Here is a 288,358-nt window from a genome sequence, read left to right on the forward strand (position 1 = left end):
CGTCACCCAGGGAATCACACATTGCAACGAGAAGACAGCGAATGGGTTAACTGTACCTCTCGGTTGCCCGTCGTCGAGAGCCTGTAGTCCAGGCCCGCCGACCTTTGTTGTCGCCCGTCGATTAGAGCTCACAGTCGGGGTCCGTGTCCAGGCCTGCGGATCGCCTTTCCCACACCAGCGCTGCGTAGGCTGGCTGTCCCGGGCTATCAATGCCCGAGTCTCGCTGCGGAACCACCCCGGGATCGTCGTAGCCCAGGTCATATGGCCAGGGCTCGCCGTTTCCACCGGTCTTGCTCCAGACCTCGCTGGTGGACCGCTCCGGGGTTCGTTATGGGCCAGGCTAGGCAGCCCCGGCTCCGTCGTTCTTTGTCCAGCTTCCAGCCTCGCTCAGCTCGCAATGTCCTGCGCCAGCTCGTGACTTCTCCGCCGACCGCCTGTCACGTGCTCTCTGCCTCGTCTTTCACCCTCGGCTCCCACAGTGTTTACGAATTATTTTCGGGCAACAAAAAAAAAGTGCTTCAGAATGATTTATTTTGAGGTCAATCATAAACAGACTTGAACAATTCAGAATTCAGAACAGAACTTCATGAGGGCACACACATTCATAACAAGAAGAAACGTTGCGAGAGTTCCACATTTACCAGCACTTTAATCCAGAACTTTCCAGTGATGCTAAACGGTTTGATTGAATTAATCATTGGTTGTCACAATGCTGAGCAGTTTCAGTAATGTGGATATGTGACCATAGCTATCATTAATAAGTACTGCAAGCGACTTTAGTGTTGCGAACTCAACATCTAGTGATTTGACAGTTTCGGGAATATTTCGCGGGCACAAACTTTCACCACCGTGAGTGACATTGCATGTATTCATGTCCATAGGGAAACTTATTCACGTTACCAATTTCTTGTGAACTTGATCAAATCGCGATATTTGCGAAAATTAGGTCCACGCGAAGATTAGGTCGTTAACGCTATTAGAACACAGCCTAGACTGCACAGAATTCAAAGACGCAGATTCAATGTCAATATTCAGTACACTATTTGGAGTAGTCTAACACTCCTCGTAGGCTAAAAAAAGGACCTCATACAGACCCAGGAAATATTCAACATTCCCATCCATATTCAACACAATGAGTGTACTGCAGAAAATAAAGCAATGCTAGTACAGGGCCTGTGGGAAGTTACAGCAAGAAGAGGCAGCTAAGGTCGAACCTCCTAACAGTGTTAGGTAATAAAAATATACAAAAAATCTGTTACCAAAGTTGATGATGATTGGGGTTTAATGGCGCAAGAGCGACTTTGGCTATACTGCGCCAGACAAAATTACTTAAGACGGCTTTACTAGGAAAGAGATATTAAAGTTTTCATGGTAAAAGTTACAGCTGATGTATATATCCGGTCTTTTTAAGATAGTCAAAAACACGGTTAAGTGGCACTAAAGGATGATCACCAAGCAAAAACATGGGATGAAATGGAAGGTGACCTCTAAAAAGTTCAGGAAAACTTTGTCGGCGATGTTGGTGATGAAATCTACAATGCCATAAAATGTGCAAAACTGTAAGTACTTCTCCACAATGAGCAGAGAGCTTTTCGTCTTCGCCACAAAGAAGAAGTAGATGAGTCAGACGTGAATGGCCAATCCTCAGGCGGCATAATAGAACTTCCAGTCGACGTTCCTTAAGGAATGAGCTCTCCCACAGAGCCAAGATGGGCTTAATGACATGAAGTTTATTGTTACACTCCGCGTCCCACTCCAACTGCCATGCCTTCAAAAGTGATTTCTTCCAAAGGGGCCTAACGTCCTGATAGGGTAACCCAAGAGCTGTTGCCGAGTCCTTTGCACCTGCAGCCAGTTTATCTGCTTGCTCATTCCCTGGAATTCCAACATGACTGGGCAGCCAGCAGAATATTATGGTGTGTCCGAGTTCGAGAGGCCGGTTTATTTTGGACCGTATATGTAGTACAAGAAGGTTCTTTGTGGGAACTCTAGAACAGACAGCCTGTATCACGCTTTGTGAATCGACAAAAAGGATAGCCTTTAATATTTTGTTACTTATGATATGTTCAATGGTTAGAGAGACACCATAAAGCTCTGCAGAGAAAATGCTTGCCATACAATCCATTCGCAAAGCTTTCTCAAAGGAACCAGAATATACGGCACAACCAACAAAAGATGAAGATTTCGACCCATCAGTATAGAATTCAGTATAATCTCAATATGTCTCCTGCAACGACTGAAACTCCTGCTGCAGGGCTTGAGGGGAAATAGCCCGTTTATCATACTTTGTGAGCGACCAGTTGCAGAAAATCGGCAATTCGTCCCACGGAGAAACTTTTTCTTTGTGCTTTAGTATGACAGCATCATTCAGTGGAAACTGGAGGGAGGCACAAAGGCTTTGAATGCGGAAGTTAATAGGACGCACGATACGCGGCTTGTTTTCAAAGAGTTCAGAAAATCGACAGGTACGGATGGTAGTGTAGGGTGGATGTTGCGGGTCAGAATAGACCCTGCAAGCATAAGAAAGGCTAAGGTACTGTCTACGCTTCTCGAGAGACATCTGACAGGTTTCTGCATACAAACTCAACACAGTGATGTGCGAAAAGCACCTGTAGCCAGTCGGAGCCCCAGGTGATGAACAGGATCCAGCATCTTTAGTGTAGATGGACGTGCAGATCCATACACAATTGCACCATAGTCGAGGCGAGACCGAACTAAGGAATTGTAGAGTCGCAGGAGGCAGCGCCTGTCGGACCCCCACGAGTTGTGGGACAACACCTTGAGAATGTTGGATGATTTTAAACATATGCGCTTCAATTCCTTCTAATGAGGTACAAAAGTGAGCTTCTTGTCGAGAATTGTGCCCAGAAATTTGTGTTGTTGGCGAACAGGTATGTCAATGTGGTTTAAATGCAAAGAAGGATCAAGGGACAATCCCCGGCGGAGCGAAAAGGGAACGCAGACAGTTTTTTGGGGAGAAAAAGTGAAACCGTTTTCATCTGCCCATTTGCTCATCCTATTGAGTGTAAGTTGTAGTTGTCGTTCACAGCTGGAGAGGTTGCAAGGAGAAACGGAGATCTGCACATCATCTAAATACAATGAGTAAAACACAGACGGTTGTATCACACTTGCAAGACTGTTAATTTTTACGGCAAACAGAGTAACACTTAAAACTTTTTCCTGAAGGACTCCATTTTCCTGGGGAAACACATCGGACAGTGTGGAACCCAAGCTGACCTGAAAAATCCGGTCGCTTAAAAAATTCTGTATACACTGGAGCATGCGGCCTCGTACCCCATAGTTGTGCAGATCCCGAAGAATTCCATACCTCTATGTGGTATCATAGGCCTTTTGCAGATCGAAGAATACCGAGACACAATGCTGCCGATGTACAAATGCCTCACGGGTAAAAGTCTCCAAACGAACCAAATGGTCTGTGGCTTATCGTCCCTCCCGAAATCCCCACTGATTAATGTCCAAAATATTTTCTTCCTCGAGAAAATACACCAGACGCCGGTTGATGAGCCATTCATAAGTCTTCCCAAGACAACTAGTGAGCGCAATGGGACGGTAACTCGTTGGAAGGGAGGGGTCTTTACCAGGCTTCAGAGGAGGAATGATGTGGGCGCTTTTCCAGCATCGAGGAAAAGCAGCTACTTTCCATAGATGATATAAAAAACATAAGCAAATGACTTAATGATGCTGGGGACAAGTGCCTCAGCATTTCGTAATGAATCCTGTCTGGACCTGGTGCAGACTGCTTTTTTACACCCAGCGCCACTTCCAGTTCGCACATACTGAACGGTCTATTGTAGGCTGCCCGGTCATATCCTGACATCGAGATTGATTGCTTTTCAGCAGTAAACTGAAACTTTTTAAACTTTACACTAAAGTTGGAAGAACTAGACATATGTTGGAAGTGCATACCAAGAACATTTGGCTGATCTTTGAGAGATACGGCAGGCAAGGGAAAAAGAGGGATTCGGAAAGGTTGATAGTCGCCTCGGACTTTTCGCAGGCGGTCCCACACTTCCTTCGCTGGAACAAGGCTATTTATAGAATAAGCATATTTGGTCCATCAGAACCTTTTAGCCTGTTTTCGTGTCCGATTTGCCTTAGCCCTACTTTTCTTGAATGCAATTAGGTTTTGATCGGTAGGGTACCGACGAAAAACTCCCCAGGCTTTATTCTGGTCCTTGCGAGTGGTTGTGCACTCCTTAGTTCACCACGGTTCGCACCTCTTAGGAAGATGTCCAGATGTTTGAGGAATAGGATTCGAAGCCGCACTAATTATACATTTAGTGACATAAACTGTCGCATTGTCGGGGCTCATAGTACGAAGCAAAGATGGATCAATCACAGCCTCTAATTCAAAAATAGACCAGTCGGCATTTTCCAACTTCCACCTAGGAAGGCGAGTCGGAATCGATGGAACCGGTTTAATGCTTTCTAAAACAATTGGAAAATGATCGCTGACAAAAGGGTTGTTTAAAACTTGCCATGAAAAACATGGGAGTAATGATGGTGACGATAAGGACAAATCAATAGCTGTAAAAGTGTTATGGGCGGCAATAAAATATGTAGCTTTTTTTGGTTCAAAAGACATAACCCGGATGATAATATTAGTCGCTCAATGACTCCACCACGAGAGTCCTGTCGAGGACTACCCCACAAGGGGTGGTGGGAATTAAAATCGCCAAGAATTAAAAAGGGCTCGGGCAGCTGGCCGACGAGTCCCTGAAGTTCTTGCAAATGCAGCGGAGTGTTGGGTGACAAATAGAGCGATACAAGGGTAATGAGGCGGTCAAGAAGAATTCGAACTGCAACTGCCTCAAGTGGAGTCTGTAGAGGGACTGGAGCACAGGCAACTCCACTCCGCACTACCACTGCTACACCACCCGAAGAATTTGATGAAATGCGGTCCTTTCGGAAAACCTGATGACGATGTAGCACTTTTGTGTGGGTGTCACTCTGATAAGTCTCCTGTAGGCACAAGGCCACAGGACGGAGCTCATAAAAAAAAAAAAAATGTATGTCATCAATGTTACGAAAAAGGCCGCGACAATTCCACTGCATAATGCTAAAATTGTTAATCATTGTAACGTTTATAATAAAAAAATAAAATTAAAAATAACTGTCAAGAGTAAGCAAATTTTTTACGACTTAAAATCTATCTTTACACGCGGAGCATTTTTCTTTTTGGAGGTGTCATTTGGCCTGCCTGTGGTGCCACCGGAGGCCGGAAGTAGAGATTCGGAGCTCGAGTGGGGTCTGTCCTCGTCGGACCTTGACCCACTCTCGTCCATTGGCTCAGCTGGAGCCAAAGGGGCTCCTCCTTGGAGGCCTGTAACCTCGACGGCTCCCCCGGTTTCCGAGATTCACCAGGGGCAGAGGGACCAAGTCCCCGACCTCGTGGTGGCTGGAACGGAGAAGCAGGGGGTGCAGAACCCTGTGCAGGGAACGCAGACCCCTGTGCTCGGGTGGATCCCGACGGACCGAGATCCACCCTGTCATCTCGAGGTGGAGCAGTGTGCACTGCTCCAGAGGTGCCTTTCTTCTGCGACGGGGTGGCCTCCGTCTGCTCGGAAAATAAATCCGAGCCTTTCGCACGGTTGGGGAGGGCACCTGCCCGGGCAGCTGAGATAGCACGCCCTGGGAGTTGCACCTGTAGTTTGGGACCAGAGGACTTAAGTGGTTGAGCGAGGTCCTCATAAGACACTTGCGTTCCCACAGACGCCATAGGTGGTGCAGGTCCCTGGCGCACCACCTCGGCAAAAGAGCCCCTCTGAAAACCCAAGAGGCGACGCTTTGCTTCGGGATAAGAGATGTTTTCCTTCACCTTCAGGGTCAGAATTTCCTTTTCCCTTTTGAAGTGTTCACATGACCTAGAATATGCAGGGTGCTTGCCTTTACAATTGACACATTTCATGTCTTCATGACAGCTGTCAGCGTTGTGCTCGGAGCTACCACACCTGGCACATGTCTCACGGCCACGGCATGACCGCGAGCCGTGCCCAAAGCGCTGACAACGGAAACAACGGACAAGATTAGGTATGTAAGGCAGGACCCTACAATTCAAGTACCCCGCTTTCACGGAAGAAGGCAGGCTGTTAAGCTCAAAGGTAAGGACCAAGTGTCGCGTAGGAAGTTCTTTGTCATCCCTACGGATGGTGATGGGCTTTACAGCAACAACACCCTGGCTGCGCATGCCTTCAAGAATCTCTTCCTCCTGACTCTTCATCGGGTAATCCTCAGATATAACACCACGAATGGTGTTGAGCGTACGGTGTGCAGAGACGCTTACTTTCATGTCAAGGATATGGTTGAGGCAGAGCAACGCTGCTGCCTGATTTTTCTCAAATACTTCTACCAAAAGGTCTCCAGAAAAAGTCTTTTTTGCATTAAACGTTTCCTCTACCAAGTCTTTTAGGACCTTAGCCACAAGGAAAGGGGAGAGTTTCGACATTGGTTTCGTCTCAACTTCGGAATGTACAATGAAAAACTTAGTGACGTAGTCAGTGTGGTTCTTGTCCAAAGGTGGTAGATATGCATCGGTGCGGACCCTTTTGGGGGCCCGATCAAAAGGTTTAAGCTTGGAACTCATATAAAGGGGGAGGGTTTTCTGAAACTGTGGTGCACCGCCCACCATCGAGCCCAACAATGGAATAGGCAACGCTTTATAACAAGAAGGGCTGGGCTGAAGACGTTACTCTATGAGTGCTGCCCAGTCTCTATAACCAAGTGTGGTTTTGGACAAGGTGTCTGTCGCCACCCAAGGTTCGCCCTTGCCGCCAAAGGAGTTGAAAAGGAAAGAAGAGAAATGAGAAGAGTGAAAACGAGGAGAAGACAAGGGTGAAAGAAGGGAGGGGATAGTAGAAGATGGGGCGACTAGACTGAATCATCCTCTCCAGGCCTTACCAGGACTCCCGTCTATGAGAATCGGGGGCCGAAGTGGTGTATTGCCTCGCCCGGGGGGCCCCGAAGGGTCCAAACCTACCCCGGGCTCGGCTCAACCACCAGGATGCCCTTTTCCCCAGACACGGGACAGCCACGCACAGCCAGACGTGGGCGGGCGAACCCGCATGGCTCGGGGTCCGTGGAGACGCCACTCTCCAAACACCTGCTTTCACAGGTGCCCCCTGCGGGGTGTTACCAAAGTAATCACACAACATTTGGTCAATATACAAGGCACATTGATTAAAACATTAACATATCGGACATGTTCGGCATATACTCCACGCACGCACCCATCAAAGATCACTTTGCTACAAAACGTCCTCATCCCGTATATATAAAAAAACAAAAAAAAAGCTATGTCCTGCATTATAAAGTTGCAAAACACCAGAAATATAATCGGCATGCAAACTGCACAACCCAATTAAAAATCGTTCTTTCATTGGCGCCTGAAACACCATACCATACTAAGCTTTGAACTTGTCTAGTTGAGCACCAGCAACAGGAGAATGAAACCGAACTTTTTCCAAGTTTTGATTAATAAAGCGCACATGCCAGCACAACCGCACCCTGCAAAACATCTTCAAAAACCTCCGCTGATACTCCTCGGAGCATAAATGCAAAAAAAAAAAAAACAATACGCGACAGATGGTGATACAAAACATCACAGACATTGCGCAGGAGTGCTACGCTTTCTATAAGACACATAAAGTGAGATTCCAGGCTCTGAATGTAAATGAAAGTAGCCTCCGAAGGCACAGTTAAGTTGCCGAACACCTTTCCTGGAATATGAAAGGCTTTAAGCATTGTAAAATTCTGGTGGGGCCAGTTCAAGTTGTCAGACCCTTCCCTCAGTGACCCAGAACAGAGACAACCCTGTGAGCTTTTTTCCAGGAACAGCTTGATTAGAAATCCTGCAACATAATAGGTGGCAGAGTCGTCTACTATGTTAGAGTTTTTACTTGATGCAAGTTCCGAAATATCGTCCAATGGAGGGAAGTCGTCCACGGGGGCACATTCCACGGCATCAGCGATTGAGGTTGTCTCTAGTGAAAACGGGGACATCTCCTGAAGGAGATAGTGTTGTCATCTTCAACATTTCCCTTTTCCGAGAGTTTTAGGAGCTTCCTAATCCCAATGTGCTTCTGTCCACAAGTAAACTGATACACATTAGGATTGATATTGCATCCGTATTGCTGCCTCATCTGCCCGAAAATATTTTCGAGGGCATCTTGCTGCAGTCGCCGTGTCAAAAGAAAGCTGTAGTTATATTTCTCAGAAATATCCTCCCAGAGCATGAGGACGGCCCTGATAGTATCCTGCCACCCAGTGACTGTTTATGGCTGCCGTCTACCCTCAAACTTCCAGGCTGCCACCCATGGAAGTTGGTTGCAAAGGAAATCAACGATTTCAGTGTCGCCCTTTCAAATCGCAAAATGTAACTTTTGTTCAGATTTTTTTGGTCTCAAGCTGTTAAGACAGTCAAAAAGTTTGTTCATACGGTCACAAAAGTATGCCGTGGACATGGCCGCCTCAGGGAGCTGTCTGGCATACACAAGAGCTAAAAGTGCAACGCATACTGATGAACTGAGGACATGAGTCGCACGTTTCACCTTCATGTTACTTAAAGGTTTCTGGTACATATGCCGGTCTGTCAGTTTAGGGGCTACTCGTAGTCGCATCTCATGCGTGGAGTGGTAAAGTTGCACAATGTAGTTTCAGTCTACAGTTTCACTCCCGATGTGAAGCTTGTGGGCTTGCAGGTTGTTACGGGTGGTCTTCATCTGGTGCGGGACATCAAAAATAATATAGACACTTTCATTTCTTACTTTGAAGGATGGCTGCTCAACACACACTCCAAGTTGATGCGCCAAACTTACGTTGGAGGCACCCTGGTCACAGACCGCTGCTTTGACAGTAATGCCAATGTCCGTCAGCTGCTCAATCAATGACATAAGCAGGTTACGAGTTACAGAGAATGGTGTTGACGTATCCCCATTAGTACATGCTACAGGTTGCACCCACCTCCTACAAGCTCCAGAGAGGAGGAAAACCTGGGCTCTGTCAGCAATACTGGAAGTTCGCTCAACACAATCATCTTCCAATCCGAGGACAATATCCTGCGCCACATCGTATGACAAGTTCTTTTTCAATATCATCTCGTCAAATACTAAGGTACAAATGCGGTCGCGTTCATTCCATCACATTGTTTTTGACGCAATCGATGACATGATGCCTGGAATGATACCTGGCGTCATTTTGACGTTGGCGAGCCACCTTCGTAGTGAACGCCGAGATGGTAGCGTGAACGCTGAAGAAATAAATCGGTATGCCCCCGGTCCATGAAAATTTAGATGGAGCGCAAATTTCTTCAGTCACAGCGGAAATCGCGTCCCCTTGCCCTTCGACCTATTCTTTACATGGGATGATATGAGGTGAAATACCTATTGAGAAACATAATGCCGAATTATTTCCAGAGTTTGAAAAGCTCTCTGAGGCGTCTTCAGCTGCTGTTTCTGCACTCTGGCTATCGTCTTTCTGTAGCTGGAAATTCTCACCTGGAGTCGCTTGATAACGTCCTCGAGCATTTTCGTGAGCTTGCGGCAAACAGGTGCGGGATGGTTTGGACCAGCTATAAAAATGGCGACAAGTCAGTGAGATTGAAAACTGTTGCAATAAGTGCGATACGATTTAACCAGTACAAGCACCACTAACCAGTAGCATACCAGGTAAGGTGTGGAGTGAAGCCTGAATTTTCTTCTGCTGCTTTACCATTTAGGCACTGTCAAAGCCAGTGAAACTTATGACCACCAATTACGTTATTCTTTTACTAGTCATGTAAAATGTTCTGTACTAAATGTCTTCACGTAAAATCCTTGATAACCTTGCAAGTTCGAAAGGCTAAAATAGCATGAAAAACGCAAAACAGCCATGAAGAATTCTCTTGAAACCTCCGCTTGATATGTGTGTTCCAGTTTGCCACACCTCCCGAGTCATTAGAAATAAAAATGGTTAGATTGGTATGCCACACACACGAAGCAAAGACTATAGCTTTTAAAGAGACCAAGAATTCAATAAACTGATCCTTCTGGGACAGATTGTATTATCTAATGGCAATAGAGGTTCACTCAAATATGTTTCAAAAAGTGGCGAAAGCAAAACGGGACACTTACAGTGTTGACCTAGACCACAGTGGCCAGCGAAAAGACCAGAAGAGCTGGTTGCCTGACTTGGGTCTGTAAGAGTGCGCATATTAGGCACAGGCTGGTGCTTTAAAATAACTCTATATTACCGAGTGCTGCAGAGTGCATTACTTCGGAGCTCCATGGGAGTGGTGAATTCTCCACTCTGTCAGGCTCTGCCTGGTCTGGAAAGGTTTCATTATTAGACGCAGAAGCGCACCATGACGAGATAACCTCTTACCAAGCACAGCACGGCTCGCTGCGACGGAGCTGCACTGGAGTGAAGGGCCAGACGAGCTGGTTGCCTGAGTGGGACCTGGAAGAGTGCACATATTAGGCACAGGCTGGTGCTTTCAAATAACTCTATATTACCGAGTGCTGCAGAGTGAATTACTGCGGAGCTGCATGGGAGTGGTCAATTCTGTAGTCTGTCGGGCTCTGCCTGGTCTGGAAAGGTTTCATTATTAGACACAGAAGTGCACCATGACGAGATAACCTCTTACCAAGCACAGCACGGCTCGCTGCGACGGAGCTGCACTGGAGTGAAGGGCCAGACGAGCTGGTTGCCTGAGTGGGATCTGGAAGAGTGCGCATATTAGGCACAGGCTGGTGCTTTAAAATAACTCTATATTACCGAGTGCTGCAGAGTGCATTACTGCGGAGCTGCATGGGAGTGGTGAATTCTGCAGTCTGTCGGGCTCTGCCTGGTCTGGAAAGGGTTTGTGGTGACAGAGCATCAAAGAAAAGGATGTCCACCGAATGCGGGTGCGCGGGGCTAAATGGCAACAAGCGCGTGACGGTGATATAAAAATAGTCTAGGTCCGAGCTTCGTCGTGTTCGATTTTTTTCCTTGCTTCGCCACCACACTGGTGACCCGGACGTGATGGCCACGAACACGCAAGGAACGAATCGTACGGGTGAGCCTCCCCATACCGTCAACCACTACGCTGTACGCCTCCCGCCGTTCTGGCCACAGCACCCGGAAATCTGGTTTCTACAGGTAGAAGCCCGATTCGGCGTTTCTAACGTCACGTCACAAACGACCCGTTTCGGCCACCTGGTAGCTGCCCTTCCCAACGAAGTAGCATTGGAAGTCTATGACAGTCTCTCAAATCCGCCCACCGCTGCACCGTACGACGCGCTGAAAGCGGCAATCCTAGAACGAACGACGGTTTCGGAACGTAAGCGCCTGCAGCAGCTGTTGGCAGCAGAAGAGCTTGGAGATCGGCGACCTTCACAGTTACTTCGTCACATGCAGGCCCTTCTTGGCGAGCGCGCAGCGACGTTTGATACAACATTACTAAAATAACTTTTTCTACAACGACTTACTTCCACTGTCCAGAGGCTGCTTACCACGGCAGCCGATTTAACCCTGCCCGCTCTGGCACTGCACGCCGACAAAATCATGGAGGTCGCGCCACCACAAGCATCTGTGCACAACTCGAACATGCATCAGCTCTCTGAACCACAACAGCAGAGATTCGCCTCCTCTGAAGAAATGACGGACCTTCGTGAGGAAGTCAAGAACCTGTCCACACTCGTCGCAAGCTCCATTACTCGTCATTCAGGGCCATCCCGTAACTCGTCCCGATCTGATCGATCTCGTAGCCGATCATCACAATCGCGACATTTTTTCCCTTCGAGGAGCCAGTCTCCCGACGTTTAACCTTGCTGGTACCATCGCAAATTTGGTTCCAGAGCAGAACGCTGCACGCAGCCTTTCGGATGGTCGCGAAACGAAACCAGGGAACACTAGCGGCGACGAGTGCTCCTTCAAAACCTTCTGACAGTCGCCTGTTTTTCCTCAAAGACGGACTTTCAAATGTTCAGTTTCTCATCGATACAGGGGCCGAGGTCAGCATTGCTCCTTCGCAAACCGCTGACAAAGGCTCCCTTCCCATCTGTTACCTACGAGCTGTAAACGGTAGCAGCATCCCTGTATATAGGAGAAGATTCCTTGCCGAACTAGGCAATCGGCGAACATTTCGTTGGGTATTTCTCGTTGCACCAGTCAGCCATGCCATCCTGGGTGCGGACTTCTTATCCCATTTCACACTTTTGGTTGACATGGCACACAAGAAACTCATTGATTCTACCACCGGACTCTCCGTAATGGGCAAGCCTACAACCATCTCCTCTTTTGCCTTCACGATCAAATGCTGCGTACCCGAGCCGTACACAAATCTTATCAAAGAATTCATGATAATGACTGCCTCTAATGACTGGACCAAACCTGCCACGCATGACGTTGTACACCGTATTGCCACCCGCGGTCAACCTACTCATGCAGTTCCCGGCGATTATCCCCTGAAAAACTTCGCATCGCCCGGCAAGAATTCGAACATATGTTGGAAATGGAAATCGTTAGGTTATCCTCGAGCTGTTGGTCCTCGCCCCTCCACATGGTTCCCAAGAAAACTGGCGACTGGAAGCCTTGTGAGGATTACCGTGCTTTAAATTTGGCCGCGCTCCCTGACCGCTACCCATTGCCCAACATTCAAGACTTTACTGTCAACCTAAGAGGATCTACTATTTTTTTCGAAAATAGACCTCACGAAAGCATACCACCAAATTCCTGTAGCCACAGAAGACATCTCCAAGACCGCCATAACGACATCATTTGGCCTGTTTGAGTTCACTCGCATGCCATTTCGGTTAAGAAATGCCGCACAAACTTTTCGGAGATTTATCGACGTTGTAACACGGGGACTGACGTTTGTTTTCGCGTACGTCGACGATATTCTTGTCACAAGCACATCACCAGAGGAGCATTTCTATCATCTCCGGCTTCTGTTCGAACGCCTTCGAGACTACAACCTCATCATAAACGTGGGCAAGTGTGAGTTTGGAGTTCCTTCGTTAGATTTTTTAGGACACATGGTGGACAAACAAGGCATTAGACCACTGACGGCGAAAGTAAAGGCTATCTCCGAGTTTCCTCGCCCTGAATCCCTCCGCCAACTGCGTCGTTTTCTGGGGTTCGTAAACTTCTACCGCCGTTTTATACCACATTGCGCGACCATCCTCCGACCTCTCGAAGCAATGCTCACGCAATCCAAGTCTCCAGCAGCTGCACTCTTGGAATCAAGAGGCCGACAACGCTTTCTCCGCTGCCAAGAATAGTTTAGCCCAAGCGACACTGTTGGAGCATTCCCAGCACGATGCTCTTACGAGCATCATGGTAGACGCTTCCGGAGTTGCCGTCGGCGCTGTAGTACAGCAGTACCTTGGTGGAGCATGGAAACCGCTTGGTTTTTTCTCAAAGAAATTAACCAACACGGAGCAACGGTACAGCACTTTTGGGCGAAAGCTCTTAGCTGCCTACCTGGCTGTGAAACATTTCCGATATTTTTTTAGGGAGCCAATTCATCATCCTCACGGACAGGGTTGGGCAGTATCGCGATACAAATGTATCGCGATAGTATTTCAGAAATACATTTCGTATCTGTATTTCTGTATCGCGATACATTTGTTTCACCAGTATCTGTATTTCTGTATCGAAATACATTTGGAACGTTTCTTTGTATCGCGATACAATCAGGATGAAATGTATTTCGTTACATTTCTTGAGAAATACTCCCCCCCCCCCCCCCCCCCGGAAAAAAAAAAAAACTAGTCCGAACGCACTTTTTTTTTTTTCTTTTTTTACTTCTGTGGGCAACAGAGTCAAGGAGATGCTGGGGCATTGTTACTATGCTGATCAAGGTTCCTTTTCATTCTGCAAACTTTTTTTCTATTCGTCCTCTTCTCTCTTATGAGAAGTGTTGCGTAGTCGGGGACTCGAACCAAGTGGCGCGCCAGGAGTGGAGTCAGAGCATCTTCTGCCGCAGGTCCTTAGGTAGGGATTGCTTGAGTCAAGATTTGCTGGCATCCAATGCCCACTGCTAACCGTCTCTCTCACCTTACCGTACAGAATACACCCAGCCGGCAAAGCTGAGTCACATTCCGTTGCAGCACGAGCCTGGTGGTGGTTGACTTGAAATACTAGAAAGACTCACGCTGTTAAGTTCAACACATATTCGAATGCATCTTTGGCTGCGCCCGTAACATTGCACGCCTCAACGGTACGTCATCAGCCGACGTGAACGTCACCCGCTGCTTTGGTGATCTGAACCCCAGAAGGAGGTCAGAAGTGGCCTCGCTGTGCCATCCCAGACTACACACTCCCGCGGCTCGTCTCGAGAACGCTGTTTCTCGGACAGCCGTGCACCTGTGCCGGCAATATCAGCTCGCAATCCACGAGGTCTTTGTTTGGATAATGCTAGGCAAAACAATCGGTGCGTCGGTGGCGGAGGGTCGGTAGTAAGGACCTTCAGAACAGGGATGCTACCGTATCGTTTTTTCAACCGTAACAGAAGATAAGACATGTATTCCAAAATGCAATATTCTCAAAAATTCCAACGATACTGCATGCACGATCTTCAACTAGGTAACCTACAACGAAAGTACGTACTGTCCTTTCATACAGCAGCGTGGTAAAGTTTCGTGTTCAAGGCCACACCTACAGATAAAGAATACTAGTTCATTCCACCGTGTCATCATGTGATAAATGTTGACAAGATTCCCTCGTCAGGCAGAGAGGATGTCGTGGAAGGGACCGCGGTCAGCCCTTGAAGGAACGCTTTTTTTTTTGGCCCATTTACGACTCCCTGTCGTCCGAAACCACTACGTTCAAGGCAAAGTGCCAAGCCTACAGGAAAGTAGTTTCGGGATCAAAAATATCCACTTCAAACTTCAAGCTTCATTTCAGTTGGTGTCTCAAAAAAATTTGGAAAATGTATGGCACTATCAGTATTTCTGCCCTCCCTAAATTGTATTCCTGTATTTGTATTTCCAAATACTTTTTGCCGCTTTTTAAAATGCATTTCCGATACGTATCGCGATACATTTTTACAGATATATCTTAGTATCAGTATTTTAGCTACTATTTTAATGTATCCCAGTATTTGTATTTCCAAATACATTTTTCAGTATTTCTGCCCAACCCTGCTCACGGACCACAAGCCGTTGACTCATGCTTTCCAAGCTGCCAGAAACAGCTACTCTCCAAGAGAGGTCAGGCACTTTGCTTTTTTGGCAGAATATTCCACGGACATAAAACATGTCAAAGGCACGCAAAATATCCCTGCAGAGACGCTTAGTCGCATTGCTTCAGTCAACGCCTCTGATTTGTCGTGGGAAACGTTCGCTAGACTGAAGCAACAGGACGAAGAGCTCAGGGAGCTACGCCACTCCTCAACCTCCCTACAGCTCACGGACGTTCCACATTTTTTGTCAGACATCATCATTGTATGTGACACTTCCACAAGCAGGCAACGCCCCTTCGTCCCCGCCGAATTACGCCGACGACGCTCTCTTCAGCCACCCTACACCGGACCACACCTTGTCCTGGCGAGAAATGAAAAAAATTTGACCATCAAGATTAACGGACGAGAAGAAGTGGTTGCCACGGACCGCCTCAAACTGGCCTACCTCGACGCAATCCCAACATTGTGTTTAGAGGCCGAAACACAGTGCTCATCGAGGCAGGCAGCTTCCGGCTACTCATCGACTCTTCCTCCACGACTTCTACACAAAACGGTTCGTTGGAGTGACTCCGTCTCTGGGGAGCGGAGTCCTGTGGTGACACAGCATCAAAGAAAAGGATGTCCACCGAATGCGGGTGCGCCGGGGCTAGAAGGCAACAAGCGCGTGACGGTGATATAAAAAATAGTCTTGGCCCGAGCTTCGTCGTGTTCGGTTCCTTTCCTTGCTTCGCCACCACAGTTTCATTATTAGACACAAAAGTGCACCATGACGAGATATTTTCTTACCTAGCACAGCACGGCTCGCTGCGACGGAGCTGCACTGGAGTGAAGGGCCAGGCGAGCTGGTTGCCTGAGTGGGACCTGGAAGAGTACGCATATTAGTCACAGGCTGGTGCTTTAAAATATCTCTATATTACCGAGTGCTGCAGAGTGCATTACTGCGGAGCTGCGTGGGAGTGGTGAATTCTGCAGTCTGTCGGGCTCTGCCTGGTCTGGAAAGGTTTCATTATTAGACACAGAAGTGCACCATGACGAGATAACCTCTTATCAAGCACAGCACGGCTCGCTGCGACGGAGCTGCACTGGAGTGAAGGGCCAGACGAGCTGGTTGCCCGAGTGGAACCTGTTAGAATGGGCTTATTAACCTACATAGAGAAGTTGCTTATAGCTTTGTGTATATGAGGGAAACACATTAATACAATCACCTATTGCAGATGCCCAGTTTATGGGAGGACGAACAGTAGGCACAGCTGATCGCACTAGGGTTGTTTGCCCTGTGTCCATAAAATCTTTTCCAGTGAAGTGATCACTGCAAACGGCGATTGGCGGCATAGAGTTGCGAAAGAGTCTTTCCAAGAAGATCGTACGTCTTGGCATAGTCGAGCCAAGCTTTCGACCTGGAAATACATATTGTTTTTCAATGCGTTAAATGTACACTTAGGAACAAAATGCCAGATGCCAATCTGCAACCCTCTCTTACGACATTTTGGCTCCGCTTGCAAGCGAGGGGGACATATTTTTATTTGGCAGGTTTGCTTTGGATGTCTCAACGCACACAGACAAATTTGGGTTCCTGCTCCAGAGTAGTGCAAAAGTAGCTCAACTAAGAAATCATGGTTTTTGCGCGAGAGGACGAACACAAGGGTGTGCAACAAGGACAAGCGCGCTTCTGCTTGTTGTCCTCTCTTGTGTTTATCCTTTCGCACAAAAAACATAATTTCTAACGTTCACCAACTCGCCCAACAACAGGTCATTTTATAGCTAATTAACTGCAGGTGCACATTCACATTTCTTTAGGAAAAGACAGTATCAGTAGAGAGCAATATTCACCCCACCATGAAGCAGCGTTTTTTTAACTCAAATTTTGAGCCACATTAAAAAAACACAAAACTTGAGCCCACCATGAGGCAGCACCTTTATAACCCCAATTTAGAACCACATTAAGAACGATACATTCATGCTATGTATGAGACAAATCAAGGGCTGCTTCTTTTCCTTAACAATTTTGTCTTATAAGATTAATTTGTCCGTTTTTATCTTCAAAGACAAAGTGGTAATTCAGTACTAAAATTAGTATAACTAGTAATTAATTATATCGTGAAGAAAAATAAATCAATGTGATTTTTTTTTATATGCTCAAGTATGCAAATGGTTCCAAGGAACTATTGACAAGAAGGAGCTCACGCCAACCTCCCTTGCGTCACGTGGGATTCGCAAAAACTTTGTGCAGGGTTTCTTGTGCGTTTTACCGTTGTTTTTGCACCATGCGACACAGAAGTAGCTACCGTAGTAGCAACCGGAGGGCATCTGAGAAAGAAAAAAATGTAAGATATAAACAAAAATATTCGTAGCTCTTAGTACGATAGCGCAGCCCATGTAACAGTGATAACACACACGGGAAAAGCCGGCTACTGTCTGAGGTTTATTTCGCAGCGTCTGTTGGAGCTCTGAGCATGCAAATAACGGGTAAAACAAACGGACACGATACAGTTCGCTTTTTTCTCTTGCTCTTGTTTGCGCACGCTCTGTTTTGCTCGCGACTAAGCAATAACAAAGAAATGAGAAAACGTCTTACCTTCTGAAGAAACCTGTTAGGCGCAGACAATATCCACGTTGTGCTCAGATTCTGCTCGCTGTGCTCACATGTGCTGAACACAAAAATGCGTTTACAGGTGTCAGGCACCATGCGGTCACGCCGTCCACGCACCCGTCCGTCCGTCCGTCCCGTCCAGCCACTCCAGCCACTTTCTCAGAGCAACTGCAGGAACCGGAACTGGCCCGTACATCACGTGATCTTCTTAACGTAGCAAACAAAAACTATTTCGCCTTTGTGATACTTGCAACAATTTTAAATATAATAAAATTAAAACTTCAGTATTTATTTATAACAAACCTCACGAAATATTTTCATGCTTTGGCACACTGGCACCACTTAACGGCTTGAGTGGCCACTGTTTCCCTTGTGTAGATTACTCTATGAGTCTGTTTCTACGTTTGCTGAAGCTGACAGGTTGTAATCTTAGCAAGAATCGCGCACGGTGATACAGGTTGTCGTGATTTATTTATTTTACTCTCTAATGTCAGAAGCATGATTAATAAACGTGATGCTTTGTCACCTATTCTTGATGACTGACTGCTCGGCTGACGTTGTTGTTCTGACAGAAACTTTTTGAGTCTGAAAGAAATTACGCTATTCACCGATCTGACCTCGATGTCAAAACAGGTGGCGGTGTGCTTATTGCTGTAGCGACTGATGTAATTTCTAGTATTGTTATGCTCAGCACCCCTTTGGAGTTTCTTTGCGTTTGTGTTCAATTAAGCCAGCAAAAAAAAAATGTTTTGGCATGCTACCGCACACCGAGCGAAACATTGACTTTTTGTAATCAGATACATGACATTCAAAATTACTTAGTCTTAAGGTACCCATCAACTCCTTTATTTTTAATGAGCGACTTTAATTTCCCTCAAATCAATTGGTCTAATTCCTGCCCAACTGTCACTACAACGTCAGCAGAGTCTTTGTGTTCTATAAACGCTTGTTTGGACAACAAGTTTGAGCAGCTTGTTACTCAGCCTACTGGGACTGGTCCCCCTTCGGCTAATATACTTGACATAGTCCTTACGACAACGCCATATCTCATTTACTTTCTGTAATATTTTCCTGGCTTAAGTGACCACTGTTTTATTCATTTCGGTATAAGCGGGCACGTTGCTCGACAAGTCTCTGGTGCGAAGAAAATTAGAGATTACAAAAGGGGAGATTATATTCCAACTAACAAAGAGCTTGAATTATTTCTTGGAAGCTATTTGCCTGGACTTCTTTGATGGCTTTGTCGAACACAATTGGGGTCTATTCAAAAAGAAAGTCGCGTCTTTGATTCGTGGATATATACCACTTCGTGTAATCTCAGGCAAACCGCGTTCCCCCTGGTTTGCTAGAGTACTTAAAAGATTACAAAAGAAGAAAAAAGGTTGTTCCGTCAAGCAAAAATCGCAAACAATGCCGCCCGATGGTCCACCTACCGGGACACGCTATCTGCTTACCGTATTTTTTTTCAAAGAGGCCAAGCGCGTCTTCCTTAACAATACGCCCCCATCAATCTTATATTGTAACCCGTCTCAGTTTTGGAAGATCATAAAACCTACCAAAGAAAGGCACGATATCGTATGTTTCTGATGGTCAAGTTATGCGCAGCGAGGAATGTTGTAACGTGTTAAAAAATGTTTTTGCTGGATCATTTTCAGTTTTATCGTCTAGTAGTGTATCGCATCTGAGTAATCGTGATTTTTTTTTTTCCAATGAATCCTATTGTCTTTGATTTCGTGGGCATAGCGAACATACCTTATTCGAAAGTTGAAACTTTCATCCTCTTGTGGTGTGGACGAAATTAACTCAAAGTTTTAAAAAACACAGAAGTATACTCGTCTATATTTTTATCTTATATCTTCACACAATCTATTGAGTGTTCGACTCTACCAAGCGACTGGAAGGTGGCGACGGTGGTGCCTCTTTTCAAGTCCAGCATTGCAGAGTCCGCTCTTAATTACAGACAAATTTCGATAACAAGTATTCTATGTAAACTTTTGGAACATGTAATCTATTCACATCTCGTGTCATTTCTAGCGTCAAATTCATTTTTAACTCCTCCCAGCACGGTTTTTTTAGACACTATTCCTGTGAAACACAGCTGCTCTTTTTTACAAATGACATAACATCAGGCCTGGATCGTGGTTAGTTTTTCGACTGCATCTTTCTTGATTTCGCAAACGCATTCGAACAGGTTCCACACCACTTGCTCCTTCTCAAAATTTCAGCCTTTAATATTGACCCTAATATCTTAAAATGAATTGAATGTTTTTTTACTAACCCCACGCAATTCGTAATAGCGAATGAACGTACTTCATCTCCTTCTTTGGTAAAATCCGGTGTTCTTCAAGGTTCTATTTTAGGCCCTTTGCTCTTCCTAATATATATTATATGACCTTCCTAACGGTATGCAGTCCTCTATGAAGTAACTCGCTGACGACTGCGTTTTTTACCGCCAAATAACTGACCTATCCGAGCAACCTATTCTTCCCTGTGATCTCGACCACATCTCTACCTGGTCTTATAAATGGCTGATGACCCTTAACAATAACAAATATAAAAGCATGACATTCTGAAGCCGCCCTAATCCCTCTCTATTATGCGATTACAAGATTAACAGTATTTCTCTTGAGCACGTCATTTCTTAAAAATACCTTGGAGCTCACATAACTAATGACTTCCCATGGCAAACCCACGTTAACTACCTTATTAATATATTCTAATCGCATCCTCCGCTACTTACGTCGAAATTTTGCTCAAGCCCCTTTTTCTCTTGTATTCGTCTTTACCGTACACTCATCCGCCCAAAGCTCGAATATGCTTCTGCGATATGGGATCCAGCACAACGTTATCTTATTGATGCCATAGATTCTGTTCAAAATCGATCAGTCCATTTTATTAACTCTAATTATTACCGCCTTGCTAGCGTGTCACTAATGAAGTCGAATGCCAGGATTCCTGAACTAATGTTTCGAAGAAACATTGCGCGTCTTTCTCTTTTTCATAAAATATATTTTCATAACCTTGCGCTCAAACAGGAGCTCTTTTTACAGCCTACGTACCTTTCATCCCGGGTTGATCACCAGTACAAAGTTGCCATACCCCATTGCAGCACTAACATATTTTTTTCATTCTTTCTTGCCAAAAACTTGTTCAGAGTGGAACCACCTTCCCCCACACATCGCCGCGATTGAAGATGTTTCTTCTTTCAAGACAGCCATATCCTTTACTTTTATAACTATGCAATTTGTTGATTTTGTTGATTTATACTTTTTCTTTTGTTTTGTTGTTGTCTATTTTTTGTACTATGAATTGATCATTTGTACTTTGTAAAATCATTGTACCCACCCCCTCTGTAACGCCCGATGAGCCCTGAGGATAATGAAATAAATAAATAAATAAATAAATAGGTAAAGTGCAAAATACCGCTTTTGCCTCGATGCCCTAGTTTTTATTTCTTCCGAGTCACGTGCGCTGGAATGTAAAGGGGGGATACGCCGGGTTCCGGTGAAGCTCTCGCTCTAGAGCCACCAGTGAACAGCGAAAACTCATCCACTCGAGACCACGTGCTTGCGCAGGGCGATCAACACGGCGAGAGGAGGAAAGTATCGTCCGGGTCCGGCCATCCCCGTCCGGCTTCCGGCTACATTTCGCGGTAGCAGACAGTGCTGACGGTTTTGTTGACATCGGATAGATGGTGCCACTAAAACTCCGTATATTAAAAGTTTTGTCGATGATACCAGGTTTTTGAGTTATTTATATTTATCTTGGAACGGAAAAACTTATAGAAAAATTAGCTTTTATCGAGCAGGTATTTGCACAACTTCATTTCTTTTCACAAGTCCCCCATTAACGTATGCCACATGGTTCTCATGGCCGCTACTCGCGGTTGCAGGTAGGGAAATGTTCTAAATTTTGCCTCGCGATCACGCGGCGGAATCGCAACATTTGGAAAAAATTAGTTGTGTTTCCTGTCTTTTCTGGCAAGATAAACAGTGTCAGAAGTAGAATGTGCAAATTATTTCAACGTTAAAGTCCTTGCACAGCTCCTTTAAGGAGAACGGAAACCTCGAGTTTCAGTGCATACTTCGCTTGCCAAAAAAACAGACTGCCATCACCAAGAACAACAAAATCTGATCTACGGAAAAACATCAAGGTAAGCTAGCACACCTGTATTCTGCATTGGGCTATACGTTGGAACGTTAGAACAAAGTGTTTTTTCTTCTTGTGAATAGCAGGCGAAACAACCGAGTCAAAAGGGAGCTTTTGTAGATCGCTTCTTTAGCTGCGAATCTCGTAGCGGAGGTAGATGCTGCTACTGAGCATGCGCATTGCTAGCATTGTCTGAACAATTCCAGGAATCATTTCCGGAGGCCGTAAGCTAGTGGGATAGCGAGTGTGGTTGCAGCTTTCGGTGCCTTGTCAGCTTACATGTGAACGGAGTGCGCCTACACACTTTCTTTTAAATACAATATTCTATTTTTACAAGGACTGCCATACTACGGGCGTAGGAGAAAGGAAAAGTAGTGTTGCAGAACAATTTTGAAAAAATGTCAAAATGTTTTCTATTGTTTTCTCGATAAGTGTACGAAAAATGTAACGTGAAAGTAATCTGTAAGGTAACGAGTAAAGTAGTCCGTTGCTTTTCAGCGAAAGTAATTCGTAACGGTAATTCATTTCATTTGAGGCTCGGTAATTTGTAACTTTAACAATTAGGTTTTTCGAGTAACGAGCACAAGTCTGATAAGAACCATATGAGAACTATAAGAAATACATGGGATATATAAGGACATAGAAGCACCATGTAAGAAACTCGTGAGAAGTTTCCTATATGTTCTTTTATAACTTATATAGTTCTTGTCAAGCTCTTATATGACTCTCATATGTTCTTTTGTATCTTGTATGATACATATGCGTTTATTGGACAGAAAAATATTCTCACAAAAATGGCTTTTCACTAGGATTACGAGCGAGATCCGCGCGCTTCATCATGGAACGTTTCCCATAATGCAACGCGCAGGACCCTCGTGACGTCACGTGTCACGTCATTATGGGAGACGTTCAATGATCCAACGCGCGGGTCACGAGTGAGTCCCGCGCGTAACATCATGGGCCGTCTCCCGTAATAAAACTCGTTGGGCCCTCATGACGTCACTCGTGACGTCACGTGTGACGTCATTGTAAGAAACTTTTCATGATGCAACGTGCGAGTCACGAGTGAGACCTGCGCATTGCATCATGAAACATTTCCCATAATGCAACGCGCGGGACCCTCCTGACGAGGATCGTGACGTCACGTGTCACGTCATTATAGGAGACGTCCCACAATGCAACAAGCGAATCACGTGTAAGACGCGCGCGTTGCATCATGGGACGTTTTCCATAATGCAACGCGCGGGTCCCTCCTGACGTCACTTTTTACCCTCGTGACGTCGCTCGTGACGTCATTACGTGAAACGTCCCATAATGCAAGGCGCGGGTCAGGAGTGAGACCCCGGCGTTGCATCATGGGACGTTTCCAATAATGCAACGCGCGGACCCTCGCGACATCACGTGTGACGTCATTATAAAAAACGTCCCATATCGCAACGCGGGATATGCGAGTGAAACCCGCGCGTTGCATTATGGGACATGTCCCATAATTCACCGGGCGGTTACGCCGATGCCGCTCAAGCCGGAAATAGGCGCCTAAGAGCTGCGCTCCAAAAATATCGAACATTCACGAGATAGCCCCATGTAAATGTTTGAGACTTTTGAACGATATCGTCACGAATGATGAGGTGACGAACAAGACATAACTGAGCAAACTGAAGCGTTTAATGGGGCGAACTTCTGCCTAAAACAGAAAGGAAACAGTAGATAACAACAGAGCGCTGCAGCCGTCGAAGTCGGCGTAATAGCAGGATCGAGCGCTGGGTCGAGACTGACTCCGACTTGTCACGCGGAGCCTCTTTTGTAGCCGGGTGGGCCTCTGGAACATTCGGCCTAGAACGTTCGGCGCGTAGAAAATTCGTAACTCGATCAGACAAGAAAGTTCTTGAATTCGCAAGACCGACGACTAGAAAGAATAAATAAAAGAACATTCCGCTGCGTGAAATCGAACCCACATCTTTCGCGCTACAGCCAAGCACGGTAACCCTTCGGCCACGTACGCGCTCGCTCAGCGACGCGCGTGGCAATATATGGCAGATTTTGTGTCGCATTGTATTTTTTATTTGAGCACAACTGTAGTTAATGCCTCCCCCCTCCAAAAAAAAAATCACCCTGACGTAGCATGATTCAAACTCTGTGCCACTCTGAAAGGTACCTACAGCTTTTGAATTAATATATCTTATCTGGGCAATGCACTACTTAAATATGGAAAGAAAAGCAAACTTGTGAGTAGCTTTGCACCGCAAAAACACTGAGCCATTCGGAAAAAAAAAAAACTTATCACAGATGTTGCATAAAACATTCTTCTAATCTGAGCAGAGCACTATATTATTCTATCTTTCTCGGAAAACAAAAGGTGATGTGACTGGCCTGGCACCGTGTAAACACTAGGATATTCTGGAAAATGTATCACATGTTACGTCAAGCATTCTTGAGTATCTTGAGACTATCATAAAAAACACTGTCTCTAGATTTCATTTCGTCAGACATATGAATAAATGTTCATGGAGACATACCTTAATCAAGACGATATAAATGAGGCAATGGTATACACAAAAAGCAGAACCATAAAGGTCAGGTTCATTACTGAGGTAGTTAAGAAACGATAAACGTAAGAGGATAATAGTCCCTGCAGAAGGCGAACAAGGGGGCAAAGGACAAACACAAATCTATAAACACAGCTAGGTGACTGGTGCGCGAACTAAATTATCCTCCTGGTCCTGGTATCGAACCAGGGGCATCTTTATTTCCAGTGGAGCGCTCTACTGACTGAGCAAACTAGGGGTTAGACGTCAATAGATCAAATGTCGCGCACCAGTCACGTCGCTGTGTTTGGAGATCTGTGTTCGCACGTTGTCCGCCTTGATCCCATTGTCTAGAGATTAATATTATCTTTCTTGTCCAGCTCGTTCGCACCTTTGTTATGATTGCATTGTCATCATAAAGATAAACGCAGATGCTACTGAAACTCATGACTAGACCGCAGGACTCTCGGGTTCTCTACGAAAAATAAAATAATATATCTTGGCATGATGATTTTTTTATGAAAGAACGCCCACTTTAGCAGCGCGCACTCTGCTAGAAGGGGAGAGGTGAGGTTACCTTCGTCTTCACTCGCAATCTTTCACCGACTTTAAATTTCGCTGTCACACAAGCGAGAGAAATGGCAAGTGTTTGGCATAAGTGACTCTTTCATAGCTGTTGCCTAGCCAATATTTTCGACTTGCTTCACCGGACATTACATTTCCAGTCAAGGGATATGTAACACGAAGTTCTTGGCTATTGCTGTAATCTGACTGTTGCTGCTTTTTTCTTACAGGTAAGGCGATGCTAAGATGCATGGGACTTGCCACGCCCTGCATTTGTTAAGCAACCGGTGACGATAGAAAAATGAAAAAAAAAATACTTCAAATGTCTCCTTGGCGCGTGGTAAAAAAATGCATTTCGTGCCCTCGGTCGGCTCTGCTGGTTCAGCCGGAGCTGCTGCCTCGGCCAGGGCTGCGGACTGCGCTGGGGCTGCGGGCTGGGTTCGCTCCCTATTCTGCTGTGCTGGCCAGTAGGAGGGCCACTTGGTCTTGAGACGCGGTGGTGTTTCGGAGTCCAAAGACCAAGTCATGGTTTGTTCAGAAAATGGTATGGGCTATCTCCCAGTTGGTGTGGGCGGTTGTTCCGAACCAGTGCAGCCGTGAACTGCTGCAGCTTACAGGGCAAATTAGTTTTATTAACATTGAGTGGTCGCATATTGTCACACATTCATGGTCTGTGCAGACCTTGCTCAAGCAACAAATATGTTTAATACTGCGCCTGAGTGGACATTCACTCCTTTCTGCGACCTCATGGCGGCACCTTGGTTCGCAAATCGTTAGTTGTAAGTTTGCGCAAAGTTTAGGGTGAGCCTGTATGTACCTGGCTGCGGAACTTTCTCTCCTCTTCTGCCTGGTCCGTGTTTTGCCGCAGCAGGTGGGCCTGCTGCTCCACCACCGGTATGTTTCCCGCGTCGTCCTGTTCCTGCCTCCAGTGCACGAGGGGGGGGGGGGGGGGGGCACGCGGCACGGTGGGTCACACCCAGTACGTCCGGGCTGGCCCGGCGTCTCCCAGGGCACAGAGTATTGATGATTTTTGTGCTCTTGCCTGCACAACCTACGATAGGTCCCTGTTGCCTTCGCAAGAGAGAGCTTACCCCGTGGTGTGCAGGGGACCGGCTCGACTGCCCTCTCCTGACCCCTGCTGTTGGCCGACCTCTCCGCTATATACAAGAAATCGTTAGAAAGCATAGCCTTCTCTGCGCTTCTCATGTGTTCACAACGACTTTGACGAGCATGTAGTCTACGCAGGAGAAAACAAATTGATAATGCCACCTAGGAAGAATTTTTAGTTTCCTCTTCTGGCAACTTTATTACTTAGGAGTGAGCCTATCCATACAAACCCTTGGCAAAACTAGTACAGGATCAGTGTAATAAAAACGTATTGACACGGTTCTTAGAGTAGATATCCCTACTGAAAAAAAATATACGAATATATTTCTGATATGTTTATTGGACACCTTTTTCGTATCGGAACTTCTTATTTCATATCATGCAGTTCCATATGCCGCCTATCAGTTACACTAGGCTAGGTGGCGCTAGGTACCGCCCAATTCATGCGCTACAAAAATATTTTAATTTACTAACGCCACCATGTAGATACATTACGCATACTATTAGCATCAGCTGAACACATACATTGAGCGCATGCACATATACGGCAGAAGAAACAGGAATACAGCAGCACACCCAATAACTACCTCTGAGCTCTGAGTTTCCGCCTTTTATACAGGACGTTTTGTAAGTACAAAGTTTTTCGGTGACGACCTGGGCAATAAATAATATTCTCAGCGCGTTGAATTTTTTTTTTGTAATATCATACCTCTGATAGTATTTTGAACGGCTGAGGGGATGAATCTCTTAATAAAAAGCAAGCGCTCATGCCGTAATTATTGGAAAGCCAATAAATCAAGCTGCTCCACTGCGGTTCCAAGCCACGTATTTGCTTGAACGTGCGGCACGTCGTATACTGAAAAAATATCTGAATTTATTTCTGATATGTTTATTGGACACATTCATATCAGTTCTTATATGTCGCATATCAGTGTTTGGGTACTTCATATCAGTTTCATGTATCGCATATCAGTTTTTGGATATTTTATATCAGTTTCGTATGTCATATATCAGTTGTTGGATATTTCATATCAGTTCTTATATAGATTCATATTTTTTTCAGTAGGGATGTACTAATAGCATACTCGCTTCACACTTTTATAAAACAAGAAACAAAACTAATAAAACAAGAAACAGAAATAAAACAAACACACCGCTCTTATACTTCTTATTCATTGCAAGTACACCGTAAGTACTGTATATGTGTAAATTTATTATATTCCAAGTGCGCACCTACTCAACTATGAGCACATCTCAGACTGTAAGGATACCTTCAGTGTCCTATCAGTATTTATGCAATGCGCACGTTTATCTGCTTCTCGCGCTGGTGTTGCCGTGACATGAGAACGCCGAGATTTGATTGATTCTGATTGTAAAGAAAGAAAGTAGACCTTAATGCTAGCTGCCTTGGAGTATACCCACTATCCTTCCACTTGAGCCAATAAGAGCTCGGCGTTCTGAAGCCACCGCCACCCCTTTGCAAGAAGCAGACGAACTTTCGCTCCTCATTTTTAACAGTGTGTCTAGTGTGATTTTGACGCGTGTACTTCTTTAATCTTTCACAAATCAAGAAAGATTATTAGGTGAAGCGTTAAAACAAGGAATGAAACTAAACCAGGGGCTAGCACGGACACGAACTTCGATCGTCTACCCATTGGAATTATCAACTTCTAATAATTTCGCGAATGCGAATGATGCCTCTTAAACACTGTATAGCAAGACGCGTCAATGCATGCAGACGTAGTGTAGAAAAGGAGAACGAAAAAATATCAAAGTAAAATGCTTATTTGCGATTCCAACCAGCATGAAAAACTAAGAATCAATACAATTTCCAGAAGTTCATTTCAGGCGGGACAGAGCGCACGGGTTTTGATTACGGAACGCGCGAACAAATGCGATACGTAAATAAAACTTGACGCAGTACTTACTATGTCAACACCAAACTCGAAATGCAGGCATTGAACAGCAAAGTCACATGTAAATCCTTTGGAAAGACACCCGTCAGCGGTTGAGAGGAAACGCGGTAGAGTTGATACAGACGGCCCATCCTGCGGCTCCTAAGTATAAAACTGGACTTTTGGCAGGGTCTCACTCAAACGAAGGCTAAGAAAGCCGGAGGATTTCACAGTCTGCACGCAGCCGACCCTGCGACCACTTCCGAACCCGGGCCTATTCATTGGGTCACCTGGATTGACACTTCTTTGTCCTGTGGGGCTATGTTCGACAAATGTTTCATTTCTCCTAAAAAGAAACGGAAGTGACAGAACTGACGATATCGCGTCTGTTTGGGTAGAGGCTCAAGTGACGAAAGTTCCCTCTTTTGTCATTTGAGCCTCTAGCCAATCAGACGCGATATCGTCAGTTCCGTCACTTCCGTTCCTTTTTAGGAGAAACGAAATATTTGTGGAACATAGCCCCCCTGGTCCCACGCCGCTTCCTCAATCCAAGTTCTACGCTGCTTCATGGGCTCCTCGCGGACTGCCTTGCACCTGTAAGCGAGTGCCCGCGTGCTGAACATCCGCTTGGACCACAGCTTCTGCTGCAAACCACTTACGGCCGCGTAACCAGTTAAAACCGCGCAACAGGCAGCCCCAGCGGCACAGCAGCTAGGCTCGGATCGTTAGAGCGAGACCTCTGCCGCTTACCGTCTTATCGGCGCGGCCACGGAGATGGGTTTCGCGACTCTCGCTCATTTCGTCGAACACACATGATTCTCGGCTGAAGTGTAATCACAAGCCTGCAGCGAAAATCGATAATCCAAGCATATCAATGCGGACCAAGACTCACCACATTTCCTACGCAGCTCAGCAGGCGACGTCTCCGTTGACAAGATGGCTCGCGTTTTCGCCGTGCGTCCGCTGTTCCCTCCCAGTGGTCGAAACGGTCAAAACCGTTTGCTTGAGAAAAGCAAGAAAGGTGTGCGAGCGTGAGAGGCGGCGTCAAGACTGGGCCCCCTTCGCTCCTCAACTCGAAGGATGGTGAGGGAGCACTGATGTTTCGGCCGCCAATCAGATAGCGTGTGATATGCGTCCAGTTTAGGTATACTTCGTTTCAGCTTCGGTCCGAGCACGGCCGATGTTATAAGCCGAAGGGCCAATCAAACACCGCAAAATGCGCAGCGTCATGGAGTCCTCTCTGCGCTTGATAAGACAAACCGGCGGAGGAACACGCACAGAGAGACGGCGAGTACCGGCTGGTCCTATCGACTGCAGAGAGCACGCCATGACGTTGTGCCTCAGGCGTTCGCTGTTTGATTGGCCCTTCGGCCTATGACATCGGCCGCGCTCGGACCGAAGCTGAAACGAAGTATAGTCTCGCGATGCTTGCTTCGCAATACAATAACTTGTTACTTTTTGGGAACTTTTAACTGGAACTGGATACATTTTTTTAAGTAACTGCAACGATGATTTAAAAACATTTCTGAGAAAGTAATTAAAAGGTATTTGCAAAGATACAGAGACTTTCGCGAAAAAATTACCCCATTTTGTGAACACAAAAACAGGTTCCACCATGTGCGGTGGTTGGGCCCCGTATAAGACGGTACAAAATAAATTAAGAACTTAACGTTTTTTGGCTGGAGCAAGATGCCGGCGCAAATATCAAACATTTTTCTAGTTCTGTTTTTCTTTTTTCATCGCACGGAAAAGCGTGTTTGGCATTTGCTTTATTTGAACACTTATGTGCGTGGCTTTCTCGCCTTGTCTTCACCCTTTCCGGCCTCATCAGACACACCCGCCTCTTCAGCCAAGCAACAGAACCACCTCGCGGAAGCAAGCGACGCGCAGACCACTACCGCTTATCGGTTTAACGCCGAAGAAGAGCCTCTGTCGTCAGTGCCGCTGGAGTCGCGCCTAGCTTTCTTTGCGAAAGCGAGTCGCCGCCAGTAGACACTGCCTGACCGGGATCACAGACGATGTTTATACGGGTCGACTTGGCCGTTCCGAAGGGGCCATGAGCCGGAGATCCATGGTCGAGTATTCTGTTCTGCCTTGCGTAAAATAAATTAAAAAAAAAAAGAGCGAGACGCATTCTGAGACGACTTACTGTTGTTTTTGTTCGCTTCTTATTTTATCTTGTTTAGACTAATGTTGTTTTTTTTTCTTTATTACGTTTCAAATTGGGAGGGGAGCCTTCTGTTGCAACTAACGTGGGATAAACCTCTGTTGGTGCTAGACGAACAGGAAGTAGAAGCAGAAAAGAAAGAAGACTGCTAAGATGCCACGGCGCGTGGGTACGAAGAAAAGCGGGGAAAGGAAAGAAGAACGACGACGATGAACGTGAACGATTGAACGTTTTGACCTTGCAAGCTTTCGAATGTCGATGTATTATTCTCAGCGGTGTAAATATTAGTGTTGCTCGTTGTGTGACAATGAAACGATTACTGTGACAACCCGCCGTGACTGCAACACCTTCTGCTCCCCTCCCTATTGGTGCAATGTACCGGCCTGTTCATCGGTCTCCCTCTCCAGTCGGTTCAGAAAGGGGAATAAGGGAGCTTTCGAAGAAATGGAGAGCGAACGTCACAAGAAAGAAGGAAACTTGTTGGATGGTAATTAACCGTTATAGCTGAAACGAGAGCCTGTTATGAGTGACGAACGGCATATATTACCACGGCCCGGCTATGAACTGCACTTTGACCTTTTCGATTATAGTGGCGAAAACTTCAGCGCTCGCTGCAAAAACTGAAAATAGTATACGCAGCCGGGAGGACTTTTCTCTCCTACATTAGCAAGAACATCACGATGAGTTGCGACTTTCATTCCTCGACACTACCGCTGGGCATGAAGATAGGACGATGGAAGGTTCAAACCTCGACAACGCTCTCCTGCCTCAACGACTTTCCCACCATTAGGGACGTATTCTTACTTCTGATTACTGCGCTGCCCTCGAGCGCACCCGTTAAAGGAATACTGAACCGAAATTTGAATTTTGCACAATAATGCCGCAGAAGCGTTGAAAGGGGCGCTACGAACTTCAATATATCACTCATATATCATATCTAAAAGCGGATGGCTGTACTTTTGGAAAAGAACGCCGCGATAAAGCGAGGTCTTTGATATCAATGTCCTTCCAGAAATTTTTAGAATGAGGGCAAGCGGCCTCGCTTCTCTCCTCCTCGCTTCGGTTCACCAGCTCGACGGGACGCAGCGAGGAGGAGAGTGAACAAGAATCGTGACGTAATTGTCTCGCGGCCTCGTCAGCCGTGTTTTATCGCGCACTTTTTTTTTCTCAGAAAATACGGCAATCTGTTAGAGATATCGCTGTATGAGTAACGTTTTGGGGTTTTGCAGCGTCCCGCCTATCCGTCCAACCTTGTTTTGTGAGATCGAAATTTCGGTTCAGCGCCTCTTTGGCAAGGGGGAAGGGGGGGGGGGGGGGGCTATGTGTTCAACATCAAGAGGGAAAATTAAGTGATCTTTCGAAAAACAGTTGCTGCTGCCTTACAACATGAACTAAATTATTTATGATTTAGTCCAACTTGTTTCGAAGTAGCAAACGAGTTGATTCCGGAAAGTCGTGAGACGGTTTTAATATATATCTCAAGAAATAAAATGAATGTTCTCTGAGTTTTTCAGAATAAATATAAATCGTAGTCATTGTGTGCCCACCAATGCCTTCATCGCTAAATTAAAAAAAAATTACCTTGAAAGTAACTAAGTTACTATGACGTAGCAACTGTAACACTTCCGTGTTGCTTTAAATTTAAGTAATTGTAACTGTAACTTAAATACATTTTGACAAACTATTTGCCACTGTACTTAATTACCTTGTAAGAGTAACGTATCCAACATTGTATCCGTCCCCAAGTAGAGAGCAAAGGTTGGAGATTGTGTCCATCTCAAACAGCGGCCATCTGTCGCGACTCGCAAGTACGCATGCGCTGCGTTTTCGCGTGGCGATGAGGAGAGCAGGAAGAAAGGCGGAGGTGTTTGCGGACGATCAACGTTTTCGTCACCTCCTCGTAGCTCTTATTGTAAACGCGCCCTTTAAACCACGTGACCCCGATCGACCAGAACGCAAATCTATGTAATACACACTCTTTATATCACTGAGCCTGTGGCCCGCGGCTATGCCGGGTATATACTTTCCCGCAGCATGGTTCTCCGCTGTGCGGACGCCCGGGACGTCCGCGCCTCTGCGTCTTGACGCACACAGTAGCAAGCAGATTCGCCGATTGGAAACTCAACGAAAAATTAAAGCAAAGTGCTGCCGTTGACGGAAAGTCGGCCGTCAACGATCCAGCGCGACGTGCCGATCGGAAGTCCAACGAAGGGACGAGTGTTTTGACCAGCACCGAATAGCACCTCATTAAACACTTTGAACACCCTCGTACAAATGCTGTCGTCTTCAATATGTAGGAATGCAGCAATAGCACCCAAGGCCGTCTCTTTAATTTGGCACTAACAGCAAAAAAAATATTGTCATTGGCGTATTTCCACTCACGGTATTGAAGTTAAAGATACTCTGCGAGTTACCAAGAAAGCTCTTTCAGCCTTTAAGCACATACTGTTTACACAAAAATAACATTGTAATAGCCAGTTATGCAGTATTTAAAAAAAATTTGATGTGTTATCTAAAGGTAGCTCCTGTTGTGAAACGGCTGTGAAAACGCATTACATGCTACGTTTCTTGTTAATTTGTGAGGACTCATTAGAAACACATAAAAATCAAACCATAAATGAAATCTTTGTTTCCATAAGGGTATAGAAGCCATGAACTGCAATAAATTATTTAAAAAGTAGCCAAAACAGTGCGCATAAAACAGCGTCTTTGTTCAATCAGTTCAACACACCAGAATGCCACCAGTTCTTTTTGCAATTTTTCGCCACAATTAAAGTGCCATGGTTCTATCACTATGGCAGTCTCCGACGGTTACAGCCATATGTAGACGTAACGAGACGTCTCCGCAATCGGATAAATAACTGGTGCATTTCCATACATTTTTTTCATAACCTTTCGACATGGTATCTAACTCAGTAGAAGCCAAGTAGCTAACAATAAATTGTTAGTACGTAGTCGTACACTCTAAATGTACTAACGAGTACCTTTATAAACTACTTAAAGTAGTGAACTTGAGAACTTTTTCCGATTAATATTATAATATTCGTTATTGGTTTGATTAAAACACGGTTAGAGTGTAGTCTGACTAGAATTCAAGGGCATGTACTAGTTTTGTATTTAAGTATACACTTTCAGTAGCGCACCGCTTCAACTGTATGTACACTAGAGCTACACTTTTAGTACGCTTTCAGTATGGAGAGTACAGTTTTAGTATAGTTGAGTACATCTATAAAATCATGAATTAGTGTTGTTTTTACAAAGAAAAGAATTGACTACCGGGATATGTCTAGTGCTAGTATGTCGTCTTCACAAAAAGTGCAAGCAAGTCACCACAGCGATTTATTGCAACAGCCAGGAGCAGGATGTTCAAAATGTAAGCGACGCATGTCCCTGTTTGAGTTCCAAAAAATTGAATTTCGTCACTACGTGGACTAACGTATTCGCTTTCACTAGAACTTCCAGTATTTTCAAATGACCAACGTCGTTTTCTAATACAGCCTTGTTCATATTCCTCAGGTAGTGCATTGGCGACCATTACACTGCAGTAAAAAAATAAACAAAAAGACAACTTGGGAGAAGTTTAAGCTTTGCCTTTAAGGGTGGCACGCGATAGCGTTTCCTGGCCCCGTTCACAAAGCCTTGTCATATAAACCCGCGCTCCTTCCCAAGTCGTGCAAGTGTGTGTGCGTGGTCCAGTGGGTAGCCTCACGTGTGATGTCACGGGACGCGTGACGGCACACGTGGCTGTTACATCATGACCCTATCGACGCGCAAGAGTTGGTGAAACTTTTTTTACTAAATTTGGTGGAAATGTTTTCGCTAGACTTGGCGGAACAATTTTCCGCTAAATTTGATGGAAACATTGTGGGCTATATTTCGTTGAAACATCATCCGCTAAATTTGGCAGGAAAAGTTTCGGCTAAATTAGGAGGTACATTTTCTACTACATTTGGCTGAAATTTTTCGCTAAACTTCGCGGAGCAATTTTCTCCTAAATTCGGTGGAAAAACGTTCCTGCTATATTTGGCTGAAAAATTTTTCGCTAAATTTAGCGGAAAGTTTTCCGCCACCTTTAGCGGGTCGATATGGTCATGACGTCACAGCCAAGTGTAACGCCACCCCCGTGATGTCACGTCTGACGTCACACGTGACGCGACACGTGGCTGCACGCGCTGCGTTATGGCATTTTTCTGTCACACCAACGCTGACGCCGGATTTTCTGCAACACGAGCTCCTAAACGCTATTGCGTTAAAGCTCCCTCTATGGTGATTGTAGTCTGTTGAAGTACGTACACGCTGCTCCTGGTCGTAGTCCCACTCTACGGCGACTCGGAACCTCGGGGGCCCCGAGCGCGGAATCGGCGCCAACTAACGTCACGATCCTGGCGAGGGACGATGCTAGTGTGCGCACCCCCGAGCTGCGATGCCCAGTCCTGTTGTTCGTATTGGGAACGAACCAATGAATTCGCTTACACTATGAGCAGACTACAAAAATTAACTTGCGGCCTCGTCTGAGTCGGGCTGTTCGCTTTCGCGTCCTTATCGTGCGCCGGATCCAATGCTCCTCCCTCCCATGTTGAAGGCTTCTTGGTCGAGAGTCCCAGCGCGCTCAGGCGCAGAGCGAGCTGCTCCCACCGTCCCGCTCTTCGTCCCATGTCAACGTTGGGGTGAAATCGGTCACGGTGCGCGTGAGGGACGGGTGCTCACACATGAAGGAGAGTTGCTTCTCGGTCTGAGCAGCCGTCACTCAGTCCCTCCATGCGTGTTACGCCGACCACTCCGACACGTCCGACGTATTCCTCTAAGAAGGCGCGTAGAGTGCATCCCGCACTCCCCGTTCTATTAAAACAACTTTCTCTCCGACTAACTCATAAATGCTTTGCAAATGGACACAACAAGCGCTTTTACTGACTACCACTGGGTTTGTATTATTTCCCAAAAATTTTACTTGCATTGCAACAGGCCCGATAGTCAGCGACTTACAGAATTATTTGTCATCGCTTCACTAAAAACAGAAACTGCTCCCCGCTTCCTAGTAGACACTACCCCGGTGTTTGCTCCTAGAGCCTCCTCGCGGACTGCGTAGCTACTTCCGCTTCCCGGGGGTGAGCTCTGGATATTGTTCAAATGGGTGACGCCAAAAAGTCGAAGTCAAGGCGTCAACAAAAAAAAAAACAAAAAAAAAAGCAGAGCCACGGTGCTTGTGCTGCTAAGATACGTTCATCCCTTCCATTACGTCACTTCCATAACCTTTTTCACGAATCTCCAACCTTGGGATCCTTGCTTGCGTGACTTCTACCTGACAGCTCGGCTAGCATATCACGTCCTTCTTAGCTTGCCCATTCTTGCATAATTCGCAAGACGTGGCATGCCTGAAATGTCTCTCCCAGGAACGCATTAGACGGTGACAGTGATGCCAGCCGCTCAAACTTGCAGGTGCACGTGAATAATCAAACTTGAGCAAAAGGCCTTTGGCACATAAACCATCAACACATACACCGAAAGCGTTGGCCTCTAACATTCTTCGACAGTTTTTGAACAATGTCCGACCTCCTTTCTCTCGGCGTCGGACGGCCTATCCGTTCGCCTTGTTGTAGCGCCAAGAACGCAAAATGAGCTACATTAACAAAGAAAAATCAAAGGACTGACGCAGCCTTCAATACCAGATGTGTTAGCCACCCTGCATGACAGTTATAGTGTCACCGAACTCTCTAAGTTAATGTACATTATATTTCCCCGGACATAAAGCTACGCTAACAAGTTGATATCAATAGGAAGCCCCGCGCTGAAAGACGGCTCATATGTTTTTGTATTAGCTAAACACTTTACAGTGTATACTTTCTTTGTCTAAAGTGCCATTCAACCGAAATCTGGGTCGAGTACTTTCAACATTATATTTCTGAGTTACATTTTTCTTCTACAGAACCATTATATTAAGAATCGGCCATGACTTCCAACCTTTTCGTGAACTTCAGAACGGCGGTTCGCCCCCCGCTAATAACAAAAACAAAACATAAAACTAATAAAAATGTTACACTTAATTGCCGAAGAGATTGCTTCTTTTGCTTGCTCAAAATTTACCATCAGGAGCGTACGACACACAATCTTCGAAATATTTTTTTGCTACCAACATGTGCGATGCACAGGCAAATATCCAACATTTATTATTCCGCCTGTGGTGGCCATGCTGTCCGTCTCAGACAAGACGTGGAGAGCGCAATATTTATCGTTAAGATTCCATTCGCATACACTACCCGCTCAACAAATTGCACCAGCATGTTGGTGACGCAGTAACAAAAAACTGGACCAAAACACGTGAACAATATTAAAACCTCGTGGCCAGGATGGCAGAACAGGGGGGTGTCTGAACGGCACCACCTCAACAGGGAACCACAGTAGCAGAGGTTCGCTTGCATTCCTCAACAACGCCGCGAGGTGGCGCACCATGTACGGGGCAGGCAGAGGGGGCAGGTGAGAACCAATTCAGAAGTCGTCCTTATTGAGCGCGCGATTGCAAGGACGTGTGGCGCGCGGCCGTGACTTCGCAAACGCCCCAAACCAGAAGTGCTCCTGGTAGGGAAAGCGCGAATCCCAAGTAAACTTGTCCACCACGACCTCTCTTTTTCAGACATCTATTTCTTCTTTTATAATGCTTTTAGCAACATTTTTTCTATGGCAATTGGTTTAGTTACTAAGGTATAAAGGGTTACATATTTTTTCTTAATATTTCGATCCATGATTGCTGGGGTATGCTACAATGACCGGGGGCCGTTTCCAAAATCTGATCAGTCATTTGTAGAAGTGTGTGAAGCAGCATATGTGATTCACATTAATAATAATGACCATTACTTTGTTGCCAAGTAAATAAATCACATTTATTTTATTTAAGTCAAAATTATTTGATTTAATTCAGAATTATAGTCTTTGAATCACCCTGTCTGAAAAGGTGATTTTTTTCAGTACACTTCTTAGGCATAGCCGGCTGTTTGCTTCCTTGATCTATCGAATGACTGAGATGAATATGGAATGTTGTTTGCAATATAAATGTTCCAATGATATTTCGAAAAAATTAATTCTGAACATAACTGAAAAAGCATAACCAATTTCTGGTCACAATCCGAAATAGATTCCTATACTACAGCCGTCCCTTACGAAATCGACCAGGGTTGACCTTAAATCCTCAATGCCTGCACCTGCAGCAAGTATGTGCACGCCATCTGCTGCGTAGGAGGCCTACGTAAACGCTATCAGCCACCGGACCTCCGTTTGTTCGTCCCGGGGACCATAAATAAACAAGAGGGTCACTGCTTGATGCGTGAAACGTCTTTATCTCGGCACAGCGTGAGGCAAACTTGTATTTTGTACGAGTTGGCATGAACGGCATGAAAAAGGAAGCCTCCAAGGCAAACTATAAAAAGTTTCAAAGATTAGTTTTACAAATTTATAACAACTGCAATTAATATCAAACGGCACACATAGACCGTACAACAGCGTATTAGAAGCAGTGTTGTACGCAACAGTGTTAAAAGGAAAGGCGTTCCTTGAACGCGTTCCTTTTAGGAGGAACGAAGGAATGCTGCCGTTCCATTTTGAACCGGTGGAACTGTAACTGGAATGCGTTACCATTTTACAGAAACGGAAAAAGGAACGGCGTTTCTTTTTTTCTGTTGGGTGATTTGTATTTTATTTCAAAAAGGGAGAGTCTAAAAGTGTGAAAATAATATCTGTAAGGCGAGCAGCATCTCGATAACGTTTAGTTGCTTATCTTAGGATTAATTTTGTGTGGTCCTCGCTTGGTAACAGTCTGGTGCAGGGGAGCTAGTGGACATCGATTCGTTTTTTCAGTGCCCAAGACTACGGCACAAAAATAAATAAAAAAACTTTTAGGCGGAGCAAAAGACAGAAAAAGAGGAACGTTTTAAACTCCGCTACTTTATTTGCTTCCACGAATCCTCACACACTTAGGAATACAAGGTGGAATACAGCCATCACTGAACTTGCTCAAAGAGGCCTACAGTTACAACAAAATAACAGGTTACCAGACATCGAACGCACCCTTGTATCCCGAACATTGGCCACTTTAAAGATACACAAAAATTAACCTTTATTTATTCTCTTCTTGTCCCCCACCTTCAAACTCAAAAACGAAGCCAACCTTCACAAAGAAGGGCTTGTAGTTTTTAAGATTGAACTTCCAAAAGCCCTATCCTCTTCTCCACTTGCTCGTAATGCAGACAGAAACATCGAAAAGCAACTGTTGTTAAAATCGAACAAGGGTATTTGTTAGATTGAACCATGTGAGGTTGTCGTAAAACGCTGCCGCTCTGCGGCATAACAGTACATTTGGCTGGTTTGAATCACTTACCACAAACATGAATATGGTCAAAAACTGAGATTTTTAAAGGTGAATGTGTCAACAAATGAAACCCTGCTTCCGCTTATTTTCTTGTCCTGGTGCCCTTCTATCACGGAATTCAAATTCGTATACTCCCATTTATTGGGATTGATAAAAAGAAAAAAAAATCTTGATTTAACTAAAAATGGTAATCAGGAAAATACAAATGTAGCGTATATGTAACGATACATTGCATTTTTTTTTAGCTGTAACGGGAACGAGTTTATATTTTACATATGGAACTTGTGACTGGAGCGCGTTCCAAGAATCAGAAGGAACGAAGAACGATCTTTCGTTCCTTTTTTTGAGGAACGTGTACAGCACTGATTAGAAAGGTGAATAAGGATGGGGCGGTAGAAGTTACACAACACATTTAGACGCACGCGCATCGTCCGATATTTTGCAGAGTATTATCACATGTGCCCCGAGGACAAAGGTCAGCGAAGTAGTCAGAGCTGGCTTAACCTAAAATTCAATATTCTATGTGTTGTATAAGATTGTTGTGCTTGTGACTTGCGAAATTAATCGCAAAATATGTTACGCTTCATAATGAATGGGGATAAGGTATATGTGTCTTCTCTTTTCGCCGAAGTACTTATAACACAATATTATGCCGCTATCGCAAATGTACATGCGAGTAAAATACAGTTATTATCTGGTAATTATTAAAAGGAGACCATAAAACAACCTCTCATCCTCCGCGGTGGTTCCTAGCGCTTATGTTTTTTCCCCTCATTATGCTAGATACGAAGGAGAGGCAATGGTATGCCATCAAAACTATAATGATGTTACAATTTACCACTGTAATTGACAGCAGAGGTTCTGTTTACCTTGACTAACCTGAGCCAACTGAAACACGGTGGCAGAAATTCGGAAGAGTCAGCAAATTTTCGACCAACCATGAAAGAAGGAAGGAAAGTGGAAATTTCAAACTCCGCGTGTACAACATGTCCGAAGATATCTTAATACCTACAATAAAATGTGCAAACATTAATTTTAGTGAATCGCTATTCACTACGTCGAAATGCGCTAGCATTCAAAGTTTGTTTAGTCAAGTCCATACTCCATTCAATAAATTGAGGCAAGTGTTCTACCGGGTGCTTGAAATGTACGCACATTTTTGGTCTGTACAGACGTCCCTTCTGAAGCAGAGGCATTTACGCACTCTGCAGACCACACCGAATGAATCCTTTAATGAATCTTTGAGGTACACGTTGGTCGACAGAAACATAAAAAAAATCGATATACGCTTTTCTTAACGCGATAGCGTTTAGGAGTCCGTGTCGCAGAAAATCCACGGGTTCGGCGTCGGCACGACGGTGGGACCAAAAAGTCCCATAATCCAACGCACGCACCCATGTGTGACGTCACCTGTGACATCCCCCGTGGCTCTAATGTCAGGACCCTATCGACTCGTTAAATTTGGTAGAAATATTTTTGCGCTAAACTAAGCGGAAAACGTTTAGCAGAAACGTTTCCCTTCAACTTTAGCAGAAAATTTTTCCTCCAAATTTTGTGGAAAAGTTTCCCTCCAAATGTACTGGAAAAGTTTCCCTCCAAATGTACTGGAAAAGTTTCCCTCCAAATGTACTGGAAAAGTTTCCCGTCAAATTTAGCGGAAAATGTTACACTAAATTTAGCAGGTCGATAGAGTCGTGACGTCACACCCACGTGTGACGTCCGCGTCACAAGACATTGTGTGAGGTCACGTGACACGTGACGCTTTTGACTTGATCACGCACACAAGGTTGCACGGCTTGAGCACGAAAGTGGTTCGTATGAGAAGGCTTTGCCAACGAGGCCTGATAACGCTATCGCTTTCCAAGCTTAAAGTCGAAGCTTAGGCCTCCCTCAAGTTTTTGTAGCGGTGTATTCCGGAAGCGCCTCGTTCCCTCTCTTGGCCCTGTGTCGTAGGACGAGCCCTACTCGCTTCCCTGTTCCTAGCGCCATGCTGTTCTCTCTTTTTCGTCGTCTCATTGGCTCTTCATAGATTAGAATAACCGTCGCGAAGGTCACAAGATAACGAGCAAGATTGCAATGAACGATGCGCGCCGAGAGACACCAGGCTTACGCGTTCGTATAAGGACGAGTTGAGATCCAGGCTCTCGGTAAGGATGCTGCGCTTATGTAGAACGGCCAAGGTTATACATAAAGTGTTACACATAATAAATTATTGTTATTATACCTTCACTTTTGCTTTACCAATTCTTAGAACGTTGAGTGCACTTCTATCTCGGCAGGAATTTGTTCGCATCCACAGGCTTGCAGAATTCTGCGAAGTGACGACCGGCGATAAACAAACCCTGCAAATAAGTCTCCGTAACTTGTGAGTATTTGGAAATGTTCCATTTCTTAATGTTTGCATCGACGCGTCCGTCGTCACGGAGAACGCCTCTTTTCTTGACAAAATGTCGCACAAATAACGATGCAGCACGGATTATCAAACCGAGATCTTGCCGGCTCCAGTCGGGGTCCGTGTCTTCTCACCAATTACTCATGAGGCACCTCTCTAACGCGTGAAGACGCATTTGGATACGCGGAATGCCATGCGGAATGCCATGAGGAATAGTGTCGTCTTTGCGGTCATTCACATGTGCAGAACAGCTGGATATGTGAGCTACAAATTGCAGCGCGTCATTTTCGTGACCTTTTTTTAACGCTGTAATTTAACGCCATTAAGTGAAAATATAGAAGTTTCTAAAGATTACATAATTTCTGAGAGTTTGCCGAAGTTTGTTAAATGGTAATAGAATACGCAGAAATTTGAAGAGATAGAGCTAACTTGCGTGTACTCCGCGACCGAAGTAGGTCATGGGAATTTACACACTTTTTAGCTGAACCATAAAACAACAACGGCCAAATATTTAATATATCTAACAATTTGGTAGCAGCAGGTGGCTTGGCCACAGGCAGAAGGTGAGTTCGGTCAGTACTGATTTGACGGAACGAGCCCTCACTTATTTTGTTAACATAATATTTTGTTCTTAAGTTGGTCCAGTGAGTTGCATGATGTCATATAAATTTGAATAATGATATGCGTATAATTTTAGTTGATTATGAGGGGTTTTATGAAGCCCTAAAATACTTTTACCTGTTCTGCGCATAATGACGCGTGCACCTTTTAAGCTTAGAAACTTATCTTTGGGATTTACGAGTTCTACACACTGAAGAAAAACTATATAACAAACTTCAGATCCTTGCGTTTAGCGGAAGCAGTCACATATAAAAAAAGAAATCGTATCAAGCGCTCCGCAGAACTTATCTATGCATATATATTGTGCAATGTTTATCATTTATCTCTAGTGTTCTGAGCAGCAAAGGCAAGCGCGCGGCACTTGGATATCAGGCTTGCCTTCATTTCGCGAGGGCTCGAGAAAACAATAAAATCTAAAAGTCACGCGCTCACGCCCGTGCTGGTGCCTCTGCTGCACGCCACTCATGTGGTGGAGCATACATTTCACGTTTCTCTCATTATTTATGTAAACACGAGTAAATTGAAACGCTAAATACGCTCTTCACATTTTGACTTGGCGTTATTACTAAAAATTCATACTTTGTAGCTGTACCAAGTGATATTCAGATGTTGCCATAATAATGCTGGGTGATCCAAGCCAGTTACTTATCAGCGATAGCCCAGTCAAGCGAGTGCAAACACACTTTCATTAAATTGCGACTTCAGGATAGAAGCAAACGTTTGCCCATTTGGAACTCTTCCTACGCTTCTTTGGAAACTCCAACCGTCATCCCATATATATATATATACTGCGCCGTAATTAGTCCACAAGTCGTGGCACTTCCGAACGACTGCCCGAAACCCAAAGCTCCTAACCGCGTATTATATATATATATATATATATATATATATATATATATATATATATATATATATATATATATATATATATATATATATATATATGTATAAACAGATTAACTACGCTTTGGCCTAGAGACAGATGGGTAGTAATTTGTTTTGTTTTTCTTTCTAAAACACGGGCCACAGTTTGAGAGATGGTACCAGACCGCTCGACTTTCCGCTCTCCTTGAGGTGTGCAAATTCGTTTAAATGTGCCGCTTTCTTTTTCCCGAATCGTTAAACCCACGCCGTTATATGCGGGTGTTTTTTTTTTTTTTTTTTTTATTTAACCACGGTACGTGGGTAGTATCAGGAACTTGCTTCTAATGTTATTTTACTGTTTGCAAAGTGCTAGCATGGTGTGCATGCATTTATGTACAGTGCGTGTGATTTCGGTCGGATCTCAATTTTCTTACAATAGTTATGTCACCGCATATACCTTAAGCGAGGGATCGGTGGCCGTGTGCGTTAAATACCCCATCGCAGCTCCGAGCACGGGAAGAGAAAGCTCGCGCTTCAGAAACCGGGGTAACCCCCCTACTCGTTTCGGTCTGAACGAGCATCGCACCGGCGTGCGGTCGTGTTTCAGTACACTGCGTGATGCGTGTTCACGATCGCACGCTCTTCTTTGATTCCGCTTAAGTCCAGACGCAGCCGATGCTACGACCTAATGGGACCAATCAAGCATCATTAAAAGTGCGTCACTAGGCCTTTTCTGTCTATGGTTGGTTCAGCGACGATAGAACACGTAAAGAAAATATGACGAATGCCATGATGCTGCGCTTTCGCATATGCCTGATTCGTCCCAATTAGATCGCAGTCTCGGCTGCGTCTGGACTTGACATGCAGCAAAATGTAGCTGTTGTACTGCAGTGGGTAAATTTCTCATCTACATTTGAGACACCAGACGTCCATCGTAGCTGAATACCTTCCCGCTCTCTAAACATACAGAGATCAATAATAATTATACATTAAACCGCAAAAAAATAATATTGGTATACAAAAAAAAAAAAAAAAAAAAAAACTTGGGATGATTTTGTTTTATAATGCGCAGTTACTGGGAACGCGCGCCAGTTTTGACCTTTAGCGGGTAGCAGGTTACGAGTAACTAGGAAGCTCCTCTCCCCTCTTTACTCTTAACCTGTCGCCAACAGTAGCTACCTATTTGTGAGGAGTTTGAAGAAACTACACTTTTGAAAGAACCATAATATGCCTCATGCACTATTTAGGTGAATCACAGAACTGCAAATACAAAAAAAAAAACATAGCTGCAGTTAAGCGTTCTCACATAAAAAAAATAACTCGGATGTATCAGACAATTGTTATGGGGCCACAAAAATGCTCACCCCTAAAAACAATTTTTGGTGTTCGGCTTGTCGGTGATGCATGAGTTTAGTATTTTTACTTAAGTTAGTCACCTCTACCTTTTTGTTTGTATAATACACAAATATGATTTTACTATGACTCTAGTGTTAGCTATAAGCTCTGCTGAGCCTATATTTCAGAATAAAGTTTTTGATTTAAATAATGTCTATATATCCTAAAACTCATGGCCAGAATGTACGCTGTTTGTCTTTATATCAAATATGACTTCAATCTAACCATTCAAAATGGCGTTAATCTTTTCAACGTAATAGGCATGGAAATGTGGTAATTGCAATCAAGACACACCAACAATTTAGATTTTAGCAATGCTCTGAAATCGCAATAACTCTTCACGTGTTTAAACGAGCCATTTTTTTTTTTATGTCTGGCGCCAAAGCAATTTGCCTGATGGTTGAAAGTTGACGCTCACGAAGTTAAATAAGAAACACAATAAAACAAATCAATATGAAGGCGCCCGGAACGCTTAGCGTTTCCTTCGCCATCTTAGTGTTGCAATATTTTTTTTTCGGCCGAGCGTGGTTATAGCTATTTACAAATAATTCTTTACGCATAAATTTATTATAAGCATATTAGCCTTTTCTTACGCATACTTTTAGCAACAAGTCTATCGCTAAGAGCCGTTATTTATATTTTGATTTCTAAGAAAACGTATCATATACTTATGCTTAGTAAGTATAACATATTTGAGGGTGTGTCCACCAGGGTAACTGCGAATCAGGCCATTCGTGATCCGATGACGCAAGAGCCGAGACACCCACGGCGCGCGCACGCCCGGTAAGTATAGTGCAGGATTGTATTGTATTGCATTTTATTGTTACAGATTAGAATTTCCTATGGAAGAAGGGGGGGGGGGGGGGAGCGGCTGCCCAATAAAGCTCTATCGCATTTAAAAAAAAAATATTTCACGTGAACTCAAGAATTTTCTGTTGACTTCGGTTCACATTTTCAATAAAACGTCAAACGCAAGGAAAATGGACAAAATTTCAAATAAACATACATGAAAGAAAACAGTTTTTTTTTTGGGGCTAGCTGCAAGTTGACGTATGAATAATATGCGGTGGAGGCCATTCGAACAAAAATGCCAGTGCGGCACTGAACTGAGCTCTCAAAGGGCCATGTTCCGTTTTCACCCCTCACTGGTTATACGTGTTTCAGACATTCTGCCAACTAAGTTCTTGCGAACAACGCCATTAGTTCCGCTCAGACAATGCCACCATAGAATTAATAGTTTAGGAAACATTCCGGTTTATTCCGGTAGAAATAGGATACTTCTACTGGACGGAATATTTAGTCAGTGATATGTATCAATATCTTTTGTTGCACAGGGCAATTAAAATTTGAGTATGAATGATTATATTTACAATCTATATATATTGTTATTTTATAAAGACAACTAGAAAAAGATTTAGCCTGAAAGCGAATTCGCATCAATGTTCCAAGTTGTATCAAAGGTATTGAAGACGCAGTCATTTTACAAAGCGTAACTTCCGCAACCACTTCTTGGTTGCAAGTGATATCACAGATAATTTTGCTTTTCACTATAAAGTATTGACACTGTAGTGCATTCGATCTTTTTGCTCACACAGGTTTCGCTGTCCATTTGTGTAACCTCAATTCAAAGCCGCGCTACAATTTTTTCCTTAATGTGCAAGCGAACATTGGGAGTTACAAGCACGAGCATTATGTCCCCAACGACACATGAACTACAGGATCGCGTGGTTTCAGCAGGGACGCCAAAACCCGGAGATCATTCCTGAAGTTTCAGATGCGTTCATAATTAAAGTGAAGCGAAATATAGACAGCTTGTACGTGACGTCATTGCATCATGATCGTGGTCAATGCGATTTTCTTTTTTTACTATACCACGAGACTTGGCAAAGCAACACGTATGCTGCAAAGGGAGCGCGCTCAGCATCAACGCCACCATAATGGCAGCTGATGAAGCGTAAACACAAGTCATGTATTGGAAAGGGGCACTTTGTAGGAGCCTGTGTATTATGGATTCATTTCATCGTGCTCTCGTCGGCCAGGAGAATAGATATAAAATTAATACAATTTTTTTTTTCACCAGAAAAATCTGAGAATGCTTAAAAAATGGGATGATATCTTAGAATCCTTATAATTTTCCTACCTCCACGTGTGCCTGGCCCTGAGATGAAAAATCACATAAAAGAACGGTGAAAGTCGTTTAGAAGCTTCATGACTGTCAAGTTTGACAGAGAGCGAAAACCGACTCTTTCTCAACCGCGAGCGAGATCTCTACTGGATATCGATATTGTGTCGTGGTACTATGACACACGAACAACGTCCAATATTAGGTCCCCGTCTTTACTTAGCCTCGGGTCTGTTTTTCTTGCTCCTACTTCGGCTGTTATTGGGAGCCTGTTGATGACCTCCAAGAAGCCATATATTGAATCATTCAGCGTGAAACTCTCTACGTCTAGAGTTCAGTATGTTGTCACTGCATTGCGTGCATATAGTAACAATATCAAAATAATTTCTTTTTGCGATTTTATTGAGTCTGCGTCAAGCTTGACCTTGGACCGAGCTTGCCTTTGAATTGTAAAAATCGGTCTTTTTACAACGTCCCTCGAGTTCTTGGTGTCTCCAGATTTGGTAGACGTACCGTGAGACCGGGCAAGTTAAATTGGTAATTGTTTGCATTTAGTAACACTGCGTAGATCACAAAAATCACAAAAGCCGGCTATGGTTCTTTACAAAGCGATTGAGCACCGCACCAGAAGACTGCCGACTACGCCGCACGGTACAAATCATTTCATCTCAGATGTCCATTATTCAACTCAGTGAACAATATTGTAATAAATATTTATAATTTTTTTTTTGACACCGAGTAGCACAATGTGGGCTGTGAAGGAGGAGCCGACGTGGGTTCCACTTGGGCGGCCCACGTTAGTCCCATATCGGTTTGCAAATCGGGTCCAACTGGGACCCACTTGAGCAGCCCATCTGGGCTGCCTCGGGGATACATTGGGAGCCTACTTAGGCAGACTACATGCGCACGGCCCGCGGGTCTCACGGTAGGTATACTTGGGCAGCCTACATGGATCGTCACGTCGGGCATACCGCAGACATGGGTGGGCTGTTCAAGTTAGCTCCTCTCTTGGGGCTCAAAGTGGGCCTACGTTGGCAGCCCAGATGAGGTCCTCGAGAACCTCATCATAAATGAGGTCATGAACCTCATCACATTTGAGGTCATTTTCTCATTTCGGTATGGTGTTCAATTTTGATGTGAATCCCAAATTTAGCATGCCGAACTTTCCTGGTTTGTCTACTAGAAAATGTTTTACCATTTTGGCACATTTTTATAGATCCTAAAACGTCTTGAGCGAGACCATAGAAAATTGGGCATTTCGGATGTACGAAATGGAACAAAAACTGCAGATTGCTATATATAATCGTGTTGGACAGGCGATCGGGATCCATGGCAAGTTGAGCTAGTTACAGATACCGTGTTTTAGAACAAATTTTAAAATATTTATTTTGACACCAAAACAAGCACATGCACAAGGTCCGAGTCTACACGAAATAAGCAAAGCCCATTGGTCCCAAGAGCCGCGTGCAACGTGTATTAATCTAGTGGTTAATCAAGTTTGAAAAAAAAAATCAAATACACAACTGGGAAGCAATAAACATTAGTACTGCATTGCACCGCTGTTGCATGTCACAGTGGTACGGTAATACGTAAGGCGCTGTCCGAAACCCAAACACACCTGCGCGGCACTGCCTTTGAAAGGCCACGTGGGTGAAAGGCTGGCCCAGGGCCGGCCCAGAAACAACCTCCCCCTCTTCCCCCCTCTCCTCCCTCTCCCAGCCGCACCGCCAAGCCTCCCACGACGGCTCAAGGTGGTGCTACATTCATGCCACATTCGTGCCACACAATTTGTCACACACAATCACTAGGCGAAGCAAAAAAGAGCGAAGAATTATTTGGTGCCAAAATGTGAATGCATATTTTCAGAAGTTGCGCGAAGCACATTGGACGGCAGCTAATGGTCTAATTGTTCAATCGGCATGACTTGCAAATTCGACGTGGTGAGGGCCGCCCAAAAAATGGAAGCGCAGCAACGAAAAACACGTCATACCTCGAGGATTTAATCCCTATCTCCAAATAAAATTGTCACGTCTGCTTACGCAGAGACGGCAACAACCCCGTTTCAGGCAGCGGAAGCCCTAAATTCCGTGGACTCAGAATTGTAGACGTGATAAAGGGGCCTTTGAATAAGCAGAAAAGTATAGGTGAGAGGGGAAAACCATGGCGAAACCCAGGCTGGACTGGGAAACAGGGGCCGGAAGCGGCACCAAGGCGAATTCAAGCTTCGGCGTCTTTGTATGCTTTTTGACGACTGCCAAGAAACACGTGCGGAAAACCCTAGCGTTCTGGAACAGTGAAAAGATACTTATCATCTACTCTGCCAAACACTGTCCTTTGAATTAGTAACACCGCTCACTTGCATTGCACCTATTCATCTTCGTGAGAGCCATATTCAAACACGGACCTCCAGCGGCCGTTAAGACCTGCACACATGTACGACGAAACCGCCCTATCCGGCATTCGCTCCGACGTCCGATCGGTGCTCCGACTCGCCGCAAAAAATTATCCGAGACACAGGCTTCCGACCGAGCTTGCGACGCGTCGTTCCGACGGTTCCGATCGGCTCCGCCCAGTTCCGTGCGGTGTTGCCTGCCTTCCTACGATGATGGAACTTAACCCGAGACTGGGGTAGAAACAGAAACTTAAGAGTAGAAGGGACAGAGGCAAGTGAAGAAGAGAACGTCTCAAACGCAGCATCCTACGATCGCCCGCGACAACTTCTCTTGGCAATGCAGTGGAAGGTACAGGCACGTGTTTCCTCTCCCATTTTGAGCGCTGAATAAAAATGTGCGCGATCCCTCTTCCTCTCTGCGGCAATGCCAAAAAAAGAAAGAGGGACTCGCAACCGTATCCTTGCTCTTGAATAGCCAGCTCCCTAAGATGTGACGTCGTCATGACGTTCCCGCTACCTGCGTCGTCATTGGCTACGGCCATCCGACCGCAGCAACCACCTCGGCACAGTCGGTCGCATGCCGCAACGCCGTTGCGACGTTGCGACGCGACCAAAAAAGCCGCGTCCGACTGTCATATTGCCTGATCGGACGTCGGATCGGACTTTTTCGTCGTGCATGTGTTTTGCGCTTTAAGGCGCGTTCACACTGGACGCGCATCAGCAGCCACAAAGTAGATCCACGCGTTTTGAAGCACAAAACGGCCGGGATCGCCCGGTTGGGCGCGTTCTTGGCAACAGCTTCGGGACCAATTTTTTCTAACCACGTTTGCCAACCGCAAAGTGGTTACCTAATCTTAAAGGCTTCGCTCCGGTAGTTTGGTTCGGGAAAGGTAGTGTGTTTAAACTTCGGGGCGCCAAAGCCCGTTGCTGCGCTGCCTTGTTCCCGTTGCCCGTAGGACATTGTAACCAGCCTCCGAGCCCCCGAAGTGACAGGTTCTACTCACTTCGTCAGTCCTGTAAACAGCTGAAAGCTTTCGACACCGGGCATGACAACCACAAAGGCCGATAGAGACTGAAATAAAATGAACTGTTGGGCTAGTTGGGTAAACATCTTAATTACTAAAGCGCAAAGGCAAGGACAGAACAAAAATATGACCATGACAAGCGCCTGTCTTGTTCATATCTTTGTTTTGTCCTTGTCCTTTCCACTTTAGTAATTAAGCCGATAGAGACGCCGTGAGCGTAATTGCTTATAGCACACACACCACACACATAGTTGCGCTAGCTCGGCCCCTGATGTTTCTACCACCAAATGGAATATAGAGAGTCTACACAAGAAATAAAGTGGACGTACGAGACGACGCATATCTAATACACGCGTCGTATATTTGAGCTTATTGGCAAACGAACAGCAGACTCGATTGATATGTGAGTGGTGAGAGGCGTGTCCTCCGCCATCCAAGCGATGACAGGCTAGAACTGAAAATATTCTCCGCAGCACCAATGCCGCTCACAACTAAAAAAATAAAAATAAAAACAGACGAGCGGGCAAACTTAGGCCCTTTTATCCTGAAAACAAGGTCGGCAAATTATGCTCGAAGGATCCACTTCAAAGAAAGGGTCGGTGGCATCCTCTTCTGAGTCAGCAAAGAGCGCCTACACTATTAGAAAAAAGGGTACCAAAAGGAGGTAACAGACCGCCTTTACCACCCTCCTCCCGGCGAGGGGGGACGCGCTCCGCTTGTTACCTCCTCAGGCGTTGCAGACACTAGCGCCCTCTATTAAGAATGCGTTGCTACAAGGTGAAGTTCACAACGAGGGAGCAGCAACGAGGTAAATATTACCTCCCAGAGGGCGCACCCCCGTTTGGGCGCTGCGATTGGCTGTGGAAAGGCGCAAACGAGTTCGCTAATTGGTCTGCTCGTGTGACACGTCATTCCTCGCGCATGCGTGGGCGAGCGCCTGCCCGGTGCCGAGCGCGTTCCCCGCCGACGGTCCCTTTCGGTCCTAACGGTCTTTCTTCACGAACGTTCGATGGAGGCCTCCTAGCGTAGGAACGTTCTTTATTGTTCTGTTCGGCTCAGTCTCTTCTTACGAAGTCACCGAGAGTATTGCATTTTCTTCAGTTGAAGATCCAAGTCGTGTGCACCGTATGCAGGTAAGAAAATGTTTTGCCCGGGTGACACTTGGCTTTGGTTATGACGGCCCCGGGAAGGCGACGCCCGTCTTCCTTAGACAAGGTGGTGGCGGAAATGTTTTCACGTTTCTAGGCGTCGAGCGTTCAATGAAATTATTGTGTGGCGTTAACGCAGACGCGGTTTAGACCATCGAAGTTCATAAGAAACAAGAACTAGAATGACTGTCGCTTGCACTAGCGCATATTTAGAAGGTTGAAATACACTAACCAGTGGCGTAGCCAGGAGCTTTTCCCGGTGTATGTGTGTTCGGGTGGAGGAAGGGGAGAGCGGCGGCCCGACGAGCCTGGAGCCGGTCGGCCGGGCGACAAGACGCCTTGTGAATTGGGGGTTACCTACGTTTAAGGCGAGTTCACACCGGCGGCGCGATCTAGTCGTGCGATCACATTCATCGCAAAACGGACCATCGCGTGCAAAAAAGGACGCGATTTGAGCATTCCCTTGCTGATCCGACTTTTTGAGAGGCGATTTAGTCGCGGAGCGGCTGATCCAATCAACGGCGTTCGGGGCGAGAGTTTTCGAGAAGAGACTCGCCAACGAAGACGTTGGACTCGCTCATCGCGCACGCCAGTGTCACCATCTAATTCTTTCGCGATCTAGTCGCATCGCGCAACAACTTAAAACGCCGGTGTGAATGCGCTTTTAGAGTCGGAGGAGGTAGGAGGTCTGCTCTTTTTGAGGCCTTTGGTTTGTCGCGTCCGACGTTAAAGTGAGGATCTAATAAAATATTTGAAACTTTCATAAAATTGTTGTTGTTTTTTCGCAGAGCAGGAGTTGATCAGGCATTCATTGGCGGCACCGGCCAAGCGGCCTGATTAATTCTCAACGTCGTTGATATTTGTAAAGGTTAGTGTTAAGCACTGATTTTTAATATCAATATCAAAGTTCTTAATAATCCACGATTACCACCCGCCATGCGGTAATTTTAGTCGATGGTGGTTAGTCAACAGTTAAACTGGTCACGTCTGCTAAGTAAGGTTGATGCTTTTCAATACCGGAATCAGTGGCCCATCAAATGCACAAAATGCGTCTTAGAAAAATCTAATATTTTTTCACAGTCTCTTTAAATTGGTGATAATAGGTTTCAATTTTATATCACACCATTTCCACATTTTTTTGTTTCCAGGCAGCCTGTGCAATCTACCCAGTAGTTGTCAGCTCAAGCCTAATTAATTCTGAGGTGCCCAGCTATCTGGCACTGGAGGGAGACCTCGAAGCCGCGTCACCTCCTGTGGCAGTCCTGGTTGCATTCTGCCTCTACTTCATCTTTAAATTTGAGTACCATCACGAGTTCAGGTGCCAATTTAGTGCATTGGAGCTCTTAATTGCTCTGAAACACTCAACTGTGGAGTCACGTGCTACACATTGCTTTCAAACCTAAAAGAAAAGCCAAAAATTGTTTTCTTAATGACTTTTTATGCAGGTTCAGGAATTTTTCGATGCCATCTGTTTAATGCTTTTTTTTGTCTGACATAAGGCAGGATAGTTGATTCTGAGAGTTGCAGAAAGGCAATGATATTGCTTTATAGTAACATTTTTGTAATTTCCTAAATAACTGCTTTTTGCTTTGTGCAGCATTTACATACTTAATTTATCTCAGTCTACTTCATACTCGGTGCCTGAAAGCATTTGAGGGTTGGGGTTTTATGTTCACAGAGATTTGTGCTTGCAAGGTTTAAATAAAAGATGATTTTTGATGGCTTGCAGGGTTAAAATACAAGATGGTCAAAACGTATTTTTTGCAATTCATTCAAAGTAGGTTAGATCCCTTTGGCTCTCGCGGTAGTTAGTTGTAGGTCATTAGCAGCAGGAGATACGAGCCCTTTCTTCTTTCCACACTAGAAGAGCAAATCCCAGAGTCTGCTTTCTTCCACTCCAGCATTCATTCCACTACTGTGGATAGGACGGAAATAATGTACTGCTGTCCTTCAGTTGCAACGCACTAGTCATTACTAGTCATATCTTGGTTTGTATTGCTTTTTTGCAATACGTGTGATACTGAATTATGTTATATCACAGTGCGTTTATTTTGATTCTGTTTTGTACAAGACTCCGTCATTTGAGTTCGCTCTGATGAAGCTTCGCTCTTCCAAGCAGTGTTCCAAGCATTCACTGTTATTTGCCGGGTAGATACTGATTGTTTATGCACTTTTTGTGATAATTTTATTCGCGAACTAGAGTCCCAAAAGTGTTGTTCCAAATGCCTTTGTTGCTCTTAGAACTCTAATAAGATGTCTAGTCATGCCATTGATTTTTATGCCATCTTGTTTGTGACAGCCACAAAAAAAAGTATTGTCATTTACTTTCACAAGTATTGCCGTCTTCACCTATTATAAGGCCCACCCTTGAAGCATGTACTATCACACCCACAAAGGGACATAGCACCTTTCTTTAGGAGGTAAAATTGATTCCGTCAAGTGTGCACTTAACCTGTAATAAGGTGGTGAACTGGGCCAGTTAGTTGATGTTATTCACGATGGGGAAAACAGCTCAGAAAGCTCGGACTACGAAGAACAAACACTACAGGACAGCATTTTCCTGTCGTGTTTGTTCTTCGTAATTCGCGTTTTCTGAGCTTTTTGTGGTCTATGATCTATGAACTATGATCCCCAAAGTGGATCATAGTTCCCTCCACGAGGGGGAAAAGATGAAACTAGGGGCGTGTACTATTATCTCGTAAATGGGGCAATTGTTCCCTCTATATGGAGCGAAAACCAGCCCCACAAAGCATGTGCTGTTGCCTCCAAAAGGAGGTAAAAGCAGCCCCTTCAAATATGTCATCTTACCTTTCAAGAGGGTTGAAGTTTCCCCCTGAAGCAGGTAAAAGCTTACTCTGAAAGGATGCACTTTAAACCCCAAAAGGAACTACGGTTCCCTCCAGAAGGAGGCAATGTTGCACCCTAACCCAGGAGGTAAGTTTGCACCCTCGTGGCAGGGGGTAACGTTACTTCAAAAAGAGGTTGCCCTGTGTGCAAGTCGGTTACCCCCTTAAGGAGGGTACTACAGTACTCTTTTTTTTAAGAGTGTAGCTGGGCTCTGCTAGTGGACGAAGTTGAGAAAATCGTCGGCATGGCTTTGCGGGTCCATCTTTTTTCTTTCGCTGCCCGAACTTGCGATGCGTGCGTGGAAAGTACTCCAGACTCTCTAGCGTGCAAACAGCCCGAAAAAGGCTGAACTTAGCTTTTTGGGACTGTAAAACAACCGAAGAGCACGGAATTGGGCTAAGAATTGGCCAATGGCTGGCGATTTTCATTTGGCCAAGGGCCAAAAAAATAGCCATTCATCGGCCAATACTTGGCCGATGGCTGATGGGCAGTGGCCATTGGCTAATGGCGAGAGAAAGGCCAGACATCAGCCGATGGCGGGCCGCTGTCTGGCCAGTGGTCGACAAACTATTTCCAGCCCTTGGCAAATGATTGGCTAAATCTGTGCTGCTTGGAAAGGTTACCAAACGCAAATCCGAAACCATTACGTGTGACCGCCGAGAGACCGCCATCCGAGTTTCGGTGTGACTTGACGGGGTCGCTCGCGAACCGCATCCACAACCACTTCGCAAACGCAGCTCAACCGTTCAGTGTGAATGTGCCATTAGCGAGTAAGGGTGCGACCGGCCGCGTCCCATACCTTTCTCGTGGCCTGGTTTCCACTCCAGAGCGCACCGTGTCCCTCGCTTCTAAAGGATCATTCTACAAGCTTACGACATTGAGGAGACAAGGGAAGTCGGTCCCCGAGTGGTCTAGTGCACACCAGCTCGGAGCTCGGGGAGCAGAGGCTCGCGCTGCAGAACCCAAGGACCCTTGAATTCAATCCCTACCGGTGCTCGTTTCGATCTGGATGAGCACAATATCGGCGTGCGGTTGTGTATCACTACCGTGTGGTGCACGTTAAAGACCCCAGGATAGCAGTTGTACTCCTATCCTATCGTAACTCTGTGTTTATCTGCGAAAAAAAAAAAAGATCTGGCGCGTCGGGAGCTTAAACAAAACAAAACAAAAAAAAAAACATGCCCCAGCATTTCATCCGTATTGGTTGGCAACACCAGCTGTATTATTTTAGGAAAATTATTCGAAAACGAAAACATTGTATTTGGTCGTGGCGGGATGTCGTGATGTAAGATTTGGCATAATACAGTAGGCTGATCGCCCTGATTAGAAGACTAATTAATTAAAATTTTTAAAACAATATTTTTAAATCGTGATCATAAATTTGTGGTTTTAATAATAGATTTGATGAGCGTCAACTGAAGCTACAAAATCAGTCATTTAAAAAAAATCTGAAGCACGGCATTCGGACGTACTGGTGCAGGACGTTCAGGTGAAATGCCTATCGGCGCGGTCATTCAGTGCACGGACATTTCGGTGTTGGACATCTCTATGTACGGACGTTTTGGTGCGCGAAATTTTCGGGGTACATTGAAGTTCCTATTTGTTTAATCGAATTTCAAGAAACAACGACGTAAAATAGCATAGATGTCAACGGTCTGCAGTTGGGGAGCGAGACGAGAAATCCAAAATCTGTCGGTTGCAATGCAGCCAACACGTATCATACTTCTCATATCGTCATCTGCTTGCCGTGTATTATTCCATCGCACTACAGTGCGCCGTGATGTTCCCAAACATAGACCATTAGTAAAAACATAGCCACATCTCCCTCCAAGCGCCACCCAGAAGTATATCTACGTAAATACTGGCTATCTGAAACAACGCGCCCTGATTTCTTCCTTTTTAGAAGTGGATGGTTTTATGTCAGTGAAACCAACTATATGTTGGTACCAATGCGTCTTCTGAGAATTGCAGTATTTTTTACTGAAGCCTAATTAATAATATACTAAGACTAACTACCTTATTTTTTAAACGTTCTATTAATAAACGAAATGTCAACGGGAAGTTTTAAAGCCGCTATATGGTTTGGGTGAATTATTTTTTTTTTTCTTCTGACCAGTAAAAGAAGTTTTTGAAATATAAAAAAATACCCTCTTAACACGCCCGCCCCATCGTGAACTGGATTTCAATTGTCACGGCCTTAATTCAGAGGCCGAAAAAAAAAAAAAAAGGCAAGACGAAAGCACCTTGTTTTAAGACTTTCGCGAGCAAACACTCTCATATTTTTATACCGGGTGTTTCAGAGAAATATTTAAAAAAAAAATTGCTAATGGCGTCATTGAAGTATAAAAAATAACTATTTTTGAAAACCAACTCCCAGCAGCGGGAAACACCGTGAATCGAAAAATATATAGAGTTTTGATATCTAATTAACTAAAATTGCAAATTATATTTCTTGTTAGCGACATTTGGGTACACGTCGAAATTATAATTTTGAAGACTACTATCACGGAAGGCTAAGCGAATTTACGTAAACTAAAAGTAGCAACCGGCTTGGAGATATTCGCCGCCAAACTTTGCGCTGTAATGGGTATGGTTAGACGGTTCCGTGCAGTGGAACCAAATCTCGGGAATCGTACCCATACATATACAGCCCAAAGTTCGTTAGGGAATGTCTCCAAGCCTGTTGCTTCTTTTCACTTTCCGTAAATCGCTTTAGCCTTCCATGGTGGTAGCCTACAAAATTATATTTGCAAGAGGGACCTGAAAAGTTGCTAATTAGAAAGTTAATTAGCCCAGATTACTTAATTAGATAGCGAATTTATATATATATATATATATATTTTTTTTCAATTCCTGGCGTCTCTTGCGGCTGGGGGTTCGTTTTCAACAATAACTTTTTGTTTTTGTTTTTCAACAACCTTTTCATTAGGAATTTCGAAAGCATTCTCCGAAAGACCTGTATAAAAATTCTTTTAAAGCAGTTTTTACGGCTAGCAACGTCGCTATGGCCTTAAAGGAGAAGTTGAACCCAGATCATGCACAGCCACTGCTATTAACGCACGAGAAGTAATAAGCATTTCATCTCATAAGAAATGAATTAGAATTCAATCTATTCGGTTTGTTTGCTTGATTCAAATTGATATTTGAGTTGATTACAACTTTTCGGTACTCGGACACCCCTACATTATTCTGTAAAGAGCTACAAGTGATTGATTGCTTTTTATACCGTCGTGCGAGGCGCAAGCCTGCCTATGACTTTGCAAAAATGACTTGCGTAATAAATCGTGGTTAGAGTTCATCCCTTCCATGTCGCCCCCTAACCAATCAGAGAGCTGCCAAAGTCTTAGCTTCAAACATGACTCTTAGGGCCGGTTGCACCAACGCCGCTTAGCGCAAAGTGGGGCTTAGCCGGGAACCTAAGCTAAGTTTCGGTTTCGTTCGGTTGCACCAAAATTGCTTATCGCTAAACCTAGCACTAAAGCACGCTTATAGTGAGCGCTCAACCTTGGGCGTTTTGCTTTTGGTTGTTTCTTAATCCTGGATTTAAAACATGGCGGCTGGTTTGTGGCGGTCGACTCGGTGGACAAAAGTGGTTCTAGAGCGTGTTTTAGGCTGCAACTGTGTAACAATGACCAGATAATGATCTTCAATTGTGCCAAGGATACGAAATATTGCCGTGATAAGTGTTTATTGACCCCTATGTTTAAATACGCTCTCGACAAACACTGAGTGTCAGCCCTAACCGCGGAAAGCGGGGATCGCGGGGACATGTCACATAAGTAGGCTGTTTTTTTTTTGCATGACTCGTGTTTGATCTGATAAACGTACACGATCGAAATTATTTAAATTGGAAGATTACTGAAACGTGTGTCCAAAATGTAAATATTTGTATTTTCATTCTTCGCCGTGAAGCGGAGACCAGTCGTTGCAATCGATGTTTCGATTAGGGGCAACATTAGATTGCAATGATCAGCTGATTCTTGACGTCTCCTACTGGAACTTTTATTGCGGCAGACATCGCGCTTGAACAATAAACTATTTAAACATGCTAAACGTTCTTGTGTATCGCATTAGTTGTATATTTTATATCATATTTCTATTTAATAAGATTTTCTGCCTCACGATTTACAATTTAGCAGTTTTAGCAGGTGCTTTCTCGAAAAATGAATGGTTTCTGTACGGCGACATGTTTGACGATTCGACTTTTTTTTTTTGTTTTTTGGTGAGGATAGTGACCTGGAAGATTACCAAGATTTCAACTATGCTCGTTGGATCCAGGACTGCTGCAGACCACGGCTGGTACGGCCGAAGGACGACCCCTTCTACCGGTACGATGAGGTAGATTTTATCACGCGATTCCGACTCTCCAAGGATGCTACCATCCGGCTGCTGAGCGGAATCCAACACGTCATCGCCTTCGACGGCCCTCGCAACTGCCCACTGTCGCCCATCAACCAGCTCCAGGTCGCTCTTCGATTCTACGCGACAGGCACATTCCAGGTAGTTTTGGGCGACCTGTGGGATGAGCACAAGTCACAAGCGGGTCACGCACGTCATTGCTGCGCTGGCAAGGGACTTCATCTCTTTTCCCATGACCGAGGAGGAACGCAGGATTGTTTCTGAAGGATTCTACAGCATTCAAGGATTCCCAAGCGTTGTTGGAGCGATTGACTGCACGCACGTCCACACCCAGTCGCCTGGAGGTGATCATGCCGAACTGTATCGGAACCGTGCAGGATACTTTTCTATTAATATGCAGACAGTGTCAGACCATCAACTCTGCATCCGCAACATTGTGGTCCGGTGGCCAGGCTCGGTGCAGGACAGCACAATCTTTGGCAACAGCGCTTTAAAAGCACTGTTTGAGATTGGACAGATGAATGAGAGCATCTTGCTGGGAGATGGAGGCTATGCCTGCTCCATGTACCTCTTCACACCAGTTGCTGCTCCGAAGACGCCAGCTGAGAGAGCCTACAACCGAGCCCCATACCCAGAAGCAGTACTGTTGAAAGGCAGTACGGCGTGTGGAAGCGCCGCTTCCCCGCTCTGGAGTTTGGACTCCAAATCAACCTGGCGACTGCACTGTCCAGCATCGTGGCCATGGCAGTGGTCCACAACCTGGCGCTCCAGCTGGGTGAAGCCTAACCACCCGTAGAATTGAGATTAGCAAGTCGTCGACCTGTCTTCTCAGATGTAGTATGCGAGCATGTCCCTGAGCCCCATGGCAGGACTAGTGCAAGATCGGCACTCATCGACCAGGTGTTTGCCAGGCGAGCCCGTGTAGTGAGGCGAAGAAAGCAAAACAGCACAAATGGTGCTCTCTTTTGACAAGTTCCTGCTGAAGGAAGACGCCATAGCAGGAACTGGCACGGCAGATGCCTTCCACTATATTGGAGCAGACAGAGTTCTCTTATGTACTCGACTGTACAGAAAGCCATATGTGAACATTTCTGTTTTATTTACATGTTAAAGGGCAGTTGCCCAATTCTTGTTTCAGTTTTTTCTTTTGGTGCTGGAAGCACCGCTACTGCTATGCTGCGGCACCTTCCAACACCTTGGGTGGACAAGAAACAGCTCACATGCAGCACTGATAATTAGCGTAGCTAAGTAACCATGTCGATGGCGCTAAGTCAAAAGCGAAATTTGGGAGAGCTGGTTCATGCTATAAGACTCAGAATACAAAAGGCGCCAACGTGAAAAGCAGCAACGACGAGTTACGGGGTCATTTGTCACGAACTTTATGCAATGCCCACTTAATTTTCCAGGCGTCATCGAAGCGATTGACTACATCTCTATTTCGCTTGGTGTCTGACTCATCACAGGACATATGTGGGATCCTTGTACACTTAAGGCATCTTCACATGTTGAAAATAAGTAATGTGCTTAATAATAATTCTATAAAATCGGTCCTTATAGATCTCCTGGGCATTTTTTTGCTAACTCAAAGTCAATGACTAGGTGTATACATAGTGCTACAATATATACCTTCCCAGAGGACACATATAAGAACCTTCTGGAATAAGCATTGACATCACGCAACGTACAATATACATAACATCAGTCAACCTTTCCTTGATCTGAGGACCTAAATGTAAGGAAAAATTAAAAGCTGTTCATATTGCCCATTTTGTTAGTTCACTTCGTTGCAATACAGAAATGCTTTCTGGAAAAACTAATGCCATGACCACATAACATTTCCATTGTATGCTGTATTTTTAGATGACATAATGTGCAATAACCAACTTAATATTATCAAATATTGCAAAAATGAAAAGCTATTCATATTTTTTAATTTCGTGAAGTCCAGTTCGTTGCGATACAAGGGTGCTTTGTGGCAAAACTAATGCCATGTCTACTACATTGAATCAGATCTATTTATCCAGCCATATAATTTTCTATAAAATATTTGCACTCTAAAACAATGCTATCTTAATCTCCCACGTAGTACTCCCCTTAGCAGCTTACAAACTTATGCCAGCATTCCTTCCAGCTTAGCTCCCTCGTCGTGCTTTCTCTTATCTAAGTAAAGTCTAAAATATTTTGCCTTGCGATTTCAGCTTTCGGAAAATCCAGAAGTAATAGAGAGCCCTATCTGGGCTGCAGGGGAGCTGGCATACCTGGGTAAAACCCCGTATGAGACGTGACGAATTGGCAGATGTATTGTTGTGATGAAGCTGTCAATCACCAATTGCCTGCAACTCCAGGCGTTTTCTTCATATGGCATCTCTCAGACGGCGAAAATCTTCCACGTAGTGTACTCTTTATTTATTGTCTGGCCTGAAGGACCATACTTATAATGCACCTCTCGTTTATAATCCAAAAGAGTTGTCAACAGTATGTTCGCGTGGCTTCGACTTTTCTGTGCTCTCTTAGAATCTGGAGACCAGGGTGACTTCCACTGGCTTGAGTATCTTTTGTTTAGGGTCACAGTTCTTAATCCATTACTTATCTCAAGTAACAACTACGGCTAGGCCGTTGATCGATTAACCTACCTATTAATCAACTAATGCTTTCATAGCGATTATTTTTTCAACCGGTTAATCGGTAAAATTTTGACGATTCAAAAGAAAGTCAAAATTAAATGCCCCCACCACGCAGACGTAGACAAGTACACGTGTATGAAGGGCAAACTTTAGGGAAATGTTTAACCTAATATAAACTCTAGGGGTGATATTTGTAACTCAAGACAAATTGAGAAGGTTTCAAGCGTCCCGGCCACTTCAATGCCGTGCGAGTGTTCGTTTAGCGCACCATAGACTATTGTGAATACTCAAAGGAAATCGCCCGAACCTCTTGGCCTCACACCGCTGAAGTAAGAATCTGTGAGTGTGAGCGTCCTTCAACTGTTCTCAACTACACCAAGGTCGGTTCATAATCGAAAATATCTTTGCATCGTTTATCACAAATTCAGCAGCAAAAAAAAAAAAAGAAATGACGTTTCAGGACATTGTACATGAAAATGAACGAGACCGATTAATCAATTAAAGGCGGCGATTAATTGGGCTAAAATGTTTAATCGACGCCCAGCCTTAGTTATAACTTTCTTTAGAAACTGGATTGTTGTTTTAAATCAAGTTCTGTGCAGCTTTAGCACGAAAATCATTCTGCTTTTGTGACATAAATTAGGGTGAGGAAGAAAAATCTTTATTAAATAACATGCCTCTATAGGTACCACCTGGAAAGGCACCACCGATTTAATGCCTATTTTGGAATAAAAGAATAGAATGGCAATCCACCAATCCTGTGACATAAACCGCAGAATTAATTTTTTAACCACGTGTTTTATGATTATATCCTCCATCATAACTTCTGAAAGTGTTGTCTGCGGAACTGCCAGGTCCCCTAATTCTCTCACTGTCATTCGGCAGTTATTCTCTATAGTAGCTCAGATGCAGTTTAAGTTAACAGGTATTCTGGCTATGAAGGGCCTTCTGGAGCATGCATCACTCTCAACGGCATGCCCCCATTTCCGGAGGGCTCAGTGAATTGTACGTGAAAGTGTCCGGTGACGAATATTGAAGTATAGAGATCTGTAATCTCTGATCAACTCGCTAAGCCATAGTAAATCTGATGATCACACAGTGCTTCGCCTCATTCAATGGCATCTTGCAGCCGACTAAGTGGGCGAAAAATAAAGTGATTGTTCACGCATATGCAGTAGGGCCCAGTCTGACTGTTGGCCAATTGACATTGAAGCTGCGCCTCGGGTTAGCAAGATAATAAAAATCACTGAATACTTTATGAACAAACTTTATAGGTTGTAATTTTTGGTGCCAGGAAGCTATCGACCTGTATAAAAGCAAAGAGTCGAAAAATGAAGAGCTGCTCATGTTTTGCAATTTTGTTCAGTACACTTCATTGCAATACAGAGACACATTGTGGGGAAACTAATGTCATGATTTTCTCTACATTGTAGGTTCTTTTTGAATAGCATATTAATTTTAGATAACGTAAGGATCACTAAACCCATGGTTTTGCAAAACAAATGCAGCTCATATTTTCTCCATTTTATTGAGAGCACTTCATTGCAATACAGAGTGCTTTCTAGGGAATCTAAGGTCATGACTACCTCTAGAGTGTAGACTGCCATTTTTGACAACATAAAGGGCACTAACTCTCTGGTTAGTGCCCCTTATTTGTTTTAGAAAGCACAAGGACAACTAAACTCTCATTTTTGCAAATAAAACAAACAAAAAAAACCTGTTAAAAGTTTTTTCTCACTTTGTTGTGCATACCTTTGTGCAATGCAAGGATGCTTTGTAGGGAAACTAGCGACTTGGCTACCCCTTGATTGTAACTGTAGATTCAGATGACATAAAGTGTAGTCATGCTTTTTTCAACTGCCAATTGAAGTTAGAAAAGCTATAAATTATTAGTTTTTATGAGAACAAAACTTATAAGCTATGTATTACTGCTTTGGTCCAACTTTTTTCCTAAGATAATTAACAGAATCCTACTCAGTGGCACAACATACATAACATCAGTTTAAACTCCAACAAGAAAATCCATGATTGGGTTGATAATAAGAATGGAGGATTTTGAAAGCATAATTCTAGGCTAGGGGTGGCCAAACTGCGCCTCGCAACCCCATGCGGCTCTCTCAGGCTCCAAGTGTGGCTCACAACTTCGTTGTAAGCATGCTCAGGTAAGAAAAAAAAAGGTATAAAATAAGACAGCTTGCGTTATGGCAGCCTTGTGCCAACATGCCTATACTGCCATGAGGCGTGTTTTTCAACAATGGAGGAGGTAAAATTAGAGTAGCATGCGACCCTGATGTACAAAAACCTCGCTGACCTCCTAGGTTTTTGGGCACCCTCTTCCGGCATTGCTGGAACCTGTCTGCCAATAAGAGTATAATAACAAAAACAGGACAGCCTGTAGTTATCAATAAAATGCGAATGCAATTGATATAATTGAAATATGTTCCAATGGTGGAAAACTATACATTATTTCACAGTGACCACCTGGTTAACCTTTCTTGACATAACGACTGCAGGATCTAGGAAAGTCATAGACACTGACCAATAACAGCCCCATTGCTCATAAGAATGTCAACGGCATGGAATCTCTAAATATTTGTGTTCCATTTTGATCAATAACGAAATTTACTATGAGGCGGATTTATATTACGATACCACTACGGTGTGGCAATGAAATTGTTTGTAGACCCTATTACAATATTTCAATATTAATATCTGATGCCTATGCATTTTCACTAATTGACGAGCTTTGAGCAATTGCTAAGAAAATGTTTTTGCAATATCTATGCATGAATTAGCCAACTGGGCTCTGACAGAAGAAAAAATAGCTGAAGAGGCAATGTCAGGATGAAAAAATTACTATACTCACATTAACCTCACAGACCCACCTTCTATGCGATAAGTATGTTAGAGCCTCAGGGTCATGGCCCAGTTCATGGACAATTGTTAAGCTCAGTTTATTCGAAACAGAATACCTTAGGTCGCTAATGAACATACTGAATGTTTGTACAATCTGACTTGATTATTCAAATCCTTCATTACTGCAACTCATTAAGCAAAGGATTTGCAAGTATCAAGCCACTAAACCCTAGCTATTGCTATATTTATTGCATGTTGGTTGTTGTGATGATCCGACAGCAATTATAAAACAGAAAAGCAACATCAATGAAAATATTTTTAGTTTTATTGATTGAAGAAGTATACAGACAGAAACAGAGGGAGAGGAGGAGATGAGAGCGAGCGGGGATGTCAGAACACCAAGCTCTGGTTGGAATGATTAGTGGATAGAGGCAGAGCAAGTTGCCTTTGTCTCTACTCACTGTTTGAAAGCGAGCTCAGAACACCAGATGCCGGTGTTTGGCATTGGAATGCATACAAACAATGAGTACAGGGTCCTGACGTACCCACGTGCTCTTGTCTCCTTCCCTTGCTCAGCTTCTACCCGTACAGAACAAACTTTAAGGAGCAGTGTCAATTACTGATTGCATTTTTTCTCATTCTTTTTGTAGTAGATTTAGTTTCAGGATTTCGTGATCTCGTTAGAGTGTAAGGAGACTGATTTCTAATCTTTGTCTTTTCATCTTTAGCATTCGTCGTTCCTCAACTTTCTTTGTCTGGGCCTCTTGCAAGCGAAATTTTGCCTCAGCTAAGCGGTTGTAGATGGCTGTGGCATCGGCAGCAGTGGAGCTCCTCTTCATGGGCCTGTTGGGTCCCTGTCAAGGCTGGGTCTGCCTGCAGGGCACCGCTCCAGAGGGCGCTGGACTGCTTGCAGAAGGAGCCGGAGTCATTAGTGTCTGGTCCTGCTGGTCGTTGTCCTGAAATCATAGATGCTTTTGCACACTCGTACTGCAACAAAATATTCTATCGAAAAACCCAGGTTAAGGGATGGTGCCATCTAAGGGATTATAAAATATCAGAAATATTATTGCTTAGGCAAACCGAGCAAAGTATTTTATTCTATTTTCGTGCAATAGCGAGCAGGCCATCATGCTACCCCGTGCTTCTCCTCATGTAAGCAGATACACATCATTGCAAGCCTGTCAGATTTATCTTCACGTGCATATATGCTGCATGTGCTTGCACACTTGGGGGACCAGCCATGATGCAATGTGCTTAGTATATTGTATAAACAGGCAAATGCCAGAATTATCATTCCTATTATAAAAACAGTGGTACTTGGCCACTTTAAAATAATAGATATTGCCGCGCGCGCAGCTGGCCAAGCAGGCAGCGCGCGCGTGGCCTAACGGTTATCGCGCTTGCTTCACACGCTGAAAGCCAGGGTTCGATTGCTGGCCGCGGAGGCGTCTTTTTGTTGACACTGTAATGTGATGTTCTGGAGAATTCGAGAACCGTCTTGCTGATTCGAGGATAGAATGTTCCACGCGCCGAACCTTCTACGCCGAACGATCCAGAAACCCACGGGGGTACATAAGGGATTCCGCAAGGCGAACGGAGTCAGTCTCGCCCCAGCGTTCGACTCTGCTGCCACGCCGACTTCGACGCCCGCGACGCTCTATTATTATCTTTTGTACTCTTTTATTTTTGGCACAAGTTCGCCACATTAAACGTTTATTTCTTCCTGTTTATTTGTTACTTTCCTTCACCACCCGTGAGAATATTGGTGAAATCTGTTGCTGACAAGAATTGTTGGGCTAGACCAAAGAAAGCCAGGCTTGTTATTTAAGTGGAAGATGGGTAATAACCATTAGGAGAGCACCTATTTTCACGAGTCGGTGTTTCACTACCAGGTGCTCAAATATATGCTGCAGTTGCAGACATACAGTTGTTTCAAGAAATTTTGGCTTTAATCACTTTGTTATAATGATTTAGGTAGAACGGTATAATCGCACAGTGATATACATTACATTTGAGGGAGTTGAACTTTCTGTAAAAGTAATGCTGATAATAAACCAAGCAAACAGTTATGAACACCCCATTCGTTAACAAGGAAAAGTCTTTCTAAGTTAATTTTCAGCAGTATTACACTCAGTAAACCCGAACAAATGTAGCATATTCTACGCAATCATTATGTTACAAAAATCATAGAAGGTGGTCATTATATCTTGAAGACAAAAAGTGAAAAAGCTCAAGCAGGAAAAAATCCCACAGGGGGCAAATAAAAGAAAAATTAGATATATGATTACAGGCATGTTTTAATTAATTTCTAACTTTTAGTTATGCATAACATTCATAGTGTTAATTTAAACCATATTGTTACCTTGACAGAAATAAAGCCAGGGACAGATATTTATTTGGGCTCCTCAGTGATTCCTTCCTGAAGATCTCTATTTCATGTCTCAACATGTTTAAAAAATGTCAAAGACATAGTAAAAACAAAGCAGCGCACATGGAGGTTATAACACAGAATAAATAAAGGAAACACAAGACACAAACACTGTGTGCTTTTGTCCAGCTACTTCTGCAGATATTTAACCATATGTCTTAATTAATCCTGTGCGTAGCCACCCATATTAAGTCATTGTATAAAAATTAATTTTGATTAGAAATTGTGAGCCTAGGATATCATCCCTATGGGGTTGCTCTAGCTTACTTTCTAAACTCCACAGCCAAGCTATTGAGCTTGCTAAAGCAATTCTAATAATTAAAACAAAATAAATTAAAAAGGGGAGGGGGTACAGGTGTAATTTCAGTCTTAATAACTTTAGGGGAAAAAAATACGGCTTCGTTGTCGTGTGTTTTCGAGTATATGTTTACCTGTGAGCTGGGGTTCGAGACTTCGAACTCAGGGTCCCACGGCAGGTAATATTGCTTTGTTGTGATGCTCGGGGTGTCTTTGTGCACTGGACGGAAAATAATAGAAACAAAACTATTAGATACGTGCCTACGGAAGGGCATACAAGCTAGAAATAACCAAGATTGAATTACCTTCAGAGGGCACAGCGTCAGAGTCGAATCGGTTCGGTAGAAGCTCCAGCAGCGGCCCGATGAAGGCTATCAACCTTTCGGTTGTTCTGCTGAGAGGCGTTGGGAAGGGCCCCCCACCAGTGGCCCTCACGGCCAGCCTGTTAGCGGCCAAGTCTTTCCGGGCCTCCTTTATTTTTTCGTAAAATTTTTTTAGTTGATGCGCCTCTCGACTAGCACCGATGACGGCATTGAATTTCAGCGTAATTCGGTCCATTACCCGGTTTTTGGTTTTCGTTGTAATCTGATCGGTCGTTTTTCTCTCTACAATGTTCTTAAGTTCTTCCACGAGGTCTAATGATGCATCCTTTTCGCGTTGAGTGAATTTTGGAGCCCGGTTACGCGTCGTTTCCTTCATTTCGAGTTGGGGAGCAGAAGTGAAAAAGATTCTCAGTGGCAGTCGTCTGCTAGCATCCATAAGAAACCACACGTAGACAAATGTACAGATCTCTCGTATTTATTTATAATTTTCAAATATGTTTTTGTCAAGTTTACAAAAGTCGGTGTCAGAGTTGTTCAATCAAACAATGTTTCATCTGCTAGTCACCGCAGAAAAACAGCGAAGGACAACCGCCGCCGCCGAGGACCGCGGCAAAAAAGTTGTTTACATCGCGGGATTTCTCTCCGCCAATCGTATTCGTCCCTCTGAGCGTTCCCCAGTTCGCTATATTTGTCCCTAAATTCCCTACGCAAATCCAGCATTTAGCTACGGGCGCTTCTGTAAACTCGAGTTTACGTTTGTGCAAACGGAATTGAAACCCTTGCTTATCCGAGCTCGGTTTAGGGCTCTAAGCCGGCTTAGGAAAGTGCCGCTTTGGGTTAAGGTAAGCAACGTTGGTGCAACCGGCCCTTAGCATTTTTTTTCTCGCTGGATTAGTAGACGAGGAGAGTATTATTTTCAAGGTGCTGAAAGCAACAGGAAAATGGCACCACTGACATCATCCAGCTACTATTTGTAGACCATTAATATCAGGCGTGGCCAAGCTGCGGCTCCCGAGCCGCATGCGGCTCTTTCGCTGCTCCCTAACAAAAACTAAGAAAAACCTCCCCCTCCCCCCTTTCCCGCCTCCCTCCAGGTCACACGAGCACTTCCCCGAGAAGAGAAAAAAGCGCGTTTAAAATTGAAAGACAGGTTGCGGTTTCGTAGTCATGTGCTACTGTTGCCTTGCGTACAGTTGCATTACTTTTGGCACGAAAAACTGAAGTAGTTAAAGTTTCATTTATGGCACTAAAAAAATTTGCCCCACCCCCTTTTCTACCTTGTCTCTTTCAGGCGGCTCTTGGAAGTTTATTGGTTTTGTTTGTGGCTCTCAACCTGGCCACCCCTGACTTAAGCGGACAGAAGACGTTCCCCTCTCTTGGTGGGCCAGATGGAGTTTTTCTGCGCTTGACAGACCGGAAACGACCATTTTGAGGACAGCATGCATGACGAGCGCCAAGGTTTTTTTCGAGACTTTGCAAGGGCTGTTAAAATTAATCTGGATATGAAGGACTTTCAAATGCCTTGTAAACGAAGTGGTTTGGGGTTTTGAAAAAACATGCCGATCAATGAAGAACATAGTTGTTATTTTAAAGATTTGGTGGGGTCGTCAACAGCCACAGCGCTTGGAAACCCCTCATGTCAATGCCTTTGTTTGTAAGCACGCCTGTTTTCTCTTTTATTGTATGTCCAACTGAGCCCTCAGTTGTGGTCGTTCTTGCCTATGCGTTTTGGTAGGCCGATCTGCAACCTTTTGCTCAAAGTATCTGTGCTGCGTCTTCGTATGGGCAGGTTCCTATGGAAGGCCTGAAACTTCCTTTCCCGCTACTGAATGCCCTTTTGTGCGGCATCCACAAGAGATAAGAGATGTAGCCTAAACTGTCCGGAAAAACGTCTTTTTTTACGTATTTATTTATTTTTTTATTTTTCATTTCTTTATATAGCTTATATTATGACTAAAACATGCGACGCGTGACGGGTGGGAAGAACTTTAATTTCCCTTCTCAGGTGCAAAGCAATCGATGCTAAACGATTTCGCGGTGAATGCACATTTGAAGATATACCGAATTGTTCTGAGTTAGTAGCGAAACAACGTCTCAAGCATAATTGAAAAACGGTGAGTGTGCAGGCGACCTGGTGGATGTTGATCATGTTGAAAATAACGCAAGCCTGTGGTAAAAGGTGGGACACGTCTTGGAAGAAAAAGGACACAGAAAAAAGGACGTCTCAAAGTTCTAGGAAGTTTCCCATCTTTTACCACAGTCTCGGGTAATTTTCAACATTCTCAAGCTTCTTGCTGTTTCGACCTTTCTGCACGGATTACGAGTAATAAAGCCCATATCCTTACAGAAGACGTTGAGAACGCCTGTATCGACCCAACGCGTAAACACAATGTGATACGTCTAGTACGTTTTATGGAAAACAGACACCAGCAAACCAAGCATAACGTCGAACGTCTCCAGTTCTTCCAAAGTATAGTACTGCCCCAATCAGTCACTTAGGCCGTATACCAGTAAGGGACCGTAAGTGGTTGACCAGGTCTACAAGTTTATAAACTGCTGAAAAATGCATTTCTAGCTAAAATTGTGCTTAGTACTCTTTTAAAAAAAATGCAAAAAAAAAAGAATTGCCATTTGTGATTGGTTGTGCATCGAAATGTCCGTGCACCGAAAAGAACGTGTACCGAAATGTCCGCGCATGGACGAGTCCCACACCGAAATGTCCGTGTGCAGAAATGTCCGTGCACAGAAAATTCCATGAACCGAAAAATCCGTGCACCGAAAAGTCCGCACACAGATGTTTTACACCAAAACGCCCTACACCGAAAAGTCGTAGACCCCTGAAGAACATGGTAGGTGCGGAAGACGGCTGAAGGTTGCGCTCGTGTGAGAGGCGTAAAGCTGGCTGTCGACAAACACGAACCAAAATCTTTTCATCCGTGTTTTCGAACCGCAAACATTGCGACTGTTACACGAATGAACTCCTTAGTGAATCCCCGCACTTACCCCGTGCTTCTGATTTAAATGAACTGATTTAGTAGATTTAGATACGCTCAGCACGTTTTTTATTGAAACCACGCGTTTACTTTCACAAATTGAAAAAAAAAACAAATAATAGACAAGCTTTATTTATCTTATTCGACTTATCGTGACAATTGGCCTCCTATATTATGTCCCCCCGGCCGTACACCTCATCTCAACAGGCATTATTATTCTAAATTTCACAGCGTCCTTAAATAGACTTGTTCAGACTAAAAACCAAACGCCCAAACGAATGAAGATATTTTCTTCCGATCGTCGCGAAATCCGCTGCCCGGGTTTCGCAAATTCGGTGACGGTTCGAGCGAGTCAGCAAGCGAGTCGAAATGACCTTCCGTGGGCTCTCCAATAGACTTTTCAGATAGTAAAGCACTATACTCCCTTCATACTTAGGGTGCAACGCTGTCAAAGCTACTGGCGCGAGCGTGGGGCTTGATCTCGTTAATCATTTGCACGCCTTCTCGCGCAAGCAAAACCGTAGATGAAGCCACGCACTCGCGTCAGTAGCTTTGACAGCGTTGCACGCTAAGTATGAAACAGAGTATAGAAGTTTTGCTGGTGCGTTCAAATTACTTCGATGAGGAAAGCGGGCCCCTGGAGCTGACCTATACTCTATTTCACCTAATGATGTACCGCAGGGAAGGCTACGGGCGCGAGCTCCTTGCTCTAGGGCGCATCTTGGCGGCACAAGCTCTCGTGCATTAAGAGCAGCTGCCAACGCTATGAGCTCGTGTTTCTAGCCTTCGCTTAAGTACAACATAAGGTGAAACAGAGTATAAACCTTTTCCGCATAACCTCAAACCAGCCAGTAACTGACGTACCCTCGACCTGGTGCATTTTTAGATTGCGCGATGACACAGGTTATGCAACCGCCAAGGATATGGGCGAAAAGGCTTAATAACGGACGTCGTGCATGAGTTAGTTCCGAGTGCTTTTTTTTTTACCGTGCTGCAATTTCCGAAAATCTATGGTTGTCCGGCTACCACCGCGTGGTCGTCGGATGGATAAATAATTTCAAAAGGCATAAGAACAACAGCAGAAAGTCTGCCATGAGCACAACAAGCTGCAGCGCGAGTGTGGCTGCAATGTTATCGAGCTTCGAATTTTCCCCAAGAATCGTTATTTATGAAATCAGTTGATTGCGAGATTGAATCGCAAAAGATTCGTATCAGACTGAACGTCACGTTTAAGCTCACGACCACTTAGTCTACGACAAAAAGACAGAGTTTAATTCCCGGTGCAGGTGGTCCAATTAGGTTATCACTGCAAGCCCCATGGTATGTGAAAGGTATGAAAAAGTCTACATGCCACCACTCATGATGGAGCTATGAAATGTCGAGAGCTTACCTGCCTATATATAGACTACATTAAATTGCTCATATAGACTTCGCTGTGGAAGCTCAATCAAAACACCTCACCGTCTTCGTCCTCGTTCTCTCGAGGCGGCAAAGTGATGGCTTGTGAGTAGCCAGCTGTATTTAACCGGACAAGCTCCAACCAAGTTATTGCAGCCCACCATAGCCAAGTCTAGCCAAGTTCCCCCCATACCCACACCGTTGCCTACCCAGATAGCTGTGCTGCCAGAACTAGCCGGTATCTCTTTTTCTAAGCCGCTAGACGGCGTCGCCGGCGCCGCAGTTCTCGGGATGGCGGCGCCTTTACAGGGGTACGGAAACCAAATTCTGGAGCTTATTTCTTTGTTTCAACACGACGCAGGTAGCAGCACAACCACAGAAACATAAATATTGCGCTAGAAAACGCAAGAAAACTTATTTTAAAGTGAATTAAACGATAATCAAAAACCACCTGGTAGTTGGTTATGAAGCTTCAATGGAATGTCGTGACGACAACATGCCTCTGAAAGCAGCGCCGCAGCGGTATGTCCGCTCACTGGTATAGATTGCCTAGGCCTGAACGCAATACCGAGGCGTCTTGGTGGAAAGAGCCAAAACGAAGTGAGCCACCTTGGTTTCAGCTCTCGCGCGACGTGCAAACGCGTGCTTCGGTTGTTCTCAGGTTTGGTGCGCGTGCTGGCCCCGCGATCTCTACAGCCCTTGGGTACTTCGACAAAGCGAGATTGTAACGCGTTGACGCCTCCAAGTGGCAAAACTCGTCACTACGGTACGCTTGGTCGTCCGAGGCATGATGACGTCAAGACGTCTGCCGGATCTTCCGAGATGCATCGCGCTCCTCCATGGCTGATTTTGAAGCGCTCGCCAAAATCGCGGCATTTAGAGCATAAAATATAGCCATCTGCTCAAAATACGACCGTGCGATTATTCATTACAGGCTTAGCTGATCATATTGAACTCATTTCTTGATGTTTTCTCTATATTTCAAGTTTCGATTCCGTATCCCTTTAAAGAAAAGGTCTATAGTGGAAGTAGACTCCCGCCACTCCAGAGGCAATCACGTTTCAGCTTAAAAGTGACCGTCATATTCCCCAGTACGGCTCTTTATCATCATCGTGTAATATGAAGCACACATGTGTTCGTTGACTTGTGGCGTGAGCAGACGGAAGATGGTGTTACCCAACGTAGTGTAAGAAAATTAGTTTCTTTGAACCAGTTACGTAACGTCACGAAAGCTTAGGCCCGCTTGTGCCACATGTCACCTGGCCATCTGTGCTTCATATTAAGAATGACTTACAGTTCACGCAGATAGCCAGGCGCGTGACATTCGAGACACGAATGTTTAGGTGACTTCTACATAGGAATCCGTGTTTTCGGATAAATCTTAAAAAATCGGAAAACACACTTGCTGGTAGAATTCCCCTCAATTGGGATTTATCTAGAAAAGTCTGTACTTCTAGGTCACAGCGAAAAACTAAAAGGCAAGAAAAGACGGTGTTTTACAAATAAGCTTCATATTGTCACGGGTGGTGACCAAAATAAAAGGAAATAAACGGGAAGAAATAAACGTTTAATGTGGCGAACTTGTGCCAAAAAAATAAGGGAGAACAAAGATAATAACAGAGCGTCGCGGGCGTCGAAGTCGGCGTTAGCAGCACAGTCGAACGCTGGAGCGAAAGTGACTCGACAAGGTCGCGGACGGCCTCTTATCTAGAGTTAGTCACTATCTCGAAGATTCGGCGGAGAAGGTTCGAGCGTAGCGCGCTCGGGGCGAGAATGAACAAGCACTTTCTAGAACAACAAAAACAAGGATGAACGATAGTTATGTCCGCAGCAAGAATGAACGAGAACTTTCTACAAGTCCGTGACCCTGCGCGCGGCATTATCCCCCCCTTTAAAAAGTGCATCGTCCCGATGCAGCACAAAACGAAGAACAACAAACCGAAACAAATCCAAAACAAAAAGGCAGCAGAATCGCGAGTCACGGTTCACAGTTCACCCGTCGACGAGAGTGGAAAGTTCTATCGTTCGTAATACGGCTTCAGCCGGACGACGTGCACCACCTCGGGTCGCGGCTGACGTCTTGCAGATGGGCGCGTTCCGTCGGGTAGAACTTCGTAGTTCAGATCGCCGAGGCGTCGGATGATCTTGTAGGGTCCGAAATAGCGTTTCAGGAGTTTTTCGCTGAGACCGCGACGACGTATTGGTGTCCAAACCCATACCCGGTCTCCGGGTTGAAAGTGGACGTCCCGGCGACGAAGATTATACCGGCGTGCGTCTACTCGCTGTTGGTCTTGGATCTTGACTCTTGCCAGTTGACGAGCTTCCTCCGCGCGCTGGGAGATGAGTTGAGCGTCGTCGTTGACATCACCGGTTGGCACGTGAGGCAGCATGGCGTCGAGCGTCGTGGTAACCGTTCGGCCGTGTACCAGTTGGAACGGTGTCATTCCCGTGGTTTCTTGAACCGCTGTGTTGTACGCAAACGTGACGTACGGCAGCACCTCGTCCCATGTCTTGTGCTCTACGTCGACGTACATGGAAATCATGTCGGCGATGGTTTTGTTGAGTCTCTCCGTCAGCCCGTTGGTCTGCGGGTGGTACGCCGTGGTGCGACGATGGCTTGTGTGGCTGAGACGAAGGACCTCTTGCGTCAGCTGGGCCATGAAGGATGACCCGCGATCTCTAATCAGTACTTCAGGTGCGCCGTGTCGAAGGAGAATGGACTCGACGAAAAATTTGGCAACTTCCACGGCTGTTCCCGATGGCAGGGCTTTCGTCTCGGCGTATCGTGTAAGATAATCGGTCGCGACGATAATCCACCGATTTCCTTGCGTCGATGTTGGGAACGGCCCAAGCAAATCCATTCCGACTTGCTGGAAAGGCCTAGTCGGAGCAGGTATCGGCTGCAGGAGTCCTGCTGGCTTCGTCGGAGGCCTCTTACGTCGTTGGCACTCATGGCACGACCTTGTGTACAGATGGACTGTTTTCGGGAGTCTCGGCCAGTAGTACTTGTCACGAATCCGGGCGAGCGTCCGGCTGTAGCCAAGGTGTCCAGCCGTCGGGTCGTCGTGGCATGCTTGAAAGATTTCTTCTCGCAGGCTGGCCGGAACAACCAGCAGCCAAGCAGGGTTGCTCGTTCCGAAGTTCTTCTTGAAGAGCACACCTCGCCGCAGAACGAAGCTTGACAAGTCTCGGGCCAAGACTCGCGGAACTGAACTTCCTTGGCCTTCGAGGTGTTCGATCACGGCGCGAAGTTCCGGGTCGTCTCGTTGAAGTGCTCCCATGTCGGCATCTGTCACTGCACCGAGAAAACGGGCGTCGTCGTCGTCGTTAGTGCTTTCGGGAGGAGATTCGACTGGGGCCCTAGACAAACAGTCGGCGTCGTTATGCTTGCGGCCAGACTTATGCACAATGGCCACGTCGAATTCTTGCAGTCGCAGACTCCAGCGAGCGAGGCGTCCTGACGGGTCCTTGAGGTTGGCGAGCCAACAGAGAGCGTGGTGGTCCGTGACAACGCGAAACGGGATCCCGTACAGGTACGGGCGGAACTTGGTTAACGCCCAGATGACAGCGAGACATTCCTTGTCGGTCGTCGAGTAATTTTTCTCTGCCTTAGACAGTGCCCGGCTTGCATAAGCGATCACCCTCTCTGCTCCGTCTTGTCTTTGGACGAGTACCGCGCCGAGTCCGGCGTTGCTGGCGTCCGTGTGAACCTCCGTTTCCGCTGATGGATCGAAGTGTCCGAGGATAGGGGGCGACTGGAGTCTTTCCCTCAGTTCGTTGAACGCTTGTTCTTGCTCCTCCCCCCACTGGAAGTTCACGTCGTCCTTGGTCAGATGCGTGAGCGGTGCAGAAATCTTGGCAAAATCGCGAACAAAACGCCTGTAGTAAGCGCACAGTCCAAGAAATCTTCTTACGGCTTTCTTGTCTGATGGCTTGGGGAATTCTGCAACAGCAGATGTCTTGGAAGGATCAGGGCTTACACCCTGAGCACTCACGACATGGCCGAGGAATTTGAGCTCGCCGTAAGCGAACCGACATTTTGACGGCTTTAGTGTCAGTCCAGCATTCTGGATAGCCTGTAGTACGGCTCGCAAACGTCTCAGGTGCTCGTCGAAGTCGCTTGCGAATACCACGACGTCGTCGAGATAGACGAGGCAGCTTTGCCATTTCAAGCCGGAAAGAACGGTGTCCATTACGCGCTGGAACGTCGCCGGTGCTGTGCACAGTCCGAACGGCATCACTTTAAATTCGTACAGTCCGTCCGGCGTGACGAAGGCAGTCTTCTCACGATCCCGTTCGTCGACCTCGATCTGCCAGTACCCACTCTTCAGGTCCATCGACGAAAAGTATCGGGCATGGCGCAGCCGGTCCAGAGTGTCGTCGATGCGTGGCAGCGGGTAGACGTCCTTTTTCGTTACGGCGTTTAGTCGGCGATAGTCCACGCAGAACCGAAGAGTCCCGTCTTTCTTTTTCACCAGGACTACCGGTGAAGCCCACGGGCTGCTTGAGGGCTGGACAATGTCGTCATCGAGCATTTCTTGGACCTGCTTCTGGATGACTTCTCTTTCTTTTACGGAAACACGGTACGGCGACCGATGCACGGGAAGCGCGTTGTCTTCAGTGACAATTCGATGTTTCGCAACGGTCGTTTGGCGCACCTTTGACGACGTGGAGAAGCACTCATTGAACTCGGCGAGAAGGTCACTGAGTTGTCGTCGTTGTGGGGTAGGCAGGGCTGGGTCGATGTCAAACTGCGAAGGCGGCGTTGTCTTAGGTGGCCACGAAGAGAGGTCTTCTGATATTCCGGCGATTGCGGCTGCGTCCGGGAGTTCCTCGGCGTGGCCCACGGCGGTGCCCCTCGTAAGGTGCTGGGCCTCCTGTCGGAAGTTTGTTACGAGTGCGACAGTAGTGCGTCCGTCTTGGAGCTCCGTGACGCCTCTTGCGATGCCGATCCCTCTTCCTAGAAGCAACTGGAGGCTTCCTTCGAGCAAAACGTCGCCACAGAGAGTCTCATCGACCCCGACGGGTACAAAAACACTTGACTGCGGCGGTAGGTTCACGTGGTTTGCGAGGACTCGTACCGCGGATGACGTCATTTTGGGGTTTTCCTGTGGTGGAGCAGGTTTTCGAAGCGTCAGCCGGTTTGCTCCGAGGTCGATGACGGCGCCATACTCGCAGAGAAAGTCCATTCCGAGGATAACGTCCCTCGAACAGTCTTGCAGAACGACGAACTTGACAGGGCACGTCTCACCGTGGATCTCGACGCGAGCAGTGCATCTCCCGACCGGTGTGATGAGGTGCCCTCCGGCGGTTCGTATCTGAGGTCCATCCCACGGCGTCGTGACTTTCCGAAGGCGGCGGGAGAGCCTCCCACTCAAGACTGAGTAGTCTGCCCCAGTGTCCACGAGCGCTGATGCGTCGTGGCCGTCGATGACGACGTTTAGGTTATTGGACACCGTTGCAGGGGCGTGGTTTCGATCTCTGGTAGCGTTCGAGTGGGGGCCCTCCGACGTTCGTGGAGGATCTTGGCGTCGGTCGTCTTCGGCAACTCCACCTCCAGGGGTTGCCGCGCCTAGTTTCCCCGGCGAGGAGCGAGGGGCGACAGGCTTTCACGTCGGGGTCGGTGCATCGGCGAAGCTGGACGTCGTGGCGACGGCGACCGGAACTCTCGGCGGGACGTAGGCTCAGGGGACTGAGGTCGTCGCAGGTACTCGTCGATCTCCCGAGGGCGTTCACCATAACGGGGTCGCGGGTCGTTCGGGTGGAACCCGCGAAGCCCGAGTCGTCGGTATGGGCATCGGCGGTAGGTGTGGTCCGCTTCCCCGCAATGGAAGCACAGAGGGCGTCGGTCGGGCGTTCGCCACACGTCGGTCTTGCGGGGTGCGCGAGGCTCCGGGCAGGCGTACTGGATCTGGTCGTCGTGGTGTCGGTCGTGCTGCGGCGCAGGAGACTGACGTCGGGGCGGCGCGACATAGGTGCGACGAGGAGGAGGCGGTGGCCGTCGAGCCAGTGCGGCGTAAGTCAACGTGGGCTCCTCGGGGGCTGCCACGACGACGGGAGCCTCTTCCTGGAAGGTTCTCTGAACTTCTTCCCGCACAACCTCGGCGATGGAGAGTGAGGCCGGGCGTACTGCAGCGGGCAGGAGCTTCTTGAGTTCCTCCTGGACGACTTCACGGATAATTTCACGGATGCCGGGGAGGGTGGTGCCAAGGTCGGATCCGGATGTCGCCAGAGTGGTTACGCCGGGGTGTCGCTGGTAGTGTCTGGCGCGTGCTTGTAGGGCCCGTTCCATATTCGTCGCCTCTGCTACAAACGTTTCGACGGTGGTCGGCGGGTTGCGGACGAGGCCTCCGAAAATGTCATCTCGTACGCCTCGCATCAGGATCCGCAACTTCTTTTCGTCGGTGGCTTGAGGGTCGGCGCGAGTGACCAGGCGCAGGACATCCTCGACGAAACTGGTGATGGTCTCGTTTGCGCCCTGGGTTCTCATTCGAAGAAGGTCCTCGGCCCTCTCCCGTCGATACTGGTTTGTGAAAGTTCGCCTCAACTCATTCTTGCAGGCGGTCCACGAGATCAATGATGTCTCCCGATTCTCGAACCAGTGCCTGGCCGTTCCTTCGAGCGCGAAGTAAAGGTTCTGCAGGCGCTGGTCGTCCGTCCATCGGTTGTGCTGGGCCACCCGCTCGTACTGTTGAAGCCAGTCCTCGACGTCTTCGTGGGCGTCCCCGTGGAATGGCGTCGGAGTCCGGGGTGCGACTGGCAGGTAGATGAAGGCAGGAGCGGCAGGGGTCTGTGACTGCTGGCCGTCCATCGTCGGCTTCGTCGGCTGCCTGGTCCTGGGTGGCAGAAGTCCGTATTCCGGGTGCAGACCTTGGGTGCGGCGACTGGTCCGAGTTTCAGGTTCCGCGTCGAGTGGTGTTCTCACCGGGCTCGGAATCGGGCTTGCACTGCGGGCCCTGGGAGGGGAACGCTGCACGGGCATGCGCTACCCCGCACCTCCACCAAAATGTCACGGGTGGTGACCAAAATAAAAGGAAATAAACGGGAAGAAATAAACGTTTAATGTGGCGAACTTGTGCCAAAAAAATAAGGGAGAACAAAGATAATAACAGAGCGTCGCGGGCGTCGAAGTCGGCGTTAGCAGCACAGTCGAACGCTGGAGCGAAAGTGACTCGACAAGGTCGCGGACGGCCTCTTATCTAGAGTTAGTCACTATCTCGAAGATTCGGCGGAGAAGGTTCGAGCGTAGCGCGCTCGGGGCGAGAATGAACAAGCACTTTCTAGAACAACAAAAACAAGGATGAACGATAGTTATGTCCGCAGCAAGAATGAACGAGAACTTTCTACAAGTCCGTGACCCTGCGCGCGGCAATATGGGCACAGGGACAGTGGTCCTGAGGAAATGCCACTTACTTTGAAATCAGGATCTATTGACAAAATAAGTTTGTAGGCGTGTCCAAACAAAGGTTCGAATCGAATAGCGCAGCGTCATCCCTAGCTTCTTTACTGCTCAGAGAAGCGGCCGTCTTGGATTTGCTTTGCATCGTCAAGGCTATGAATGACACAGCGCTCTTCGGTTCGAACCACTATTCGTACAACCCTAGAAGTTTGCCTTTTAGCACGTCGTGGTTCCTTCGCGCCAACGGGACCTGGTATTCCTACTTAACCCCTTAAGTGCCTTGGACGAGCTGAGCTCGTCGGCCACTTTCTGGCTAAAAATGCCATGGACGAGCTCAGCTCGTCCAGTGGCTTTTTCGGTTGCCCTCAATTCCGCGAACGAGCTAGGCTCGTTCGAGTAGTTTTGCGGCGCTGATCATAGATGGCAGCACTCGTATTAGTTGAATAATATTTTTTTCGCCTCCGCTGATTTTTGCGTAATAAACGTTTCACATTTTATGTGAAATAATAGAGGAGTAACAATATAAATAAAAAAATCTGGCGCTTTTAGGTTACTTTTGGAAAAAAGAAATTTCGAACTTAAGGGGTTAATGTTTATAAAAATTTTGAATATAACAAAAAAATAAACTCCGATAAACCCCAAATTTCCAGCGAAAAATAAATTCCAAAAAACAGCCTCCGAATTTCAGGACAAATAAACTCCGGAAACATGGAATCCTAGATATCAGTATAGAAAGAAAACGTAAAAGACGCTGCAGTCGCATCTACGATTCAAGATATTTAGGAATCTAGAGGGCACCACCGCTCAGGCTCGGCAAAAAAAAGCCGTAGAACGCGGAGTTTTCATTGGAATGATTAGTCCATAGACCGAAAGCCAGTTGCCTTTGTCTTCACAGCCCTCGTCGAACGCGCTAGAACGCGGAATGCCGGCATCCGGCCTTTGATTTTTGCATTTCAATGCATTCGACGAGTGCAGTAGAGCCAAAAGCAGCTAAATTTCGGTCTACGCACTAATGATAGGCCTCCTGTCCGACACTTTAAGCGAACTGTGGCGCCCTCATTTTGGGTAGTACGCTGTCACTTAATAGGTGAGCGGCGTTTGGCAGCTTCCGGTTCCTTAGGAAATTTTGCTTAGCTATTGACAAATGAGAACGATGATCTGCAAGCTCGTCTAAGCACGGCTCTGAAACTTACAGCCTGAAGGTTTCAGAATTATGTTTGCTCACTCTTGCAGCTCATTGTCGCCATTTCTTAACAGCGAAAAAAATTACCTAAGGAACCGTAAGTAGCCAAACGCAGCTCACCTATTGGGCCTCGCACTACTTGTTGCACTTGTGGCGCTGAGCTTTTTATTTTTGGGTATTGCTGAAGAACGGAAAAACACCTTTCGGCTTCCGAAATTGGCTAGTTTGAACGCCACAAGAGAATCGAAAAAGCCAGATTTATGCCGACACAGTTAGGGTACGCCCCTCTTATCATTTGGTGGTGACGTCAGAATATAAAGTCTCATGACGATTTTTTTCCTCTTTTTCTTTGTTTTGGAGTGTGTGAATCCGCGAAATGGTGGGCTAGAAGGGGTAAGTGTGACGATCGCGCTTTCAAAAATGATTCAGTGATTCAGCATGCAGAGCTCTGGTGGTTCATAGCGGGGAGGACAGCCATCGATAACTAAAGTCCCTGAATGTGGACTTTATCTCGAGCAGCATCATTAAGGAAGATCCTCAAGGAACTAGGGACGGGAGATCCTCACACCGGGACGGGAGATACATAAAGATCTCGAACACTCCAATGAAGATTACCCAGTCTTTAAGAAATATTCTCCCCCAGGGAAGACGAAATCGTGCTTGACACCAGACCCACTCCATAAAATCGAGGAAAGAATGAAGTGAAGAGAAGAAAGCATGCTTCATGTAAAACCTACACGAGGTGTTAGCACTGCTGGAGTACGAGAACGCCTTATACACACGGACGTAACCAAAGATGAAAGCGGCTGAGCCATCCCATACTATTGTGCAAATACCCACACATACTTCACCGCCACTCTATGCAGGAAGACCGACATCAAAGAAGCTGAACTCCAAGCTATCAAGAAGGCCATCATAGAATTCGAAGACGTAAAACTGAAAGGTAGATTTATATCTATACTGGCTGCAAAGAAGCAGTGTAAGAATGCAGCAAACACGAACATCGAAAAACGACCGTCAGTGCATTCAAGACGGCGGCCGAACAACCTCGAATAGAAGGATATAACATAAAAATTCAATGGATCTCTGGGCACCAGTGTATCTAAGGGTACGTCGATGCGCATGCAACCGCACGTGAGCAGCTGCAGCCAACCCTTCCGGGCCAAGGCTCAACTCGCGCCGTCAAGGGAAAGGACACAATAGAAAAGACTGATCCCCCTGAACGTTAAACAAAAGAACGTGAAGTGAGAAGCCATTTCCACGAACAACTCCCTCGAGAAGAGCACCCACACTCCATGACGTCGTACATTCGATGGGAGGGGGTGCGTCTGCGTAGACTCCGCCCTGAAAGTTTAAGAGAAAAGGCAACGAAGAAGAATACCCGCAAGCCGGATTATAGAAGCAGTACCTTGTGCTCGCGGGTACACAACATATATTCTGGGGTTGTCCGAGTAGTGAAAAAGAAAGAAACAACACTTTGGAGTCGCACTCCCAGTATGTGAGACCAAGCTGCCTGACTGACTGGATCCTCCCTGTCGGCTGGCCGGAACACAGAAAGGCAATAGAGAGTTTTAGCAAATTGTTTCCACACGAACGGTTCGTCTTCGAACGCATCGGCGACGCCATTGCGCATGAGCGCGCGAGTCGTTCGAGGAGTTGGGAGGCTCCTTCGTTCGTTTCTCCCAATCCCGCAGCTGGAGTTGTCACCATAACGCAGCTAGCACCGTTCACGACTTGCGTAAAAAAAAAAAAGAAAAAAAAGGAGATGGCGCTCGGTCTGGAGACTGACTTCGCCGACCCAGCCGAGCGTTAGGCTTAGAAGAGCGGGAGGCGGTTTTCCATACTGTTAGTCTGCTTCATTTGGGGGGTTGAATCAAATCATTTCGAGGAACTACTCACAACCCCGAAGGAAAAATCCATTAATATAACCCTGTTTGGCAGTCAATGTTTTCTAGTGGACCGCTGACTGTGCCTGACTGTACGTCAAGCAGGTCTGATTGGCCAACAAGTTACTCTGACCGACAGTCAAACTCCAGTCAGACCCCGCTTGTCGGCTTTCTGATGGTTTCCTGGTGGCAGTCGGCTGCCGCGAAATGCCATCAGGATGTCTTGGTGGCGATTCTGATTGTACATCGATTGTCTCTGACTGTACGTCAGAAAGCTTTGACGTGCAGACAGACGTACGGTCAAAGGACGTAAAGTTCGTTCGGATACCACTATTTCGTCAAATCTATGAATACGAAAAGTAATCTATGCACGAGAAAACGATTTCGGGACGTGAGCCCATAAAACCGCTGACGTTAGAGATATGACACGCAACCGACCGACAACCTTGATCAGAAGCCCGCCGAGGCGCCGAACACGACACTTCGCACTTCGCTTCGCCCATAGAGGCTTCGCCGAGTTTCATGAACGATCGCTCTCGACTCGTTTTGTTTGCCCGCTCGCTCCAACCTGTCGATCCTGCCCAGGCTCTACAATGTCTTATGTTTTAGTAGAATTTCTCCTCGACAAGACCCAGCCTGTTGTGAGTTCCGACGATGTAAGGGACTTTAGCGGTGTAGTTGAAGACGACAGGGTGTACCAGGTCTACTGGGCCGGTGATGCGCGAACAAAAGGATCGTTCTACGACGCGAAAGTACTCTACATGGCAGGTGAGTAGAACTGAAGTACGGCGAGTGATGTACGAGTGCTTTGCATAACATGCTGACGGCTTAACTGCATTTGCAGCCAAAGCATTTCGTATAAAAGAATAGTCAAATCGAGTTTCTCTAACGGTTGCGTAGCATAGTGGTTAAGGTGTCCGATTTGTACGCATGTAGTCGCGGGTTCGATGCGCGGTGGTGCTGCTGTTTTTTTTTTTTTTTTCGAACATTTTGTTTTATCGAGGCATTTGGTGATATTTATGAGTGCGTATAGCTTTACTCTTATATAAATGCTGCCCTTGTTGATGAAATTCCCTTGGCAGTGGCAGTCAGACGTCATCTGATGGACCATCAGATGACGTCTGATGGTCCATCACGTTCCACCAACGCTGCTGACTGGCAGTCAGTGTCCCAAATTACGTAGCTTGGTGGAATTTTCAATAGGGACGGTAAGCGATTGTGATTGCTGTAAACTGCGCACGCTAGTAAATTTTTGCGATCTGCGTGCGGACTAGCTGCCATGGCGACCGCGAGCAGACGAAGTGATTTGGTTTGACGGAACACAACGTGAACGATCGTTTAAGTTTAAGATGACGGAGACACACCAGATACCATTATGGTTGTTCAGTTACTTTGTACTTTATCTAGCTTCGCACTTCTTGAATGGTAAATGTTACGTAGGCCGTCTTGTTTACGTCAATCGTACGTCGGAAACACGAGCCGCCACGGATTTACACGCTGCAGAATGTTTCACATGTTAACTAGACCAGGGCGCCACCAGTCAAACACAATCATCATCATCGTTTACACGGTCGCGACAGTCTCAAGATTCGCTAAAATATGTCGAATTTCGTACGGTTTCACGAAAATGACCAGCTGGACCGTTCGTAATTTCGGAACCGTGGGCTCGAATAACGACTCGCTAAACTCCCTACTATTACATTGCATGGTCGATTACATAAAGTTGTCAGGGCTTGCACATTGCATATCCGCGGTTCCACACATTAAACATTTTCTGAACTGAACCGTCAAAGTGCTATTTACTACCGATATTGATTTCCTTGGGGCTGGCCCGACAGCGGTGAAACTGTATCTAAAAGTAATATTGTAACGTTTTATAAGCGTTTGCCACATTACAAGTCAATGCTTATTTTATTAACGGCTTTTGAAACACAAATAATTCAACTAATACAGGAAACATTCGCAAGAAGCTTCAGTGCCATAGCGAAACACTGGCAACCACGACAGTGGCCCAAAATTAATAGTGTACTAAATTATTGCCTAATCACTGAAATCTATAAATATCTGAAAGCTTGTATCTCCCCACAATTAAAATTTACAACCTAATTATATCCGCAATCAATGCTTTACACCAGTACTACCTTAAAGAGAAGTGAGCGTGCAGGCGATCGAGTTGTAGAATAGCACGAGAGGCGTGAGGAGGAACAAGGTGCAGATCGTTTCTGATACAGTTAAAATTCTAATCATCAAAAGCAGCTTTTCAATGATACAATACTGTCAGCGAACGTCTGAAAAAACAATATTGAGGTCAGTCCTTCAAAGTTCGAACTGCAGGGAGACAGAGTGATCCGCAGCTCGCCCCCAATGCGGTTCACGCCTTCTTTCGCGACTACTTCCTTTCTACTAAAGCAGGCTACCGAGCTCCTTCCCCGAAAAGGATGACTGAGGGGAAGGGGCCTTTGCGGTGCCGTGTGGCATGAACTCCTTCTCCTTTAGGGAGCTCGTCCTTTCTACTGAAGGCGCTTAAGCGGTACGTCTGACAGGGATATGCTTATTAGCCTTAACCTGTACATCGGCGGCGTTCGATTTTGGTTTTGTATTTTCTTTTTAATCTGGGATCTGGCGTTCCGCAACCAGAACAGCCACGCTTCTACATGTGTGAGAGTTTGAAACTCTCAAGTTTGTACTACCCAAAGCAAGTTCTAACAGGCTCATTTTCGCAGCGCCCCCTGGGCAACGGACGAAACCCATTCCAGACAGAACTCGGAGTTCTCACACCCCCGCGCGCTCTCGTCTTCTCTCCCTCAGTTCCACGGCGCATTGCATCTAAATTATTACTATAAACGATGTTGTTGCTATTTCGCCATCTTAAAGTTTTCATATGGTTGAACCAAGATTTTGGTTTATTTTGGGGGTACTATATTTCGCAGGTAGAAGATATGGTAAATCTCCAACATAGAGTCATTAACGATAAACGCCAGGGGTTCAGGTGGTGCTGGTATGCTGTTGCATTTTGAATCAGACAGCAACCAGCCTAAATTTGACTTTTGGTAATGCATTTCTTTTGAAAAACGCAAAGGCCTTTTCTCTTCGCGCTCGACAATAAGAGCAAATATGGCTTAATGTTGTGACAGAATAAGATGTTCGGAATGTTTTACAATCAGATGTACAGAAATATGTGTCAGAGCGTTTTTCTTTAGAATTCGTGTCTTCGAACACTGCGCTAAAAAAGCCAAATACACATGTATAATACGTGTTGACGTTACAGACGGCTACTATAAAGCAGGTATTTACGCATATAGTCAAAGCTGTGAGGCACACAGAGTGAATGAGCTTGACAAACCGCCAAAATGTTGCGTATGTATGCCAAATTAAACAATCAAAACAGACGGCAACAATTAAGCATGGAGCTATGGAAGGAACCACGCGTACTAGATAAGTAACGAACTCGGCATGAATAATCAAAATAAATCACTAACCGAGTGTTTCTTTCTTGTTGGTAATTTTATTTTTTTATTGTTCGTTTTGCTTGAATTGATAGCTTGTATCGATATCATGATGTACAACATAGAACACAGAGTACAACATAACTTAAACATCGCGCAGTAATTAAAAACATCAACTAAATAAATTACAATTTTATAATGCGAATAAAGCTACATAGTACCCACAACGAGTAAAGAAATACGCTGATTTTTGTTATTCTCTGGTGAAGAGAAAAATATCGCGTACGTTTTCCCAGAGTAATGCACAGAAAGACTGGAAATGTAAACTGGTTGCTGACTGCTTCAATTTGCAACCGAAAGTGCCGTAGACACTTGCGGCACCTGAGCGTCTAGCGTTTATTGTAATAACTTTATGATCTCCAATTTTTCCTGTAGGCTGGCAATCAGTAGGCCCGTAGCTGCCTTATTTCGAGCAGCGCTGCGGGTGAGCGAAATAAGATATTTGTGGCTCGCATTTCGAAGATGCGTCATTACGCTTCACCACTAAGGACCAGCGTAGCAATGCCTACAAGAGCGAGCTCAGCCCTTTCAATGCACTACCTGCAGGGCACGCGCACTCGTGCAGTGGGAACATTGTTCAGGGGAACATGCTTTTACAGACGCTTCGGCTTCGCTATCACGTAAAGGGAAACATACGTGCTCACGGAGGCTATGTAAAAGAGCAATACAAATAATGCAGATGAAACAAATGTTTGATGGGGCGCTAAAACCTTGAGCTGTATAACGTTTTTTTTTTTGTTTTTTTTTCAATTGTTATGTTTTAGACGTAGATCTACAGGTGCTGACGGATGCTTGTATTCATAGCCTCCTCTATACTGACATAGCCTGGCAGATCGCCACGAGAAGCGGGCGCCGAAATTGAAAATGTAGAGCGGCAGACAACAAATGAGAGTAGAGCCAAGTGACGGGTGCCCCGCTGCGGCGAGACGATGAAACAAACTTCTCCCGAGCGATGGAATGTCCGCTCGTGCTGCTCGCGTTCCTCGCGCTACCGCTTCTTCTCTCATCGGGTTTGAAAACCATGTTTCGGGTCCTCGCCGCTGCAAAAGCATTGCGCTGGCGACCAGGTTCCCGAAAATACTCTGTGCTACCAGATCCTCGCGCTCCAAATCTGCGACCGGGCACTCTATGGCTCCGTGCCGAACTGCCAGGCTTAACTCTCTTGTATTCCATCGGAGTTTTTGTCGAAGTTTTTGGCCCCATGGTGCTTCTTATCTTCACCGTGAACCTTCTGTAACGCAGGAAATCCCGTATAGAGTTCAGAAGTCTTCTGCTAATGCCGCATGCTTTCGCCCCTCGGATGGCTGTCCTGTGTAGTACTGAATGGAACGCCTTGCGTATGTCTAGGGCGACAACGAGCCATGGGTCTGGTTAGTGCTTTTCGGCCTGCGCCTCCGCGTGGAGTAACCTGAAGCTGTCTAGAGTCCTCATGGCTACGGGGAAGCTCGTTTGACTGGGATCGAGGCATTCATGCTTTTGCAGATACCACTGGACCATTTTGGGCACGATTTTCTCCATCGCCTTGCAAATATTACATGTTAGAGATGCCGGTCTCCGATTAATTATGGGTTCAAGCTGTTTGCCGGGCTTGGGAATTGGGGTGACCCACGAGAGTTCCCAGGCCTCTCGGTAGTCTACCGGCTTCCTATACTCGATTGTATTTGTCCTAGAGCTTCTGTTTCGCCTCCTCCGGTAGGTTTGTGAGTGCTTGGTAGGTTATGCCGTCCGGTCCAGGAGCATTGTGGGTCTTTGTCGTGTAGATTGCTTCGATTAGTAATCCGATATTGAGTCGGTCGTTCATTCCTTCTTCTCGTAGCGTCCGTGTATTCGTCGTTAACGGTTTCTGGTTTCCGGTGGTTTCGTTCTGGCGGAAGAAGAGTTCTCCAGCCCTGGTTGTCATTTCTGCTTCGCTGATATTAAGCTTGAGGGCCAGGTTCTGTGTTGCATTTCTTGTTTTGCGCTTTCTCTCTACCAGTCCTTTCTTGGCTCTCTAAGCTTTTCTCAGCCGTGGGCTTTCGTTGAAGGAACCGCAGTAGTTCCTCTACCTCTCGCCCCCAAACTCCTTGGAGTACTGGGTCGCTTTCGCCGTGGCTCGGTTGAGCTTATATTTGCGCTGCAGCATCTTGCTCCTTCGGCGTAACTGCAGGGTTTGTAGGTGGCTGGCTCAGAGGTCGAGCAGGTGATTGCCCGGTGCAGGAATTCATGGCTTTAGCAGGACTTGCGTCTTGGCTTTTCTTAGAGCATTCCGGATGCATTTTTCAATGACTCGGTTGTCTATGGTGCCATGGAACTTCCTGACACGATCCCACTTGACGACTGGTCTTTGTTCCTTGCCGTTGGTAACTTGTCCGTGATTAATATTCAGTTTTACGAGGAAGTGGCTACTGCCCAGCCTGTCTCTCCGTGTTTACCATTGGAGCACTAGGCTTGTCGTGACTCAGGAGAGGTCCGGGGTGGAGTACTTTTGTTTCCCGTAGGTGCCAATTCTTGTCTTCGTTCCCGGCTCGTTGCGAATGTAAGGCCTACAGTTTTGATGCCATGTATAGTTTGCTGGCCTTTTCTTGTGTTGTTCGCAAGTCCCCACCCTAGTAAAAAAAATCATTTGTATGAGAAATTTCTTGTGTCCAATAAACACATATGAATCCTACAAGATATATAAGAACGTATAAGAACATATAAGAACCATATAAGAAATATATAAGAACTATACAAGAATTATATAAGATATGCAAGAACCCCATAAGAAACTTATAAGAAACTTCCCCCTAGTTTCTTATATGGTGCTTTATGTTCTGATATATATTATATAGTTCTTATATAGCTCTTATATGGTTCTTATACGGTTCTTATATGTTCTTAGATATCTTGTATGATTCATATGTGTTTATTGGACACAGAAATTTCTCATACAAATGAGAATTTTCAATAGGGCAGTCTTTGTGTCGAGCGTTGAAGTCCCCAGCTGTGACCATCGAGTCCCCTTCGGCTAGGCCGACGATTTAGCCTCTCCAATTCTTTGCTCCCTCGTCATCTTCCTTTGCCGTGGCAGGTCTTATATAGACCGAGGCCACCCTCACCCTCTTCTCTCTATGACTGATTCTAACGGCTACCCTTTCTTTGATGCCTGTACAGAGTGTTGCGCCCTATTTAAATAGGCATGTGGTATGCACCGCAGGACTGTTACTGTCGCCCAGCCTTTCTCTTTCTCTGGATTTCTTTCTCTCGGTCTTGGGACTGTTTTTATGGTCGGGCTCGTGGAGAAGCTATAGCGGGGGAGCGTCAGGTTAGGAGTTTGTGTCTCTTTAGGCAGAAGTACATCCGGTGGCGGCTGTCTCTCAAATAGCAACCTCAGCTCTGCGCATTTGGTTAAAAACCTGCATCAATTCCATTGTACTGTTCGGGTCTGTTCGGTAGTCGTTTGTCATGTAATGCCATGGGGGTTACTTCCCGTTTCGAACAAAATCCTAGCTCCTTCTTGATCTCACCGATGGCTTCGAAAGTAATCTTGAGGCCAACGGCTATTTCGGTCTGGAGCTTATTTCTTTCTTTTTGGCGTCAGAATATGACACCTTATTTGGGCCATTCCAGCATCATTGTAAAAAACTCAATCCCTGTTCTTTCTTTTTAAGAGTTTTGGTTAGCTTGTGGTAGGGCTGCCTTGCTGCATGCCCATCCGGGAGGAACAACACGAAGCCGGGGTTTCCAAAACGAGAAGCTACATTTATTGAAGTTACAGGAATGGATTGTTGGTATCAACGTAAAACATTGCCGGAGCGTTAGAACTGCACGCCTCCGTGGCCACAGTCCGTCTTCCCCTTTCTGTGGGCGTGTGGCCTCTTTTATAGGCTTCTGTGCCTGTCCCATACGTGCGATATTGCGCGCCTCGGCCGTTGTCCAGTTTGGGCATTCGGCAGCGGCCTCTGGCCGTGGTGGGAGACTTGTGCTGCCACACTCTCCCCCCCCCCCCCCCCTTAAGCGTCTGGCATGTCGATGCCAGTGTTGTCGTGGTCGTCCTTGGGAGGGAGTCGTCGTCGAAGGTGTGGACGGCGGCGCTGTATCGGCGCTAGGGCGCGCTCCAGGTCGCGGTTGTCCTTTGGTGGCCGTTTCCGGAATCGCCGGTAGTTGCAGTTTTCGGTGCCTTCTTGTCCACTGGCCGCAGTTCCGTGGGGTGGGCCTCGCTGGTTGCCGCCCTCGGTGACTGGTACCGCCACGTGTCCTGGGACCCTGGCGTCCAGATGCCCGGGATTGGTATCGGCGTCGCCCGTGATCCATCTTCGTGAATCAGAACGAGCAATTGCCATGGGTTACTCTCATGTGTAACCCCTGGCTCTATGATGCATAAACAAAAGGATAAAGGATCTGGGGTGGGCACAATCGCGCAATATTTCCCCCTCTCCCCCCTCAGAGAGGCGATCAGACCCGTGGGATGATATACGATCGAGGTACAACGCTCGAAACCCGAAAAAAAGAAGGAAAAAAAAAACAGAATAATCTTGTCCACCGCTTTAAAATTCTCTCAGCCGTCACCGACTTCGCAGGTTGTACCGCCTGTGTGGCGGCGAGGGGGGGGTCCGGGAAGGGGCCGTCGTCGGCATCGGTCTGATCCTGGGAAAAACTATCTTCCGGGATGTGGAATTGTTTAAGGTCGGTGACATCAGTTGGTCCTGTGGACTCACCACTGAACTGGTGAATTAGTGTGTATGTAAGCGGGGAAAGCTTTTTGCCTACACGAAATGGACTATCCCACCTGTTGGCCAGTGAGGCCGTGAACCCTTTTGCCGCGTCAGTCAGCGGGTGAGTGCGCCTGAGCACCAAGTCTCCCACCTCAAACTGCAGGTCTCGGCGTCCCTGGTTTTACTGGTCGGATTGCTGCAGTCTGGCAACGTCAAGGTTTTCCCGGGCTTCCTTGAGGTTGATGGTGAAACGCTTTCGCAGGTTTTCTGCGAACGTTGTGTAGTTGTGGTCGTGTGCCCTGGGCTCTGTCGAACGGAGAGTGTTAGTGAGAGGGAAAGCAAGCTCTCTGCCGAAATTTATCTGGGCAGGGGTGTGCCCGGTTGACCGGTTAATCGTGGTGCGATTGGCGAAGGCCATTTCTGGGAGCTTCGCATCCCAGTCTTTGTGACGCTCCGTATGAGCAACAAGCATCATCATAAGGTTTCGATTCCCCCTTTCGGTATGCCTGTGGATGATACGGCGAGGTCCGTTTATGTTCAATTCCCAGAACCGCGCGTGCATCGACGAACACTTTGCTCGTAAAATACGACGCATTATCCGAAATTAGGCTTGCCGGGAAACCAAAACGCGCAAAAACTTGAGTAGGCAGTCCCATATTTTCTGCGAATCCAACTTTCGTTGAGGGAACAGCTCCACACATTTGGTGAAATGGTCTGTTACTACGAACGAGTACTGGTTTCCGCGTGGGCTACGTGGAAATGGACCCATGACGTCACAGCAACAGATCTGCCAAGGGCTCTGGCTTGCGATCGGTTGCACGAGACCTGGGGGTTGACCACCACGTGGCTTCACTTTCTGGCATGACGGGCAACTACGCGCATACCTCAGTACATCTTGCTGCATGCCGGGCCACGTCGGAATCTGGGACAACTTATCGTAAGTCTTGCTCCCACTGCTGTGTCCGGCTAGGGCAGAGCTGTGCATGTATCACATGAAAAGCTTGCGTAGCTTGCGGGGTATCACAGTCCGGAATGCCGAGCCATCCGGATCGTTGTCTGCCCGGGGGATGTAGCGCAGCAGGAGGCCGTCGTCACTCATCAAGTAGGAGTCGAACCCCTTGTCACTTGGGCGGTCGATTGGACCGGGCGCTGCCAGCCAGGCAGTCACTTGTTGGCACAACCCATCGTCGTGCTGGGCCTTGAGAAGATCCTCTCTTGAGACCAATGTACCCCACCGTGAGTCAGGTGGTACCTGTGTTGTATTAACGACTGCGACCAGACCTGGGACTTCCTGCACGTGGTTCTCGGGAAGGGAGGCGCGGGAAAGTGCATCAGCGATTTGGTTTGTAGCACCCGGCCTGTATACAATAGTGTAATCGTACTCTTGTAGCGTAAAGGCCCAACGAGCGAGGCGACCAGCGGGGTTCTGAAGTCCTTTCAGCCATGACAACGCTAAATGATCACACTGAATTTGGATTGTTGCGCTATCCAAATACATGTCAAATCGCTTTAACGCATACACTATGGCTAAACATTCCCTTTCAGCAACACTGTAATTACCCTGTGCGGAATAGAGGGTCTGACTTGCGAAAGCAAACGGCCGAAGTATACCGTCATGTTCCTGCAGTAAAACAGCTCCGACGCCAAAATCGCTTGCATCTGTCTGCAAAACGAATGGTTGGTTTAGGTCGGGAAGATGCAGACACGCGTTCTCTGTCACTGGCTTTGATAATGCTTCGAATGCGCTTTGTTGCTGTTGGCTCCAACACCATTTGACGCCTTTTCGAAGAAGGTGATTAAGCGGCTGAGAAATCTCGGAGCAGTGAGGAATGAAATCCCTATAGAATTCAATCATTCCGAGATATCGCTGTAAACTTTTCACGTCATGGGGGCGCGGGTACTCACTTAGTGCGCGCAGTTTTTCTTCGTTGGGACGCAGCGTGCCGCTATCGACAACAAATCCGAGGAGGTTAATTTTGGGCTCGGCCAACTGAACTTTCCCCGGGTTGATTGTTAGACCCGCGTTCCGCATCCGCTCAAGCACGACAGTCAAGTGTTCGAGATCTTCCTTGAACGTACGCGAGAAAACAACGACGTCATCCATGTATGCCATCGCGAATTCGTACTTTGCGTTTCCGAGCACAACGTCTATCAGACGTTGAAAGCTCGCTGGCGAGTTGGACAAGCCAAAAGGCAAGCGGGTGAACTCGTACAGCCCTCCGTGGCAAATGAAAGCGGTTTTCTGCACGTCTAACGGATGCACCTCGATCTGAAGGAATCCGCGGCTGCAATCCAATGTGGTTAACACCGTCGCGTTGACGAGCGCGTACGTTATAGAGGAAATGCTGGGAAAAGGGTAGCTGTCCCGTACAAACACTTTGTTCAGCCGTCTGTAATCTACGCAGAGTCTGGCAGTTCCACCTTTTTTTGGAGTGAGAACGACAGGAAGTGCCCACGGGCTCTTTGGCTCACGTACTGCGCCGGTGTCTAGCATCTCCTGAAGGGCCACGTCCAGGAGTTCTCTTTCGTTCACGCTGATGGGGCGTGGATTGCACCTCCAAGGCGGTGCGTTACCGGTCTCAATCCGAGGCAGTAGGATGTCTGTCTTTCCTGGTCGCTCCGTGGACATCGGAGAGAACGGCCGCAGGACGTCCTCCAGCTGTCCCTTCTGGAGGTCAATGCCCGGACACTTCTGTAGGGTATCCGAGATTACGGATGGTGGGGCAGCTGCAGGCGTTGCGAAGTGGGCTGGGAGGGTTGGGCCAGCGATGCAGTTTTCTCGCCTGGTGAACGGAGTCAGGTCCGCCTGGTTTCCCAGACGATAGCCGCCACCAGGGAAGTCGAGCGTCATGCTAACGCCTGCGATAAAATCTCGACCCAAGATGACGGGTACGGCGAGTCCCGGGAGATACAGAAAGCGCTGACGCCGTTTCTTCTCATTATATGAAATTTTAAGCCTTATGGCTTCGTCCGCCGATATTGTTGACCCGGAGGCTAACTGCAGACGTGTGGCTGCCGAACGAAAGGTTATTTTTTTTATTTTTGCATAGTTCATAGGCAGCGTCCCCTATAAGCGGGATAGCAGCCCCGGTATCCAAAAGCGCGAAAAAAGGAAAACCGAGCAAAGTGATCGTCATGCGTGGCTCGATCCTTTCGCTGTTAGGCTGAATTCGACATACCGATGGAACAAGTGACGCTGCGTGTGTGATCCTGGCTGTGATAGCGGCCATCGGCGGCTCTGCAATAGTTTCCCGATTGGGATGCCACGTGACCTTCCGGATTTTAACGGCCCATAGGCGCGCGAGGGTTGACCGGATATCCACAATCCCTCCGCACACTTCCAGCCCTTCCGCCAATTGTTTCGTTCTGCCTCGGGTTTGTATTTGGGCACTCTCTTTGGAAGTGGCCGCGCTGTCCACAGTTGTGGCATTGGTCCGAATCCCTGCTTGAGTCGCCGGCACCAGGGCGCTCTTCGGACGTCCTCCAGTGGCCCCGCATTCCACCAAAACTGGAGCGCCTCCGGCTGCTTTGATGGGGCACTCTGTGACAGTCCCGTGGAGGTCTTAGCGCAAGGATTGCCTCGGGGCCCTGCCAAGCACATGCGGGTTCGAGAGAGCTTGCGGCCAAAGGCGGTGGGAGATAGCTCTTCTGAGCGAGGAAGATCTTCTCTGTGCTGCGGGAGTGCCGGGCTAGCTCTTCAATGGTATCAAAGGCGCGGCCGTGTAAGTACACGTAGTACTTTGGGTGATATTGTCTGAGGACCCGAGCTATAATCTGCGACTCGAAGGCATTAGGTTGTGTCCTTCGTGTGAGTTCCTGCAATGCGCGAACATACTGAACCAGGCTTTCGTTCGAATGTTGCGTTCGGAACTCGAGTTCTTTAAAGATTTGTAACTCGTAACCAGGTAGCAGGAATTCTGCTCGGAATTGCCGCTCGAACTCAGCTAGGCTGGTGAACGTAGGTTGCAGCCTTAACCAGCACGCAGCGCTAGACTTTAGAGCGAGTACGAGTATTCTGCTTATCACGAGGGATTCCGAGGCGCCTGAGGCGGCTTTGTAGACGTCGAGCTCACCCAGAAAGTCGGCGACTGACTTGACGTCGTTGTAGCTAGTGTACACCGGCACCGTCAGCTGGGGACGCAGCTCCGGCTCACGTGACTGCTGCATGACGAGACGCTGTGTGACCGCATCACAAATGGCTGCCACCTTAAGTAGCAATTCGGCTTGCGCATCCCCCGAGCCTACTCCGGGATCCATGCTTGCTCCAGGTTTTTCATCATCCTTAGCCTCGGACCACAGTGTGGGAGACTTGGCGGGGAAAAACAGAACCGCCAAGCAGACAAGAAAACGTGTGTGGCAACAGGAGGTATACTCCACTCGAGAAAAATAAACACGCCCCCAAAGTGATAAACACGCCCCCGCGTGACTAAGCAATGTTTTGAGGCACTAATTGAACGAGCACTCGCGCTGTCGCAAATACCAGCACTACTTGGAAAAGAAACACCGCGGTTGAAAAAACTTACCGAGAGAAGAAACCCGGCCCTCTGTCGTTCCGACAGAAGGGCAGCAAAAGCACGTTGGGCGCCATGTGGTAGGGTTGCCTTGCTGCATGCCCATTCGGGAGGAACAGCACGAAGCCGGTGTTTCCAAAACGAGAAACTACATTTATTAAAGTAACAGGAATGGATTGTTAGTATCAACGTAAAAAATTGCCGGAGCGTTCGAACTGCACGCCTCCGTGGCCAGGCTCCGTCTTCCCCCTTTCTGTGCGCGTGTGCTCTCTTTTATAGGCTTCTGCGCCTGTCCTATACCTGCGCTATTGCGCGCCTCGGCCGTTGTCCAGGTTGGGCATTCGGCAGCGGCCCCTGGCCGTGGTGGGAGACTCTTGCTCTCACAAGCTGTAGCTTGCCCAGTTCTAGCAGGTTGCACCTCGCACACTGGCTCCATCATGAAGCATAGGTGCTGCATGAGTCGCACCACATCGTAAGGCCATATACGGTCGGGCCACTGCACCTGTGACCATTCGTCACTGCACTCAGGTATGGTATGGTGGCATGGTCGGGGCATGAAGCAGGGGTACAACTGGGAAATTCTGATCTTCATCACATTTGAAACACATTTTTTTTTGTTTTACTTTTGTGTTGAGTTGGCAGCATCTTAAGGGTGAGGAAGCAAGCAGCAGCGAGAGCAAGAAAAAAAATTGAAAGCCACTCTTACTGAGAATTTATGACGAGCACTAGGAAGCCGCGGAGTATAATTAAAACGCTTCTAAAGGTGAATTAGCGTACAAATTATGTGCTAGCGCTCAAAAATTAAAAAAATACATACTGTAAACGAGTTAATTTTCGCGGGCTCAAAGTTTCGCGAATTGGACCAAAGCTGAAAATTTCAAATTTTTCGCGAGTTCTAATTTTTGCGAATCGAGTGTAGCTTCCGTAGCGTTCACATATTGCCCGAATTATCCGCGCGACGTATTTTTCGCGAATTGTAGGCGAATCGCGAAATTCGCAAAAATTAGGTCCTCGAAAATTTAGTCGTTTGCAGTAATTATAAGTGTAAAAATATACCCCAGGACGACTGAAACCAGAACTACCCACTCTGTAAGTTTCAAATTTGACACCTTAAACCACTCGGCCACCACGGAATTATTTCCAGGTCGTTTATCAAGGTATATGAATTTTGTTTGCAGCTGTCGGATGCAAGATAGATTGCCTTATTTTAATTTACTTGACTACTCCCACCAAATATGACAAGTGACCAAGAATAGCACCTCATTTGTCGGCCGAGGCACTGTACTTCCATCAAGGCAAGCTAGCATGTCTTGCTGGGCTCATATTTTGTTTCATCAGCCGTTTAGTATTCTGTTGTCGCTTATCAAAAGAAAAAAAAAACTGTGACTAAGTGACTTCTTTTTTTTGTGCAGGTGCCCTTGGCAGTAAACTCTGCTAAATGGGGCAAAATATATATTATACTTTTTTTTAGCAAATATGCATTGTTTAGCAAAATGAGCTACACTATTTGACTAAGGTGAAACAGAACAAGCCTCTCCACCTGGGTCTGTTTTCATCTCTCGCAGACACTATTTCCTGCTTTTTGTGGTTTCTATCATACTTTTCTGTCTCTGTCCGGCCGAAGCATCTGTGTTAGACTAAGACTGGGTTCTTTAGGATATGTGCAGGTATTCTTCGCAGCGAATGGCTGCCAATTAGGAACACCAGTTTGTTCTCGGCCACCAAGAGCAAGTATTTTCAAGGTGAGCTATTGCCCGCCTATATGAGTTTTGTGTTCCATTCATCTTGGATGCCATTTCCTATGTGTAGTCGTCTTGCATTAGTATGTTGTTGTCTCTCTTCTGCAAGAACACCCAAGTTTGACCAAGACCGGGTCTTCCTTATACATGCAGGACTTGGTGGCAAGAACCAGCCAATCAAGGCCAGAAGTTTGCTCTTTGCCGCTTATGGCAAGTGTTTTAAAGAGGAGTGATTGATGCCTATTTGAGTTATGTGTTTCATTCCTCACAGACACCAATTTCCTGTCTTTATAGTGGTCTTGTGTCAGGCTTTTGTGTCTCTGTCCGGCCAAAGCATCCGTATTATACTAAGACTGGGTTCTTTCGGGTATGTGCAGCAATTCTTGGCAGCAAGTGACTGCCAATCTGGAACACGAGTTTGTTCTCGGCCACCAAGAGCAAGCATTTTCAAGGCGAGCTATTGCCCGCTTATATGAGTTTCAACATTTGTCAAGGGGCGCAAAATCAAAGACCGGGTTTGGCCATAGCAAAAATGTTGACTCAGAAGCGCATAGGGAGGAAGCTTTACAAAAGTATCCACCTGCCTCAGCAAGTAAAACCGAAACTAATTACGTAAGTTCCATCTGAAAAAAAAAGAACATTGTCAGTCCGAGTTAACTCGGGGCAGCACGGAGCAAACAAGCTACGGTATGAATATGCTTGGTTCAGGCTTTTGTAGGGGTGGTCGATGGCTCGGTGTTTTCTAAGAAATCATTTTTTTCTAAAAGTGCTGTGGTCGAATATTCGGGGATGGGCATTGATTCGGGATGTTAAGGTAAAAATTTCATCTACATGCCGGGATTCATGTGCATTGTCTCCCTAGCGAGGGGAACGAGGCCTTCAAAATTTTAGATTCGCAAAAGGGGTGCTTCAGTATTGACGTCTTATTTTACATCATGCCGCTCTAATATAAAACGCACTATAAATGACATGCCCGAGATTCGTTTGGGTGTACTTCCTCTCAGCAAGTATATGGTTCTGTCTCAAAAAGGTCTAATCTGATGATGACCGCACCTCAGGCCTCCCCCGGTGATTCATCAGGACGAGATCTAACCGGGACACAAGGGAGGAGCGGCTTAAGCAAGGGAGGCTACATATACGAGAGCTTCATGCGGACAAGAAACGAAATTAGATAGATGGTGGGGGTTTTATTTGCTATGCCTTTTTGTATGCACATTCTGTTTGTTACGTTTCAAGATACCTGCAGAGTTCAATTTCAACTATTGTAAAATACCGAGCATGCCCCCAGATCGCAGAAGCGCCTACCTCCTGTTTTCGGAACAATCCGCAAATAAGCAAAGGGCATACCAGACAGCCATCCACCTGTTTTCAGCCATGCTCAAAATGTTAAAAGAACTAATCAAGCGCCCAGGTGTCGTGGCGTCCTTGCCACAATAGTGACGGTTGTGGAGCTGACAGATCCGTGCCTGGCACAAGCCATGGCATGGCCTTTGGGAACCAGAAAATCGAGTTTAGAGATGAAGCACAGAAATTGGAGGCAAGCGGAGAAGGTGAGCAAAGTTAACGGGAAACAAGGATGAAGATGGTTCCGTCGCATGAGGCATCTATGTCCCGTGCATGTAATTTTGAGTTTGCTTTAGGCAGCTTTCCAAAACAATTGTTACTTGTACGTAACTAATCGCAAATCTCTCTTGCAGTTTCCACGGCCCACAAGCCAGCAGGCGCCAGTTAGTTTTCGTTCAAAGGTGAGGATTCCAGATTTTCTAGTTTGCTCTGAAGCAGCAATACTGAAGCAAGACAAGCTGTAGGGCATATTTAATTGACGGAGCTCACAACAACTGTTGAGGCTTTCATTGAAGCTTGTTTTGCTGCAATACACGTGGACAACACAACAGATTTGTCGACGTGTGTCCAGTTTTATCGCGAGAGGCATATTATGTCACGCGCATGTAATTTTGAATTTATGCGGCTTAGTGTGCTGTAGGTGGCTACCAGTGATGTGATTGCTGCGCCAAACTGCGCCAAGGGGCCAACACTGCTACATCCTGCTACATTTCACCAAAACATGTGTAATCTGCGCCAAGACTGTGCCAAAGGACCAATTTAGGTCGCCTTTCTAAACTGGAACTAAACTGAGCACTCTAATTGAGCCGGCGTGTGTTATGTGGCGCAAGCGGCCACCTGACACAAAGTACCATGCATGAATTGTCCAGCCGGTCTTGCATGGTATTTCCGGCGTCTCGCATTTCGCGCTCTCGTCTTGTGGGTCTCGTCTCTCGTCCCTTTTTTTATACTTTCAGCGATAGACGCGGATGTGTGCAGACGCTCCGACGCTAGCGTGCCGGGTACCAGCCATGCAGTCATATACTGTGAAACGAAACCGCGTTTTTGCGCGGCAGTAGTTACTTTGTGAGTTGAAGCAACGGCTGTGGGAAAACTATATTTGGTCACTGCCTTTCAGTCACCGTAGTCGCGCGACGTCGAATGTTGCCGTCCCCAGATCCCTGCAGATATGGTACTTTCTAAAATGAAACTAACTACTGCCGCATGTTCATCAACATTCCTGTTCTTGTTTAAATAATACGTTACTACAAAAATCCATCTTTAATTCAAAGACTGCTCTGTCAAAGTATTGATTATCTAGATTCCTCCCGGTGGGCCTTCTCTTGAGAGGGACCTTGGTACGTGAAAAATCTGCCATGAAAGAAAGTTGGTGAAGAGAAATGAGCTAAAGCAAAGAAAGCAATGTCTGCACGCTGAACCCGCACAGCGCGCTTGTTTGTCTCGAGTTCAGTCATTGCACAAAGTGCTCCAAGAACGTTTTGAAGCTGGCTCGCAATGTCTTGTATCGATGCACTCAGGTCCTTTATTTTTTGTGTGTTTAGCTTGTACCTTGTTTGCCGGCCTGGCAAGCACGCGCCACTGGACTGTTTTTGTCGCACGCTGGAAAGTTACATTTTGTGTACAATATTGGGGATAAGTTAGTGGCGGAGCTGAGGGGCATGGTTTCGGTTTCGATCGGACAGCCGTTGTCTGTGCTCGTGCGACCAAGAACGCCCAAGAGAAAGCCTGTTGAAGTTGGCCTCACGTGCTCGCGAACATGACTGCGTGACCGCGGCATCAGCTGGGTCGCTTGCAATTCATTGTTTTACGTTTGCTTATTTCGACGAAAATCTCGCACGTAGGAACCAGTAAAACGGTGGCAAGCGGTTTTCCGAAATTGCTTGGCAATGCCTACAGCACTGTACACTTACGGGATGTCTGAGCAGTAAAAACAGAAGCAGCGAGTTCCGTCACAACACGTCGCATCAGAACACGACACAACACAACACAAAGTGCCCTTCGTTTGACAGCACTTAAAACGAGTATTTTTATTTTCTTAAGAATATCTGCTCCAAAATCTACTTTTTTTGTTCCGAATCACTGTCTTGGCTGCCCCCAAAGCCGCTTTTGCTGCTCCAAAATACTGTATTGGTTGCTTCAAAGGCCACACCTCTGGTCCAAAACACTGTTTTTGTTGCTCCGAAACGTGCTCCAAAATGGCTTAGGCCAATCACATCACTCGGCTACTCAAAGAAATTGCTGCTTGGACGCAACTAATCGCAAATCTTTCTTGCAGTTTCCATGGCCCACAAGGCAGGAGGTGCCAGTTCATTCTCGTTCAAAGGTGAGGATTATAGATTTTCTAGATTTCTCTGGAGCAGCAATACTGAAGCCAGACACGCGGTACGGCATATTTAATTTACGGAGTTCAGAACGACTGAGGACGCTTTCACTGAAGCTTGTTTTGCTGCAATGCACCGCTTGTCTGGCTTCAGTATTGCTGTAGGCAACAAAACGTGTGCCCAGTTTTGTCACAAGAGGCATATTATGTCACGCACATGTAATTTTGAATTTATCCGGCGTAGTGTGCTGTAAGTGGCTGGTCAAAGAAAATGGTACTTGGACGCAACTAATCACAAATCTTTCTGGAAGATTCCACCGCCTAAGAGCCCAGCAGGTGCCAGTTTGTTTTTCTTCAAACGTGAGAATTCCAGATTGCCGAAGCAGCAATACTGAAGCCAGACAAGCTGTAGGGCAGTTTTAATTTACGGAGATCAGAGCGTGGGTGGGGGGGGGGGGGGGGCCTCCTGCATTGAAGCTTATTTTTTTGTAATACTGCCATGCACGTCGGTGGGCGACCGCGTGCGTGGCCGAGTGATTACCGCTTTTGACTGTCGCTCGGAAAGTCTAGGTTCGAGTCCCGTCAGTGGATTGCTATTTTATTTGTTCTTTCAACATTGCGTTCTCGTGAGTTCGAGAGAATCCTCGAATGATTGAGTTCCCAATGTTCCAGTCGCCGATCATTCTAGGCCGATTGTTCCAGAAGCCAACGCGCGTACGTAAGGGGCTCCGCGTGGCGATCTGCAGTCAGTTTTTTCGCCCCAGCGTTCGACTCTGCTGTCACGCCGACCTCAGCTCCCGCGACGCTCTGCTTTCTTTTGTTCCCTTTGTTTTTATTTTGGCCACAAGTTCGTCCCATTAAACGTTTCAGCTACCCCAGTTATTCTTTGTTTCATTCGTTCATTCGTGACAATACACGCGGGCGACATTGACGTGTTCCCAGTTACGTCGCAAGAGGATATCTATGTCCCGCGCATGTAATTTTGAATCTTTCCGACTTAGTGTATTTTACCTTGCTACTCAAAATAACTGCTACGTGGACGCAACTAATCGCAAATCTCTCTTCCAGTTTCCACGGCCTACAAGCAAGCAAGCACCAGTTCATTTTTCCTCAAAGGTGAGCATTCCAGATACACTAGTTCTGTGCGAAGCAGGCATAGTGAAGGCAGACGAGTGGATACGTATATTTAATTGACCGAGCTCAGAATGACGCGCGGCAGTGGCATTGAAGCTTATTAATCCGCAATCAACGCAGATATAGTTTTGAATCTATCCGGCTTAGTGAAGGATTGCTACTTGTCGCGAACTAATCACACATTTTTATCTTGCAGTTTCTATAAGGCTGCAGCTAGCAGGTGCGGTTTTCATTAAAGGGTTAGGATTTCACATTCTGTTTTCAAACATCAAGTTTTTGAATGAGGGTCCTAAACAATTAACTTTCTTTTGCAGTAAATGCCAGATCCTCCAGTTCAGGAATATGTTAAATATATTTGGTATGGATAAGCCCAGTGTTTTGTTTCTTTATTCATAATTTGACAACAGCAACAATTTTTTTTTTATTTTATCACTCAGAATTACACACAAGGAGAGACTGCGCTGCAAAGAAATGTCGTGCTTGACGTGATATTCCAACTCGTACATAGTTTTATTGGTCGCCGATAAAATATATTGGATTCCAATATCCATAATACGCTAAGTACACTGGAATCGTAAACCCTTATTGATCCCCATACGACACATGGGGATCCAATAAGGGATTATACAGTAATGGATTTCAATGTTTTTAGCGTATTATGGATATTGGAATTTAATAAAAAAACCTTATTGTAATACAATACAATAAATGTAATGTTTTCCAATACACTGTCCGTATCGTATTGTAATACAATAAAAATATATGGTTTACGAATATCCATAATACGCTGTTTATATTGGGGTTTTCCAATGGGGTTGTCTGTCACATTTCTTCTATTTCTTGTAATGTATAGCCAAGTTTCCTTCCCAGCTTCAGTTTTTAAACATCAAGAATAATACGAACGAGCTCGCTTTTACGTTGACCATTTCCTCACTCATAATAATATTACAGAATATTTTACGTTCCCCTAAAGAACAACTATGCGGGTCTTCACATTGCCGCACAAAAGAAGATAAAAAGAAGAAACATGACACACGCACATCATCGATTGTACAAATTGGCATGGATACAAATAGTGGGCGCATTTCTCACAAAATGTACCAACGAGTTTCAATTTTCAACTAGACTCTCAAAGTCACGGCGATAAACTGAGGCAAGAGTAAAAATCTTCAAGCTAGAGGATCGGATTCAATTTAATTAAATTTTCATATTGAACAGGGGCGAGAGTGAAGATATTGATTGAACGTCAAAGGCAGTCCAATTTCTTTTAACGACACAAGGAACGTGAAGGTCGACAAAACTCACAAGTATGTTCGCATCAATCCAACAAATTTAAAACCCGTGAAAAAAAAAAAAAGATCGTCGCTCGAATCTTATATTTTAAAAAGGTTTAAGCAAAACAATATCAAGAATAAATTCACATGAAAATAAAGGTGACGTTGAAAGTGTCTGTCATATATAGGTTGCTCAAGTCCCCAGGCTCGATCTCAGTTGGGCCATAAAGATCGACGCCTGCACGTAGCATTCTAAAGATTCCTCAAAAGTTTATCTTACAGGTCGGTGTTTTCTTGTCAAACTGCAAAGCGCAGCTCTCTCTCTCTCTCTGTAAAAAAATCGGGCCAAGAGACTTGCCAGCATCCAACGCGGGTAGCGACGCAGACGACCATGTCGAGTAGCGTGGCCGGGATTGGCGCTCGTGTTCATAGATGCCGCTACCTCCTTATCGAGACTGCTCGCGACCACTGTGGTTTATTATAATTAACATAATATTTTTGTATTGTACCTATGATTAAAAAATAAATGCGGACAATACAGGCAAAATTTAAAGGAAAATAAACGCGGGTGCATAACGGCGGCGCTTTTGTTGCCAACTGATTTCGTCTAGGTGTCGTCTGCTTTCTTTCGCTGGTCCGCTACAGCCAACGTTACTAGAACCACTCAGTTGGGAAACTACCATAGAGACTGCTCTGAAAAAGTGGCCCCAATCTGTCCACCCGAACCGAGCTAATGGCGAACACAACGCCGCCATTTCTCCCGCAGCGGCCACTCGAGGAACTGCACGTTACTTCTATTTTGGCTTTAATCGGCCATTTTGGTGCCGAAACAGATACAGCGGAAGAGGTTACAGGGGTGCCACCCCCGTCTCTCCAGCGGACGCGCCGCGAATTACTACCGAAGTTAAAATGCACCTAGGTTGGGACGCGCTACCTGAAAGGACCGCTGAGGCATGGTTGTAAAAAGAACAATATTAATTGTTTCGCAAAACCTTGCAAACTAAAGATTATAGAAACATCACGCGTCCTTGATTTTGTACTAAACTCCAATAAATTTTATACAAAAAGACTCTTTTCCGTTTGTTTTTACGCAAAAACATGCTTTCTAAAAGCTCAAGGTGACCACAGTACAGACAAATGATAAAGAGTGGCGCTGTTGTCGTATTTAGCTCGGTCTCGGTGTACGCCAGCGGCCCAGGTTTCGACGGCGAGTCTCCCAACTGAGTGTTCTAGTAACGTTGGCTACAGCTACGCCCTCAGACGCTGCTCCCGACGCCACCTATCAATATGCGCACCAAACGCACCCCGCCACTGGACTCGGTCGTCTGCGTCGCCGTCTCCCGTTGGCACTGGCAAGTGTTTCCGGCGTGTGTTTTAGAAAAAGTGAGCTACGGTTTGTAATTTTACAAGAAAAAAAACTTACCTGTAAATACACCTTTTACGAAAATTTTAGATTGCTACGTGCAGGCGTCAATTTTCACGGTCCATTTTAGATCAAGCCTTGTGACTGGGGACACACTATTAATTGCGTCATTGGATTTTGTTCCGATTTACGGCTTAGAGTATGTGAACGTATTAGAAAATTCCAAATCACTGAGCCAAATTCAAGCCGCCAAGGGAATAATGCGATAGCGGTTTGTTCCGAGGAGAGACATACCGAAAAACGAATAAGGCGAAATCAGAACATAGATCAAATTAAGAAGCGGCAAGTACAGCAATAAGGCGGCTACAACTCGTAATAAAGCTGACATCAAAGCGAAATTGAACGAAAAAACTTCAACACTCCGCAGTGCATCAGATCCAAATATTCAAAGTCTAGGTTTGGTATTTTGCCATGACACTCATCATCTGGCGGAATAGGATAGGCTCCGCATTGATTCCCCAGCTGAAATCGTAGTGGGTGAACTGCTCATCAGGCACTTGGTAATATTCCACCACATTGGACAGTCCGTCTCGTAGGCGTGCCACATCCTTTTCTACCGCAAACCAGTCGCCTTTGCTCCAGTAGATTGCCACGGGAACTTCCACGTGAGACAGCTCATACTCCGGGGGTTTGGACTGCAGAAAATAATGACTGGTTATGAATAGCAGATTATATTGTTTATGGTGTATATTCCTGTGGAATAATATTAAATATCAACTCAAGGCATTTCATCACCATTGCTGGTATGTAAAAAGGAAATATAATAAAAAATATGCTAATGAGTGTACCGCACTGATTAAACGTATTAAACGTAAAAAAAAAAACGCCGAACAACAAAATATTTTGCCACGCCGTCATTTAAACTTACATAGCGTACCACTAATTAGAAGCACCAAAGTTCATATCCTGGAACACAAAGCGGAGAGATAGCGTCTCAAACTCAAAATGAGTTTTAAAAGCTGTCTGTCTGCTCTCGTTTATCCCTTCCACTTTTTCATAAAGTTTCCTTGGCAGTCTCAAGTTTTAAACGTAATGATTGATTCCCATTGGCTAGTCTGCACTTTGGCTGTTTTGTTGGCCTAAAAAGATTACGATATTATATGTCGTAAGAAACTTTTTAGCGAAGCTGAACCTTATGTTTCTGTAAGTTTCGGCAGCCCTTAAAAGGAAGCTGAAGCGGTTTCGCATTTGAGGAAACACACTTAAATAGTGTTCATTTCACCCCTAAAATCTCGAATATTGTTTTTTTTTTGTTTTGTGAATGGAGGCTGGAGAAAAAAAACAATTATACAGTATTGCTGTGACGTCACGCTCCTCGCCGGACCGTGACGTTAAAAACTAAGTTTTAGGAATATCCGCTGTCGCGCATCTTCAGCGCCCATGAAAGGTATGCACGCGCACTATTGCTATCTTTTGAAAATGGCAAAAAAATACGTCGCGACTGGTGCCAGTGCAGGGGAATATAGACGTTTGCAAGAACGGCATCTGGCCGTCTTTAGAAGCTAGCCAATGCTAAGCTCACGCGCACGCTGCACATGCTTGCACGCATGTGGCACCAGTGAGGCGCCATGCTTGCAATTGTCAATACATGGCAAGCTTGCAATTGCACATGCGACACTCAAGCGACACTCGCTTGCAAGGCAAAGGATTCTTTTATGACGTGACAACTCGTTGGAGTTTTTTCCTCTTGTCAAGCGTTTAGTTACATTTTCATGGAAGACGAACGCCATATTCAGATTCACGGTATAAAAATACGCTAGAATCAAACTCTGTCCCGTATTTGAAAGAAGTGTCTCCGCTTCCAATTGAAGTGGCCCTGACGCTCCAATATTTATTAATTTACTGCCTTAAACGCTTCAGAATGGTGTCATAAAAAAAACAGTTCATCGTGAAAAATAATCTAGACAGTTCACGCGCTATTAAAAAAGAATAAACAACCTGCATTTCTTTTTTAGAATTTACTCCTTTAAGATCGTTATTTTTTTTTTCTTTATCACATTACACTACGTCAACGGTGGTTGAATACGCAGGATTTTTGAGGATGAAGATTTAGAATTTCGGTAACACATATTAATGGCGAGCAGCAAAACATACTTTGAGGGAGCGTGTCTTGCGCACGACGCCGCCGCTTTGCAAAGGTCAAAATGAAATTTGAGAAGTGAAATTTGGAAAATTTATTTAGTGAAGTCAACGTGTAGACATCGTCTCCTGGCGTCTCTTTGTCATCTTTGCTTTTGAACTCTCAAAATGCGACGACCGATGGTTGGGCCAGAAACGAGCGCGAGGTTCGCGCGGACTCGGAATATTGGGTGACTTTTTCCGTTAATGATATTTGGGTCGTTGAGAAAGAATCATCTGAACGTTCGCAGACGTTGGGACTAGCACCCTACAAGGCGCAGGACCGAGAGCCGGAAGGTCCCCATCACGACGTCACCGAGTCGTCGGTACTTTCGCCTGCTTCCGGTTTGTAGAGCCTCGACAAAACAGACTGGTAAGACCGTGTTGCATGCAGCGAGCTGGTGTACGGCAGGAATCGCCCCCAGCCACGCCATTTTTCCCGCTTCACTTTTTTTGAAGTTTTTCTATCGGGTATCTTTCGGTTCTAACGGTGCTGGGACAGTCCTTGACGAAGCACCGACTCGACATCGCATTTCACGTCGGTCATCAAAGTCCTCTCTACTTCATTTTCAGCTGTACCAGTTTTGAAAGTTTTTCTTTCGAAAGCTTAAACAAAACAGCCGCGAGTTGCAGCTGGGGCTTAAGCAAAGAGGCAGGCAAACTGGTTATGAATAGGCATGGTTACCCAAGAGCGGGAGGACAAAAAGGGACGGACGGACGGGAAACTTCCTCTTGGTACGTTCCTTTTTCCCCTCACTCAAGGGTTACCATGTCCACCTGGCGCGTCTTCTGGTTACGCACGCATTGCCGGCGCTTTTTAAATTCGAGAGCGAGCGCCTAAGCAAAAATGTCAGTTCCAATTAAAAAAGAGCGTCACAAAAAAGAAAAAAAAAAAGAAAAAGGGAAGCGCGATAGATTATTTGACGTTACTGAGAAGCGCGGGAACTTCGAATTCGGCTTTCTGAAAATGTTTTTTTTTTTTCTCTCTCTTTTAATACTTGGTTTGCTTGCGTCAAAGTTTGAGAGTCAGTTCAAAGTTCCTTGTCGAATCATTTCTTTAGTGAAAAAAAAATATTTTAGGGGTGTCGTGTCCCTTTAAGAGTCGCTACTGGCTTCCGCAATCCATGAACTGTATTGTGGAAAGGAGGAGAGGCAATATTTATTTAGTTTTGTACTTTGCATTTGAAGCATTCTTTTTCTTTCGGGGGTGGGAGGGGGGAGGGGGCGGAGGGGGGGGGGGAGGGACCGGATGCAGGTGTTTAAACGTGGATATAAGTGGTTCTTTATTTATCACATCACATGTGACGTGACGCACCAGCACTAGACAACGAAAAGTAAGGTAAATTCGTCGATTCAAGATTTACTATAAGGCACGTACAATAAATTAACTTCCTAATTGCACTCGCCCCTTAACCCAGCTCCCGTCTGGAAAATGTTCCATTACATTGCAAACGATTTTGTGATTATGGAAAACGAATATTTCGTGGCTCTCTTACTAACCAGCTTTTGTTCAAAAAAATTGTACATTTTCATGGCTTCACTACGCCGTTCCCCTGAACAAATGACGTCAGGCAAAAAAAAAAAAACATTTCGAATAATCTGAAGATTGGTCCACTGGAACTTTATATTTCGCGTTCCAACACATCCCAAATTTTTGGAAAAAAAAATATTTTTCTCCTCATGTTTTACGTGTGTCTCTGCGTGTGCATGTGGGAATGCGCGCGCGCGTGTGCGCGCGTGCGTGTGTGTGTGTGTGTGTGTGTGTGTGTGTCTGTGTCTGTGTTTATGGGAAGCCCACTAACATTCACGTGGTAGATAAGAACACGAATGGCAAAAATCTTTAAATAATACCAATGCGCTCTCTTCCTTTGCATAAACTATTTAACTCAGCAAACCTTTCCAGCCGTTTTTAAAAATTATACGCCGATCCGTTTTTCTAATGCTGTTGTTCCTCCGCCACGGCGTGACATTAAACTGGGAGAATGAATACATACCTTCCCATATTTTGCGAGGTTCTTTATAATCCCGTAGTCAAACTTTCGGGAGCAATTGCATCGTATCAGCTGAAATAGATATTAATATAACAAAATAAGAGCTACAATCAGTTTAATAAAAACTCAGATCACTGTCAATGAACATATGAAATAAACGATGGGTTTCAAAACAGCCTTCTTTTTTTAATTCTAAGAATATAAAAATAAGAATTATTTCAACTCCATGCACGCTGAAAAACAGCGCGACTGGGACGAGGACAAAAGACGAAGAGAATACAAGACAAGTGCTGACTATCAACTGGTTTGTTAATAGAACATAAGGAAGAAAGACTATCAAATAAAAAAAAAACATGGACTCAAATATTCACGCGCTTGCTGGGCGCCTCATAGAGTATGTCAAATTCTTCTTTTTTGATTTTACCACTTGCTTTCTTCTTTCTTTCCTCGTGGGCTCTTATTCAAAATCCGGAAAGTTCACCTCACTGGGGGTCAGAGTCACAGAAGCTTGGCTCACACACGAACCGTTGTTCCTCGTGATGTTGTACGGTTCAACCATATGTCGGCATGTTTGGTCATGGTGTTGATATAGTATAATGGTGTATTCTAAGCGTGGTTTGCACCAAAAACTCGGCAATGTACATCTAGATGTGAATACACGGTGCCTTTCAAGGAGCTGTGGTGCTCTCTGAGGCGGATGCTTAAGCAACGGCCAGTCTGCCCGATTTAAGATCGCCCACAAGAGAAGGGAATGCAATAAAGCACGCCTTTCACGCACGATGCAAACTTTTTCCCATGCTTTACCTTACATATGTTATATTCTAATTTTGTGTTCCCGTCCCTGCGTACACGTGCAACGGAACATAATCTACTTAATTTTGTTTTTGGCTGAGAAGACGACATTTAGCTCATATCGGGACGCGACTTTTTTAAGTCCGTGTGAAATGTGGTGAATATAAGAAATAACTGAAACTTTCCTTTTTTTTCTTTCCTAACTGTTTTTTCCAACATGAAATTGGAATCAATCATTACTATTTTTATTAAACGTTCGCATGCTGATAAAATAATAGTCTGGGTATCCTCATGTCCTAATCCTTTTAATCTGGGAAGCGAAACTAACGCCCATTGTGTGAACACATGATTTTCTTCGAGCGGATTTCAAACAGGAATATACTATGCCTCTTTTTGCGAGTTTAAAATGTGCTGACTGGCAAATTAGCAGACTTTTTGATGTTCTAGGAAAGTACAACCAGCAAATGTGTTCTTTCTTAAATTCAGCGAGGAGATAAAAAAAAAATTTGATTCTCTCTTGGAGTCTCATAAGTCAACCTAAGGCCTTGATCAAGCTCATGGAATACTTTTAGTACTTAATATAGTGTTTTTTTTTATTTTAAATCTGAGTCTTAAACAAATACCAAAAAATCATCAACATAGCTAAAGACCTCAATGGTCTGTTTTTCTAATTTATGAACTAAAGTTCTACCTATCTTTCCCAGAAAAAAGAATATCCCTCAGTGGAGGCGCTACTCTCGACCCCATACAACCACCTGACTTCTGAACGAATACTTTTTCCTTTTACTCTAAAAAAGTAGACTTTATATACAGAGACAACAGTTCAAGGAAATCTTCAACTGTGATTCTGCGTTGCGTTCTGAACTTAGTTTCGTCGTTGCACTTCAAAATGCACTCTTGAACGCTTACCATTAGGTCATCATGAGGCGCAGAGTAGTGTAAGTCTTCTACATCAATGCTGAATGCTGTGCACCCCTGTGGATTGCTGCCCCTAAGAAAATGAATAACTACATTGGAAGTGGCTATACCTAAAGGGTCAACGATTACGAGGGAATTGAGGTGTCTTTGTAAATATCCCGACATGGCGTGTTACCAAGTGTTACGTTTCGATACTATGATGCAGAAAGTGATTCTCGATTTATGGGCGCTCTTATATCTTGTGGGTGCTCTTGAATCGGGCATACTGGCCGGTACTTAAGTATCCGCGTCAGAGAGCAGCGCAACTCCTTCAAATGCACCGCGTATTCACATATTGCGGTACATTACCAAGATTGCGGGGCGAACCACGCTTAGAAGGCACTATTATACTATATCAACACCATGACCAAACATGTCGAGAGATGGTTGAAGCGTACAACATCATGAAACACAACAGTTCGTGTTTGAGCCAACCTTCTGTGACTCTGACCCCTAGGGAGGTGAACTTTCTGGATTTGGGATAAGAGCTCCGGAGGCAAGAAAGAAGAAAACAGTGCTACAATTAGATGAAAAAAGAAGAATGTGACATAGTCCACGAGCCACCCAGTAGGGCGCCTCGGGGAGGACACGCGATCCAAAGGGGATGCGCATCCTCTGGATCGCATCCCCTCTGGATGCGATCAAGTTGCAATCCACCAAGAGGGGATGCCCAATTCCTCAAAGTGTCATAGAGTTCGGTGGTGGAGACTACATTGGTGTATAGGCCACGCGACGTTGACTTCCTTGAATTCAGCTAGAAAATGAAAGCACCGACTGACGGGCGGACCAAATGTTCAAGGCCTTCGAGGCTTCCGCGGAAGTGCATTATAATAAAAAAAGGCCCCTCTTCGAAGACTGATGGGATGCAGGTAGGAATTTCAAGTTCTTCATTACTTGGTTTTGTTTAAGATAATTTTTGTTCAGTGGAATTCAAAAGAATCCCCAGCTCTAGGCACCGCTGTGGTGCGAGATATTTCAAAACAGTAATTTATTCCCTTCCTTCTTATATCCAATGTTTGACACGGGCGGTTTTTATAGTGAAAACTTTCGGTTTTTTGTATAACCTTGTTATAATTACTAAAGCGCCAAGAAGTCCATGTATTTAGTTTTTGTTACAACTTTAAATCAAAATAGCTTTATTTTGTTGTGTTCGACGCAACCTGTTTTCTTCTTTTTTTTTTCTTGGTCCGCGCACAAGCTGCGGGGGGGACAGTGAAAATAGAATATAAAGCTCCAGGGAAGCCAATTTTATTTTTCTTGTATGTGCGGTCCGCGCCAACAGAGCGCTCATTTTTTTGGTGCGTCACGATCTTTGCATCATGCCTTGCATGGCAGTCCCAAATTACGTACTACCCCGCCCCTCCCTCCCCCCCCCCCCCCCTTTCTTTTTTTTTTACCGCGAGAAAAGTGTTGAGCAGCCGCTCGAGCTGTAATTTGAGAATACGAGGCGTTCAACGGAGCCGCGTCCCATTTTGGTCGAATATATTTCAGCGGGTGCAGTTAGCAATATTGGGTTGCCCAAGAAATTAAAGCAGCTGCCTCGTTCCTGCTATGATATCGCACGTGGATTTTCTCAACTCGTAGTCAGGACAGTTCAATAAGCGCAGGGTGGTTAAATTATATTTTTATGGCTGAGAAGTAGATCGATTTACCTACCGAATAATCGATTAACGATTAGATCACGACTAATCTTTTTAATAGGCTAATCTGTCAAGTTTTGACGAACAAAAAGAAAGTGAACATTTAACGCCTTCATCACGCAGGTCTAAGGGAGTCAACACCGCCCAAAAAACAAAAACCGTAGTTCTGACATTTTTGCGTCAACAGCAAAGGCCAACGCAGGATACCGATTGGAAACGGCTGCTGCTGCGTAAGCTCTCATTTTCGAGTCAAGTTTGAGTGCCGGAGGTTGACGCAATCATCGTGTCCAATCTCTACCCAGCGTTGGCCATCGCTGATGACGATCTCTCTATCAGCACTCTACGGCTTTGTTATCGAGGAGTTGTTGGAAAGCACGCCCCTGTAAAGTGCCACATATGTGTAAAATTGTGCTCTAACGAAAACTATAAGGGAGATTCTCTTAACTTCAGGCATTTGCAGATGTTTGTACGTGTTCTGGGCACTTTACGCTATGCGCGTTTTCATTCAGCGCGCCAAAAAGACTGTTCTAAACAATCAAAGGAGGCTGTTCTTGCGGAGAACATTAACGAACTTTTGTGCCTCATGCAGCTGATGTAATACTCTGTGAGTTTAAGTGTCCATGAACCGTTCTTAACTACACATCGAGGTTGCTTCATTAGCTCGTAATCTCAATTGTTAATTGGACTATTTACATCACCCGTAAAGGCAAAAAGAACCACGTTAATTTTGACTTTTTGGAAGAATTACGTATGGAAATCAACGGGACCGGTTACTCAATTACGTACTCGATTAAAGGGCGGCTACTAATCGGGTTGAAACTTTAATCAATGCCGGCCCTATATAATATATTACCATAATCGCGCATGTTGCTTCGTTAAAGGTTCTTCGGTGCTCTTATCGGCCGATGCTTCTTCTGATTGGCTGCGAGGCGGTAATAAAATGTCCTTGACTCGCCACGCTCTGCCTTTCTTCAGCTGTCAGTTGCTCTGGCGACGACAACACACCCGATCGTTACCTCGGCTGCAGTTAATTTTTTATTCGCATTTATTACTCTCAATCGCAAACGTGAGCCGCGACATATTGTCTTGCTTGATGTGTCAAATAGAGAGGGGAAAAAGCCTAAATCAAAACTCTAAAGGGTATCGGCAAAAAAAAAAAAAAGAGTATTCAGAAGTCGAGTCACACGTGTTTGCGTGTAAAAAAAAAAAAAAGGAATATTCTTTTTTACACTCAAAGAGAGTGCAACCACCCTCTGCTGCGTCGCGCGATGACAGCGCAGCAGAGGTTGGATGCACTATCTCTCCACGGGGCGCGGTGCCGCCGGGGCCGAGATGCGCTCCGATAGCAAGGCGAAACTTAAAAACCCGTCGAATTTGTGCGGTTTTTCAGAAAGCCGTAAAATGCTTCGCGTGCCTTCGATCGTTTTGAAATTTGTTGATTTAGTGTTTTTTGATGATGCTGAGCAAATTTCTAATTTAAACCATGCCCTTAAACACAATTCTAGGAAGCTAATTACGCAAAAACAATTAAACAATGAATTACCCCGGACAAAATTAATTTTCCCAAATGGGCCCCTGGACCAGGACCAAAACGCCACAACCCTTTTTTCGACGCGATGAGTAGTTTTCGCAGGAGCGATTTGGCCTGCGTACTCTGAAACACCATATATATATATATATATATATATATATATATATATATATATATATATATATATATATATATATATATATATATATATATATATATATGGTGTTTCTTTTCCTCACCTTAACAGATTTGTTTACAAAAACAACTGTGAAAGCTGCACTTATGAGGTACGTGCAGGTGAGTCATACGGCCAGGGGGATGTAGTATATGAGGCAAATCATAACGATCAGTCGTCAATTATTGAAAGTTTGTTAAATAGCTTTTTAATTAGCGGAAATAGACACGCGGTTCTAAATAAAAACTTGCTGAGCGTTATCGGAAACCATTAAATCAGTCATTTTCATGAAGACTATCTGCGCGTGATAAGCGTAGTAGTGCACTAAAGCTACCGCTCCTGGAGCAGGCATAAGGCTAGAGGTTGCGGTAAGGATCCCGCTCGATTTTTCCGTCTCTTATCTAGCCCCAGCTTTGTGCCTACTCCACGAGTGGTAACTTTCGCGCACTACTGCGCTTCTCACGCGCTCAAACTATTTCCAAAAATTATTGATTTAGGAGTTTAGGACAACGTCCAGCAAATTTTAATTGAAACAAGAAGACTCTTTTCACTAATTCAAAAGTTAATTAACAAATTTTCAATTAATTACCCGATTGACCGTTATGATTAGCCCCATATACCATGTCCAACTGGCCTTACAACTCACCTGAACAAACTGCATAAGTTTAGCTTTCACCAATATTTTTATAACAAATATGGGAAGCTTACAACTACGCCATATATATATATATATATATATATATATATAATATGCTAAAGGGCTTCCTGACGAAGGACGGACTCCGGCCGAAACGTCAAAGAATAAATCGTCCGTTGTTGCTGTTTTCACTGAAGGTTTTTCTTCTCAGTTATATATATATATATATTGTGAGGGTGAATACGATATATATATTTGAGGGTGATCTGTCAAAGAACAACAGCATGGCTGCTACAAATATGCCTGAAGAAAACCCCCAGCTCGTGCAACACAACTGCGCGGGCTCCTTTTCCTCTTTCACGACAGTGTCCGTAGTCATCGTCTTCGTAACATTTTCCCCCTGTGGTGGTAGGGCCGGTCATCCGGCACTGGGTGTTGGTTAGGTTGAGCGGAAGTACGGTTTCATACATTCCACGTGAACGATGTCCTGGCACCTCGAGCGATGGTCGCGGGGCTTGGTCACGGGCACCATCTCGTAATTGATGTCGAAAAGGCAACGAACACTGCGATACGGCCCAACGAATCTTTTTAGGAGCTTTTCGCATTTGCCGGTTTGGCGAAATGGTGTCTTGAGCAAGACGAGATCACCAATATTATAATAGACTGGTATCTGAGTATCCGCATGGCGAAGGTGTTGTTGTTATTGGGACTGCAGAGCTTGCAGTCGGGCAAGTTGGCGGGCATCTTGGGCTCGGGACACGACGTGAGATGTGTAGGGATCCGAACAATTTTCCACGTATGACAAAACAGTGTCAAGAGTCATGAGTGGATCACGAGCGTATCAAAGATAATACGGCGAAAATCCTGTAGTTGTTTGTCGGGCGGTATTGTACGCGTAAATGACAAAAGGAAGGATTGCGTCCCAGTTGGTGTGGTTTTTTTCAACATACATTGACATCATGCTTGCTAGTGTATCGTTCTGTCGCTCGGTGAGCCCATTCTCCTGCGGGTGGTAAGCAGTTGTTACATGATGGACTGTACTTGCGAGATGCAGGACTTCATTGAGAAGTTTGGCAATAAAGGGCGTGCCTCGGTCACTCGTGACTGACTGTGGAGCGCCATGGCGTAGCAGAATGGAGTCCAGAAAGAAGTTCGCAACCTCTCTTGCGGTAGCATCAGGAACTGGCTTAGTTTCAGCATAGCGGGTATTGTAGTCAAGGGCTACAATGACCCATCGATTGTTGCTTGCAGGCGTTGGAAATGGGCCCAAGTCAATTCCAATTCTTTGGAAGGAGTGGCTAGGTGGTGAAAGCGAGTGAAGTGTTCCGGGTGGTTTTGTCGTTGGGTGTTTTCTTGTTTGGCAGTCGTGACATGATCGGACGTATTTGTTGATAGCGCGATACATTCCGTTCCAGAAGTAACTGGCTCGAACTCGGAAATAGATGCCCGGAAGTTGGGTCGTCATGATTAGCCCGAATAATGTTGTTTTGAAGGGAACGGGGAATGACAAGAAGCCAGGGACGTCCTTGCGGTTCATAGTTTTGCCTGAATTACGTCGTCCCGTTGTGAAGCCCAAATAGAGGCGCTATGCGTGCTGTGCGTTGAGGGGGATGTGGGTTTGTTCCACGCAGATATTCAATTATTGGCTTAAGGAAAGGATCAGCCATCTGGACTGAGGCAATGTCAACATGGGTCAGAGGAGCCGTTGCGAGGGAAATGCGTGAGTCTTGGAGAGGAGAGGCTGCTAGAAGGGGCACCGGGACAAGCCGTCGGCATCCAGGTGTCTTTTTCCTGATTTGTAGAGGACGGTGAAGTTGTAATCTTGAAGTTTGAGAGGCCATCTTCTGAGGCGGCCTGACGAGTCTTTAAGACTGGCGAGCAGCAGAGGGCATGGTGGTCGGTCACTATGCAAAAATGAATGCCATAGAGATAGGGACGGAACTTTGATATGGCCCATATAACATCCAGACATTCCCGTTCAGTGATAATATAATTTCGCTCACCTGGTGTGAGGGTGCGACTTGCGTATGCGATAACCTGTTGGGTGCCTCTAGAATTCTGAGCCAAGACTGCTCCGTTGCCGTGTCCACTTGCGTCGGTGCGTATCTCGGTTTCGGCTCCTTGGGTAAAGTGACCGAGGATGGAACTGCTTGTCAAAGTCAATTTTAGGGATCCAAACGCCTGGTTTTGTGATGGGCCGCATTCGAATTTGGTGTTGGTGCGAAGGAGCCGATTAAGAGTTTCAGCAACGTGAGCAAAGCCAGGAATGAACTTGCGGAAATAAGTGCATAATCCAAGAAAAGCACGGACGCGGACGTCCTTTTGAACGTTCGGGGTAGGAAATTCTGAAACGGCTCGAAGTTCGTCAGGACCCGGGCGAATACCATCAGTGCTTACTAGATGCCCAAGTACTTTTAGTTGCCGAGTTCCAAATGTGCATTTCTTGGTGTTTAGCTGTAGGCGGGCGGACCGGAAGCAATCAAACACTTGTTTGAGGCGGTGCAAATGTTCATTAAACGTCCCTGAAAAGACGACGACACCGTCAAGTAGCACAGGCATACATTCCAAGTGAGGCCGCGGAGCAACGTGTCCATCATCCTTTCAAAGGTTGCGGGGGCGTTGCAGAGACCAAACGGCATTGCGTTAAACTGATAAAGCCGTCAGTTGTAATGAAGGCTGTTTTCGCTTTATCAGCTTGAGCGACAGTTATCTGCCAGTAGCCGCTTCGGAAATTCATTGATGAAAAAAATGTTGAACCTTGCAGTGCGTCTAAGATGTCGTCGATCCTTGGCAGCGGGTAAACATCTTTCTTGGTCAACTTGTTAAGACGGCGGTAGTCCACGCAGAAGCGCCACGGGGCATCCTTCTTTTTAACGAGAACGACGGGAGATGACCAAGGGCTGAAGGAGGGCTCAATTATGTTGTTCTCCAACATTCGGTGACATGCTGTTGGATGGTTTTACGCTCCATGAGTGAGATTCGATAAGGTCTGCTTTTCACTGGAGATGCATCTCCGGTACCGATACGATGGTGCCATACGGACGTTTGAGCGAGAACTCAGCTGTCGAAGTCGAATAAATCGGAATATGCTGAGAGAAGGGTGACCAAAGAGTAGTGCTTCTCGGCAGGTAAATCGGCATCCACCATTGTTTTTATCATGTCGCTAGTGCGGCGTGCAGATGTCTGGGGACAACCAGTTGACGATACGTCTGTGTGAAGAGGGGCAACGATGTGTTCTTCATATCGGTTTATAGTTGCTACTTGAGTGTTTCGTGGAAGTATTTGCGGCTCGGGAGAGGTGTTAGCAAGGCAAACAGGAACGTGGCCTTCCACTATGGACACAAGGGAATAGGAACGGCAACCTTTTTCTTCAGAAATAGTCTTTCGGAAGGTTCGACTAGTGCGTAGGTTCCTGTGATGGGTGGCTCGGGCCTCAGCTCGACGATGACGGCGGATAGGGGTGGTACAAGGAGTCCGGGGCGTGCAGTGGGGCTAAGTATGCCTGTAGCTCCTGGCGGATGATCTGACGAATTGGCTCAGGAACAGCCACTTCGGTGGCTCCGAGGCGAGAGCGTCGGCCTACGTCGGCCTACGTCGGCCTATGTGGCGGGTTCGAATCCCGGCCGAGGTGCCCGCAATCTGACGGAGGCTTATTGCGGAGAAGACGCCGTGTAACCGAGCTTTCGGTTACACGAAATTAATCCTCAGTCGAAATTAATCCTCAGTCGTCCGCTGGGGCGTGCCAGATGCCCGCCGTTGGTTTGGCACGTAAAACCCCCAAATTTGACTTAGCTCAGCAAGCTCCGATGGCGTTGCGTTGTTTGTGCACACCTCGGGGAGACGCTCGAATGGAAGTTTCATGATGCGTGCACTTTGTAGCTCTTCGTATCTTTTGCACTCCGTAATGAGCTGTTGGACAGTCGGAGGCGACTTCGGAGCGACGACCGAGAAAAGGTCATGTGACAGTCCTTTAAATAGGTGCCGGATTCTGCCCTCTTCTTTCATGTCATTGTCGGCACAGGCGAAGGACGTCCTCAATGTAGGTAGTAGATGATTCTGTTAGGGATTGGTACCTTCTGGCAAGTTTATCTTTGGCCTGTCGCTTGCGACTTTCTGGCTTTTAGAAGACTTCCGCGAAAGCCGTCTGGAATCCCTCCCACGAATCGATCTCGTCTTCGTGGTGATCGAACCACTGTAGAGCGGTATCTTTTTAAAAAAATACTACATTTGCTAGCTTGAAGCTGTCGTCCCACCTGTTATGTTGACCTGCCCGATCATAACTTTTGAGCCAGTCGTTGACGTCAGCTTCTGGCGCCCCGCTGAAAACTGGTAAGTCTCAATGTTCAATTTTTGACGGTCGGAGGGGCGGGTGCGCGTTGTTGGGTGGCGTTCCCGGTCTCGTCGGGCATGGTGGCCTGCGTTGATCGCCCGCTGCGGAGCTCCAGGACAAGAGAGGATGGGGATGGTCCTAACCTCCACCACTTGTGAGGGTGAATATGATATAAATATTTGAGGGTGATCTGTTAAAGAACAACAGCGATGGGTGCTACAAATATGCCTGAAAAAGCCCCCAGCTCGTGCAACACAACTGCGCGGGATCCTTTTCGTCTTTCGCGACAGTGTCCGTCGTCGTCGTCTTCGTAACATTATATATATATATATATATATATATATATATATACCTTTTTTATTGTGGCAGTGTTAAAAATGCGTGTGAGAGGCTTACCTGAGCTAAATGAAGAATATCGTTGACGGAGGTTCCCGAGGGGTTGTGATTGAAGTAGACAGCCATTCGAGACTGAAACAAAAAGTTCATGTGTATAGAAAAATTAACGAAAAAAAAAACGAATATTGCCTGCGAATATATTTAAGATTAAATTGTCGTCTTTGCGTACGGAAAAGATATAACGTACAAAACTAGTGATTATACTGAATTTACAGCATTTTTAGATTGGCTGGGTTTCGTTCTTTTTTTATTTTTTTAAGCAACTTTCGAACAATAGTTTCTTTTGAATAGGCTCGTTGCTAACAGTTTTATATCAGAAGATTTAATCTCTGGACAGTTTGTTAGCATCAAATGTGCAGCGGAATATAAAACAATTAATACCCGAATAGTGTAAATAAAAAAAAACAAGATTCTATTAAATTTCTTTTTAATAAAGGGCTCGAGGCATCAAACCTCAGTTATAAATCGAATCGCAACCGTCATATCTGTCCAACCCCGAAGACAACCTTATTCAAAATCCAACATCGTATACTGAATTCGAGCCGCACCGAAACCATAATGTCGCGTGAAGGTTAAGGTTTTTATTGGAAATAGGTTAGGTGCGATCAGGTATTGAGTCGGGCTTGTATTTCCGGTTAGCGGTGCGAACACGATTTTATCAACCGTGAAGGGAAACGCCAGTGGCGCAGTCTTACTTACATTAACAGCAGTGACGTGAAGATAGCTAAATAATAATTAAACAAATATATGTATTGTCCGTATGTGTGCACCACCGCTTGGTTAAGGAAGTCGGTGCGGAGGTGTACACCACTAGCTAATAGCCTAAGTCGCTTTTTCTTGAATGTTTTGCTTTTTACTTTTTGCAAAACAGTACTCCACCCCCCCCCCCCCTTTTCCTGAATAAAACATCCTATATAAAAACAAAGACAAAATGTCAAGATGTTGGCGGACTTCAGCTGTGAAAAAACTGACGGCGCCACCGAGAAGGTTGGAAAGGCAATGTCAAGCCAACAAGGTGTGCAACCTTGGGACTTTGTACGCTCCTTGAAGTCCCTATGTATTTTAGTTTTGCGCTTCTCAAATGCAGTAAGCCCACTTTTTTTTCTTTACCGCCATTTTGTGTGAGTAACCTTTGACTTCCTCTACTGTTTGTTCGCCGGCTGGATGCGTGTGGGCTGATTGATTTGACATTGCAATACTGCACTTTTGGTACCGCTTTGCAGCATCTTTACGACCAGTTAATTATAGTGGTTCTGTAGAATACAAAAGGGGTCCGGTAAGCACAATTAACTTTGATATCATCAGACCATTTGGTTAGGTTGACACCTGATGCTCCTTTAAAAATTAAAAAAACAAATACGTAGATTACGCCCACTGTATTCTGCATGCATTATACGTTGCCCCGGATGCCGCCAGGATCAGGTTAGATATTTTTAAACCTGTGTCCAAGTCATATTCTCTATCTGGCCTACCGCAAGATACTCATATTGTACATCTGTTGCTTTGGGGGACTGTGAACGATTCGCTGTCTCTACTACAAACTCTGAATTTCTGAGGTTAGCCGAAAACCCAAAATTGTTTCACGGGTTAAAAAAAAAATGTGATTGTATGTATATCTTTACAAAATGACATCCGCTTGACGAAAGTGCTTAAGCGAAGCAAGAAAACAGTGTGTTAAATATCTTACCAGATAGAAGAAAAGATATGATTTGGCTGTGCCTAATTTAATTATTTAACAATCATGGCGATCAGATGCTATATATATATTGCCGCGCCCAGGGCTGAGAAAGCAACGCTCGGTCACGAACCTCCAGAAAGTTCTCGTTTATTCATGTACCGCACGTAGCTTCTATCATTTATTCCTGATTTTGTTTTCTAGAAAGTGCGTGTTCATTCTCGCCCGATCACGCGACGCTCGAGCCGCTTTCGCCGAATCTTCGAGATAGCGACGCACTCTAGATAAGAGGCCGCCCGCGACCTTGTCGAGTCAGTTTCGCCCCAGCGCTCGACTCTGCTGTCTCGCCGACCTCGACGCTCGCGACGCTTTGTTATTATTTTCTATTCTCTTTTTGTTTTGGCACAAGTTCGCCACATTAAACGTTTAGCTCTTCCTGTTTATTTATTGTTATTCTGGTCACCACCCGTGACATTTTGGTGGAGGTGCGGGGTACCGCATGCCTGTACAGCGTTCCCCTCCAAGATCCCGCAGTGCAAGCCCGGTACCAAGCCCAGTGAGAAGACCACTCCCCGCGGAACCCGAAACTCGGACCAGCCGGCGCATCAAGGGAGAGGATCCTGAATACGGTTTGCTACTGGACAAGCCCAAGCCGAAGAAGACGACGATGGCCGACCAGGCGCAGGCCCCGGCTGCTCCTGCCGTCGTATACCTGCCCGTCGCACCCAAAACTCCGACGCCGTTCCACGGAGACGCACACGAGGACATCGAGGACTGGGTCCAACAGTACGAACGAGTGGCCCGTCATAACGGGTGGACACCAGAACAGTGTCTTCAAAATGCCTACTTTGCCTTGGAAGCAACCGCCCGGAATTGGTTCGAGAACCACGAAGCATCGATCACTTCCTGGGAGCAACTCAAGGCTGAGTTGCGAAGAACATTCTCGAACCAACAACGAAGAGAACACGCGGAAGAACTTCTACAAACGAGGATCCAAGGACCCAACGAGAGCGTCGTTAGCTTCGTGGAGGATGTCCTGCGACTCAGCAACCGCGCCGATCCTCAAGCCTCCGAAGCAAAGAAGCTGAGAATCCTGATGCGAGGCGTCAAGGAAAACATCTTCGGCGGCCTTGTGCGAGCCCCGCCTATCACAGTCGAAGGATTCATCACGGAGGCAACGAACATTGAACGTGCCCTTCAAGCACGGGCCTCCCATTACCAGCGACTTCCCGGCGTCGCTGCCCTCTCGACTTCCAGCTACAACAGCCCGGACCTCCGCGAGATTATCCGGGATGTCGTGCGGGAGGAAATCAGGAATAAATGATAGAAGCTACGTGCGGTACATGAATAAACGAGAACTTTCTGGAGGTTCGTGACCGAGCGTTGCTTTCTCAGCCCTGGGCGCGGCAAGCAGTCCCTGGGCCTCTCCAGTCGTACTGGTTAAGAAGAAGGACGGAACGCTTAGGTTCTGCGTGGACTACCGGCAGCTGAACGCGGTGACGAAGAAAGACGTCTATCCACTCCCCCGCATCGACGACACGTTAGATCGGCTGCGCCACTCCCGATACTTTTCATCGATGGACCTGAAGAGCGGCTACTGGCAGATCGAAGTCGACGAACGGGACCGAGAGAAGACAGCTTTCGTTACGCCGGATGGGCTGTACGAGTTCAAGGTGATGCCCTTCGGACTGTGCACGGCGCCAGCAACTTTCCAGCGTGTCATGGACACCGTACTGGCAGGACTGAAGTGGCAGAGCTGTCTCGTCTACCTCGACGACGTCGTAGTGTTTTCCAGCGACTTCGCCGAGCACCTGCGACGACTACGAGCTGTTCTCCAAGCCATACGGACCGCCGGACTCACCCTGAAGCCGTCAAAGTGTCGGTTCGCCTATGACGAGCTGAAGTTCCTAGGTCACGTGGTCAGTAATGAAGGCGTTCGCCCCGACCCAGAGAAGACTCGCGCCGTCGCAGCATTTCCAGCGCCGACGGACAAGAAGGCCGTGCGAAGGTTCCTTGGGCTATGTGCCTACTATCGGCGCTTCGTTCGAGATTTCGCAAGGATTTCCGCACCGCTCACAAACCTCACGAAGGACGCCGAGAAGTTCGAATGGGCCGAGGAGCAGCAGCAGGCATTTGACGAGCTGAAGCGACGACTGCAGGCGCCTCCTCTTCTTGGACATTTTGACCAGGATGCGGAAACCGAGATTCACACAGACGCAAGCAACGCAGGACTTGGCGCGGTACTGGTTCAAGTACAAGAGGGCACCGAGCGAGTCATCGCCTACGCAAGTCGGACATTGTCCAAGGCGGAGCGAAATTACTCCACGACTGAAAAAGAATGCCTTGCGGTCGTCTGGGCGATCACGAAGTTTCGTCCGTACTTATATGGAAGTCCGTTCCGCGTAGTCACGGACCACCATTCGCTCTGCTGGCTTGCGAACATCAAGGACCCGTCAGGACGCCTTGCGCGATGGAGTCTCCGACTACAAGAGTTCAACATGACAGTAGTCTACAAGTCAGGCCGCAGGCACAGCGACGCCGACTGCCTGTCCAGAGCTCCCGTAGAAACACCCTCCGACAGCAACGACGACGATGACGACGAGTGTTTCCTGGGCGCAGTGAACAGCGACGACATGGCCCGACGTCAACGAGACGATCCTGAGCTGCGCGCACTAATAGAGTACCTGGAAGGGCGTGGGAGTGCCATACCACGCGTTTTTTCACGAACCCTGCCGACCTTCGCCATTAGACAAGGAGTTCTCTACAAAGAGAACTTCGGCAACAACAACTCCACGTGGCTGCTGGTAATCCCGACCGACCTTCGAGAGGAGATCTTCCAAGCCTGCCACGACGACCCAACGTCCGGACACCTTGGTTACAGCCGGACACTGGCCCGTATTCGTGAAAAGTATTACTGGCCCAAGCTCCCCAAAACCGTCCACCTATACACACGATCATGCCATGAATGCCAGCGACGAAAGAAACCTCCAACGAGGCCGGCCGGACTCTTGCAGTCAATTCCTCCGCCAACGGCACCCTTCCAGCAGATCGGAATGGATCTACTTGGCCCTTTTCCGCCGTCGACGTCAGGAAATCGCTGGATCATCGTCGCCACAGATTATCTCACGCGATACGCCGAAACGAAAGCCCTTCCTTTCGGAACTGCTGTGGAAGTTGCCAAGTTTTTCATTGAATCCATTGTCCTCCGGCACGGCGCTCCCGAGGTCCTGATCTCAGACCGTGGATCCTCGTTCATGGCCCAGCTGACACAAGATGTCCTTCGTCTCAGCCACACCAGCCATCGTCGCACCACGGCGTACCACCCTCAGACCAACGGGCTGACGGAAAGACTCAACAAGACCATCGCCGACATGATTTCCATGTACGTCGACGTGGAGCACAAGACATGGGACGAGGTGTTGCCGTATGTCACCTTTGCCTACAACACGGCCGTACAAGAGACCACCGGAGTGACACCCTTTCAACTGGTGCATGGGCGCAAGGTAACGACAATGCTGGACGCTATGTTACCCCACGAACCGGCTGTCGACGCAAGCGACGACGCTCAGGTGGTTGCCCAAAGGGCAGAAGAAGTCCGTCAGCTCGCCAGACTCCGGATTCAAGCCCAACAACGTATCGACACTGGCCGCTACAATCTTCGTCGTCGGGACGTCCACCTCCAGCCCGGAGACAGGGTTTGGGTGTGGACGCCGATTCGTCGTCGCGGTCTCAGCGAAAAACTCCTGAAGCGCTACTTTGGGCCCTACAAGATCATCCGACGCCTCGGCGATCTGAACTACGAAGTTCTACCCGACGGAACGCGCCCATCTACAAGACGTCAGCCGCGACCCGAGGTGGTGCATGTCGTCCGGCTGAAGCCGTATTACGAACGATAGGACTCTCCACTCTCGTCGACGAGTGAACTGTGGACTGTGAACTCCGGCTAGCATATCTGCTGTCCTTTTGTTTTCCGTTTTTGTGCTGCATCGGGACGATGCACTTTTAAAGGGGGGGATAATGCCGCGCCCAGGGCTGAGAAAGCAACGCTCGGTCACGAACCTCCAGAAAGTTCTCGTTTATTCATGTACCGCACGTAGCTTCTATCATTTATTCCTGATTTTGTTTTCTAGAAAGTGCGTGTTCATTCTCGCCCGATCACGCGACGCTCGAGCCGCTTTCGCCGAATCTTCGAGATAGCGACGCACTCTAGATAAGAGGCCGCCCGCGACCTTGTCGAGTCAGTTTCGCCCCAGCGCTCGACTCTGCTGTCTCGCCGACCTCGACGCTCGCGACGCTTTGTTATTATTTTCTATTCTCTTTTTGTTTTGGCACAAGTTCGCCACATTAAACGTTTAGCTCTTCCTGTTTATTTATTGTTATTCTGGTCACCACCCGTGACAATATATATATATGTGTGCTTTGTTAACTCAAGATTGAACTTAGTCTTAAAATGAATTGCACTGTGGATCAAAAACTACGCTATCCTAGCGTAATTTTGCGGCAAATGAAAAAAATCACGTTCAGAGTGTTTTTTAAACCTGTATTGAGCACTTCTGAGGTTGCGTCTTGAATTCGCATCAGTTACATACTTGGATGTGACACGGTAACACCGAAGAAAACTCCGAACCTAAGTTTACACGTAAGTCATATGGCAGAGATATATATAAATTTAGTCGATGCTCATTTCGTGCACCAAGTTGTGGGTGGTTCTGTTATAGCGCTCATATATTAATCTAATGAAAAAGGTCATATATATCTTGGGTCGCTTCGGAGGGGCGGGACATAGACGCAAACATCGGCGGTCACACATTGCCCATATTGTTGGCCTCGCATTAGTATGCATAAAAGAAGGAAACCGTTCCTTGCAAGCTGTGTGCCTTGTGTACCTCGAGGTTTAATTTCCAGGTGACCACAGGCGTCACACACTGTATAAAAAGTAATAATGGCAACAAACACTCGATGGTCTTCAACTCTGCGAAGCAAAACGGTCACGTTGAACTTATTTACTGTTTCTTCATCCCCGTTTTTGCCGCTCTATTAGCTGTTCTTTCTCTCGGGATCTCCGATGTCCGCGCTTAAATTGTTTGCCGTGTTCTGCTCCCGTCCTTATCCACCGCATTCAGTTAAGCGTTTTGTTAATGGACGTCGCTGAGCTCCCGTCTAACTTCTGAGCAGAACTCCAAAATAAATACATTTTTTTATATATATCCTGACATACAAATTCTGCGCAATAACATGCTTGGAAAGAACCTAAAACATTACGCTTATGGAAAACGACTTTTTTGTTTGTTTGTATTGTTGTGTATCTGCTGTCTTATTCATTCATTTCCCGGTAAGCGCACGAATGCCCGGGCCACGGTTCTTAATGGCGACGTGCGCGACCGAAAGCGTCGCTGTGGTCGGTCTTCCACGATTGGCCCAAAAGCTGACTATGACGTCGGAAAGGGTATACCATCGATGGAAATAAGAGGAATGAAAGAACTTTAATTTCGACGGTGTTGGCAGTGTTGCTTTGAGAGCGCAATGATTTCAGGCTTCCACCATGCTATTTACAAACACCATCGAACTTGTTGTTCGCAAGGTAATGACGTCACAAGGGGGAACCATAGGAGGGCGCCACCAAAACATCTCGCCGCTAATAGCTGGAGCTCAAGAAAATGTATCTACAGAAAAGGACACATTATTCACCTAAAAAAAAAAAAAAAGATATATAAATATTTTCCCGGTGTCGCATGTTCTCGGATACTACTGATTTTATGTCGATCTGAAGTATTTGCGTTCTATGCACATTGCGCTGATATTTTGCATGTCACGAGTCTGTGAAGGTTATATTATGCCAGTTATTTATAGCGAACCGTTAGATGACACGAAAAATATCTAGAAGCCATCCACCTAATAAATGAGAATTTAATGTCGAATAACAACCGCTGTATAAATATCTTAATAAATATTTCGTTCGCACGTTCAAGGAGTTTGTCGCGAACATTACAATGCCGCTCATACGTAATATACCTATGTACAAAAGAAGTGACAAAAAAAATCAATTGTGTTGCACAATTTTTATGGCAATTAATGCGATAGCAGCACACGAGCTGTGAGGGAGGAATTACAACAAACAGATATCGCGTGTCATGCTCACTCTGTGATGGTAGACGATAACTAGCAATGTAATGCATCTAGTTAGAATTTTGTACTTACCTTTGGTTTCAGCACATTGCATTTTTAGGTGGGAAACATTGTTTCCAATTAGAAACCACAGTACGCTCACCGCCAGAAGCCAAAGCCAAACTCAGCACTTTTAATGTGATTAGCTTTTCAAGCGATTAGATTTTTTATAACTATCAGGCCAATTCGAGGTATGTTTCTGGCCGTTCATTTTCCCCGAAAAGTGCTGCGGAAAAAGCGACGTCACAGGAGTTCATGTCACTTCAGCCAAAAGTAACACGATGTACCGTCGCCTATGAAAAAATCAGATTCTCGCAAAATGTAGCGGGAAAATCGATGTCACACGTTTTCAACACTTTCAGATTCCCCGCTATATTTTGGGAGAAATATGTTGTGTTATGACTTCATGTCATGTGATCTGTACATCGAATCAGTTTACCCGCTAAATTTAGCGGGACAAATGACGTCGGATGGCTTGATGTCACGTGACCTACGCAGAAATTCCCTTTATCCGCTAAATTTAGCGGAACGTTTACAGATAACCTGTCGCGGCTCTTACAAGTATGTCTCCTGCTAATTGCTAATTAGAGAAATAGGTTGGTTCTGCACAAATTTATTTAATGTGACGACGTGCAGAAGAATTACTCTTAGTTTGACAACTCAACGGCTTTACTTTACCTTGTTAGTTTGCTTAGAATCGATGCCTGTAATAAGGAAGGTGACGGCAGTGCAGATATTTTCGCCAAATTTGGTGCCGCACAAATTGTTGATGATTTTTTGCGTGGCAGGAGTGGGCACTAAAATTTCTCCTTTACCCACTAATTTCAATGAATTCTGAAAAGAAAAAAACACAGCAAATGTCATTGCAGGCGAGATAGGTTCTCTGGAACAGATCGTAATTAAATTAAAATTTGAACGAGAGGAACTGTTGCAAACGTTGCGAAGAGGCTCATAATCTTCATTTTGAATGTCTACATTGGTTGGAGAGATCCAACGAGGTAGAGGGGCTTAGAGTGATAAACCGGGGTTCCCGTCCGCGCACACGGAAGTCCCCCCCCCCCCTCCCCCAAGTCCGCAGACATTTTACGCAAATGGGTTTACACGTCACGTGACCTAACCGAATTCCTCACGTCACAAAAAAGATGGCAGTGCCCAGGCAGCGTCTGGCCCCATGAGCTCGGCCGGAGCCGCCGAGGCGACTGAAACAGTGACCGCAATGTTTTGGATGGCTTCTAATTTGTCGTTGGTCTCAATGAGTTGATTTGAGATGCGGGAGCCGTCATCTGAAGCCGCTCAAAAGCGACTTAGGAGTTCAGCTTTGTCTCTAACGCAGGTATAACATGCAAATACGGAGCAACGGTGCGCCTTTGGCTGGCGACCGACGGGGATATTGCGACGAAAAAAAACAGAATCGGCCCTGCATTGCTCAGACCTCGGATTGATTTTGATGTCGCTAGTATACAATTTAACGCGACATTGTTTTGCTCCCTTTTACCATAGGCATCTTTGAGGTCCGCAGTGAAGCGTGCGCAACGTATTTAAGTACACAGTTTAGCCACGCAAGTCGCGTAACTCTACCTTGGAAGTGTACAGTCGTTTGCCGCTTCGTTCAGATGATTGAAGAGTCACTTTGTGCGGAACACCGAAGAGCAGCCTTGAAGCCGGTAGTTCCCGCGCCATGCTTAATGATGCTGTGTTACATTCTAAATTGTTCTGGAGTAGACGTTCATTTTTGCGGAAAAAAGGTGTTGCCGTTGGTAATCAATCCGCTGGCCTGTCACTGTTTTGTCTACACAACGTTTCATCGACAATCCTTACGCCAATTACACGATGCAGGGATATTTCATCGCGCTTGTGTCACTGGGGCGCGAGTTAACCTACCCTGCCCACCCATCCACGACTCTTCGCGGAGACAGCCTGCGGGGTTCATTGCCATAAAAGTGGTTTCCCATTCGTTGTGTATCAGTTCCTTCACAGCAGTCGTCAAAACGCCGACAGAAAGGACTTATTTGGACAGAATGCCGCTAAAGCAATGCAGCTTCTTTACTGCTCTGGATAAACTCTCTTCAGTGAGTTATGTTATATAGTCACGGATGCTTGGTTCAGTCCTTTCTTTAATCTACTGGAACGTTCCAGGCCATGCTCGGCTGTCATGACGTGTTCTGGTGTAGGTGCTGTGTACTGTTCCCTATGGACTTCACTTTTACATCCCTGAGGAGCCGTCACTAAAGTCCAATATCCCGCCCAGCACAAAAAATGCAAGACGAGCGAGTCCCACAAGAGCAGACCCCGCAGACAGAACACGGTGGACCTTAAATTCGAAGCAGTCTGTGCTGCCAGTGAGAAGCACGGAAATTCTGTCTCGCGCCAAAAAACCGAGGCGGCCTAAGGCAACGATGAACCCGCAACAGCAGTCCACGTCCGCTCCCACCGTTGTTTACATGCCCGTCGCACCACTCACTCCGACACACTTTCAGGCGAGGTGTATTAATGCTTCGACGACTGGATTGACCAAGATGACCGTGTCGCCGCCTCAACCGACGGACAGACACCCACCGCCTGCAGAACCTATACTTATCGTGCAAGAAAGTGCCAGGCGCTGGTTTGAGGACCAGGAATCTTTCTTGACATTGTACGAAGTTTGCAAGATCGTGCTGAGCGCACGTTCGTCAGCTAACAGCGACGAGAGAAAGCCGAAGGTCTCATTCGAATCAGGACACAGGGTACCAATGAGAGCGTTACCGCCTTCGTGGGTAATATTTTGCCCCTGATGGAGAGCTCGCGCCGACCCTCACGCTTAGAAAGAAAATAAGCTGAAAATTATCATGCTGTGCGTAAGGGACATAATCTTCGGCAGCCATGTCGTTAACGCTCCGACAACAGTCGAAGGGCTCATCACTGATGCTTCTAGCATTGCATGTACTATGCATGTCCGAGACGGTCAGCATCGACGACTCCCTGGCGTCTCAACAATCGAGTGGTCCGCCTGGAACTTCAACAAAAGCCTTACAGGCATCCGTGACATAATCCTCGACGTCGTCATGAATGCGACCAGGACGCTGTTTCCTGGCACGAGTCACCCGGCTTTCCTTTTGATTGCCGAGGATGTTAAAAAAAAAAGTTCTACAGGCTTTTTACCGGAGTCTTCTGGCAACGAAGAGGCATCTGACAAACCTAGGTTGACCTAAACGTAAACATTTTTGACAGAGGTCTGTCTGGTTAGGAAGAAATTGACAGAGTTTTTGCGGACTCTAACTAAAGTCCGTGTGTTCTACGGAGGAGGCCCTACGAGAAGAAGTTAAGAAGATCAAAGCTGATCTAGTTAACAATGGTTACCCAAAGCGGTTCATTAACGACATTTACAAACGCCTACGCCGCCCCCCTGTGACTCCGACCTCGAGACCGTCTAATCGGATCTGTCTCATTTATGTGAAAAATGTGAGTGAGACCGTCGGACGCGTCCTTCGGAAACACGGCATCGCCGTCTCCCACGAGCCCGTGTCTACCATCCGTCGGCGGCTTCCTCTCCCCAAAGACAGACCAGGAAGGGAAAGGGCTCAAGGCCTCGTGTACCGCGTGCCGTGCGCGGATTGCCCGGTCGCTTATGTGGGGGAAACGAAAAACTTCCCGGATCGTATTCGACGACACAAATACGACGTGAGAAAGAAAGATATTGAGGCCAGCGCCCTGGCAGAGCACGAGCAAAAAATGGGGCACTCTTTCTCCCTCGACGAGACTCAGATCGTGGCCACCGAGGGACATTGGAGGAAACGCCTTCATCTAGAGTCCTGGTTTATCCAAACAACGAGCAAGAACGTGAACCGGTCCAAGGGCACTCTCCCGAGCGCGTACGTGTCTGGATTTCGCGCCCTCTGGGGTAAACCTTAGCAAGTTCAAACGCCCGGGCAACTTTTCACACCGCGCCCCCTCCCCCGCGCTCTCTGGGTTAAGCCTCAGCAAGGCGAACCACCTGGGCAACCTTCCCCACCGCGCCCCCACCTACAGTCACCCGTGACCAAGGGACCGAGCGGGTCCCGAAACGTCGGGTTTATAGGTTGACCTACGCCACAATGGCACGACGAACGCTACCGGCAACCTGTTATTACCCGAAGCCAACTCGACTGGACACCCAAACGCCGAAGTATTCCCGATGTCAGGTAGAGCCAGTGTACGTCGACGCTGAACAACATACTCTGAGGAAGACGAAGGCGTGGCAAGCGGCAGAACGACAACCACTCTGCTACCACTGTGGTGGGGCCGACCACTTCTACCGGAGGTACCGGTACCAAAGAATGGGCCTGCGAGGGTTCGGGCCGAACGACCATCGACCTCGTCTCGCGGAGCGATCGTGGGACTTTGAACGGTAACTTCCAGGACTTCGGTCCCCGGTTCCGACATTACCCTGAAGCTCCTGATCCCCATCACCTCGACGGGAGGCAACCACCAAACATGCTTCTAGACAAAGTACGACAAAACAGGTAAGCTGCAATGCTATGGCAGTTAAATCGGTGTCGGTCGCTGTCTCAGAGCAATAATAATTTGGCGACACCAATTATCTACGTCCCCCTCACGAAGCACGCGGTTTCCAAAATTGAGGAAGAATGCCGCTGAGTGGCTTGAAAAAAAATAGAATATTTGGTTGTTCTTAAAAAATTGGAAACGAAGCACCACACGAATGGATTTTGCCACACGACTCTTGCACAAGCTGCAGTGGCCGCGGCATGGAGAAGAAATTAACGTTACGTAATTGAAGTGAAGTTGGTTGGATATGAAACAAACGTGCACCAGCTATCAAGCAAAAGGGACAGCCACGCAGACAATGCACGCGTTAACTTCCTACATTGACGCAGAAAACTACGAGGAAAATGTGCGGATTAAAAGCCAGACCTGCAGCTTCAGCGCATCAGATGTCACTGGTGGCACATGACATATGGTCACAAGACAAGGGGGTGAATCAAGGTCAAGAGTCAACTAACTGAGCACTCACGTGCCAGGATCTGGAGCGCTATCCGACAACAAGGAGCAACTATGACCATCATAACTCGCAGAGCGACTGGGTCACGGACAGATTGTTAGTCTTTCTGTCTGTCTTGTCCTCAGTCCCGCTGCAAGCTATGATGATCTCTTACCGACTCGCCCAATTGTCCATTTCGCTAGGTGCTATGATTTAACGCCTGGTACAAGCCGGTCGCAGAAGAAACTTGCTATCGAACAGTTTGATAGACTCAATAATCATGTGATGAAGTTAAAATAAACATATTGGATATAATAACCAAGTACGCATAATATTCACAATTAAGCCTCTACGCCTTAAACCTCAACAATTCAAGAGTCGTGTTCACTGCATGAGGTGGAGAATATTAGGACACTTGCCTCTCTAACTCCTCAATATTATTAATTTGAACGAACCAGACGGGCAGACTTGTTGCATGTGGCTGCACTCCTTTCACTTCTCCTGAACATATAATTCGTCCGCAAACTAACTCCAGTGATGTGAAAACGTCATTCAATCATTTATTACAACAGCGCTCATAGGTATTGCAGAGGATATTTAAAACTATACACATACAGTAATTGCATTATAGTACACTGACCTTAATGAGCACAACTATTAAACTCATAAGAAATAGTTTTTCAGCAACTTGCTGATTGGAAATACGAATACACCTATGGGCATTGTTATATAGAAGGGCATTTCATATTCACACGAAAATATACCCTTAGCAAAAGCTCATCAAGCAAGAGCGACTGTCACCGTTGTCCTTCTGCGTAAAGCAAATGAATGAGTTCCAGTTCACGTCCAACGCTACTGCAGTACTCAAGACGAATAGGCGCTGATCCGAGTTAACAGTGATTGCTGGCATAACGTTATTTTCGAACACATGACCAGAGTGTATTCCCAAAGTATGAAAGCTGCAATGAGTGCTATACAGAAGAAACATGTTGAGTTAATCTTCTATTTCCGAGTTGCATTAAGTTTCACGAATTGTTGGGATCAGTGGTGCTATCTCTGGGGGGGGACCTCTAACGAGTGGTGCTGCATTTTTTTCAAGATTCTAGATGTTGTAATGATGGAGTAGAAAACCACCTATGGGGAGTCTGATCATACACTAGAGGTTAGTATGGACATTTGATACGTATTGGCAGGGCTATCAGCCCACTAATGCTAATTCCTAAGGGACGTCGGATGCAGTAATCTGTGCCCTGACCAATCAAAATGTGAACACTTGCCAACATTGTTCTGAGTTCTAAGGTGATAAATTAACCGTTTTATGAACGTTTCTAAATAACTCTTTTCCGAATGATTGGTACGAATTCCCTGTAAGCGTTCGCGTGCACGTCTTAAGCGATCGCCAGCTTTGCACATAAAAAAAAAAATCTTCTATAGAATGCAAGCTAGTGCTGTGAAATTACGTTCAATCATAATGTTAAAAACTGACAGTTCGCAAACTCGTTGATTTGTGCAAAAGGTTAAAGATTGTAGGGGCTTGCTCGCTAAAATTGCTGTGATTATGCGGTGACTCAGGACTGAAACGCCCTACTGAAAAAACGTATATGAATCTATATAAGAACTGATATGAAATATTCAAAACCTGATATGCGACATATGAAACTGATGTGAAATATCCAAAAACTGATATGCGATATAAGAACTGATATGAAATACCCAAAAACTGACATGCGACATATAAGAACAGATATGCAACATATGCCAGCTGATATGAAATATCCAAAAACTGATATGCGATATAAGAACTGATATGAAATACCCAAAAACTGATATGCGACATATAAGAACTCATATGCAACATATGCCAACCGATATGAATGTGTCCAATAAACATATAAGAAATAAATTCATATAATTTTTTTTCAGTATACGACGTGCCGCGCGGGAAAGCAAACACGTGGCTTGGAACCGCAGTCGAGCGGCTTGATTTACTGGCATTCAAATAATTACGGCATGAGCGTTTACTTTTTATTAAGAGATGCATCCCCGAGCCGTTCTTAATACTCTCAGAGGTACGACTGTACTGAAAAAAATCCAACACGCTGAAAATATTATTTATTGCGTAGGTGGTCACCGAAAACCTCCGTACTTACAAAACGTCCTGTATAAAAGGCGGAAACTCAGAGCTCCGAAGTAGTTATTGGGTGTGCTGTTGTATTCATGTTTGTTGTGCCGTGTATGTGTATGCACTCCATGTATTTGTTCAACTGATGCTAGTGGTATGCGTAATGTATCTACATGGTGGCGTGAGTAAATAAATATATTTTTGCAGCACATGGAATTGGGCGGTACATAGCGCCACCTAGCGTAGTGTAACTGATATGCGGCATATGAAACTGATATGAAATAATAAGTTCTGATATGAAAAAGCTGTCCAATAAACATATCAGAAAAAAAATTCATATAATTTTTTCAGTAGGCAAAACACGCGACGTGTACGTTTCGCTCCAGTTCTGAGACATTCCAACGTTTAAACTAAGCTAAGAGAGTGCGAAAACGTCATGGTAAAAGATATATCGAACCTCGAACAGATTTGATAATCGGGGCACCGCTATGGCGGTACGACTCATGCTGTCTTATAGGCGTTAATGTCCAGAATAATCGTGGGCAAAAGGGGTATAAACTCTTATTTCTTGAGATCTTCACGTTATACTTATGTCAGAGAGCACGAAGAAGCCTGGAATTGGCAGCAAGCAGCGGCACATCACGACTAGCGCACACCGAACAAATTCCCCTTGAGAAACTTTTGAGCTCAAGTCTGCACAAAGGCGAAAACGTCGGGGAGGAATGCGTCGGCCGTGATTGGTCAACGCTGCGCTTGTCCTTAGCGCCGTCCAATCAAATCCTCCGAATTCCTCGCCGACGTTTTCGCCATATGTTCATATTAGGGCCCCAAGGCAATGCCCTCCAACCAGTGACTTCACGACTCTTGTATGTCACGTGACGAATAATCACTTTTGCGTACAACATGGCGTCAACCGAACTGTGTTTAGGACCTCAATGCTGTGCCGCTTTCGTTGTTCCGGTTTATCTCTCTAATGGCGCATTCACACTGGCGGTTGAACGGCGTTTGCGAAGCGGTTGCGGATGCGGTTCACGAGGGACCCTGTTCAGACAGATCGAGACACTGTTGACGGTCTCTCGACTATCGCGCGTGATGTTTTAAGACTTGCGTTTGGCAACCCTGTTTTACAACCCAAAATTTAGTTTAATCCGCGAATCAAAGCCAAAATTTAGCCAATTTGACCTCTGAAGTTTCTTCGTTAAGCTGTTCGCACACACGCATCGCGAGTTCAGAAAGTGAAAAAAAGAGACATGCACCCGCAAAATCTGCCTGCGATTTCATTGATTTTGCCCACAAGCAAAGCCCAGCTAGGCGCTCCTCGCAGATTCAGAAAAGGGTGCCCCCGACCCTTTCTTCGACGTGGACCCTTTCCGCGTGAATAGCTAACCTTGTTTTCGGAATAGAGGGCCAGTTTCTTCCCCTCGTCGTTCGCTTTTATTATTTTAGAAGTAGCGAGGTGCACTGGTGGAGCGTGGTGCGGAGAATAAGTTTGCTGCTAGCCGGTCGCTGCTTCGCTGGTGGCGAACTTTCCTCTCGTCACACGCGCGTCGATCGAGTCTACACTTTGTTTGACATTAAGCTCAAATAAACGCCGTAAAGATTGCCTCTGCATCGCCTGGCACGCACACTTTATTTTTGAGCAGGTTTCCTTTATTCCTTTTGGTAGGAGTGAACGTTACAAGTTGAACTAGTGCAGGTACTCTGCCAGCCCCACGGTAGTGTGTTGTCTACGCTATTGGACTCACGACGTCTGAATCGTTCTTCTTAGTGGTCATGCACTGTGTCAAAACCTTTCAGTGGTTCACGCGACTGCCCTAGGGGGTACAAAAGCTGACATTCATCGCGATCAAAGGCGGGTTTCGACGTTCTACGGGCAAAGAGTAACAAGGTAGCGAGAGAAGGCCTTTGGCGACCCCAATAATAAAGAATCTCTTGCCCGAACCAAATCACCAGAGAAAAGCCCGTTAAGATTACGAGTCAACTCTTTTCGCGGCGGATTCAAATGACGGACGTGAACATCACGTTTCTTAGTTGAGCTGTTTGCTGCAACGCTAGGACAACAGCGCCTTGAACACTTCACCAGCGACAGATCCCATCTTGTTTCGAGAGCCACCGACGTCACGTCAGCGTCACATTGCCACTTCGCTGTTTGCGAAAGCATTTGTAGCAAATCGGTCCCCTAGCGGCTGGCAAAAACGCGCTCCATCCGCTCGATCCTAGCCGCTTTGTAATGGTGCATTCACATTGACGTTTGAACTGCGTTTGCGAAGCGGTTGCGTTTGAGGTTTGTGAGCGACCTCGTTAGATACACCCAAGCGCGGTTGGCGGTTTCTCGGCGATCACGCATGATCTTTTGTGACCTCCGTTTGGCAAACCTGTTTTACAATCAAAAGTCTTGTTTCATCTACGACCCAAAGCCACAATTTGGCTATTTTGGTAATGAATGTCTTCCTTTGGGATGTTCGCATGTTTTCAAACATCACCACCTGAGGCAGCGGAAAGAGAAACATGGGAACCGCAATCAAGCCTGCGATTCCCCCAACTCCGCACACAAGCAAAACCCAGCTAGACGCGCCTTGCTGACTCAGAAGAGGATGCATCTGGCACTTTCTTCGAAGTGAACCCTTCCTACATGAATAGCTGAAGGCTGACCTTGATTTCGGGATAGACGTACAGCCTACCCCGGTCGTTATTTGCTCTTCTCATTATCAGAGAAGTAAGCGGTGCTGTTGGACAGTGTTGCGGGGAATGTGTTCGGTGCTATCCGGTCGTGGCTTCAATGGTGACGGACCGTCCTCAAGTCACTCACACGTTGATCGAGTCTGCGGCTTTCGTTTGACATTAGGCTAAAAAAAAACGCCGTTTGGTTTACCTACGCATCTTCTGGTGTGTACATTTTATTTCTTGAATAGGTTGCCTTTTTTGCGGTAGTACAAATGCAACAAGTGAAGATAGCGCAGGTACTCAAACACCTCCGCGGTAGTATGTTGGCCACGCAATTAGACTCACGACGTCTTTATCGGCCTTTCTGGTGCTCATTCACGATGCGGAAAGTTTTTAGTAGTTAACGCGATTAAAGTTGTCCTTACGGTCGACCGGGTGCGGGTTCCGATTTTTTACGGGCAAAGGCTAACAAAGCACATCGCATACACGAGCCTTGCCACCTCGATTAATAAACATACCTTACCCAACCCAAACCACCGGAGAGAAACCCGTTAATACTGCGAGAAAATTGTTTTGCGGCGGATTCAAGTGACCTCAACATCAGGCTTCTTTGTTGATTCGTCTTCTGCAACGCTAGGACTATGGCGCTTTGGATGCCTCACCAGTGTCAGATGCCACCTTATTTCGAAAGCCACCGACGTCGCGTCAGCGTCGCATTGCAATTGGTTTCCACTTCGCGGTTCGCGAAAGCGGTTCGGACAAATCTGTCCCGAAGCGGTCGGCACAAATTCACCTTACCCGCTTAATCCCAGCCGCTTTATGATTGAGAACTCGAGGATCCGTTTCGCGATGGTGGATCCGCTTCCCGTGGGAAAGTGCCATAAGCACTTTATCTTATTGGATAAAATGTCGGAGATGATAACTTGCATAAAGCTTTACATTTATTGTCGCCATCAATGCAGGATGTTTTACTCAACATGTGTAAAAATAAAAAAAAACAAACGCGGGCAAGCTATCTTTCAGCTGTCTGCCATTACGTCACTGTAGTGGCACTGCTGTCGGCACTGTGTAGTCTCGGAAGCTTTATCTCAAGCGAGCATGGCTTTTGCGCAGGCGTATCGCACGCTCCCTGTGTGGGCAAACATTCGCTTGTTTGCATGCAGCGTACTGGTGTATTATTTTCAGCGTCATTAAGCAAGAAAATATTTTTTTTTTGTGTTGCCAATCTGGATAAATATTGTAGGATAATATTACACCTTTAGAACATCAATTTGTGTGCGAACACTAGTATACGAAATTTCCTGAACGTGTTGAGAAATATCCCGTTTTCTAGTTTTGAGCAAAAGCGACCTTTCTGCGTGTAAGTTTACATTATAATCTTTAAAGAAAAAAAGTGTGATATATGAAGAATTCGGCCTACACGATCGAGGGAACTAACACCCCAATTCGTTAGCGGGTGGCGTGTTTTATATCTCGCACGCTGTCTTTAGAGCCCTAAACAAATGTAACTGGACAACCTTTCTACTTTTTGTATTAGGCTACAGCCGCAGATAAAGCGCTAAAAATGTTCTCGTAAGTCCCTTGCAAAGTCACAGTAATCTCTGTTCCTGTGTCACTCTTTAACAATATATGAGACGCCTGGACTACCAAGTCAACCTTTCATATATCTGACTAGATAAACTGCGGTCTCGTGCTGAAAGACTATTCAGCCGAGACTCTCGGCTAGCTTCACTAATTCCAAGTAGGCACCTTCAAATTTGACATTTCTTACTGTCTATGAGATCCGTAAACATTTGAAATATGTAACGTATTTTTGCTCGTGTTACAGACTTAAATTTGTCAGGGATGCACTTGTTCCCTGCGCGAGAACCGAGTCCTTACGAATGACACGCGTTTTCAGACGGCATTTGAAAGCTTTTCTCCTCACAGCCATCTTCCGCCTGTAGCTAGCTCCTCAAAAGCTTGATTGGTTTATCCCTGAAACCCAGATCGCTGCTTCAATATTTTAGACGGGTGTGACATTATGGTCAATTTTTCTGTCAGTATCTCGCAGAGTGGCGCTTGCCGCTCGGCAAGAGTGTCTACTGCAACCCAATCCTGTTTCGTTTAGTCACGTAGGTTTTGAAACTGGCGGCAATAAACCAGAACGCTGAGAATTGATATAAAGCGTTTTTATAAATCCGAAGGCGCTAGAACCCTAAAATGAAGCTTAGGTATATGGTACCTTACCTTTATCCAAATACCGAAATGCTGCTGGAACGTATGTTTTAGTACGCCGTGTTGTTACAGGTCATACTCTCTCAGCTTCGAACACAGAAATGTCTTGGCTCTCGTCCACCGTGAACTACATTCAAACATATGCATGTTCAGAACCCCTTCTCTCTTTAAGATTCCTTACAATCTTAAATTGTTCGGGCCTATGAAAATATGGCGTCCACTCAACCAACCTAAAAACGTCGAACGCGTCGGTTCGTATGCACGCGAAGAGTGAAGTCGCAATGACAATTCGAAGACTGGATTATTTGTTGCCGGCAGTTTTCCGTAGCTGTCCAACTAAGAACCATTATCATGTGCCTTAAATGTCGACCGAAGCAACCATTCTTCATCGTAAGTTAAAAAATAGCTTTCCTTTATAAGTTTAGTGAGAACTAGTTCGTTATCTCCTTCTCTACACCAAGCCGCCATCACTCGACATAGGATGATACGTGTAACCAATAGCCTATTGAACAGAGCTTAACTCGACGTTGTCCATTTGTGTTTGTGTTCCATCAGTTTCTCGCACATCACAAAAAACACCGAGTTCATGTTACAGTAAAAAAATGCAAGAATAAACCTATTATTTGATGTCAGATTTTTTATCAAGTTCGCTTTCAATGACAAAGGACTGCGACCTGACATTAGGAGTATCGTATCTTAGAGGAACTAAAAGGCAATTAAACATATAGCCAACGTTATTTTTGCTGTGGTTCAATGGCAGAAATCCTGATAATTAAGCGATGATCAGAAAAGTCACCTGCCTTTTCTTCCGGGTTAAACACGATGTCCCGTACGCTATATTTATTATGCAATTGTTCGTTTCCATTGACACAGACAGGACCTTAAAGTGCTGCGCACTGTGCATACCTATAAGTTAAATATTCGAAAAAAAGAAACCTTTTTGCGCACTGTGTTTTTCTCAAGTCTCTTCTATAGTATGGCCTAAATGTTGCTCTAGGGCAAACGTTCACTTATCTTCGCTGTAAATTTCAAGTTCTTACATTGTGATCTGAGGAACGCTTGGAATGAAATGCGCTCAGAACTACATCTCTAAACACCAAACCTAGGGAAGTGCATGAAGACGTTCACGCTACAACCCATTCGTATCTATTCGTTCACGATATTCTGCGTAGTTCTTGTGTGTAACACGTTTTGAGAGGAAACAGAAATATATGTTTTATACTCACTGCAATCAAATCTGCAAATGGAACAGCAAGTCTAAGGGGGGCGCGTACATGCCCGAGATAGGTTACAGGTCCAATTACACTGATCAAACTGATCTGAAAATGAAATATAAAAAATATACAATTCCAGCGAAAACTATTAAGCTTCAAATCGTTATCCTGCGCACGGCATCGAGATGATTTATTCCTTAAAGGCACACTAACGTGCTTCTCGAGATAATCGTTTTATGGCCATAATTCACTCTAATAGCTATTAGCCTTTTAAAAAGCCAAAAATTACAATCCTGCGCGACCGAGGTTGCGTATTAAAAGTGCTCAAAGCTCCCGACAATTACCGTCGGTGCAGAACGCTCACAAGCGGCGTCCGTCGTTGGACCATAGTCAGTAAGGTTCGGTAGCACCGTCTGTCGTCCTGCGCCAGCGGTAAGTGTCGGGATCTTTGATCAAATTTTTAATAAACAACCTCGGCCGCGCATGAAGGAATATTTTTTCATGATGCTTAGAGCACGCGGACAATCGCGACAATGGAGGTAGGAACTCGAAACAACTTTACTTTTTTTTTTTTTTTTTAATAATTAAGGTATGAGCCAAACACATTTCAGTCGATATTGGGTGAAGGCGGCTTCTTGCATAAGTGGGTTCCTTCGATCTAGTAGTTTTAAAGGACATATGCAAAAGATTACAGGAATTCGTAAAAAAGGCTAGATGGATGAAGGATGCAATAAAATAAATGTACATCCAAACACAGATTTGTTTAGAGCTGTATTTACGGCACAAAAATAATTTGTACTTGACTACCGCGAAAAATTGACAACTAGCCTTTACGTGACTGGCCACAAGCCATCTGGTGTTTACGCTATTTCGAGAGCCTCCTATGGGCTCTAAAAGTTACTTATTAATCTCCGTTCTTTTATTGCACTTATCTTTTCTAATTAATTTTAATGTTTCAGAAACAACAAGTATAAAAAAAATCGTTACTTTCGTTTTAGACTGGTACGACTTGAGCGGGAGCTGTGACCCGCCTGCACCGCTGTACGAGGGCACATTGCTGGCCTCGGAGCTTTTTGCGAAGAGGTTCGCTGGTGTCCGAGGCGTGTCGTCGTAGGGACGAAGCCCTATCTGCTTGATGTGGTCGAGAAGTCTACGCTTAAAATCCGGATTCATCTCAAAATACGCAGACTACCGTTGCTCCCACCATCAGCACAGCCACCTAAGAACACAGCGGGAGCCCAAGTTTTGCACAAGTCCAAGAGGCTTGCCTACGCTTTCAGACGAGTAGCCAAGCCAATCCAAGCGCCTTGCCTCTCCTTCAAGCGAAGTGCAGTAGCGCGAGAGGGAACAGTGTAAAGAACGACCGTTACAACCCGCTTGACAAAAACAACAACAACAAAAAATCGTATCGTACCGTATATGTAGCTCAAATTTTTTCTCGGTGTACATTTATTTCATAACATCGGTTTTCGATTCAGGCCGTTTAAGCATTTTTCTGTTTGCGTATATCCTTCAAGGCGTAACTTAGAGCAGGGTGATAGAAACACAATGCCAAAAAAGTCTGTGGCATGCTTGCTAGCAGTGTCGCGTTTTTTTACACTTTAATGATGCTCCATTGCGAACGGCGATACTGTTGACTTTTTTGGGTGACGAGACAAAGGTGCTTGAGTCAGAAACTCATCCATGTTCGAAGATGTCTAATATATTGTAGATATTGTAAATAAAGAAAAAAACCAATACTGTCATTTTTCCCTTTAGTTTCGGCTTGGTTTTTTTGACAATGTTTTGGCAGAGTGAAACGCTTCATAGAAAACAAAACCTTGTATTCCCACTAAATTTGCAATTAATGTGTTTAACTGATCCTCAGGAATAGATCGTTGTAGTAGGTTTTATTTATCATTATACTGTAGACCTAAATATTCACTGTGTTGAAAAATGTACTACATTGGTTACTATATTGTACCTGGAACTCCCGTCAAAGTAAAAAGCAGCAAATATACGAAATTTGTTTTGCACAAACAAAAGTTATGAAAAACTTAGAAATTGATCTAAAGGTTAAACTATAATGCCAAACTTCGAGTTTGCTAAAAAATAAGCAAAATAAACATACGGAATTGGAAGCGCCTTTTCCCAATTCTTATCGATTTTATTATTCCTTAATAAGGACGAGGCAGAGTCAGAAAGTAACAGCGATTTAGCCGTGAGAATATGAAATCTAGTGATATACCGCTGCGTTGCAAATATATTTTGACATACCACATAAAGGAGCTGGCACGCCGGCCTCGCGGCTTGATGTGAACTGTCACGTGACCACAGGACTTTCAAAATTGCCGCCCCTTTTTTCGCATGTAGCAGGGAGGAAAATCGTTCGGTTATATGATGTTTGGGCGCAGAGGGCGAAAAACAAGCGGATATTCATCGCAGGATGCTCAACCAGTACGGAGACGCCTGAGTACCGCTTCGGCAGGTCTACGAATAGAACAAGATGTTTTAAGTGGAGCGTTCAGTTTGACGGACGCACCATGGTTCGTACGGGCTCACACTTCGACTACGCCGGACGCAATCTCTGCAGTGGAACGTCTCATACACGAGAACCGGTGTGTCACCATTGAAGAACTGGCTGAAGAATTGAATATTCATTACGGCTTGATGTAGCATACAAAAAATTATATTGTGCATTACCACAAAGTATCTTCCAGGTGGGTACTAATATGACGTACGTCGCACCATAAGGAGCGGCGTGTGTCAGCTTGTCAGACTCTACTGCGACGCTACCAAGCTGAGAGAGATGATTTTCGTAAAGCATTGTCACCGGTGATGAATGCTAGGTACACTACACTCTTAGAAATGCCTGCGCGTCTACTTACCGGCAAAACACTAAAAGAGCCAATCTCTAAGATCTAAAAAATCAGCTCAGCAAATGATGAGGCAGAACATCCGTTTAGAGCTAAAAGTGAAGTCTGCGCTTTGGCATTACGCAATGCAAAGCGTTCTGCTTGCATTGCATAATGCCAAAGCGCAGACTTACTTTTGATGTCTAAACAGATGTTTCGCCTCATCATTCGCTGAGTTGATTTCCTAGATCGCAGTGATTGGCTCTTCGAGAGTTTTGCGGGTAAGTAGACGCGCAGGCATTTCTTAGACTGTACGCCCAGCGAGAGACCAAACGAGCAAGCAAGAAGTGGTGACACACGACGTGACCAAGGCCCAAGAACTTCAAGATAGTGCCAACGCTGGCCAAGGTAATGTTTAAGGTCTTTTGGGACCATAAATGTCCAATAGTCTCCAGTGACTATTGGGCCTTTATGCCGAAGGGACTCATTCTGAACAATGCAACATACTGCAACCTGCTTGAGAACCACTTGAATCCTGCAATCAGGTCAAAGCGTCGCGGATTGCTGAGCTCTGGGATGTTGATGCAGCACGACGATGCGCGCCCTCACACGGCATGTAAGACAGCGGGAAAAAATCAATGGACTGCGGTTCGACTTAATTCCGCACCAACCATACTCGTTAGACCTTGCACGGTGTGAGTTTTACTTATTCGTACCTTCCAAAGGGGCTTTTGGGGGAAAAATGTTTGATACGCATGATGACCTGAGAGCGGCCGTGCATAGTTAGCTCCGGGGTAAGCCACAATAATTTTTTTTCCCCCGGCATCAATGCACTGGTGAAGCGTTGGAGCGCATGTATTGAGCGAGGTGGTGACTATGTTCAAAATATTCAAGGGCTTTTCATGATATCTATGCTACCACGCAAATAACAATAAATTGCGCTTACTTTTTGACTCTCCCTCGTATTAAAACACGCCGAAGACACTTAAGACTGAATTACGTGTAGGAAATCGAAAGGCTTCGTACACGCCGCGCATTCCTACAAGCAGCGCGCCACGTCTTCGTTTTGCATACGGCGCTCTGGCGGTGACGTCACGCTCCCCCACTGCGCAGGCGCGGCACCCCCGCCGGCTCCACGGCTTCCGTGACGAAGCATCTGCCTTCCCTAGGGAAAAAGCCATTTGTATGAGGAATTTCTTGTGACCAATTAACACATATGAATCATACATGATATATATCAAGATATAAGAAGCGTATAAGAACCGTAATAAGACCTAATAAGATATATTATGACATATAGGAACCATATGAGAAACATATGAGATACATCTCACAGTTTTTTTTATATGGTTCTTATATCTTATATATATTGAATGATTCACATGTTTTTATTGGACAGAAACTGCTCATACAAATGAGATTTTGCAGTATAGTTGCTGTGCTTTTCTTTGTTTTTTTTTTCTGAGGCGCGTCCGCTTTGACCTTGAGCGGCGCGTGCTTGATGGCGTGTTTTTAAGGCCATCGTTCGAGCACAACGCCAACGCCGCCTTTGCACGCAGTGGGACATAGAAGGCTTTCGACCTTATTAAAAAAACTCATAGTAGGCACTCTTATCTCCGTTCAATATTCGTGTCAGGGTTTCATAAAGACTAGGGCGTAAAACACCATGGACGTATTTTTCAAGTTACCTTTTTGTTGTATTCTGGTTTTTCGGAAAGCAGTGCGAACATTTGCAGCGCTCCTTGCGACCATCCGACATACTGCAGTTTTTCTTTTCCCGTTATCTTCAGAATAGTGTCGATTATTGAGGGTAGATCTTCCGAGGCCATTTCGTCAATGCTGGTAAAATTGAAATCCCGGTCAGAATTTCACAACTGCGACACACATCACGCGTCCTGATCCTTCGATTCGTTACGGCCAGAGAAATTGAAATATCTCAGGAAGAATGGGCGGAACCTTAGACGTCAATATGTATTTAGCCATTTTTTAGTCCGAGACTTCATGAGGAGGAAACACAAAATGCGTTCTTCATAGCTAGAGCGCAAGCCACTAAAGCACACGCTGCTGAAGGTTGAAGCACGTTTGCTGAGATATATGAGTAAAACAACAACAAATAAATTTTCTTTTAGGACACACTATGCTACAAGAAATGAGACTTTACAATCTTCTGTAATGCGATGTCGGAGAGCAGCTCTTGAGGAGGAGGGTAGGGTATGCCTCCCCTCCCCCTCCTTTTTTCCAGTCCTCATCTAATCCTCGCCTTCCATTTTGAGGAAACGTTTTGTGAAATCTTCCTATAAATTTGGAGGGTTAAGTTTCCCCGCTAAATTTAGAGGGTTAAGTCTCCCCGCTAAATATACAGGGTTAAGTTTCCCGCTAAATTTAGCGGGAAAATTAGCAAACATTTTCTGCTGAATGGGATTGGAAGAGAAGAGGAGAAGGGGAGAGTACGGAGTGAGAGGAGGGGCATACCTCCCGTTCGTACCCTCCCTCTCTCCTCCTCAAGAGCTGCGCTCGAATTTAGCATTACACCGAATTGTAAAGGTCTTTCAATTTTTCAAAGGTCCTCAAAAATAATGCACCACAAAATTCCTTGTAATCTAGAAAAACAACACATACTCCCTGATTTTCAACACGGTTTTCGGAGCAAGTGTTCAACTGAAACAACGCTGCAAGTGCAAAAATAAGTATTCAAATCTATCGAGAATAAAGAGCTTATTCTAGGTGTGCATGTAGACATACCTAAGGACTTTGATTTGATTAATCATAGCATACTATTGAAACATTAGAGCAGTATTGTATCCTAGGAACTGGGCTTAAACGTTTGGTATTATATCAGAAATATCCGAAGCAGATTGATAGCATAAATAATTATAAGTCAGCAACCAAATGAATTATGACTGGAGTCCCCCAGGGGAGTCTACCTGGGCGGCTGTTGTTTTTAATATTTATTATCGAACACTAATTTTATTGAAGGTTACACAAGTTCTGAGATCGAAAGTGCGCCAGAAGTTGCTTTCGAAAACCTAAACATATGGACGCAAGTTAATGGACTAAAAATTAACAGAGACAAAACTATACGCGTACTGTTTAGGCCACCGAATCGTAAAACTTTGTTGCGTTTAAATATCGCGATGAATTCATCGTCTTTAGATATTGCGAATTCATTAAAAGTTGTTGGTGTTATTTTTAAAGAGTCAATTTCTTGAACTGAACACGTTGAGTATATCCAACAAAAGTTTGCAAAACGGTAGGAGTAGTATCTAAAACTTGTTTTATGTTTCCTACGCGAGTAAAGTTGCTCTTGTATTATTCTCTGATCTGCACACATTACGAGAACTTTCTCTTGGTTTGATGAAAAACAGCGAAACAAAATTTAACAGCACAATTTTACAACAGACTGGTGGCAGCTGATAAAACCCGTTTGCTCTACTGACGTCTAACCCCTGGTTAGCTCAGTTGGTAGAGCGCTCCACCTGTAATGGAGAGGTCTCGGGATCGATACCCGGACCAGGCGGATTTTTTCGGTCGCGCGCCAGTCAACTAGCTGTGTTTGGAGATTTGTGTTTGTCCTTTGTCCCCCTTGTTCTCCTTCTCCAGGGATTATTTCCATCATTCTTGTCCAGCTTGCTTGCCTCTTTGCATTAAATTGCATTATAATCATAACCTTAAATTGCAAGATTCACCCTTGTGGGTGTTAGACTGGTGGCAGCTGATAAAACCCGTTTGCTCTACTGACGTCTAACCCCTGGTAAGCTCAGTTGGTAGAGCGCTCCACCTGTAATGGAGAGGTCTCGGGATCGATACCCGTACCAGGCGGACTTTTTCGGTCGCGCGCCAGTCACATAGCTGTGTTTGGAGATTTGCGTTTGTCCTTTGTCCCCTTTGTTCCCCTTCTCCAGGGATTACTTTCATCATTCTTGTCCAGCTTGCTTGCCTCTTTGCATTTAATTGCATTATAATCATAACCTTAAATTGCAAGATTCATCCTTGTGGGTGTTAGACTGGTGGCAGCTGATAAAACCCGTTTGCTCTACTGACGTCTAACCCCTGGTTAGCTCAGTTGGTAGAGCGCTCCACCTGTAATGGAGAGGTCTCGGGATCGATACCCGTACCAGGCGGACTTTTTCGGTTGCGCGCCAGTCACCTAACTGTGTTTGGAGATTTGTGTTTGTCCTTTGTCCCCCTTGTTCCCCTTCTCCAGTCATTATTTTCTTCATTATTGTCCAGCTTGCTTGCCTCTTTGCATTTAATTGCATTATAATCATAACCTTAAATTGCAAGATTCACCCTTGTTGGTGTTAGTCTGGTGGCAGCTGATAAAACCCGTTTGCTCTACTGACGTCTAGCCCCTGGTTAGCTCAGTTGGTAGAGCGCTCCACCTGTAATGGAGAGGTCTCGGGATCGATACCCGGACCAGGCGGACTTTTTCGGTCGCGCGCCAGTCACCTAGCTGTGTTTGGAGATTTGTGTTTGTCCTTTGTCCCCCTTGTTCCCCTTCTCCAGGGATTATTTTCACCATTCTTGTCCAGCTTGCTTGCCCCTTTGCATTTAATTGCATTATAATCATAACCTTAAATTGCAAGATTTACCGTTGTGGGTGTTAGACTGGTGGCAGCTGATGAAACCCGTTTGCTCTACTGACGCCTAACCCCTGGTTAGCTCAGTTGGTAGAGCGCTCCACCTGTAATGGAGAGGTCTCGGGATCGATACCCGGACCAGGCGGACTTTTTCGGTCGCGCGCCAGTCACCTAGCTGTGTTTGGAGATTTGTGTTTGTCCTTTGTCCCCCTTGTTCCCCTTCTCCAGGGATTATTTTCACCATTCTTGTCCAGCTTGCTTGCCCCTTTGCATTTAATTGCATTATAATCATAACCTTAAATTGCAAGATTTACCGTTGTGGGTGTTAGACTGGTGGCAGCTGATGAAACCCGTTTGCTCTACTGACGCCTAACCCCTGGTTAGCTCAGTTGGTAGAGCGCTCCACCTGTAATGGAGAGGTCTCGGGATCGATACCCGGACCAGGCGGACTTTTTCGGTCGCGCGCCAGTCACCTAGCTGTGTTTGGAGATTTGTGTTTGTCCTTTGTCCCCCTTGTTCCCCTTCTCCAGGGATTATTTTCATCATTTTTGTCCAGCTTGCTTGCCTCTTTGCATTTAATTGCATTATAATCATAACCTTAAATTGCAAGATTCACCCTTGTGGGTGCTAGACTGGTGGCAGCTGATAAAACCCGTTTGCTCTACTGACGTCTAACCCCTGGTTAGCTCAGTTGGTAGAGCGCTCCACCTGTAATGGAGAGGTCTCGGGATCGATACCCGTACCAGGCGGATTTTTTCGGTCGCGCGCCAGTCACCTAGCTGTGTTTGGAGATTTGTGTTTGTCCTTTGTCTCCCTTGTTCTCCTTCTCCAGGGATTATTTTCATCATTCTTGTCCAGCTTGCTTGCCCCTTTGCATTTAATTGCATTATAATGATAACCTTAAATTGCAAAATTCACCCTGGTTGGTGTTAGACTGGTGGCAGCTGATAAAACCCGTTTGCTCTACTGACGTCTAACCCCTGGATAGCTCAGTTGGTAGAGCGCTCCACCTGTAATGGAGAGGTCTCGGGATCGATACCCGTGCCAGGCGGACTTTTTCGGTTGCGCGCCAGTCACCTAACTGTGTTTTGAGATTTGTGTTTGTCCTTTGTCCTCCTTGTTCCCCTTCTCCAGTGATTATTTTCATCATTATTGTCCAGCTTGCTTGCCTCTTTGCATTTAATTGCATTATAATCATAACCTTAAATTGCAAGATTCACCCTTGTTGGTGTTAGACTGGTGGCAGCTGATAAAACCCGTTTGCTCTACTTACGTCTAGCCCCTGGTTAGCTCAGTTGGTAGAGCGCTCCACCTGTAATGGAGAGGTCTCGGGATCGATACCCGTACCAGGCGGACTTTTTCGGTCGCGCGCCAGTCACCTAGCTGTGTTTGGAGATTTGTGTTTGTCCTTTGTCCCCCTTGTTCCCCTTCTCCAGGGATTATTTTCATCATTCTTGTCCAGCTTGCTTGCCTCTTTGCATTTAATAGCATTATAATCATAACCTTAAATTGCAAGATTCACCCTTGTTGGTGTTAGACTGGTGGCAGCTGATAAAACCCGTTTGCTCTACTGACGTCTAACCCCTGGTTAGCTCAGTTGGTAGAGCGCTCCACCTGTAATGGGGAGGTCTCGGGATCGATACCCGGACCAGGCGGACTTTTTCGGTCGCGCGCCAGTCACCTAGCTGTGTTTGGAGATTTGTGTTTGTCCTTTGTCCCCCTTGTTCCCCTTCTCCAGGGATTATTTTCATCATTCTTGTCCAGCTTGCTTGCCCCTTTGCATTTAATTGCATAATAATCATAACCTTAAATTGCAAGATTTACCGTTGTGGGTGTTAGACTGGTGGCAGCTGATGAAACCCGTTTGCTGTACTGACGTCTAACCCCTGGTTAGCTCAGTTGGTAGAGCGCTCCACCTGTAATGGAGAGGTCTCGGGATCGATACCCGGACCAGGCGGACTTTTTCGGTCGCGCGCCAGTCACCTAGCTGTGTTTGGAGATTTGTGTTTGTCCTTTGTCCCCCTTGTTCCCCTTCTCCAGGGATTATTTTCATCATTTTTGTCCAGCTTGCTTGCCTCTTTGCATTTAATTGCATTATAATCATAACCTTAAATTGCAAGATTCACCCTTGTGGGTGCTAGACTGGTGGCAGCTGATAAAACCCGTTTGCTCTACTGACGTCTAACCCCTGGTTAGCTCAGTTGGTAGAGCGCTCCACCTGTAATGGAGAGGTCTCGGGATCGATACCCGGACTAGGCGGACTTTTTCGGTCGCGCGCCAGTCACCTAGCTGTGTTTGGAGATTTGTGTTTGTCCTTTGTCCCCCTTGTTCCCCTTCTCCAGGGATTATTTTCATCAATCTTTTCCAGCTTGCTTGCCCCTTTGCATTTAATTGCATTATAATCATAACCTTAAATTGCAAGATTCACCCTTGTGGGTGTTAGACTGGTGGCAGCTGATAAAACCCGTTTGCTCTACTGACGTCTAACCCCTGGTTAGCTCAGTTGGTAGAGCGCTCCACCTGTAATGGAGAGGTCTCGGGATCGATACCCGTACCAGGCGGATTTTTTCGGTCGCGCGCCAGTCACCTATCTGTGTTTGGAGATTTGTGTTTGTCCTTTGTCCCCCTTGTTCCCCTTCTCCAGGGATTATTTTCATCATTCTTGTCCAGCTTGCTTGCCCCTTTGCATTTAATTGCATTATAATCATAACCTTAAATTGCAAGATTCACCCTTGTGGGTGTTAGAATGGTGGCAGCTGATAAAACCCGTTTGCTCTACTGACGTCTAACCCCTGGTTAGCTCAGTTGGTAGAGCGCTCCACCTGTAATGGAGAGGTCTCGGGATCGATACCCGTACCAGGCGGACTTTTTCGGTCGCGCGCCAGTCACCTAGCTGTGTTTGGAGATTTGTGTTTGTCCTTTGTCCCCCTTGTTCCCCTTCTGCAGGGATTATTTTCATCATTCTTGTCCAGCTTGCTTGCCCCTTTGCATTTAATTTCATTATAATCATAACCTTAAATTGCAAGATTCACCCTTGTGGGTGTTAGACTGGTGGCAGCTGATAAAACCCGTTTGCTCTACTGACGTCTAACCCCTGGTTAGCTCAGTTGGTAGAGCGCTCCACCTGTAATGGAGAGGTCTCGGGATCGATACCCGTACCAGGCGGATTTTTTCGGTCACGCGCCAGTCACCTAGCTGTGTTTGGAGATTTGTGTTTGTCCTTTGTCTCCCTTGTTCTCCTTCTCCAGGGATTATTTTCATCATTCTTGTCCAGCTTGCTTGCCCCTTTGTATTTAATTGCATTATAATCATAACCTTAAATTGCAAAATTCACCCTGGTTGGTGTTAGACTGGTGGCAGCTGATAAAACCCGTTTGCTCTACTGACGTCTAAACCCTGGATAGCTCAGTTGGTAGAGCGCTCCACCTGTAATGGAGAGGTCTCGGGATCGATACCCGTGCCAGGCGGACTTTTTCGGTTGCGCGCCAGTCACCTAACTGTGTTTGGAGATTTGTGTTTGTCCTTTGTCCTCCTTGTTCCCCTTCTCCAGTGATTATTTTCATCATTATTGTCCAGCTTGCTTTCCTCTTTGCATTTAATTGCATTATAATCAAAACCTTAAATTGCAAGATTCACCCTTGTTGGTGTTAGACTGGTGGCAGCTGATAAAACCCGTTTGCTCTACTGACGTCTAGCCCCTGGTTAGCTCAGTTGGTAGAGCGCTCCACCTGTAATGGAGAGGTCTCGGGATCGATACCCGGACCAGGCGGACTTTTTCGGTCGCGCGCCAGTCACCTAGCTGTGTTTGGAGATTTGTGTTTGTCCTTTGTCCCCCTTGTTCCCCTTCTCCAGGGATTATTTTCATCATTCTTGTCCAGCTTGCTTGCTCCTTTGCATTTAATTGCATTATAATCATAACCTTAAATTGCAAGATTTACCGTTGTGGGTGTTAGACTGGTGGCAGCTGATGAAACCCGTTTGCTCTACTGACGTCTAACCCCTGGTTAGCTCAGTTGGTAGAGCGCTCCACCTGTAGTGGAGAGGTCTCGGGATCGATACCCGTACCAGGCGGACTTTTTCGGTCGCGCGCCAGTCACCTAGCTGTGTTTGGAGATTTGTGTTTGTCCTTTGTCCCCCTTGTTCCCCTTCTCCAGGGATTATTTTCATCATTCTTGTCCAGCTTGCTTGCCCCTTTGCATTTAATTGCATTATAATCATAACCTTAAATTGCAAAATTCACCCTGGTTGGTGTTAGACTGGTGGCAGCTGATAAAACCCGTTTGCTCTTCTGACGTCTAACCAATGGTTAGCTCAGTTGGTAGAGCGCTCCACCTGTAATGGAGAGGTCTCGGGATCGATACCCGGACCAGGCGGACTTTTTCGGTCGCGCGCCAGTCACCTAGCTGTGTTTGGAGATTTGTGTTTGTCCTTTGTCCCCCTTGTTCCCCTTCTCCAGTGATTATTTTCATCATTATTGTCCAGCTTGCTTGCCTCTTTGCATTTAATTGCATTATAATGATAACCTTAAATTGCAAGGTTCACCCTTGTTGGTGTTAGACTGGTGGCAGCTGATAAAACCCGTTTGCTCTACTAACGTCTAACCCCTGGTTAGCTCAGTTGGTAGAGCGCTCCACCTGTAATGGAGAGGTCTCGGGATCGATACCCGGACCAGGCGGACTTTTTCGGTCGCGCGCCAGTCACCTAGCTGTGTTTGGAGATTTGTGTTTGTCCTTTGTCCCCCTTGTTCCCCTTCTCCAGGGATTATTTTCATCATTCTTGTCCAGCTTGCTTGCCCCTTTGCATTTAATTGCATTATAATCATAACCTTAAATTGCAAGATTTACCGTTGTGGGTGTTAGACTGGTGGCAGCTGATGAAATCCGTTTGCTCTACTGACGTCTAACCCCTGGTTAGCTCAGTTGGTAGAGCGCTCCACCTGTAGTGGAGAGGTCTCGGGATCGATACCCGTACCAGGCGAACTTTTTCGGTCGCGCGCCAGTCACCTAGCTGTGTTTGGAGATTTGTGTTTGTCCTTTGTACCCCTTGTTCCCCTTCTCCAGGGATTATTTTCATCATTCTTGTCCAGCTTGCTTGCCCCTTTGCATTTAATTGCATTATAATAATGACCTTAAATTGCAAAATTCACCCTGGTTGGTGTTAGACTGGTGGCAGCTGATAAAGCCCGTTTGCTCTTCTGACGTCTAACCCCTGGTTAGCTCAGTTGGTAGAGCGCTCCACCTGCAATGGAGAGGTCTCGGGATCGATACCCGAACCAGACGGACTTTTTCGGTCGCGCGCCAGTCACCTAGCTGTGTTTGGAGATTTGTGTTTGTCCTTTGTCCCCCTTGTTCCCCTTCTCCAGTGATTATTTTCATCATTATTGTCCAGCTTGCTTGCCTCTTTGCATTTAATTGCATTATAATCATAACTTTAAATTGCAAGGTTCACCCTTGTTGGTGTTAGACTGGTGGCAGCTGATAAAACCCGTTTGCTCTACTTACGTCTAACCCCTGGTTAGCTAAGTTGGTAGAGCGCTCCGCCTGTAATGGAGAGGTCTCGGGATCGATACCCGTACCCGGTGGACTTTTTCGGTGGCGCGCCAGTCACCTAGCTGTGTTTGGAGATTTGTGTTTGTCCTTTGTCCCCCTTGTTCCCCTTCTCCAGTGATTATTTTCATCATTATTGTCCAGCTTGCTTGCCTCTTTGCATTTAATAGCATTATAATCATAACCTTAAATTGCAAGATTCACCCTTGTTGGTGTTAGACTGGTGGCAGCTGATAAAACCCGTTTGCTCTACTGACGTCTAACCCCTGGTTAGCTCAGTTGGTAGAGCGCTCCACCTGTAATGGGGAGGTCTCGGGATCGATACCCGGACCAGGCGGACTTTTTCGGTCGCGCGCCAGTCACCTAGCTGTGTTTGGAGATTTGTGTTTGTCCTTTGTCCCCCTTGTTCCCCTTCTCCAGGAATTATTTTCATCATTCTTGTCCAGCTTGCTTGCCCCTTTGCATTTAATTGCATTATAATCATAACCTTAAATTGCAAGATTTACCGTTGTGGGTGTTAGACTGGTGGCAGCTGATGAAACCCGTTTGCTCTACTGACGTCTAACCCCTGGTTAGCTCAGTTGGTAGAGCGCTCCACCTGTAATGGAGAGGTCTCGGGATCGATACCCGGACCAGGCGGACTTTTTCGGTCGCGCGCCAGTCACCTAGCTGTGTTTGGAGATTTGTGTTTGTCCTTTGTCCCCCTTGTTCCCCTTCTCCAGGGATTATTTTCATCATTCTTGTCCAGCTTGCTTGCCTCTTTGCATTTAATTGCATTATAATCATAACCTTAAATTGCAAGATTCACCCTTGTGGGTGCTAGACTGGTGGCAGCTGATAAAACCCGTTTGCTCTACTGACGTCTAACCCCTGGTTAGCTCAGTTGGTAGAGCGCTCCACCTGTAATGGAGAGGTCTCGGGATCGATACCCGGACTAGGCGGACTTTTTCTGTCGCGCACCAGTCACCTAGCTGTGTTTGGAGATTTGTGTTTGTCCTTTGTCCCCCTTGTTCCCCTTCTCCAGGGATTATTTTCATCATTCTTGTCCAGCTTGCTTGCCCCTTTGCATTTAATTGCATTATAATCATAACCTTAAATTGCAAGATTCACCCTTGTGGGTGTTAGACTGGTGGCAGCTGATAAAACCCGTTTGCTCTACTGACGTCTAACCCCTGGTTAGCTCAGTTGGTAGAGCGCTCCACCTGTAATGGAGAGGTCTCGGGATCGATACCCGTACCAGGCGGATTTTTTCGGTCGCGCGCCAGTCACCTATCTGTGTTTGGAGATTTGTGTTTGTCCTTTGTCCCCCTTGTTCCCCTTCTCCAGGGATTATTTTCATCATTCTTGTCCAGCTTGCTTGCCCCTTTGCATTTAATTGCATTATAATCATAACCTTAAATTGCAAGATTCACCCTTGTGGGTGTTAGACTGGTGGCAGCTGATAAAACCCGTTTGCTCTACTGACGTCTAACCCCTGGTTAGCTCAGTTGGTAGAGCGCTCCACCTGTAATGGAGAGGTCTCGGGATCGATACCCGTACCAGGCGGACTTTTTCGGTCGCGCGCCAGTCACCTAGCTGTGTTTGGAGATTTGTGTTTGTCCTTCGTCCCCCTTGTTCCCCTTCTCCAGGGATTATTTTCATCATTCTTGTCCAGCTTGCTTGCCCCTTTGCATTTAATTGCATTATAATCATAACCTTAAATTGCAAGATTCACCCTTGTGGGTGTTAGACTGGTGGCAGCTGATAAAACCCTTTTGCTCTACTGACGTCTAACCCCTGGTTAGCTCAGTTGGTAGAGCGCTCCACCTGTAATGGAGAGGTCTCGGGATCGATACCCGTACCAGGCGGACTTTTTCGGTCGCGCGCCAGTCACCTAACTGTGTTTGGAGATTTGTGTTTGTCCTTTGTCCCCCTTGTTCCCCTTCTGCAGGGATTATTTTCATCATTCTTGTCCAGCTTGCTTGCCTCTTTGCATTTAATTGCATTATAATCATAACCTTAAATTGCAAGATTCACCCTTGTGGGTGTTAGACTGGTGGCAGCTGATAAAACCCTTTTGCTCTACTGACGTCTAACCCCTGGTTAGCTCAGTTGGTAGAGCGCTCCACCTGTAATGGAGAGGTCTCGGGATCGATACCCGTACCAGGCGGACTTTTTCGGTCGCGCGCCAGTCACCTATCTGTGTTCGGAGATTTGTGTTTGTCCTTTGTCCCCCTTGTTCTCCTTCTCCAGGGATTATTTTCATCATTCTTGTCCAGCTTGCTTGCCCCTTTGCATTTAATTTCATTATAATCATAACCTTAAATTGCAAAATTCACCCTGGTTGGTGTTAGACTGGTGGCAGCTGATAAAACCCGTTTGCTCTACTGACGTCTAACCCCTGGATAGCTCAGTTGGTAGAGCGCTCCACCTGTAATGGAGAGGTCTCGGGATCGATACCCGTGCCAGGCGGACTTTTTCGGTTGCGCGCCAGTCACCTAACTGTGTTTGGAGATTTGTGTTTGTCCTTTGTCCTCCTTGTTCCCCTTCTCCAGTGATTATTTTCATCATTATTGTCCAGCTTGCTTGCCTCTTTGCATTTAATTGCATTATAATCATAACCTTAAATTGCAAGATTCACCCTTGTTGGTGTTCGACTGGTGGCAGCTGATAAAACCCGTTTGCTCTACTGACGTCTAGCCCCTGGTTAGCTCAGTTGGTAGAGCGCTCCACCTGTAATGGAGAGGTCTCGGGATCGATACCCGGACCAGGCGGACTTTTTCGGTCGCGCGCCAGTCACCTAGCTGTGTTTGGAGATTTGTGTTTGTCCTTTGTCCCCCTTGTTCCCCTTCTGCAGGGATTATTTTCATCATTCTTGTCCAGCTTGCTTGCCCCTTTGCATTTAATTGCATTATAATCATAACCTTAAATTGCAAGATTTACCGTTGTGGGTGTTAGACTGGTGGCAGCTGATGAAATCCGTTTGCTCTACTGACGTCTAACCCCTGGTTAGCTCAGTTGGTAGAGCGCTCCACCTGTAGTGGAGAGGTCTCGGGATCGATACCCGTACCAGGCGAACTTTTTCGGTCGCGCGCCAGTCACCTAGCTGTGTTTGGAGATTTGTGTTTGTCCTTTGTCCCCCTTGTTCCCCTTCTCCAGGGATTATTTTCATCATTCTTGTCCAGCTTGCTTGCCCCTTTGCATTTAATTGCATTATAATAATGACCTTAAATTGCAAAATTCACCCTGGTTGGTGTTAGACTGGTGGCAGCTGATAAAACCCGTTTGCTCTTCTGACGTCTAACCCCTGGTTAGCTCAGTTGGTAGAGCGCTCCACCTGTAATGGAGAGGTCTCGGGATCGATACCCGTACCAGACGGACTTTTTCGGTCGCGCGCCAGTCACCTAGCTGTGTTTGGAGATTTGTGTTTGTCCTTTGTCCCCCTTGTTCCCCTTCTCCAGTGATTATTTTCATCATTATTGTCCAGCTTGCTTGCCTCTTTGCATTTAATTGCATTATAATCATAACCTTAAATTGCAAGGTTCACCCTTGTTGGTGTTAGACTGGTGGCAGCTGATAAAACCCGTTTGCTCTACTTACGTCTAACCCCTGGTTAGCTAAGTTGGTAGAGCGCTCCGCCTGTAATGGAGAGGTCTCGGGATCGATACCCGTACCCGGTGGACTTTTTCGGTGGCGCGCCAGTCACCTAGCTGTGTTTGGAGATTTGTGTTTGTCCTTTGTCCCCCTTGTTCCCCTTCTCCAGTGATTATTTTCATCATTATTGTCCAGCTTGCTTGCCTCTTTGCATTTAATAGCATTATAATCATAACCTTAAATTGCAAGATTCACCCTTGTTGGTGTTAGACTGGTGGCAGCTGATAAAACCCGTTTGCTCTACTGACGTCTAACCCCTGGTTAGCTCAGTTGGTAGAGCGCTCCACCTGTAATGGGGAGGTCTCGGGATCGATACCCGAACCAGGCGGACTTTTTCGGTCGCGCGCCAGTCACCTAGCTGTGTTTGGAGATTTGTGTTTGTCCTTTGTCCCCCTTGTTCCCCTTCTCCAGGGATTATTTTCATCATTCTTGTCTAGCTTGCTTGCCCCTTTGCATTTAATTGCATTATAATCATAACCTTAAATTGCAAGATTTACCGTTGTGGGTGTTAGACTGGTGGCAGCTGATGAAACCCGTTTGCTCTACTGACGTCTAACCCCTGGTTAGCTCAGTTGGTAGAGCGCTCCACCTGTAATGGAGAGGTCTCGGGATCGATACCCGGACCAGGCGGACTTTTTCGGTCGCGCGCCAGTCACCTAGCTGTGTTTGGAGATTTGTGTTTGTCCTTTGTCCCCCTTGTTCCCCTTCTCCAGGGATTATTTTCATCATTCTTGTCCAGCTTGCTTGCCTCTTTGCATTTAATTGCATTATAATCATAACCTTAAATTGCAAGATTCACCCTTGTGGGTGCTAGACTGGTGGCAGCTGATAAAACCCGTTTGCTCTACTGACGTCTAACCCCTGGTTAGCTCAGTTGGTAGAGCGCTCCACCTGTAATGGAGAGGTCTCGGGATCGATACCCGGACTAGGCGGACTTTTTCGGTCGCGCGCCAGTCACCTAGCTGTGTTCGGAGATTTGTGTTTGTCCTTTGTCCCCCTTGTTCTCCTTCTCCAGGGATTATTTTCATCATTCTTGTCCAGCTTGCTTGCCCCTTTGCATTTAATTTCATTATAATCATAACCTTAAATTGCAAAATTCACCCTGGTTGGTGTTAGACTGGTGGCAGCTGATAAAACCCGTTTGCTCTACTGACGTCTAACCCCTGGATAGCTCAGTTGGTAGAGCGCTCCACCTGTAATGGAGAGGTCTCGGGATCGATACCCGTGCCAGGCGGACTTTTTCGGTTGCGCGCCAGTCACCTAACTGTGTTTGGAGATTTGTGTTTGTCCTTTGTCCTCCTTGTTCCCCTTCTCCAGTGATTATTTTCATCATTATTGTCCAGCTTGCTTGCCTCTTTGCATTTAATTGCATTATAATCATAACCTTAAATTGCAAGATTCACCCTTGTTGGTGTTCGACTGGTGGCAGCTGATAAAACCCGTTTGCTCTACTGACGTCTAGCCCCTGGTTAGCTCAGTTGGTAGAGCGCTCCACCTGTAATGGAGAGGTCTCGGGATCGATACCCGGACCAGGCGGACTTTTTCGGTCGCGCGCCAGTCACCTAGCTGTGTTTGGAGATTTGTGTTTGTCGTTTGTCCCCCTTGTTCCCCTTCTGCAGGGATTATTTTCATCATTCTTGTCCAGCTTGCTTGCCCCTTTGCATTTAATTGCATTATAATCATAACCTTAAATTGCAAGATTTACCGTTGTGGGTGTTAGACTGGTGGCAGCTGATGAAATCCGTTTGCTCTACTGACGTCTAACCCCTGGTTAGCTCAGTTGGTAGAGCGCTCCACCTGTAGTGGAGAGGTCTCGGGATCGATACCCGTACCAGGCGAACTTTTTCGGTCGCGCGCCAGTCACCTAGCTGTGTTTGGAGATTTGTGTTTGTCCTTTGTCCCCCTTGTTCCCCTTCTCCAGGGATTATTTTCATCATTCTTGTCCAGCTTGCTTGCCCCTTTGCATTTAATTGCATTATAATAATGACCTTAAATTGCAAAATTCACCCTGGTTGGTGTTAGACTGGTGGCAGCTGATAAAACCCGTTTGCTCTTCTGACGTCTAACCCCTGGTTAGCTCAGTTGGTAGAGCGCTCCACCTGTAATGGAGAGGTCTCGGGATCGATACCCGTACCAGACGGACTTTTTCGGTCGCGCGCCAGTCACCTAGCTGTGTTTGGAGATTTGTGTTTGTCCTTTGTCCCCCTTGTTCCCCTTCTCCAGTGATTATTTTCATCATTATTGTCCAGCTTGCTTGCCTCTTTGCATTTAATTGCATTATAATCATAACCTTAAATTGCAAGGTTCACCCTTGTTGGTGTTAGACTGGTGGCAGCTGATAAAACCCGTTTGCTCTACTTACGTCTAACCCCTGGCTAGCTAAGTTGGTAGAGCGCTCCGCCTGTAATGGAGAGGTCTCGGGATCGATACCCGTACCCGGTGGACTTTTTCGGTGGCGCGCCAGTCACCTAGCTGTGTTTGGAGATTTGTGTTTGTCCTTTGTCCCCCTTGTTCCCCTTCTCCAGTGATTATTTTCATCATTATTGTCCAGCTTGCTTGCCTCTTTGCATTTAATAGCATTATAATCATAACCTTAAATTGCAAGATTCACCCTTGTTGGTGTTAGACTGGTGGCAGCTGATAAAACCCGTTTGCTCTACTGACGTCTAACCCCTGGTTAGCTCAGTTGGTAGAGCGCTCCACCTGTAATGGGGAGGTCTCGGGATCGATACCCGAACCAGGCGGACTTTTTCGGTCGCGCGCCAGTCACCTAGCTGTGTTTGGAGATTTGTGTTTGTCCTTTGTCCCCCTTGTTCCCCTTCTCCAGGGATTATTTTCATCATTCTTGTCTAGCTTGCTTGCCCCTTTGCATTTAATTGCATTATAATCATAACCTTAAATTGCAAGATTTACCGTTGTGGGTGTTAGACTGGTGGCAGCTGATGAAACCCGTTTGCTCTACTGACGTCTAACCCCTGGTTAGCTCAGTTGGTAGAGCGCTCCACCTGTAATGGAGAGGTCTCGGGATCGATACCCGGACCAGGCGGACTTTTTCGGTCGCGCGCCAGTCACCTAGCTGTGTTTGGAGATTTGTGTTTGTCCTTTGTCCCCCTTGTTCCCCTTCTCCAGGGATTATTTTCATCATTCTTGTCCAGCTTGCTTGCCTCTTTGCATTTAATTGCATTATAATCATAACCTTAAATTGCAAGATTCACCCTTGTGGGTGCTAGACTGGTGGCAGCTGATAAAACCCGTTTGCTCTACTGACGTCTAACCCCTGGTTAGCTCAGTTGGTAGAGCGCTCCACCTGTAATGGAGAGGTCTCGGGATCGATACCCGGACTAGGCGGACTTTTTCTGTCGCGCACCAGTCACCTAGCTGTGTTTGGAGATTTGTGTTTGTCCTTTGTCCCCCTTGTTCCCCTTCTCCAGGGATTATTTTCATCATTCTTGTCCAGCTTGCTTGCCCCTTTGCATTTAATTGCATTATAATCATAACCTTAAATTGCAAGATTCACCCTTGTGGGTGTTAGACTGGTGGCAGCTGATAAAACCCGTTTGCTCTACTGACGTCTAACCCCTGGTTAGCTCAGTTGGTAGAGCGCTCCACCTGTAATGGAGAGGTCTCGGGATCGACACCCGTACCAGGTGGATTTTTTCGGTCGCGCGCCAGTCACCTATCTGTGTTTGGAGATTTGTGTTTGTCCTTTGTCCCCCTTGTTCCCCTTCTCCAGGGATTATTTTCATCATTCTTGTCCAGCTTGCTTGCCCCTTTGCATTTAATTGCATTATAATCATAACCTTAAATTGCAAGATTCACCCTTGTGGGTGTTAGACTGGTGGCAGCTGATAAAACCCGTTTGCTCTACTGACGTCTAACCCCTGGTTAGCTCAGTTGGTAGAGCGCTCCACCTGTAATGGAGAGGTCTCGGGATCGATACCCGTACCAGGCGGACTTTTTCGGTCGCGCGCCAGTCACCTAGCTGTGTTTGGAGATTTGTGTTTGTCCTTCGTCCCCCTTGTTCCCCTTCTCCAGGGATTATTTTCATCATTCTTGTCCAGCTTGCTTGCCCCTTTGCATTTAATTGCATTATAATCATAACCTTAAATTGCAAGATTCACCCTTGTGGGTGTTAGACTGGTGGCAGCTGATAAAACCCGTTTGCTCTACTGACGTCTAACCCCTGGTTAGCTCAGTTGGTAGAGCGCTCCACCTGTAATGGAGAGGTCTCGGGATCGATACCCGTACCAGGCGGACTTTTTCGGTCGCGCGCCAGTCACCTAGCTGTGTTCGGAGATTTGTGTTTGTCCTTTGTCCCCCTTGTTCTCCTTCTCCAGGGATTATTTTCATCATTCTTGTCCAGCTTGCTTGCCCCTTTGCATTTAATTTCATTATAATCATAACCTTAAATTGCAAAATTCACCCTGGTTGGTGTTAGACTGGTGGCAGCTGATAAAACCCGTTTGCTCTACTGACGTCTAACCCCTGGATAGCTCAGTTGGTAGAGCGCTCCACCTGTAATGGAGAGGTCTCGGGATCGATACCCGTGCCAGGCGGACTTTTTCGGTTGCGCGCCAGTCACCTAACTGTGTTTGGAGATTTGTGTTTGTCCTTTGTCCTCCTTGTTCCCCTTCTCCAGTGATTATTTTCATCATTATTGTCCAGCTTGCTTGCCTCTTTGCATTTAATTGCATTATAATCATAACCTTAAATTGCAAGATTCACCCTTGTTGGTGTTCGACTGGTGGCAGCTGATAAAACCCGTTTGCTCTACTGACGTCTAGCCCCTGGTTAGCTCAGTTGGTAGAGCGCTCCACCTGTAATGGAGAGGTCTCGGGATCGATACCCGGACCAGGCGGACTTTTTCGGTCGCGCGCCAGTCACCTAGCTGTGTTTGGAGATTTGTGTTTGTCCTTTGTCCCCCTTGTTCCCCTTCTCCAGGGATTATTTTCATCATTCTTGTCCAGCTTGCTTGCCCCTTTGCATTTAATTGCATTATAATCATAACCTTAAATTGCAAGATTTACCGTTGTGGGTGTTAGACTGGTGGCAGCTGATGAAACCCGTTTGCTCTACTGACGTCTAACCCCTGGTTAGCTCAGTTGGTAGAGGGCTCCACCTGTAGTGGAGAGGTCTCGGGATCGATACCCGTACCAGGCGGACTTTTTCGGTCGCGCGCCAGTCACCTAGCTGTGTTTGGAGATTTGTGTTTGTTCTTTGTCCCCCTTGTTCCCCTTCTCCAGTGATTATTTTCATCATTATTGTCCAGCTTGCTTGCCTCTTTGCATTTAATAGCATTATAAACATAACCTTAAATTGCAAGATTCACCCTTGTTGGTGTTAGACTGGTGGCAGCTGATAAAACCCGTTTGCTCTACTGACGTCTAACCCCTGGTTAGCTCAGTTGGTAGAGCGCTCCACCTGTAATGGGGAGGTCTCGGGATCGATACCCGGACCAGGCGGACTTTTTCGGTCGCGCGCCAGTCACCTAGCTGTGTTTGGAGATTTGTGTTTGTCCTTTGTCCCCCTTGTTCCCCTTCTCCAGGGATTATTTTCATCATTCTTGTCCAGCTTGCTTGCCCCTTTGCATTTAATTGCATTATAATCATAACCTTAAATTGCAAGATTTACCGTTGTGGGTGTTAGACTGGTGGCAGCTGATGAAACCCGTTTGCTCTACTGACGTCTAACCCCTGGTTAGCTCAGTTGGTAGAGCGCTCCACCTGTAATGGAGAGGTCTCGGGATCGATACCCGGACCAGGCGGACTTTTTCGGTCGCGCGCCAGTCACCTAGCTGTGTTTGGAGATTTGTGTTTGTCCTTTGTCCCCCTTGTTCCCCTTCTCCAGGGATTATTTTCATCATTCTTGTCCAGCTTGCTTGCCTCTTTGCATTTAATTGCATTTAATCATAACCTTAAATTTCAAGATTCACCCTTGTGGGTGCTAGACTGGTGGCAGCTGATAAAACCCGTTTGCTCTACTGACGTCTAACCCCTGGTTAGCTCAGTTGGTAGAGCGCTCCACCTGTAATGGAGAGGTCTCGGGATCGATACCCGGACTAGGCGGACTTTTTCGGTCGCGCGCCAGTCACCTAGCTGTGTTTGGAGATTTGTGTTTGTCCTTTGTCCCCCTTGTTCCCCTTCTCCAGGGATTATTTTCATCATTCTTGTCCAGCGTGCTTGCCCCTTTGCATTTAATTGCATTATAATCATAACCTTAAATTGCAAGATTCACCCTTGTGGGTGTTAGACTGGTGGCAGCTGATAAAACCCGTTTGCTCTACTGACGTCTAACCCCTGGTTAGCTCAGTTGGTAGAGCGCTCCACCTGTAATGGAGACGTCTCGGGATCGATACCCGTACCAGGCGGATTTTTTCGGTCGCGCGCCAGTCACCTATCTGTGTTTGGAGATTTGTGTTTGTCCTTTGTCCCCCTTGTTCCCCTTCTCCAGGGATTATTTTCATCATTCTTGTCCAGCTTGCTTGCCCCTTTGCATTTAATTGCATTATAATCATAACTTTAAATTGCAAGATTCACCCTTGTGGGTGTTAGACTGGTGGCAGCTGATAAAACCCGTTTGCTCTACTGACGTCTAACCCCTGGTTAGCTCAGTTGGTAGAGCGCTCCACCTGTAATGGAGAGGTCTCGGGATCGATACCCGTACCAGGCGGACTTTTTCGGTCGCGCGCCAGTCACCTAGCTGTGTTTGGAGATTTGTGTTTGTCCTTTGTCCTCCTTGTTCCCCTTCTGCAGGGATTATTTTCATCATTCTTGTCCAGCTTGCTTGCCCCTTTGCATTTAATTTCATTATAATCATAACCTTAAATTGCAAGATTCACCCTTGTGGGTGTTAGACTGGTGGCAGCTGATAAAACCCGTTTGCTCTACTGACGTCTAACCCCTGGTTAGCTCAGTTGGTAGAGCGCTCCACCTGTAATGGAGAGGTCTCGGGATCGATACCCGTACCAGGCGGATTTTTTCGGTCGCGCGCCAGTCACCTAGCTGTGTTTGGAGATTTGTGTTTGTCCTTTGTCTCCCTTGTTCTCCTTCTCCAGGGATTATTTTCATCATTCTTGTCCAGCTTGCTTGCCCCTTTGCATTTAATTGCATTATAATCATAACCTTAAATTGCAAAATTCACCCTGGTTGGTGTTAGACTGGTGGCAGCTGACAAAACCCGTTTGCTCTACTGACGTCTAACCCCTGGATAGCTCAGTTGGTAGAGCGCTCCACCTGTAATGGAGAGGTCTCGGGATCGATACCCGTGCCAGGCGGATTTTTTCGGTCGCGCGCCAGTCACCTAGCTGTGTTTGGAGATTTGTGTTTGTCCTTTGTCTCCCTTGTTCTCCTTCTCCAGGGATTATTTTCATCATTCTTGTCCAGCTTGCTTGCCCCTTTGCATTTAATTGCATTATAATCACAACCTTAAATTGCAAAATTCACCCTGGTTGGTGTTAGACTGGTGGCAGCTGATAAAACCCGTTTGCTCTACTGACGTCTAACCCCTGGATAGCTCAGTTGGTAGAGCGCTCCACCTGTAATGGAGAGGTCTCGGGATCGATACCCGTGCCAGGCGGACTTTTTCGGTTACGCGCCAGTCACCTAACTGTGTTTGGAGATTTGTGTTTGTCCTTTGTCCTCCTTGTTCCCCTTCTCCAGTGATTATTTTCATCATTATTGTCCAGCTTGCTTGCCTCTTTGCATTTAATTGCATTATAATCATAACCTTAAATTGCAAGATTCACCCTTGTTGGTGTTAGACTGGTGGCAGCTGATAAAACCCGTTTGCTCTACCGACGTCTAGCCCCTGGTTAGCTCAGTTGGTAGAGCGCTCCACCTGTAATGGAGAGGTCTCGGGATCAATACCCGGACCAGGCGGACTTTTTCGGTCGCGCGCCAGTCACCTAGCTGTGTTTGGAGGTTTGTGTTTGTCCTTTGTCCCCCTTGTTCCCCTTCTCCAGGGATTATTTTCATCATTCTTGTCCAGCTTGCTTGCCCCTTTGCATTTAATTGCATTATAATCATAACCTTAAATTGCAAGATTTACCGTTGTGGGTGTTAGACTGGTGGCAGCTGATGAAACCCGTTTGCTCTACTGACGCCTAACCCCTGGTTAGCTCAGTTGGTAGAGCGCTCCACCTGTAATGGAGAGGTCTCGGGATCGATACCCGGACCAGGCGGACTTTTTCGGTCGCGCGCCAGTCACCTAGGTGTGTTTGGAGATTTGTGTTTGTCCTTTGTCCCCCTTGTTCCCCTTCTCCAGGGATTATTTTCATCATTTTTGTCCAGCTTGCTTGCCTCTTTGCATTTAATTGCATTATAATCATAACCTTAAATTGCAAGATTCACCCTTGTTGGTGCTAGACTGGTGGCAGCTGATAAAACCCGTTTGCTCTACTGACGTCTAACCCCTGGTTAGCTCAGTTGGTAGAGCGCTCCACCTGTAATGGAGAGGTCTCGGGATCGATACCCGTACCAGGCGGATTTTTTCGGTCGGGCGCCAGTCACCTAGCTGTGTTTGGAGATTTGTGTTTGTCCTTTGTCTCCCTTGTTCTCCTTCTCCAGGGATTATTTTCATCATTCTTGTCCAGCTTGCTTGCCCCTTTGCATTTAATTGCATTATAATCATAACCTTAAATTGCAAAATTCACCCTGGTTGGTGTTAGACTGGTGGCAGCTGATAAAACCCGTTTGCTCTACTGACGTCTAACCCCTGGATAGCTCAGTTGGTAGAGCGCTCCACCTGTAATGGAGAGGTCTCGGGATCGATACCCGTGCCAGGCGGACTTTTTCGGTTGCGCGCCAGTCACCTAACTGTGTTTTGAGATTTGTGTTTGTCCTTTGTCCTCCTTGTTCCCCTTCTCCAGTGATTATTTTCATCATTATTGTCCAGCTTGCTTGCCTCTTTGCATTTAATTGCATTATAATCATAACCTTAAATTGCAAGATTCACCCTTGTTGGTGTTAGACTGGTGGCAGCTGATAAAACCCGTTTGCTCTACTTACGTCTAGCCCCTGGTTAGCTCAGTTGGTAGAGCGCTCCACCTGTAATGGAGAGGTCTCGGGATCGATACCCGTACCAGGCGGACTTTTTCGGTCGCGCGCCAGTCACCTAGCTGTGTTTGGAGATTTGTGTTTGTCCTTTGTCCCCCTTGTTCCCCTTCTCCAGGGATTATTTTCATCATTCTTGTCCAGCTTGCTTGCCTCTTTGCATTTAATAGCATTATAATCATAACCTTAAATTGCAAGATTCACCCTTGTTGGTGTTAGACTGGTGGCAGCTGATAAAACCCGTTTGCTCTACTGACGTCTAACCCCTGGTTAGCTCAGTTGGTAGAGCGCTCCACCTGTAATGGGGAGGTCTCGGGATCGATACCCGGACCAGGCGGACTTTTTCGGTCGCGCGCCAGTCACCTAGCTGTGTTTGGAGATTTGTGTTTGTCCTTTGTCCCCCTTGTTCCCCTTCTCCAGGGATTATTTTCATCATTCTTGTCCAGCTTGCTTGCCCCTTTGCATTTAATTGCATAATAATCATAACCTTAAATTGCAAGATTTACCGTTGTGGGTGTTAGACTGGTGGCAGCTGATGAAACCCGTTTGCTGTACTGACGTCTAACCCCTGGTTAGCTCAGTTGGTAGAGCGCTCCACCTGTAATGGAGAGGTCTCGGGATCGATACCCGGACCAGGCGGACTTTTTCGGTCGCGCGCCAGTCACCTAGCTGTGTTTGGAGATTTGTGTTTGTCCTTTGTCCCCCTTGTTCCCCTTCTCCAGGGATTATTTTCATCATTTTTGTCCAGCTTGCTTGCCTCTTTGCATTTAATTGCATTATAATCATAACCTTAAATTGCAAGATTCACCCTTGTGGGTGCTAGACTGGTGGCAGCTGATAAAACCCGTTTGCTCTACTGACGTCTAACCCCTGGTTAGCTCAGTTGGTAGAGCGCTCCACCTGTAATGGAGAGGTCTCGGGATCGATACCCGGACTAGGCGGACTTTTTCGGTCGCGCGCCAGTCACCTAGCTGTGTTTGGAGATTTGTGTTTGTCCTTTGTCCCCCTTGTTCCCCTTCTCCAGGGATTATTTTCATCAATCTTTTCCAGCTTGCTTGCCCCTTTGCATTTAATTGCATTATAATCATAACCTTAAATTGCAAGATTCACCCTTGTGGGTGTTAGACTGGTGGCAGCTGATAAAACCCGTTTGCTCTACTGACGTCTAACCCCTGGTTAGCTCAGTTGGTAGAGCGCTCCACCTGTAATGGAGAGGTCTCGGGATCGATACCCGTACCAGGCGGATTTTTTCGGTCGCGCGCCAGTCACCTATCTGTGTTTGGAGATTTGTGTTTGTCCTTTGTCCCCCTTGTTCCCCTTCTCCAGGGATTATTTTCATCATTCTTGTCCAGCTTGCTTGCCCCTTTGCATTTAATTGCATTATAATCATAACCTTAAATTGCAAGATTCACCCTTGTGGGTGTTAGAATGGTGGCAGCTGATAAAACCCGTTTGCTCTACTGACGTCTAACCCCTGGTTAGCTCAGTTGGTAGAGCGCTCCACCTGTAATGGAGAGGTCTCGGGATCGATACCCGTACCAGGCGGACTTTTTCGGTCGCGCGCCAGTCACCTAGCTGTGTTTGGAGATTTGTGTTTGTCCTTTGTCCCCCTTGTTCCCCTTCTGCAGGGATTATTTTCATCATTCTTGTCCAGCTTGCTTGCCCCTTTGCATTTAATTTCATTATAATCATAACCTTAAATTGCAAGATTCACCCTTGTGGGTGTTAGACTGGTGGCAGCTGATAAAACCCGTTTGCTCTACTGACGTCTAACCCCTGGTTAGCTCAGTTGGTAGAGCGCTCCACCTGTAATGGAGAGGTCTCGGGATCGATACCCGTACCAGGCGGATTTTTTCGGTCACGCGCCAGTCACCTAGCTGTGTTTGGAGATTTGTGTTTGTCCTTTGTCTCCCTTGTTCTCCTTCTCCAGGGATTATTTTCATCATTCTTGTCCAGCTTGCTTGCCCCTTTGTATTTAATTGCATTATAATCATAACCTTAAATTGCAAAATTCACCCTGGTTGGTGTTAGACTGGTGGCAGCTGATAAAACCCGTTTGCTCTACTGACGTCTAAACCCTGGATAGCTCAGTTGGTAGAGCGCTCCACCTGTAATGGAGAGGTCTCGGGATCGATACCCGTGCCAGGCGGACTTTTTCGGTTGCGCGCCAGTCACCTAACTGTGTTTGGAGATTTGTGTTTGTCCTTTGTCCTCCTTGTTCCCCTTCTCCAGTGATTATTTTCATCATTATTGTCCAGCTTGCTTTCCTCTTTGCATTTAATTGCATTATAATCAAAACCTTAAATTGCAAGATTCACCCTTGTTGGTGTTAGACTGGTGGCAGCTGATAAAACCCGTTTGCTCTACTGACGTCTAGCCCCTGGTTAGCTCAGTTGGTAGAGCGCTCCACCTGTAATGGAGAGGTCTCGGGATCGATACCCGGACCAGGCGGACTTTTTCGGTCGCGCGCCAGTCACCTAGCTGTGTTTGGAGATTTGTGTTTGTCCTTTGTCCCCCTTGTTCCCCTTCTCCAGGGATTATTTTCATCATTCTTGTCCAGCTTGCTTGCTCCTTTGCATTTAATTGCATTATAATCATAACCTTAAATTGCAAGATTTACCGTTGTGGGTGTTAGACTGGTGGCAGCTGATGAAACCCGTTTGCTCTACTGACGTCTAACCCCTGGTTAGCTCAGTTGGTAGAGCGCTCCACCTGTAGTGGAGAGGTCTCGGGATCGATACCCGTACCAGGCGGACTTTTTCGGTCGCGCGCCAGTCACCTAGCTGTGTTTGGAGATTTGTGTTTGTCCTTTGTCCCCCTTGTTCCCCTTCTCCAGGGATTATTTTCATCATTCTTGTCCAGCTTGCTTGCCCCTTTGCATTTAATTGCATTATAATCATAACCTTAAATTGCAAAATTCACCCTGGTTGGTGTTAGACTGGTGGCAGCTGATAAAACCCGTTTGCTCTTCTGACGTCTAACCAATGGTTAGCTCAGTTGGTAGAGCGCTCCACCTGTAATGGAGAGGTCTCGGGATCGATACCCGGACCAGGCGGACTTTTTCGGTCGCGCGCCAGTCACCTAGCTGTGTTTGGAGATTTGTGTTTGTCCTTTGTCCCCCTTGTTCCCCTTCTCCAGTGATTATTTTCATCATTATTGTCCAGCTTGCTTGCCTCTTTGCATTTAATTGCATTATAATGATAACCTTAAATTGCAAGGTTCATCCTTGTTGGTGTTAGACTGGTGGCAGCTGATAAAACCCGTTTGCTCTACTAACGTCTAACCCCTGGTTAGCTCAGTTGGTAGAGCGCTCCACCTGTAATGGAGAGGTCTCGGGATCGATACCCGGACCAGGCGGACTTTTTCGGTCGCGCGCCAGTCACCTAGCTGTGTTTGGAGATTTGTGTTTGTCCTTTGTCCCCCTTGTTCCCCTTCTCCAGGGATTATTTTCATCATTCTTGTCCAGCTTGCTTGCCCCTTTGCATTTAATTGCATTATAATCATAACCTTAAATTGCAAGATTTACCGTTGTGGGTGTTAGACTGGTGGCAGCTGATGAAATCCGTTTGCTCTACTGACGTCTAACCCCTGGTTAGCTCAGTTGGTAGAGCGCTCCACCTGTAGTGGAGAGGTCTCGGGATCGATACCCGTACCAGGCGAACTTTTTCGGTCGCGCGCCAGTCACCTAGCTGTGTTTGGAGATTTGTGTTTGTCCTTTGTACCCCTTGTTCCCCTTCTCCAGGGATTATTTTCATCATTCTTGTCCAGCTTGCTTGCCCCTTTGCATTTAATTGCATTATAATAATGACCTTAAATTGCAAAATTCACCCTGGTTGGTGTTAGACTGGTGGCAGCTGATAAAGCCCGTTTGCTCTTCTGACGTCTAACCCCTGGTTAGCTCAGTTGGTAGAGCGCTCCACCTGCAATGGAGAGGTCTCGGGATCGATACCCGAACCAGACGGACTTTTTCGGTCGCGCGCCAGTCACCTAGCTGTGTTTGGAGATTTGTGTTTGTCCTTTGTCCCCCTTGTTCCCCTTCTCCAGTGATTATTTTCATCATTATTGTCCAGCTTGCTTGCCTCTTTGCATTTAATTGCATTATAATCATAACTTTAAATTGCAAGGTTCACCCTTGTTGGTGTTAGACTGGTGGCAGCTGATAAAACCCGTTTGCTCTACTTACGTCTAACCCCTGGTTAGCTAAGTTGGTAGAGCGCTCCGCCTGTAATGGAGAGGTCTCGGGATCGATACCCGTACCCGGTGGACTTTTTCGGTGGCGCGCCAGTCACCTAGCTGTGTTTGGAGATTTGTGTTTGTCCTTTGTCCCCCTTGTTCCCCTTCTCCAGTGATTATTTTCATCATTATTGTCCAGCTTGCTTGCCTCTTTGCATTTAATAGCATTATAATCATAACCTTAAATTGCAAGATTCACCCTTGTTGGTGTTAGACTGGTGGCAGCTGATAAAACCCGTTTGCTCTACTGACGTCTAACCCCTGGTTAGCTCAGTTGGTAGAGCGCTCCACCTGTAATGGGGAGGTCTCGGGATCGATACCCGGACCAGGCGGACTTTTTCGGTCGCGCGCCAGTCACCTAGCTGTGTTTGGAGATTTGTGTTTGTCCTTTGTCCCCCTTGTTCCCCTTCTCCAGGAATTATTTTCATCATTCTTGTCCAGCTTGCTTGCCCCTTTGCATTTAATTGCATTATAATCATAACCTTAAATTGCAAGATTTACCGTTGTGGGTGTTAGACTGGTGGCAGCTGATGAAACCCGTTTGCTCTACTGACGTCTAACCCCTGGTTAGCTCAGTTGGTAGAGCGCTCCACCTGTAATGGAGAGGTCTCGGGATCGATACCCGGACCAGGCGGACTTTTTCGGTCGCGCGCCAGTCACCTAGCTGTGTTTGGAGATTTGTGTTTGTCCTTTGTCCCCCTTGTTCCCCTTCTCCAGGGATTATTTTCATCATTCTTGTCCAGCTTGCTTGCCTCTTTGCATTTAATTGCATTATAATCATAACCTTAAATTGCAAGATTCACCCTTGTGGGTGCTAGACTGGTGGCAGCTGATAAAACCCGTTTGCTCTACTGACGTCTAACCCCTGGTTAGCTCAGTTGGTAGAGCGCTCCACCTGTAATGGAGAGGTCTCGGGATCGATACCCGGACTAGGCGGACTTTTTCTGTCGCGCACCAGTCACCTAGCTGTGTTTGGAGATTTGTGTTTGTCCTTTGTCCCCCTTGTTCCCCTTCTCCAGGGATTATTTTCATCATTCTTGTCCAGCTTGCTTGCCCCTTTGCATTTAATTGCATTATAATCATAACCTTAAATTGCAAGATTCACCCTTGTGGGTGTTAGACTGGTGGCAGCTGATAAAACCCGTTTGCTCTACTGACGTCTAACCCCTGGTTAGCTCAGTTGGTAGAGCGCTCCACCTGTAATGGAGAGGTCTCGGGATCGATACCCGTACCAGGCGGATTTTTTCGGTCGCGCGCCAGTCACCTATCTGTGTTTGGAGATTTGTGTTTGTCCTTTGTCCCCCTTGTTCCCCTTCTCCAGGGATTATTTTCATCATTCTTGTCCAGCTTGCTTGCCCCTTTGCATTTAATTGCATTATAATCATAACCTTAAATTGCAAGATTCACCCTTGTGGGTGTTAGACTGGTGGCAGCTGATAAAACCCGTTTGCTCTACTGACGTCTAACCCCTGGTTAGCTCAGTTGGTAGAGCGCTCCACCTGTAATGGAGAGGTCTCGGGATCGATACCCGTACCAGGCGGACTTTTTCGGTCGCGCGCCAGTCACCTAGCTGTGTTTGGAGATTTGTGTTTGTCCTTCGTCCCCCTTGTTCCCCTTCTCCAGGGATTATTTTCATCATTCTTGTCCAGCTTGCTTGCCCCTTTGCATTTAATTGCATTATAATCATAACCTTAAATTGCAAGATTCACCCTTGTGGGTGTTAGACTGGTGGCAGCTGATAAAACCCTTTTGCTCTACTGACGTCTAACCCCTGGTTAGCTCAGTTGGTAGAGCGCTCCACCTGTAATGGAGAGGTCTCGGGATCGATACCCGTACCAGGCGGACTTTTTCGGTCGCGCGCCAGTCACCTAACTGTGTTTGGAGATTTGTGTTTGTCCTTTGTCCCCCTTGTTCCCCTTCTGCAGGGATTATTTTCATCATTCTTGTCCAGCTTGCTTGCCTCTTTGCATTTAATTGCATTATAATCATAACCTTAAATTGCAAGATTCACCCTTGTGGGTGTTAGACTGGTGGCAGCTGATAAAACCCTTTTGCTCTACTGACGTCTAACCCCTGGTTAGCTCAGTTGGTAGAGCGCTCCACCTGTAATGGAGAGGTCTCGGGATCGATACCCGTACCAGGCGGACTTTTTCGGTCGCGCGCCAGTCACCTATCTGTGTTCGGAGATTTGTGTTTGTCCTTTGTCCCCCTTGTTCTCCTTCTCCAGGGATTATTTTCATCATTCTTGTCCAGCTTGCTTGCCCCTTTGCATTTAATTTCATTATAATCATAACCTTAAATTGCAAAATTCACCCTGGTTGGTGTTAGACTGGTGGCAGCTGATAAAACCCGTTTGCTCTACTGACGTCTAACCCCTGGATAGCTCAGTTGGTAGAGCGCTCCACCTGTAATGGAGAGGTCTCGGGATCGATACCCGTGCCAGGCGGACTTTTTCGGTTGCGCGCCAGTCACCTAACTGTGTTTGGAGATTTGTGTTTGTCCTTTGTCCTCCTTGTTCCCCTTCTCCAGTGATTATTTTCATCATTATTGTCCAGCTTGCTTGCCTCTTTGCATTTAATTGCATTATAATCATAACCTTAAATTGCAAGATTCACCCTTGTTGGTGTTCGACTGGTGGCAGCTGATAAAACCCGTTTGCTCTACTGACGTCTAGCCCCTGGTTAGCTCAGTTGGTAGAGCGCTCCACCTGTAATGGAGAGGTCTCGGGATCGATACCCGGACCAGGCGGACTTTTTCGGTCGCGCGCCAGTCACCTAGCTGTGTTTGGAGATTTGTGTTTGTCCTTTGTCCCCCTTGTTCCCCTTCTGCAGGGATTATTTTCATCATTCTTGTCCAGCTTGCTTGCCCCTTTGCATTTAATTGCATTATAATCATAACCTTAAATTGCAAGATTTACCGTTGTGGGTGTTAGACTGGTGGCAGCTGATGAAATCCGTTTGCTCTACTGACGTCTAACCCCTGGTTAGCTCAGTTGGTAGAGCGCTCCACCTGTAGTGGAGAGGTCTCGGGATCGATACCCGTACCAGGCGAACTTTTTCGGTCGCGCGCCAGTCACCTAGCTGTGTTTGGAGATTTGTGTTTGTCCTTTGTCCCCCTTGTTCCCCTTCTCCAGGGATTATTTTCATCATTCTTGTCCAGCTTGCTTGCCCCTTTGCATTTAATTGCATTATAATAATGACCTTAAATTGCAAAATTCACCCTGGTTGGTGTTAGACTGGTGGCAGCTGATAAAACCCGTTTGCTCTTCTGACGTCTAACCCCTGGTTAGCTCAGTTGGTAGAGCGCTCCACCTGTAATGGAGAGGTCTCGGGATCGATACCCGTACCAGACGGACTTTTTCGGTCGCGCGCCAGTCACCTAGCTGTGTTTGGAGATTTGTGTTTGTCCTTTGTCCCCCTTGTTCCCCTTCTCCAGTGATTATTTTCATCATTATTGTCCAGCTTGCTTGCCTCTTTGCATTTAATTGCATTATAATCATAACCTTAAATTGCAAGGTTCACCCTTGTTGGTGTTAGACTGGTGGCAGCTGATAAAACCCGTTTGCTCTACTTACGTCTAACCCCTGGTTAGCTAAGTTGGTAGAGCGCTCCGCCTGTAATGGAGAGGTCTCGGGATCGATACCCGTACCCGGTGGACTTTTTCGGTGGCGCGCCAGTCACCTAGCTGTGTTTGGAGATTTGTGTTTGTCCTTTGTCCCCCTTGTTCCCCTTCTCCAGTGATTATTTTCATCATTATTGTCCAGCTTGCTTGCCTCTTTGCATTTAATAGCATTATAATCATAACCTTAAATTGCAAGATTCACCCTTGTTGGTGTTAGACTGGTGGCAGCTGATAAAACCCGTTTGCTCTACTGACGTCTAACCCCTGGTTAGCTCAGTTGGTAGAGCGCTCCACCTGTAATGGGGAGGTCTCGGGATCGATACCCGAACCAGGCGGACTTTTTCGGTCGCGCGCCAGTCACCTAGCTGTGTTTGGAGATTTGTGTTTGTCCTTTGTCCCCCTTGTTCCCCTTCTCCAGGGATTATTTTCATCATTCTTGTCTAGCTTGCTTGCCCCTTTGCATTTAATTGCATTATAATCATAACCTTAAATTGCAAGATTTACCGTTGTGGGTGTTAGACTGGTGGCAGCTGATGAAACCCGTTTGCTCTACTGACGTCTAACCCCTGGTTAGCTCAGTTGGTAGAGCGCTCCACCTGTAATGGAGAGGTCTCGGGATCGATACCCGGACCAGGCGGACTTTTTCGGTCGCGCGCCAGTCACCTAGCTGTGTTTGGAGATTTGTGTTTGTCCTTTGTCCCCCTTGTTCCCCTTCTCCAGGGATTATTTTCATCATTCTTGTCCAGCTTGCTTGCCTCTTTGCATTTAATTGCATTATAATCATAACCTTAAATTGCAAGATTCACCCTTGTGGGTGCTAGACTGGTGGCAGCTGATAAAACCCGTTTGCTCTACTGACGTCTAACCCCTGGTTAGCTCAGTTGGTAGAGCGCTCCACCTGTAATGGAGAGGTCTCGGGATCGATACCCGGACTAGGCGGACTTTTTCGGTCGCGCGCCAGTCACCTAGCTGTGTTCGGAGATTTGTGTTTGTCCTTTGTCCCCCTTGTTCTCCTTCTCCAGGGATTATTTTCATCATTCTTGTCCAGCTTGCTTGCCCCTTTGCATTTAATTTCATTATAATCATAACCTTAAATTGCAAAATTCACCCTGGTTGGTGTTAGACTGGTGGCAGCTGATAAAACCCGTTTGCTCTACTGACGTCTAACCCCTGGATAGCTCAGTTGGTAGAGCGCTCCACCTGTAATGGAGAGGTCTCGGGATCGATACCCGTGCCAGGCGGACTTTTTCGGTTGCGCGCCAGTCACCTAACTGTGTTTGGAGATTTGTGTTTGTCCTTTGTCCTCCTTGTTCCCCTTCTCCAGTGATTATTTTCATCATTATTGTCCAGCTTGCTTGCCTCTTTGCATTTAATTGCATTATAATCATAACCTTAAATTGCAAGATTCACCCTTGTTGGTGTTCGACTGGTGGCAGCTGATAAAACCCGTTTGCTCTACTGACGTCTAGCCCCTGGTTAGCTCAGTTGGTAGAGCGCTCCACCTGTAATGGAGAGGTCTCGGGATCGATACCCGGACCAGGCGGACTTTTTCGGTCGCGCGCCAGTCACCTAGCTGTGTTTGGAGATTTGTGTTTGTCGTTTGTCCCCCTTGTTCCCCTTCTGCAGGGATTATTTTCATCATTCTTGTCCAGCTTGCTTGCCCCTTTGCATTTAATTGCATTATAATCATAACCTTAAATTGCAAGATTTACCGTTGTGGGTGTTAGACTGGTGGCAGCTGATGAAATCCGTTTGCTCTACTGACGTCTAACCCCTGGTTAGCTCAGTTGGTAGAGCGCTCCACCTGTAGTGGAGAGGTCTCGGGATCGATACCCGTACCAGGCGAACTTTTTCGGTCGCGCGCCAGTCACCTAGCTGTGTTTGGAGATTTGTGTTTGTCCTTTGTCCCCCTTGTTCCCCTTCTCCAGGGATTATTTTCATCATTCTTGTCCAGCTTGCTTGCCCCTTTGCATTTAATTGCATTATAATAATGACCTTAAATTGCAAAATTCACCCTGGTTGGTGTTAGACTGGTGGCAGCTGATAAAACCCGTTTGCTCTTCTGACGTCTAACCCCTGGTTAGCTCAGTTGGTAGAGCGCTCCACCTGTAATGGAGAGGTCTCGGGATCGATACCCGTACCAGACGGACTTTTTCGGTCGCGCGCCAGTCACCTAGCTGTGTTTGGAGATTTGTGTTTGTCCTTTGTCCCCCTTGTTCCCCTTCTCCAGTGATTATTTTCATCATTATTGTCCAGCTTGCTTGCCTCTTTGCATTTAATTGCATTATAATCATAACCTTAAATTGCAAGGTTCACCCTTGTTGGTGTTAGACTGGTGGCAGCTGATAAAACCCGTTTGCTCTACTTACGTCTAACCCCTGGCTAGCTAAGTTGGTAGAGCGCTCCGCCTGTAATGGAGAGGTCTCGGGATCGATACCCGTACCCGGTGGACTTTTTCGGTGGCGCGCCAGTCACCTAGCTGTGTTTGGAGATTTGTGTTTGTCCTTTGTCCCCCTTGTTCCCCTTCTCCAGTGATTATTTTCATCATTATTGTCCAGCTTGCTTGCCTCTTTGCATTTAATAGCATTATAATCATAACCTTAAATTGCAAGATTCACCCTTGTTGGTGTTAGACTGGTGGCAGCTGATAAAACCCGTTTGCTCTACTGACGTCTAACCCCTGGTTAGCTCAGTTGGTAGAGCGCTCCACCTGTAATGGGGAGGTCTCGGGATCGATACCCGAACCAGGCGGACTTTTTCGGTCGCGCGCCAGTCACCTAGCTGTGTTTGGAGATTTGTGTTTGTCCTTTGTCCCCCTTGTTCCCCTTCTCCAGGGATTATTTTCATCATTCTTGTCTAGCTTGCTTGCCCCTTTGCATTTAATTGCATTATAATCATAACCTTAAATTGCAAGATTTACCGTTGTGGGTGTTAGACTGGTGGCAGCTGATGAAACCCGTTTGCTCTACTGACGTCTAACCCCTGGTTAGCTCAGTTGGTAGAGCGCTCCACCTGTAATGGAGAGGTCTCGGGATCGATACCCGGACCAGGCGGACTTTTTCGGTCGCGCGCCAGTCACCTAGCTGTGTTTGGAGATTTGTGTTTGTCCTTTGTCCCCCTTGTTCCCCTTCTCCAGGGATTATTTTCATCATTCTTGTCCAGCTTGCTTGCCTCTTTGCATTTAATTGCATTATAATCATAACCTTAAATTGCAAGATTCACCCTTGTGGGTGCTAGACTGGTGGCAGCTGATAAAACCCGTTTGCTCTACTGACGTCTAACCCCTGGTTAGCTCAGTTGGTAGAGCGCTCCACCTGTAATGGAGAGGTCTCGGGATCGATACCCGGACTAGGCGGACTTTTTCTGTCGCGCACCAGTCACCTAGCTGTGTTTGGAGATTTGTGTTTGTCCTTTGTCCCCCTTGTTCCCCTTCTCCAGGGATTATTTTCATCATTCTTGTCCAGCTTGCTTGCCCCTTTGCATTTAATTGCATTATAATCATAACCTTAAATTGCAAGATTCACCCTTGTGGGTGTTAGACTGGTGGCAGCTGATAAAACCCGTTTGCTCTACTGACGTCTAACCCCTGGTTAGCTCAGTTGGTAGAGCGCTCCACCTGTAATGGAGAGGTCTCGGGATCGACACCCGTACCAGGTGGATTTTTTCGGTCGCGCGCCAGTCACCTATCTGTGTTTGGAGATTTGTGTTTGTCCTTTGTCCCCCTTGTTCCCCTTCTCCAGGGATTATTTTCATCATTCTTGTCCAGCTTGCTTGCCCCTTTGCATTTAATTGCATTATAATCATAACCTTAAATTGCAAGATTCACCCTTGTGGGTGTTAGACTGGTGGCAGCTGATAAAACCCGTTTGCTCTACTGACGTCTAACCCCTGGTTAGCTCAGTTGGTAGAGCGCTCCACCTGTAATGGAGAGGTCTCGGGATCGATACCCGTACCAGGCGGACTTTTTCGGTCGCGCGCCAGTCACCTAGCTGTGTTTGGAGATTTGTGTTTGTCCTTCGTCCCCCTTGTTCCCCTTCTCCAGGGATTATTTTCATCATTCTTGTCCAGCTTGCTTGCCCCTTTGCATTTAATTGCATTATAATCATAACCTTAAATTGCAAGATTCACCCTTGTGGGTGTTAGACTGGTGGCAGCTGATAAAACCCGTTTGCTCTACTGACGTCTAACCCCTGGTTAGCTCAGTTGGTAGAGCGCTCCACCTGTAATGGAGAGGTCTCGGGATCGATACCCGTACCAGGCGGACTTTTTCGGTCGCGCGCCAGTCACCTAGCTGTGTTCGGAGATTTGTGTTTGTCCTTTGTCCCCCTTGTTCTCCTTCTCCAGGGATTATTTTCATCATTCTTGTCCAGCTTGCTTGCCCCTTTGCATTTAATTTCATTATAATCATAACCTTAAATTGCAAAATTCACCCTGGTTGGTGTTAGACTGGTGGCAGCTGATAAAACCCGTTTGCTCTACTGACGTCTAACCCCTGGATAGCTCAGTTGGTAGAGCGCTCCACCTGTAATGGAGAGGTCTCGGGATCGATACCCGTGCCAGGCGGACTTTTTCGGTTGCGCGCCAGTCACCTAACTGTGTTTGGAGATTTGTGTTTGTCCTTTGTCCTCCTTGTTCCCCTTCTCCAGTGATTATTTTCATCATTATTGTCCAGCTTGCTTGCCTCTTTGCATTTAATTGCATTATAATCATAACCTTAAATTGCAAGATTCACCCTTGTTGGTGTTCGACTGGTGGCAGCTGATAAAACCCGTTTGCTCTACTGACGTCTAGCCCCTGGTTAGCTCAGTTGGTAGAGCGCTCCACCTGTAATGGAGAGGTCTCGGGATCGATACCCGGACCAGGCGGACTTTTTCGGTCGCGCGCCAGTCACCTAGCTGTGTTTGGAGATTTGTGTTTGTCCTTTGTCCCCCTTGTTCCCCTTCTCCAGGGATTATTTTCATCATTCTTGTCCAGCTTGCTTGCCCCTTTGCATTTAATTGCATTATAATCATAACCTTAAATTGCAAGATTTACCGTTGTGGGTGTTAGACTGGTGGCAGCTGATGAAACCCGTTTGCTCTACTGACGTCTAACCCCTGGTTAGCTCAGTTGGTAGAGGGCTCCACCTGTAGTGGAGAGGTCTCGGGATCGATACCCGTACCAGGCGGACTTTTTCGGTCGCGCGCCAGTCACCTAGCTGTGTTTGGAGATTTGTGTTTGTTCTTTGTCCCCCTTGTTCCCCTTCTCCAGTGATTATTTTCATCATTATTGTCCAGCTTGCTTGCCTCTTTGCATTTAATAGCATTATAAACATAACCTTAAATTGCAAGATTCACCCTTGTTGGTGTTAGACTGGTGGCAGCTGATAAAACCCGTTTGCTCTACTGACGTCTAACCCCTGGTTAGCTCAGTTGGTAGAGCGCTCCACCTGTAATGGGGAGGTCTCGGGATCGATACCCGGACCAGGCGGACTTTTTCGGTCGCGCGCCAGTCACCTAGCTGTGTTTGGAGATTTGTGTTTGTCCTTTGTCCCCCTTGTTCCCCTTCTCCAGGGATTATTTTCATCATTCTTGTCCAGCTTGCTTGCCCCTTTGCATTTAATTGCATTATAATCATAACCTTAAATTGCAAGATTTACCGTTGTGGGTGTTAGACTGGTGGCAGCTGATGAAACCCGTTTGCTCTACTGACGTCTAACCCCTGGTTAGCTCAGTTGGTAGAGCGCTCCACCTGTAATGGAGAGGTCTCGGGATCGATACCCGGACCAGGCGGACTTTTTCGGTCGCGCGCCAGTCACCTAGCTGTGTTTGGAGATTTGTGTTTGTCCTTTGTCCCCCTTGTTCCCCTTCTCCAGGGATTATTTTCATCATTCTTGTCCAGCTTGCTTGCCTCTTTGCATTTAATTGCATTTAATCATAACCTTAAATTTCAAGATTCACCCTTGTGGGTGCTAGACTGGTGGCAGCTGATAAAACCCGTTTGCTCTACTGACGTCTAACCCCTGGTTAGCTCAGTTGGTAGAGCGCTCCACCTGTAATGGAGAGGTCTCGGGATCGATACCCGGACTAGGCGGACTTTTTCGGTCGCGCGCCAGTCACCTAGCTGTGTTTGGAGATTTGTGTTTGTCCTTTGTCCCCCTTGTTCCCCTTCTCCAGGGATTATTTTCATCATTCTTGTCCAGCGTGCTTGCCCCTTTGCATTTAATTGCATTATAATCATAACCTTAAATTGCAAGATTCACCCTTGTGGGTGTTAGACTGGTGGCAGCTGATAAAACCCGTTTGCTCTACTGACGTCTAACCCCTGGTTAGCTCAGTTGGTAGAGCGCTCCACCTGTAATGGAGACGTCTCGGGATCGATACCCGTACCAGGCGGATTTTTTCGGTCGCGCGCCAGTCACCTATCTGTGTTTGGAGATTTGTGTTTGTCCTTTGTCCCCCTTGTTCCCCTTCTCCAGGGATTATTTTCATCATTCTTGTCCAGCTTGCTTGCCCCTTTGCATTTAATTGCATTATAATCATAACTTTAAATTGCAAGATTCACCCTTGTGGGTGTTAGACTGGTGGCAGCTGATAAAACCCGTTTGCTCTACTGACGTCTAACCCCTGGTTAGCTCAGTTGGTAGAGCGCTCCACCTGTAATGGAGAGGTCTCGGGATCGATACCCGTACCAGGCGGACTTTTTCGGTCGCGCGCCAGTCACCTAGCTGTGTTTGGAGATTTGTGTTTGTCCTTTGTCCTCCTTGTTCCCCTTCTGCAGGGATTATTTTCATCATTCTTGTCCAGCTTGCTTGCCCCTTTGCATTTAATTTCATTATAATCATAACCTTAAATTGCAAGATTCACCCTTGTGGGTGTTAGACTGGTGGCAGCTGATAAAACCCGTTTGCTCTACTGACGTCTAACCCCTGGTTAGCTCAGTTGGTAGAGCGCTCCACCTGTAATGGAGAGGTCTCGGGATCGATACCCGTACCAGGCGGATTTTTTCGGTCGCGCGCCAGTCACCTAGCTGTGTTTGGAGATTTGTGTTTGTCCTTTGTCTCCCTTGTTCTCCTTCTCCAGGGATTATTTTCATCATTCTTGTCCAGCTTGCTTGCCCCTTTGCATTTAATTGCATTATAATCATAACCTTAAATTGCAAAATTCACCCTGGTTGGTGTTAGACTGGTGGCAGCTGACAAAACCCGTTTGCTCTACTGACGTCTAACCCCTGGATAGCTCAGTTGGTAGAGCGCTCCACCTGTAATGGAGAGGTCTCGGGATCGATACCCGTGCCAGGCGGATTTTTTCGGTCGCGCGCCAGTCACCTAGCTGTGTTTGGAGATTTGTGTTTGTCCTTTGTCTCCCTTGTTCTCCTTCTCCAGGGATTATTTTCATCATTCTTGTCCAGCTTGCTTGCCCCTTTGCATTTAATTGCATTATAATCACAACCTTAAATTGCAAAATTCACCCTGGTTGGTGTTAGACTGGTGGCAGCTGATAAAACCCGTTTGCTCTACTGACGTCTAACCCCTGGATAGCTCAGTTGGTAGAGCGCTCCACCTGTAATGGAGAGGTCTCGGGATCGATACCCGTGCCAGGCGGACTTTTTCGGTTACGCGCCAGTCACCTAACTGTGTTTGGAGATTTGTGTTTGTCCTTTGTCCTCCTTGTTCCCCTTCTCCAGTGATTATTTTCATCATTATTGTCCAGCTTGCTTGCCTCTTTGCATTTAATTGCATTATAATCATAACCTTAAATTGCAAGATTCACCCTTGTTGGTGTTAGACTGGTGGCAGCTGATAAAACCCGTTTGCTCTACCGACGTCTAGCCCCTGGTTAGCTCAGTTGGTAGAGCGCTCCACCTGTAATGGAGAGGTCTCGGGATCAATACCCGGACCAGGCGGACTTTTTCGGTCGCGCGCCAGTCACCTAGCTGTGTTTGGAGGTTTGTGTTTGTCCTTTGTCCCCCTTGTTCCCCTTCTCCAGGGATTATTTTCATCATTCTTGTCCAGCTTGCTTGCCCCTTTGCATTTAATTGCATTATAATCATAACCTTAAATTGCAAGATTTACCGTTGTGGGTGTTAGACTGGTGGCAGCTGATGAAACCCGTTTGCTCTACTGACGCCTAACCCCTGGTTAGCTCAGTTGGTAGAGCGCTCCACCTGTAATGGAGAGGTCTCGGGATCGATACCCGGACCAGGCGGACTTTTTCGGTCGCGCGCCAGTCACCTAGGTGTGTTTGGAGATTTGTGTTTGTCCTTTGTCCCCCTTGTTCCCCTTCTCCAGGGATTATTTTCATCATTTTTGTCCAGCTTGCTTGCCTCTTTGCATTTAATTGCATTATAATCATAACCTTAAATTGCAAGATTCACCCTTGTTGGTGCTAGACTGGTGGCAGCTGATAAAACCCGTTTGCTCTACTGACGTCTAACCCCTGGTTAGCTCAGTTGGTAGAGCGCTCCACCTGTAATGGAGAGGTCTCGGGATCGATACCCGTACCAGGCGGATTTTTTCGGTCGGGCGCCAGTCACCTAGCTGTGTTTGGAGATTTGTGTTTGTCCTTTGTCTCCCTTGTTCTCCTTCTCCAGGGATTATTTTCATCATTCTTGTCCAGCTTGCTTGCCCCTTTGCATTTAATTGCATTATAATCATAACCTTAAATTGCAAAATTCACCCTGGTTGGTGTTAGACTGGTGGCAGCTGATAAAACCCGTTTGCTCTACTGACGTCTAACCCCTGGATAGCTCAGTTGGTAGAGCGCTCCACCTGTAATGGAGAGGTCTCGGGATCGATACCCGTGCCAGGCGGACTTTTTCGGTTGCGCGCCAGTCACCTAACTGTGTTTGGAGATTTGTGTTTGTCCTTTGTCCTCCTTGTTCCCCTTCTCCAGTGATTATTTTCATCATTATTGTCCAGCTTGCTTGCCTCTTTGCATTTAATTGCATTATAATCATAACCTTAAATTGCAAGATTCACCCTTGTTGGTGTTAGACTGGTGGCAGCTGATAAAACCCGTTTGCTCTACTTACGTCTAGCCCCTGGTTAGCTCAGTTGGTAGAGCGCTCCACCTGTAATGGAGAGGTCTCGGGATCGATACCCGGACCAGGCGGACTTTTTCGGTCGCGCGCCAGTCACCTAGCTGTGTTTGGAGATTTGTGTTTGTCCTTTGTCCCCCTTGTTCCCCTTCTCCAGGGATTATTTTCATCATTCTTGTCCAGCTTGCTTGCCTCTTTGCATTTAATAGCATTATAATCATAACCTTAAATTGCAAGATTCACCCTTGTTGGTGTTAGACTGGTGGCAGCTGATAAAACCCGTTTGCTCTACTGACGTCTAACCCCTGGTCAGCTCAGTTGGTAGAGCGCTCCACCTGTAATGAGGAGGTCTCGGGATCGATACCCGGACCAGGCGGACTTTTTCGGTCGCGCGCCAGTCACCTAGCTGTGTTTGGAGATTTGTGTTTGTCCTTTGTCCCCCTTGTTCCCCTTCTCCAGGGATTATTTTCATCATTCTTGTCCAGCTTGCTTGCCCCTTTGCATTTAATTGCATTAAAATCATAACCTTAAATTGCAAGATTTACCGTTGTGGGTGTTAGACTGGTGGCAGCTGATGAAACCCGTTTGCTGTACTGACGTCTAACCCCTGGTTAGCTCAGCTGGTAGAGCGCTCCACCTGTAATGGAGAGGTCTCGGGATCGATACCCGGACCAGGCGGACTTTTTCGGTCGCGCGCCAGTCACCTAGCTGTGTTTGGAGATTTGTGTTTGTCCTTTGTCCCCCTTGTTCCCCTTCTCCAGGGATTATTTTCATCATTTTTGTCCAGCTTGCTTGCCTCTTTGCATTTAATTGCATTATAATCATAACCTTAAATTGCAAGATTCACCCTTGTGGGTGCTAGACTGGTGGCAGCTGATAAAACCCGTTTGCTCTACTGACGTCTAACCCCTGGTTAGCTCAGTTGGTAGAGCGCTCCACCTGTAATGGAGAGGTCTCGGGATCGATACCCGGACTAGGCGGACTTTTTCGGTCGCGCGCCAGTCACCTAGCTGTGTTTGGAGATTTGTGTTTGTCCTTTGTCCCCCTTGTTCCCCTTCTCCAGGGATTATTTTCATCAATCTTGTCCAGCTTGCTTGCCCCTTTGCATTTAATTGCATTATAATCATAACCTTAAATTGCAAGATTCACCCTTGTGGGTGTTAGACTGGTGGCAGCTGATAAAACCCGTTTGCTCTACTGACGTCTAACCCCTGGTTAGCTCAGTTGGTAGAGCGCTCCACCTGTAATGGAGAGGTCTCGGGATCGATACCCGTACCAGGCGGATTTTTTCGGTCGCGCGCCAGTCACCTATCTGTGTTTGGAGATTTGTGTTTGTCCTTTGTCCCCCTTGTTCCCCTTCTCCAGGGATTATTTTCATCATTCTTGTCCAGCTTGCTTGCCCCTTTGCATTTAATTGCATTATAATCATAACCTTAAATTGCAAGATTCACCCTTGTGGGTGTTAGAATGGTGGCAGCTGATAAAACCCGTTTGCTCTACTGACGTCTAACCCCTGGTTAGCTCAGTTGGTAGAGCGCTCCACCTGTAATGGAGAGGTCTCGGGATCGATACCCGTACCAGGCGGACTTTTTCGGTCGCGCGCCAGTCACCTAGCTGTGTTTGGAGATTTGTGTTTGTCCTTTGTCCCCCTTGTTCCCCTTCTGCAGGGATTATTTTCATCATTCTTGTCCAGCTTGCTTGCCCCTTTGCATTTAATTTCATTATAATCATAACCTTAAATTGCAAGATTCACCCTTGTGGGTGTTAGACTGGTGGCAGCTGATAAAACCCGTTTGCTCTACTGACGTCTAACCCCTGGTTAGCTCAGTTGGTAGAGCGCTCCACCTGTAATGGAGAGGTCTCGGGATCGATACCCGTACCAGGCGGATTTTTTCGGTCGCGCGCCAGTCACCTAGCTGTGTTTGGAGATTTGTGTTTGTCCTTTGTCTCCCTTGTTCTCCTTCTCCAGGGATTATTTTCATCATTCTTGTCCAGCTTGCTTGCCCCTTTGTATTTAATTGCATTATAATCATAACCTTAAATTGCAAAATTCACCCTGGTTGGTGTTAGACTGGTGGCAGCTGATAAAACCCGTTTGCTCTACTGACGTCTAAACCCTGGATAGCTCAGTTGGTAGAGCGCTCCACCTGTAATGGAGAGGTCTCGGGATCGATACCCGTGCCAGGCGGACTTTTTCGGTTGCGCGCCAGTCACCTAACTGTGTTTGGAGATTTGTGTTTGTCCTTTGTCCTCCTTGTTCCCCTTCTCCAGTGATTATTTTCATCATTATTGTCCAGCTTGCTTGCCTCTTTGCATTTAATTGCATTATAATCATAACCTTAAATTGCAAGATTCACCCTTGTTGGTGTTAGACTGGTGGCAGCTGATAAAACCCGTTTGCTCTACTGACGTCTAGCCCCTGGTTAGCTCAGTTGGTAGAGCGCTCCACCTGTAATGGAGAGGTCTCGGGATCGATACCCGGACCAGGCGGACTTTTTCGGTCGCGCGCCAGTCACCTAGCTGTGTTTGGAGATTTGTGTTTTTCCTTTGTCCCCCTTGTTCCCCTTCTCCAGGGATTATTTTCATCATTCTTGTCCAGCTTGCTTGCTCCTTTGCATTTAATTGCATTATAATCATAACCTTAAATTGCAAGATTTACCGTTGTGGGTGTTAGACTGGTGGCAGCTGATGAAACCCGTTTGCTCTACTGACGTCTAACCCCTGGTTAGCTCAGTTGGTAGAGCGCTCCACCTGTAGTGGAGAGGTCTCGGGATCGATACCCGTACCAGGCGGACTTTTTCGGTCGCGCGCCAGTCACCTAGCTGTGTTTGGAGATTTGTGTTTGTCCTTTGTCCCCCTTGTTCCCCTTCTCCAGGGATTATTTTCATCATTCTTGTCCAGCTTGCTTGCCCCTTTGCATTTAATTGCATTATAATAATGACCTTAAATTGCAAAATTCACCCTGGTTGGTGTTAGACTGGTGGCAGCTGATAAAACCCGTTTGCTCTTCTGACGTCTAACCCCTGGTTAGCTCAGTTGGTAGAGCGCTCCACCTGTAATGGAGAGGTCTCGGGATCGATACCCGTACCAGACGGACTTTTTCGGTCGCGCGCCAGTCACCTAGCTGTGTTTGGAGATTTGTGTTTGTCCTTTGTCCCCCTTGTTCCCCTTCTCCAGTGATTATTTTCATCATTATTGTCCAGCTTGCTTGCCTCTTTGCATTTAATAGCATTATAATCATAACCTTAAATTGCAAGATTCACCCTTGTTGGTGTTAGACTGGTGGCAGCTGATAAAACCCGTTTGCTCTACTGACGTCTAACCCCTGGTTAGCTCAGTTGGTAGAGCGCTCCACCTGTAATGGGGAGGTCTCGGGATCGATACCCGGACCAGGCGGACTTTTTCGGTCGCGCGCCAGTCACCTAGCTGTGTTTGGAGATTTGTGTTTGTCCTTTGTCCCCCTTGTTCCCCTTCTCCAGGGATTAATTTCATCATTCTTGTCCAGCTTGCTTGCCCCTTTGCATTTAATTGCATTATAATCATAACCTTAAATTGCAAGATTTACCGTTGTGGGTGTTAGACTGGTGGCAGCTGATGAAACCCGTTTGCTCTACTGACGTCTAACCCCTGGTTAGCTCAGTTGGTAGAGCGCTCCACCTGTAATGGAGAGGTCTCGGGATCGATACCCGGACCAGGCGGACTTTTTCGGTCGCGCGCCAGTCACCTAGCTGTGTTTGGAGATTTGTGTTTGTCCTTTGTCCCCCTTGTTCCCCTTCTCCAGGGATTATTTTCATCATTCTTGTCCAGCTTGCTTGCCTCTTTGCATTTAATTGCATTATAATCATAACCTTAAATTGCAAGATTCACCCTTGTGGGTGCTAGACTGGTGGCAGCTGATAAAACCCGTTTGCTCTACTGACGTCTAACCCCTGGTTAGCTCAGTTGGTAGAGCGCTCCACCTGTAATGGAGAGGTCTCGGGATCGATACCCGGACTAGGCGGACTATTTCTGTCGCGCGCCAGTCACCTAGCTGTGTTTGGAGATTTGTGTTTGTCCTTTGTCCCCCTTGTTCCCCTTCTCCAGGGATTATTTTCATCATTCTTGTCCAGCTTGCTTGCCCCTTTGCATTTAATTGCATTATAATCATAACCTTAAATTGCAAGATTCACCCTTGTGGGTGTTAGACTGGTGGCAGCTGATAAAACCCGTTTGCTCTACTGACGTCTAACCCCTGGTTAGCTCAGTTGGTAGAGCGCTCCACCTGTAATGGAGAGGTCTCGGGATCGATACCCGTACCAGGCGGATTTTTTCGGTCGCGCGCCAGTCACCTATCTGTGTTTGGAGATTTGTGTTTGTCCTTTGTCCCCCTTGTTCCCCTTCTCCAGGGATTATTTTCATCATTCTTGTCCAGCTTGCTTGCCCCTTTGCATTTAATTGCATTATAATCATAACCTTAAATTGCAAGATTCACCCTTGTGGGTGTTAGACTGGTGGCAGCTGATAAAACCCGTTTGCTCTACTGACGTCTAACCCCTGGTTAGCTCAGTTGGTAGAGCGCTCCACCTGTAATGGAGAGGTCTCGGGATCGATACCCGTACCAGGCGGACTTTTTCGGTCGCGCGCCAGTCACCTAGCTGTGTTTGGAGATTTGTGTTTGTCCTTCGTCCCCCTTGTTCCCCTTCTCCAGGGATTATTTTCATCATTCTTGTCCAGCTTGCTTGCCCCTTTGCATTTAATTGCATTATAATCATAACCTTAAATTGCAAGATTCACCCTTGTGGGTGTTAGACTGGTGGCAGCTGATAAAACCCGTTTGCTCTACTGACGTCTAACCCCTGGTTAGCTCAGTTGGTAGAGCGCTCCACCTGTAATGGAGAGGTCTCGGGATCGATACCCGTACCAGGCGGACTTTTTCGGTCGCGCGCCAGTCACCTAACTGTGTTTGGAGATTTGTGTTTGTCCTTTGTCCCCCTTGTTCCCCTTCTCCAGGGATTATTTTCATCATTCTTGTCCAGCTTGCTTGCCCCTTTGCATTTAATTTCATTATAATCATAACCTTAAATTGCAAAATTCACCCTGGTTGGTGTTAGACTGGTGGCAGCTGATAAAACCCGTTTGCTCTACTGACGTCTAACCCCTGGATAGCTCAGTTGGTAGAGCGCTCCACCTGTAATGGAGAGGTCTCGGGATCGATACCCGTACCAGGCGGACTTTTTCGGTCGCGCGCCAGTCACCTAACTGTGTTCGGAGATTTGTGTTTGTCCTTTGTCCCCCTTGTTCTCCTTCTCCAGGGATTATTTTCATCATTCTTGTCCAGCTTGCTTGCCCCTTTGCATTTAATTTCATTATAATCATAACCTTAAATTGCAAAATTCACCCTGGTTGGTGTTAGACTGGTGGCAGCTGATAAAACCCGTTTGCTCTACTGACGTCTAACCCCTGGATAGCTCAGTTGGTAGAGCGCTCCACCTGTAATGGAGAGGTCTCGGGATCGATACCCGTACCAGGCGGACTTTTTCGGTCGCGCGCCAGTCACCTAACTGTGTTTGGAGATTTGTGTTTGTCCTTTGTCCCCCTTGTTCCCCTTCTCCAGGGATTATTTTCATCATTCTTGTCCAGCTTGCTTGCCCCTTTGCATTTAATTTCATTATAATCATAACCTTAAATTGCAAAATTCACCCTGGTTGGTGTTAGACTGGTGGCAGCTGATAAAACCCGTTTGCTCTACTGACGTCTAACCCCTGGATAGCTCAGTTGGTAGAGCGCTCCACCTGTAATGGAGAGGTCTCGGGATCGATACCCGTACCAGGCGGACTTTTTCGGTCGCGCGCCAGTCACCTAACTGTGTTTGGAGATTTGTGTTTGTCCTTCGTCCCCTTGTTCCCCTTCTCCAGGGATTATTTTCATCATTCTTGTCCAGCTTGCTTGCCCCTTTGCATTTAATTTCATTATAATCATAACCTTAAATTGCAAAATTCACCCTTGTGGGTGTTAGACTGGTGGCAGCTGATAAAACCCGTTTGCTCTACTGACGTCTAACCCCTGGTTAGCTCAGTTGGTAGAGCGCTCCACCTGTAATGGAGAGGTCTCGGGATCGATACCCGTACCAGGCGGACTTTTTCGGTCGCGCGCCAGTCACCTAACTGTGTTTGGAGATTTGTGTTTGTCCTTTGTCCCCCTTGTTCCCCTTCTCCAGGGATTATTTTCATCATTCTTGTCCAGCTTGCTTGCCCCTTTGCATTTAATTTCATTATAATCATAACCTTAAATTGCAAAATTCACCCTGGTTGGTGTTAGACTGGTGGCAGCTGATAAAACCCGTTTGCTCTACTGACGTCTAACCCCTGGATAGCTCAGTTGGTAGAGCGCTCCACCTGTAATGGAGAGGTCTCGGGATCGATACCCGTACCAGACGGACTTTTTCGGTCGCGCGCCAGTCACCTAACTGTGTTTGGAGATTTGTGTTTGTCCTTTGTCCCCCTTGTTCCCCTTCTCCAGGGATTATTTTCATCATTCTTGTCCAGCTTGCTTGCCCCTTTGCATTTAATTTCATTATAATCATAACCTTAAATTGCAAAATTCACCCTGGTTGGTGTTAGACTGGTGGCAGCTGATAAAACCCGTTTGCTCTACTGACGTCTAACCCCTGGATAGCTCAGTTGGTAGAGCGCTCCACCTGTAATGGAGAGGTCTCGGGATCGATACCCGTACCAGGCGGACTTTTTCGGTCGCGCGCCAGTCACCTAACTGTGTTTGGAGATTTGTGTTTGTCCTTCGTCCCCTTGTTCCCCTTCTCCAGGGATTATTTTCATCATTCTTGTCCAGCTTGCTTGCCCCTTTGCATTTAATTTCATTATAATCATAACCTTAAATTGCGAAATTCACCCTTGTGGGTGTTAGACTGGTGGCAGCTGATAAAACCCGTTTGCTCTACTGACGTCTAACCCCTGGTTAGCTCAGTTGGTAGAGCGCTCCACCTGTAATGGAGAGGTCTCGGGATCGATACCCGTACCAGGCGGACTTTTTCGGTCGCGCGCCAGTCACCTAACTGTGTTCGGAGATTTGTGTTTGTCCTTTGTCCCCCTTGTTCCCCTTCTCCAGGGATTATTTTCATCATTCTTGTCCAGCTTGCTTGCCCCTTTGCATTTAATTTCATTATAATCATAACCTTAAATTGCAAAATTCACCCTGGTTGGTGTTAGACTGGTGGCAGCTGATAAAACCCGTTTGCTCTACTGACGTCTAACCCCTGGATAGCTCAGTTGGTAGAGCGCTCCACCTGTAATGGAGAGGTCTCGGGATCGATACCCGTGCCAGGCGGACTTTTTCGGTTGCGCGCCAGTCACCTAACTGTGTTTGGAGATTTGTGTTTGTCCTTTGTCCCCCTTGTTCCCCTTCTCCAGGGATTATTTTCATCATTCTTGTCCAGCTTGCTTGCCCCTTTGCATTTAATTGCATTATAATCATAACCTTAAATTGCAAGATTCACCCTTGTGGGTGTTAGACTGGTGGCAGCTGATAAAACCCGTTTGCTCTACTGACGTCTAACCCCTGGTTAGCTCAGTTGGTAGAGCGCTCCACCTGTAATGGAGAGGTCTCGGGATCGATACCCGGACCAGGCGGACTTTTTCGGTCGCGCGCCAGTCACCTAACTGTGTTTGGAGATTTGTGTTTGTCCTTTGTCCCCCTTGTTCTCCTTCTCCAGGGATTATTTTCATCATTCTTGTCCAGCTTGCTTGCCCCTTTGCATTTAATTTCATTATAATCATAACCTTAAATTGCAAAATTCACCCTGGTTGGTGTTAGACTGGTGGCAGCTGATAAAACCCGTTTGCTCTACTGACGTCTAACCCCTGGATAGCTCAGTTGGTAGAGCGCTCCACCTGTAATGGAGAGGTCTCGGGATCGATACCCGTGCCAGGCGGACTTTTTCGGTTGCGCGCCAGTCACCTAACTGTGTTTGGAGATTTGTGTTTGTCCTTTGTCCCCCTTGTTCCCCTTCTCCAGGGATTATTTTCATCATTCTTGTCCAGCTTGCTTGCCCCTTTGCATTTAATTGCATTATAATCATAACCTTAAATTGCAAGATTCACCCTTGTGGGTGTTAGACTGGTGGCAGCTGATAAAACCCGTTTGCTCTACTGACGTCTAACCCCTGGATAGCTCAGTTGGTAGAGCGCTCCACCTGTAATGGAGAGGTCTCGGGATCGATACCCGGACCAGGCGGACTTTTTCGGTCGCGCGCCAGTCACCTAACTGTGTTCGGAGATTTGTGTTTGTCCTTTGTCCCCCTTGTTCTCCTTCTCCAGGGATTATTTTCATCATTCTTGTCCAGCTTGCTTGCCCCTTTGCATTTAATTTCATTATAATCATAACATTAAATTGCAAAATTCACCCTGGTTGGTGTTAGACTGGTGGCAGCTGATAAAACCCGTTTGCTCTACTGACGTCTAACCCCTGGATAGCTCAGTTGGTAGAGCGCTCCACCTGTAATGGAGAGGTCTCGGGATCGATACCCGTGCCAGGCGGACTTTTTCGGTTGCGCGCCAGTCACCTAACTGTGTTTGGAGATTTGTGTTTGTCCTTTGTCCCCCTTGTTCCCCTTCTCCAGGGATTATTTTCATCATTCTTGTCCAGCTTGCTTGCCCCTTTGCATTTAATTGCATTATAATCATAACCTTAAATTGCAAGATTCACCCTTGTGGGTGTTAGACTGGTGGCAGCTGATAAAACCCGTTTGCTCTACTGACGTCTAACCCCTGGTTAGCTCAGTTGGTAGAGCGCTCCACCTGTAATGGAGAGGTCTCGGGATCGATACCCGTGCCAGGCGGACTTTTTCGGTCGCGCGCCAGTCACCTAGCTGTGTTCGGAGATTTGTGTTTGTCCTTTGTCCCCCTTGTTCTCCTTCTCCAGGGATTATTTTCATCATTCTTGTCCAGCTTGCTTGCCTCTTTGCATTTAATTGCATTATAATCATAACCTTAAATTGCAAAATTCACCCTGGTTGGTGTTAGACTGGTGGCAGCTGATAAAACCCGTTTGCTCTTCTGACGTCTAACCCCTGGTTAGCTCAGTTGGTAGAGCGCTCCACCTGTAATGGAGAGGTCTCGGGATCGATACCCGGACCAGGCGGACTTTTTCGGTCGCGCGCCAGTCACCTAGCTGTGTTTGGAGATTTGTGTTTGTCCTTTGTCCCCCTTGTTCTCCTTCTCCAGGGATTATTTTCATCATTCTTGTCCAGCTTGCTTGCCCCTTTGCATTTAATTGCATTATAATCATAACCTTAAATTGCAAAATTCACCCTGGTTGGTGTTAGACTGGTTGCAGCTGATAAAACCCGTTTGCTCTTCTGACGTCTAACCCCTGGTTAGCTCAGTTGGTAGAGCGCTCCACCTGTAATGGAGAGGTCTCGGGATCGATACCCGGACCAGGCGGACTTTTTCGGTCGCGCGCCAGTCACCTAGCTGTGTTCGGAGATTTGTGTTTGTCCTTTGTCCCCCTTGTTCTCCTTCTCCAGGGATTATTTTCATCATTCTTGTCCAGCTTGCTTGCCTCTTTGCATTTAATTGCATTATAATCATAACCTTAAATTGCAAAATTCACCCTGGTTGGTGTTAGACTGGTGGCAGCTGATAAAACCCGTTTGCTCTTCTGACGTCTAACCCCTGGTTAGCTCAGTTGGTAGAGCGCTCCACCTGTAATGGAGAGGTCTCGGGATCGATACCCGTGCCAGGCGGACTTTTTCGGTCGCGCGCCAGTCACCTAGCTGTGTTCGGAGATTTGTGTTTGTCCTTTGTCCCCCTTGTTCTCCTTCTCCAGGGATTATTTTCATCATTCTTGTCCAGCTTGCTTGCCTCTTTGCATTTAATTGCATTATAATCATAACCTTAAATTGCAAAATTCACCCTGGTTGGTGTTAGACTGGTGGCAGCTGATAAAACCCGTTTGCTCTTCTGACGTCTAACCCCTGGTTAGCTCAGTTGGTAGAGCGCTCCACCTGTAATGGAGAGGTCTCGGGATCGATACCCGTGCCAGGCGGACTTTTTCGGTCGCGCGCCAGTCACCTAGCTGTGTTCGGAGATTTGTGTTTGTCCTTTGTCCCCCTTGTTCTCCTTCTCCAGGGATTATTTTCATCATTCTTGTCCAGCTTGCTTGCCCCTTTGCATTTAATTGCATTATAATCATAACCTTAAATTGCAAGATTCACCCTTGTGGGTGTTAGACTGGTGGCAGCTGATAAAACCCGTTTGCTCTACTGACGTCTAACCCCTGGTTAGCTCAGTTGGTAGAGCGCTCCACCTGTAATGGAGAGGTCTCGGGATCGATACCCGTGCCAGGCGGACTTTTTCGGTCGCGCGCCAGTCACCTAGCTGTGTTCGGAGATTTGTGTTTGTCCTTTGTCCCCCTTGTTCTCCTTCTCCAGGGATTATTTTCATCATTCTTGTCCAGCTTGCTTGCCCCTTTGCATTTAATTGCATTATAATCATAACCTTAAATTGCAAAATTCACCCTGGTTGGTGTTAGACTGGTGGCAGCTGATAAAACCCGTTTGCTCTTCTGACGTCTAACCCCTGGTTAGCTCAGTTGGTAGAGCGCTCCACCTGTAATGGAGAGGTCTCGGGATCGATACCCGGACCAGGCGGACTTTTTCGGTCGCGCGCCAGTCACCTAGCTGTGTTTGGAGTTTTGTGTTTGTCGTTTGTCCCCCTTGTTCCCCTTCTCCAGTGATTATTTTCATCATTATTGTCCAGCTTGCTTGCCTCTTTGCATTTAATTGCATTATAATGATAACCTTAAATTGCAAGGTTCACCCTTGTTGGTGTTAGACTGGTGGCAGCTGATAAAACCCGTTTGCTCTACTAACGTCTAACCCCTGGTTAGCTCAGTTGGTAGAGCGCTCCACCTGTAATGGAGAGGTCTCGGGATCGATACCCGTACTCGGCGGACTTTTTCGGTCGCGCGCCAGTCACCTAGCTGTGTTTGGAGATTTGTGTTTGTCCTTTGTCCCCCTTGTTCCCCTTCTCCAGTGATTATTTTCATCATTATTGTCCAGCTTGCTTGCCTCTTTGCATTTAATTGCATTATAATCATAACCTTAAATTGCAAGATTCACCCTTGTTGGTGTTAGACTGGTGGCAGCGGATAAAACCCGTTTGCTCTACTGACGTCTAGCCCCTGGTTAGCTCAGTTGGTAGAGCGCTCCACCTGTAATGGAGAGGTCTCGGGATCGATACCCGGACCAGGCGGACTTTTTCGGTCGCGCGCCAGTCACCTAGCTGTGTTTGGAGATTTGTGTTTGTCCTTTGTCCCCCTTGTTCCCCTTCTCCAGGGATTATTTTCATCATTCTTGTCCAGCTTGCTTGCCCCTTTGCATTTAATTGCATTATAATCATAACCTTTAATTGCAAGATTTACCGTTGTGGGTGTTAGACTGGTGGCAGCTGATGAAACCCGTTTGCTCTACTGACGTCTAACCCCTGGTTAGCTCAGTTGGTAGAGCGCTCCACCTGTAATGGAGAGGTCTCGGGATCGATACCCGGACCAGGCGGACTTTTTCGGTCGCGCGCCAGTCACCTAGCTGTGTTTGGAGATTTGTGTTTGTCCTTTGTCCCCCTTGTTCCCCTTCTCCAGGGATTATTTTCATCATTCTTGTCCAGCTTGCTTGCCTCTTTGCATTTAATTGCATTATAATCATAACCTTAAATTGCAAGATTCACCCTTGTGGGTGCTAGACTGGTGGCAGCTGATAAAACCCGTTTGCTTTACTGACGTCTAACCCCTGGTTAGCACAGTTGGTAGAGCGCTCCACCTGTAATGGAGAGGTCTCGGGATCGATACCCGCACCAGGAGGACTTTTTCAATCGAGCACCAGTCACCTAGCTGTGTTTGGAGATTTGTGTTTGTCCTTTGTCCCCCTTGTTCCCCTTCTCCAGGGATGATTTTCGTCATTCTTGTCCAGCTCGCTTGCGCCTTTGCATTTAATTGCATTATAATCGTTACTACTCCAAGTACTAATTATGGAGTAACCTCATTAAAAGATAAACAACCGTGCTTTGAAATAAGCTTGAAGGTGACAATATTAACGTTACTAAAATCAAAAGATGTGCTACGTGATACGTTATTAGAAAAGGAGTAATAACGACTTTTTTGGAGCTAATCGATGTACAAGGTATAGCAGCTTGTTCTTTGCTTGTGTTGTCTCAAATGTTTCTGCTGCTTTTCTTCCACACGGGCTAGGGCCTCCTCATACTGCAAGCCATGAAGCTGTCTGTCCTAACTCCCTATTTTGTATATAATAAAGGAAAATAACAAGATTCTTAATATTGTATAAATGTACACTTCTTTAAAACGTTTAGTAAACGTAAGTAAAATCAAAAGCGGTACTTAGATTTTCATTATAAATGTCGGATAGGTCAACGCTCAACCTGAAATGTTTGAAACTAATAAAGCGCACCAGTGTCATTTTTAGGAGATCTACGAGTATTATGTAATCACTGCTTCTGCATCATTACCAAAGCCGAAGCTCTTTATGATCGCCTGATATAAAAAAAATGAATAAATGAAGGACTGAATCATTGACTGATGTTAAGATATTTCCAACCTGCTGAAACAAGCATACTTTTTTTTATTCAATAAATAAAGCAATTTATATCATGCTTAATCTGCGAGAGTAATATGTTACTTGTTTAAAAAATCACCATACTTGCTTGGGACTACTTTATGGTTTCCTATGCCTTACATGCATACATAGTTTACATACATAGTAAAATAGCACCGTATTTGCTCCAGTAATAGCCGCGATGTTTATGAACAAAGCATCTGCATCTGCTCTGCCGCGGAGCAACCGGAACAGCGAATCACTGCGATCGGCAGTAGTGTGGCAGTCATTTACGGTACAGATACAACATAATCATAAACAAAATGCTCTCTGCGCAGATTTCCATTTTATGGAGAACCGCGTCCTCGACCAAACTATTCCCCACTTTTTTCACGCAGAACACGATGATCGGTTGCTTCTGTGTTCTGTAGAAAATAAAACTCACGGGCCTTTTCATGAGAAGTACGGCTATTACTTGTTCAGATACTGTAATAAAACTTTTATGTGCAGGTCTATGGACTGTCAAAATCCTATAATATGATAATTTTTAAATTTTAAAGTATTTTCTATAGAAATGAACCAGAGCCTGTTGAATATTTTCGATGATTATTATAGACGCTCTTCTAAATCCACCACGAGCGTGAAGCATGCATATAGTAGAGATTCGTAAAAAACTATTATATTCTGACCATTCAAAAGGTTCAATAATATTTACAATATACAAGGTGTCCTTTTTGAGCTTTTCACATTTCTTTCAAAGAAAGCCGTAAAATCTACACTAGTGCGGTCTACGCACGAAAGTTATAGGGCATTGGCACATATAATAGGTCACTAAGCGTAAAGAGATATCTAGTCAATCACTGAAATATGTTAGGTAACTTTTCAGTTTGAAAAAAAATAGGCCCATTGTTTCACTTAGAAACTTGATGAGCGCCCTTTAAATATATTAAACCATTAAATTTTAAGAATATTTGAAGCATGCGGAAAGCACAGCATCACGGTCGCCTTCCACCATAGAGTCTCGAGAGTTGATATTGCCTCGGGCGTCGCCGAGCGGACGCGTGCCTGACCCAATGGTTGCCGTGCTTGGCTTTCGCGTGGAGAACCCATATTGATTCCTGGGAGCGGACGCTTCTCTTATTTATCCTTTTACTAAGTCTTCGCATAAGTTAGAGAACCTTGTCGTCATATCGAGCTACGAATGTTCTACGCCCGAACGTTCTACGCCGAATGCTTCAGAAACCTAAATACAAAAGGTGCTCCGCGTTCCGGCTATGGAGGAGTATCGTTCTTGCGCTCGAACCTGCTGCTACGCTGACTTGGACGCACATGACGCTCTGTTGTGATGATCTGTTTTCTTATTTGTGTGGCACAATTCACCCCCTTAAACAGATCAGTTTCCTCATTTATTCTTTGTGTCCTCAACCCGTCATCCGCGATATTTTTGTAGAGGGGCGGAGTTACGCAGCCCATGACGCGTACCCACTCGTTACCTCAAAGCGCAAGGCCAGTTCCCGGCTCAGAAAGACCGTCCGTGAAGACTGCTGTGACCCGAGGAAACCGCCTCACCAAAGACCAAACCGTAGTAGAGTAGACAGTTGGGCGAGTTGGTAGTTACGTGTTCCTCTTCTCTGTCCTTGTCCCTGTGTGCGCAAATGTAACTATGTTCAAAGACCAAACCCCCGAATTCAGACTTCCGCTGGACAAGCCCAAGAAGAGCAAGACGATGACGCCGCCGGCTTCAATTGCCCCATTCGTCGTCGTTATGCCCATCGCACTCCGGAAGCCTTCTCCCTTCCACGGCGACGTCTACGAGGACATGGGGGTACTTTATCAATCACTTCGAGCAAGTTTCTCCACAATCGATGGACGCTTGAGCAGAACCTTCAAAACGTCTACTTTGTCCTGGAAGGAAGTCTCGGCAATCGTACGAGAACCAATCAGTTCGTGGGAACAGCACAATGAAAAAATCCGACGCAACTTCGGAAGCCAGCAGCGACGGGAACGTGCTGAACAGCTTCTTCTGGCCTTGGTTCAAAGACCAAACGAAAATGCCGCAAGCATTGTGGACGTTCTCCGACTCAGCGACCGCGCCGATCCTAAAGCACCCTGAACGAATAACTTGCGAATCCTGACGCGCAGCGTCAAAGAGAACATCTTTGGCGGCCTTCCGTGCTATCCACTTCCAACCCTTCAATTGTTTTGTGACGGAGCGACCAACGTTGAAAGGGCCCTACAACTCAGACTGGGGTAACGATGACGCATGCGAAATGCGTAGGTCTCCAGATTAGCCGAACTGGAAGAACGTTCTGAGGGTAATATTTGAATGTAACCCGACCGGTCATTTATATTTGGTGGGTGACTTCAACATAAATTCCATGAATTCATTACGAAATGACGTGTGTGATTATTTTACCTTTGAGCAACTCATGGAATCAAGAGCGTTTTACACCCCCCCCCCCCCCCCCCCCAACTTCGTCAGCAATTTTAGGTGACAAATTCGCATCTTCGTCTATCGACCACATTAATTTTCGTATTTTTGTCGAAACAATAAAAAGGACCGTGATATTGAGAAAATTTGACGGTTCATTATTTCATAGTTTGCCAAGTCACAAGTTGCACTAGCGCTAAAAAAATAACTATCACGGGTCAAGTGCAGTTTGATAAAAATAGTTACCGACTCCAACACTAATGGTCTTCCAACTTCCTTGAATGTACCAATGCTGTACAATGCAGTAATATAACCATTTTTTCAACTTTTGTCTGTTTGCAAAAAGAAATTTCACTAGAAGGCGTAAGGTCATTCCGAATAGATTACACCCGAAATTTGTGTTGCTTCAGAGTATAACGACTTTATCTGGAGAGGCTGCAAGCGTTCGCCAGGAAATGTAATTCTAAAGAGCGAGTTTAAAATTGCGAGGAACAAGGCAACGCATTGATTCGTTCGTTCGTTCGAAACATTTTTTTTAATATATGTTGTAAATAAATGCTCTATTCTATTCTATACTATGCTATTACGACTCCGTTCTTTCGACGCTTTGAAGTGGCGGCGGCGTCGGCGAGACGACTTTAGACGACATTTTCACACCAAAACAAAACCACTCCCGTTTCTTTGGACCGCCTACAGGAGGAGTTAGCAGTGCTCGCCCAAACAAATTTTGTTGAGCCCTTACCAAGCTCATTCGACAACGAATTAGTCGACTCAAAATGACTCAGTAAACATTCCTTCTTTCAGTCTGAAAAGAATTGTGCGCGGATACGCAGTGGCCTCGGTGAATCATTTCTGTACTAACCATTAGCGTCAAAACGTCACACTATGACCTTCCATTAAAACCTCATACTTATATCTCATCTTGCTCTGGGCGTAAAAGAGTTCCTTGGCAGGAAAGGCTTACCTGAAGTCCCAGAACCGTCTGTCATCTCGAGAGAGTTTCATGTTACTTGTGTATATATTACCCCGAGCATTTCCCAGCCACACGTCGTATCCAGCGTCTGCGAGAAGGAATCCTAAAAAAAATATATTAAGCATGATTTACGCATCCGTATTTTCTTTTACTTTTTACACGCAGGTAATACGACATCAACGGAAAATAGTTAAAACCACTTTATTCAGAGTAGCATTAAAACAATATTATTAGTTCTTGAATATAAATTTATAGGCGAATAAATCTACCATGGTCTTTCTTATTTGAAAAAAACTCTAAAATATATTAGCTGCACAAATTAATACAGGTTTTTGGATGAAAGCAATAGAATGATTCGTCCAAGGTGCGATGGAACATAAAGTTCGAAGTAACTGAACTTCAAACTCACTTCGCGCATTCAAAATAAGGGTATTGTTCAAAAATTAGCTGAAGCAGCACTTTTTTAATTCCTTTCGTCGGGCAGGAATAAAGTGGGCAGGAGATCTGCTTGACCGACTAGATATTTCTAGAAAATCTAAAGGCGCGTGCGGCATGGATGTCACACGTTTCATTCTAAATCGTCAATCACATTTCGAGATGGATGTCTAGTCTCTTATATATAATTAAACACCCTGACGTTTGCGACTAGGATTAGCTTCCACACATCGTAGCGTTACAGAAGCCTAATAATTGGTTAACTAAAGAAACTCAATATAACTTGCTTAGTGTGCGTTGTGTGAATCTTGCGTTTGTCGTTGTATGCCCTTTTACAAGCGCTGTATTAGGCTAAAAATATCGCAAATGCCGCTTGCTATTTTTATATGTTTCTATAAAAATATAAGTTATATTAGTATATATTTTATATACGAGTTAATATTAAACATATTTTCAAGGCTGGAATACCCTTTTTTCTGACGGAGTAGTTCTTTTTTACATTTTTTTTATGTTATAAGTATAGGCGCTTTCTTAACGGGTAGAAATCATTAAATATACAATGCTACGCTTCAATCTACGTCTGTCTGCCGCCAGCGCTACAATCCGTTGGAGTATATCAAGCAACACCACAACTGAATCGTCATTGCGCTAATCGTCATGCGCCATTTTTTTTGCGCAGTTACGCAGGAACGTTTTTCTGTTCACAGAACAAAAAAAAAAAAAAAAAGATCTCAGGAACTTAGTGTGCACTTTCTGCGTAATTGGCCTAGCCGATGATAGCAAACAGTTGGAAGACGACGAGAACCTTGACTATGCATGTATGATGGTACTTGCCCAGGGAGTACAGATTTTATGATCGGACCTTGTTCATTGTACAAGACTTTAGTGCCTTATAAAAACCAAAGAAGCCCAGGCAGAACCAAACCTGACTTTCTTTGACCAGAGTCTGGGTGTATTGGCTTTGATTCGCCCAAACAAGTGCCAGGCTTCAGTTTCACCGTTGGTTCGTTCTTTCAAACGTTGCATCTTTGGTTCAGGTATGGCACTTTGAAAATTATTGCCATGTAATTTAAGCAAGAAATTTTTGTGAGATTCAAAACTCTGCGATTAAAAAAAAAATGTTGTCGCCATTGCCGTAATGTTTGAAAGTCTGTACGTGGCAACTCAACGCCGTATTTTTGTTCTGTGCATTGCTTTATTATGGCACAGTGTACAGGTACAATGAGCCATGTGGTCTCGCGCAGGTGACTGTATATCGGTAATGGACTTATGATTTTGAAGCTAGACATACACACCCGTATTCACCAGGCGCGAGAAGCGCCTGTTTAACCACCGACTAGCGACGTCGTCGACTAAAAAGTTCACGTGGCGAGCGATAGTCGAAGCTAAGTGAGCGCTTGGTATTCACCGGTCGTGTTTAGGGCCTAGACGCCTCGCGCGACTAAGAAGTTGACTAACAAATCTTAGTCATGGGGTTGGGCTAGTTTAGCCGGTGTTTAGCGGGTGACTAGCGGCTCAGCGCCATGGCCGACTCGTATCACCGCTGACCGCCAGCGCTAACGAACCACTTACTCTGTCTCGGAACGCTAGGGGACACATATAGAAAGAATTTGAGGAGCAAATATTGTGTAAATATCAATGTTCAACGGCGAGAGATGCCGCTAAAGCGATCAGAACAGGGCGGTGGACGGCGAGAAAAAAATGCATTTACGGGCGCTTCTTTACTTGTTTATGTCGCTGGCAGTGCGGCTTCCGTATATCTTCCTTGAGTTTCTTTTAATTTTCGTTGTAAAACTCTGTCTCGGGCAATTAGTCTCTCATTGTAATGTTTTTTTCTTCATGATAAATGTTTAAATGTTAGTTATTATACGGTAGAATACCCATTTACGCCGCGGCGTTTAAGTACGCGTGCGCGTGACGCATCTTTTTATGTCACTTCCGCAGGTTAGTTCTGACTAGATAGTCGCCCGCTAGCTTCGCGCTCGTGAATAGCGCAGAACTAGTCGATGCTTAGTCGCTGATTTTTTCTCTTAGCTCGCGACTACTCAGTCGCGATACTAAATTTAAAACAGCTCTAGTATAGTCACGACCGGTGAATGCGGCTGACTGTGTTATAACGCCCTTAAGGATAACGTAAATAATCTATTGTTACGCAATAACAATTCATTCTTTAACATCTACGTCGAGGCAAACTTTTCAGTTCTTTTTATCTTTTGATTTTGTCAAACAGTTTCGCCTCTACACTCTAACGCTGCCAGATAAAACAAAGCGAAATTGGTCCCGTTGGCTTTTAAACAATACTGATATTTTGAATGCGGGAAGAAGCAGGCTTAAGGCCCAGAGACTTCAAGCCTAAATTTTCAACGCGTTTCAGAAAAAAAGAAAAAAAAAAACGACATATAGAAACAACAGTATTACTTTATCATTTTTTATATTTGTCATAAGTTATCAATGAATAAGCATTGATTTCAAAACTTCTCTTTTTTTAGGAATGCGTGCCAAAATACATACGAGAAAGTGTAAAACTTCGTGCAATCTATTTTTGTTTCGCCAATACTAAAATGTTTCTGAGGAACGAATCACGTTTAAGTCTACACCAATCTTGTAACCTTTGTAACTTATGCTTCATGACTCAATATATAAAAAATAGCCTAATGCTTTTCATAATCGCGTTGGCTCAGACGACACGTGCAGGTTTAAGCCGTAGCGTGGGAACGCACCATGCCACTGCCATGGCTTCTAGACAATACGGATCATTCGAGCACCGAGAGTTCGCCATTCATATTTTGTTTTATATACCGAATACCCTTTCCCTTTTGTCAACACTCATGTTTCTTCTTGTTTTTTCATTGGATCAGCGATGCCATAATTTTAACCAGTTTCTTTTTTTTAAGCGCATCTACGTGAATATTGTATATTATCTTTACGGGACGACATCGTTTCAACATAAAATAATACGACTTGCTTTTTTTTTTAAGAATGTTAATAATCTTGCTGACTGATATTGGAGCTTGAATGGATGCAAATATCTTGGCACTAGTAATGGAGACAGAAAGTTTTATATAAAAAACAATATGTACTCTTGGGGAGAATTCCGAAATGAAAATAAATGAAAAAAGCAATCGTCACCACTGACATAGCCTTAAATCAGTGTGAAACCCTTGTTAACCACGATAAATGTAATATTTACCCGGCTCGGGTGTATCTTCATTACTGCATACGTATTTTTGTAGTAGCTGGCAGGTTAAAAAAAAAATCTCAATACGAAAATTACAAGAATCACAGCATATTATTTCAGCGATGTGTCAAACCTTCTTTGCGAACTGCTGTTATCTACTCATGTTTATTCTTAATTGGTTTATTAGAAACGTGTTTTTTTCATACAAATTAAAACTGTCATAGCTCGGTGTAACTTTCTAACTGAACAACCATCATTGCGAGTTTTTTTCTGTGTTTCTATGAATGGAGCATAACAAATATGAGGCGCAACTTGAACCGTTTAGTCCTAAAACTTAAAATGATTGAATTTCAAAAATGTAACATAGGGGTTCTAAGTTCTCGGATGTCATTTTAGTATCTGATTTGACATTTTTAAGTTGTGTGCTAGCGGAACTCAATTGGTCCTCTATAAGGCGGATGTGTTTGTACTCGTGTTCGGATTCATTGAAAATAAATTCCCAATGAAGCAATGTTTTGAAGCTTCACCATTTACGCGAAAAACGCAATTCAGAAAAAAAGACACTTCTTTTGAAGCTGAATTTGTTATAATGATTTTCCTCGATTTATTTAAAGTTACTTTCCACGATTATAAATTTTTAAAAGCTAACTATGTTTTTCTAAATATCGCATATCATTTTAGATGTAGCAGAAGACGCACACTAGCACGTCTCTTGCTTTTGTAAATAAGCAGTGCTAGGTTACGTTCCCGGTGAATTATACAGATGGCGTCACCAATCCTCGTCCCATGTTGCCAGCTTCCGACGTTTCAATACCAATGTGTTTCTGTGTCGTGCTTAGAGCCGCCTAACGCGGCCTTCTCCGGGTGCGGGCTGGACTCGGCACATTATTGCTCCGACACGTTTTATTGTGTTTAGAAGTTACTACGAGTCATCTAAAGTTTTATTCCAAATGAGCTGGAGGAGTGTTCGTAACGTGTGTGTTGGTGAAAAAAGCGAGTTCTTCTTCTCTAAAAAAAGAAGATATTCGAGAAAACAAATGTAGAGAGCATCGTTTATTTTGAAGAGTAGCGCAATGATGTGACGTCAAAAAAACTATAAAATATTTAAAAATAGCAGAAAAATGACCCTGAGAAAGGGAAAGCAGAAAGTAAATAACAAGGAGAAACGCTGGGAGTTCAATATAGCACGGACATACGTGCACAAAGATATACAGACAGACTTGGAGATAGGCGAGATATGCTGCCCTTGAGTTTGAATAAATTATCAGGCACCTTCATAAACTAGGAACTTCCAGCGTCGATTATAGCACTGCAAGCGCAATTCTACTCTAGAGAAGTTTCTGAACCTGTTTACACCATTAAACTTTCGCTACTTGGTCATGAGAGTAAAATTGAAAGCGGCGCAGTCTGCTCAGTAATTTGAGACGAAACCTGATTGTTTCATTAGATCTATTTTTGTGCAAGTGAAAAAAATAGTTTCACAAATGCTTGTTCGCTGTACTTATTTACTAATTATGGCCTCATTAACAGACCTATTTATAAAAGTCGTGGTAAACCTACTTTTTACGTGGACCTTGTGATTTCATATAGTGGTGCCGAAAGTGGCACGGCACATTAAACTACAACACCAGAATCCCGTTTCTGGAATGGTCTATACAAGACTTTCAATGAAGAGGAAATAAACATTGTTTTTTGCTTCAATTAAATACTGCTCAGAATCATTAGCTAACGTTAATATACGAATGAACTTGCCTTAGTTTTCAGAAATATGACCATCGTTCATCCACTGATCTTGTAGCCCGAACAAGAGGCCACGTGACCTGGTGCCAGTCCTATGCCGTAAAAGTTGTTCATAGCCAGCCGCTTGGGTCGGCAAAGTAGAAAACGTGTGCTGAGCTCCAGGCAATGTTAGAGTATGTCTATTATCATCACCGCAGTGGTTGGACACGCGCCTCTACCCTAGTGTCCGCCGAGCCATTGATTGTTGCCAGCTGAAGTCGAGTACTCATGCCTGTCTCATGCCCAGTCGTCGGTCGGGTGGTTTTGCCCCCTCAAGCACGTTATCAAGCTTTGCGAAGGCAAGACCGAAGGATATAGTCCCCGTTTATCCTTCCAGTTTCACCGCGATCAAGATTTGAGATGAGTGGCGGTCTGTGCGAGTATACTTGGTCCAGACTTGGACCAGTACGCCCATGTAAAGGCATGAACATTCCAGCCCGATATGGTTTCATGTCCCCTTTAACGTCACAACAGCGGCCATTATAATGGCCTTGCTGCTGACCGCGGACCCATGTGCAACATACATTTTGCTCCATTTCATTTGCTTTTCTCGTCAAGAACAAGAAGGAATTACCAACGTGATGTTGCGATGACGTCCCTTCTAGGGCTTAGAGTTCGTACATGGCTAACTTTCTGGGGCATTACGTGGAATAAAATGCTTAAAAGGACATATCATAATTCTAATTGATGGGCGTTCCTGATACCCAGGCGACCACAGCCCTTCATAACATTACAATATTTTGTGAAGAAAAGCATTAACTGATAGTTTTTTTATTGTGACGTAGAGGATTCAATGCAAAAAAGTGTGGAGCCGTGAAATAATAAATATATGCGTCCAAAGGTTTCATTCCATGGCTGCTTATTGATATTTTATGAGTCTCACTTAAAATCTTCCCGTAGAACATTGCGGTGCTTGTTGTTGTTCAGTTGAAATTACCATGTTCGTTCATGCGCCGATCCATCGATGTATACTAAAGTTTTGGATGGACAATAGAGCCAGCATGCCTACACGTGGCGGGGCCAACAGTAAGATGATCTCTGGAGCACAAGGAGCACATAAAACGTGCCAAAAATTTCCTACCGCGTTCCACTCTACTTTATGTACCTCTAGAACTGCGGTTGTCAAATTGTAGCTGCTGACCCCCAAGAGTCTTTACGAGCGTTCAGTGGGATCCGCGCATATCCGATAACTTTGAAAGGGCCAACTAAACCTGTATATTATAGGAGAAATTTCCTAATTATTAATGTGCATGACAACATGAATGCAATGATCAACAACCTTGATGATGGAAACAGCCGGATGGAGAGGATTATGTTAAAATTATTTCCCCAGCTGAATAGTTATAACGAGGTCTCTGAAGTCGAGCTGGCAAGAATGCTGAGGACCGCGATTTAAGAGCAGTTGCAGTATTTGGAAGTACAAACGAACGAATATTTTCTCCATCCTCATACTAACACATGCTCATATTTGACTAATTTCAAGGGAAGGCCGTTGGAGGGCAACGCGCTGTTTGAGCTTTCCTGCAACAGAACTTTGCAATATGGGAACTTTGCAATATGCGTTCGTACTACACTCACACCCGCGAGAAGGCATTAAGACTCTTGCTTCCACTTACAATGACCTTCCTGTGTAAAGTTATGTTTTCTGCATTGGTTCACATGAAATCAAAGTCACAAAACAGGATGATGTTCAGCCAGAATTACGACTTCGATTTGTTTCCAGTGACCTTGACGTCAGCAGACACTTTTACTGCATGCCAAACTACTGCCCAGACTCATCGTGTACAGTGAGTGCCATTTCATATCAAGAGCCCATAACGTAACCAGGTCCAGCTGCAAATATAGAACCGCTCTCCGGCCCTTGCTTAGCGCGCCCTTTTATATGTACGTTCTCGTTACCATGTTGCACTGAGTGGATGTCCCTGAATGACCTCTGAGACGGTTAGGGGGTCTCCGAAGGCCAAAAAATTGGAGACCGCTGCTCTCGAACAGATATGATCGAATACATTCTGTTTTTAGAGCATTTGTACGAGAGCGATTAAATGCAGAACGACAAGGTTAGTGTGCTGCAGTGTCGAGACATATTGAAGTAGTGGAATGGTTACCGCAATATTACTTTTTGATTACTTTATTATCTTTATTTCTATTTGATAAGTACAGTTCAGTCATACGCAAACACAAATGAAGCGTTCTGAATCAGTGGCTCGCTTAGGGTAAACGGTTGGATAGTAGCATTTTCAGAACACGCTGGATGTGACAATTATTATATTTTAAAATAAAAATAAATATGGAACACTAGATTGCTTTGGAAGCACACATCCACTTATCAAATTCTGAAGAGGCAAACAAAAAGTTTTGTTATTCGATAATGTTTTTTTCGTGAATATGGCGGAGGAGTCTCTTGTCGCACATTATACTGTTTTTTTACTGTTCTATTAAAAAGTCTCTTTCTCAAACCTTATTGCTTCAAATGGGTTGTCGAATATTATCATACATCCTACAGGAATAACAAATACGTCATCTTCCATGCTTGATTATTTCATCACGAACTATGAAAAATCGGTGGTGTCATCAGGTGTTCTTTCTACTGATATCACTGATCATCTTCCCATTTATTTTTGCCTGCACAGTGAGCACTCCCAGAAAAACCGCACTTACCCTGTTCTAGTGATTAAAGTTCAGTCTATCATCCCTGATCAATTGCGTAGTTTTCGAGAAGAAATTGAAAAGACATCTTGGCAACATATTGTTTCAACAAAATCAACAAATTCCTCATATAATTTATTCCTTGATACATTTAGTGAAATTTATTGTAGACATTTTCCTTTTGTCGACCACAGCATCTAAGAAGTCACGTGGGCCTTGGATCGCGCCAAAGCTACTCTCAATGGTACGGGTTAAGAATAATTTATATCAATATTTTTTAGGAACAAAAGATATTTGCAAGCTTGAATCCTTTAAAGAACAGCGCAACAAACTCACACGTTACCTAAGAAATACTAAGCGTGACTACTACAACAATCTTTTCGATCTCGTAGAAACTAAGAAACCTGACGTTGTGTGGGAGAGGATACGATCTGTACTGAATCATAAGCTATTTCAAAGCGTGCCGCATGAAATAAGCATAAACACCATTAAAGTAACAGAAGTGACCATGGCAAATGCGTTCAATAATTTCTTTGTAAATGTTGGTGCTTTTGGCGTCTCATCGTCCTGCCTAAACAAAGCTCTAGTGTTCATGCCAGTATAGTATACCAAATCAATGCTCTTATTCCCCACGGATGAGTCAGAAGTCTACTCGACCGTCATAAATCTTAAAAATAGAAAAAGCATCGACGCCGATAACATGCAGGTAAAACCTATGAAATACGTCATTGATAATATTTCACCATATTCAACATATATATATATATCTATATACAAAGTTGAAAATCCCAAGTCAGAGAAACAAAAACACGGAAGGTTTATTTCAGCGTTTCGGCAAGAGTCTTGCCTTCGTCAGGAATGGCGACACAGTTCATGTGCGACGCGTTTTATCCAAATCCTTAAAAAAGAGAGAGGGGGAGGGGAGGGGACAACATTTGGAGGTCACGAGAAAGCATGACCAAGCATGGGGACAATAAAAAAAAAGGGGGGGGGGGGGAGAAGCAACTAGACCGGACAAGATGACGAGGGTCTCACCAGATAAACATACAAAGGGCGTATAAGTCAACAGTACTACAGTAGAAAGAAAGTGCACTCTAAGAAAAAAGTTGACCTCAAGGGACTAACGGCAGCATTTGGTCCTCTGAACTCCCAGTTGCTCCTCGAAAGGACCATCTGGCTCGAGCTAGGTACCGTGCGCAAAAGCTGGGGACTAACTGCGCTCGACTGGGACCAACCGATAGGCGTGCGCGAGCAAAAGCATCCATTAGTCCCCCTCAGACAGGGTGCATCTGTATGATTTAGTCCCCGAATGCAAACGGAATGTTCGCCAGGAGGACGGATGCTATTTCGCTTGTCTTGGGGATCGGCGAGACTCAGCCCAGCACGGCTGAAAGTGTTGACGAAACTCGGACGAAACGGGCGAATTTGTTTAATGTGCCAGGAACGTTAAGACATTGCTTGGTAGAGCTTCACGCGTTGTGTGAAAGCGAGTGAACGAATGTGTTGACTCGACTTCTTCCAACTATCTCCTCAAAAACGATCTGTTGACATTCCAGAAGTCCCATTTACGTAATTTGCCTTCGCGCAAAAAATGTGCATTCATCCAAACGCAACACCTCCAAATACTAACACTTTTTTTCTTTTAAAAATGAAACTTAACAGTTTGTAGAAGCCACGCTTTTAACACCGGAGTCTCGCAGTCAGAATAAATGGTCATTTCAATCCCTAAAACTGAGCATTCCCACCGGCGATATAAGCAGTCGCGCGATGCCACTAGATCGCATCGCAAAACAAATTAGATGGTCACACCGGCGTGTGCGATAAGCGAGTCCAACGCCTTCGTTGGCGAGTCGTTTGTCGAAAACTCTCGCTCCGAACGCCGTTGATTTGCTCAGCCGCTCCGCGACTAGATCGCATCGCAAAAAAGTTGAGTCGAGAAGCGACTGCTCCAATCGCGTCGCTTTTTGCCCGCGATGGTCGCTTTTGCGATGGAAGTTATCGCGCGGCTAGATCGCATCGCCGGTGGGAACGCGCCTCCGTCTCTGTGTGACAAACCTTTCTGGGTAGTCCAATGTCGAACTAAAATCCGCAACGACACACTTGATGCACGGCACGTTCCACTTAAAGAGCACATTCAGGGGCAGTATCCAGACGCCTTCATGCCATCGTCGTCGCTGTTTCCAAAACAATCCAGATGAACTACGAAGAACGAACCACGCCCGGAACGTCACACCTGGCAGCACCCTACTAATACAAAACAAATGCAAACTAAAAAAAAAAAAAAAAGCCACTTGAGAAAGTTGAAAATGATTAAGAGAGAAAGAGAAAAGAAAGAAAAAAAAAGTGTCTTTTTGAGGTCACTCGACCGGCGTGTTGAAAGTGGCGACCGTCTCCCGTCCTTGGAGCTCTTCGGTGTCCTTGTGTCGTGTGCAGTGGGAGTGGGAAAAGAGATTATCTTCTGCGCGCACTGCCCCCTCCCCCCAATCCCCTACCCCGCATTCTTTGCTCCTTGTACACGCGGAGGGTTGGGCGTTGGTCAGATGGGGTCCGTCGGGAAAACGGGAAGTGTCTTTGTTTGAAAAGAACCTGTTTTATTAAGTTGAAAGTCGAAATACAGCCTTCGTCGGAGGCTGGTCGCCTTGTGTCGTCTCCGATCATGCCGGGATCGGGTTTGGATTCGCGGTACTGAAGCACTGCACTTGATCTGTTCTGACGTCGCAAGCCAAGGGAACTCGATTAAGGTATGTCGAAGTGCTTCTGTTTATGGTGTATTTATTAACTGTGGCTTCAGAAAGTGTTTTCTTTTGAGCGCGTTCTCTAGCTTGCAAAGCGCGCGCCATGCTCTATTCTTTTTGGCACCCCGGTTGCTGATTTTGTTATGCGGCACAGAGACCTCATATTCTATCGTATCGAGCGAAACGCCAGTTCTACCGATGGCTTATTTTTGTGTGTGTGTGTGTTTCGCAGACCCTGGCAGGATCGCTTGACCATAAATGCCTGTCCACATGCAGCGGAGCGCTACAGGCATAACGCTGACCTTGCGCTAAGCGCGTGCTGACGGGATCGGTCAAAAGCTTTGTATCGCACCGACAAAACTCATGCTCACGGCAGACGAAAAGTAGCTCATGACACGTGAGCAGCGCTACATCAGCGCTTCGCTGCGTGTGAGAACCGGCATTAATGGAGACATTTATTCGATTGTACACTAGACTTTCGCGTTGATGGCGGGAGATCATGCCGTCACTTTGAAGCATAGTTTGAGCACGAACGCGCTGGGTCTGTAATTCGCAGCGAACGGTCTACTAAAATCTAATATTGCGCTGGTCTGCTGTCAACAGACTGCGTGTTGGATGTGAACCATTGTATCACTTATGCAGCCTATTTGTTAATTTATTATGCGTGTGTTATAACTTATATCTCATATATTTGTCAAGCGATTCGGTAATAATGCTGCCCTGTTACTAATAATCCAAATTCCTCGCAAACAGGAAAGAAGCTGCCGGAGCCCCAATAAGCGGTGCTGGGACCACGACCGACTTGGGCAGACGTCCCAGTGTCCAAGCCATCGTCGACGCAAGTGCGCTCTTCGGAATCTGGCCTTATCGTGGATTCTACCGCCCTGGAACTTTGACTTCAGTCATCCTTGAATGCGATGTGTATCTACGAGGCAATAAAGCTACTTTTAACCTGAACTCCACAATTTCGTTTCGGGAGATTTGTGGCACGGGACCAAATGAAAAAAATAAACCTTTAGTCCCAGAAGCCTAAATCCAAGGGCGCAACGTTTAGACCCAGGGGTCCAAGTGCAAGGGCCTAACAGTTAGTCCTCGGGGTTCATTTGAACCGGTGTAGCAGTTAGTCCCAGGGGTCCAAGCGCAAGGGTCTAACAGTTCGTCTTCGAGGTTCAATTGAAACGGTGTAACAGTTGGTCCCAAAGGACCAAGTGCAAGGGCCTAACAGTTGGTCCTCGAGGTGTAACTGAAAGGGTGCAACAGTTAGTCCCAACGGTGCTAGTGCGAGGGACTAACTGACGGGGCGCAACAGTTGCTCCCGTTACAGATGCTCCCCCAGGGGACTAATGGTGGTGGCAGCGCATTTAGTCCCCCGAGGGACTAAGTCGCGCTCCCTTTTTTCTTAGAGTGCGGTAACAGTGCATGACCTAAGAAGAACGGAAGCTCTTGGAATGGGCCAGAAAATTGAACTTAAAAAGAGGAGAGGGGAGGGGGGGGGGGGAGAGACACGGACACTGGTTATACCGTTTCTAGCCTCAAGTACGGCACCACTATATAATAGAGTCTGTAGAAGTTTGTGTTCAACACTATTATGCCTGGCACTTATTGTCTCGGTTTTGATAGCAATTCGATTGATGCGAGCGTTCCGGAGCTTTCGTTTATGCCTTTTTCAATTGTGTTGAAACGATAAATAAGATAGGACTCGCGTTGTTCACGTTCTCGGTTTGACTTGAATCGTGTCTCTAAGAGCGTAACCGTTAGTTTATCGAAGGAGTGTTTTGGCAGGCACAGATGTTTTGAAAGAGGAAGATTTGGGAGAAATACTGCGTGCGCTCTATGGTTGTTAAAGCGCGATCTAAAAGCTGTTTCGGTTTGTCCTACGTATTGCATGTCGCATACGCTACACTGAAGCAGGTGAATAACGTTTGATGAATCGCACGAGAGCTGACTTCGGATCTTGATATTAAATTGCGAACCGGTGCTGCTGGTATATATCTATATATATATATATAACCTCGCATTACAAACACGCTGTTTTCCCCTAAGAATGAAGGTATCAAAAAGTGTGTGCTACGTAAAGGTGGTGATAGGCTTGAAATAAATAACTATATGCTCATGTCAATCCTTCCTGTCTTTTCTAAATCACTTGAGAATATAATACATCATAGACTCATAACACATCTTGATAAGCATTCTTTAATTTCTGATGCGTCATTCGGTTTTCGTAAACATCGATCTACCAGATTGGCTTTAATAAACCAGAAAGAACAAACTGTGAAAGCTTTTGACGAAAAAAAAATGACATTAGGCGTCTTTCTTGATTGCTCAAAAGCCTTTGATTACATCGATCATTGTAATTTACTTGCCAAATTACCATTTTTTTAATAAAGAACATAGCATTCAATCTCATAAAATTATACTTAATAAATAGAAACCAATACGTGTCTTTTCCAAATTTTTATTCTGATAATCTTGCTATCAAGTCGGGCGTTCCCCAGGGTAGCATTATAGGCACAATATTTATTATAATATACATAAACAACATTGTGCATGTGGCAAAAAACGGTGATATGAAGCTCATAATTTACGCTGACGATACAAGTACTTTTTTCTCCCATTACAATCTTTGTACTTCTATTGCCACAGTAAATGAAGTGCTAAAACGAATCGTCACCTGGACTCTAAACAACAAACCAAAATTAAACTGTAAAAAGACCAAAGCTTTTTGTTTAGACCCAAAAATAAAACAAATAAATATCTTAGCTCATCTTTCAATAAGCGATAAAGAAACTGAGTTCACAGAGTGTGTTAAAACTCTGGCTGCGTTGTTTGCTTGTGATATAAGCTGGAACGCGCACATAGAACATGTGGAAGCAAAAATATCTAAGAATATAGGCCTAATCACAAAATGTAAAAGTTTACTTCCTACTCAAATTAAATTAAATATATATAATACGTTAATTTGTTCTCACTTAAATTACTGTAACCTGATATGGTGCACGGCAACAAATAGTAATCTAAATAAGTTGCATCTATTACAAAAGAAGGCAGTGCGTACAATTTCAGGAACTCCATTTTTTTATCCCACTAAATCACTATTTAAATCCCTAAATGTAAAAACCGTCGAACAAATGTATGCTTACAAGCTTCTGTCAACGTATCACAGCGCTGTTCAGCACAGTAATGTTAATTCTATTAAACTAGCCAACCTTAAACACCGCATCATCCTACGAAACCTAAGACAAAATGAGCTCTGGATGATTTCCCCTTCGCATACAAATTACCCAAATCAGACGCTTCATTTCAAACTTTCCGCCATGTTAAATAGATTGTATAGAAAGGGTCGACATTTAGAATTCCTATCACATAGGGAATTATAAGAACTTCTTTCTGCGATTTTTGAATACTGCTGAAGTTTTTGTTATGAATAGGTAGTATTATTTTAGGTACCATTGTATCATTGCTTTAATTAGTCGTATTTTTCCCTGGCCTGTGTATTTTTTGTATATATGTTTGCATCAAATTTAGTAATGTATAAACCAGGATTTTGCATTGATTTGTACCCGTCTCTGAACACTGTGTAGTTGCAGTCCAAATTTTAGTTGTTAAGTTGTGTTTAAAACTGTCGCGAAGTGCACGGGGGCTGGGACCTTTTTCATTCTGCTCTTTAGCAGCTTTTTGCCCGAGTCCTTGTGATCATGTAAAATGTGACAACAAATAAAATTGATTTGATTGATTTGATACTATGGTGTGCTACAAGAAATACCACCGCCAGCTTATAATAATATCACAACTGTGCAGTTCATGTCATTGCTACGATTACAAAATTGCTAGAAATATTAGGAACTCATGAATTCTGTTCAGCGATGTGCGTGGCAGCTATACGATCGCATAACTTTGAACATAACTTTCTGACATGTGATATCGCAGACAACACAGTACTCAAAGGAAAGCACAACATAAAAAAGTGCTTTAATAAGATCTAAACAGTACGGTGGTTAGAGTGGTATTCACGGAGAAGGAAAACGATTGAAATATAAAGTTAAGAACTAAAGGGGCACTGGAAATTTATTCACTGTTTACATCGAGATATAAATTACATCATGTATGCAATTTTGTACCGTATGTTCACATCGCTCTCCTAATAAATGTTCTACATTGATAATATACACACTTTTTAGCATCTTATTTTCGGTAGCATTTCTGCACGCCTCTCTGCTTTTATATTTGGGAATACTGAAAAAAGAAAGATGACAACATTCGATCCGCCATATACAGAAAAAAAAACGGTTCTGTTCCTAGTAAGAATTCAAATGAGAAACAAAATCTAGCCCTTCATTCACAACAGGCTGTTTATCTAAGATAGAACGGCACCACGGCCGCGGTGACAGAGCAAAACTCTGAGGAGCTGAGCCACGTCACGCGGCCGTCGAGAAGTACAGATGTGAAGAAGGAGCGCCGGTGACGTGGCCAAATATTTATGCTTGCGAATGGATGTGCATCGCAGCCTTGGTAGTTGAACTGCTGGCTTGTTCAAGACGGCGCCCACGGGAACGCAGGCTTGAATGTTTGTTAGAGTAGTTTGGTTATACTTAGCCTAACTGTCAACATTGATTGCAGTTTTTGATCAGAAAAAATCGGGTGCACTGATTTACGTTTCGAGACTCCTTTCACGACTCTCAACAAAAAGGTCAGTTTATGTAGCAAGAGTCACGTGGTCGCTTACACTAGCCAATGGGTGTGAGGAATGAACCACGGCACTGCTGCGGCCATGACACTATTCAGGGAAGGCTATCGCACCTCTCTTCGGCGTCTTCCTTTCCCCTCTTCTTTTTCCGTCCCGTTTTATTATCTCCTTGTGCATCGTATTTTTGCGGAAATTTATTTGCACCAAATTACTGTCATAAAAATATACATACAGCAACCACTTGCTACATGACGTGTATATCCTTCCTGAACGCATCGTATTACGTTAATTGCTTTTTTTTTTTGGGGGGGGGGGGGGTGGGAGGGGGTTGGAAAATTGCCATGCATTTACCGGTGTATGGGTAAAAACAGTGGCAAGTTTCAAGTTAGTGAATAGCTTCCATTAGAAACCTAGACCTGGGACGATAAAAAGTGACCTGCTGCAGAGTTAGCAATCTAATAGGCACTGGCAATCCAAAAACCCATGGTTTGATATATCACAATATTGCTTCTTTCGTCGCGATTCGTTCCCTGACGTGTTTTGTTTTCTTTCTTTTATCTGCTAATGTTCCGATATCGTTGTCTGCGAAATATTATGAAGGTGTTCGGAACCCTCCACGCGCTGTTTATTAAGCTGTCATTGGCTGAGTCTACAGGTAGGCGACCGGAGTGCATCGAAAAAAAATTTGAGAATTTTAATTATTAGTTCATCAGTAAAAAAATAATAAATAGAGAAACGGGGAGCGTGTGATTGATGACTGCTCGATTCAATGAGCTACGATGACTCATAGCGCAATTGCATGTCGACTTTGAGCCCCGTTTTTGCGTCTCTCTTCTGCGCTTACGTCTCAATCAAGAAGCCTCCGACAGAAATGCATTACAAGTTAATACCTGAATATTAGAAGTACTTACCCAAGCTCTGGTTAGGAAAATTTAAAACGTAATCTGCTGATGAACCGAGCATGCCATGTTGCAGCAATATGGTCGTCTTGTTGGTCACAGTTCCGTCCGAACTTTCGTTCTTGCCTCTTGGAATACGTTGAATGCCAATCACGTAACCATCACTGGTGATAACCTCGTATTCTTCGACCGGGTAGCCTTTGGTGGAGATCAGCTCTGACTGGAAACGAATTTTACATCGACTCAAATTTGTGTTGGTGAAGGTATCAGAACCAGGAAAGTATAAACCAATATGCTCTTTCATGGCGAATGCCACCACGCGGTGTTCCAGCCTCTGACGTCCCAGAGAATTTCCGGTTCTTAAAAAGTATGAACAAAGCCCACACTAACACTGCTGTTTGAAATGTCTTTGAAACGCTTAACCTCCAATACTCCAGCTGAACGCCAAAAGAAAACGAAGACGTGAGAGGTATTTTAAAACTCATCGAATATTTTTGTAAACCAACTTTCCATCTCCAAGACGTTAAATGGACCAACCGGGGGCCTTCGTCAGAACTCCAACTTTGATGTACGTGTATCATTTATGCTTTCTAACACTGGTGACGTAAGCAAGCTCTGCAGGCTTGCAAAGACGGAGCAACAGAAAGCCGCTTGGAACGCAGTAGGCAGTTCATTTTTGTAAATAGCAAAAGGGTTTAGAAATCAAGTAACATTATGCGCCCAGTAACGTGTAGTTTATTATTTGTTTGTACCCCCATTTTTTATATTCTATACTTTGGCAATATACGACTAAATGAGGCAATGCACCTCATCAATTATCTGAGCCTCCACGTGTACACTTTTTATGAAAAAAACTTTAATAGCACAATGATAAAGGATTTTACGAGCGGTTTTTCTTTTTTTTTTTTTGTTGTGTGAATCGACAACAGCTGGCAGGATACAGCTCAGCACGAATTCAGCTTGAACCACCAATGCGCCCTGTTTCAACTCTGATCGCAAGACACGAGAAATAATAGGTTTTTATCCACGAAGGAATTTTTTCCTATTTTAAGGGGATTGAAAGTACGCCGTTGTTTATTATGTGAAGTTAAGGTGATTAAAGGTTAATATATTAAGTAAGCTTGCTCTCATCTTGACTTCACAGTTCACAGTTCTATATGACTGTAAATTATTTATAACCTGGCTTCATTGGCACAGTCATCACAGTATTATGCATAAAAAATACATCGCAAAGTTTCAGACTAATATATAGAAGTCGCTGAGATAAATACTTAAATACTTTCTTTTTGTCAAGCTGATGTCCGATGAACGAATGCTTAGTACTTTGACACACAAAAATATTAACGAAAGATTTTTTTATCATTTTAGTCATTCTAATTGGCGGTTTTTTTCCTTTATATCTGAGGGCCCTGTAAAATGTCAGGTGCTGTCCAGGCAGAAAGTACTGAGCTAAATGCTAAATTGAATGGTTTATATCACCATTGCGTCGTTGTCAGATATATTTTATTAAAAGTGATTGATACAATGCCATAATGAATGTTGTCAGAAGTGACTGCGCAAAATTTTATCTATAGAGAACATGTTTTTTTCTGTTTTTTTCTGTCGTTTTTTTGTAATTTTTAGACCTCCATCTTCATTGCATTGCATGTTCATACACCTACACAATTTAAATGTTAAACTAAAAATATAATATTTATAGATATTATATGATTATTAGTTTACTTGTCTGCTGCTTAGAGTGCAACAAGAACGGATTAATTTACTGAACCACATAGGTAATATAAAATAAAACAAAAACGTAATAGAATAGCGGACAAAACATCATTGAAATACAAATTATTAACAATTTTAGTAGCATTGACACAAACCGACTTGTGATTAACTGAACTTGTGATGTCATTAACTTATTAGTCCCAGGTTTATTATTATTTGGCTTAACATTTGAATATTCTCTATAGCCGTGCTGACACAGAAATGGGGTGTATCGTTCTCGCGTATTCTGTCAGTAATATACAATATTTTCGCATATAATATTTATATAATCATATCGTCCGTTTCTGTTTGAATTTTTCTTGATTATGAAAGTGTTGTTTTGATATGCTCCTAAACATGTATGCATATGTTTCCTCCATTCTGCTGAGAGATAGCTGTTGTGGTCGTGCATATAGAGCTTTTATTGTGTCCATCCTGCAGATAGCTGCCTACATAATTCAAATATACTTTAAAGTAGAAAGACGTAAATATTCAAATAAGCTGCATAAAGTACCTCTGATAACTTTGTTACTGGTGTTTTAGTGAAAATATTCTTCGGACAATTAACATTGTATTCAGAGCGTCTTTTAGACGTCGGAAAGTGCATTTGATCAACAATAAAGTATAAAAAATCACTTTTATTAGGTACCCCGGAAAAAATCGTCCGGTCTCGGTGCAGGCACACCAAACTTGCAAAAGCTAGAAGTAATTCATAAAACTTAAAACATTAAAACACAAAAATACACACACAAAGAGAACAGTGATAATACATAGTACACACATAGACCCTATTGCAAACTGAGTAGAAACATTCTCCGAACGGCACGGTATTATTAAAAATAAATATTTATTTATGACATCGTCACAGTACCATAAAGCACAGAGAGAACGCCCCCATCCAAGAGATCGCCCATCCTGTCTTTCTGAATAAACATCTGTAACACAAAAATTCGGGAACATCGCCACCCCCCCCCCCCCCCCCCCCCGAATTTCGTTGAACGTCACGCGATGTCCGACGGCAATTGCATAAACCGCGCAATTCGCTTTACCGGCACGTATGAGAAGCAAGTACAAAGCGCGTTCCCGCAAATCGAACGAATACCGCTCGATTTGCGGTATTCGTTCTCGTTAGATGCGAGTTCTCGGCAATTGCTGAGAGTCCTTCGCGCCGTGAAAGCCGAACCTGCAGCGTCTGCTACCTGCTGTATCCTTTCCATGGCATTGGAGTTCGTAGCGAATTCTCGCGTGTCTATAGCATCCTGAGAGGCGAATTTGCGGTGTCCGCCATCTGCGATATCAGTTCCCGCGTCACGTGGTTTGTAACCGGTGCCAGGATGTTTATTCAAACCTTTCAATAGAGTCGTGCTGTGGCATTCCCAAAGATAGCCCACCCCGTATTTTTACCATTTATTCCTTCATTCTGGATGGGCGTTTTTTTTTGTTTTTTTTTTTTAAATTTACGGTAGTGAAGTCATTTAAAAGTTAGTAGAAAAGGGGTTTCCCGGTAGAAAATATTAGGTTTATATCAGAATCAATCAGCATAATAAACACTCTTCATATATACCGAAGACAAATAATTTCTACAGACAACACAACTTGGAGGCTATCAGTTCGAATAATTCGTCTTGTTTAGCTTTGTGTTGACTCGAAGAAGATATAAGTTTTCTTTATCAAACTGCTGAAGGACACCAGTTAAAAATACCGAGCTTTTTTGTGTAACAGTTATAACACTGTAATTGTCTTAATATTGAGCTTGCCTGTTAGCAGTAAAAAATTACAATTTCAGCCGTAAATAAACACTCGCGACAGCATAATACGCGTTAAAATTATGACAATAATAATTTAAAAAAAAACTTACCACATTTCTTAGCGAATCCGGATCAATTGCAACATTTCCAGACAAACTGCGTCCGACCAACACAAATAAGAATGTGAGGCATACCAGTATGGCATGTGCTGGCATGATACCCCCGTGAATAGGCATCGCGATCTGCAATGTGGCAAGCATTTCACGGTTGGATAGTGTTTCAATCCTCCCCGACCAGGTACAGGTGTTCGACTCAATGTTCCGACCTGCCAGCTGGTTGGGTCTTGTAACCAAGAGAGCAAACTGCCAGAACTAGAAAATATCATAAACATCGAGAGTCACGGTACTGTGGCTCACTTCATATCCGCTCTCCCGAATATACGCGAAATGGAGTAGGGCCTCCTGCCCTACTCCATTTCTAATCTGGATCTTGGACGACACGGAAAATTTTTGTGCCCGAAAATAAACATTTGTCGTTACTAACTAAAAGTCTGTAGTCGTCTGTAAACTTCACCCGTGATGTTATTCTTTTAATTTGAAGAATTCAGAATTACAACGTGCTCCCCTACCCAAAAAAACAAAACAGTATAACTTTTCGCTAACTGGATTATGGAACAGATAATCTAACTGGATTTCTTGGTGGAAACTTGAGATCCAGTTCGGAGCCTGCAAATTATCTCCAAATGAGATTTCAGGTTTCCAGCAAGAAATCCAGTTTGAGTTTTTGTTCCCTAATGCAGTTAGTGAAAAGCTATACTGTTTTTTCGGTAGGAATTGCTTTACAAGTGCTTTATAAGTTCATCCAGTAAACATTTTATTAGAGGGAAACGCTCATCCTTAACATCCGCAGAATTACGAGATTGACTGCCGTAATGATTGACACTGAATAATGCTGCGTTCAGAATAAAAAAAAGCGTTTATTGGTTTATTAGATACTGGTTATAAAGCATGCACGCCGTGAGCGCCAGCTATGTCATTGGCTGCTCACATCGCGCGCGTGCCAGAGTGATTGGTTACGAAGTTCATGCAAATTATTACACAACTTCTGGAAACGATTTCAATTATTAAAATTTAATTGAGTTGTATGTTTTATTTCTACTTTTTTTAACGCTTGTGCCTTTTTCAAGGCAATTACTTTTCGCAAAATTCTCAAATTTGGTAGGCCGAAAGCTACGGTACTGTTTCTGGGACAAGAAGTGATTGTTTTTTATGAAAAAGATGATAAGAAAGCTTCTTTCAAAATAATATCGCCACCTTTCAGTGCTTTTTATTTAATAAAAACATAAATCAAAACCAGCCAATGACTCTGTTCCTGCGAAGCTCAAGATATGAACTCAGCCATCTTAAACAATTGTTAAAGTAGACCACATTGTTCTTGTAAAAAGGGTACATGAATGACAAAAATTTATGTTTAGAACGAAACAAAAAAAAAAAAAAAAACTTAAAGAAAATGGAGAGAGAAAAAAATCATCACAACATCCCAGGATTGTAGTCTCTTTCTTGGGCAGCGTCACTGTAGCCTTTATCTTTGTTTCTTCTGTCTTTTCTGCTCTGTTTGGCTTCATCTGTAAGCCTGTTGTCGCTTTTCCGGATCCGTTTCGAGTCTATTGATGTCAGTGCAGATACACACAGGGGACCAGGGGTGCCACTTAATTGCTTCAACACTTTGATTTGTGGCAGATCCACATCATTGTAGTAGGCGATGGTGTTATCAACAGATGTCTGAACAGTCTTGAAGCTACCAAATGTGGTTTTCGGGCATCTGGTCCAGATTATTTGGTTGAGTGCCTCGTTAGGTTCTTGTGTTCTGACATGAAGACACCACCTTGACTCCACCAGTTTACTGATGGACATTGAAGCGTGGTTATTATATAGCCTTTTATTTTGGCATTGTTTGCAGAGTTTTACGAACATTTCGATGTTCGAATTAGTTTTTGATCACCTGACGTTTAATCGTGCGATAGCCTTCATGGCAGCTATTCACGAGTGGTTCCATTGAAGCAGCAGCAACACCTCTTTCCTCAATGACATGTGCAGGATAACTCTAGTACCCCACGAAATACGATCTTTCTGTATCGAAAGTTTATCACTTCCCCCCTCGTAGAGCCGTAACTCCGCAGGCACATCTTATAAAAATCTCTGTCGCTTCCACTTTATAAATTGGGACAGGTGAGAATCTTCCATCGTCTCTGTCGCCACCGTCGCTGTGGTGACCGGTGGAAACTGGACAACTTCTCGCAGTATGGCGTGTCCGGGATTCTGTTTCTTTCCAGGTTACCGACGCTGACATTTTGCTGAGACAGTCAGCATTACAGTGGTTCAGTGTGCGCCGGTATTCCAGGACGAACGTGTAAGCCGACAACCTCAGCGTCCGTTGCATCATTCGCGATGAGAGTGTAAAATAAATTTGTTTCTGGAATTGGATGCTTCCCAGCAGAGGTTTATGATCTAATGCAATAGAAAAGAGTCTTAAATAAAGATACTGATAACATTTTTAACCCCAATCACTATAGACAAATCTTTTTGATCATTTCGAGCAAAGACTTTTTAGGGGTGTGAGAATAGTGGTTCGAATAGAATCGCATTGCATCATACATAGCCTTTACACTGCAAAGAAAAGCCAAGACGGTAGGTGTTTTCAACAGTGCAGAAGATAAAAATGATGCTGCGTCATTCAATTCGAAGCAGTATTCGCACACCCCTAGTAGTGCCCTTCAGGCATACGCGATAGACAGCTCGCGACCCTGGTTATCTCGATGTGATAACACCGGCCCTAGTCCCACTGGTCACGAATCACATCACAGCACAAGTGCAACATCCTTCTTGAAATGAGTCAGCAAATTATTTGATGCAACAATAGCTTAAGGCTATCGAACATCTTCCGATTTTCTGGAGTCCATTCCCATGCTGCCACGTTATCGAGGAACGTATGGAAAACGTCCGCCACATCCAATCATCCTTTCAAGAATCGAATATAAAAAATGACCGTTTTTTTTTAATTTGCTGCTGTTTGCATGCGCGGGAACCTGGTGCATGGCTTGTACTTTAGCTGGCCGGGGTAGATGCCGTCACTGTCCACTTAATGTTCCCAAAACTGTAAACTACCAAAGTACAACACGCAATTTGACGTGTTTGCACGCAGTCCCGCATTCCAAAACCGCGCCAGGACTTCGGCAAACAATGATTCGTGTTCTTCCGCCCTCTCGCTGCCAATCCAGATGTCATCTAGGTGGACTGCCACTTGCGACAGGCCAGCCAGCACCGTGTCCACTGTTCTCTGGAACACTCCTGGGACCATTAAAAATGCCCTAAGGCAACCGCCGAACATATTCGATCACCTTTACTGTGTTGATCGTTGTCAGCTCTGCTGCCCCATCATCAAGCACTAGCTGTTGATAGACTTGAATTAAATTCAGTTAGATGAACACTGGACAATGGTCCAGTGTTCACCAAAGCTGAGGGGCTTGGTTGACTGTAGTGTAATAATCCCTGCAGACCCCCAAAGATCCGCTAGTACCCGCTCCTCTTTCGCACCATTACTATGGGTAATGGCTCACTCTGCGTACTGTCTGGGTTCCAGGATGCCTTGGTCTCGCAACTTGTCTAGTTCGGGGCACACGTCATCCTTGATGGTAAAAAATACGCTTCAGAATTTTAGCAACTTGGCTCTACACATTCCTGCAGCTCGATGCTAATTGGTGGTATTAAAGCTCTAGAAAAGACTCCCCGAACACGTGTGGAAATCTGTCAATAACGCTCGTTTGGGCGTTGCCGATTCCGTACAGACCCACTACGTAGATTCTTTGTGCCACTAACCAATGTAGGTCAATCAGTGTGCTTCCCTTTTTCGCGACGACCCGCAATGGTAGAATTAGGGTCTTCTATTTGGCCTTGACCAGTACCATGGCCTTCCCCGACACGTTGATGTTTTCTATGGTACACATGACTAGTTTAGCATGCGGATCCTCGACGACGACTCTTTGATGCGCCTTTGATTTTTTTAACCCTTTTTCGCGAATGATAAAGTGTGTAGCACCCGAGTTCGCTTCCATTGTCACGTTTGCTCCAAGTACTTGCACCTCCATTAACAACGTTGTTGGCATTTTTTTCTTTTTTTGGCATTATGCAAGAGTTTACTATATTTATGCTCTGAGCACGCTTCAACTGTTGAAAAGTCGTCTACCTGATGGCTGGATTGTTTGCTGCCCTATGCCCTGCACATTCTTTTTGTGTGGAACCTTTCCAAGCATTCGAAGCAAATCGCGTCTCTGAACTTGCACTGCTCTGGTGTCGTGATCCCCCCGGCAGCGATGACAGCGATACGCATCCTCTGCCTTTGCTGACCGGCTTTTGTCCTCGCTGTGCATGCTGACGCGAGCAGGCATGTTGTCTCTACTTTCTTCTTCGCTCCACTTGTTACTCATGTCTTTTTGTTGTTTAACTGTTATTTTTGCCGTAACAGTCATATCATCTGAAGCCACAAAGGTCAAAACTTTTTCATCCAGTAGACGTTGCTGAAATAGCCCGTCAGCAATTCAAAAAAAAAAAAAAATCTCTCGCCCAGCATTATGCTAAGTGGAGAATGGTTTTCGAAGAAACCCGAATTTTCTGCATTATTACGAAGTTCATTAACCTAGCTGGCAGCTGTATCGCTGTCATGTAGATCCCGCTTGAAAAAGACTTACCTTGTGTACAGGTCTCATGGCCTGGGGTTGAAGCGATTCTTAACAGCGATGAGGATGGTGTGGTATTCCTCATTCTCCGGTTGAAGCGGCGTTGCGAGCGTTAGTATTTGTTAATTTGTATCTTACCTACTGCAACCAACCAATGCTGCCCTTTTGTCGACTTGGGTTATTAGTTTGTTCGCTCCACAATATAACTCGAATCGTTCAACATTTTTTTTTTTTTTTTCAAAAGAAGAACCACTGCCAAGAACAAACCCCCGAATTAGAGCACCAAGCATCTCACTCCCACGGCCGCCAGCAGTCTGCTGGTCTGTCTCCCTCCGTTGCCACGGTAATGATGAATACTAAACCAGACAGCGTGCAGAATCAAGAAGAATTTATTAGTTTAGTTGCGGCCTCTTTTATAGCATGCACGCCGTGAGCACCCGCTGCGTCATTGGTGGCTCGCATAGCGCGCGTGCCACACTGATCGCCAGGTTATCAAGAAAATATTTATTCCTGAAATAGGCCGAATCATCAGAACTATAATATCGCGTACCTGAAACTAGAGCTAGATGGGGTACGGGAGAGCTTAATATTAAATATGTCATTACAATTTAGAATAAATTGCTCAAACACCTTTGAGGATTTCGGCATGGAAAAGTATGGTAACGATATAAATGTTATATGCAAAAATATAAAAAAAACTTAAACTTCACAGCTTTATGTATGGACTTTTGTGTGCAGTAAACCTCAACCTTTAGCAAACATTTAAACTGATAGTTTGAAACGTATTTAAAATCGCGTCCTTCTGGAATCAACCAAGATAAGAATTTCGTACAGGAGGCATACTGTGACACTTTCTCCTGTGTTATACAGACCCTGTTACTCCGTATTGAGGTCAACCCCGTTACCCCCTATTATGGACGAAATTTTCGGGGATCAATCTATCGTCATGCTATTCGGACCCGTTAATTTGGAAACTCGCAGTTCGGACTATGGACAACTAGTTTGTAAAGGAATTGGTTAAATACGGAATTCTTGTATCGTTAGTGGAAACCCGCACCCCACTTTTTTTTGTTTTTATTAAAGGTTCAAAAACGACCTCATTATATTGCCAAGAGGTCATAGCGTGCACCAGAATGTTTGTTCCTGGTCTCGCGGAGCTTCGCACCGAAATGTTTTATTTTGTTTCCTTTAACATAAAATGGGTCATTACCGCATACAGTCTATTGTTGCTTCATATCATGTATGACCTACAATCGGGAGTAAAAAAGAATGATTCCCAAAGCATCTAGGGCCCCTAAATGTAGACCTCGTCACTGTTGTGGCAATTTGAGAGAAGTTCTGAGCCTATAGAGTTAATTTCTTTGATACTGGAGATGGGTAAACTCTTTTCCCTGAAGTGGTTCACTAAAAATGAAAGCCGTTTACAACTCCCTGTAACACCGAATTGGAGCGCAGCTCTTGGGGAGGAGGAGGGAAGGGTACTGAGGGTTACCTGTTCTCGGGGCGGGGGAGGGGGGGGGGGGGGGGGGGTCACGCGACCCCCCAGAAAAATTTTCCGCTAGATTTAACGGGAAAATGTTTCCGCTCTACTTAGCGGGGAATTTTTTCCGCTAAATCTAGCGGGGAAATTTTTCCGCTAGATTTAGCGGGAAAATTTACCCATAATGCACCGCGCAGTTACGCCGACGGCGACGGGGACGGCGACGCCGACGCCACTTAAGCCGGAAACGGGCCCCTAAGAGCTGCGCTCTAAAAATCCCCATTAGATGAGAAGCCTGTCATTGGCATAAAAGGTAAAGTTGGGAGCTTCACTGGTCGTTTTAAAGTCAGAGTAAATGATGCAAGGCGAGAAGTGGAGGGGGTCAGAGACCGTGGCGAGTGTCAAAGGTACACAAACAAAGCCTTCTGCTCGACTAAAAGAAAGAATCTCCTAAAAAACCTTTGCGGTGCCAGCAGTAGCTCATGAAGAACACGAGAAATTATTTGTTACCTGACGTGCAGCTCGGAGCGGATCGGAAACGGCTCTCGCTTATATTGAGCAGAAGAACACGGTGAACGCACACCTCAATTATCGGACGTGTTGCGTTTTCTGGGCGTAAAAGTAGGCTCGGAAGTGTAGGTACAAACCCACATCCGGGCCCTCAAATACTGTATGTATCTGTTGGTGTTGCTGCGCTTGGCAAAATGAGTGTGGACCCTGATTCTTTATTAGAGACGACTCACGGTATGGGCAATTTTTCTGGGGAACAGAGGTGTCCATATCAAAGAGAAACGACTGTAATCATAGTAATAATTAATATTCATCTTTTTTTCTAAGTAGCGAAAAATAACCGAAACCGGTACTCTATTAAATGCACCATCGTAAAAAAAAAACGGATGGAAAAGTCAGAAACTTAAACACGAGGTAAAAGTAGGTTAAAAAATACACAATAAAATTAAGCTAATTCTAATCGTCTTAAGGCTGTTAATGATTTAAAATACCGGTTTCACGGAGAATTCCGTGAAAATCTTAATTTTCAAATATTTCCACCGATCATTCATAGTCCTAAGGTTTATTAAGGTGAAAATTACTTTGATGCAAAACCGCAATCCGGCAATGCGTTAAATATATTTGGCATAAAACGTCCTCATACTTTGCCCAAAGCGAGTGTATACATCTTCACGAAATTTTATAAAGCTATGTGTACCCCGGTGTATGAGAAAAGATGTCCCTCAAGTTTGAAATCATTATGCTAAAAGTGATGCTGTGTATTATGGTGTGTAGAATGAAGAAGAATAATAGTACAAGGCATCTAATATATGCAAGCAAGCGTTCCCTAAAACACTCCGGTAGGTTGTAAGATACGCTCTTTAGCATCCCCTTTAGGATATTGTCGATGTTGCAAGCCATTGAGGGAGCAACTCAAGAAGAATTTGTAACACCATATCTTAGCACACTGTAATCCAAAAACTGCATTAACATTTGCCTGGTAGCAAATAGAATAAACCTTTTGAATCTAAAGAGCGGGCACAAAGCACTTTTCAAAGGCCTAGGAATAAGGGAGAGCTGTGTATTCCAAGCAAAATCAATAAGGTCCCAACTTAATTAATTAAAGGAATGTACAGAGAATCGCGCAAAAATAACTGCGGAAACCATTTGAATATTTCCCAGTGGCTACGAAAACAAGAGTGTGTATTCTTAGATTCATTTACACTTATTCCATTTTCTTCAAACCAGTTCATGACCGCGATTGCATCTGTTAGTAAAATTGGCAAGGCAATTTCAATATCAGTGCGACTGGTAAATGGCAGGGCGTCCTTTCCATATTGTAATATGTTACTAATTGTAACTATCGAGGGATCGTTTAGATAATCATTAATTAAAAGAGGAAATAAACCCGTGGGTACCCCAAAGTTCAGAGGAACGTTTGTACTACGACGCCTAAGAATAAAAATAATCGCCTACATGAAAGCAAAAAAATATTTTTAGCAAAAAGGTAAGATAAGGTCTCTGAATCTAGCACTGTGCGGTTTGTTCACCAAGTATTTCAAGGCTGACAAAGTAAAGGTATTATATTGATAGAGAAATATTATCTCAATAAAAATATCATCGGAAAGCTCGGCTTCAGACGTGCCGTTTGCTTCTATCACGGACCTCTCGCAAGACTTATAATACTAAAACAACATTGGGGTATGCTTATCACAAATACATGTATAGTGCACATATGATGATAACATGTGTGCGGCAAATAAAGAGAGAAAACTCTGTCACACAGCACAAACCGGCGACATACCTGTGCCTTCTCGGCGTACCTCAGTACTCTAGACCAATCACGAGAAAGCTGCTGGAAACAGGATCGCGGCAGCTGTGAGGTGAAAAATAGCGTGATTTTATACTGCTGCGTAAACCTTTTAATTGATGGGCACGTCACTAAATGTAACACATAAAAACGCCAGCATTATGTCAAACTTCCATATCCATCAGGAGTTTTTTTTTTTTACTGCCTTACAAAAGTAGCATCTCACAAACGGGAACGCTTACACGTACCAAACGTTCACGACTAACCGCCACGCAGGTGATCCGACTCTAGCGTAGCCTCTGCGTTTAATGTCGCAATATTCCTAAAACATATGTGGCCGTTTATTATCCCCAGAGCCCATGCATCTGTCCTAATTTTTTAGGCCTGCGACTGATGCTACTAGTAGTTGGCTTTTTTGTGGTACGACTTGTATTTGCATTACCCAAGTACATTGCACTGACGTGTACATTGCATAGGCAGATGTTTTGTGGATTCAGGAGCAACGCTCGCGTGTCTCCTACAGGGGGTGTTAAGTTCTATCTACACTTAGCTGCTGAATTTGACCAAATTTCGAAATTGAATCCTCGATGAATTTAGGCGCTCGTAGATATTGTATATATTTTGTGTGCTCATAATATTTCTGCTTATTGAGGGTAGGATGTCTTCAGTTAATTGAAGCAAGATTCCGATCAAATAAACTGGCTAGAATAAAGGCAGGCTAAAGATGTGAAAGCCGTTAACAACTCCCTGTAACGCCGAATTGGAGCGCAGCTCTTGAGGAGGAGGACGGAGGGGTACTGAGGCCGCCGTGTTCTCGAGGGGGGGGTCACGTGACCTCTGGAGGGGGTCACGTGACCTAGGGGAGGGGTCACGTGACTCCCCAGTTCACGTGACCCCCCTGGTCACGTGACCAAAAATTCCCCACTAGATTTAGCGGGGAAATTTTTCCGCTAGATTTAGTGGGGAAATTTTTTCAACTAGATTTAGCGGGGAAATTTCCCCGCTAGATTTGGTGGGGAAATTTTTCCGCTAGATTTAGCGTGGGATTTTTTCCGCTAGATTTAGCGGGGAATTTTTACCGCTAGATCTAGCGGGGAAATTTTTCCGCTAGATTTATCGGGGGAATATATTCCGCTAGATTTAGCGGGGAAATTTTTCCGCTAGATTTAGCGGGGAAATTTTTTCCGCTAGATTTAGCGGGGAAATCTCCCCGCTAGATTTGGCGGGGAAATTTTTCCGCTTGATTTAGCGGGGAAATTTTTTCCGCTAAATTTAGCGGGGAAAATTTTCCGCTAGATCTAGCGGGGAAATTTTTCCGCTAGATTTACCGGGGAAATTTTCCCGCTAGATTTAGCGTGAAAATTTTTCCGCTAGATTTAGCGGGGAAATTTACCCATAATGCACCGCGCGGTTACGCCGACGGCGACGGCGACTCCGACGGCGACGGCGACGGCGACGCCGACGGCGGCTGGCGACGCCGCTCAAGCCGGAAACGGGCGCCTAAGAGCTGCGTTCTAAAACATTTCAGATTTTTTATCAGCTCAAGCGCTGGTGGAGCATGTAATGGTGATTCGGAAATGAAAACAAAAATGCTTTGGATATGTAAATATATAAAACAATAGGAACTACTCCAACATAAACGTATTCATTTACAAATGCCATTACACAGCTAGAAAATAAATATCAATACAACATAAAAAGCTGCGCATTTGGTTATATTTAAATACCTTCTTATGTACATTTATTTTGTGTGTTTCACTTCTTAGTAATACATCTTTCTCCAGTAAAAAAATTAATATTAGTGATATTGCCGCGCACATGGTCGAACAAGCAATGCCCGGTCACGGGATTCTAGACGATTTGCGTTTATTCTTGGGATGTAAATTTTATCCTTTCTTCTTGCTTTCCTGTCTTCGAAAGTGCCTGTATATTTTCGTCGCGAACTCGTGACGCTCGAACCTTCTGGGCCGAATATTTCAGATGGTGAAGCACACTAACTAGATAAGGGGCTGCGCGGCACATTGTCGAGCCGGTCTCGCTCTCACTTGCTGTTACGCTGCCAAGTCGCCAACCGCTTTTTTGCTGCCTCTGCGCTAGTTTTTTTACTTTTGTTTGGAACAAGTTCGCCGATTAAATAATTATTTTGAGTTCACGCTTCACGTTTAGTCGCCTTCATTCGTGACATTTCTTGTGGAGGTGCGGGGTAACGCAGACCATGAAGGGTACCCTTCCGGGGCCTCGCAGCGCAGGACCAGTCTCAGACTAAAGGAGATCGTCCATGAAAACGACCAAGACGCGAGGAAGCCGCCTTGCGTGTTCAAGGTTTCCCGCCCGAACCTTGTCCACTACCGAAGAAGACCCTCCCCCCCCCCCCCCCCCCTCCGGAGTCGACAAAGCCGACGATGAGCAACGAATCGTCGCGACCTCCCGCAGCTGGTTCCCTGTTGTTTACCTGACCATCGCCACTTGAATTTCCAGTACAAGATATCAGGAGACATTGACGACTGCACTGTAAAAAAATCAGTCAAAGTGACGGGAAATATCCCGGCAGCTCTATTTCCAAGCATTTTACCATCAAAGTGACCGCAGGCCGTCATTTTTAAATGACGCTGTTTCTTATCATTTCGAAGTCTTACTTGTCAACCTGAAATACAATTTAGTTGTCAATGCGATGGCATGCCGTCATTTTCAAATGACGGTGTTTGTCATTTTCACACCTTATTGTCAACCTAAAATACAGGTTGAATCGCCTTTTTGATAGAGGCCGTCATTTTGAAATGACAGTGTTTTATTATGATTTCGAAATTTTACTTGTCAACCTGAAATACAAGTGAGTCATCAATTTGATGGCCTGACATATTTTGACTGTTCGAACCGGCGTCAGTTAGGCCGTTTTCTTGTAAATCTATAATACAATTCAATCATCACTTCTGTCAGTTGTATGCCTCTATTTTATTTCTTGATATAAGGTTTCCAGAGTAATGGAGGTTCATTAGTTCACTAGTATGTTCTCCATTATTACCGTTAAGGTTGGACTACAAAGAATCACGTAAAAGACTTACAAAAATTGGCAACTGCGCTTACATATTTATTAATCATGAACTCCATGTAAAATGCACAATTACAAAACTATGCATCGAACTTGCGGATTGCGTCGTCGTCGTAGGTGTCTTGCGGCTTGCGTCGCCATCGTAGGTGCCGCGACTGCCATGGACCTGAAACACAAAGCATAATGTATACCCAGATGAGAAACATTGATGATACATTGAATTCGTGCAAAATTGCACAATACAGCAATAGAAAAAAGGGCGACGAAAATAATCCCTGGAGAAGGGGAACAAGAGGGACAAAGGACAAACACAAATCTCCAAACACAGCAAGGTGACCGGTGCGCGACCGAAAAAATCCGCCTGGTCCGGATTTCGAACCCGGGACGTCTCGATTTGTGTTCGTCCTTTGTCCCTCTTGTTTCCCTTCTCCAGAGATTACTTTCGTTATACTTCTCCAGCTCGCTTGCACCTTTGCATTTAATTGCATTATAAAGAAAAAAGGGACTTATGTGGAAAATAAAACTAAACAATTAAGGTTGAAAACAAAATTACCTTCACCTCCAAATCCAAAAAAATATGACAAGGGGCAATTTGATTGCAATTACTAAATAATTGCCTCTATAAGATGAAGGTAACAGATCTTTCCAACCTCTATTTATAAACAGGATAACTGGGCGAGTTGGGCTTTATTTATCAATTCTGTTTCACTGTGACTTTTATGCACTACTTATTGAATTTCAACTTGCGCGTTGCCAGGTATTTGGGAGGCAGGGGGCTTGTCAATCTAGATTTGTCACAGTCCCGATCATTAAATGGCAGTAAATAAATAAAATTTATTAAAACTCAGTCATCTGGTACTTCAGGAATACTTGCAAATGTTTTTTTCTAGCTTTCGAAAGCGCCATCGTTTAAATTAAATGATTAAACCAAAAGAAAAGTTCTAATGCGTCCTGGCAGTGCCTAGCGTAGCCTAGCGCGCCCACGACGATAGAGGCTGTGTTACAAAATATGCTCAGTCTTACTGCAGAGTATATGTTCAGCACCTTGGTGTGCGATAAGCAGCTTTAGCTGATTTGTCACGTAATAACCCGCCGGATTAACCTAGACTTACTCTCGAGTAATTCGCACTGACAAATGCGTGCTGGTTGTGGTGATGAGGCGACAAAAAAAAAGAAACAAAACCTAAAGCTTTGCTGGGGTAGCATTTCGGGAGATTTTAGTTCGCGTTCGTACAATTGGGAGATGTCGTCAAAGTTCGGAAGGTTCCAAGACGATTCGGTAGAGTTGGCAGGCATGTTAAAACTATACTTTAACGACCCCGAAAGCATTGTCACAGTATTGTTTTACAAGTATGAATGAAAGGTCTTAAAATACTGGATAGATTAATTTTACTTACACCTATTACCTACCACCGTATGATATGCCGCAAAACAGAGACTGTAACCAGCTGAAGGTGCAACTCACCAGTGTTAGAGAGTTTGTAGAAGGCTCAGCAACTTTGGCGCAATGCCGGTCGTTGGCCCTTCTGCCTCGCCCTTTCAACGGGTTTATCTGCCCGAAATGCATGGAAAGAAATGAGAATGATTAAAACAAATCGTAACTTTGGTTATCATTTATTTTAAGTTAAGATCTGTAATGTTGCAAATATGTGAACTGCGATGGCTTCTGTGAGATGCATGATGTGTATGTGGTGAAGAATGAGTACAAATATGGTTCTTTCTGGTATTCTGGTGGGATACAATTTCATATTATTTGTGGGCGCAACTATGTGCCACTATGTGCCACTACATACAGTTCAAGGGCGACAGTAACTATACAGGCTGTCCCAGTTATATCGAAGCAAACCTTAAAATAAAACCGAGCGCTCTAGACAAATGAAGCCAAATGTGTTCTGTTAGCAGAAATGTTGACAAAGATGCAGTATCACTTTTATTGAGCTACTTAATAATAAATGTAGTTATCTAGCTTTTTCAATATAAAAAAACGGGCAAAAGTGTTACTTGGAAAGCTTTGGAGGGAATTTAGAAAGAGCCAATTATATTGTCCTCAACATGGCACGCCTCGCATGCTTCATTTTTCCAGCCTTCAAAAAACATCCACGAAACACAAAGATACCACATGACAATGCGCTGGCAGAAGAAAGAAGCAGACAAAGAGTATTGTGTTGCGAATACCTCCGTTCCTGGAGCCCCTCTACAAATTTCCAATGCACAGCCTCGCTCTTCAATACTTAATAAGTTAGCCAGTGTTAATTAATTATAAGCTAGATTAAAAAATTGTCTCTTCGTCAAGACGCTTGCTAACAACATACAGTTGGTTTCGTTCCCCTAGAGTGCTTTCTTTAAAGCTTGGTTTGAGACAAGACAACCCTGTATACCTTTTACTATATACCTTTTACAGTAATGCATGATCAAATTATGCTGTTGAATGAACCATACTGATCAAATAAAATAAGGCAGAGAAGCAAATGAATATTGGTTAGAACACCCGACGCAATATCGTGTCACCCACCCAATTTGGCATTAATTTATTTCAGTCTCAGTTCTTTTTCATCTCATTTGATCAGTACAGATAATTCATCTGCATGTTTGAATTATTAACTTTTTAAAGAACCGAAACAACAGAGAAAACTTCTGTGATGTCTACCAGTAGTAAGGTATTTAGGTTAAAGGCGGGCACACAAAATTTTCTTCAGCGTGGCAGAAGATTCCCCCTTTTATTTTTTACCTCCTCCCCTTTCCTCCTCCATTTTCCTCCTCGCTTTTTACGGCCTTCTCGCACGAGTGCTAATGGGCTTACCGGCCCCCCCCCCCCCCCCCCCCGACAAAATCTGTCACCCTTCAAGGTTATCTGCTTCAAACCTAAACATCAGGGATTAGTTCGGCAGGCTGGATATGAGCTCGGTAGGGTTCGGGCTGGCACGCTTTTCTCCTTTTTTTTTTTTACTTTTTCTTTTTGCAGCTTTAAAGTATGCTCAGACACTTCCGCATGCGGCCGCATACGCTACAATACCGCATATTTATCTCGAGTGAACGGAACATGAACATCACAGCAGAAGGAAAAAAAGGTGAGTATTTTTATACCCAGGGAGTTGAAAATTGGTCGTTCTAACAACGGCACGCTGAAGAGTGATTGTATTAGGATTTTTTTATTGTTCAAAATAATAATCACGAGTAAATACAAGTAAAAAAAATATTGCAGTAAGAGGGCGAAGCATGCAAAATTAGTTGCATTTTGACAATATATAGTCATGTATCGAAATGAAAACAGTCTGACCATTCCTGGCGCACATATAGGTTCGTACTACAGGTGTTTTCTAGAGTGACGGCCGCCTCGTTGAAGCAAATAAGAAGAGTAAAAAACAAACTTCCATAAAAAATGAAACGGTTTATGATATATTTCATGTATCTTCAGATTTTGAAAAAAAATTCTTCGCGGCCAAGCGTGCATTTAGTTTCTGTCAACAAATGTAACTGAAAAGTCGACAGCAGACAAGTACCTGGCGTATCAGCAAAGAGAGCGGGAAACACGGAGGATGAAACGCAAAATCACAATTTTCTTCGCGTAAAATAGTGCAACTAGTAATAGTAGCATATTATGCCATTTATTAAAAGACAGCAGGTATTACGAAGTTTTCATTCTGTTGTGTTCCCCTTCGTTCGCAGATTGGGAAATGGAATGCCCAGATAGCCTCTGCAGCCCTTGAATAAATGCTCGGTGCTCTGTCAGGGTGGGCAAAGGCCAGCGACCATCTCCAAAAAACTCAGGAGTTCGGAGGGTGTACTACCGCAAGTTTTGGGGCTGCTTGGCTAATTTAGGCGCTTGGCGTTGCCCGGCCTACTTAGAAAAGAAGCTGAACAGCAGCCAGCTCAACGTCATCACCAAACGGGAAATCATGTCGAAATGTGTCCTTGAACATGTGCGAGATCTGTACCTGAACCCAGCCGGGATTAGCCACAATTCCTAATTAATCTATAAAACGAACTATAAAAAGAGGGAGGCTTAAACGATTTAGCAATTTTTGAATATAGACATGCGGGCTAACTGCCCACAAGTACAGAAAGAAAGAAATGTAGTAGAAAGGAGAGCTGTATTGTGTTCTTTATGTCCCTACTTCTCTTTTGCGTCAATTAAAATAAAATCTGCAATATCTGTAGACTATGCCTGGTTATTTTGACTCTAAAAGAAAAGTAATCAAGCAAGTTGGGCATCGTGCCATAATTTGTGCAAATAGTTCTTCCAGAAGCTGTCAACCACCGATTTCGGCTAGAGGACTTTGCGTCCACGAAAAATCACGCTCAGTAGAACATTCGCCTTTTCCATCAAAAGTACTGGAAATTATTTATTTTTCAAACAGGTCGGGTGGTGATGCGTGTTTGAGTGTAGAACCGTTGACTGGGCACTCGTTTGCGCCAAGAGTGCAGTGCTGCCTTTCATGCTGCCTGCGACGAGTTTTGAAACTTGAATTTGGTACAAATAAAATCAAATAACTCTTAGAATTATTTTAAACTTTCACTCTATTCAGGCATTTAGTTTTGATCGTACCTTTTATTCATTGTCGTCTTTGATGAGGGGACAACTTCCCGAGGAGGCCGCGCTGTCCGCGGACGCGGCTTGACAGATAAGGTCGCGAATGCTTTTCACGAATCTTTAAAGACCAAGCCTAAAAATTAAAGAAGTTTACAAATCTCTGTAACGAGAAATTAGAGCGCAGCCACTTTACTCCAATGAAACCAACTTTATGTTGTTAGCAAACATCTTGCGGGAGTTGCAGTATCTTTAATTATGCCTAAAAAATTAAATGTTTAGGACTAACTACCCAACTTTTTAATTGTATTATGAACCCAAATGCCACTTGGAAAGTTGTAGAGCTCCTTGAGAAACACCCGAATTAGCTGTTTGCAACGTGATACGGCTCGAGTGGCTTTCTTCTGACCAGTAAGAAAGCTTTTAAAACATGACAAAATACCCAGCGCCCGCCCCATCGTAAACTCAATTTGGAATGTCCCGGGATTTGATTTTATAGGCGGAAAAAAAAAAGATGCATGGCAAAACGCGTGCCCCACGCTTTATTTATATCAGAAAAAAACTGCCCTCTGTTTTATATACGTTTTTTCTTTTCTTTTTTTTTTCACCTACTAGATATTAAAGGAAAACAAACGTGAAAATGAACGCAATTAGCGGCGAGATGTTTTGGTGGCGCCCTCCCACGGTTCCCCCTTGTGACATCATTATTTTGCGAAGAACAAGTTCGATGGTCTTTGTAAATAGCATGGTGGAAGCCTGAAATCATTGCGCTCTCAAAGCAACACTGCCAACACCGTCAAAATTGAAGTTCTTTCATTCCTCTTATTTCCGTCGATGGTATACCCTTTCCGACGTCATAGTCAGCTTTTGGGCCAATCGTGGAAGGCCGACCACAGCGACGCTTTAGGTCGCGCACGTCACCAATTGCGCTTTGTGGATTTGAGCTATACGGCCAGGCAAGGATTAGAGGTTCAAGAAAGAACGCAACTAAAAACCTACTGATTACCTAAAATTTAATAATGAGCTTGTTAATTATAAAAGAAAATGACATAGTTTATTTAGAACGTTGTTGGGCATAATCGAAAGCCACTAAATTGTTCAGTGAAAATTAACGCAATTGCGGTTTATGGATGTGAGCTTTACCGCCAAGCGAGAATTAGGTTCAAGAAAGAACTCAACAGACTGATTGCCTAAAATTCGATAATTAACCTTTTAGTTAGGAAAGAAAACTGCATAGTGTATTTAGAAAGTTGTTGGCCATAATCGAAAGCCACCATACCAACGCGCGTACACTAATATACGGCGCCTGATAACGCGTCCTCCTCATTTGGGCGCGAAAATGTAGTTCTGATTTGATGTCACCATCTCCGCGTGGCACAGCCTAACGCCATGAAGCCAAAGGGATAAATCATGCGCCATGCTGTGACAACGCCACTGTAGAAGGGGCGAGGAGCGCGGCGGCCAAAAAGATTGTGGTAACACGATTCGCGTCCAAATTTGTTTTTTAGGACGCCGTGAACTACTTCACGTGCGTTACATCTCTCTAAAAATGAATGATTGGGTGTTTTTGATGACTACAAATAAGGCACAAACCGCAGTTGCGTAACTCTGACGTCTTTTTTAGAAAAATGTCTAGTTGTTAAAAAAATCACCCTCTATAAACACGATTGTAAGGCAGGTTTTTACGGCCGGCGACATCATTACGGCATGGAAGGAGACGTTGACCACAGATCATACTATGTGTATAATCTGTGGTCACTTTTTTCTTCGTACGAGAATGAACAAACATTTGGTACCAAATAAAATAGATTTAGTATTCACCAAATTCGGCGTGTTTACTTGATTCAAATCGATATTTGATTTTATTACACTTAGTTTGTACCCTCCACACGTCTACTTTATTCCCTATTGAGTTACAAGTGATAACTTACATTGTTTTTCGTCGTGTAAGGTTCTTAACAATTTATTATTGACAAATTATTAACGATCGGAGCTATACAATTACGCGAGGCGCATTTGAAGATATTCGAAATTGTTCTGAATACACAAACAACTTCTCAAGCTTCCTGCTGTTCGGAGTCTTTCCTACACGCAGTACCAATAATAAAGCCAAAACCTTATAGAGGAGACCTTCGCTGCCGACTCAACGCGCAAACACGATGTGAAGCGTGTAGTGCGTACGTTGGAAAAGAGATACCGGCGAGCGAACGATAGCGTCGAATGTCCAGAGATCAAAATGTCCGTGCACCGAAATATCCGTGCAACGAAAAGTCCCACACCGAAAAGTCTTTGCAGCAAAAAGTCCGTACACTGAAATGTCTGTGCACCAAAACGTCCGCACCGAAATTCTCTACAGCAAAACGCTCTACACCGAAAAGTGCTAGATCCACCACGGATGGAATCCTCCGTCATCTATGGACCGCCATCCCTGAGATACCGAAAAACGCCGCTCCTACTTCCCGTTGTCGCCATGAATTCGCCTAAACAACGAAAGATTCCAAACTATATATTCATATTAAAATTGATACTTCAATGACTACTTATTCGAACAGAACAAGTTATTTGTTCTCTCACAACGGGGAGAATCGTCCTCCAAGCCAATACTGAAATAAGTCAATCCAACTCGTTGGGAGCTCGCTCAAAAGTCAAAACAGCTCCTCGGTTGGTTCAGCTCCTTGTCGCAGGTGTGCCGGCTGGCTTCTGGATAATCTTTTCAAATCCTTCAAGCTTTGATTTTCCCCACCCCAAACTTGCCCCCCAAAAAAATCAGGCAGCCGGCAAAAAAAAAAAATCGAAAATGGCAAGGAGGCAAACGAGAGGCGATTTCCTCCTTTCCCAGTGGCGAGAAGGAAAGTGGGGGTCAAGTTCCTTCTCTCTGCTTGCGGGCCGGCCTTTAAAGGCCGCCGTACAAACGGGCCGTTCTGCAGGGAAGAACCTTCTCTCCCGAAGTTGCGGGACGGGGAGAGAACAGGCCAGCGAAGGATGGAAAGAGCGTCGACAGAATGGGATTTGCCTCGGGGCGAGCTATCCTCTCGAGAGGGAGTGGGGACGGAACAAAGCTGCCGTGGGGGTTCCGGCAGCCAGGTGGAAGAAAGATAAGCTTGTCAAGCGGCGACCTTGGATGCGGGGAACGGGCACGTCAGAGAATTTGAAAGTAGCCTTCCCGGTTGTGGTCTCGTGCTGCTTGATGAGCTGGACGACCCAGTGCGGTCAAGGCTTTACAAGGTGATTCGGATGAGCTGTTGTTGTTGAGTGTTGTTACACACGGGAACAGGGAATGCCTGCACGTATGATTCGGATGAGGAAAACTGGCTTTGCTCCAAAAGTCAAAAATGATTCGGGTGAGGAAAATTAATTTTGCTCCAAGAGTCTAAAAGCATTCTGGAACGTGAATTCTGGCCATAAATAAAATAAACACATGTATGAAAAACTACGAGGGCGCCTAAGCTTTCTCTTATGATGTGAGAATGGATGAGCTTACCCTTGGCCGAATTATGTTGGTGCAACGTTAGCGCGCTAGGTTCACGATCAAGAGGGCCTAGCGTCGAAATCGGCAAAAAACTGGTTTTCACTCGGTTTTTTTTTTTCGTTTTTTTTTTGTTTGGTCGCGTGAACAGATTTTTTTTTGTCACGTGACCAAACTTTTTTTCTTATTTTTCCTTTTTTTCTGTCTTTTTTTTTTTTTATCGGTTTACGCTCCCTTTCGCAAAAGACACTTTGCACCTATTTCGTGTTACTTTGGCTTTAGCCAAATCAGTTTTTTTCTTATGGCAGGGTATTCTGCCGTACGTATCTTATGTTAATATTACCAACCCTGGCTTGCAATTCGCATAACAATTTTGTCCGGCAACGAGTTCGGGAATGACAAGGTTAACTCTGTGTTATAATTTTTTTTAGGTCTAAGCACAATCTTGACCTCGTTGTCCGTCGGTCTCTATGATAGGCTTTTCTAGTATCCTTTGGGAAAGTAGACGACAGGAATTTTTAGAGAGTACCTGTGTCAACCAAAGTGGACATCGCTGAAGCGACTCTAGTGTGATTTTAGCCGTAAATAACTAGAGGCCCCTGGCAAACCCACCCAATGTAGAAAAGTATCTACCTTTCTGGTTTCATACAGAGCTATGAAAGCCAGAAAAGACGAACCCTAGTTGAGTCAAACAACCGGTTTGCAAACGCAATCGTGTTGATAATAGCGCCAAGGAGTTTGTATGACTTTTTCTCGTGGTGTGCAGAGAGTGAAGCCACGGAGGTAATGCTTTTGCCTATAGTCACCTCGCGAATAGATCGGTATTGGCTGCAGAGATCTATTTGGCTTTGTTTTATTACCGTGATTATATTTTGATTTTTGTGTTCCTAATTTCACAGACAGAAATCGCTTTTTTCGCGTGACGTCACGGCGGGGAAACAAGAATCAATCAGTGAACCGAAATTGTAGCGACGCTTGTGCTCGTTCTATAGCGCCTCTAAAAAACGTGCGATCACGGCTGTGCAACGTCAACATTGCATAAACTGCCGTTAATTGTACTCGTATTGCATCGTAAGGGAACGACTATGACTGGGTAAACAGGAATAGGTGGAATGGGTGCGTGTGATTTGTTGAAGTTCGATTCAACAAATCGAGCTTCACGAAATCCGATAGTATTGAATTCACTCAACCTGCTATATGAGTTTTCAGATGGAGTGTATAACGGTATACACCTTCCAAGTATGCGATTCGTGTTCTGCCAGTGGTACAGGTCCCCTCAAAGTAAAACGGAGCGCCGGAGCGGCGACCGAACTGCATCGTCACGCTATCTAGCAGCGCCGGCTGCAACTGATAGGTGCCGTCTGCGCATGCGCGCGTGCCGTCCGCGGTGTCCTTCGTCTTTCTTGTTTGATCCTCGCATCATCGGCGTCTCGAGCTGCCAAATGCTGTTCCGATAAACACCGCTAGGTGTTCGGCTCACTCGCAGAGATAACGTTGAGGGCAAGTGCGAAAGGGCGAGTGCGGTCGATGAGCGCTGCCCCTTGTGCTATCAGGCGCCGATCTTAGGAAGATCGTTGCGTCGCTCGAACCAACGATATCGTGCGGGTTGGAAGAAGGAAACGAAGGCCCCAGCGGAAGGCGCGTTCGCATGCGCAGATGTAGCCTATCAGTTCCAGCCGGCGCTGATAGATAGCGCGGCGATGCAGTTCGGTTGCCGCTCCGGCGCTCCGTTTTACTTTGAGGGGACCTGTACCTCAGCTAGACTGAAACGCAAAACCAGCGTTGAAAAAACAAAAAAAAAACAAAAAAAAACAAGGTTTACGGTGACTTGAGCCGCTCCCGCGCCGAATTATGTTTCACGTAAGCATAATCTTGGGTTCGATGCACGACGAGATGTTTTCATTCATAAAAATATTTTGATTACGATGATTATCAGCGCTAGAAATTTGAAAGCCAAGCAATGAAGACAACGGTGTTCTTATATATATTATGTACATTTTATTTTGCTCTGTTTGAATACGCTGCCGTCGTTGTGTCCTTGCTTTTTTGACCAATCAGGTAATGGGCAGGGTTTCAGGGGCTGAAAAAAAAAAGGTAACGTTATTAAATACACAGCGTGGAAGTGCACCAAAATAGTTTTTCGCGCACAAGGACTTTTTTGCTAGGAATTGGGGGAAAAAGTAAGTACAAGAAAGGGGAACGCCAATCAACGGGCAACATAAAGGACGCGCAAAGAGCACGCAGTGACGAAGCAGAAAAGCACACGGTAGCACTGGTTGAGATGAGGGGTAAACAACAGTACGTCAGCGCATTTGAGGGGCCCTATCCACTTCCAGGTGTAGCGTGGCGCGCATGTGCAGTTGGTGAGACGTTGACCGGAGCGGAAAATGAACTCCCTAGTGGAATTGAAGATAAACTCGTGACCGTATTTGAAATTTATTTTTAGGGGCATTACTTCTAGCTGCTACGCTGCATCAAGTTTTCGCTCACGATTTCTGACATAAAACATTTAGAGCAAGGTATACCTTGATTTCGGGAGCCATTTTCAGGGATGGACTCGTCCGTTTCTTGGCTGGACTCCTTCAAGGCTGCAGTTTCAAGGAGCAGGCGGCGGATCTTCTGTGTGAAACTAAAATAAAAATAATTTATTACGCGCTTGTACTATCGGTACAATTCACTGGTCTTGGACATGGGAGGTTTTATATCAAATAATATTAAAGCTTATTACTTGAAACACTGATTGAAAACAGAAACAGCCCTGATAAGAAACAAAACTAGGTCTCTCTCATATTGAAATAATCAACTATTCAGTAGCTAGATTGAGGCCTTAGGTTGTAATAATTTCGTTGGCCGAGATAACTCCGAAGACCGCAGTGATTGGCTCTCCCTAGTGTTCTCATTGGAAATGGACGCATGGAATATTTTTAGGCGCATACAGGTGCTCATTTATAAAATACATGCACGAGGCAAGCCAACCAGTTACAATTACCACAGGACCTATGAAAGTCATTAAATCAATAGTTCCATTTCAGGGCCACTTCATTTGCTTAGGGTATCACCGAGTATATGCTACCTCTCTTATATACGTGCTAACATTTTTAGTATTTTTTCGTATATTAAATAGAGCTTTCCCCCCGTAACATTCCAGCAATGTTCACCAACGATAGTTCTGCGAGAGTTAGTTGCGAGATGATGGTCATACCTAAACGTCTTTTTCGTGTACTTCTTCTTCCCCCCCTGTCGATCAGGATGACAGGCGTCCTCGACGAAGTACGTCGACGTATACTGCCGACCGACATGCTCATTCCAATCCAGGACTGCGAGACCCTGTCTGAGGTTGTAGGAGCGGTCCATATAATGAACTCGCTTGTCTATGTAGATCAACATGGTGTTGTTGAAGGACTCCACGTGGTAGGTGTCTTTTGCTTGGATGTATTCCCCAGCATTCTTGAAGACTGTTGTCGATCTCAAAAAAGTAGACAGGAGATTCTCTGCGACTGGATCTTGGATCAACAGCGTACTCGGAACATGCCCCGCCGCCTTACAGGGAGAGTCCTCCACGCAGTTGGAATGGCGTCCACAAAAGTGGTCAACGCAGTTCAGCAGCGTCGTCCTCAGTTTGGTGGCACTACCATCGCACGTTGCCATAGCAAAATATACATGGTTCCTCACCAACTTGCACTTGTCCGAAAGCTCAGGGTGCCACGTCTTACCTTCACTTTTTTGGGGGCCAAACGCTATCGTTTTCATTCCTTCGAGTGTTCCTTTGGTGGCGTGCCATCAGTCGTTGGAGTTCGTTGTCCCATTACGCTCTGTGATAATCTTGTTGACCGTCGTGTTTCTGTCGTGTGAGTGGTCAGTAACTGAAATGTTTCTTTCATCAAAGTACTTGTAGAGTTTTCGCGTTCCAACGGCTTCGTGTTTTTGTGATGATGGCTCCTCTTTTTTTGGTAATATGTACAATTCCCACCACCTTGTGGGTCTTTTGCCCTAGGGCAATAACGTCACTATGAAACGATTTTTTTCTGCAGGCGTGCCTGGCGTCTGTTTCGATGCTCAGCGATGAAGTCGAGAATTCTGGCTGATCTGTTAATCTCGCTTCCTCTTGCTGAGCGGCTCTCAGTAACTCCATTACTGAAATCTCCACCGCAGCACCAATCTGTATAGTGAGCTTGTCGAGTGTTCGACGTGAATAAGGGACTCCACTGAACAAGCAAAACTTTTCAAATTGAGTTCCCAGCATTCCGCTGCACACGAAGGCAACTCCCACAGAGCAGTCCACAACTCGCAGATCTCCAACACTGGAGCTCGTATCTAAAACTAAAGTATGTTCATGGCATCTCAATTCTAGGCGAGCTGCGAATCCCCTTGGTGTCACCTTGACGATTACGACATCTTCTGGACACCTCCGAGCGTGATCTTGGACAGCGTTGACCATCTTGGATAGTGCTGACGAGTCGCAGAGTAAAAGTGATGGTTCCTCGCTGCCCCTCTCTGCCACTAGTGAAGCAGCCTTGTTCACTCGCCGGTTCTCATCATCAACTAACATCTGTACTGCTTTTGTGATGACACCAGCTAACGGTTCATCATTGCGTGCATGCTTCGCCTTTTTCAGCAAGTCATCAAAGTTGCTCATTTCTTCTTCGCAGGAAAATGTCAGGTTTATAGTTCTGCGGAAACTTTTTCTGGTGCAGGTATACTCCTTCTCTGTTCCATCGCTCAAACGTTTTTTTGAAACGAACGAAGAATAGGCTGATGCTTTATCCATCTCTGCTACCGCTGCTACCGCTGTCAGAAAGAACGGCATATATACGTATAAGCACCCAACGAAATATTGCAACGGCTACTACAAATAACCATGAGTTGGACCAGACATTTCATCGAACGCCGTTTCATCGAAGCCGTTTCTCAAAATTTTTTTAAACGCCGTTTTATCGAATGCCTTTTCATCGAAGTCGTTTCATTGAACGCCTTTTCCTCCAATACATTAGAGATGACTGTTGTACAGCTCCCTTTTCGCAATTACGTGAGGCGGTACACTGTTCACTGTAAGTTAGATGAAGTCACAACCAAACATTTTTTTTTAATTTTATTTTAATCACTTGAATACCGAAATTAAAAAAGGGATGTCTCATTTTACTTTCATCGCGGACTGACTAATATTTTTTGAATGAAACGTGCATTTTCTCTATGAAACGGCGTCAATAAAACGGCGTTCGATGAAATTTCCGGGAACCGACTACAAAACACCCAAAACAATGTATGATTCACTAATAGCATCAAACGAAACATTTGGGCAATAACTTCAAAATACGAGACGTGCCTTGCGTGGCTGAGGAGAACTTCTTTGTTTCACATCGTTTGCAAATTGCAACAAACGTCAGTAATTCTAGTCATCAATCTCTGGGGCATATCCGCAGGAGAAAAAAAGAGTTAGTGAGTTTGTGACGGACAGGGAGGTCTTGCAAGCCCATATGATAGGACCTACACAAAACCTGCCGTGCTTCGAAAAATGCTAGTCCAACCAATACCTAAAAGCTTGTTCAAGGCGGACGTAGCGTTGCGCACCCGGCAAAGCGCACTCAATCGCTGCCCGTGGCGTCTTCTTTTTTTTTTTTTTCTTTTTCGAGCAGCGAAATAATTTTTAGTCAAGCAGCAGACCCCCCTTCGGCGGGTTAAGCCGGATTAACCGGAGGCGTCTCCTAATCCATTCTCCGTGTTGGTCCCTCGGGGGAGGGCGGTAAACAGGTGGCGGAGGGCGGCGGAGGGAGGAAGGAGGGCAGGAGAGAAGGAAACACGAGAAAGTGGAAAGCGCGAACTGTACGGCGGCCTTTAAGAAACATTAGACTTGCCTCAGGATAGGGCCAAGTCAAAAAAAAAAGCCCAAGAAATTATTTAGTTAAAACATCCTCTACATATGATCATATCATATGATCATATGATCATGAGTGATAACAACAAAACTACAGGTCCCAACATTAGTGTAGTGTTAAGGCCCGCTCATACTCTTGCAATTGAGTAAGACCGAGAGAGACAAGACCGGTGTTTAAGCCTCTTGCGACGTCTTTAGGACCAGCTCTGCAGCAGCGCACTTTGTCCTAAGACGTCGCAAGAGGCTTAGAAACAGGTCTTGTCTCTCTCGGTCTTACTCTGTTGCATATTTGTGAAGGAGCCTTTGACTTGAAGCTGCAACTTGTAGGACAAAACATTAAGCTGTAAAAACAGCACCCAATGATTATGCTCACGTGTCATTGATGCGACACATAAACAAACATACACTACGATTGGTTAGTTTGCACTCCAGCACACAAGTTATGAACCTATTCGCTAGCCGTGTGTGCCTCCTGTACCACACCTTTTTTGGAAAAAATAAAGGTGATTATCGACTGGCTGGTTAGATATACTTTGACGATTGTACTGTAGCATTCCCAATACCACCCAGAACACAAGGCCTACAGTTTCCTCCTCTAACTGTTACCACCAGTAGATTCCCGCAGCGCCACCTACCTTGCATCAAGTAGCCGCGAGCATGTTCCCAACACACTTTTTGCATTCACAACAAGCGCAATGCTGGAGCGTGGCGACGCCAAGACGCTGGCATCTGACGCCTTGCCGCTAGCGTCTGCTGCATAACCGCATACTCTAGTCGAGCTTAGGCATGTTTGCCGCTTGGAGCAGGTCGCGGATCGACTAACGATGATGTAATATGCAGGCCTTGTGCTCTAGTTAGTAATGGTAATCCCACCCCCAAAAGAATCGTTTGCGAGTTTTTTTTTTTTTTTTTATCACACTCGAAATGTGCAAGACCTGGTTGACCTTTTATGATGACAAAAAATGACAAGATTATGTGACTACATGTTTCACATGTTTTGCCAGTGTTTTATAGGGGTTTAGAAAAGTGAATGCAAGACACCCTACTCGATAGCAGCTGTGGCGTGAATAATGGAGGCTTTGATTTATTTTAGGTGTTCGAAATTTTTTTAAGCATATGAACTAAAATGTCAGGTCAAACGTTTTGACACATTGTATGCATGAGATACGATATTGAATAGCGCCATGGTGCCAAGCTAAAAGCAGCTCAGTTAATAGATTACTCACTAGCTATAAAACCAAAGCATAAAATAGAGCTTTAAAAATGAAAACGATTTCATGCTGCGCCTTGTACTGTAGAACCTGATATTGAACCACAGCAACAAGGCACATGCTAAGAGGTGAGGATTCTTTTTTCTTCGGTACTTGGTCGAACATACAAAGAAACTTGATTTTGATTAATGTTCATTACTTTCGATAGGATTAGTGGCTGGCACGAAAATTCTAACCCTTACCGAAAGAAACTTTTCCCCCATATTCATTTACCTCTGCAAGAACGCCATAGTGAGAGGGCAGCCAGATGGATAGCAGATATTGGACACGAAGAAAGCTCCAAGAAGGAGCCCCATTGCCTCCTCCATGCTCGTTGTGGTGATGCATTCCTCTCTCTCGACCGCGAGGACGATCCTGTGGATGTCACCCATGCTTGAGCCTGTGCGGAAACAAAAATACAGTTTCGGAAAACACCACGCGGGCAGCTTTCTATGTTCGAGAACAATTACCTTGGGGACATAAATCATTCGGTGTTTGGAAAGCACATATCCTTGCTACCAATGACGGGACGAATCTTTATCCCAATTTGAAAGAGCTACCGAATCTTGTATGAATCGGATAAGTTTGGTAAAATTCAGAGCGCTGCGAGCCTATGTTAAGGAATGTTTCAAATGTTTGTAACATAAATGTTCGTAAAGCCTACAAACGTAGCGGAAGATATGTGAATGTGCCCATTTATTTATTCATAATTAAACCTTACCTATCCACTTTTTATTGCTTGGGTGCAGATTGCTTTCGCAAAAGAATGTAGGCATGTTGTCATGAAACCGAAACAAAGTTTACCGCCAGGGTTGGCAGCTAGAGCACCTGACCGTTCGTGCATTTTTTTTAACACGTCCATGCTTGGCGAGAAGAAAACCAGCCAGAGCACCGACGTTCAGCTCATTCATTCAGAGCCATGATGCGCCTCAAGTGAATCTTATGGCAGGTCGGGGCGGCAAAGAAACCAAGGCGGAGAGAAAGGGGGGGGGGGGGGGGGGGGGGGTAAGCGTGCTGCTGATTCTCCGCTGAATCGCACCGGCTAGCGTGCCGTATGAGGTTCGTACATATCAGCATTCCAAGAAAATAAATTTGCTGTGCAACATTTTTCGTGCCACCATTCATATAGGGCCTGGGTGCTTGAGAACCAGCCAAGTTTTCTTCCGGGTATTAAAATTACCGAAGCCTAATGCAAAATATGACGACGGGGCACCTGCTTCCGCTTCAGCAAAAGACAGGGGCTTTAATCACATCAGTTTTTTTTTTCCAAAAGCTTGTATCCATAGCAACGCTAAGAAAGAGGTGTAGGCCACTAATTTCAAACATTATCAGGGTAAAAGCTAAGGCAACGTTAGCGGAATTCATCTGTTCATATCCAGTCTCTAGCCCACAATCAGCAGACTACAAGCTTAAACGTTGTGATCAACTGGCCGTTTTTAAACAATATGCACATTTCTTTATAAGCGCAACAAACAATACAACTTGACCCTTGTATGTCATAAACCGACACACGAGTTGGCAGCTTTTGAACACGATTGTTGAAGATCGGTAGGAAGCACTTCTGCAGCGATATTTGTTGCAAGATGCTCTCCGTCACATGGCGCCACAGTGTGACTTTGATACACAGCGACATGACCGCGACTATCATGAGATGTAAAAGACTTCGCGTTCGGAAATACTTTCCCACAGTTGACAAAACAACATGCTGTGGCAACACCCGAAGAAATATGTTGCTTCACATGTCCTACAACATTTTTTCAAGAGGAAGTGAGCATTACAGAATGCGTGCGGACAGGTAAAACCACCTCCAGGTAAAGCTGAAGGATCAACAATCTTCTGATCATGAGTACGAGATACATGCACGCGAAGTGCATGTTTCTGAACATTTAAATGTACTGAACTTTCTAAAACAGCCTTTGTTCACACATTTGGATGCTTATATTGTGAACATTTGAAGGAATTTTGTGGTGCGACTCATATTTATACCAATTCTGTAAGGGGGACTGGGAAGCATGACAAAAAAACATGACGATAAAGCAGCATCCACAGGGAAGTAGATTGCAGGACTATGTACCTGGGCGGACTGTGCCAACGGTGCGGCGACGTTTGTTTTAGCTGCGTTTAAATTGCACAGGGAGAGCTTGTCTGGAGAGCTTGTCGGAGAGCTTGTCGTCTGTGAATTAGAGATTTGAGTTAGCACCAGTACACATGAAATAACCAAGCGGCCTCAAACTTTTCAGGCCCGCGACCCCGTAAAGAATTGTACGCCATCCGGCGAACACTTAACCTCTCCCCTCTCCCCAGCCCGCGTTACATTGAACAGTGAGTGCAGATTTGGAGTACTTTATTGAAAGGCAATAAGAATTATATTTTACTACAGCATGCGCTCCCCACACTAATATAAGCGAATCATCAGTGTGACAGGTGCTGCACCTGTCACACACACAATTATAAAAATTATAAAGAATAAAACAAATTGGGTTTTTGAAGAACGCAACCTCAAAATATGACAGAATTTCACTTCTGATGAAGTTTCAAATTTATTATAAAATATTTTGCGAGTATAAACCAAACGGACGGGCTACCAGCCGATAGCCCCTTTATGGGACCACATGGGGAAAGTTTTTCGTAAGCGAAAACAATAACGAAAATTGTGAAACACGACTTCAAATATGGCACCAGAATGTTAAAGGTACAATGCTTCGAATTTTTTCTCTCGGGCACGAAATATCGGGTTTTTATTGATAGTACAACAAAAAATAGCCGACATACCGTAAATTAACGCCCAAAAGATCTAGTTTTTTTTTATTCTTTCAATATGCATAACAAGCAATAAATTGCATACAAAAAAACAGACCGAAATTTTTGTTTAAATATTTTTTAAGCAGTTCTGCTTTTTGCAGGCGTGGCGCTATTAAATATATTTAATTGAGGCAAATCAAAATCAAAATTGACCACACGTGTCGTTGATTTCAAATGAATCCACCCACCTCGAATACGCAATTAACTAGTCACATTTACACGTTAAAAGTTGAAGTCTCAACTTCAAGTACGAAACAAATAAAAAATAAAAATCTAACCTATTTGGTTTTTTTTTTATGGGGGGGGGGGGCGAATCTGGGACGCAAAATTGGGACGAAATCAGGAAAAGCACCTCGCACAGCAACCTTCACGATAAACGTGAGACAGATGCCAACAATGAGTAAGTCAAGTAAAGTCGATAGGTCAACTTAACTCCGAGGCTCACTGAACTACCAAACACAAATCCTAACAAAAACTAACCTCACTGCGCTCCCAGAAGCAAAAGAAAACATACAAAACACGTGTTTCAATAACCTCTTAAATAACCATTCGCGACGAAAACAACCCCTTGCCCAACCTTGACTCCCGAAGTTAAAACCTTCCTAAAGATCCTTGACCGTGACTTTCTCCCCCAACTAGAAGACCTAACCCAACGGCCAGCGTAAGTAAGAGCACCTCGCACACTAACCTTCACGATAAACGCGTGACAGATGTCAACAGTGAGTAAGTCAATTAAGGTCGATGGTCAACTTAACTCGGAGGCTTACTGATACCTCAGACATACATCATACATGCTCCTCGAAGCAAAAGAAAACATACAAAACACGCATTTCCCCAGCCTCTACTGCTGTTCAAATCTTATTATACGTTTACAAGTTTCGGCAGAAAAGAAATCCGCAAAGAGGGGGTTACGTCAGCCACCGACCCTCCGCGACCTTTCGCTCGCCGCAGCGGATAAGCGCGGAGGCGACCAGCAATAGCACTAAGAGGAAAAGAAAAACAAAACAGCAAACACGCTGGAATTCTTGACAGCCTCTGAGAATGTTGCGCGGACGAGATCAAGCATGTAAACTGTACTTACCCTTACCTCGATCGCTCCGACGAAGCGATCGAGGGGCCGTGATCAGGTGCTATGTTGCGCCTTTTGCACTCCCAGGAGACAAGGGAGAGGGAAGTGACGTCAACGACACAGCAAACGCAGATTGGGTGTTGATATCGTTTTCTTCTGTCAACATCCAATCTGCATTTGCTGTGTCGTTGACGTCACTTCCCTCTTCCAAGTCTCCTGGGAGTGCAAAAAGCGCAACATAGCACCCCAGGTTCACTTTGCTTGCGACTGCAGCACCGTGAGCGCTCCCTCCGTGAGTCCGACTCGCTGTCTTCGCTTCCTCGCGCAAAACAAAATGGCGCCATGGGCACCATCAAGCCCCAATTTCCACCTGGCTCAACAAGAAGACGACGGGATGCTCAGCCAGCTCAGGTGGCTTAGCCAGCAAGCAACTCGGGAGGGCGCGAGGCGCGAAACGTGATCGCGTCGTGATAGGTCGGAGGTCGCGTGACGTAAACGAGCATTTCTTTTTATTTTCTTGCGCTGTTCGTCGCTCTTCCCTCTCCCGGTTATTGACGGCGGGAGCACCGTCTTTTCGGTTTGACGCCGAGGGCTCGTCAAAATTGATTGAAGAATGCCCGTCAAAGGGACGGCTAGTTTTTACAGTGTTGGTTCAGCATATGAACGTGTGGCACGGCACACAAGATGAACAGCTGAGCAGTGCTTCCAAAACCTCTACTTTTCCTTAGAGGGAACGGCGAGGCAAAGGTCTGTCATCCATGAGGCTTCTGCACATCATGGGTACCTGCAAGGCCGAACTCAAGAGGACACTCACGAATTAGCAACGACGACAGCGAGCGGAAGTCCTCTTGAAAAGTAAGGGCTCAAGGTCTTTACGAAACAGTCACCAGCTTCGTTGAAGACTTCCTTCGTCTAGTAGCCGCGCCGACCCTAGGCCACCGAGGAGAAGATGATGCACCTGAGGCGCGAAGAGGCGCGAAAAACGACATCTTCGGAGGCCTTGTTCGGAACCCACCAGCTACTCTAGACGAAGTCGCTGTTGAAGCAACGAACATCGAACGCGCACTGTGGGTCCGAGCTACTTAGAGCTACTACTTTTTAGTAGTAAATTGTTTACGAGTAAAAAATATTACTAGTGATATGTTTATGTTTTATAGCAATGAAGTCATAAAAGCAAATAAATAAGTTCGTCTGGCCTAATAAAAACTGCCACAATAATATTAGGGCCGTGAATTGTGTGTAAAGATTAAATGCGATGTCGATACAAATAGACAAAGATTCTAGAGTCACTGAACAAAGAAGTGTTTTCAAACAAGAGGTCGTAAATTTCTTCCTTAAACAAAGCCTTTTAAAAAAAAAGGGCAATAAAAAACACGTACAAGTGAATAATCTGTCAGGCGTGGGTATTGCTTTTTGGTTTCTTTGTATTTTTTCTTCAAGCTTATTTTACTCAAGCCGTGTAAAGAATTATTCACCTAACATTCGACCACGTTGTTCGTCCAGCCAATCACGATGAAAAGAGAGTGCGTTGCCGAGCCGCTAGAAATAATTGCGGCTCCGCGATACATAGAGCTCGAACTCCACTAGCCCACTTTTCTTCTTACCTTATGTGTGGGAACGTATCGCGCACCCTTCTTCATAAAAACGTACGCTTCTACAACCTAACCTGCATAAAATACGTAGCAAATCGAAGCAAAGGATTCCTTACCGTTGCATAAGGTACGATGCACCTTTTTGCAGGCACAACTTCACCCGACTGAACTATTATTTCCAGTACTACATTAGTCTACTTCTTAGGATTGTTGACTCTAGTCGAGTAGTTATATATTCCATAGTGATTTGCAGCACGCACATTGAGACCACCATGAACTTTGCTGCATACAACAACGAACAAATATACACCACGGAGAAAAGAACGAAGGAGAATGACAACAGAGTGATGTGAAGAACTGCCAAAACAAAATGTGACGTGAGGACACGACCACGGAGGGGAGCTGGGACGATAAATAATGGCAACGACCGACGACAAAAAGCGTCACGATGGAAAACAACAAACGCCACGACGGATGACGCACAAATCAGACGGTGGGTGACCAGAACGGTCAACGTCATCGAATGTTAACAACCACGCTATTTTAGTAGGAAAGACAAACAACGCCACGGTTATTGGAGAACAAGAACATCGACCAATGGCAGTGAAGATAATGAAATTTCAATGAAAACGACGTCCACGACCAACTCGACGAAAGTAGAAACAAACACAATGTTTACAAACAAGTCGCGTTTTTCTCACACTGTCTGAGGCTAGTGAACTTGCCCCGAAAACGGATTTGAATGAAATGAATCGTCTGCGCTGGTGGAGCCCGCAAACGTATTTGTGGGCCACGCCCTCAGCAGTGCCATCGCGGTGGCAGGACGTGCAGCCACGGGTTGGTGTATGACACAGCTAAGATAGGAAAACAGTGTATTGTATTTGCATACGGAGATTGCGAATTTATTTATGTCTACCCTTTCTACTAACCGCGGGCTGCTGCTTGTAGGTAGTCTGTAACTCGGCCTGCGTGGCCGGATGGGCCGCCTCTCTTGTGAAGACCACGCCCCCCCCCCCCCCCCCCGCATAATCGCTCTTTTAATTTTGTATTTATTTTAAAACAATGGAACCTAATATCAAAGGTTATCGCGTATTCTTGTCAACAGAACACACACACGCTCACAGACACACAAGCAGACATATGATCACATGCACACGTACGAGCACAAACACACACACATACAAGCGCGCGCACGCATACACACGCATAGACGTACGCAAGGACATGTCCACACACCCGCAGCCCCACAAGATAACCTGTATAAAAGCCTAGAAGGGCTGCATTAGGTAAGTCACTTTTTTATCGGCGTCACCATATACACGGTGGCTTTTGATTTTGTTGCTTACAGCATTTCGTCAGAGTAAACATAATTTTATAAATTTGTGCTTGTATGTCTAATTGTGTCCCCTACGAAGCGAGTCACGTCAGCAATGCCAGTAGAATCGCGCTGCTGACCCCCCCCCCCCCCCCCCCCCCCAAGCGCCTGGACGCTACTGAAGATGACTGCCAAAGCTCGCAGGTCTGCAACAGTGACTTTCAACTTTACTCTACGGCGACCCTCATTACAGGTCAGACAAAATAAGTTCCAGCAGCAACGTAGCTTATGGCGAGCAGAGAAAAGGCGCGGAAAACGTATAGCATGCCTATGTTCACCAAAACCGCAGGAAGGTACAACGTCAAGTGACCGATAGCAAAGTCGGAGGAATATTAGGAGAAAGCTTCAGTGTGTGGCTAACAGAACTACGAGTCCTAGCGGCGCATTGAGAATTCAGAAAGATGGAAGAAGGATGCTCCGAAACAGAATAATACTATAAATTGAAGACCTGAGACATGAACAAAAACTTATCTAAGAAAATCCGAAGTACAGAAAAACAGTGGAAATCTGCAAAGCTCGCGAGCAGGGAAGGGAGCAGCGACAAAAAATCGAAGCAGCCTGAAAGCCGCAGGAAGTTAACAGTCTGGTAAAAATGAAGGAACAAGTGCGCCTGAGTTGTTCTTTCCAGCATCGCGATGAAAGATATGCCCAGCACTAGAAAAGACTTCTTTAACTGCAGTCTAAAAAGAAAGGGTGCGCGACCTCCTCCCCCAAAGGAGCAAATACGCGGACATAATCATTGCTCCCCTGGGGCAGCAACGATAACGGAAGAAACCACCTTTTCTGCCCTACCGCTAGTCCTTCAAAGTTGAACCCCCAGGACTAACTTTTGCACCCTTGCATCTGGACCACTGAGACTAAATGCTGCACCCTTACCTCATTCATTACTAAATTGGGCCCTTACACTCGTTATACATTCACATATGGGCAACGTTTATTTTAACTTTGCAAACGTATTCTTGCACACATATACATTTTAGCATAAAAAAGGGATTAAACACAGATTACACACGCACAACACACACGATGGCACACTAATTCAATTGTTGTTCTTCATTTCCACACCCTCATTCAATGGCCAACCCCAAGGGATACCCATGCGCCTTTCATACTGATCAAATGAAAGGAGTCATTTGGCCAGTGACCATCTCAACCGTGAGCGATGTTACAAATATGGTGCTGCTTTCGCAGCAATACTGTTCTCCACTATTGTTGCTAAACTTTCCAAGGAGCGTATCTCTTGCTAAGAAGAAACGGTACACACAGTAATTATTCGTGACACTCTATAAAACAGCGTCCCAATAGACATCTTGTAAACCCTGAGATGGGGAACGATAAAAAACGGACGAACACAACAAAGGGAGCGTGACTTCCTCCTTTATCGTTCCCCATCTCAGGGTTTACAAGATGTCGACTGATTACCAGCTCGCCTGCACTCTCTCACTGCTTACAGTCCCAATAGGCTCCCAGCAGCCATCTTCTCACTTCCCCACATAGTCTGCCCCACTTTGCGCATGCGCGTCTCCATGGCAACCGCATCGTCTCTTGCGATGAAAAAAAACAGGTTCTGTAGAATACAACAAAAAAAGAAAACCGAATGAACCTTTTTTTTTGTCTTTGGAAACGTTTTTAAAACGTTCTACGCGGTTATTTTCATCCCAGTTAAACCAAAAACAATATATAAGCGCTTTCAAATCACGTCTCGAAACATGCCAAGGGGCGGGACACCAGGACAACGGTTCAAAGCCGCATGGCCAGTGCATCAACAATGGCTGCGCTCGAGTCAGCGCTGGCTTCCACGACGTGCTGGAACAGAGGCTACGATCGTTATAACGTGAGCTCCAACCCTCAAACATGGCCTCTCCTGCAATTTTTGATGCTACGATTGTCTGTGAATACCTCCCCTGCGTGTCCGAAACAGTAAGTGCTTCGCTAACGCTGGCCATCGGCGATGCAGCAGACGCCGCCATCTTGTCCGCGCGTCTTTTGTTCCCGCACTCTTGCTTCCGCGCGCCTCTCGCTGCTTCTGCCCCGGCGCTTTTGCTCCCGCGGCTGCTTTTGCTCCACCACGCCCCTCTGTTAGTCCCGGTCAAGTGCAGGTAGTCCTCAGCATTTGCGCACGGTACCCAGCTCTAACCAGATAGTCTCTTCGGGGAGCAAATGGCAGTTCAGAGGACCAAATGCTGCCATTAGTCCTTGGAGACCATCTTTTTTCTTAGAGTGTGGGGCAAGCCGAAGCATTTCGCCAGAGCATGCAAAGTTAAAGGGACCATGAAAGGACTTTTTTACTTTTTCCAGATAACTTTTACAATAAACCGTCAATGTTCACTGAATGCCGAACAGGCATCCGTTTTCGTCGCGGTTAATTAACTTCTACACAAAATATTGATGAAATATCGACTTTTTCTTGACCGCAAAACAAGCCGTGACGTACGATGTTTCCGGAACCGGAAGTTCTCTCTGCAGTAGGAGATGGGAGCGTTAGCGAGTTGGGGTGCGCCGGTGGGTTTTACTGCGCCGATGTCACCGACGTATTTTCTGAATCGGCGCCTCTCATCGCCGCATCGCAGCTGAGCGAAATTCAATGAGATACGTTGCGCTACAGCGACAGCATGGGACTAGTCCCATACGCCGGTATGCCTGTTGGGAAGTGCAGATGGGAACAATTTGCCGCGGCGTTTTTCGCGGTCTCGGAGATGCAGGAGCGAGCCGACGTTAAAAAAGATACGTTTGAACTGTCAGCAAGAGCCACGTAAATACCTGTTCACACTCGGAGCGGACGCGCGCGTTTGATGAAGTGCTGTATTCGCGCTGTTGGTAAGCGCTTCGGGACCGATCTTTTACAATTGCAACTCGATACTGACGCGACACTCGGCAAAGAAAGGTTGGACCGGTATTGCACGTATACCTCCCACGAACTGTTACAGCTCGACAGTGACGTGCAGTCTGTCAGAATAAAATTAGCATACCAATAACAAAGTGTACATACCGTGCTACGAAGGTAATCCATACAGCGTTTATTTCAGCTCTATATCACACAAAACAAGGAGAGGATCGACGAGGGTCCCTTTTCGACGAGTGTTCGTCAACACTGCCTCGGAAAACAAGGGGAAGAGATTGACCTCACCTCTTAACCTAAAATTGAGGTCAGCGATCAAACTATAATACGGAAGGGTCCACAAGGGTAGCGCGGGCATATTCCATTCAGTACGCCAGCCGGTGTTAGGCAGACGGTCTTGCGACGAAGCAACGCTGCGCCAAGTCGGAGTGCCTGCTAGGCCTATATTCTGAGAGCTTCGTCGGAGCGGGATTCGCGGCTGTTGTCGCTCTTCTCGGGTGTTTGTGGATCCAGCGTTCTTGTTCGTCGTGGTTTGTTTTAAGTACATTTCTTTCTTGCTGCTTGAAGTCGGCACGCGCGAGATGAACACGTAGAAAAATAAACGTTCAGTCAGTCAGTTTTGAGAGGAAGGAAACCAAAGGAAATAACCGTTCTGAACTTGGCCCTGCCCTACTGCGCACGCGCAGTAGTTGCTTCGTTTACCACACGATAGATGGCGCTTGGCTCTCAGCATTATCAAATTTGGCAATTTTCGCCACACATCTTTAATTATGCTACAAAATGTGGATCTGAATATTATTTAACAAAACTTTTAGGAAACATTCGCCGGCTATTTATTGTTTACGATCGCGGTGCTGGTGAGGTAGGCTCTTACCCAATAGGCGATGTGGATTCGGCTGACGTGCACCGTTTCTGTGTATGCATCGTAGTGAAAAGGCAGAGCTTTCGAAGGAAAGAAGTCGCAAAAGAGTCCAGTTTTCTTTTAAAAGTTCTATAGCAAATAATTTTTTTTGGCTCCCTAGTCTTGTGTTTTTGTGTTCCTTTTCACACCTTTTACGACGTGCGGTGGATAAAATTCGATTTTAAAATCATTTCATGGTCCCTTTAAGATGCAGCCAAGAAGAAGACTTACATAAAGTGCACCAGATAACCGAAGTACCGGAATATTTTTGTTAGTATCATTGTTAATGAAAACGATTGCAGAAGCGAGCAAATGAACAGTCAAGGCTCTGTTATACTCCGACGTAACGCGTGCGCGCGTGCGAGCGCGTCACAGCGACGTCACGTCAGCGAAAATCGGACGCTCTATACTCCGGCGTTGTGGCGTAACTGACGCGACCGGCGGCGTTTGACTCAGCCTGACCGCCTCGACGCCAAAAGGGAGCATGCCGTATTCCGCGCCGGCCGTGCCAGCGACGCCGGACCAGGATGCATCACGCGCTGGCTCCCGGCAGCCCTCGCGCGGGAAGCGCGGCGAATACGAACAATAGCAGACGACGAGAGCACCGCTCCTTGTGGAGTCGTGTTTGAAGAATCGGACTCTGTGATCGAGAAGCTGATCGAGGGAATTCGTCCTCACCTGTGTGTCTACGACACGAGGAAGCTTGCGTACCGTAGACCGTGCGCTTGTCAGAGATTTACTGCATGTACATTGACCGCCTACGCTTGCGGCGCAGGTGGTGCATTAACAGTGCAAGTGCCTGCAGTTTTCGTCGTGCAAGGTACAGGTCCCGTCAAAGTAAAACGGAGCGCCGGAGCGGCGACCGAACTGCATCGCCGCGCTATCTAGCAGCGCCGGCTGGAACTGATAGGTGCCGTCTGCGCATGCGCGCGTGTGTTCGCGGTGTCCTTCGTTTTCTTGTTTGATCCTCGCATTATTGGCGTCTCGAGCTGCCAAACGCTATTCCGATAAACACCGCTAGGTGTTCGACTCACACTCGTAGATAACGTTGACTGCAAGTGGGAAAGGGCCAGTGTTGTCAATGAGCACCGCCCCTTGTGCTATCAGGCGTCGATTTTAGGAAAATCGTTGCGCCGCTTGAACCACCGATAACGTGTGGGTCGGAAGAAGAAAACGGAGGCCCCAGCGGAAGGAACGTGCGCATGCGCAGATGTAGCCTATCAGTTCCAGCCGGCGGTGCCAGATAGCGCGGCGATGCAGTTCGGACGTCGCTCCGGCGCTCCGTTTTACTTTGACGGCACCTGTACGTCCACGCCATCGCTCGAACTTGGCGCTCAAGAAGCGCAAGAATTTTCGTCTGCTATTCGAAACAAAAAGGAACCGGAAGTGGCGCTCTCTCGCACGAAACGTGCCATCGTAGTCAGACTCCGCGCATGTGCCGCGCCGGCGGCCCACCGACGCGCGCCGCGGGGGCCGCCAGGGCCGCCGGAGTATAAAGTGGGCGAATTTTTGACGCACGCGGCGTGACTGACGTGACGAAGCCCACTTCGGCCAGCGTTCACTTGCGCGCGCGTTACGTCCGAGTATAACAGCCTTCAGGGTCGATATAGAATGGGAGCAAACAAAAAGCAAATTAAGCCACGGAGTGACCCGCTCAGTCACCGTGAGGACTCAAGTTTTTAATTTTATTTATTCAGTTACCTACAGCGCCCTTGCTAGGGCATTATTGTAGGGGGAAGACAGTACAAGGTATACACAAATGCATAGTACATAATAAACAGGCTGCGTGACCCGGGAACATTGACAATGACAGCAACAGCAAAATATGTAGATGATAACACCACAGGAACCTTACCACAGACACACCAAGAAAAAGATGATAAGATATTGAAAGCAAAACAGAGATAACAGAGATCACCACTAATCCCTGCCAAAATTAGAATGTCATACTGAAAGCTTTTTTTTGTTTTCAAAAGGACGTTTTTAGGAGGATTCGGCGTCGTGTGCCCAGCAACAGAAATACAAATTTTGTTTTTGTAGTGGACAACGACGGTGACAGCCGCGCTCAGTCCTTCCAAAATATGTATGGACACTGAAAACGTTCTAAAGAGCAGCGCCTTTAGGAAGAACATGAGGCATGGAAAGACAGACCATGACTGCTTTTGCATTGCTGAAGTCATCCTGTGGCCGCCCTATAGAATATTGGCCAGTGGACATTCTATGGACGATGTAAGGTCATCCTATACCTTCTTTATACCCTATATAGAGTCAATACGGACTCTATAGGGTAGCTACAGAGTATCGTTATGGTGTCCATAGGGTGCCTGCGGAGAACCCATACAAGGTCTACAGGGAGTCCCTGCGTGGTCCACAGAGAAGCCATATAGGGTCTACACAGGTTCCTCATGGGGTCTGAAAATAACCATACCAGTCATACGGGGTCCGCAGGGAAGCCATACAGGGTACACACAAGGTCCTTATGGGGTCTCTAAAGAAGCCATACAGGTCTGCGCGGAGTGCATACGGGGTCCGAGAGAAGCCACTCAGTCTGCAGGCGTATGGCTAGGGGTTCGCAGAGACCAAAGTTACTGGAACAACTCAGTTGGGAAACAGCCATAAAGCCTGCTCTGAAGAAGTGGTACCAATCCGTATATTCGAGAACCGAACTAATAGCGATCGCGGCACCGCCATTTCTCTCGCAGCGGCCAATCGGGGTACTGAGCGGTTGCGTATATTGGTTCGGGAGTGTCGCATGCGGTAGTGTCCGCTTCGACAATTGTGTTTTGGCTTTGATCGGCCAGTTTGGCGCAGAAGCATATACATTCGAAGGGGTCTCACGGATGGCAACCCCCGACTCTCAAGAGGACGAGCCGCAAATTACTAGCAATCTGAGGACGCACGCAGGTCGGCACGCGTTACCTAAAACCACGCGTGAAACATGGTTGTATAAAAACAATAGTAATTGTGCTATAAAACCTTGCAAACTAAAGATTTTAGAAAACATCACACGTCGGTCATTCTGTACTAATCTCCAAAAAAAGTTCCTAAAAAGAGTTTTTTTCCTTTGATTTCACCCAAAAACTTTCTAAAACGCATGGTGAGCACAGTAAAATAAGAAATATTGAGCCGCCATCTTGGCACCTCGAGACTGGGAGTTTCGGAGTTCTGGGAACATTGAGTGACCCTAGCATTTGCCATACAATTCAAATTTCATGTTTCAACACCTTGTTAAAGGGTGGCACTGTAATCGTATTTAGAATGAGATAACATATAACAGAATAAGAAAACAACACGTAAGAATGATTTCGGTACTTACTGAACACCCACCTCCACATTAAATATGCCCTGAAGTTGGACATCATCAACGTAACATATTCATGACCGGCGCTTAGTTAACAAGTCTTTAACTCGGACACCTCCCCTAGACCCAACGAAAGCACCTACCCGGCATCACTTTATTAATCTACCAATCTATAGCTCACAACATAGAGAAGCACTAGGATGTCCATAGACTCACAGGGGCCACAGCGTGGCAACATGAAGCTATGAAAAACGCTTTTATGTCGGGATATATCTTTATCATTGTTATGGCCGTCCTTTGGCAAAGCGGTGGTCCATAAATGGTCCATGAACTGTCTTGAGGAAGCCATAGGATGGACATAGGGGTAATATAAAGGCACTAGTATGAACATAGGACGTCCATACCTAATTTTGTAAAAGAGTAGAAAGGTTTCCGAGCATCTGGCCTTCGTTGTGACGGTAGCAGCGGTAGAAAAACACCTGTATGTAGCGGCTGAGCCTTACGGTTATGTTTTGGAGGTTTAGCTCAGGTTAAAGACGTCATCTAGCGTTTCAAGCTTGAGCTGGATGTCCAAGGTATCGTGAAGCCGAAAAGACGCGGCACTATGACGCTGCAGAAAAAATTTAAAGCGAAGTATGAGTGAAAAAAAGAAAATTAAGTCATCAAAAAGGTAGCAAAACCAACAGACTGGTCAACCTACGTGATTGCAGCTGTGAAAATAGTCAAAATACAGTTATCTTTAGATGGTCACACCTGAACAAAGTTATGTTGAGAGAATACTACCCAATTTAAACATTAGAAGATGTCGCGCCAAATCTGAGTGGGGTGAAGCATTCTGAATGTTAGACGTTGCCTTTTGTTACTGGCAGATACCATTTGAAGATCAAAGCCCAAGCGTTTGTAGCATGAGTTTCCAAAATGCCATTTGGGATCTCACCTTAGCCAGACTCAGATAGTCATTTATCTATTTTTTCAAGGTCTAGGGGGGTGTCTGTTGAGATGAATTCTATTATATTATGCGGACAAAGCAAACAAGAGCACGACAAACATTTAAAACAGGTGCCGGAAAGATGTCGAAGATACAATTTAAAGTTGAACACAGGAAGAGTGCAAGACATCCTGTTCATCAAGGGGCAAAAATGGCGTAAACTCGAAGCCTTCCTCGGCGTGGAGAACTTTGTGCAGCGGTTCGTTTCGAATGTGTCGACAATAACCGACCCGTTGAGAGAGTTGCTAAAGAAAGAAATTGCCTGGGTGTGAGATGAACAGCAGCAATCAAGATTTAAAACTTTGTGCGAAGTCCTCTTAAAACTCCAGTGCTCAGAAAATCAGCAGAAGTACGCGCAATTTAAAAACAAAGGAAGTGTGTTTACCAATATTCACGAATGAACAAATCATTTCACTACATTTTTGGCCAGCCCGATGAGACCGTCGAATCTGACCACAAGACGTTAGAAATTATATTAAAGGAATGAAGAAACCACAGGGGTAATTATGTATGACGTTGCACGCACAGGCATGTTAGGGCGAAACTGAACTGGTGCATAGGTCACGTGACGTAAATGTTCCGCTAAATTTTGTCTGGACACTAAATCGGTGCATGGGTAACATGCATCACTTCAAGTGACATCAATGTTCCAGTCATATTTAAAGGGCGAATCGAAGTGGTTTATAGGTCAAGTGACGTCAATTCTACCGCCAAATTTAGCGGAGAAAGTGGATTGGTGCCTATGTCACTGAGTGTAAAACTTCTGCTAAACTTAGCGGGGAACCTGAAAGCACGACTAGGAATTGCCCGTATAGATGAAAATCACCAGATGTAGCCTAATAATGCTATCACATTAAAAAAAACGCTGTTCCAGCGAACGCCCCAAGCACAGCGCATGAGGCAGAACTTGCAGAAGTATGCAATCGTGGTCATTGAAGCCTGGAAAAGAAACGTTTATGGAGGATGCCATGTTTATATTTTCAAATGTCTCACCTTTCCAAAAGAAATTTAACATTTTGACATAAACGTGTTCGGATACCTACCTTTTTCATGCAAACGTCTAACGGCGTGTTGCAAGAAACCAATCAAGACTCGAACATGACCATGCTACGGGACTAGGCCACGAGCTTGGTCTGTAACCGAGCGCGAGGTTGCGGCGGGTAGCCGGGCCTTCTGGAACTAGCGCGATCAAATCCACGTCCAGGACGGACTCGACCTTCCCCTATAAAAATGGTTAACGCCACTTGAAAGACATATTATTGCTAAATGGCAATAGGTATCTACAAGTAGTTAATCAGCAGGTTACAGATATTAATCGTCATTGAGGCGTCATCCTGTTGACCCGGATGGCCATTTCGCCACCGTCAAACTTTTTCCCATTCTATTGGTTATTGTTGGTGTATTGCCAGTGTATCTACATGTTAATACTAATTGGCTATAGGAGGCAATCAAAATATTATAAATTTCATATTATATTGATTGCCTCCAATAGCTAATTAGCATTGGCGTGTAAATACACTGGCGACCGACAATGACCACTAGAACGGCAAAAGGTTGACGGTGACGAAATGGCTATCTCGGTCAACTGGATGACGTCTCAATGCCGATTAACATCTGTAGACTGCTGATTGACTGCTTATAGGCAGTTATTGCCATTTGGCAATAATACAAAATGACGTTAACCATTTTCATAAGGGCGTAATTATCATACAGACGTCATTTGATCGACCTTCGTGACGCGTTAGCTACTGTCAAACCCTTGTCAACTTTCAGCCGGCCAGCCGAAAAACTGCAATAATGGTTTACATGGCCTACCATTGATTTCATGGCCTGATGGACATAGTGCCGGCTTGCAATATGGAATGAAAACAAAGATCGAAGAACAATTTAAAGAACCAAAATATATTTATCACAATGTCACTAAAATGACTAGTCTTTTATTTCTTCAAAAGACTGAGTTATTCGGCCAAATGTAAACGATGAGTGAAAAAAATGACCTTTCCTGGCTTCCTGACATGTCTGTAAGGTGTGAGCTGAAAGTAGAAAAACATTATAAATTAAGTGGGCATATAACCAGCAATATTCTTGCAGCACATTCGATAATGTGCGCAGAAGAACCTTGCTCGCATGTTTTCTAGGATGTTATGTCCACGGACACCGGTCCTATCGAACATCCAAAAATGTTTGAATTACAGGCTTCATGAATCTCCTTCCAGGTTCTTATGCCCAAAAGCTGCCACCCAAGGTGGCCGGTATTACTACTAGGAACACATACCCTGTTCGTTTTGCTTTACTCCCTTTATTTCACCTCCTTGCCTCTCTGCATTGTGTTTCTTGCTTGGTCATGTATGACACTAAGAGATTCATGCTCTCACGACACCCCATTTTTTTGCCATCTCCATGCCACCATGTTCAAGCAGTGCTGATTGCATCAAGCTCCACTGCTTTGATCTGGCATGCAGGGGGCAGTGATTTGTTTGAGGCAGCTGGGGTTTAGCTCGATGAGCTCAGAATTTTTGTATCCTTATATTTCAATATTTTTTTAACCGCAACTATAGACAACGCACCATTGCGATGGCGCGGCTGTCGGCACAGCACACGTGCAGACATGTCTGCTCACACGAATCTGGTTCCTGCGCATGCAGATCCCATAGCTTCTGTGGGCAAATGCAAGCTTGTTTTAAACAGCGCGTTACTTATAGTTCAACCACAATTTTAAGAAGCGCTGAAAAAATGTCAATGTATAAAATAAGGCAATCTTTTTTCAGCCATAAAAGCTAAGGTGAAATAAACAGAGGATATAGCTTCCTGAAACATCTATAGCTATTCCAAGGGCATCATCAGTTGTTACATCTTCCTTCATGTCATGATTCTTTCTTGCGACAGCATAAAGATGCAGCAGCAGGGTTCTACTGTATTTCACACAATGTTTGAACGTGCAATAGCTTTAACTTCCACAACACATCAGTCTAACATAGGTTGTCAAAATCTGAACTCCACAATAAAGCAATAAGTATGAATACAATACTAATCCTTGGAAAAGGGGTACAAGCGGGACAAAGGACAAACAGGAATCTCCTTTGTCCCCCTTGTTCCCCATCTCCAGGGAATATTATCGTCATTCTTGTCTTGAATAAAATGATCTACTGGGCGTCTCTTAAGAGGCGGAAGCAGCTTACCTGAAAGAGCACAGTGCCCCCGGGACAGAAATTGAGAGAGGCTGTCTATGTCTTGCTTCCCCACATTGCCGTACTCCGTGAAGGTGTGAGCTGAAAGAGCCAGTGAGAATTGCAATTTAAAGTTATAATAGCCCCTAGAAAGGTACACTCAAGTATTGGTACCCTTTTCCTCATTGTCCACTGCTGTCAAAACGGTCATTCATCCATTTGGATGGTAAATTCGTTCACGTGCATGCAGCTTATGGGCACTGCCATGTTGTTATTACGTCATTACTTGAATTTAATGTGAATATTCACTTCACATTAGAAAAATATTTATGTATTACTTTTGATAAAATCTTTCGATGCATGGCAATTTTAACAGCAGCTTGGGGGGCGTACTCATAGATGCACCACTCTTCGGTCGGTTTGGGGAGTGCGTCTTTAAACGCTCACTCTTTTTATCGTACGGGTGGAAGCACCATCTATTCCCTAACATCGGAAATAATTTTATTTTAGAAATTAAAGCTGTGACGGCAGCAAAGAAAAGTTTCGTATAAAAAAAATATAGACAAAATAGGGGCAAAAAGAGTCCCAATATTTTTTGGTCATGGATTTTCAGTCAAGGGGCTAAGAAATAGATTGATCTTGTGTGTTAAAATGTTTTTCAAAGCGAAAACATGCCAGGACTATGTTATGAAGTGTAAAGCTGTTTTTAGTGTGGTCATAACGAGGAGGCGTAGCCTTTGTCATTTGCCCAATAATGCTCAACAAACACCAAACTAAAACAAACATTTGCGCAAACCAAGAGCCATTACTACATGCAGTGCAAGTTTTGAGCGTAAACATTGCGGCAGAGGCCTGCCTGGTCGGGAAAATCTTAAAAATTCAAAAATATCCGTCCACACACCCGCATCTGTGTTCCCTACATAAAGGGGACTAGCGAAGTGCTGTCATGTACGCTGGCATAAGAAAGTATTTAGGTGTCCCACAAACCGGTATCAACACTTGGACGTATGGTGCTGCGAATGAAAGGTTGTCCCTCTAAACAAAGAGTGCAGGGCATTGTATAGGGTGGCTAAAGTCGCCAGGCTCGATCTAAAATGGACCGTAAAAATCGACGCCTGCCCGTAGCCCCTCAAACTTTTCGTCAAAGGTGTATTTCATAGGTCGGTTTTTTCTTGTAGAATTACAAAGCGTAGTTCTCTTTCTGTAAAAAATAAGGCCAAGAAACTTGCCTGGGTCAACGGCGGGAGGCGACGCAGACGACCAAGTCAAGGTGCGGGGTGTGTTTGACACTCCTATTGATAGATGGCGCTACCTCCTTGTTTCCGTCAGAGTTCTGGTTTCGGTTTGCTTTCAATGAAATATCGAAAGTGCCCGCGTCGACCGTGGTTTATTGACACCAACATAATCGGTTTTGTAATCTACCTTTGGCGTGAAAATAAATGCAGACAATGATAGAAAAACTTCAAGTAACAAAAATAAAAGAAAACGCGGTTGCATAACGACAACGCTGACGGCGCTCTTGCTGCCGGCGGATTTCGTCTGCGTGTCGTCTGCTTTCTTGCGCTGGTCGGTTGCATCCTTGGACGCTGCTTCCGAGACCTTTTTTTTGTTTTGTTTTGCCGCGGTTGGTGGAGAGACAGCCACCATGCGTCACTTTGGATGCTATTTACACCGCATGTACTTTTGAGACACGGGAGGCTGCCAAAGCAAGCTCCAGATAAACAGCAATTAATGGCTCTGAAAAGAGGCTGTCAGTAGGAGCCCGCGGTTTTCGCGGTTGTCAAAGCCGCTGGTCTTATGTGCAAAATGGATAGATATGTGATCTTCAGTTCTCGTTGTCTTCAGTCCACATGTCCACCTCGAACTTGGAGGCACTTGTGCAGTCTTCGCTCATAATCCCTGAAGGCTGCCTCCCGCATGTTGTCCGTGATCGCATCGAAGGCGGATATAATCCGCTCTTTTAGTTCCGTCATCGAGCGTACGCGAACTGCGTAGACCTGGGCTTTCACAAAACCCCAAACAAAAAAATCACAAATTGTCAGGTCAGGGGACCGTGGGGGCCAGGGCATTGTCGGTGACCCTCGACCCATCCAGTTGCCGGGAAAGGTTCTGTCAAGCCAGTCTCTCACTGCGGTGGCGTAATGCGGTGGTGCTCCGTCTTGCTTGAAGATGCACACCTCCCTTTGCATGTGCGAAGCTTCCAGCTCCGGCAAGACGTCCTGTTCGAGCATGCGAAGGTAGGCGTCGCCGGTGACCGTGCCCTCAAAAAAGAATGGACCGACAACGCCTTCCCTCCAAAGTCCACACCATACTACGACCTTTGGTGACTGGATAGCCTCTTCAATGATCCAGTGGGGGTTCGTCTCGGACCAGCAGCGGGTGTTTTGCTTGTTCACGTGCCCATCCAGATGAAAAATAGCTTCGTCCGTGAAAAGCAGAAACGGAAGGTGGTTCCTGTTTGTGGAGATGCGCCCAAGTTCGTCCACGCAGAACTGCTTTCGCCGTTCATAGTCATCTGGCTGCAGCTCGAACAGAACCTGTGGCTTGTACGGATACATTTGTCGGCGGATCACCATCCAGACGAAACTTTTACTGATGCCAAGTTGTCTTGCGACTTGCCGCACGGACAGGCGTGGGTTCAATGCAAATGCCGCAAGCACGGCGTGTCGTTTGTTCTGCTGTGGCGACCTCTCTTCAAGTACTCGCAGCCTGGTCTGCACAGTGTTTTCCGTGTTGAATCGGTGCACCCAGCGCAGGACAGTCCGACGGGTGGGCGGACGCCTGCGAAAAGTGGCTCGAAACTTCGATCTCACTTGCCTCATACTCCTGGTTTCTGTAAACCAAAGGACTACTTTTGCCCTCTCTTCGACGGTCAGGTGACGCATTGTGGCTGTTTTCTCCCCAACCACGACAGAAAAGGTCTCGGAAGCAGCGTCCAAGGATGCAACCGACCAGCGAAAGAAAGCAGACGACACGCAGACGAAATCCGCCGGCAGCAAGAGCGCCGTCAGCGTTGTCGTTATGCAACCGCGTTTTCTTTTATTTTTGTTACTTGAAGTTTTTCTATCATTGTCTGCATTTATTTTCACGCCAAAGGTAGATTACAAAACCGATTATGTTGGTGTCAATAAACCACGGTCGACGCGGGCACTTTCGATATTTCATTGAAAGCAAACCGAAACCAGAACTCTGACGGAAACAAGGAGGTAGCGCCATCTATCAATAGGAGTGTCAAACACACCCCGCACCTTGACTTGGTCGTCTGCGTCGCCTCCCGCCGTTGACCCAGGCAAGTTTCTTGGCCTTATTTTTTACAGAAAGAGAACTACGCTTTGTAATTCTACAAGAAAAAACCGACCTATGAAATACACCTTTGACGAAAAGTTTGAGGGGCTACGGGCAGGCGTCGATTTTTACGGTCCATTTTAGATCGAGCCTGGCGACTTTAGCCACCCTATATATTCAATTCCATGCCACTTACATTGGCGAAACAAAGAACTTCCCAGAAAGAATTCAACAAACACAAAAACAATGTCTGCGAATTCGACCACGAGCACAGCGCTGTTGCAGAGCACTGTGAGGGCAATGACCATTGCATCGACTTCGCAAACACCCTCATAAATGTTGAAACAAACTTCTGCCAGCAGCTTTTTCTAGTCATGGCATATCCAAACCACATCCGGAAACATCAATAGGTCCACTGGAACATTGCATCATGCTACGTGAACGGACTAAGCCACCTAACAAAGTGAAATAAAAGAAACCATCATCGTAGAAGAAAACGAAGCTGCTGTCCCCTATCTGGAAACAGTCACCCCTGAAGAAAAAAACAAGTTGTTTTGAAACGTTGGAACCTTGTTGCAGGATTTGGTTGGTGAAATTTTTAAAATTCCTATGTATGAGTTTTACATTTGTTGGAGTCATCATTCACTTTTTTACTGTATTTACCCGCATAATGAACACACTTCTTCATTCTGAAATTGACATATATTTGAGGGGTGCGTTAATTATGCATTGTAAATATTTGCATTTACACACTTCACAAAGATGTCATTCTAGGTGCCAGTCTGACACGGCAAAGTACTGTGGCATGTCTTCACTGACGGAGGCGAACCCACGGCTGGTCGTGGGCGCGCTACAATTACCATGTTCTATAATTTGAAAACCCTTTTTAGGGTGCTTTCGATGTGCCGTCTGTCAAAGGAGAAGCGCCCTCCTAGTAAAAAAAATCTTGCATGTGTGAGAAATTTATGTCCAATAAACGCATATGAACAAATAAGATAATACAAAAACCCTATAAGAACATATAGGAACAATGCAGGAAATATATAAGACTACATAAAAAGTTATAAGAAACTGAAAAGAAGCTTCTTATAACTTCTAATATAATTTTAATTTGTTCTTATATGTTTTTATAAGGTTCTATCACGTTCTTATATGATCTCATTGGATCATATGCGTTTGTTGGATATGAAAGTTTTTTATACACATAGGATTTCTTTACTAGGGAAGCTCACTCAGCATAGAGAGCGACGCGACCGTCCTTAGACCTAACCACTTTCACGATTTCACTGTCCGAAAGCGCACCACAGATGACCACGTGTTTGTCGACATCAACACATTCGTTGGGCGAAACATGTCCGGGGCTGGGCAATTCCTCCACCCCAGCCATGCTACGTGTACGCGCCGCTCGGTTTCACTGTTGATCACTTCCGCAACTACACACTTGCAGCCATGAGAGCGTGTACTCCTATGCTTGGCCTGGCTTGACGTGGCCTGGCCGCTTGGCGGCGAAAGAAAATTGGTTTGGTGACTAGCCGAGTTGAACGCAGTTTGGGAATCATGGAGCGAGCAGACACGGTAAATAAAAACATGATGAAAACTTCTCAGGTGATCCTCAAGCTTCGAGTAATGTAACCTATTTGAAGCTTGAGTAATTCACATTCACCTCTAAGCTGACTGCGGCGGTAACTACGCACCCACCGGCTCAATCAACCACCTCCCTCTCATTACCTGACCCCGCCTTCTGCACATGGCTATTTGCGGGAGTGCAACACATGGCGAAAGATAGACATATGACTGGTCCAACGAGCATGTAGCTTCTACCACGCTATCAGCTGGTCATTAAACAGAGTACAGTGATGCAGCACAAACAAATTTGTGCTATTTCAGGATGTCTAAAGGAGAAAACACCCTCAAACATCCTAAAACTATAGAGAGTTTCCTGCAAAGCTACTCGATTTGATTGGCCAGGCAGTAAATAAAAGATTCACTCACCAAAGCACTGTGTCGCCTGTGATAAGGTTGAAACTCCGTTCAGTAATTGGGAAACAACCAAAAATCCATAGGAATTTAATACTGGATCCTGAAACAGAAAACAGAACAGTAAAATGCATGTATTAACACAATATACAAACTGCCTCAGCTAGTGACACTTAAAGGGGTACTCCACCGATTTTTTGAGCTACCTCAACTAACCATATTTTCTGACTCCCCGGCCTTTAGCCTTTCCAATATGCTACTTAGCATCGCGAAATTCATAATAGGAATTGTGAAATTGGCAAATGAAAATCGTGCAAAAACCAATATTCAAATATTCGCGCACTTTTCAGTGCCGTGACGTCAGTGGCAGGCAGGCTTGCCAGTCGAGCAAGTAGTCTAAAAATAGAATATACCAATCATTTGTTCTGTGCTGGAGCGCGGATACGGGAGCGAGCTTCCAGGGCACTCATTTGACACCAAGAAAATTCTTCAAATCCGTTGGGAACAACTTCTGTAGTCCAAAAAGTTAACCCCTGCCTTCCGCTGACGTCACTTTGTCGTTGCTGCCAGTAGAGACTTTCAGTTTGAAAAACATAGTGAAGACCAAAACTGTAAATTCAATAACTTCGCGAAAAAACAATATTTTCACATAATATTTGGGATACTATTTTAGCAATGTTTGTTGGTTAGTTTAGCAAAATTTCAAGCAAATCGGAGACAATGAAAAAAACCGGGGGAGTACCCCTTTAAAACTAGCTACAGTTCTTTCGGCACCGTCTTTCAATTACAGATAATTGTGCGTGAGGACGCGCTATGATTATTTTTTTGGCCCTGTAAACCTCTCCCAACTTGCAAACTTTATAAAATCTGCCACTGCTCCATTATCAAGTTCTAGAATAAGTGACAAGTTAAAATGTCAATGGTGGAGACCAACAGGCCTTAAGCACCTGCTTCAAGCCCTTCGGCTGTCGAGCAAGCACTATGTCAATCGCTCCGAAACGTAGGCTTCGTGAAGAAAGATTGAAGTGTGCGGCTGATTCAGTAGAACTACATCGAATGCATCAACCATTGTTAGCCGATTCACTATGCGACTCATCGTGACGACGAGAATTGGACTTGGCCAGGGCAACATGTTTTACAGAGAAATGTTTACTGATTTGACGGACGGTGTCATTTTATTAAGCAGCCATATTTATTTGCTCTGAAAGAAGCAGATGAAGAGCAGTAAAGAGGAGCAAAATACAAATAGTGCTATGGAGAACGGCAAGTCGAAGAAGTGATAGGACAAGCGCTACTTGTGGTTCTTGAAATTGTCCTCGTACTGTCATTTGTGTATTACTATTGTTTAAGCAACTTGTCAAGCAGTTCAATTTAGTAACAGTGAAGCGGTTTGTCAGTGGCACTGTCACGCAAGCAGGGAACATGCAGACAACAAATAACTTTTATAGTGATGACCACAACAGTTTCATGCAATCTCACAAAAATCGCCCCCCCCCCCACCAAGACAAAAAAAAAAAAAAGCTTATCCTGCACTTATGTTGCAGAATGTATGCATCATCTGGCGGCACAGTCTGGAGGGTCACACTGCAGTTCTCTTCGTGCGTTACACTCCCAGTTTCAATGCGGTGACCAATAAATGTTTTAACGATGCAAAAAAAATAAAGACATTGCTCTGAATATTTTGTTGTTGCCCTTATTTAACTCATCAAAACAAATTGCACGTTAATTGGACCTCATGATAAACGTGACACGCCGACCTATTAAGGATAACAGCAATCCAGTCCTTGTCAAATTAACTGAGGGCAACAAAGAAAGAAACAATGAGGTCATGCAATAATTGTATCAGGGAGTAGCAACAGTTCCAGGAAGATATTCTTCAGTTTTTGCAGTATCATTGATTTTCTCATTAGGCAAGTGTTATCAGCTTTGACCATTGCTCATGCATTACATTTTAGAGTGAAGCACACTGTATGATGGCGTGTTTACTCCGTGACATGCCAACCTTTTGTTGTGTTCCAAATTATCCCGAATAATACAAAAAAGTTGCAAATAAAAGAAGCAGTTAGATCAATACGTCATACAAATCTATGTGAAACGAGCAGTCTAGATCAGTGCGTACAAGGTGACTCCATGTGGGGCTGTATAGGAGGTTTACAACCACCCCGATAGCTCGTTAAACCAAACCCAATTATCCTCTGCTAAATGTGTGAGCTGCATGGTCTTGGAAGACACTTCAAATTCCTTACTTACTTTGCGTATAAGTCCTAGAATTGTACTCACATTGCTTGCGTTTGCTTTGGCATCCAACCCCCCCCCCCCCTATTTTCTCCCACACTAAGTGCAAGAAACATTGCTCTTATTCTGCATGTGGCTGATTATTAAAAGCCTTTTGGCTTTTTAATCTAAGTAAATGCACATGCTGAAAAGGAGCTTATTGCCTAATCAGGTCTACGAGAAAATTTTGAAGTGCGGGATATATGCAGCTTGCTAGACCCATGGCGGACAATATTTACGCTCCAAATCAAAGCAGCATCAAATGTATCGGCCATGAACCCATGACAACTTCAGATGAGCCTAATGACAAAATGCATAAAGTATAAGACAATTACAGAACAACCCGAAATTAGGACCCAGAAAGTTGAACAACAAGCTTACGTGAACACTCTTACAAAAAGAGATCTAGAATGCCAAAGAATCAATGGAAATAAAAGTAGGAAGACTTCACTGATCCTTTCTGAAGTCCCTATCTTGGTATCGATAGCATGCATCGATGCTTTCAATCATGCTTTGAGGTGTGGCCACAAAACACACTTGAGTGAAGCTCCCAATCATTATGGTCTTAGGTTCCCTTACAGAAATGTCATATATGACCCAGATATATTTTGTATAGGGCCGTATATGGGGCATATAAGTAGACATACAAGGCTATATACCATACAAGGGCTGTAATCAGGGCCAATATGGTAAGGTGACACCATATATGGAGAAATATATTCCCAGATAAAGTCATATATGGTGCCAGGGGCTGTCATATATAACAATATAGGATGCCTGATACTCCTGTATATGGCACTACATGGTACTAGTTAACATGTAGATGCAGGTACTACACCGCGTTTGTCGGTATCGGGACTACGACGGCCGGCCGATGGTAACAGGATGGCTGCGCCCGGCAATAAGCACCGGTGAGCTACCGGCCCCGCCAGCGTCGGGGTTTGTCTTGCTCACTGTCCAGTTGAGCCGTAGGAGTTGCAGTGACTGGGCGGCATCGGGTTTTTGCTGCTTTTGCTGGCCAGTCTTTCCATGGAGGTTCCAGTAACTGGCCGGCATCGGTATTTTGCTGTCTTTTATGGCCAGTATTTACATGAAAGCTCAATGACTCGCCGGCATGGGCGCTTTGCTGTTCGCAGGCTGGCGAGCCCCGGAAAGTTCCGTTTACTGACCGGCATCGTTTTATTTCTTTTTGCCTTTTTCACTATGCAGTTAATTCATTGAGATTCCGACGAACTGCGGTACTTCATGACTAGCGAGTGGAAATATTTGCGTTGATCAATCCTTCGTGAATGACTGCCGACGCTGGCGTATTTGATCCCACCATGGCAAGGCTGACGTGTTTTATCACGAAAACGCGAGAAAAAAACAATGCAGTGAGAAAAATTTGCAGTCCAGGATTTGAGAATCTGACCCCCTAAGCCACGAAAAATAAATTTTACAACGCCGAACTATACTTTTTTTAGGAAGTTAGTTTTATTTCATTAACTATACTTAAGGTCCGGCGGAATGCGCACGTGTTTGGCTCTGATAAAAACTGAAAACGGTACAGCGGAGCCTCGATCGAAGAAAAACAACACTTGGCATGTTTGAGCACGCACTTTGATTTACAGAAAAAAATATTACTTTCCAGAAACTACAAAAGTAAGAATCTGTTTATTGCGTATGACGCTACGAGAGGTACATAACTCTCCTGAGAGATCATTTTATTGGTGATTTTAATGGAGTGTGAAAATATGCTATTTCAGGCAGGAATCGACTGCTTTCTGTGGTAGTTACGATCATCTAACAGAAATATTTCGAATGTTCACATAGCCAAATGATATCTGCCTCTGTAATCGCTTATGTTATACGATATACAGTACCTGAAAAACGCGAATAAAAAACTTTTTTTTTACTCAACAAAGAGAAACACCAATGCGTTGTGGATGTTCACACTGCCGGGTTTGAGAATGTGACCCCTTGACGCTACGAAAAATAAATGTTACAACGCCCAACGATACCATTTCTGCAAGCTAGTTTAATTATCCGCGCTGTACTTTAATATCAGGAATAAAAGCGTGTTTAGGCCTACTACATAAGTAAAACTGCGGAGTGCAACCTGTATAAGTGATAACCAGGCGGCACGCGGGGGATAGCACTGATCTACCGGAACAAAATTAAATACTACTTTCAGGAAATCAGAAAATTAAGAGATGTGCTTAATACGTAGCACGCTATGAGCTCAACTAAATTAGTGCCTTTAAACGACGGTATTTTTTCTTTTAATAGTAAGTGAAGATGACCGCTTTCATGACAAACTTAGGCTTCATCACTGTGGCAGGTACCAGTTACATATTTTCCCATTTTGCTGTCAATGTGCTCATTATTATTATTTCTTCGTTGAAAGAGCTTGCGCTGTTTGCTTACTACACTGACCCACCTATTAGAACGGGGGGCGCGAATCATCCCGGCAAAACAAGAGGGCCACTATTTCTGAATAGCATAAATTCATGAACAAAAGGTAAGGGAACAAACGAGCTGGTGGTGGTTAAATATTTCGAAAGAACTTTGAGACTGGGAAATTAAGGGACGGACAAACACAGAGCCTCTTTTTGCGTTGCGTCTACCGTGATTCGAATTAACGACCAGACGCTCAGTAAGACGGGGCTTCAACAAACTAGGCTAGCGTCGCCCGGATGACCATTGCTCCTTTCATAGAAGACTGCATGTCTGCTGAATTCGTTTTGAAGCATTGGACACTTGGTTTCGTATTTGTTACTTTCTAACGTGTTCAGGACTTGTACATAATATTGTGACGATATTAACATGCGCAATAATATATTATTGGTGTGTCTTTTATGATTTTTATAATGCGGTTTGTTGAACGTTTTATTTTAAACGTGTTGACAATACGAATACAATCTCAGCGAATCATCAGCCTCTGTTTCGCACGTTTTGCCGGCCGTGTTCGTTTGAATGCTTGTGTTTAGGAATCACGACCGCCTAATGGTCCGATTTCCTGATTAGTGGTGATGCGTGGAGTTCGCCTTAGTTTCAAATGTCGCGGAAAAAGACGGAAGCGACTGTGACACGTGGAACTACGTCAAATCTGCTCAACAGCCAAGATCAAGGCACGGGATCCGAATTAAGTTCGTTTCTTTGTTCGTTGGGGCTAGATTATTTCCTGCGTTCAAAAGGCTTGTTATTGTCTGTAGATCGCTTGCTTTTACCAGTATTACTAATTGTGCGCGAATGGTGTTATGCGAGGCTGTTTTTCTTTTTTCTCGATGCAGAGGCTGTGTACTCGCTCAAGGTCCATCAGTAGCGGCGGAACTCTTGGGGCGCGTTGGCGGCGGCCGCGACGGGGTGCGCAAAGGCGGAAAAGGAGGGGGGTGGGGGGGGGGGGGGTTAATTTCCTCCCTCCGCCGTATCGTTTAATGGTAACCTACAATGTCTGGAAGAGCGCGGTGCCCCTCCATCGCCGACGCAACTCTCCGTACTTGCGTGCGGAGAGCTGGACCTGACAAAAAGCAGCGATTGATTGATCGAGCAAGTGCGTTGCTTTCGCCGGCAAAATCGTCTTCAGACGACTTCATTTTCGCAATTGGTAATCAGAAAAGAATTTCCAAAAATTGGTGCCTCAACAAATTCACCCCATGGAGATTGATGCATAGCATACCATTTCCGATCGCAAAAATGTGTGCCCCCGAAATAATTTTTGACGCCGGCACTTATTCCTCGCGAAATGTCGAGCTCTAAAGATCATTTGCTGTACACGTGTTTCGTATGATCCAACGCACGTGCAACAAATTTCACACCTCCAAAGACACTCAGGCTGCTTTAAATCGTGGAGCATTTGTTTTCTGCCCTACTGGTGTTCTTTTTAGAGGCTATCAAGTATTAATTACAAGCTTCTAAGGAAATTTAGAAGCATGTCCTAAAATAAGGTACTGTCTCGCCGGTTTTTGGTATGTATATTTTGTTCAGTATAAGCATATAGTGTTAGACGTACCTGACCTCATCCCTGTTTTTTCATTTTGTACTGCCTTCAGCGAATGGTGTAAGTCGTAATTGTTTTTAGTTGTTGCATGATTGTAGTAAGGTGGTGAGCTGATACTAATTGAACACCTTGAAAAATAGTTTGCAAAAAGTCAAGGCGACAAGTAGATTGACACATAGACCTCATGTAAGCGCAGACTGAACTTGCATAAATCAGAGATGCGAGAAATAAAGAATGCGGAAGGAGCTCGAGCGCAGGCCCAACTGGAACGCGCTGATTTACCTGTTAGCAAGAGGAAACTAAAAAAAAAAAACATAATTCCCATGTCAGGTAAGGTAACAGATGGATGGCTAATACACGAAGACAGCTCAATCTCTCTCTAAAATCTATGATGGATTGTCACCTACCTATGCACTGTTTACACTGCTCGTGTATGTCATCCTTAGGAAAAACGTGAATTATTAGCAGATAGTATAAAAAAAAACGTACAAGAGAATTATTTTAGGCTTTATTATTCGTAGTATGGGCGACCAATGTGTCCGCACATCCGTCTGTTACCTAAGCTACCGAAGAAATCGTTTTTACAGTCTTTTGCATATGGGTGAAATAGCACATTCCACTTCGACCTGTTCAAACTTTTGCTAGAGCTCCTTCCGCATTATTTACTTTCTTTCTTTTCTGATTTATGTGTGTTGAGAGTCTGCACTCGTTTGAAGAGTATGTATTCCTCTTCTTTATTCCTCGTTTTTGTTTGTGTGCTATATTTCAAGATGTTCAATCAGAATGAACTCACCACCTTACTGTATGGGAAGGCTGTTGTTAGTTCTAGAGTGTCTGTAGAACAATGTACCTGACATCTTTGCCTCACGCCCCAGTTCCTGAAGCTCACGATCTCCGAGCACAGCCTTCCTAATTTCTCTTATCCTCTTCTTTATTTTCTTTTGTGTTCAATAGATCGAGTTGCAAATGTGCACCAGTCTGCGTCCTACGTGTTCCTGTCCTTTTGTCCTTGTCTTTTTGTGCACTTTTCTTCAAGTTGGTCCATAATATTTTTTTATCATACATTCTGATCTGTGTTTTCAACTTTATACTTACTGCAGTTTTTCCCAATTAGACGTTGTCATTCACTTTCGCCATCCTGATGTGAGTGACCTGAGACGACACAGAATGACAGCAGGACTCTGCTGAAGTCCTGGCTTCATGGAAGACTGCCAAGGCTGTTCATGGTAAGGTGCTTTATATATTGAGCAAAATAATAGCAACTTATCGCTGCTAGGATTGTTTTCAACACAGACAGTATTTATGGGCTCGCCTTTAGCAATTCTGATGCCACTCACGTGGAATGAAAGCCTGTGGGGGAATTGCGCATTTTATTTGTATGCAGAATTATGAGTTTACAACAGAAGTGCGTTGCGTTGCCTTGCGTTGCGGGATCAGTGGCCGACTGGGCTAGCGCACACCAGCTCGGAGCACGTGGAGCGAAAGTTTGCGCTGCAGAACCCAGAGATCCTGGGTTCAATCGCCACCCCGGCTCATTTCAATCTGGACGAACATTATACCGGCGTGCGGTCGTGTATCACTACTGCGTGGTGGAGGTTGAAGACCACAGGCTAGCAGTCATACTGCACTGGCTAAATTGCTCATCTACAGCGAGTAACTCATTGCAACTTTGAAATGGCTGACCAACTACACGCTGCATAAATATCCAGATAACCCCGACAGAAGTGCGTCACTACTTGCATCCAGCATTGCTATCTGTGTTGTATTTGTATTTTGTATTTGTTTATTTAGTGTTCCCAATATTGGCCGAAGCCTTCCCATTGGTGCACTTGTTAGTAGCAACACACCAACACGAACGAACGGCGAGAGTGGTGAACAGTGCCACTTTTGCCGCTCGCCGCCTCGCCCATTGGTTTTCGGAGAAAGTTTGCCGTATTGGTCTCTCTGGTATTTGGTCATATATCGCACATGGACACAACCAGGGCGCTGTACCTGCAATTCAACACTAGCGAGACCTGCGTGGATACACCCTGTAGGTGCTCGCACTTTGAGAATCATTTTAATGTTGGAGAAGTGATAGAACGGATGCTTGGGCGAGTTGGTGAACCGTATTTTACGGTGACAGCATAGAGAAACAATCGCACGCCAGATGCTGAGCAAAACGAGCAAACGCGCTGAACCTACAACTCTCGTGTATTCGACTGCTTCATTCTTCTCTTCGACGTCTGGATTGTCTTTCCAGAACGTGATAACGAGAAGAAATAGCACAAAATACAAGAAAAATAAAAAAAACGAAAAAAAACAAAAACGAAAAAAAAAAAAACTAAAATAGGAAGTTCTGAGAGTCGTCCGTCTCCCTCACTGCTATGCTTAAGATAGAAATTGGAGCTTTTTGGTCGACAGCACTATAGAAGGACCACTTACACACTTGTTCTTCAGATGCTCTGTTCTTTGCGCTTCCATTATTTCTCTTGTCAGTGGGTCTCGACTAGTAACTACTAGGAACAATTTTTGAAAATGTGCTACACAACATCAATCCAGACAGTGGGTTCCAAAATGTCCAGCGGCGACTCAGTGGGTGCTATAAAACTGCTCGTTTAAACGATTATTTAAACACCTGCCAGTCCAGTCTACATGAGTAGTGTGGTAAGTAGTATGTAGGCCAGACTGGCAGGTGTTTGCAGAATTTATGGGAGTCGAATACGCAAGAGTTATAAGTTCAGCGCGTGTGCTTGACTTTCTGAGTATCTGGTGTGCGATTATTTCCCTCCACTGTCACCGTAGAATATGCAAAAATGAATAATGACATTTACATATTTGCCGTGCCAAAGCCTGTCACATTTGGTTTGAACCCTGATCTCCACGAGATCATAGTACCATTGTTTCCGTTGTAATGGCACGGCAGACTCTATACTTGCTTTGCTCCAGTCTTTGTAAGGGGGACGCTGTAATCCGATCCTTCTCAATTATGATGTACTAGATAGCACCATATTAGCAGAGCCAGTCTTCAGTTTCTGTAGTTCCATCAAAATATATTTCAGTTTTTAAGTTATTTGTTATTTTGCATGTAAATTTACAAGCTTATCCAGATTAAAGGCAGCAAATATCTTGCCAGGAGTCATGGTACGTGTTTGAAGTATATTGCGTTAGCATAATCGACCCAACCTCTGATTTTAATTTGTCAGTGCCTCCTGCGAATTGTGCATGCTAGGATTGCTTTTGTTTGTTTCACATAATCTACAGCGCATTTTTCACCTTTCTACTCAGTGGAGCCCTCGCCGAAGAGAAGCTAGCTTCGACTAGGCCGAGGTTCAGGTCCATGGCAGCCTGCAAAGGTTGTTGATGGTAAGCTGCCTTATATACACAGCTGTGTAAGAGTAGCTTGTCCTGGGTGACAATTTAAAATGCATTTTTATGTTTTAGGAAGTGAAGTCTGCATGGGCATTTTTGCAATGCGAAACCTTACCAAGCCTGTTCTGAACTTTCCTCCTCTTGAGATTTCAATATAGCCGTTTGTGCTGCACACACACTGGCTACTTCGGCCAGGTAAAGACTTGATCCATATGGAAGGTAGACAGGTGAGTTTCAACTGCTCAGTGATGTCTGTGGTGACGCTCTCTCCTTATCAGACGACTTACCACCCTTGGTTCACAAGCCATTTGAAAAGGAGAGCAAGTCAGCTGCTGCAGGATCCTCCCAGTACTGGGCAGTCGACGATTGCTTGTTCACCTTCGTATAGATCACAACTGTACTTCAAGCTCGGCAAGTGTGACACTTGTCTGATTCAGCCTAGCAGTGGTGTGCTGAGAGGTATATGTAGAGCTAGTTGTCTTGTGTGCAGACAGTGGCTGTGCGGTGCAAAACTGACCCACTGGGAACATTAATGCAACCTTGTGTAGTCCCATTGATGTTATGATCATGATTACACGTTTTATGGCGCAAAAAATAAAAACGCGATGTAATCGGTTTTTTATACTTCCTGTGCGACCTTCAAGCTTGTCTTTGTACGTTCTTCGCAGTGAAATTCCCTTTATAAGCAAAATTTAGAGTATCCTTGAGCTATATGCTAAAATGAGTGAAAGCAGGAGTCCGGGCCGCATTCTCCCCTGTTTTGTATACTGTGCAAATGCAGACGGGCGCGCACTTTGGATGCTTTCAACTTAGAGGCCCCATATAAAGCACACGGCTTAATAAGCATAAACTATTGCGAAGTGTTCGCGGATTTGGCTTTTAAATTTCATGCACATAGGAAGCACAATGGTGGTGTAAAGTACGCCGAAATCGTAATGGTGCACTTTAAGGTTATACAGGGTATGTTCAGCAAAATATGGGCCAAATCGTTTGTGCCAAAACTATAGATCGCACACAAAAAAGTCTTGTGTTGTTTTGGTCCTGAGCCAGGGGCCTTTTTAGAAAAAAATATTACAAACCAATGTAGCTAATAATGTGTATGTGAGCTGATTATTGTGTTTTTTTTCTTTTAAATACAGCATAAACGGAGGGCATCTCCAAGGAGAAGGAGTAGATCCCCGCCCCTGCCCTTGTCGATTTGAATGAGCATCTTACCAGCATGCGGTCGTGCATCACTACTGCGCGGTGCGCGTTAAAGACCAGGCTAGCGGTTGTACCGCGCTGGCTAAATTGCTCATCTACAGCTGAGACACCAGACGCCCACTGAGGCAGTCTAACCTTCGACTGTACAAACACACTCACAATGTTTTGGGGGGAGGAGTGGGATTATGTAGAGAAGCCAGTGGTTCTTTCTATGGGTACGAATCTGTCCGAAGTAAGGTCAGAATTGAAAAAGCAGCACCAAATTCCACCTGGTCCTGAGCAACCACAATAATGAACACATAATTCAGGAGAATAGTAATACGAAGGACCATACGCAGGCAGCCACACTTTTTGAGTTCGCAATGACATTTGATTATGACCACAAATATTCCTGCTTTGCTCAAGCTCGCCCGGTTTACACACCATATCAGTGATCTTTAGCGCAGCAGGAATATTTTTTATTAGAATTAAACATCATTGTTAATTGAACAAATGTGGCTGTCTGTGTAAGTCCTTCGTGTTTTATTATTTTCACTTGTGTGTTTAGCATTTCTTTTTTTTTCTCATGATTTAGTCCTTCGTGTTGTTGTTTTCTATGTGTTCATTATTTTGTTCTTTCCTTTTATGAGGTTTTAGTTAAAGATATGATGCCCTTGTCGTCTTCTACTCCGGGAAACAGTGATGACCTCCTGGTGTTCAAGGAGCAGTAATGACCCTTTCATCTTGTATTGCTTCCGGCGAACAACGGCGCCTGTGCGTGTGTGTGTGCGACGTGTTAGTTACACGGGATGATTTGGGGACCGAACGGAAAAACAAGGCCAGCGATGAGCGACTGGTGGAGTTTGAACATAGAAGGACTTCAACGACGAGGTTAGCAAGCACGCCCTTGTCAAACCTGATGTGCTCAACCGGAGTGTTGAATCAGGATTGTGACTCTGTGAGTAGGAGTCAACGACTTTGGAACTTTCGTATAGTTTAAAGCTTAATTGTTGCCTTCCCTTTGTTTTATCTTAATAGGTGTGTGTGTTCTATTATTTTAGTCTATTTTAATGGGTGCCTATGTTATATTACAGTTTTGTTTCTTATCATTTTTTCTTGAACGGGGGAATTACTTGTTTAGAGTTTTGGCGATTTTATGTATAAAACTTTTTAGGAACCATAATCTCGGTCTGCTCCCTCGACAACCAATCCCGCCAAAGGGCTGTGACTTTCCGACGTCGAGTGATATGTTATAATGTTTCCTAACTAGGGATCGCCTGCATTCTATCTTTCTAGCATACATATTTGTCATTCTGACAAATTCCGAACCAGGCCAATAAAGGCTGGTCAGTGGCCTATTCTGTAGATATATCTACGTAAACACACGTTTGGCAGTGTGGGATAGCAGTAAAACGTATATTTTGTGGATATTCATAGAAATGCATTATGTGATCCCATATCTGGACCTGGAAAATATGGTACCTACCCCATGGCAATAATTTTCATGTTATCCTAGAAGGAGCATCACATGAAAATTGCTTTATATGGGGTGGGTACCCTATTTGCCAGGCCCAAACACGGGATCATATAAAGCAGTCTATATATCCTCTATAAGGAATCGGGCAGATATTGGTATATAAGAAATTGGGCAGATATCTGTATATAAGGAATTGGGCAGATATGACTATATCCATCCAGATACGGCCTGACTATGCACATCTGGCGATATCTGCCCAACTCCTTATATATCCATATCTGTATTTTTAATATAAGTCCAGATATGACATTTTTGTAAGGGTTGACAAAAGGCTTACTTCAAACAGCTTTTAGCAATAAAAAACATGCCAGATAACATCACATGCTTTCCCCAACAATAAAACATACAGACCTCCAACACCTCTCATGGCTAAGGAAACAACCAACGACGCGCAAGAATGAAGCACCCCTGCAGGGGGCACCTGTAAAAGCAGGTGTTTGGAGAGTGGCGTCTCCACGGACCCCAATCCCCGCAGGGGGCGCCGACAACTTAGGTGCTAGGTGCTTGGTGAGTAGCGTCACCACGGACCCCAGCCACGTGGGCCACCATACCCGCACGCAGGGGGCACCTACTTTAATAGGTGCTTGGTGAGTGGCGTCATTACGAACCCGGAGCCATGTGGGTTCGCCCACCCACGTCTCGCTGTGCGTAGCGTACCCGTGTCCGGGGAAAAGGGGATCCTGGTGGTTGAGTAGAGCCCGGAGTATGTCTGGACCCTTCGGGGCCCCCCGGGCGAGGCAATACACCGCTTCGGCCCTTGCTTCTCGTAGACAGGTGTCCTGGCTTGGCCCAACCAGGATGATTCAGGCAGTCGCCTCTTCTACCCTCCTCTTCCTTCTTTCACTTTTCCTCCCACCTCTTTCTCTTTTCATCTATACTCTCTTCCTTCCTTTTTCACCTTTTTGCGCGGCAAGGGCCAACCTTGAGTGGAAACAGGTCCTGTCCCTGCAACCACACTAGGGTATAGTGCCCGGGCAGCACCGGTACAGTAATTCTGTCAGCCAAGCTTTTCTTGCTATGGCACATTACCTACCCTCTTGTTAGGCTCTGTGGTGGGCGGTGCACCAGGGCACTGAACTTGTCCCCATCTTTATGGGTCTGCAAACTAAAAACTTTCTGATCGGGCCCCGAAAAGGATCCGCACCGAAGTACCGCCACAGTCTGAAAAGTCATTTGTTTCTGAAAAATTTCCAAGGTTTCTTCTTCTTCATTCTGAAAATGAAAAGCCACTGGGCAAACTGTCCCCCTTCCTTGGAGCTAAGGCTGTAGAGGGAGTTGTTGGCAAAAACTTCAATGCAAAGAAAATGGCGTCTGAAGACGTCCTTGTAGAAATCAGTACAAAGCAGCAGAGTGATGCCCTCTTGGGTCTCAACTCTGTGTCAGACTATAAAGTCAGTGTCGCCCCTCGCCGGAAACTGAACAGCGTCCAAGGAGTAATCTCCGAGGATGACCTGCTAGACACATCTGACACAGAGCTGGTGGAGGGCCTCTCTAGCCAAGGAGTTGTCGCTGCACGACGAATCACAATTCGTCGTGATGGCACAGAACACAAGACAAAACAGATAGCACAAAGCACACTTCCAGAGGCCGTGAAAGCTGGCTATCTCCACTGCAAGGTTCGGCCCTATGTGCCTAATCCTCGAAGGTGTTTGAAATTCCAGAGGTTTGGCATGGTTCCCAGCAATGCCGTGGAGAAGCCACTTGTGCAAAATCTGTCACGAATGTGACCACCTCACAGACACTTGCACCAACGACGCACACTGTGTGAACTGCGGTGATCCCCACCCTGCATATTCTCGTTCCTGCAGAACGTGGAAGGAGGAGAAGGAGATACACTCAAAGTCAATGAAAACCTCTCCTACCCAGAGGCACGCTGTCGCTTTGGATTCTTGCGTAAAGGCAGTTTTGCGCAGGTGGTGCAGCGGGGACTTGCACCACTGGTGGTAGCAGCGGCCATTTAGACATCATTTCCTGACTATGGGAGGCCACCGCAGACCCCCACGCCCCAGCTGAAGATTCAGCTTCCGGGGCGGGCAATTTCAGCTGGACGGTCCACCGACCCTCCCAGCCAGAGTGCGGACCTTCGCACTCCAACGGGACAACAGCCTTCATTCTCTCAGGCTGTTTCCCAGACACAGGATGAGCCGGTGGCTACCGCGACCGTCCCTCCTCCGCAGTCTCCTTCCAGGGAGAAGGGTCGACGCTCTCGCACATACTGCCTAGAGAGAGCATCATGAAAGGAGCGGCATGGCTCTCGTGCCGCTCCTGCAGCGCCTAAGGGGCAGGAATGGATGGACCTGGGTGACGCCTCGCCCTGCACCTCCTCGGCCCCTTTGGCTGATCGTGGGCGGGGCATGGCGCCCCGTTCCCCAAATCCAGACAAACCTTGAGGAAAAGCCTCGCCTCGGGAAACTGAGGCCATGGATGAGTGTAGAGAAGTCTCCACCCATGCGCCTGAGCAGGACGACATGGAGTGGCAGACTTCTAAGAGTAAACACAAAAGCCAAAAACCTGTCATCCCTCCAACGTGACATTGTAAATTAATCTTTGCCACATGTGGCAGCTTCAGAGCTTTTATTTATTTGCCCAGCGTTTCTCCTTTATTCATATTTTAACTCCTTTTTAAAACGATGACCAATTTTCATTTTATGCAGTGGAACTGCCGGGGCCTAATCAGAAATATAGATAATGTAAATTATTTTAATGACGAGCTGAGACCCATTGCACTCAGCCTGCAAGAAACACATTTAAATAACACTCATACACAGATTTTACGTCGGCAGCAAGTTTTTAGAAAAGATAGGCTCTCCCCTAATATGTCTGGAGGAGCGGCACTAGTGGTGCAGAGTGGTGTTGCTTGCTCGGAGGTCCACATTTCTACGCCTTTACAGGCTGTAGCGGTGCGCCTTCTTGTTGACCGCTTGATCACTGTAGTTTCTCTTTATTTGCCACCTAACTCTCCACTGCATATCAGTGAACTTGAGTTACTTGTAAAACAAGTACCTCAATGTTTTTTGTTTTTTTTTTAAATTTTAGGCGATTTTAATGCCCACCACCCTTTATGGGGTAGTTCTCGCCAGAATTCACGCGGAGGTGTCATAGAGCGGTTTTTATTATTATCTGGGATGTGTCTTTTTAATGGGAGGGAACCCACATTTTTTAGTGCAGCTCATCAATCATTCACATCTATTGACCTTTCTATATCATCACCAATTTTACTTCCATGATTTTCATGGAAGGTTTTAAATAACCCTTTTGGGAGTGATCATTTGCCTATTGTTATAGAAAGCACGATGCCAATTCCTTCTATTCCGACACGACTTCCAAGGTGGATATTGGAAAAGGCTGATTGGTCTCTTTTTTGTTTGGAGGATTTTATTGATTCATCTGTTCTTGTAAATATGAGCCCCGAAGATGCCACGCTGTACGTTACTGAAGCGATTATAGATTCCGCATCACATAGCATTCCCCAGACCTCTGGACGACTCCACAAAAAGTGACAGCCGTGGTGGAACAATGACTGCACCACAGCACGGAAATCGCAAAACAAGGCGTGGTGCATCTTTAGACGATATCCCACTTCACAGAATCTGCTTAAATTCAAGAAAAGCTGAGCCAAAGCTCGCTGGGTGCGAAGTCAAGCTAAAGGCAGTTCTTGGAAAAGGTATGTCACGTCTCTAAGTAGTTTTGTTTCATCAAAGGAAGTGTGGGATCGTATTAGGGAGATCATGGGAGACTATGGGTTTTTCAGGATACCCCTTTTTCCATCAGCAACATCCCATAAGGAGCAAGCAAATGTTCTTCGTGAACACTTCCAGGAAATCTCTAACTTAGCCAACTACAGTGCATTCTTTAAGAGGTTTACAGCAACAGCAAAAAAAGCAAGCTATTTCTTTTTCTGGTGCCCAGGGTGTTCCTTATAACAAGCCATTTACACGGTGTGAGCTTGAGTTGGCTCTTGGCATCAAAAATGAATCTGCAGCTGGGCCGGATAGGATTCAATACAAAAGGCTAAGAAGAGTGTCGCATGAATCTCTAAACAGTTTGCTCACCTTTATTAATTTATTGTGGGATGCTGGTTTTTTTCCTGATAGTTAGAAAAAGGCACACATAATCCCTCTACTAAAACCTACCAAAGACCCCTCCTTACCGACAACTACGAGAGACTCATTAATCGCCGTCTTGTACATTTTTTAGAGGCAGAGGATGTGTTTGATGCAAATCAGTGCGACTTCCGAGCGGGCCGTTCCACGATAGATCACCTTGTCCGCTTGGAAACTTCTATTCGGGAAGCATTTGTCCATCGCGATAACTCTGTTTCTGTCTTCTTTGATATACAAAAGGCTTATGATACGACTTGGAAATATGGGATCCTTCGAGACTTGTATTCATATGGTGTCCGAGGTCGCATGCTTCGTTGTATTTAAAGTTTTTTGACGGGTTGGACGTTCCAAGTGCGATTGGGCTCCATCTTTTCGGATGTCTTTCTCCAGAAGAACGGCGCCCCTCAGGGTGGAGTACTAACCGTTAAAATTTTTGCCGTGAAGATTAATAGTTTGGCTAAGGTTATATCACCATCTGTATCCTATTCAATGTATGTGGATGATGTGCAGATATCATTTTCCTCTTGTAACCTGTCCAGCTGTGAACGGCAATTGCAGCTCATGATCAATAGGATGAGCAAGTGGGCTGATCGAAATGGCTTCAGGTTCTCTCCTCAAAAGACCATCTGCGTTCTCTTTTCACTCCGCCGTGGCCTGTCTCCAGATCCAGTGTTGCACTTGAATAACGTTGCTATATCTGTAAAGGAGGAACAGAAGTTTTTAGCGATAATATTTGATAAAAAGCTCACTTTTATGCCCCACTTGAAAGGGTTGAAACATAAATGCCTACGTTCATCAAACATCCTCAAAGTCCGGTCGCATGCGTCCTGGGAATCTGACAGACGGTGCCTCTTGCGACTCTATAACTCCTTGGTGCGGTCCCGCCTGGACTATGGCGCGATTGTTTATGGTTCGGCGCGTCCGTCTGCCCTCAAAATGTTGGACCCGATCCATCATCTCAGGCTTAGACTTGCCACGGGAGCGTTTCGAACATCACCCGTACTTAGCTTGTATGCTGATACACATCAAACGTCCTTGGAAAGACGAAGGCAATATTTGAGTCTTTGTTATGCTTACAAGATATACAGCTATCCTCAACATCCCACTTTCGACGCCCTTCAACCTTCTACATCGTTCGGACTCTATGAAAACAAGCCGAGCATTGTTCGGCCCCTGAGTTCCAGAGTACAGAGCATGGCAACATCACTCCAGCTCCCCTTTAGTGAGGCTGCTTTGCTGAAGAGCAATGAGAGAGTTGCGCCTTGGGACCTTCTGCCATTCTCTTGTGACTGGTCACTGGCCAAGTACAGAAAGAGAGCTACTTCTTCACTCGTTCGTCAGCGGGAGTTCGCCGAATTCGAACAGAAATACAAGGACTACTCACACTTTTACACTGAAGAATCAAGAACATCAACTTTCGTGGGGTGTGCGGTTTACTCCACTACCTTCAGGAAAGTTCGACAACTCCACACTTATGCAAATATTTTTACTGCTGAATTGTACGGTATTTTAATGGCTATTGACTGCTTATTAGAGAACAATATTATGAAAGCAATTCTGTTCGTCGACTCCCAGAGCGTTCGTCTAGCCGTTTCGTCCTTAGCAGACAGCAAGAACCTTCTCGTGCAATGTCTTCGGGTACGACGAAACCGAGCACTTCAACTAAAACACCAGATCAATTTCTGCTGGGTTCCGAGCCACGTTGTCATTTCTGGCAATGAAAAGGCAGACTTGCTTGCTGCCTCTGAAAAGGAATGCTCAAAACTGCCTCTTGGCCTGCCGCACCAAGACCTGAAACCGATCATACAGAAAACGATTATCAACTCATGGCAGTTAGATTGGAATTTGGAAAAAGAGAACACGCTTCACAACATCAAGCCCCAACTGGGAGTATGGGAGAGTTCGTTCCATAAAGTCCGTCGGGTTGAAGTTCTCCTTTGCCGCTTAAGAATTGGTCATACCCATTTGACTCATTTGCACCTGCTCTGTTTTGAGGATGTTAAACTTTGCGACTACTGTGGTAAAGCTCTAACTGTTTTGCACATCCTGTGGCATGGCACAGCTTTAAACCTGGAGCGCCGATTATGTTTTCCAAAACTCTTACGAGATCACCTTCCCTTTCATCCATATTTTCTGCTTGGCGATCAATCATTTATACCAATTGATCGAGTTTTAAAGTTCCTCCATAACACTGGCGTTTTACACCAGCTGTAGCTTGCAGTTCTTTTAGATTACACCTCTAAGCCCCTTGGAAAAACCTTTGTTTGGCGCAATATGGCCTTAGTTGCTCTTGCGCCATAAAAACCCAATTATAATCAAGAATGAAGCACCTGATCCCAAAGTTAATGGAATGCCAAGGTACAAGACTGAATGCAAAACAAACCGATCTTCTATGCAACTAACACTAGCTAAAATTTCTTGGACACCTTCCTGGTAGACAAGAACTAAAATATTAATTATAATTGCATGTGGCGCATCGCCTTCAGGATTGCTGGATGATGTGCAACTGCGGGAGCTCTTCAAGATTAAAGGGAGCAGAAATTTTTTACCTTGCCTAAAAATGTCTCATATTTGTATCTTGTTCAGAGTTAAGCAATAACAATGTATCTATCTACTAACACATTACGCCTGGAAAGTATCACCTACGTAAGACAAGAATGATTCAGACATTATCTGTTGTTAATGCCGTTCTGAAAAAGACTTGCACAGTCCATCCCACCATCCATGTGGCACACTCATGAGTTCTTTTGCCATGCAGATGAGCCCAGATGCACATTAAGAGGATATCTCAGTCGAATTCCATCTCCGAAAGGAAATCTTCCGGAATCCAGATGGCGCTGGGGGCGAAGCCTTTCCACTCACCTGCTTACGCGATATAGTGCTATTTCCAAACAAAAATAAAAAATAGCTTGTATTTTTGTTCCGGTCATCAGCGGCCGGCTTCACACTCAAAGCCCCCCCCCCCCCTCCTTAACCCACCCATCCCGTCACTCCGCCCTGCAAACTGCAAGAATGCTTTATTTTCTTTATGCCGTGTAGAAAGAGGATAGCAGTGAGGGTTGTGGGCCTCCTAGTCCATCGCGAAGGAGGCTCTTTGTCCCATTCTTACCGGATTAGGAAGAAAAAAACGCGGTTACAGAACGCCTTATTTAGCGGCCCGGTTTTACTTCGGAAAAATATCTGGCTCAGAAATCCGGCGGATGCAGAGAGGAGCTCACCAGCCTTTTGATATGCGAAGAAAAGCTCACCTTTACAAACCGATCTAACATTATTTCGTCACAGCTCTCGATATTTTATCGAACTCTATTCTATCAAAGATATCTATTTCAACGCCATTTATTTGAACCCAATTTCATCGAAGCCGTTCAGTAGAACGCCGTTTTATGGAACATCATGGTTTCTGACCAGATCGTTTCTCGTTTTTGTAAATAGTGGTTTTTCTTTGCATCCAAAGGATAAATATATCTCCAGAAATGACAGCTGATGAGGCGGTGAATAACTTTAGAAACTAAACGTTTAATCGGGTGAAAAAAAATAGATGGTTAGCGTCGCAGGCGTCCATGTCGGTGAAACAGCAGGATCGAGACTGACTGCGGCTCGCCAAGCGGAGCCCCTTATGTACTACACGCGTTGGCTTCAGGAACAATCAGCGTAGAAGGATCGGCGGTAGAAGCACCTAACCTCGAATAAGCAACAGGATTCTGGAATGCGACATCGCAGAAACAATAAAAAGTGTATCCGTTACCAGGCATCGAACCTCGGCCATGTGCGTCGAATTTAAGCACGGTAACCGTTAGGCCACGGGCGCGCTGCCTACTGGCCAGCTGAGCACGCGGCAATATTATGTTCCGTTTTTCTTTTGCTTCGTAATAAACAATGACCTCTTTCGGTGATGTGGCCTAAGAGGGACTTGATACCATTTGGGAGGTCAGGGGTCGTTTGAGGCAATGTCCTGCCTCCATGTAAATGATAACTAAGAAAAAAAATGAGTTCCCCACTTTTAGTTGTTCGCGTTCTGCAACACTGTGCATTCGTGTGCCTCTTCCCCATTTTTCTTAGAAAGTAAGCTATTTTTCTGGGACTGAACAAGAACCCCTGGTTTTACAACTATACGAACACCCAAAAAGTGCAGCATGAGGGGTGAGCGAAATGTGGACGTTAGTTTTAAGTACAAACACCGCAGTGCGAACAATGCCGAGAATATTACAATTTAAATGTTGAGTAAATTATTTCGTAAATGAGTTTTTCTCCGAATTTGTCGGTTCTGCGGTGAGCATGTCACCGGCGAGCTTCTCTCCGGTGAGGTTTTCAACGCCGCCTTTCCTCCAGTGAGATTTCATTGGCCGCCAAATAGTGACAGCCGACCAAGGGCTCATCGCAGCCAAGACGTACAATCGATGAACACCATAATAAAAAAGTACGGGTTCTTGTCTAATACATTCGCCTCTATTTCATAGAATACTGAATCAAGAATGTTTTGGTTCGGGTCAAGCAAAGAATCTTCAGCGCGTAACTTTCACAACTTCCAAATAGGAACGTGTGACGCGCTACTACTAAAAAACGTGTTCTGTTTTTAGCTTCCCTGAAGAAATGTTCGCAATGTTTGTTTTATTACGGTGGAAATCAGCCTCCACAAGCTGATATGTAAAGCGAATGTCGAAATGAAATCAAATCGACAAACTCACGTATGTTTCTTCCGCATTTAAAATATGTAAACATTTTAAATGCATCTCTGGAGAATATTTGAAATCGCCAAATCAAATCACCTCTCCTACTTCGAACAGGAAGAAGTGGTAAGAGAGTATCGACCCTTTGACGCTTCGGTAACGTTTGTCTGCCTGCATATGGTAACTTCAGGACTCACGCAAGGACCGCTTGAAGCGTGAAATCTTTCACCCCCGTTTTCGTGACCCAAAACGCCAACAAAGAACGGAACATCCTCCCAATGACGCGCTCTGGTGGTTGAAAACTAATGACTCACACCCACGAGCAACATATCTCCGCCGCCAAACAAAAA

The 288,358-nt window shown here is 45.3% G+C and overlaps 2 protein-coding genes and 2 non-coding genes across 4 annotated transcripts; 2 read left to right on the top strand and 2 right to left on the bottom strand.

Moving 5' to 3' along the window:
• Nucleotides 1-103,384: 103,384 nt before the first annotated feature.
• Nucleotides 103,385-217,203, bottom strand: LOC121836676 (gastric triacylglycerol lipase-like). The gene is made up of 7 exons (XM_042291637.1): nucleotides 217,054-217,203; nucleotides 213,456-213,663; nucleotides 197,079-197,190; nucleotides 143,093-143,243; nucleotides 117,560-117,631; nucleotides 107,105-107,173; nucleotides 103,385-103,627 (listed from the first exon to the last, which is right to left on the bottom strand). Exons 1-7 carry the CDS (start codon nucleotides 217,201-217,203, stop codon nucleotides 103,385-103,387), a joined length of 1,005 nt encoding a protein of 334 aa, XP_042147571.1.
• Trnaa-ugc lies at nucleotides 151,191-151,265 on the top strand. The gene has a single exon. It is a non-coding gene; the product is annotated as a tRNA-Ala (tRNA).
• On the top strand, nucleotides 168,102-168,176 carry Trnaa-ugc. The gene has a single exon. It is a non-coding gene; the product is annotated as a tRNA-Ala (tRNA).
• A 21,300-nt stretch (nucleotides 217,204-238,503) lies between the features above and the next one.
• Nucleotides 238,504-240,145, bottom strand: LOC120850260. Its single transcript, XM_040222714.2, has 3 exons — nucleotides 239,700-240,145; nucleotides 239,023-239,126; nucleotides 238,504-238,577 (listed from the first exon to the last, which is right to left on the bottom strand). Exons 1-3 carry the CDS (start codon nucleotides 240,143-240,145, stop codon nucleotides 238,552-238,554), a joined length of 576 nt encoding a protein of 191 aa, XP_040078648.2. The 3' UTR covers nucleotides 238,504-238,551.
• Between the last annotated feature and the right edge of the window lie 48,213 nt (nucleotides 240,146-288,358).

This window comes from Ixodes scapularis, unplaced genomic scaffold (genome assembly GCF_016920785.2).
Source record: "Ixodes scapularis isolate PalLabHiFi unplaced genomic scaffold, ASM1692078v2 PGA_scaffold2__306_contigs__length_199485367, whole genome shotgun sequence".
NCBI classification, from domain to species: Eukaryota; Metazoa; Arthropoda; class Arachnida; order Ixodida; family Ixodidae; genus Ixodes; species Ixodes scapularis.

What these genes read in the sequence shown, in the direction of transcription:
- LOC121836676 (XM_042291637.1), bottom strand. Translation starts at nt 217,203, where the DNA reads ATGCTTGCCACATTGCAGATCGCGATGCCTATTCACGGGGGTATCATG. An exon ending in CGGATTCGCTAAGAAATGTG is followed by an intron (nt 213,664 to 217,053) that starts GTAAGTTTTTTT and finishes ATTCGTTTCCAG; the next exon opens with TCAGAGCTGATCTCCACCAA. An exon ending in TTTTCCTAACCAGAGCTTGG is followed by an intron (nt 197,191 to 213,455) that starts GTAAGTACTTCT and finishes TATTTTTTTTAG; the next exon opens with GATTCCTTCTCGCAGACGCT.
- LOC120850260 (XM_040222714.2), bottom strand. Translation starts at nt 240,145, where the DNA reads ATGGCAACGTGCGATGGTAGTGCCACCAAACTGAGGACGACGCTGCTG. An exon ending in TACACGAAAAAGACGTTTAG is followed by an intron (nt 239,127 to 239,699) that starts GTATGACCATCA and finishes TTTTTATTTTAG; the next exon opens with TTTCACACAGAAGATCCGCC. An exon ending in AAATGGCTCCCGAAATCAAG is followed by an intron (nt 238,578 to 239,022) that starts GTATACCTTGCT and finishes TTTTTTTTTCAG; the next exon opens with CCCCTGAAACCCTGCCCATT.